Source organism: Balaenoptera ricei, chromosome 1, assembly GCF_028023285.1.
Source record: "Balaenoptera ricei isolate mBalRic1 chromosome 1, mBalRic1.hap2, whole genome shotgun sequence".
In the NCBI taxonomy this organism is placed as follows: Eukaryota; Metazoa; Chordata; class Mammalia; order Artiodactyla; family Balaenopteridae; genus Balaenoptera; species Balaenoptera ricei.
The window spans coordinates 182,693,723-182,982,080 of NC_082639.1; the positions used below are offsets into that span (position 1 = coordinate 182,693,723).

The 288,358-nt window shown below is 34.7% G+C and overlaps 1 long non-coding RNA gene across 1 annotated transcript; it reads right to left on the reverse strand.

The window, feature by feature from the left end:
• Positions 1-26,167: 26,167 nt before the first annotated feature.
• Positions 26,168-234,167, reverse strand: LOC132354148 (uncharacterized). The gene is made up of 4 exons (XR_009499189.1): positions 233,951-234,167; positions 233,662-233,697; positions 153,113-153,211; positions 26,168-26,314 (listed from the first exon to the last, which is right to left on the reverse strand). It is a non-coding gene; the product is annotated as an uncharacterized LOC132354148 (long non-coding RNA).
• Positions 234,168-288,358: the final 54,191 nt, after the last annotated feature.

Here is a 288,358-nt window from a genome sequence, read left to right on the forward strand (position 1 = left end):
CACAACAGAAAAACATATTCTCAAATACTTGGGGATTAAACAACACATAGCTAAATAACAAATGGGTCAGAAAGCAAGTCACAAAAGCAATTAAAATATATTTTGACTTAAATTAAGATAAACATATAACATAAAAATTTGAGGGAAGTAGCAAAAGCAGTACCTAGGGGAAATTTACAGCATTGATTGCATATATTAGGAAAAAAGGATCTAAAATCAACAACAAATCTACTTTAGGAAGCTAAAGAAAAAAAGCAATTTAGGCTTCAATGAAGTGAAAGAACATGAATATAAATAATAAATCTTAGATTAAAAGTCAATGAAATTGAAAACAAAAACAGCAGATAAAATCAACAAAATCAAAAGATTTTTTTTCTTTAAAGATTAATAAAAACAACTCTGAGACGGGTAATCAAGAAAAAAAAAAAGCACACACACATTAACAATATAATAAACGAAAAAGGAGTCGTCACTACTAATTCTGTGGACATTAACACACCATTGTAAAGCAATTATACTCCAATAAAAATGTTTTTTTTTTTTTTTTTTTTTTTTTTTTTTTTTACAATGGTGTGTTAGCTTCTGCTTTATAACAAAGTGAATCAGTTATACATATACAATATGTTCCCATATCTCTTCCCTCTTGCATCTCCCTCCCTCCCACCCTCCCCATCCCACCCCTCTAGGTGGTCACAAAGCACCAAGCTGATCTCCCTGTGCTATGCGGCTGCTTCCCACTAGCTACCTATTTTACATTTGGTAGTGTATATATGTCCATGACACTCTCTCGCCCTGTCACATCTCACCCCACCCCCTCCCCATATCCTCAAGTCCATTCTCTAGTAGGTCTGTGTCTTTATTCCCGTCTTGCCACTAGGTTCTTCATGGCTTTTTTTTCCCTTAGATTCCGTATATATGTGTTAGCATACTGTATTTGTTTTTCTCTTTCTGACTTACTTCACTCTGTATGACAGACTCTAACTCCATCCACCTCATTACAAATACCTCCATTTCATTTCTTTTTATGGCTGAGTAATATTCCATTGTATATATGTGCCACATCTTCTTTATCCATTCATCTGTCGATGGACATTTAGGTTGCTTCCATGTCCTGGCTATTGTAAATAGAGCTGCAATGAACATTTTGGTACAAGACTCTTTTTGACCTATGGTTTTCTCAGGGTATATGCCCAGTAGTGGGATTGCTGGATCGTATGGTAGTTCTATTTGTAGTTTTTTAAGGAACCTCCATACTGTTCTCCATAGTGGCTGTATCAATTTACATTCCCACCAACAGTGCAAGAGAGTTCCCTTTCCTCCACACCCTCTCCAGCATTTATTGTTTCTAGATTTTTTGATGATGGCCATTCTGACCGGTGTGAGATGATATCTCATTGTAGTTTTGATTTGCATTTCTCTAATGATTAATGATGTTGAGCATTCTTTCATGTGTCTGTTGGCCATCTGTATATCTTCTTTGGAGAAATGTCTATTTAGGTCTTCTGCCCATTTTTGGATTGGGTTGTTCGTTTTTTTGTTATTGAGCTGCATGAGCTGCTTGTAAATCTTGGAGATTAATCCTTTGTCAGTTGCTTCATTTGCAAATATTTTCTCCCATTCTGATGGTTGTCTTTTGGTCTTGTTTATGGTTTCCTTTGCTGTGCAAAAGCTTTTAAGTTTCATTAGGTCCCATTTGTTTATTTTTGTTCTTATTTCCATTTCTCTGGGAGCTGGGTCAAAAAGAATCTTGCTGTGATGTATGTCATAGAATGTTCTGCCTATGTTTTCCTCTAAGAGTTTGATAGTGTCTGGTCTTACACTTAGGTCTTTATTCCATTTTGAGTTTATTTTTGTGCATGGTGTCAGGGAGTGTTCTAATTTCATACTTTTACATGTATCTGTCCAATTTTCCCAGCACCACTTATTGAAGACGCTGTCTTTTCTCCACTGTATATGCTTGCCTCCTTTATCAAAGATAAGGTGACCATATGTGCGTGGGTTTATCTCTGGGCTTTCTATCCTGTTCCATTGATCTATATTTCTGTTTTTGTGCCAGTACCAAACTGTCTTGATTACTGTAGCTTTGTAATATAGTCTGAAGTCAGGGAGCCTGATTCCCCCAGCTCCATTTTTCGTTCTCAAGATTGCTTTGGCTATTCGGGGTCTTTTGTGTTTCCATACAAATTGTGAAATTTTTTGTTCTAGTTCTGTGAAAAATGCCAGTGGTAGTTTGATAGGGATTGCATTGAATCTGTAGATTGCTTTGGGTAGTAGAGTCATTTTCACAATGTTGATTCTTCCAATCCAGGAACATGGTATATCTTTCCATCTATTTGTATCATCTTTAATTTCTTTCATCAGTGTCTTATAATTTTCTGCATACAGGTCTTTTGTCTCCTTAGGTAGGTTTATTCCTAGATATCTTATTCTTTTTGTTGCAATGGTAAACGGGAGTGTTTTCTTAATTTCACTTTCAGATTTTTCGTCATTAGTGTATAGAAATGCAAGAGATTTCTGTGCATTAATTTTGTATCCTGCTACTTTACCAAATTCATTGATTAGCTCTAGGAGTTTTCTGGTAGCATCTTTAGGATTCTCTATGTATAGTATCATGTCATCTGCAAACAGTGACAGCTTTACTTCTTCTTTTCCGATTTGGATTCCTTTTATTTCTTTGTCTTCTCTGATTGCTGTGGCTAACACTTCCAAAACTATGTTGAATAATAGTGGTGAGAGTGGGCAACCTTGTCTTGTTCCTGATCTTAGTGGAAATGGTTTCAGTTTTTCACCATTGAGGACAATGTTGGCTGTGGGTTTGTCATATATGGCCTTTATTATGTTGAGGAAAGTTCCCTCTATGCCTACTTTCTGCAGGACTTTTATCATAAATGGGTGTTGAATTTTGTCGAAAGCTTTCTCTGCATCTATTGAGATGATCATATGGTTTTTCTCCTTCAATTTGTTAATATGGTGTATCACATTGATTGATTTACGTATATTGAAGAATCCTTGCATTCCTGGGATAAACCCCACTTGATCATGGTGTATGATCCTTTTAATGTGCTGTTGGATTCTGTTTGCGAGTATTTTGTTGAGGATTTTTGCATCTATGTTCATCAGTGATATTGGCCTGTAGTTTTCTTTCTTTGTGACATCTTTGTCTGGTTTTGGTATCAGGGTGATGGTGGCCTCGTAGAATGAGTTTGGGAGTGTTCCTCCCTCTGCAATATTTTGGAAGAGTTTGAGAAGGATAGGTGTTAGCTCTTCTCTAAATGTTTGATAGAATTCACCTGTGAAGCCATCTGGTCCTGGGCTTTTGTTTGTTGGAAGGTTTTTAATCACAGTTTCAATTTCAGTGCTTGTGATTGGTCTGTTCATATTTTCTATTTCTTCCTGGTTCAGTCTCGGCAGTTTGTGCATTTCTAAGAATCTGTCCATTTCTTCCAGGTTGTCCATTTTATTGGCGTAGAGTTGCTTGTAGTAATCTCTCATGATCTTTTGTATTTCTGCAGTGTCAGTGGTTACTTCTCCTTTTTCATTTCTAATTCTATTGATTTGAGTCTTCTCCCTTTTTCTCTTGATGAGTTTGGCTAATGGTTTATCAATTTTGTTTATCTTCTCAAAGAACCAGCTTTTAGTTTTATTGATTTTTGCTATTGTTTCCTTCATTTCTTTTTCATTTATTTCTGACCTGATCTTTATAATTTCTTTCCTTCTGCTGGCTTTGGGGTTTTTTTGTTCTTCTTTCTCTAATTGCTTTAGGTGCAAGGTTAGGTTGTTTATTCGAGATGTTTCCTGTTTCTTGAGGTAGGCTTGTATTGCTATAAACTTCCCTCTTAGCACTGCTTTTGCTGCGTCCCATAGGTTTTGGGTCGTCGTATCTCCATTGTCATTTGTTTCTAGGTATTTTTTGATTTCCCCTTTGATTTCTTCAGTGATCACTTCATTATTAAGTAGTGTATTGTGTAGCCTCCATGTGTTTGTATTTTTTACAGATCTTTTCCTGTAATTGATATCTAGTCTCATAGCGTTGTGGTCGGAAAAGATACTTGATACGATTTCAATTTTCTTAAATTTACCAAGGCTTGATTTGTGACCCAAGATATGATCTATCCTGGAGAATGTTCCATGCGCACTTGAGAAAAATGTGTATTCTGTTGTTTTTGGGTGGAATGTCCTATAAATATCAATTAAGTCCATCTTGTTTAATGTATCATTTAAAGCTTGTGTTTCCTTATTTATTTTCATTTTGGATGATCTGTCCATTGATGAAAGTGGGGTGTTAAAGTCCCCTACTATGATTGTGTTGCTGTCAATTTCCCCTTTTATGGCTGTTAGTATTTGCCTTATGTATTGAGGTGCTCCTATGTTGGGTGCATAAATATTTACAATTGTTATACCTTCCTCTTGGATCAATCCCTTGATCATTATATAGTGTCCTTCTTTGTCTCTTATAATATTCTTTATTTTAAAGTCTATTTTGTCTGATATGAGAATTGCTACTCCAGCTTTCTTTTGATTTCCATTTGCATGGAATATCTTTTTCCATCCCCTCACTTTCAGTCTGTATGTGTCTCTAGGTCTGAAGTGGGTCTCTTGTAGACAGCATATATATGGGTCTTGTTTTTGTATCCATTCAGCCAGTCTGTGTCTTTTGGTGGGAGCATTTAATCCATTTACATTCAAGGTAATTATCGATATGTATGTTCCCATTCCCATTTTCTTAAATGTTTTGGGTTTGTTATTGTAGGTGTTTTCCTTCTCTTGTGTTTCTTGCCTAGAGAAGTTCCTTTAGCATTTGTTGTAAAGCTGGTTTGGTGGTGCTGAACTCTCTCAGCTTTTGCTTGTCTGTAAAGGTTTTAATTTCTCCATCAAATCTGAATGAGATCCTTGCTGGGTAGAGTAACCTTGGTTGTAGGTTTTTCTCCTTCATCACTTTAAGTATATCCTGCCACTCCCTTCTGGCTTGCAGAGTTTCTGCTGAAAGATCAGATGTTAACCTTATGGGGATTCCCTTGTGTGTTATTTGTTGTTTTTCCCTTGCTGCTTTTAATATGTTTTCTTTATATTTAATTTTTGACAGTTTGATTAATATGTGTCTTGGCGTGTTTCTCCTTGGGTTTATCCTGTATGGGACTCTCTGTGCTTCCTGCACTTGATTAACTATTTCCTTTCCCATATTAGGGAAGTTTTCAACTATAATCTCTTCAAATATTTTCTCAGTCCCTTTCTTTTTCTCTTCTTCTTCTGGGACCCCTATAATTCGAATGTTGGTGCGTTTAATGTTGTCCCAGAGGTCTCTGAGACTGTCCTCAGTTCTTTTCATTCTTTTTTCTTTATCCTGCTCTGCAGTAGTTATTTCCACCATTTTATCTTCCAGGTCACTTATCCTTTCTTCTGCCTCAGTTATTCTGCTATTGATCCCATCTAGAGTATTTTTAATTTCATTTATTGTGTTTTTCATCGTTGCTTGGTTCCTCTTTAGTTCTTCTACGTCCTTGTTAAATGTTTCTTGCATTTTGTCTATTCTATTTCCAAGATTTTGGATCATCCTTACTATCATTATTCTGAATTCTTTTTCAGGTAGACTACCTATTTCCTCTTCATTTGTTAGGTCTGGTGTGTTTTGACCCTGCTCCTTCATCTGCTGTGTGTTTTTCTGTCGTCTCATTTTGCTTATCTTACTGTGTTTGGGGTCTCCTTTTCACAGGCTGCAGGTTCGTAGTTCCCGTTGTTTTTGGTATCTGTCCCCAGTGGCTAAGGTTGGTTCAGTGGGTTGTGTAGGCTTCCTGGTGGAGGGGACTATTGCCTGTGTTCTGGTGGATGAGGTTGGATCTTGTCTTTCTGGTGGGCACGTCCACGTCTGGTGGTGTGTTTTGGGGTGTCTGTGACCTTATGATTTTAGGCAGCCTCCCTGCTAATGGATGGGGCTGTGTTCCTGTCTTGCTAGTTGTTTGGCATAGGGTGTCCAGCCCTGTAGCTTGCTGGTCCTTGAGTGAAGCTGGGTCTTGATGTTGAGATGGAGATCTCTGAGAGATTTTTGCCGTTTGGTGTTATGTGGAGCTGGTAGGTCTCATGTGGACCAGTGTCCTGAGGTTGGCTCTCCCACCTCAGAGGCACAGCCCTGATGCCTGGCTGGAGCACCAAGAGCCTTTCATCCACACAGCTCAGAATATAAGGGAGAAAAAAATAGAAAGATAAAAAGAGGATAAAATAAAATAAAATAAAGCTATTATAATAAAAAATAAGAAAAAAAATTAAGAGTAAATGTATTCAGAAAAAAATTTTTTTTTAATTTTTAAAAATAGATTTATTAATTTTTTTATAGTAAAAAATAAGAAAAAGATTTTTAAGAAAAAAATTTATTAAAAAAAATTTTTAATTTTTTAAAATAAAAAATATGAAAAAACTTATTAAAAATTTTTTTAATTTCTAAAAATAGAAAATACGGAAAAAATTATTAAGAAAGCATATATTAGGAAAAAAAAATTTTTTTTTTTTAAGTAAAAAAAAAAAAAAAAAAAAAAAAAAGGATGGACCTAACCCTAGGACTGATGGTGAAAGCAAAGCTATACAGACAAAATCTCACCCAGAAGCATACACATATACACTCACAAAAAAAGGAAAAGGGGAAATTAATATATCCTGCTCCTAAAGTCCACCTTTTGAATTTGGGATGATTCGTTGTCTATTCAGGTAGTCAACAGATGCAGGCACATCAAGTTGTTTGTGGAGCTTTAATCCGCTGCTTCTGAGGCTGCTGGGGGAGATTTCCCTTTCTCTTCTTTGTTCGTACAGCTCCCAGCGTTCAGCTTTGGATTTGGACCCGCCTCTGCATGTACGTTGCCTGAGGGCGTCCGTTCCCCGCCCAGACAGAATGGGGTTAAAGGAGCAGCTGCTTCGGGGGCTCTGGCTCACTCAGGCCGGGGGAGGGAGCGGTACGGAGGAGGCGGGGCGAGCCCGCGGCGTCAGAGGCGCCGTGACGTTGCAGCAGCCTGAGGCGCGCCGTGTGTTCTCCCGGGGAAGTTGTCCCTGGATCATGGGAGCCTGGCAGTGGCGAGCTGCACTGGCTCCCGGGAGGGGCGGTGTGGAGAGTGACCTGGGCTCGCACACAGGCTTCTTGGTGGCGGCAGCAGCAGCCTTAGCGTTTCCTACCAGTCTCTGGGGTCCGCGCTGATGGCCGCGGCTCGCGCCCGTCTCTGGGGTCCGCGCTGTTAGCCGCGGCTCGCGCCCGCCTCTGGAGTTCGTCTAGGCGGCGCTCTGAATCCCCTCTCCTTGCGCGCCGCGAAACAAAGAGGCAAGAAAAAGTCTCTTGCCTCTTCGGCGGCTGCAGACCTCCTCTCCGGCTCCCTCCCGGCTCGCCGCGGCACGCCAACCCCTTCAGGCTGTGTTCACGCCGCCAACCCCAGTCCTCTCCCTGCGATCCGAGCGAAGCCCGCACCTCAGCTCCCAGCCCCGCCTGCCCCAGCGGGTGAGCAGACAAGCCTCTCGGGCTGGTGAGCGCTGCTCGGTGCTGAGCCTCTGTGCGGGAATCTCTCCGTTTTTCCCTCTGCGCCCCTGTTGCTGTGGGATCCGCGCTGATAGCCGCGCGGCTCGCACCCGTCTCTGGATTTCGTTTAGGCAGCGCTCTGAATCCCCTCTCCTTGCGCGCCGCGAAACAAAGAGGCAAGAAAAAGTCTCTTGCCTCTTCGGCAGCTGCAGACTTTTTCCCGGACTCCCTCCCGGCTAGCACCAAAGCCCGAGCCTCAGCTCCCAGCCCCCGCCCGCCCCGGCGAGTGAGCAGACAAGCCTCTCGGGCTGGTGAGTGCTGGTTGGCGCCGAGCCTCTGTGCGGGAGTCTCTCCACTTTGCGCTCCGCACCCCTGTGGCTGCGCTCTCCTCCGCGGCTCCGAATCTTCCCCCCTCTGCCACCTGCAGTCTCTGCCCGCAAAGGGGCTTCCTAGTGCCTGGAAACCTTTCCTCCTTCACGGCTCCCTCCCACTGGCGCAGGTCCCGTCCCTATTCTTTTGTCTCTGTTATTTCTTTTTTCTTTTACCCTACCCAAGTACGTGGGGATTTTCTTGCCTTTTGGGAGGTCTGACGTCTTCTGCCAGCGTTCAGGGGGGGTTCTGTAGGAGCAGTTCCACGTGTAGATGTATTTCTGCTGTATCTGTGGGAAGGAAGGTGATCTCCGCGTCTTACTCTTCCGCCATCTTGCCCCCTCCCCCCAATAAAAATGTTTAAAAAAAAAAAAGGATAACAGAAGAATACCAGAAGCAACTCTGTGTCCAAAGATTTGATTATTTAGATGTAATGTACACATTCCTAGAAAGACAAAGTTACACAAGGAGAAACAGATAATTCGAATTGATTTGTAACTATTATTTTTTAAAGTTTCAATAATTAATTCCTCCCAAGTAAGAAAGCACCTGACTCAGATGGTTTGACTGGTGAATCCTACCCAATTTTAATAAAGGAGTGATATAAATTCTTCTTTATCTCTTCCAGAAAAGAGACGCACAGGACAAACTCACTAACTACTTCTATAACATCAAAATTACCCTAGTATCAAAACCAGAGACAAATATTATAAGGAAGTAAAACTACTGGCATGTATCTCTCATGAATACTGATGCAAAAGTACCTATCAGCAAATTGGATCCAGCAATGCATAAAAATTATACACACAAACACATGTAATGTATTCCTATTATGCAAGATTAGTTCAAAATCTGAAATTCAGCAAAATCTACCACATCAATGCAAAAGGAGAATAATCATGTAATATCAACTGATAAAAAAAATTCACAAAATCCAACACCCATTTATGAAAAACAAAACAAAAAACGATGAACAAACTAACAACAGATGAACAAAATAGCAATAGAGGGGACATTCCTCAACTTTGTAAAGAATACCTACCAAAAAGGTCATAATTATCAGAAATATGATACTTTCACCCTAAGATTAGGAAGAACTCAAGGACATTCTCTATCACCATTCTTATTCAATAATGTACTGGAAGTTCTGCTAGTACAATATGGTAAGAAAAGAAAAATGAAAGTATACATATTAGGGAGCAAGAAAAAATACTTTGTAGATTACAATATCTATATAGAAAATCCAAAGAACTGACAAAAAAATTCTGGAATTAATAAGTGAATATAGTAAGATCATAGGATACAAGATTTATATACAAAAATCTATTGTTTTCCTATACAACAGAAATGAACAATTGGAGTTTGATATTTTAAAAAATTTACAACAGCATACACAGAAAAGGAAATAGGTAAGGATAAATATAACAATATATGCACAGGATGTATATATATGTAAAAAACTACAAACCTATGATGAAAGAAATCAAAGATCTAAATAAAAGGAGGAATATTTCATTCATGTATCAGGATATTCAATATTGTTATGATGCAATTCTTCTCAACTTTATGTGTAGATTCAACACAATCCCATTCAAAAATCCATCAAGATCTCTCCCTCTCTCTCTATATATATATATGTATAGATGTATAGATACATAGATATCTTATAATTAATCTATAAATCAATAGATACATTGATTCTAAAGCTTATAAGGAAAGTCAAAAAACCTACCATAGTCAACACAATACTGAAAAGACCAAACTGGAAGGTGCATCCTATCTGATTTCAAGACCTAGTACAAAACTGCATTAATCAAGATAGCATGGCTTGGTTGAAAACATAGATATAGAGAACAATGAAACAGAATAGAGTATCAAGATATAGACCCATAAAAATATACTTTGACAAAGAAGCAAAAGCATTTCAATAGAGAAAGGATGTCATTTCAACAAATGATGTTGGAACAACTGGACTTGCATATGAAAAAAAAAAAAAAAACACAGACACAGACATTGCACCTTTCATTAAAATTAAGTAAAAATGGATTGGTGGTCTAAATGCAAACAAAATTTTAAAATCTTAGAAGAAAACATAGAAGAAAATGTAGATGGATTTGGATCTAAAGATGAAATTTAAAATACATCTCTAAGAGCAAGATCCATGAAAAAAGTTGATAAATTATACTTTACTAAGTTAAAAAGCCTGCTCTGCAAAAAAACACTATTAAGAGAATTAAAAAATTACAGAGAAAATTTATTCAAAACATATATCTGATAAAGGTCTTATATCCAAAATACACAAAGGATTCTTAGAACTCAACAATTAGAAAACAAACAAAAAATTCAGTTAAAAAATGGGCCAAAGATCTGAATAGACATCTCACCAGAGATGATAAACAGAAAATAACTATATAAAGTTATACTCAGCATCATTTGTCATTAGGGAATTACAAATGAAAACAATAGTGAGTTTTCAGTACACACCTATTAGAATAGCTAAAATCAAATAAAAAAACACACTAGAGATAGCAATTGTCAGCAAAGATGAAGAGCTACAGAAAGTCTCATTCATCTCTGGTGGGAATGCAAATTGGTGCAGTCATTTTGGACAACAGTTTGACAATTTCTTACAAAGCAAAACATATTCTTGCCATAAGATCCAGTACTCATGTTCCTAGGTATTTACCCAACTGATTTGAAAAATTATGTCCATGCAAAACCTGCATGCACATGTTTATAGCACCTTTAATGAAAATCACCCCCAAATTGGAAGTAACCAAGATAGCTTTTAGTAGGTAAATGGATAAACTATGGTACATCCATAAATTAAGATGTTATTCTGCAGTAAAAAGTAATGAGGGAGGATTAACCAAGATGGCGGAGTAGAAGGACGTGCTCTCACTCCCTCTTGCGAGAGCACCAGAATCACAACTGGTTGCTGGACAATCATCGACAGGAAGACACTGGACTTCACCAAGGAGGATACCCCACGTCCAAGGACAGAGGAGAAGCCACAATGAGACAGTAGGAGGGGCAAAATCAGAGTAAAATCAAATCCCATAACTGCTGGGTGGGTGACTCACAAACTGGCGAACACTTATACCACAGAAGTCCACCCACTGGAGTGAAGGTTCTGAGCCCCACATCAGGCTTCCCAACCTGGGGGTCCGGCAACGGGAGGAGGAATTCATAGAGAATCAGACTTTGAAGCCTAGTGGGAATTGATTACAGGACTTCGACAGGACTGGGGGAAACAGAGACCCCACTCTTGGAGGGCACACACAAAGTAGTGTGCACATTGGGACCCAGGGGAAGGAGCAGTGACCCTGGGGGAGACTGAACCAGACCTAACTGCTAGTGTTGAAGGGTTTCCTGCAGAGGCGGGGGCTGGCTCTGTTTCACCATGGGGACAAGGACACTGGCAGTGGAGGTTCTGGGAAGTACTCCTTGGTGTGAGCCCTCCCAGAGTCTGCCATTAGCCCCATCAAAGAGCCCAGGTAGGCTCCAGTGTTGGGTTGCCTCAGGCAAAACAACCAACAGGGAGGGAACCCAGCTCCATCCATCAACAGTCAAGTGGATTAAAGTTTTACGGAGCTCTGACCACCACAGCAACAGTCAGCTCTACGCACCACCAGAGCCTCCCATCAAGCCTCTTAGATAGCCTCAACCACCAGAGGGCAGATGGCAGAAGCAAGAAAAACTACAATCCTGCAGCCTGTGGAACAAAAACCACATTTACAGAAAGATAGACAAGATGAAAAGGCAGAGGGCTATATACCAGATGAAGGAACAAGAAAAAAACCCAGAAAAACAACTAAATGAAGTGGAGATAGGCAACCTTCCAGAAAAAAAATTCAGAATAATGATACTGAAGATGATCCAGGACCTCGGAATAAGAATGGAGGCAAAGATTGAGAAGATGCAAGAAATCATTAACAAAGACCTAGAAGAATTAAAGAACAAACAAACAGAGATGACCAATACAATAACTGAAATGAAAACTACACTAGAAGGAATCAATAGCAGAATAACTGAGGCAGAAGAACGGATAAGTGACCTGGAAGACAGAATGGTGGCATTCACTGCTGCGGAACAGACTAAAGAAAAAAGAATGAAAAGAAATGAAGACAGCCTAAGAGACCTCTGGGACAACATTAAATGCAACAACATTCACATTATAGGGGTCCCAGAAGGAGAAGAGAGAGAGAAAGGACCCAAGAAAATATTTCAAGAGATTATAGTCAAAAACTTCCCTAACATGGGAAAGGAAATAGCCACCCAAGTCCAGGAAGCGCAGAGAGTCCCATACAGGATAGACCCAAGGAGAAACATGCCGAGACACATAGTAATCAAAGTGGCAAAAATTAAAGACAAAGAAAAATTATTGAAAGCAGCAAGGGAAAAATGACAAATAACATACAAGGGAACTCCCATAAGGTTAACAGCTGATTTCTCAGCAGAAACTCTACAAGCCAGAAGGGAGTGGCATGATATACTTAAAGTGATGAAAGGGAAGAACCTACAACAAAGATTACTCTACCCGGCAAGGATCTCATTTTGATTTGATGGAGAAATCAAAAGCTTTACAGACAAGCAAAAGCTAAGAGAATTCAGCACCACCAAACCAGCTCTACAACAAATGCTAAAGGAACTTCTCTAAGTGGGAAACACAAGAGAAGAAAAGGACCTACAAAAACAAACCCAAAACAATTAAGAAAATGGTCATAGGAACATACATGTCGATAATTACCTTAAACGTGAATGGATTAAATGCTCCATCCAAAAGACATAGACTGGCTGAATGGATACAAAAACAAGACCCATATATATGCTGTCTACAAGAGACCCACTTTAGACCTAGGGACACATACAGACTGAAAGTGAGGGGATGGAAAAAGATATTCCATGCAAATGGAAATCAAAAGAAAGCTGGAGTAGCTATACTCATATCAGATAAAATAGACTTTAAAATAAAGAATGTTACAAGAGACAAGGAAGGACACTACATAATGATCAAGGGATCAATCCAAGAAGAAGATATAACAATTATAAATATATATGCACCCAACATAGGAGCACCTCAATACATAAGGCAACTGCTAACAGCTATAAAAGAGGAAATTGACAGTAACACAATCATAGTGGGGGACTTTAACACCTCACTTACACCAATGGACAGATCATCCAAAATGAAAATATATAAGGAAACAGAAGCTTTAAATGACACTGTAGACCAGATAGATTTAATTGATATTTATAGGACATTCCATCCAAAAACAGCAGATTACACGTTCTTCTCAAGTGCGCACGGAACATTCTCCAGGATAGATCACATCTTGGGTCACAAATCAAGCCTCAGTAAATTTAAGAAAATTGAAATCATATCAAGGATCTTCTCTGACCACAACGCTATGAGATTAGAAATGAAATACAGGGAAAAAAACGTAAAAAACACAAACACATGGAGGCTAAACAATACGTTACTAAATAACCAAGAGATCACTGAAGAAATCAAAGAGGAAATCAAAAAATACCTAGAGACAAATGACAATGAAAACACGATGACCCAAAATCTATGGGACGCAGCAAAAGCAGTTCTAAGAGGGAAGTTTATAGCTATACAAGCCCACCTAAAGAAACAAGAAAAATCTCAAGTAAACAATCTAATCTTACACCTAAAGAAACTAGAGAAAGAAGAACAAACAAAACCCAAAGTTAGCAGAAGGAAAGAAATCATAAAGAGCAGAGCGGAAATAAATGAAATAGAAACAAAGAAAACAATAGCAAAGATCAATAAAACTAAAAGCTGGTTCTTTGATAAGATAAACAAAATTGATAAGCCATTAGCCAGACTCATCAAGAAAAAGAGGGAGAAGACTCAAATCAATAAAATCAGAAATGAAAAAGGAGAAGTTACAACAGACACCACAGAAATACAAAGCATCCTAAGAGACTACTACAAGCAACTTTATGCCAATAAAATGGACAACCTGGAAGAAATGGACAAATTCTTAGAAAGGTATAACCTTCCAAGACTGAACCAGGAAGAAACAGAAAATATGAACAGACCAATCACAAGTAATGAAATTGAAACTGTGGTTAAAAATCTTCCAACAAACAAAAGTCCAGGACCAGATGGCTTCACAGGTGAATTCTACCAAACATTTAGAGAAGAGCTAACACCTATCCTTCTCAAACTCTTCCAAAAAATTGCAGAGGAAGGAACACTACCAAACTCATTCGATGAGGCCACCATCACCCTGATACCAAAACCAGACAAAGACCCTACAAAAAAAGAAAATTACAGACCAGTATCACTGATGAATATAGATGCAAAAATTCTCAACAAAAATACTAGCAAACAGAATCCAACAACACATTAAAAGGATCATACACCACGATCAAGTGGGATTTATCCCAGGGATGCAAGGATTGTTCAATATAAGCAAATCAATCAATGTGATACACCATATTAACAAATTGAAGAATAAAAACCATATGATCATCTCAATAGATTCAGAAAAAGCTTTTGACAAAATTCAACACCCATTTATGATAAAAACTCTCCAGAAAGTGGGCATAGAGGGAACCTACCTCAACATAATAAAGGCCATATATGACAAACCCACAGCAAACATCATTCTCAACAGTGAAAAACTGAAAGCATTTCCTCTAAGATCAGGAACGAGACAAGGATGTCCACTCTCACCACTATTATTCAACATAGTTCTGGAAGTCCTAGCCACGGAAATCAGAGAAGAAAAAGAAATAAAAGGAATACAAATTGGAAAAGAAGAGGTAAAACTGTCACTGTTTGCAGATGACATGATACTATACATAGAGAATCCTAAAACTGCCGCCAGAAAACTGCTAGAGCTAATTAATGAATATGGTAAAGTTGCAGGATACAAAATTAATGCACAGAAATCTCTTGCATTCCTATACACTAATGATGAAAAATCTGAAAGAGAAATTATGGAAACACTCCCATTTACCATTGCAACAAAAAGAATAAAATACCTAGGAATAAACCTACCTAGGGAGACAAAAGACCTGTATGCAGAAAACTATAAGACACTGATGAAAGAAATTAAAGATGATACCAACAGATGGAGAGATACACCATGTTCTTGGATTGGAAGAATCAACATTGTGAAAATGACTATACTACCCAAAGCAATCTACAGATTCAATGCAATCCCTATCAAATTACCAATGGCATTTTTTATGGAGCTAGAACAAATCATCTTAAAATTTGTGTGGAGACACAAAAGACCCTGAATAGCCAAAGCAGTCTTGAGGGAAAAAAACAGAGCTGGAGGAATCAGACTCCCTGACTTCAGACTATACTACAAAGCTACAGTAATCAAGACAATATGGTACTGGAACAAAAACAGAAACATACATCAATGGAACAAGATAGAAAGCCCAGAGATAAACCCACGCACCTATGGTCAACTAATCTATGACAAAGGAGGCAAGGATATACAATGGAGAAAAGACAGTCTCTTCAATAAGTGGTGCTGGGAAAACTGGACAGCTACATGTAAAAGAATGAAATTAGAATACTCCCTAACACCATACACAAAAATAAACTCAAAATAGATTAGAGACCTAAATGTAAGACTGGACACTATAAAACTCTTAGAGGTAAACATAGGCAGAACACTCTATGACATAAATCACAGCAAGATCTTTTTTGATCCATCTCCTAGAGTAATGGAAATAAAAACAAAAATAAACAAATGGGACCTAATGAAACTTCAAAGCTTTTGCACAGCAAAGGAAACCATAAACAAGACAAAAAGACAACCCTCAGAATGGGTGAAAATATTTGCAAACGAAACAACTGACAAAGGATTAATCTCTAAAATATGCAAACAGCTCATGCTGCTCAATATCAAAGAAACAAACAACCCAATCCAAAAATGGGCAGAAGACCTAAATAGACATTTCTCCAAAGAAGACATACAGATGGCCAAGAGGCACATGAAAAGATGTTCAGCATCACTAATTAATTATTAGAGAAATGCAAATCAAAACTACAATGAGGTATCACCTCACATTGGTCAGAATGGCGATCCTCAGAAAATCTACAAACAACAAATGCTGGAGAGGGTTTGGAGAAAAGGGAACACTCTTGCACTGTTGGTGGGAATGTAAATTGATACAGCCACTATGGAGAACAGTATGGAGGTTCCTTAAACAACTAAAAATAGAATTACCATATGACCCAGCAATCCCACTACTGGGCATATACCCAGAGAAAACCGTAATTCAAAAAGACACATGCACCCGAATGTTCATTGCAGCACTATTTACAATAGCCAGGTCATGGAAGCAACCTAAATGCCCATCAACAGACGAATGGATAAAGAAGAAGTGGTACATATATACAATGGAATATTATTCAGCCATAAAAAGGAATGAAATTGAGTCATTTGTTGAGACATGGATGGATCTAGAGACTGTCATACAGAGTGAAGTAAGTCAGAAAGAGAAAAACAAATATCGTGTATTAACGCATGTATGTGGAACCTAGAAAAATGGTACAGATGAGCTGGTTTGCAGGGTAGAAGTTGAGACACAGATGTAGAGAATAGACATATGGACGCCAAGGGGGGAAAACTGCGGTGGGGTGGGGATGCTGGTGTGCTGAATTGGGCGATTGGGATTGACATGTATACACTGATGTGTATAAAATTGATGACTAATAAGAACCTGCAGTATAAAAAAACAAACAAACAAAACAACTAATACTAAACTTTAATTGGGTTATTTGTATGGAAATATGTTAATATAAATGTTTCAGACATTACATGGAAATTTCTAAAAATCTTATATGTTCTGGTATAATGTTATAAGTCATAATCCTAGTTATTACTTTAAAATGTATATCTCAGAAATAACTAATTTTCTTGTCAACTGCATTATTATGAACTTTCATCAAATCTTTAACCGTGGTCATTTTTAAGTCTTTTGTCATTTACAGACAGTTCTGGGTGTACTCTGATGCTTTTGCAAATATGTTCCTATAAAAGGCTTTCATCTTCAAGAAATTCATGGAAAAGACTCTGACAAGTACAGGTTTCTGGTAACTGACTGTACTGCTGAACTGAATGAATAAGCATTTTCAGAACTGTAACGAAAAACTGATGAACTCATAAAAGTGCTAACAAAAGATCAAGATGAAAAAAAATATTAATTACATGGGACTGAGTGAACTGATGAGGAAGAGTATAATTTTTGTGACTTTCTGTTTGAATTAAAAAAAAAAAAATCCCACAAGGACTCAGAGGCAAAGAATATACAAATCAATTTTCACTGCAGAGTAAAGGAGCTGTTACAGTGGAGAATTACTGGACTGAATGTCAATATTATGACATAGTATGAGTGTGTTTCATGTTTGGTAATTGCAATCATTGTTGCTTTTGTTGTGGTCATCCATGTACAATGGTTGGTGTCAGTCTATTTATCTCTTGTAAAAATAAAATACATTGTGTGTGTGCGGAAAAAAAAAAAAAAGTAATGAGCCACAAGCCAAAAAAATACATAGAAGAACCATAAATGCATATTGCTAAGTGAAAGAAATCTGTCTAAAAAGCCTACAGATTGTATAATTTCAATCGTATGACATTTGGGAATAGCAAAACTACAGCAATGGAAAAGATATCAATGGTTGCCTGGAGCTTGTGGGAAAATGGAAGGTTGAATAGGTAAGCAAAGGGAGTTTTTTTTAACATTGTGAAACTATTATTTATGATACATTAAGGTGGATACAAGACAATATGCATTTGTCAGAAACAATAGAACATAACAGCACTAAGACTAAACCTTACTGAATGCAAATTTTAGAGTCATTTAGAAAGTTCAAGATCCCAGGAAGAAATGTAGACTGTGACAAGATAACCTAAGTGTATTCCAAATATGTGAAAGTGCTGACCTAAGTAATTTTGTAAATGAGTATCGTCTGCAGAACTTAAAACAAAAACAACTGCACAGAAGAATTATACTGTAGTAGACAAAGTTGTTTTCCACAAAGGAGTGGGTTAAGAATTCTGATACTCTTAAACATTTACACTGGAATTGAACAGTGAAGTAAATGAATGGCAAATGGTGGAAGCCAGATATCTTACTGTTGAGTGAGAGTTTACACATAAGCCAGGAAAGAAACTAAAATAACTTGTGTCATTAATAATCTATTAATAATAATAGATTAGAGTTGCAGACAACAGAATAAACTCATGTTTAGCTTAATATAGATACAGATGTAGATGTAATATAGATACAGATATAGATACAGAAATATTTATAGAAATGCATATATACATGGGTTATTATACACAAGTATTGTTCCTTCTTTATCAGCTGAGAAGGCTTGAATATAAGGATGCTCCAGTAGCAATAAACACACTAGTGCTTGGTTCTTGATTCTAATGCCATTTTCCAATAAAAGAAACCAGGGTTTCTTAGAGAAATGGCTGATTCTAGGAGTGGGGATAGAAATAAACCAGATGAGACTGGAGCACTGGGTAGTGCTAGAATGTAAGAACATAATTAAAAAAAAATATATTGATGAGAGGTTATCAAGAGAAGACAGGAACCAACTGAAAGAGCATGCAATGGCCAATGCTGGAACAATTTGAGCAACAAGAAAATATTAAAGTATTATTAAATTATAACCCAAAATATAAAATAAAAATCTATGATACATACGGATATAAATGATTTAGTAAATAAATAAGTAGGGAAGAAGACACAAATCCCCTGCACAGAGGAATTCTAAATAATTTATGTAGAAATTCCACCCTTGAGGACCTGGAGTGAAATTTCTCAATCCTTATGTGTGCGTGGTACGCTGCAGTAGAGAAACCTGACAAACTCCATACCTCCTGACAAACTCCGTACCTCCATAAGGTAATCAAAGACAACCTCAATAATAAATCACTGAAATGTCTGCAAAGTAACTGCCCTATGCACCTCAAAACTGTCAAAGTCATCAAAACCAAGGAAAATCTTAGAAAGTGTCACAGCTAGGAGGATCCTAAGGAGACATGATAACTAAATTTAATATGGCATCTTGGCAGGGATCCTGGAGCAGGAAAAGGATATCAGGTTAAAACTAAGAGAAAAAAAAAAAAACTAAAGGAATCTGGACTTTAGTTAAAAATAATGCATCAATAATGTTTCACTAATTGTATTAAATGTACCATACTAAAGTAAAATGTTAACAACAGAGGAGACTGGATGTACAGTATATGACAACTTTCTATATTATCGTCACTATTTTGCTGTAAATCTAAAACTGTTCTAAAATCTTTACTTTTTTTATTTTTAAAAAAGAATTGATTATCCCTCAAGAAGCAAATGGAAAAAAAAATCTGCTGATAGCATATGCCATATTTCATAGTTCTGTTTAAGCAGTATTACACCAAAGCAAGGACATTTTTCCTCATTATCATTTCATTTAATGCTTGCAAGTATATGACTAAGAAAAAGGACTAATGGATAAGTGAACAATGTAGCAATGAAGAATAAATGATAAATGCTTATTTTGCCCTCTTCTAAACTGTACTGTTCCAAATAGGCTAGAGCAAGATAAAAAATACTATTGGAACTCATGATATAATTTATGCACACTTTTTAAAAATAAATACTTATTCTGACAACAGTGAAGTGAAATATCAACACACAGAATCAGGTGAATTAATTAATTTTTTCACTGATAGGTATTATTACTGTGTTGCCCGAACTTTTCTGTAATTTGAGGTTAATTATTAATCTATTTTTGGCTGTGATGAGTTTTCCTTCTAATTCTTTCCCTTTTTCTTACACAAAACACTCAACTATATGGTTTTTATCATTTTCATGATTAAAAATACCATCAAAGCCATGCTTGATATAACAAGTTTTTAAAATCATAGCAAGATAAAACTTATGTCTATCATAACACAACTCATTGTTCTTTACATAAATTAAGCCATTTGCAGCAACATGGATGCAACTAGAGATTATCATACTAAGTGAAGTAAATCAAAAACAGAAAGACAAATACCATATAATATCACTTACATGTGGAATCTAAAATATAACACAAATGAACCTATCTATGAAAAAGAAACAAAATCAGGGACATAGAGAATAGACCGGTGGGTTGCCAAGGGGGAGGGACCTGGGAGAGGATAAGAGTGAGAGTTTGGGATTAGCAGATGCAAACTGGTATACAGAATGGATAATCAACAAGATCCTGCTGTATAACACAGGGAACTATATTCAATATCTTGTGATAAACCATAATGAAAAAGAATATGAAAGAGAATATATATATGTATATAACTGAGTCATTTTGCTGTACAGCAGTAATTAACACATTGTAATTCAACTATACTGCAATAAAAATAAATTTTTTTAAAAAGTGGGTATATTTTATTGCTAGAAGAGTAGATCTTAAAAGTTCTCATTGCAAGAAAAAAATTGTAACTGTGTGGTGATGGATATTAAATAATCTTAGAGTGGTAATTATTTTGCAATATTTACATATATCAAAACACATTGTACACCTAAAACTAACACAATGTTATATGTCAATTATATCTCAATAAAAAAGTCAAAGAACAAAGTGGGAATAAATTATTTGCAGCTCACATTGAAATAAAGGCCTACTCTTTCTAAAATATAAAGAGCTTCTATAAAACAATAGGAAAAGGATTAATAGCTTAATAGAAAAAATGGCAAGAGTCCACATAAAAGGAATTTTATGTTTAATTTTTTTCTTTTAAATAGATTAAAAAAATTTTTAATCGAAGTAGAGTTGATTTATAATATTATATTAATTTCACATGTACAGCATAATGTTTCAATATTTTTACAGATAATACTGCATTATTACAAGATAATGGCAATAATTCTCCATGCTATACAATATAACCTAGTTGCTCTATCTATTTTATACATAGCAGTTTGTGTCTTTTAATCCCATACCCCTAATTTGCCCCTCTCCTTTTTCCCTCTCCCCTTTGGTAACCACTAGTATGTTTTCTATATCTATGAGTCTGTTTCTATTTTGCATATATATTCATTTGTATTAATTTTTAGATTCCACATATAAGTGATATAATACAGTATTTGTCTGACTTATTTTACTAAGCACAATATTCTCTAGGTCCAACCATGTTGCCACAAATAGCAGAATTTCATTCTTTTTATAGCTGAGTAATATTTCATTTTATATATATACCACATCTTTATCCATTTTTCTGTTGATGGGTACTTAGGTTGCTTTCATATCTTGGCTACTGTAAATAGTGCTGCTATAAACTTTGAGGTGTATGTATCTTTTCAAATTAGTGTTTTCATTTTTTTTTTTTTTTTGTATATACACCCAGGAGTGGAATTTCTGGATCATATGGTAGGCTCTATTTTTGTTTTTTTTTTTTGAGAACCTCCATATTGTTTTTCATACTGGCTGCACCAATTTATTTACATTCCCATGAATGGTGTACAGGGTTCCCTTTTCTCCACATTCTCTCCAACATTTGTTATTTGTAGACTTTTTGATGATAGCCATTCTTACAGGTATGAGGTGATATCTCATTGTGGTTTAGATTTGCACTTTGCTAATAATTAGCAACATTGAGCATATTTTAAAATGCCTGTTGGCCATCTGTATGTCTTCTTTGGAAAAAATGTCTATTTAGGTCTTCTGCCCATTTTTTGATTGTTTTTTTTTTTTTTTTTCTTTTTGATACAGAGTAGTATAAGCTGTTTATATACTTTGGATATTAACCCTTTGTCAGTCATATCATTTGCAAATATTTTCTTCCATTCTACTGTTGTCTTTTCATTTTGTTTACAGTTTCCTTTGCTGTGCAAAAGCTTCTATATTTAATTAGGTCCCATTTGTTTATTTTTGCTTTGATTTCTTTTGCTTAGGAGACAGACCCCAAAAAGTATTGCTACAATTTATGTCTAAGATTGTCTGGCAAGAGTTACATTGTCTTTGTTTCTAAATCTAAAAATTATATTTTCATTTTTAATGACTTTCCAACCCCATTTTGATTGTGTGATTGTCAAAAGGGATAATATACATGAAGTTAACCTGTTCACAGGAATTATTCTTCATTGTTTGATTATGTTCATCACTGTATTTCCAGTATCTACCATAATGCCTAAACATGTAAGAATAAGTAAACAATAGTTTAATAAAGGTATAATAAGAATGGCTGTTGTTAAGTAATTTATGTTATTGGAAGAATACTTTGATTTATTTTCTAGATCATCAGTATCTTCATTATAAGGAATAATGGAGAATAATTTCAATGCTAGTTGAAAATTCAGTTTCCATTCAATGTTTTCTGTAGCTTCCCAAGCCTACTTGTATGAGGTTTGGGAAATTCAAATTAGAACTTCAAATATTCATTGAAGACAGTTGTTGCCTCTGAAAGACCTTATAAATAATTATTTCTTCTACACTCGATGGTCCAAAAGCAGAGAATGGTGGTCTTCTAAGAGAAATATAACTCTTTTACTTAGATTTTTGGTTCCTGTTATGTTTGAAATGTTCATAGCAAACGGAATCAGGGTAAGTACAATACTAAAAACTTGGGATTCAAGCAGTTAACAGGCTGTTATATTCCTGGGAACAAAAATGGCTTTATCCAAACCCTAAATTAAAGTGAACTAAACATTAAAGCCATGACTCTCTCCCAATACCAAAAGACTCTTAACATGACCCACCTAAGGCTTCTTTCCTAAGGCACATCAAGTTTTTTCTCTTATGAAAGTCAGAATCTTCCCCCAGTATTATTCTTCTTCCCTAGCACACTATGCTGTCAACTCATTTTTTAGTGAACTTCTGCTTTCACTTCTGGGCTCATTTATCTATTGCTGCAGTACCACCACATTACAAACTACCTAGTGCTTTCAAATCACTTAGTGCTTTACAACAACAAAATCTGTGTTTATGCCTGAGCCTACAGTGCAGCATGAGGTTGCAGTGACGCGGACGGGACTCACTCAAGCATTTGCATGAAGCGAGCCATGGGGCATGGCTTGCTGCTGTAGGATTACCTAGCTGGGATGGCTCCTCATGTTATTCACGTCCCTTCAGCAATCCACCCCCAGCATGTTGTCATGGTGGTGAGAAGAGCAAAAGAGAAAGTGAAAACACAAAAGTGATTTCTCAGTCTTCTGCCTGGTCAAAGAAGTTCACTCATCAAGCCCAGAATCAGTGTACAGGGGAAATATCAAACGGTATGGATACTTGGAGGCACGAAAAGATGGGATTATTCATGCAATGGCTCTACCACAATATTTATATCTCTGTGTGCATCTCTATATGTATCAATATTTATCTGTTTATATATATGTACTATATATGTACTTTAATTTGAAATCAAAGTAATATAATGGCAAAAGCAGGTGTTTTTTTTTGTTTCTATCATGACATTTTTACATTTCATGCATGCATTAATTCTATGACAATAAAATTCTTAATGACTACACAGTATAAAATCCATATTTTTTGTCCACAATTAAAATTTAATACCTTATCGACTTCTCCCTTTCATTTTCTATGCATTTTAAATATCAGACATCTCTTGTCTCATTCCTTGCCAATTTCTTATTACAATCCCTAAAAAATAAGTTTTCCCCTCTTTAATTATTCATATAAATTTATACTAGTATCTACTGTATTACATTTATTTAGAAAATTGATTTCCTCCCTTTTATCCGCTAGACTGTAAGCTTCTTAAATGCAAGGAAATATCTATTTTTTTCTCCAGAATTACTGCTATGTATTATGTGCTTATCAATACTAGATATTTTAATTGATGCTAATATGATATATTGATGTTTATAATCAACCAATTTTGTGAGGTACAAATGAGAATTACCGTAGACATACACATATCTTAATACGGCTTGGAATAAGGATAGGCTTTATGATATCTAGAGCAGTGACTCTCAACCCTAGATGTGTACTGGAATCCACAATGAAGCTTCATTAATGCATATTCTGGTTCTCAATCTGAAAGGCTCTGCCATATGCTTACATTAGTTGATAGTATTCTAATTATGTAGCAGTTGATTTCAGAGTCTAGGCAATTATCTTCAAAATATATAATACATGTATCTTTTTAAGTTCCATAACATAGGACCTATACTTTCAAAAGATGATCTGAATTATTAATCTAAGTTTAAGAGGAAAAATAACAAAGCAAAAAAGTTATATATTTAAAAGCTGCAAACAATTGTAGCTGTTCTTAACAGATTTTTTAAGTTGATAAAGAATATAATACTGGTCTATAGTAGAATAGCTGTGTCTAAGGCTTGTCCTATTAGAATAGCTCAGCTTAGTTTATCCAGAAGGCCACTAGTATACTTCTTAGATGGACTGAAATAAAAGCTAATGGATCTATAATTTTATTCCAATAGAAGCTTTTTTTTTTTCCAAGCAGAAAATATTACCTTCTGAATCCTTTCAGAAGGGCATAAAACAGAAGAATTAAGAAAAAAATAATTGAAAACCATTGATCCTTCTTTATTAGTGTGGCCTTGCAAAGTTCTTGACTTTCCTGAGAAATTTTACTCACTGGTTTTCTTACTTAATTTGGTCCTTTTAATCTAAATAATATATGATTTAATATTATTAGAATCTAGTCAGAATGTTTTGGTCATCTATTCTTTTATAACACAGTAACCAAAAACTTAGTGGATTAATAAAAGAACTGTTTCATTTGTTCCCTGTTCCATGAATCAGGAACTTGGACAGGACATCTCAGGGCAGCTTACCTTTTCTCCATGTGATGTGTGCTGGGGCTAAAATGCCCAAGATTATGTCTTGTCTCATATGGGTATTAAAGTTAGGGTTGAGCAATAGGTAGAAGGTCTCAACTGGGATTGTATGATCCATTTCCAAGATGAATCACTCACATGGCCATCAAGACTCTAAGAAGAGCCTCCCACTTTCTGAGATGCCCATACTATGCCTGTGGAGTGTGTTTCTCCCAGGCTGCTCTCACCTTTTGAGACGGACCACATTCCGTCTATAGAATGTGTACCTCTCTAAATAAATCCACTTCTTACCTGTCACTTTGTCTCTCTGAATTCTTTCTTCTATGAAACATTGAACCTGAGCTTCAGTAAGTCATGACACCAGGAACTAAGGCCCCTACCCAGGTCGAGGATGGAATGAAGATGTGAACCCTCCTGAGTTCAATCAACTAAAGCTTGGACTCTGTTGACTTTTGCCCCAATTCTATGCCAAATTCTCCTCTCCTCAGGCCCCCTTGTGTATATGCATGTACCCTTAGTTTAAAACTTCCCCAACTTTCCTGTTCAGGGAGACACTGCTTTGGGAAAAGATCCCCTGTGTTCTTCCTTGCTACAAGTAATAAATCTTTCCTTCTCCCCTTCCCCCCTGCCCCAAAATCTAAGAATAATAATTTTAAGTGTACTTGAATACCTATTGATTCTCTAGCCCAGGCTTGCCAATAAAAGTTTCCTCAAGATAGAAATGTCTATAAATCTGTGTTCTCCAATATATTAGCTAATAGCCATATTTGACTATTAAGTAATTGAAATAGGGCTACTGTGACTAACTGAAGTTCTAATTTTGTTTAATGTTAATTAATTTATATTTACATTTAACTAACCAAATGTGGCTAGTGGTTACCCAAGTTACCCACTAAGGTCATAGTGTAGTTTCCTTAGATATATTTCATCAATATACTGGGGAAGCAGGACATTAGCCCTGTAGCCTTTCAGGTAGGATCACATATAGAAGCTAGGTGTTCATTATACAAAATATCTAAGGAGGTAAAGAGAGTGAACATCACCTGTATTAGCTTCCTAGGACTACCATAACAAAGTACAACAGATGGGGGATGTAAATAACAGAAATTAATTTTCTCATAGTCTTGGAGGGTAGAAGTTCAAATCAGGGTGTTGGGAGGGTTGGTTTCATTCTGAAGCTCCTCTCTGGCTAGTAGATAGCCATCTTCTTATGTTTGTATGGCCCGCCTTCTGTTTTTGTCTGTGTCCTGATCAATTTTTCGTCTTATAAAGACACCAGTTATATCAGATGAGGGTCCACCTCAGTGATCTCATTTTACATTAATTACCTCTTTAAAGGTCCTACATCCAAATACAGTCAGATTGTGAGGTAAAGTGTATAACTGCAACATATGAATTTTGGGACAATTCAGGCCATAACACAACCTGTATCAGTTAGCTATTGCTGCATAGCAAGCCACCACCAAGCAGCAATCACTTATTGCCTAATATCTAAAGTATCTCACATTTGGTTGATCTGGGATGAGCTTAGCCTGGCAGGTATGCTTCTCACTGCAGGTCTGCAGGCCACTCTGTTTCAGGCTTCAGAAGCTGGGACCAGTTTGACTCCATATTCCTCTCATCCTCCTGGGGCAGTGACTCTAGATGGGAGATGCTCTTCTAGTTATAGAATAGAAAGAGGGAGAAAAAAATAAATGAGGCTTCCTAAAGCCTAGGATCAGAATGGCACATTGTCACTTCTGCACATTTATCACTGGCCAAGGCAAGTCCCGTGGCTTAGCTTAAAGACAAGGGAAAGAGAAGTAGACTCCATCTATGATGGGGACATAGAACGAGTATCAGTTAGAGCACGGCAAATAGTTGTGCCCACTAATGCAATCTACCGCAAAAGCCTTCATTTTTTGAAGGATACATGGTTGAAGTAAAAAAAGCTAAATTCTGTGATCAAATGGAAAGGTAACATGGGATGTGGAAAGAAAAGCAATGCCTCACACTGAAAGTGAGCACGGAGTGAAATTAAGCAGAATCTCGGATAATTGCTGTGAAAATATTCACAGCAGAGATGCAAGTTGTACATTCAGAATGTCACAAAAGGATTAGTATAATTAGAGGCCCTAGATTTGAGAAGGATGGAACGGCACTTGATTTGGAACTAACTGTGGATTCCAGCTCAGTTATCATTAATACAGATAAAGAATAATCTGATGCTATTTTATTCACAGTTTGTTTTAGATCACTTTTGTTTTAGATTGTTTTACAAAATTAAAAATGCAAAGGGCATTTTTATTTTACATTGAGGAAAAGTAACTACAATGGAGGCCTTGTGGAATCATGCATACCCGTAATCTTTACGAACTAAACGGCACAGAATGTTAGCATAAGACTATATTTATGATGCTTCCTTATGCCTGTGTTTGTTTTTCATTAATTATGTAAGATCTCCTAATACTGCAGAGGTCCCAATGTGCTGCAGGCTGCTTTCCAAAATTTTATTTTTATGCATAAGGTACACAGTGGGGAACCCTAATCCCGAGGGAAGTATTTAATTCAGTTTTAAGTGAATTAGAGAACACTATTTCCCCAAGTCTCTTGTGTCTTTTTTACTGCTGAAATCTCATTATCATTGTCTCCAAATTCAGTGTTAATTACACTTTATTAGTATACACAAAGCTATCAGTATTTGTCAGAGTCCAAAACAAATTTAGGAACAATGTGGAGTAAGTGTTCAAAGTCATTTTTTTCCTTTCAAGGCAGTTGTTTTTCCCTTAAGAAAGTTATGAATAGTTTTCTAAATTGCCCTAATATCACTCCCCTTTTTATAAGTTATTCTTTGGGATTACTTCCAACTGTGTAACACATAAAATTATTTTATATTTACTTTAAAACTTGATATGGATTATGTTGTGAGCTGAATTTTGTTCCTCCCAAATTCATATATTGAAGTCTTAACCCCTACTACCTCAGAATGATGAAATTGGAGACAGAACTTTTAAAGAGGTAATTAAGGTTAATGAGGGCCATGACTGGTGTCCTCATAAGAAGAGGAAACATGGACACAGGTACGCATGTGCACAGAGGAATGACCATGTGGGGACACAGAGAGAAGACAGCCATCTACAAGCCAAGGAGACCTCAGAATGAAACTCTGCAGCAGCCTTGATCTTGGACTTCTAGCTTTCTTAACTGTGAGAAAATAAACTTCTGTGGTTTATGCCACCTAGTCTATAGTATTTTGTTATGGCAGCCCTAGCAAACTAACACAGATAGTAATATCAATAATATAACAAAAGGAAAGAGAAAAACTGTCTCTGGCAACCATGCATTCATCCATTCTAGAATAACCCAGAGAAAACCCAGAAGCATAAATCTATAGTATAGATAAATCAAGGTTAATACCACACATATAATCCCTAGTTAAGAGTAACCGTCCTAAATGGCTATGCTCTGCACAAAGGCAACTTAATACCTACTCAGCGTCATGTGAATTAATTAGGCTGGGAGATTTCCAAACAAACAGAAATGGTACTAAATATCTCAGTTCTTCTCTGCATAATTTGAACTTCATAATGAAAGTCATTACCAGTTTATAGGGACATTTTAGACTGAAAAGATGCTCTGAAATATGTCATAAGATGGCAGCAGCAGGAAAGACACAAAAGACAGTTATGAACAATTGAACATTATAAGCTAACTGAATCCGTAAAGCAAAATCCGTAAAGCAAAAAAGACCTCATAAAATTATGGTGCTTAATGATTACAAAAGAAGAAGAAACAGAGAAAGATAAAGGGTGTGGGGAGGTCTAAGACATCGTAATTAAAATTGATCAACAAAATTCTATTGCTAAAGACACAACGACATACTCTATTGATAAGGCTTAGCCTATAGCTGTGGTTTATTTTTACAGTACCTGAACTCTTTCAGTTGTTGCCAGAGGCAACTGAGTGACAATGCCAGGCTATGCATGAAATTTTGGATGTCTTTCTTTTAATAAAAGCATAAGCAACAAAAGTAAAAATAGAGATGTGGGGATACATCAAACTAAAAACTTCTGCAAAGCAAAGGAAACAATAAACACAGTGAAAAGGCAACCTAGGAATGAGAAAAAATATTTGCAAATTATATATATGATAAAGGGGCTAATATCTAAAATATATAAGGAACTACTACAATTCAATAGCAAAAATACAAATAACTCAATTTAAAAATGGGTCAGTGATTTGAATAGATATTTCTCCAAAGAAGACACACAAATTATCAACAGGTATATGAAAAGATACTCAACATCACTAATCATCAAGGAAATGAAAATCAAAACTATAATGACATACGACCTCACAGCAGTTAGAATGGTTATTATCAAAAAGTCAGGAAAAAAAAAAAAGTGTTGGTGAGGATGTGGAGAAACTGGAACTCTTGTACATTATTGGTGAGAATGTAAAATGGTGAAGAAACTACAGAGATTCCTCAAAAAATTAAAAAATAGTATCATATGATCCAGCAATCCTACTTCTGGGTAAATATATCGAAAAGAATTGAAATCAGGATCTTGAATACATATCTGCACATTTACTGCAGCATTATTCACAATTGCCAAGATATGGAAACAACCCAAATGTCCATCAATGAATGAATGGATAAAAAGACAATGTGCCATGTACATACAAGGCAATATTATTCAGCTTTAAAAAAGAAGATTCTGCCATTTGTGACAACATGGATCAAACTGGAGGGCATTATGCTAAGTGATATAATCCAATCACAGAAAGACAGATACAGAGTGATTCCACTTATATGAGGTATCAAAAATGGTCAAACTATTAGAAACGGGTAAAATGGTTGTTGCCAAGCGTGGCGGGAATAAAGAAATGGGGAGTTGCCATTCAACAGGTACAAAAATTCAATTATACAAGGAAAAATAAAAGTGTCTGGAGAAGAATGGCTGTGATAGTTGTTCAACAACCTGAATGTACTTAAATGCCACTGACCTGAACACTTAAAAATGATTAAGATAGTAAATTTTTTGTTATGTGCATTAACCACATTCTTAAAAAGTGAGTTTAGGGACTTCCCTGGTGGCGCAGTGGTTAAGAATCTGCCTGCCAATGAAGGGGACACGGGTTCGAGCCCTGGTCCGGGAAGATCCCACATGCCACGGAGCAACTAAGCCGGTGCGCCACAACTACTGAGCCTGCGCTCTAGAGCCCGCGAGCCACAACTGCTGAGCCCGCGTGCCTAGAGCCTGTGCTCCGCAACAAGAGAAGTCACTGCAGTAAGAAGCCCATGCATCACAATGAGGAGTAGACCCCGCTCGCCACAACTAGAGAAAGCCCGCAGGCAGCAACGAAGACACAACGCAGCCCAAAATAAATAGACTAAATAAAGTTATATATTTAAAAAAGGGAGTTTACAAGTTAAACTTCCCAACTTTCAGAGCTGTAAAATGCTAGAGTGTGAATGTGTATCTAGTTTCTCTGATTCTAATTACTAGGTTCTTATCAAATTTATTTAAGAACTATCTAGGCCTGTGGTAAAGAATAAATATGTCATGAAACTGCAAAAGATGCTTTGTTACTTGGAATAGTACTGTGTTTTCTATAATTATAAGTTAACTTGAAAGAATAAAGTGTAAAATTACTTTAAGGAAATGCCAAGAAAATTCAGATGCAGCAACATTTATCAACAAGCAGAGTCATCTTACCATCTATCTACAAGCATTTTTCAGTGTAAATAATGCATAGATGTTAAGGATCACCACCTACCTATAGTCTGTAAATCCAGTTGAAAGGACATGGTTGTCACTTTGATCTTAACAGAAGGCAGAAATGTCCTGTCACCATCCAATCCCTCACTGGCTAAAATGTCACCTCGTCTATGGAGGCAATCTATTTATTGCCCCTATAATCCACAGATTATATGGAACCCCAAATTGTCCTTGAACCTATATAATTAAATGCATACTTAGAAATATATCATATAAATTTATGATGCTAATAATGATCTTTTTAATATGCATCATGACTACCTGAAGCACTTAAAGGAAGAGTAATTTCTTTAAAAGCATACAACCATTTTCAGGGTTTTCATTAAGTTTAATAAATGTTGGCATTTTGACATGAAACATTTTTTTTCCCCTAGAGGAGGACAGAAAAGTACATGTTTGTGTGTCTTTCAGTTGACAGACAAATCTAATTATCATTGAGTTAAACTGCCATATCAGTATTAGCCATGTATGTGTTTGCAATTTAATTGTACATAACTAAAGGATTCATTGATCAAATTTGCAATGCAATATATACATCATTTGCAAAAGGTGAGAGCTTGAAAATACCTATCCCAGAAATCATGGGTCTATCCTCACAAGTGGAAATTGCCTTGATTCAACAGATTTTCCACTAGCCATAGTTTCCATAACTTAGTATGAGTTATATTTAGCAACATAATACTAACAACATTTTCAACATTATTCAGGTAATATTTAAAACATTTTTATTTTAAATATTACATTGGATGTGATTTGACCATATGATTTACAGAGGAAGGTCGTCAGTTACAACAATAATTTATTCCTAAGTCATTTGCTAGGTGAACAAAGCTTGTACAAATAGATTTGATATTTGGTTATGGGATTTTAAGGAAAATAAGTGTGTATAGGAGATGTTCTTTGCTGTTTCTAAAGTTATTTTTCCTTCCCTCTTTGCTGTCAGAATTCTGACTTTTCTTGGTGCACAGCCTCAGGCATGAATCATGATTTTTTAAGTCAATCATGACACTATCATCCCATTGTCATATTGATAAGTTTCTGAGCCTCTCTTATAACTACAGATATCCAGTTAAGCATGTTCTAGCCAATAGGATATAAGGTCAGGAATGCTGGGCTTCCCTGGTGGCGCAGTGGTTGAGAGTCTGCCTGCCAATGCAGGGGACACGGGTTCGAGCCCTGGTCTGGGAGGATCCCACATGCCGCGGAGCAACTAGGCCCTGTGAGCCACAACTACTGAGCCTGCGCGTCTGGAGCCTGTGCTCCGCAACAAGAGAGGCTGCGATAGTGAGAGGCCCGCGCACCGCGATGAAGAGTGGCCCCCGCTTGCCGCAACTAGAGAAAGCCCTCGCACAGAAACGAAGACCCAACACAGCCATAAATAAATAAATAAAATAAATAAAATAAAATAAAATAAAATAAAGTAAAATAAAAAATAAAAAAATAAAAGGTAAGGTCAGGAATGCTGTGTGCTTCAGGGGGTAATAAATGCTTTTCATTAAAAAAAAAAAAGGAAATAAAAGAGGAGAAAGACTTTTATCCCCATGCCTCTTTTCCTTTTGAGACCTGTGTTTGTGAGGGAGCTACAGTCATCGTACAACTCTCATAGGGTTATATTTCATTGACATTGGAATCCTAAGCAAGGAACTAAGAGTGATTTGACAGAGCATGATTCGGAATAAGTAGGAAACCTGGCATCTGGCACTGGCCAAAATTTGGATTTAGATGAGTCATTTTACATATGGTTTCCCCAGATGTTCCATGAGGAAATTAAACAAAGATACTTTCATAGTAAGGATCCTACTCCTAAATCTATGGTTAAAAGAAACCAAAAAGAGTGACTATTCTGATAACAAAGCAAACAGACCTGCCATTATATGAAAAAAAAAAAAAAAGTAACTGTTTGATAACACTTAATATGAGTCTAAATGCATAGGAAACTTTTAGGAATGTTCTTAACAAAATAAACAAAAAAGCTTATATGAATCAAAACATGCTAGTGACCAGAGTTACAATTTAACTACAAACTATCTTAGCAAGCCACTTAGCTTATTGAAGATACAATATTAAAACACTGTTTTCAGTTTAAATTTACCTAGATGTAACTATTATGAGCATGAAAAAAATCTGCCCTCCCTTTACCTAAAAAAAAAAAAAAAAGTTAAAAAAAAATAGTATCCTAATGCCATGATCAATAGATCTTTTAAGTATGTATAGTCATTTGTTATTTGAGTAATATAATTACTCAAGTACCACCTCTTACTTTTTCCCTAGAATTTCCTAATTATTTCCACAACAAATATACCCTTGTGATGATTAATTTTATCTGTCAACTTGACTGAGCCAAGAAATGCCCAGATAGCTGATAAAACATAATTTCTGGGTGTGTCTATGAGAGTGGTTCTGGAAAAGATTAGCATTTGATTCAGTAGATTGAATAGCAACAATCACTCTCATTAATGTGGGTGGACACCACCCAATCCATCAAGAACAAAAAGGTGAAGAAAGAGCCATTTCTCTCTCTCTCTTTCCACCTCCCTCTCTTTTTGAGCTAGAACATCCATCTTCTGCCATCAGACATCAGAGCTCCTGGTTCTTGGACCTTTGGACTATGGGACCACCTCTCCCCACTTCTCAGGCCTTAGGCCTCAGACTGGGAGCTACACCATCAGTTCCCCTGGTTCTCCAGCCTTCAGACACAGACTGAATTATAAGTAGCTCCCCTGATCTCCAGCTTGCAGACAGCAGGACTTTGTGGTTTCCGTAACTGTGGAGCCTATTCCTATAATAAATCTCTCTCTCTCCCTCCCTCCCTCTCCCTCCCTCTCTCTTATATATATATGAAATATATATATATATATAATCTCCTATTGGTTCTGTTCTGCTGGAGAACCCTGACTAATACAGCCCCTTTACTGAGTTAAGCTTGATACGTTTTGAGGATCAAGTCTCATTTAACCTCTTCCTAGATTTGTATCATATTTCAATAGGATTTTAAAAATTTAATTGCATTTAAAAATAGATAATAATCTTGAGTATCTGATGTGTGCATTGGGTAATATGATTCAGACTAAAAAAAAAGGTTTCTAAAATGTCTTTTTTTATATAAATATGGCATACATGGTATATTCATTTATAATATTAATTATGCAATATTAATTATATTAATATTGTATAATTATATGTTATATATAATTATATACTAACACTTAATTTAGGTTGTTCTGAGAGTATAGTCAGAATTTGAATTTATACTGACAGGCACAGATTCTCCTACTAAATCACAGGAAAAGGTAAATAAGGAGGACATCAATGGAAAAATTTGTATAATTAGAATTGCTGTCAAACCCCTACCTGTCCAGTAAATAAAATTAGGTCACCTAAGAGCCTCAATGGTTTCTTTTGGTCCTCTTATGTTAATGTAAGTTTGAAAGATGATCTCTTTTTCCCTAGCCAAATTTGAAATTTTGCCCCTTTTCCATATGCCAGGAAAAAATGTTGACTACATTAATTTTTTTTCTGTGGTAAGAGCCTTTCCTCCCAGTATTTGGAAAAATCATGACTCTGAGAATTCCTTTATATAATAATTTTCCCCGACAACTAATTTTGGGAACCTTGAGGACAGTAATGGTGTAGATGTCACAGTCTGTGGAATGAGAGCTGGGTCATTTCTTCTGGGCACTAAAGAAAAATAAATTAATTCTTTAGGAATTAAAGATAATCTAGTAGAAGATACTGTGGTAAATGGTTAAAAATACCCTTTTCAAACTACATACAAGACATAAACCATATTTCAATATTATAATGCATAATAAGTAAAAACAAATCCTATACTACAGGAAATTCCATAGATAAAACACATCCAGATCCCTGAGAGTTTTTATAATATCGTTTGTCTCTCTACTCAAAGGCAATTTACCTTCAAAAAGGATTCTGCGGTCACACTATTTTGCCTCAAAACTCAATTCTTTTCTAAATCTTGCCTCGTAAGTTTGGTGTCCAACCTATTTGTTCATTTCAATATTTAGATTGTTTTTTTCTCTCATGTCTATGGTATTACTTCCTGAATGACTGTGAAATGCTTCATTTCACTTTGGATTTAGCAATCTGATCAATAACTATTTAAAACTCTATCCTTCACTGATGATTGTGTATGTTAGAATAAATTATGCCACCTCAATTACAGATTCAATTTATTTTTCATTTAAGGAAGCTCATTACCTTATTTCAATACCTTACATATCATTTAAGGTATATCTCAATACTTTATATTTCATTTAATAAATCTTAAAATAATAATTTTATTTCTATTATATTTTAGACTTAATTTCTATTCAATTTATTCTATTTTTAATTATTAAATATACCATATCTAAATGTTATAACCATTAATTTATGCTATTATATTTTACTGAATGATTGGATTTCTTAAATCTCAGATGTTTACAAGCAGTCTGGAATTTGTGTGCCTTGAATCCCCAGTGTAAGAAATTAAATGTAGATATTTTTCAAATAATTTAAGGATATTAAAATGTCAAATAATGTTTAGTTGCTTGTGTTTTTTAAATTATTTTCTTTCTCCTTAATAAATATTGCCATTGACTAGCCGCCAATCAATTAATTGTTATCTCTTCATGTAGTAACTGTGGCGCTCTCATGCTATGGTGTCATTTTTTATAGTATCAGTTGTGAAATTTAAAGCATACAAGGTTTTTTTTTTTGGTTTTTTTTTGAAGAAATGGCACCAAAATTCTGCTTTAAGTATTACAGGTGGCTTGGATAATTTATTGTTAAATAATGGAATGTGATATTTTTCTAATTCTAAAATATTTATTGTCTGAAGTGAGAAAGAGTTGGAATTTTTTACTACAGTTTTGCTTGAGAGAAAAATAAAATAAGAAATCTTCCAAAAAGGCAAAGTAAACACACAAATCCTGATGTAAGTGCACCAAATCCAAGGCATGTAGCAGTCACAATCATTGATGTATGTTAAGCCTAGGTACTGATTTTGTTCTACAACTTCAGTGTACCTCAGCTAATGACAAAGCTCGGTTTCTGTAAAGCCTTATGAAGAGAATTCTACAGAAATATCCTGCACACCTCCTGGAGAGAAACATACTGGAGAGTGACAACAAGTGCCAATACACCTCGGCCTAAGTAGAGCCCACCTTGACCTTGGCATTTCAGTTTTCAACAGTAAGAGAAGCAGTTAGCCTTTTCAACATCATTTATGTGCATATAGAGTGACTTAACGAAAAGTAACACATGCATCAAAATTTTTGAAAGTTGTTCTAGAAGCTTTTTCTGAAGAAGGTGTGATAAAAGGTTTTTCAACAATAAACTCATAAAGTAAATTGGACATGTGAGAGTGAAGAAAACGTGTCGGGGGATGATTAATGAGGTGGCTCAGAATCTTATCCTTGGGGTAAGTATAGAGTGGACAAGTCACCAGAGCCTGAAGTGTTTCAACTAAAGCAGCTAAACCATCTGCCTTTAGAAACATAAGATTAAATGTGTGACACACTTTATGATGCTGCAAAATCAAAATGTATTGTTATTTTCTTTAGTCAGTTGCAGGGATATTGCACTTACACTTTTTTTGCAATATAAAATAACCAGGCCTTGGAAAAATTGATAGGGAAAATACCAAAATTATTCCCTGAGTTCTGTAATACAATTGCTATATGATATAATCTTCAAATTTTATATTAATGCTTTATTTTATGTTTTTTATTTTAGAAAATGGTCAAATATTATAAAGGATTGAAAAATAAGAGAAAGAATAATGAATTAAGTGTATTACTGTTGCACAGTTAGAATCACAATTTTTCCCCATGCACGTATTTCCTAGAATGGAGAGTTGCAAAAGTTAGTATAGTAGGAAATCAAGAGATAGGTCGCTGAATTTTTCAACAGTTTCATAATACAAAGTATATATATATATGCAGGATGAGAGCAATGAAAAGGTGAGAAGTTACAGTCTGATTACCACACTAAGATTCAGTGACACTGACGTGTGTGTGTATTTGGCTTCCAGGCTCCTACGGCTACTAAGACTGTGTCAGAGTGTTGGTGTCCCCGTGGGGCAAACAATAAACTCAAATTTATCAACAGGTTGTTTGAATGGTGTTTATGAATCAGCAGACAACAGCGGTCTCAATGAGCCATGAAAATGAAGCATTTACTCACTCATATATTCAACAAATTATTCACTGAGGGCTCATGTGTATTCAACTTTCAAAAAAGTTTGCCAATAAATTCAAACATGTTTATATTGAGTAGGAATTTGTAAAGCTTATTTTTAGGCAAATATGCACTATGAATTTCCAAGCAGGACTAAGGATATGCAATACTTTAGCCTTTTCCAAAGGGGATCTCTAGCAACTAATGTTTTTCATAGCAGAGCTCTGGGAAAGATTTTAGATGAATTAATCCTTACAACCAATCTGAGGGGATAGTTAGTATTATCCAATTGTTTTGATGAAGCAACTTAGTTTAGAAGGCTAACTTGCCTGAGTTCACTCATGCATTAGCAAGTGACAGAATTGGCACTTGCACCCTGGTCCTCCAACTCTACATGTGATATACAGCTCATGACACAACAATGATACACAGACCTAAAACTTAGTATCTACTGCAGTAAGACAGCTATGAAAGTGGAAGCTATGTTCAGCTTAAAGTAGCCATAACTGGCATAGCAAGATTGGTATTGCTTCTAAACACCTGAAATTTTACAGGAGAATTTTGGAGCTTTCAACTCTTTCAGTATTCATTAATTTCTCCCCAGCTTTTCAGAATTTATATGCCAAGCATCTGACAGTGGGGCCTTCTGTGATTGGCATCAGACACTCTTTACCTCATTATGTTCTTATTTCCCACTACCCTCTACCTAATTTACTCCACTTTAATTATGTTGATCTTCTTATGATATACTTTAGCCCAAGGTTTAGATATAAATCCTCATGATTCGGTGACCAGTACATTAACAAAGATATTCACCCCTAACCACCACCTTCCTCCCTTCAAGCATAAGGTAACTGCAAAAGAAACTCAAGTGTGAAAAGGGAGGAGGGGGAACATGGTCACTGGTCACTTATAAAGTCTCCTGGGTGGATATTATGAATCCCCCCTTTCTCCATGTTGGAGTAACTTCTTTAAAGGAACCTGGTTCTACTCTGTAATAGATTTGCTCCATCAGTGGAGATTACACGTTCCTTGGTGTGGCAGAATTTTAATAGCCAACCCCCTATTAGTTCAGGTTTTCAGAGTTAGGTTTGCCTGAACAATCACAGGCTTTTTTTTCTTTTGATATGGACCATTTTTAAAATCTTTTATTGAATTTGTTACAATAATGTTTCTGTTTTATGTTTTGGTTTTTTGGCCTTAAGGCATGTGGGATCTTAGCTCCCCAACCAGAGATTGAACCCACACCCCCTGCATTGGAAGGCGAAGGGGACCACCAGGGAAGTCCCAATCACAGGCTTTGAAGCTAAAGTTTTCCTGGGCCAGTTTCCTCAAAAACTCAGGAGGTTTCTGATTTATTTGCTTCCATTCAATTCCTTGTGAAAGAAATTACAGTACAATCAGACATCTACCCAGACTAGTTCTTAAGCCTGGATGACTATTATTTACTGACATCTATACTCATTTTAATGGCAGCTACCTCAAGGCCATGTGAAATAATAGGATGAGTGAACAGACAACGTACATAATCTGATCTTGCAGCTGGGCTGGTTACCACTTTATGTCCAAGCACATTGATGTGTAGCCTCCATAATCTTATCAACAGCTGCTCAGTGGACAGAAGCAGCTGGCTTTTATAACCCTGCAAGACTCCATGTTAGTGGATTCTCAGTTAATTTAGGTTGCAGCTGCCGACAAAGAAAGCCTATTTAGTAGAGTGGTATTCCCTCCTTCTCTGCCCTGGTTTGTTAATCTGGTTTGTACTACCTTGTTAAAGCAGGTAGGAATTGAAAAGAAATATCAATATTGAGACTTTTATTTGCGGGCTTTGTAGGTATCTTGTCTAGCTCCCCTGTTATTTCAGTGAAAGTGATTTCTCCTGACAGCATAAAATGTGCCAAAATCTTTCAGTTCACTTCCGATTCTGATTATTAATTACAGTACAGTGCTATAACAAAAGTATCCAATGGCTCAAACAAGCTAGGCATTAATGCCTTCTGCCAAAACTTGATAGGTGCCTAGCTCATGGAAAGAAGGTTGGTTTGTTTCCTGAGGTCATACATGGGTCCAGGCTCTTTTTACCTTGTGACCTTATCATTTGTTAGGGCTTTCTCTCAGCCTTAGCTGAAGGCTGATCTCCAGCATGCCATCTGAATTCCAGTTTGAGGGAAAGGAATAAAAGTAAAAAAGATAGGGAGCCTCTATTTCAAGGAGTTGACCCATAATTTGAACATGTTACTTCCACACACATCTCTGTCAGGATGCCTCAGTCTCATGACTGTGCATGATACAAGAATGGCTGGGGGGCTTCCCTGGTGGCGCAGTGGTTGAGAATCTGCCTGCCAATGCAGGGGACACGGGTTCGAGCCCTGGTCTGGGAAGATCCCACATGCCACGGAGCAACTAGGCCCGTGAGCCACAACTACTGAGCCTGAGCGTCTGGAGCCTGTGCTCTGCAACAAGAGAGGCCGCGACAGTGAGAGGCCCGCGCACCGCGATGAAGAGTGGCCCCCACTTGCCGCAACCGGAGAGAGCCCTCGCACAGAAACGAAGACCCAACACAGCCAAATAAAAAACAATATAAAAAAATAAATAAAAAAAAAAAAAAAAAAAAAAAGAATGGCTGGGGCTTTCAGATGAATGTTCATGACTCTTCTGAGGCTCTGACCTAGTGTTTGCCATTACAGATAGTACAGAGGGGAGAACTGACATAGGGGAGAAATGGGTCCAAAATCGGCAGTTTCTACCATAGAGGATGAGCACTCTGATCCACTCATGTTTCCTCCTCCATCAATAACTGTCCACAGATTCTATGCATTTTCTGCGAGGTTCATGCTTTTTCCCTTAACACTTTGTAGTTCTTTAGATAGAGATAGATTTAGATAGATAGATAGATTAGATAGATAATCTTAATATCTGTCTGTTATATACGTTCCAAATATTGCTACCCCATTTGAAGGAGATAACAGTCCTTGTATATACAGTCACTTCAAAAATATCTTCATTGAATCTTTCAAAATTATTCTTCATAGTTACATTATTAATGTTTTATTTAAGAAACGATTTCCTGCACTGAGACTTTAATGTATTCTATGCAAACTTTAAAATTAAAAAATTTTGCTTTCCATGGTTGGCTTTAATCCATCTGGACCATATAATTTTAATATACAGAAAACTGTTAGAAGTCCTATTTAATTTTTGTTTCCATATGAATAAACAATTGTCCTGGCAACATTTGTTTCATCTTATATGCAATATATTCTTCCTAAATTAAGGTTCCTAACTTCATAAATTTCTGTTCATTTATTTACAGATTTATCTTAATTTAAAAGGTTTATACTAATTCTTGATATCTGATAGGCCTAATCCTACCACATTAACTTCTATTTCATCTATTGGCTATTCATGACATTGTTCATTCATAGATATTTTGAAATCAGATCACAACTTTCCATGAAACTTGGGGATTTTTAAAGAAATATAATGAAGGTATTGAACGTTTGGAAATAATTTATATATTCATTGAGGCTCACGTTTACTAGCAGTGGTATATCTGTCCATTTATTTCAGAATTTTTGAATAGCTTTCAACAAAATTTTCTTAATTTAGTAAAGTTTTTAACATAATTTGTTAAATTTATCCTTATATGTATTTATTAATTATATTTTAATTTTTATTATTAATAACTTTTACATATATTTAGAAATTTAAATTAATATTAGGATATTTTATCTTTGGAAATTATCTTCCCTCTCTACTTATCCTAGGAATACATTAACATTTCCATTTTTGAAATTAATGAAAAATCAAATATATGTGAATAAGAGGTTCTGTCATCATATTTACTCTCTTATCTTGCTGGAAGTCTCCTGTACTATTTATGAATCTCATTTTAAAGCAAAATGATTCTAAACTCTGAAACACAGATGTTCTCACTTAAAAAAATTCATACTTTGATATTCTTGATGTTTTCACATTTTTAGTTCACTCTTAAATGTGAAAGTGAATAAGATCTATACTATTACTTGCTGTCTCTGAATTATTATAGTCGTTCTACTTTTCCAAATTCTATCTTGGTTTTTCTTATTTATTTACTTTTAATATGGTGATATAAACTGATGGATTTTCAAATGTCAAATCAGTCTTTCTTCCATTAAAAAAAAGGGAGGGGTAAACAAATCAAACATAAGCAGACAAAAATAAAAATGTGAATAATCAGAGTAGAAATAAATGAAATTTGAAAAAACAACCAAACTAAAGACAAAGCTAGGAAATCAAAGCTAGTCCTTTAAAATATAAATAGATTATTAAGCCTTTAGTCAATCTAATGAAGAAAAAAAGAGAGGAGACATAAGTGATCCACATTGGGAATGAAGGAGAGGAATGTAATTGATCCCAAAACATTACAAAGGTAAAAAGGGGATACTACAAGCATGTCGACAACCATAAACTTGATAGCTTAGATTCAAAGGGCAATCTAACACATACTTGTTTTATAGTTTTTATCAAATGTATATTTTTTAGTTAAATAAAAGTTACTAGAGACAAAAAAAGGAGATGCCACTGATGTATCATTTTAGTTACTGGAAAAACTAAAATAAATAAATAAATATTTATATATGTATTTGTTTAAAATAAGAATGTGATATTTTAGAGAGCTTAAAATTTCTTGCTGAAGGAAAATCTTCAGGAGTAGTAGATTCAGTACTACTATATGAAATATGGCACCTTGATATTTTCTTAGATTAACTAATTTCCAGAAAATTCATATAACTAGAAGTCCCTAAGGTTAAAATTAGTAACAAAATGGAAAACTAAAGGGAAAATGTGGTTTACTTTGGATGGAGGGAGGAAAATAGAGTCAGAAATACATAACAAGGGTTTAATAATCAGAAACTAAGTTCATCTTTGTTGACACATATTTCTGCAGTGTAAGAATATTTTGTTGAAAGCTATTCAAAAATTTCCATGGTAAATATTTTTTCAAATAGTCTTAAAAATCACATTATAAAGTGACTAATCAAAGAAAATTGAGTAATAAATTCAAAATATAATTTAATATATCACAACCAAACAATCATTTTATTCACTCAGTAATATATTCATTAATACAATTACTATCTATTAAGTGCTAATACGTACAACTCCTTTTCTACAACCCAATCTGTTTCCATGCAGATGATCATAACTGAAAAATGCAAACACCCTACAGGTATCATTTGAAATTCATACCTACTAATATTATGATAAGATTCTTATCAAATGGGATATAAAAACATCTACTTCCACATAATAAAAGCCATATATGACAGACCCACAGCTAACATCATACTCTATGGTGAAAAGCTGAAAGCTATTCCTCTAAGATCAGGAACAAGACAATGATGCCCACTATTACCACTTGTATTCAACACAGAACTGGAAATCATTACCAGAGTAAGTAGTCAAGAAAAGAAAAAAAGCATCAAAATCACAAAGGAATAATTAAAAATGTCTCTGTTCTCAGATGACATGTTATTATATATAGAAAACTCTAAAGACTCCACCAAAAAACCTGTTAGAACTAATAAAGAAATTTCAGTCCACTGCATAAATAAATTAATGTTTCAGTTTCAGCTCCAACATGTAAAGAGTCTGGAAATCATGACTCTTATCCTTTCAACAAGAAAATACAGAACAAACTAAAAGTTGGTGACTCTTAGTGGACTCATCATAGAAATGAAGTTGCAGGACAAACCACCACCTTAAAATCTCTAGAGAGACAGAGAAACACAGAAAGTCACAGCTGAGATCAGGTTACTTGGAGCTGAAGCCACGGGAGGATTATTGATAAGAACAGTTAAATTTAATTTTGATGAATTGCTAGAGGCTGAATGGGGACTAGTATGATCATCACTATTGATCCCATGAACATTAAAAGACTAATAAATTTTGTAAACATTTCTGTGTTAGTCTGCTAGAGCTATCATAACAAAATACCACAGATTGGGTGGCTTAACAACAGATATATTTTCTCATAGTTCTGGAGGCTAGACGTCTAAGGTTAAGATGTTGGCAGATTTGGGCTCTTCTGAGGCTTCTCTCCCTGGCTTGCACATGGCCACCTTTTCACAGTGTCCTCACATGGTCTTTTCTTAAAATGTATCACTGGTATCTCCTTGTAGGTCCATATTTTCTTTCCTCTAATAAGAACACCAGTCATATAGGATTAGGACCCACCCTAAAGACTTCATTTTAACTTAACCACCTATTTAAAGACCTTATCTCCAGATAAGTTTACATTTTGAGGTACTAGGGATTTGGAGTTCAACATATGAATTTTAAGCAGGACACAATTCAGTCTATAACACTTTCTTTGTCCATAGATTTGATGACTTAGATGAATTGGCCAATTCCTTTAAAAACACAACAACCAAAACTCACACAGGAGAAATAGATAAAATGATTAAGTACAATACTACTATAGATTAATTCAATATTTAGTAACTTGCCAAAAAAAGTAAGTGTCTGATCCAAATACTTTCGCTATTGAATTCTACCAAAAATTTAAGGAAGAAATCAAACTAATACTTTACAATCTCTTCCAGAAAACAAAAGCAGAGGGAACTCTTCCTAACTCATTTTAATGGGCCAGCATTACTCTAATATCAAAACCAGATAAATATATTTTAAAAAGGAAAACTACAGACCAGTATCTCTCGTGAACATAGATTAAAGAATCCTTAGTAGAATATCAGCAAATCAAATCCAACAACATATTAAAAAAATGATATACCATGATGAAGTGGAATTTATTCCATGTACCCAAGACTGCTTTAACCTTTAAAATCAATTGATGTAATCCAGTGTATTGATAGACTAAAGGTAAAAATATCACCTCTAATCTCTCCTATTATATCTCATACTGAAAGTCCTAGTTAGTGCAATAAGACAAAAAGAAAGAAAAAGTATACAGATGGAAAGGGAGAAATAAAACTGTCTTTATTTGCAGATGACATGATTGTCTAGGAAGAAAATCCCAAATAATCAAAAATCAAATAATCAAAAGAAAAAAGCATCCTGGAACTAAAAAACAGCAAGGTCACTGCATACAATACAAGATAATAAACAAAAGTCAATTTCTCTCTTATCCAGCAATGGCAATTGGGATTTGATATTAAAAACAAAACACTGTTTATAATAACACCAAGATGAAATATTTAGGTATAAATTGAATAGAAATGTCCATAGGTGGAAAACTACAAAACTTTGATTAAAGAAATCAAAGAATAAATAAATGAAGAGATGTTTCATGTTCATGGATCGAAGGATTCAATATTAAGATGTCAGTTCCTTCACACTTGGTTGATATATTTAACAGCTTTATTCATAATTGTCAAAAAACTGGAAACTACCAAAATAAGTTTCAATAGATGAATAGATAGACAACAATAAATCCATACAATGGAATTAGTATCCAGCAATAAAAGGAAATGCGTGATCAAGCCACAAATCCATGTTGTTAAGTGAAATGCTAGTCAGAAAAGGCTACATATTATATGATTCCAATTATATGATATTCTAGAAAAGGCAAAACTATAGAGACAGTGATTGCTTGGAATGTGGGGAAAGGAAGACAGGGATAAATAAGGGAAAAACAGGAGATTTTCAGGGGAGTTAAACCATTCTGTAGGATATTGTAATGGTGAAAATATGGGATTGTGTTTGTTAAAATGCATAGAGTTTACTGCATGGAATGAACCTGAAGGTTCACAAATAAAAAAATTATGTAGGAAGTTGAGGGATCCCAGGAAGCAACGTGGACTGTGACAACAGCACGTCACTCTATTTACAAACGTATGAAACGACCTCAGTGAAAGGGTGGGGGGCGGGTGGGGGATGAACTAAGTAACTCTGGAAATAAGGGGCATATGTAAGACTGAAGCAAAATGGGCTTCCCAAAAGCATTGCATTCTAGCTGATAAAGTTCTTCCCACTGGGGTACTGGTTAAAAATTCCAGTATTTCTACTGTACTGGAATTGAAAAACGAGTTAAAACGATAGCAAATAGGGCTTCCCTGGTGGCGCAGTGGTTGAGAATCTGCCTGCCAATGCAGGGGACACGGGTTCGAGCCCTGGTCTGGGAAGATCCCACATGCCGCGGAGCAACTAGGCCCGTGAGCCACAACTACTGAGCCTGCGCGTCTGGAGCCTGTGCTCCGCAACAAGAGAGGCCGCGATAGTGAGAGGCCTGCGCACCGCGATGAAGAGTGGCCCCCACTTGCCACAACTAGAGAAAGCCCTCGCACAGAAACGAAGACCCAACACAGCCATAAATAAATAAATTAATTAAATTAAAAAAAAAAAAAGAGAAGTCAATTAAAAAAAAAAAGGATAGAAAATAAATTAAAAGGATCGCAAATAAAAGGATAGCAAAGAGGAACCCGGTTTATTTGTTGGAGTAGAAATTTACATAAAATCAAGGGTAGGAGGCTAGAATGATTCCTGTGATAGTGGATTGATGTTGGGGACATCAGGAAGACATAAATTAGAGTTGGAAACATCAGACAATTAGCTTAATATAGATACAGGTTATTACAGATATTTTTAATGTAAATATATATGGATTAGTATATACACATATATTTCTTTGATAAGTTTGCTGAGAGGGTATAAAGGAAAAGACACTTCAGTAGGACTTGTATAATTTAGCATCCAGATCTTGTTTTCAAATATTATTTTTGAATAAAATGAACCAGAGCTCCTCAGATAAATGGTTGATTCTAGGACTGTGTCCAGAAATATACAAGATGAAACTGAAGCACATTGCAGTGCCAGAAAATAAGGAAATGCTAAAAAGTACTTCAAAAAAAAAAAATACCAACACTGAGAGAAGCACGTCATAGAGGCACAAGAGCCAAGTCAAAGAGCATCAAATTGTCAATAATGAAACAGAGTAAGAAAATAAATTAATGTAGTACTGGATTGTAATCCAAAGTATAATATACATATCATGAGTCCATACTGATATAAATAAATGATTCTACAAATAAGCAAATAAATGAGAGAGAAGAGACAAATCTTCCATGCAGAAGAATTCCAAATGATTTATGTAGACTCTCCATCATCAAGGAGGGAGAGCAAAAGTTCCTCCCTGTGAGATGCACAGTGATTTCCTTCCTGAGTACAGTATGGAAAGAAAAAGCGGATAAGAGTAACTTTACAGTAGAAAATCCTGACAAGCACTCCCTAGGTCAGGTGATCAAGATCAACAACAACAGGCATTAATCATGTTGATACTATGTTCCCTTTAATGATGCAATGAAAATGGTACTTTACTTCTCCTGCCCCCCTCCCCAAAGCACATAACTACAGTCTAATCATGAGCAAAACATCAGACAAATTTCAATAGAGATTTATGCTACAAAGTTCCTGACCAATAGTCCTCAAAACTCTCAGCATCATCAAAAATGTCTGAGAGATGTCTGAGATGTTGTCAAAGGATACAAACTTCTAGTTATAAGATGAATAAGTTCAGGGGATCTAATGTACAGCATGGCGACCATAGTTAACAATACTCTACTGTATACTTGAAAGTTGCTAAGTGAATTATCTTAAATGTTCTCACCACCGTAACAAAAAAGGTAATTATGTGGGGTGAAGGATGTGTTAATTGGCATTATCGTGGTAATCACTTCATAATGTATACATGTGTCAAATCATCATGTTGTACACCTTAACACAATGTTATATGTCACTTATATCTCAATACAGCTGGAAAAACAAAGAAAATAAGTCTGAGAAACTCACATAGACAACAGAAATCTAAGGAGACAAGACAACTAAATGTAATGTGGTCTCCTGAGTGGAATCCTGAAACAAATAAACAAATAAGGATATTAGGTAAAAACTGAAAAAAAACCTGAATAAACTATAGGCTTTAGTTAAGAATAATGTATGAATATCTGTTCAACAATTGTAATTAATGTACTATACTAACGTAGAGATTAATAAGAATGGAAATTGAGGGATAGTTATATGGGAACTCTATTATCTTCTCAATTGTTCTGTTAATCTGAAACTTTTGTAAAGTATAAATCTGTAAAACAATTAAATGACCTTACAATAGCCCACGAAGTCCTCTGTAATACCGACCCAGTGCTACCTCTCTAAGTGCATCTTTTACTGCCTTCCCTTTACTCAGTTGGCCTCGGCCACACTACCTTCCACACTGGTCCTCAAGGACACGATATATCCGCTCCCACCTCAGGGAGTGCATACCTGCTGTTACTTCTACCTGGAACATTCTTTCTACAGATACCTGCTTAGCTCAAATCCTCAGTTCTTCATGTCTTTGCTCAAAAATGCCATCATAAGAGAGAGCCTCCCAACCTATCACAGGTAAAATAAGAAACTTTCCCCATCCCATTTCCTGAAATCCCTATCATTCTTGCTCAATTTTATTATCCTTCATAGAATTTATCAGTATTTGACATGTTATATATTTACATGTTTATTTATTTAAGGTCTGTCTCCTTCTACTAGCATATAAAGCAGCATGTGGGGAAGAATTTGACTATTTTATTCACTGCTGTATGCCCCAAATTTTAAGAGTATGTAGTCAATGGTTGGTATTTAATATATGAATGAATAAAGCATGCACTAGGCTGACGAATACATATAAAATCTCTCTAAATATATGTTAGTCTATCAGAAATATATATAAATACTACATTATAGTAAAACTTTCTCCTCACTCATCCTTAATTTCTGTGAATTTTTCAGAGCTTAAGTTTACATTTTATATCTGTACAACACTTTATAATACTTCCATTGTGACAGCTGCACTAGGCATAATGCTGTTTGCAGCACAGTGTGAATTGCAATCTGGAATATATAATGTTTAAACCTCTGACTGAACTGGAATATATAATTTAGCAATGTAGTAAAAAATGTGCATGAACTTGGCATTAAAAATGACAATAAAATATTATTACCAAGCAGAACTTTGGAATACTTCTTGTAGACTTCTTGAGTGTGTACTAGAAAGGAAATGCTTTACTAGTACTCAGTTCATGAACTTTACTGCAAAAGAAATGACAATTGAGTTACATAGTGGTGTCACAATTTGGATGTAATATCAAAAACCTGGAGGATGTAAGATATGAGAAATAAAATACTAAATATGCTTCCTATTGAGCATTTAAATCTGTTCTAAACATAAAATGAACCCATAAATTTCCATTTTAATTTTCTTCCAACTGTATAAGCTGGAGAAATGTTGTTCTGTGTATTGAATATGCTGAAATTAGTCACAGCAGAGACAAAAATGTAAAACAAGTGATCTGGAAACACCCATTATTGAGAGCCATCTTTAAACAATAGAAAAGTAAGATATATATGATTTTTCAAGTATTATAACTAACACTGACTCATTGCAGCTAAGATATTAATAATTTATTAAGCCTTGGTTAGAAAATGATAAATTGCTCATTGGATAAATATTACTATTATTCAAGAAATATTAATGGAACATCTACTACATTTGTTTTAAGGAAATATTATTCAACAAGAAAAAGTCATTGAAAATCTACTCTATTAAAGGAAATCTCACAGATCCAAAATTTGGAGAAATAATAGGGAAGATAAGCGTCATAAATATTTATAATACAAAGAATATATTGAGTTGTATCACTATTTTTGTATGTTTACAAGAGAGAAATGAATGCAATTCCACACAAGACAGTTAATAAACATGGATTTCTGGCAACCATTCCTAAACCAAGACTTAGAGATACCACCAAGGAAAGAAGGAACTATATGTATATAAAACTGCAGTAAAAATCATTAAGAACTTCTTTGGATTGAAAAAGCTTAGAGAAGAGACAATAGAATAAAAGATCAAGACGGAGGAGAAACAAAACTGATTGGAATGGGTTGGAAGAGAGCTTCCGGGTTACGTCCTTCTCTTTCTTCTATATTACTCTGGGTATATCAATACCTGTGCTACCAGGACTATGAATCAGTTATCTGGTAGTTTTTTGTTTTTTTTTTTTAAATTAATTAATTTATTTATTTTTGGCTGTGTTTGGTCTTCATTGCCGCGTGCGGGCTTTCTCTAGTTGCGGTGAGAGGGGGCTACTCTTCATTGTGGTGCATGGGCTTCTCATCGCGATGGCTTCTCTTTGTTGTGGAGCACGGGCTCTAGGTGTGCAGGCTTCAGTAGCTGTGGCTCATGGGCTCAGTAGTTGTGGTTCACAGGCTCTAGAACGCAGGTTCAGTAGTTGTGGCACACAGGCTTAGTTGCTCTGTGGCATGTGGGATCTTCCTAGACCAGGGCTCGAACCCGTGTCCCCTGCATTGGCAGGCGGATCCTTAACCACTGCACCACCAGGGAAGTCCCCTGATAGTTTTAAAATATATCCACAGTGTCCTTGATGTTCCTAGCATCAAAAGGCAGAGTCTTAATTCCCCTCTTCTTCAGTATGACTGACTTCAGTGGCTGACTTCAGAAAAATACAGTAATGTGGAAGTGCTGATGTTCTACTTCAGAAACTAGGTCACGAAAAATACTGGGGCTTCCTCTGTCTGGGATTGCTTACTCTGTGGAGGTTAGCTGTCATGTCCTGAAGACAGTCAATTAGCCTATGGATAGGCTCAGTTAGCAAGCAACTGAGGTGCCTGCTAATAACTGGTGCGGATCTGAGGCCTTCTGCCAAAAGCCATTGAGTGCACCATCTTGGAAGCAGACTCTTCAGCTCTTACTAACATTCCACCTGAAACCAAGTGAGAGATTCTCAGCCAGAACTATATTTCTAAGATGCTCCTAAATTTTTGAGCCACTACACCCTGAGAAACTAAATGTTTTGTTAGAACATTAAGTTTTGGGGTAATTTTCTATACAGCAATATATAACTAAACCAATATTTTAACTAAAGGAAAAGGAAAACTTTTCCTTATTGAATTAGGAGTTCTCCTTAAATGATACCCATAGGACCAAACCCTATCTTTTATGATGCACAAATATTTTTCCAATGTATTTTGCTCTTTTGGCTCTGTGTAAGATGTCTGTTGTCAAAAACCCTTTCAGAGTTGAATGTATTTAATATTTATGTCTTATATTTAAGAGCTTCTATGTGTTGCCTTGGGTGAAATGGAGCAGAATTCAGAGGAATAGCATAGGACAGATGATGAGTAACAGGGGGATGAGGCCATTATTTTCAAGTTGTGATTTGGCATAATTTAAAAGAGGGATAGATGTAAAGACTTTACATTTTTATTGCAGTTGGCTAAGGGGTCTTTTAAGGAAGGGACTTCTTTTAGAAGCTTCCTCAGACTAATCAAGAAAATGAACTGCATTAACATCATTGGATGTTTGTGATGTTCTTTTCCTCTTTTCTATTGAAATGAACAATTTTCGTCATATCAAATGTTCCCTAAAGTTACAACTGTAACTTTAAATTATTTTTGGTAAAAGTATGCAGTTTAGACAGATAAACACATAGATTAGAGTTACACTGTAAGTGCATGAAAGAAGCCGGTGTCTGGCCCAAATGACCTAGACTAAGAAGAACTCATAAGCATCTGACGATGTTCAGGAGATATAATGCTTGTATAACTCACATATTCAGTCACAATTTAATGCTTCACTCTCTCCAGTTGAAGACCCAAAACATTTTCAAATCCCAGTGAAAGAAGGGTTAGAGAAAAAAAAATCTCTTTTAGAACTAGATTATCTCAAACAAAACAAATATGACTGAGAAAGGTTCTAATGTGTTACTGTTTTTAATGTTTCTTTAACTTTTATGAGAATGGGATAAATAACTCATTATGTTTTTATTTCAAACTATTACACATTGCCCTATATATTTTACAAACAAATTTGTAAAACATACTTTTTGTTTGTTACAAAAAACTCATATCTGCCTTCCAAAGAATAAAGGGAAATCTAAGTTTGTCTTCTGACACACTGTCAGCCCTGAGCTCTTTTCTCTGTGTGCCTATACAATGCACAGACTCAGTTCAGGAATTCTTACTAGGTCAACTCACATACCTGCAGGCTTCTTGCAATGGAACGCTTCATTTCTACAATGTCAGGTATTTTTCTTCCTTTATTATAGTTAATTTTCCTTGAAGCTTGAATAGGAGTGAAAAAAAATATTTCTGCTATTATTTTCCAGCATACACAGATCCACGCCTTAAAGGTCATCTGAAAATCACTGGGTAAGATATTTAGATCAGGCCAGAGTAGCACATTAATAAGTGCCAGAATGAACAAAACCTAAATGTTAGAGGGTTGAACTTTGGAATGTCAGATTTTGGGAGGGATTTTTATTATTATTATTTTAACCAGGTTCTTTAGGTCTAAGACAAAATAATTAATTCTCCTTGCCACAAGTTTATTGATAGATATAAAGGAAAAGTAACTGAAGTTTGTGCTCCATTTGTCAGCACAGAAGGCTCCCACTTGAGTTACATGCATTCTCCTGAGCCACTTTGTTATCTTTTCTTCATGCTTGAGTGGCAGAATTTGGTTGAGAGCCCTGGAGGACAATTCATGCCCAGGCAAGTCAGAGGGCATAGGTGAACACAGAGGAGTATGATCATTTTAATGTATTGTTGGATTCAGTTTGCTAGTATTTTGTTGAAGATTTTTGCATCTATGTCCATCAGTGATATTTGCCTGTAATTTTCTTTTTTTGTGGTATCTTTGTCTGGTTTTGGTATCAAGGTAATGGTGGCCTCACAGAATGAGTTTCGGAGTGTTCCTTCCTCTGCAACTTTTTGGAAGCGTTTCAGAAGGATAGGTGTTAACTCTTCTCTAAAGGTTTGACAGAATTCTCCTGTGAAACCACCTGGTCCTGGACTTTTGTTTGTTGGGAGTTTTTAAAACACAGTTTCAATTTCAGTACTTGTGATTTGTCAGTTCATATTTTCTATCTCTTCCTGGATCAGTCTTGGGAGATTGTACCTTTCTAAGAATTTGTCCATTTCTTCTAGGTTGTCCATTTTATTGACATACAGTTGTTTGTAGTGATCTCTTATGATCCTTTGTATTTCTGTGGTGTCAGTTGTAACTTTTCCTTTTTCATTTCTAATTTTATTGATTTCAGCCCTCTCCTTTTTTTTCTTCATGAGTCTGGCTAAAGGTTTATCAATTTTGTTTATCTTTTATGTATATGTATAACTGAATCACTTTGCTGTACCCCTAAAACTAACACAACATTGTAAATCAACTATGCTCCAATACAAAACAAAAAATTTTTTAAAAATAATAAAAAAGGGAAAGAAAGACAAACATATAGGAAGGTTTTATGGGTGAAGTAGTTAAGAAAATTTGTGGCTTTTGTCAAATCAAAAGTATCAGAGAAGTTCATAGCAGGCACCAATAACACTTACTGAAATAAAAAGAGTGGATATATGTATAGGTATAACTGATTCATTTTGCTGTACACCTGACACTAACACAACATTGTAAATCAACTATACTCCAATAAAAAAATTTTTAAATATGGAAAAAATAAATAAAAAGCTGGGAAAAAATGGGAAGACTAAAGTGGAAAATTAAGTAAATGTAAATAAACATTATAAAATAGTCATAAATAAACAAGAAAGACAGTGACAAAACATAAAGACATGTGCTATGCTTTTGAAGTTCCATAAAGCTTTAGGTAAGAGCAGAGTAGGGAAAAATGGTTGGGTGATAACACTTTCCCAGTTTCCAAAAGTCAGAGACCCCAGACCAGTACCAGATCATCATGAAATCACATTATTGACAGGGGGATTTTTGCAGAAACTAATGCCTGTGGCCGGCGATTTGTTCTGTGAGTATTGAAACACCCGCATTTGAGTAAATATCAACAACTTTTTCTGCACTTCATGTATTTATTTGAAACTTTGTACACATCTTACTAAAGCATTCTAATATTTCGTTAGAGTGTGATAGGTGGTATAGCAGGCACCTCTGTGCAGGGGAACACAACATCAGAACATCTATTACAAACATACCGTGTTTCACTGCGCTTTCCCCTGGAAGAGCAGACTCTACACTTTCTGGCGGCAATGTTTTTTAGTCCTGTGGGTATTATTTCCTCTAGAATATGTTCTTTTATTTTACCTGATAGTCAACAAGGTGGATCTTTGTGGGGGGCTCTTTTAGAAATGCCACAAGAAAGTCCAGGTGTGGGACTACAACTACATTCACCAGAATGGTCAGTTACCCATTCTCTAGCCACTGCTAGCAAAAATTGCTTGTAAGTCATTTTATTCTGTGCATTAAGGCTACAATAAAATCTCCAAAATATATAAACAGCTCATGCAGCTCAATATTAAAAAAACAACCCAATCCAAAAATGGGCAGAAGACCTAAATAGACATTTCTCCAAAGAAGATATACAGATGGCCAAGAGGCACATGAAAAGCTGCTCAAAATCACTAATTATTAGAGAAATGCAAATCAAAACTACAATGAGATATCACCTCACACCGACTAGAATGGGCATCCTCAGAAAATCTACAAACAACAAATGCTGGAGAGGGTCTGGAGAAAAGGGAACCCACTTGCACTGTTGGTGGGAATGTAAATTGATACAGCCACTATGGAAAACAGTATGGAGGTTCCTTAAAAAACTAAAAATAGAATTACCATATGACCCAGCAATCCCACTACTGGGCATATACCCTGAGAAAACCATAATTCAAAAAGACACAGGCACCCCAATGTTCACTGCAGCACTATTTACAACAGCCAGGTCATGGAAGCAACCTAAATGCCCAACAACAGATGAATGGATAAAGAAGATGTGGTACATATATACAATGGAATATTACTCAGCCATAAAAAGGAACAAAATTGGGTCATTTGTAGAGACGTGGATGGATCTAGAGACTGTCATATAGAGTGAAGTAAGTCAGAAAGAGAAAAACAAATATTGTATATTAATGCATATATGTGGAATCTAGAAAAATGGTACAGATGAACCAGTTTGCAAGGCAGAAATAGAGACACAGATGTAGAGAACGAAAGTATGGATACCAAAGGGGGAAAGTGGCGGGGGCGGTGGTGGTGGTGGCGGGATGAATTGGGAGATTGGGATTGACATATATACACTAATATGTATAAAATAGATAACTAATAAGAACCTGCTGTGTAAAAAATAATTAAATAAATAAAATAAAATTCAAAAATATAAATAAATTTTAAACACATTGAATAAACCACCATTACTCAAATAGAAACCCATTTTCTTATACCATTTTTGAGTTTTCCAGAGGATATTGAAGTTTGCCAGATATTAATCAGATCCATCAACTCCTTTCATATATTTATTATACTCTAATATTCAAATGGGCTTAGTTGTCTGAAGTCCTCCTGTCTTCCTTTCCTGTAGATGCTACGGAGGTGTCATGAATAGTTGTCACCATGTGGACCAGCCTCTTGTCTTTCCATACAAGAAGATCACTTCTCACTTCCCTATGAATGTTATTTCTTCCCTCTGTAGATTTTTAGATTTCTCCTTTAATTGGTTTGGTAGACCACAATTCTCTCTTATAGTCCCACAAACTCTGGTTTTATTTTTCAACAATATTTCAGATGTGGACACACTGTTGTAATAATTGTCTTGATAAATATGGTGCCATGAACCAAGATAAGGTTGTAGGACCAATAATATTGTTTTTTGCAGTTTCTTTCCTTCACCCATGAAAATCTCAAGGTTACATACATATCCAGTTTCACTTTCACTAACCAGCTTGACCAAAATTCCATATTTTGTAAGTTTTCCGGGATTATAGGTTTTGAGTCATCCTCTCCACTTTATCATTGCCTCATCAAGTGATAGCTCTTGTTTGGGTATATAGATCGATTGAAATTTTGGTGGAAAATAATCCAAAAGAGGTTTAACTTTTGAAATTCTGTCTGCAGGAAGTAGAGTTTCTGAGTTATCGTTAAAGTGAAGAAATGTCATTATTTGTTTGAAGCTTCTTCTCATCAGAATCTTTGGAAAGATAGGTGTTTCAAGTCAGGGATCAGTCGACCAATATTCTTTCCAGTGTGACTTTCTTATTTGTCCCATCAAAATTATTAATACAAGAAACTTCTTCCTGTCACTATTGGTTACAACAGTCCATTTTAAAGCCTTATCATACTTTTTATATGATTTTTCATTCTGTTGTTGATAAAAGTTTGTTTGAGAAGTGACCAACTCAAAAAAGTCATTACCCAGAAACTAACACACCATTGTAAAGCAATTATACTCCAGTAAAGATGTTAAAAAAAAATGAAAAAGTCGTTACCAAAAATTAATTCTGTTATTTCACTAACACTTTGCGGGTTATTACATTCAATAGTTACACCTGACACACCTGTGAAGTCTTCTAATTTTAGTGAAATGTTGTCTTCAATCCACTTTTCTGTAGAAGCAAAGGAGCATTCTCCAGCACCCTGAGTTTCGTATGTATCAGAATCAATCACTAAGGTTTTTTGTCCTTTTGTTGGTGTAATATTCACATCGTCTGAATCAGAACTATATTCTGAAGAACTTTCATCTTCTGAGACCAGTATGTATGTCGCTCGGACAATCAGAGAAAGTATCCACATAAAATTCACTGAAAAATTCTTCTTCACTCAAAATTTCACGATGCACCATTTTTGAAAATTTTACAATAATAAGCTTGTGTTTATAGTATACACAAGGTTGGAACAAAAACCTAACGGAGCAAAATGTGAAAAGATAACGACAATCATAAATTGTATAATGAATCCTTGATCAATTTTAGGCTCTAACAACTTCACACAGTGATATTAATTGTATCTCTCCCTAAAAACGTATTGATAATGTCTCCGGTCAATAATGTGATACTGTTTATATATTCTTTACAAAGGCGCTATATTTCTCAATAATATTTTCTCACTTAGTTTTCTCAAAAATCATCATCAGCATATAGCACCAGCGCTGGGAAGTCCAGGTCCTTGAAACGTGGGTTTCTTATAAATAAGAAAGGCTTCATTCTGACCATGAAGTTGATCAATATAAGGTAGTCCAGTGATTTATTCTTCTGCCCTGGCCCTCTGGAATAGATTTTTCAAACAAACCTGGATAGTGGTCTAGAAGTAGGTGAAGCTATGTAATCTAAGTTGGTTACTTGGAGTAGAATAGAAAGCCATTTTATTTAAATTTGGAGTCAGTTGCAAAATAACTTTTTGCAAAGATATGTTTATGTTCCTTGGATGAAGAGTTCTAGGAACTGAGCTCCCCATGGGGGTTCCTGCTGGTGTGTAAGCTCCGTATCATTCTCTGGGCTGTGGAACTGGAAGATTCCCTGACTCCCCTCATAAGGTTTCAATAGGTATCCCAAGGCAAGTTTTGTCCTGTGAAGACACTGGTGCGAGAACGTCTAGCTGGCTCAAGAGATGACTTATCAGACACTATACATGTTCATTTCTTTAGAAACTTCATCTTAGAGTCTTACACTAGAAACTGAAAAGATAGAGGAAAAAAACAGTATTTGTAATAGAGTCTGACTCCAGTTTTTAATGTTCAACTGCTGACAGCTTCTAAGTCTCACTCCTCTCTCTTCTCCTCTCCCTGCATGCTCTCATCTTTGACACCAGTGGGTGATTTAAACCGTGCAAGCCCCTGCCCACAGACAGATCCCATCCCCATCCCCTAATCACAATAAAAAACCTAAGTCAGTCTTCTTTCACTACCTTCTCAAGCTACCTTTGGACCAGCTTGGTAGGCTTGCCTTGTCCTTCTTGGAAAACCTTATCATGTAAGTAGTATACCTTTCATGCCCTGTTGGTGTGTGTGGCATATTTAGTTTCAATATCTGAACCAAATTTTGGATGGGGGTCCATCCTGTCCCTGTGTGATGGTCACAATGATAATGTCAGTAATAAAATAAAATAAATTACATCAAGGATGTAATTTTCAAATTTGATCAGACAATTAAAGAATGTCGAGATGGGATTTATAATTTGTAGGAGACAAAGTAAGCTTAGCATTTGGAAGACTGACGAAAAGAAATCAGAGCTCATATCTATCGTGAAATTTGCCTCAATGCTGCAACACAGGGAGATCCTCATATTTAAGTCAAGGGTCCTTAGGGGATTACACTGTTTCTGAATGGTGGCAAAAGTTTCTCTACTGGATTTTACTGGAAACACCAAGATAGAGATTGCCTACTCTCCCAAATATCCCAAAAGGACAACTTGTTGATGAAGAAAAGATAATTATAAGTCTATTGCCATATGGGAGAACATCATCTTAACAGTCATGTATATAAGAGTATCTGTATAAAGCTCTAAAATATACAGTTATAGGTATGGCTGGATGGGTAGAGATAGAGATAGTGACAGCTATGTACAGAGATGCTTAAAACTAGATGTTGGAAAGAAATTAACAAATAATATTTCTTTTAATTTTTTCTTGGTAGCATGATTTTGGGTGCTGTCTAATGTATTACTTATAATTTTGTATTTTCTAATCAACTACTTTTCCTTTCCTTCTTTTGCACTTTTTTTTTGTGGATCTCAATTAGCAAGAGTTAAGTTACTCATTCCACTCAGTTCAAGGCACATTATTCTTTTTTTTTTTTCCCCAGCTTTAATGAGGGATGATTGACAAATTAAAAACTGAATATATTTAAGGTGTACAATGTGAGGTTTTGATAGAAGTATACCGGTGTACCGATTACCACAGTCAAGCTAATTAACATATTCATTGTTATCTCTAAAAGGTTCCCTCTTACTTGATGTGCATGAACGATCTTACATATCTTATAAGATATGTAAGATCTTATATCCTTAGAAATACTTAGTGCCATTCAGCTTTTGAATATTTGCCAGTCCAACAAGGATAAAATAATATCTCAGTATTGAATTTATTTCCTTTTTTTCTCTGAATACTAATGATTTTCAGTATCTCATTATACAGTGGTTAGTGTTTTGAGTTTTTTTCTAAGTTTTCAGTTATTTTTTTAATCATTTATCTTATATTCAACACGACAATGGACATAGATTAATTATTAGGTTCATGATGAAAAAAAAAAACCCCTCAAATTGTGATACCTTAAATTGAAGGGTTTTATGATTTAACGATATTCTCACGTATTTCGGAAAGTTAGAAAATATCTTGCAAGATGGAAGAGCTTCTCTGTTTTCCTCTCAAAAAAGAGATTGTAACCTTTAAATGGCAAAGTTTCAGCTGTCAAAATATATGGTGAGATGTTGGTGCCATATTAACCTAGAAAGAAAATAATTGCCATTGGTTCAAGAGCAACAGCAGGAAGTGTGGGTCGCCCTTCTAGAAACTTTGACTTTCTACAGAATAGTAAAAAAAAAAAAAGTCTATGTGGACCTTAAATGTGAAAATGACAATGTTGTTGATGTTTCACTTTTAAAAGAAATAGAAAAGAACTTTAAAAGTACACTTATAAGTTTTAAAAGCTTATAAACAATACATTCCTTTATTATTTTTATATCACACTAAACAAGTATTAGCATTTTCACAATCAATTTGTTTAAAATAATAAATTGGTAAGCTAATATTTTAGAAGTGGTATATGCAACATACAGAATGAACTTAACTTTCTCTTTTATAGGTTATGTACATACATTTGAATCTTATCAGCATAGCTCATTAATTGATTGGTATAACAATTTTTATATTCTCTGTGGCTTTATTATCAAATAATATATGAGTAAAAGCCTACAACACTTTAAATAATTTATACCATATTTAAACAATAGTAAATCAGTGAATTAACTGACCTGGATATGTAGAATTAAACATGTCAGTGGTTTTAAAACACTAATGTTCACTCATTTTTTTCCTGCCAGTAATAATATTTTTGTTATCATTAAATGGTATTGCCATTAGAACATAAAGAATGCATAGTTTTCTTTGCAAGAATTCTTACCAATTTCAAATTATGCCTGATTCACAGTATTATTCCTGAATTTTAATGGTTAAAATTTAATTTTAGTAATCTTTTGTTAAAATGGAAGAATCTGGTAAATACAAAAGCACAAAGGCTTGGAGTGTTTTTTTCATACTTATCGTCCACTTGAATACACATTTATTTTCACAAAGGTATTAACTGTCAGAGAGAGCATACATGATTTTATATTTCTGTTACCTAGGATAATTCCTAAGAACAGTAGATGTTCAATAAATAGTTGTTGTAGTAATGGAAAATAATAAAAGCACAAGGGAAAATGTTTAGCTTCATGTATAATGTAATTACATACTAAAATTTAAAAAAATAGAATTGATAGTTCTATTTTTAGTTGTTTAAGGAACCTCCATACTGTTCTCCATAGTGGCTGTATCAATTTACATTCCCACCAACAGTGCAAGAGGGTTCCCTTTTCTCCACACCCTCTCCAGCATTTGTTGTTTGTAGATTTTCTGATGATGCCCATTCTAACCGGTGTGAGGTGATACCTCATTGTAGTCTTGGCTTGCATTTCTCTAATAATTAATTAGTGATGCTGAACATCTTTTCATGTGCCTCTTGGCCATCTGTATGTCTTCTTTGGAGAAATGTCTATTTAGGTCTTCTGCCCATTTTTGGATTGGGTTGTTTGTTTCTTTGATATTGAGCAGCATGAGCTGTTTGCATATTTTAGAGATTAATCCTTTGTCAGTTGTTTCGTTTGCAAATATTTTCACCCATTCTGAGGGTTGTCTTTTCGTCTTTTTTACGGTTGCCTTTGCCGTGCAAAAGCTTTTAAGTTTAATTAGGTTCCATTTGTTTATTTTTGTTTTTATTCTCATTACTCTAGGAGGTGGGTCAAAAAAGATCTTGCTGCAATTTATATCAAAGAGTGTTCTACCATATGACCCAGCAATCCCACTCCTGGGCATATACTCGGAAAAAACCATAATTCAAAAAGATACATGCACCCCAATGTTCACTGCAGCACTATTTACAAAAGCCAAGACAAGGAAGCAACCTAAATGTCTGTCAACAGAGGAGTGGATAAAGAAGGTGTGGTACATATATACAACGGAATATTAATCAGCCATAAAAAGGAACGAAACTGGTTCATTTGTAGAAACGTGTATGGACCTAGAGACTGTCATCCAGAGTGAAGTAAGTCAGAAAGAGATAAACAAATATCGTATATTAATGCATATATGTGGAATCTAGAAAAATGGTATAGATGAACTTATTTACAAAGCAGAAATAAGAGACACAGATGTAGAGAACAAATGTACAGATACCAAGGGGGGAAGGGGTGGTGGGATGGATTGGGAGATTGGGATTGACATACGTACACTACTATATATAAAAGAGATAACTAATGAGAACCCACTGTTAGCACAGGGAACTCTACTGAATGCTCTGTGGGGACCTAAATGGGAAGGAAATCCAAAAAATAGGGGATATATGTATACATATAGTTGATTCAATTTGCTGTACTGTAGAAAGTAACACAATATTGTAAAGCAACTATACGCCAATAAAAATTTAAAAAATAAATAAATAAAAAGAATTGAGTTTTCTCATCTATCGAGTCCCAGTAAAAGTAAAACTGACTCAGAATTAATGATTGCACTATGAATGTATATCATCATTTCAGGAATTGCAGTTAAATTTACTGGTGGGGAATAGTCACCAATTAACTCCAGAGGGAGTGTAAGCCAAATGACAGAGATTCAGTAAAACTCTGGTTAAGAATTTCATTGGGCTGAATTGTAGGGCAGGAAAAATATGCAGTGTTAAAATAAGTGAGAAGATTATTTTCTTTCATCTGTTTTCATTTAAGACTCTTGCATTAAACATGGTAGTCCATGACACTGGAAAGCCCAGTGAGCAATATACATCAAGGAATGCAGGTTTCAAGAATAACGGGAGAGAAAAATGGTCTAACTTCCTTGCATGCTTTTGTTTTTCCTTTGTTTTAATCAAGAGAAGCTGACCTACGAGAATTCTTTAGGCAAATTTAAAGTTCTTAGGCCAATACTAATAAAAGATTAGGGCACAATAGATTCTAATAAGACTCTTTTATGATTGCCAGTTCCTGAAATCTCTGGTTTGCAAAGATTTAAGTGATGGGGTCTGACTAATCTGCATGAAAAGTTCAGAGTATTTTGAGTGGAAAGAAAATTCTTTACAAAATCCTGTGTCCTGGGACTAAATATTGGCTCCACTCAGGCACAGTGTCAAAGGTGGGCAATAAATCTCTTAAAAATAAAATTGCCAAAAGAAAAGTGATAATGTAAACAGACGATTCTAGATTAAGAAAAGGCGTTAAGGATCTGAGAAGAATGACAAATTTGGAGAGAGAAAGTAGTTGTTACAGGAAACTTATTCTAACCTTGTCACATAACAGAATCCTTGTGCTTAGAGGAACAATGGTTGAACAGAGAAGAGTACCAAAGCAGGGAATATTCTGGTCTGAACTTGGTGCTGAGGACTGGGATTATTCTCCCTCAAATAACTAGAGCCACCTGTGCAGGGGACATGCAATTGTGAGGAACAACTGCAGAGCAGCCTAGCAGGTTGTAGATGATGACATCCCAACAGTGACGAGCAGAATTAATAAACTGGAGAATAGAAAACAGTAGAGAAAATCAGTTATACGAAGCACAGATCAAAAATGTTCCAAACCTCTTGCTAGACTGATCAGAAAAAAAAAAAGAGAAAATATTTTTAAAAATTCAGATATGAAAGACAGGCCATCATTACGTTACAAAAGTGAAAGAAAAAAAGATTAAAATGAACAGTATTAACAACGGTATGTCAACAAATTCAATAACCTTGTAAAATGGACCAATTCTATAAAGACAGAAACTTCCAAAATTGACCCCAAAGCAAATAGAGAATCTGAAGGGAACTACAAGAAATTGAATTCAAAGCAAAAAATTTTCTATGACGAATAGCCTAGTTCCTAATGACTTCACTTGTGAATTCTGCCAATCATTTAAAGACAAATTAACTCTTTACAAATTCTACCAAACAAACAGAAGAAGGGGAGACACTTCCCAACACATTAGATCAGGCCAGCATTACCCTAATATCAAACCAGAGGCATCACAAGAAATAAAAGTACAACCTAATATATCTTATGAATACACATGTAAAAATCCTCAAAAAAATTCCAGCAAGCCAAATTCAGGAACATCAAAATAAAAAAGGATTACACACAATAACCAGGTGGGATTTATCCAAGGTATGCATGTTAGATTAATACCTAAAAGTAATTAATGTGATATACCATATCAGTGGTAAAATAAAATGCAAAAACGTGTGATTATCTTAACAAAAACACAGAAAAGGCATCTGACAAACTCTACTGCCCTCTCCTAATAAAATCATTCAACAAAATAGAACTAAGCTTTCTTAACCTGATAAAAAGGTATCTACAAAAACTCAGAGTTAACATCATAGTTAATGGTGAAATACTGAAAGCTTTCTACCTAAAATCAGGAATGAGACATAAAGATATAGCTCTCACCACTTCTATTCAATACGTACTAAATGTCTAGCCAGGGTACACAAGTAAAAGAAAAAAAAATATTTCAGTGTGGTAAAAAGTAAAATTATATTTATTTGCAGATGACACAATATTGTATGTATAAAAGTCTAGGGAATCCCCCCAAATCTATGAGAACTAAAAAATCAAGTGGAGCAAAGTTGCAGGATACAAGTTCAATATTAAACGATATGTATTTCTACATGCTAAGAATGAACAATCTAAAAGGGTGTAAATAAGAAAATAATTTCATGTATAAAAGCATAAAAAATAAGATAATTAGAAATAATTTAAATAATTGCAAGGTGCTTTTGTTTTTGGATGCACCACACGGCATGTGGGATCTTAGTTCCCCGACCAGGGATCAAACCCAGGCTTCCTGCATTGGAAGCGTGGAGTCTCAACCACTGGACCACCAGGGAAGTCCCAAGACTTTTATATTGAACACTACAAACCATTATTCAAAGAAACTTTTATCTTGTTCCTTCATTTGCAACATATTTCTCTGTCTGACAGGCACTATAGAGAACAGTATGGAGGTTCCTTAAAAAACTAAAAATAGAGCTACCATATGATCAAGTAATCCTACTCCTGGGCATATATCAGAGAAAACCATAATTCAAAAAGATACATGTACCCAGTGTTCATTGCAACATTATTTACAATACCCAGGACATGGAAGCAACCTAAATGTCCACTGACGGAGGAATGGATAAGATGTGGTACATATACACAACAGAATGCTACTCAGCCATAAAAAAGAATGAAATACTGCCATTTGCAGCAACATGGGTGGACCTAGAGATTGTCATACTTAGTGAAGTAAGTCAGACAGAGAAAGACAAATATCATATGATATCACTTATATGTGGAATCTAAAAAATTGGTACAAATGAACCTATTTACAAAACAGAAATAGAGTCACAGATGTAGAAAACAAACTTATGGTTACCAAGGGGCAGAGCACAGGAGAGATAAATTGGAAGACTGGGATTGACATATACACACTACTATATATAAAATAGATAACTAATAAGAACCTACTGTATAGCACACGGAACTCCACTCAATACTCTATAATGACCTATATGGGAATAGAATCTAAAAAAGAGTGGATATATGTATATGTATAACTGATTCACTTTGCTGTACAGCAGAAACTAACACAACATTGTAAATCAACTACACTCCAATAAAAATTAATTTAAAATAAAGAAACTTTTAAAGATCTAAAAAATGGAAAGACATCCTGTGTTCATGGATCTTATACCCTTCACGAAAGTTAACTCAAAATCATTCACAGACCTAAATGTAAAATGCAAAACTATAAAATTTATAAAGATAACATAGGAGAAAACCTAAATAATCTTAGTTTTTGATAAGAACGTTTTAGATACAACACCAAAGGCATGATCCATGAAAGAAAGAATTAGTAAGCTGGCTCTCATTAAAATTAAAAACTATTCTGTGAAACACACTGACAAGAAAATGAGATGATAAGCCACAGACTGGGAGAAAGTATTTACAAAAGACATCTAATTAATGACTGTTATCCAATATATACAAAGAACTCTGAAAATTCAACAGTAAGAAAAAGAAAACAAGCCAATTAAAATGTGGACACAAGATCTGAATAGACACCTTACCAAAGAACATACCAATATGGCAAATAAGCATATAGAAAGATGTTCCAATCATATGTCATCAGATAAATTAAAACAACGAGATACTACTACACACCTATTAGAATGGCCCAAATCCAGAACACTGGCAACACCAAATGCTGGCAAGAGTGTGGATCAGCAGAAACTCTTACTCATTGCTGGTGGGAATGTAACATGGTACAGCCACTTTGGAAGACAGTTTGGAGGTTTCTTTGAAAAATGAACATACTCTCACCACACCAGCCAGAGATCACACACCTTGGTATTCACCCACAGGGCTTGAAAAGTTATGTCCATACAAAAACCTTTATGTGGTATTTATAGCAGCTTTATTGGTTACTGACAAAACTTGGAAGAAATAATGTGCCTTCAGTAGGTGAAATCATACATAAAGTGGTACATCCAGACAATAGAATATTATTCAGAGCTAAAAGAGAAATGAGCTCTTGAGCCATGAAAAAATCATGCAGGAAACTTAAATGTATTTTAGTAAGTGAAGGAAGGCAATCTCAAAAGGCTATATCCTATATGATTCCAAATATATGACATTCTGGAAAAGACAAAACTATGGTGACAGTAAAAAAAAATCAGTGGTTGCCAGGGAGTAGGGGGTGGAAAGGATCAATAGGCAGAGAAGAGAGGAAAGTACAGTGAAAGTACTCTGTAGGATACTATAACGATGGATAAACGTCATTACACATTTGTCCAGACCTATAGAATGTACAGCACCTAGAGTGAACTGTGAAGTATGGACTTTCCGTGATGTATGATGTATCAATGATGTATCAGTGTAGGTTCACCAATTGTAGCAGATGTACCACTGTGGCGGGAGATGTTGCTGATGAGGCAGTTTTTACATGAGTAGGGTCAGGAAGTAGATGGGGAATCTCTGTACATTTTGCTCAGTTTTGCTGTGAATCTAAAATTGCTCTAAAAAATAAAATCTATTTTCAAAATTACACTATAAACAGAGTAAAAAAGGTAGCCCATAGAATGAGAGACAATATTTGTAAATCATGTATCTGGTAAAGTGTTAATATCCAAAATATATAGAGAACTCCTAAAACTCAACACCAAGTAAGCAAACAACCCAATTCAAAAATAGGCAAAGGACTTGATAGTTCTCCAAAGACAATATATAAACGGCCAATAAGCACACGAAAAGATGCTCAACGTCAATAATCATTAGGGAAATACAAAGCAAAACTAACATCTCACATCCAATACATTGGCTACTAAAAGAAAAATACAAATAAACACGCAAAAAAACAAAACAGAAAATAATGTGTTATTGAGGATGTGGAGAAATTGGACCTCTCATGCACAGCTGGTAGGAAAGTAAAATAATACAGCCATTGTGGGAAACAGAATGGTGATTTATCAAAATTAAAAATATAATTACCATATGATTCAGTAATTCCACTTCTAGTATATACTCAAAAGAATTGAAAGCAGGTTCTCCAAGAAATATTTGTACACTAATGTCCATAACAGTATTAATGGTGGTTGCCAGGGGCTGGGGGAAACTGGAGAAGGGGGGCTATTTTTTAATGGGTACAGAGTTGCAGTTTTACAAAATGAAAAGAACTATGGCCATGGATGGTGGTGATAATAGAACATTACAAATGTATTTAATACCAGTAAATGGTACACTTAAAAGTGGTTTAGATGGTAAATGTTATGTTGTGCATAGTTTACCACAACAAAAAAATTGGAAAAAAAGTTGATAATATTCCATTAATAAAAACTAGAAAAAATATAAATATTAAAAAATTATGCTTGATAATTTTAAGATAAAATTTTAATAAACTAGAAATAGAAGGGAATATCTTAAACTAAAAGATTTGGTACAAAAAATTTAGAAAAAACATTAAACTTACCAAATATTGAAAGTGCTCCCATTGAGATATGGATGAAAAGACACGAATGTCTTTTACCCCCACTTCTGTTCAAGTCAAAGTATAAGGCAGTGTAAAGCCGAAACATGATAAAAACGCAGACGTTCATTTTCACTGAAATAACTATGTTGTAAGAAATGTCAAAGGACTCTGTGAAAATCTATTAGAATTAATAAATCGAGCAGGATACATAAAGATCAATGTGCAATAAGTGATTGCAGTACTATATTCCAGCAACAATTAGAAAATGAATGACATTATTTCCCTTTTAACTATGAAAAAAGGTAAAACCTAGGAATAAACATTAAAATATGTGCAAGATCCCTACATAGAGTTACAAGATACTATTATGAGAAACTAAAAATAAAGACAAATAAAAAGAGCCATTCCATGTTCAATGTTTGGAAGACTGAACATTTTAAAATTGGCAAATATCCTTAAATTGATATATAGACTCCTATAGATTCAAAGCAATCCCAGTCATATCCCATCAGGTCTTTTGTGGTTGTGTGTGTGTGTGTGTGTTGCAAAGTGGCAAACAAAGAAAACTGAAGATACAACTGAAGATGAGAACAAAGTTAGAGATTTATATTAGCCATTTCCAAGACTTATATTGTTACCGTAGTTAGAATGGTATAATATTGGTAGGATAGCTAAATAGACTTATGGAAAATAATTTAGTATAGAAACAGATCCACCTATATGTATTGTCACCCAGTTTGTGAAAAAAGAACCACTGTAACACAGTGAAAAATAATAATCTTTCCAGTAAAAGTTATTGGACAATATGGTTATTCATGTGCAAAGATTAAAAAATTCATCTCATTATCTAGATTCCTACCTGACACTATACACGAAAATCAACTCCAGAGGAACTGGAGACTAGATGTGAAAGGTAAATTAACAAATCTTCTAGAAGATAATGTAGGAAAGTACCTTCGTGAGCTCTGCACAGGCAAGGATTTCTTAAACAGGACACACCAAATACTAACCCTAAACTATAAACTGATAAATTTCCCTTCATTAAAATCACCAGAAGATTTTATTAAGAGGAGAACAGGAAAAGCCAGAGAACGGGAGATGATAGTTCCACTGCATAAAACGACAAAGGCTTGTATCCAGAATATACAATGAAAGAGTGAAGATCTGTCTGTGACTAAAAGAGTGGAAACTAACTTGGACTGAAAAAGAGAAAAAGCAGCTCTGTCATTAATCACATTGGGAGGACAGATACAGATAAAGCCAGTTGTAAAATTAACTGAAAGTGTTGTTTTTCCCAAGGTCATGCAGCAACTGTGAAATCCTGTAGTAATTTCTTCTTTTAATGACTACTGCTTTTCTATAGAGCCACTTTGCCAGTCCCATCTATTACTGGTGATACCTAATTCCTAAACTGCCCTGGCCCTATGACACGACTCCTGCTTTCCTTAGACTCTCCTAAGACTTATTTGGTGAGAAGCCAAAACTTAGACAAGATGCTTCCCTAATCTCTCTTGTGAAGTGGCATTGTATGGTTCTCTTGGAGTTCTCCCCCTTGCTGTATCAGGTCAGTAAATCTGACTGTGTCAGGCTTCAGGCTTTTTTTTTTCCTGGTGGTATTTGAATTTTCAGGCTTTTGAAAATAATAGTCTCTAAGAATCATAATCATGAGGAGGAGGGCTAGGAGAAAGATGAAGGAAAGAAGAAAGAGAAAGAGAAGTAGTAAGGTGCAGGCAACAAACGAAAATTGTAAATGGCCAGAAAGCAAATGGACATAGGAAAGTATAAATTAATTCCACAATAAGATACTGCTATATGCTCCCCAGAATAGCTGTTTTAAAAGCTGAAAGTAACAAGAGTTAAAGAATATGTGGAACAACTAGATCTTCCACACTCTGTTGACTGGAATGTGAATTGTCACAACTGTTTTGGAAAATTGATTAGCAGTGTCTATCAAAGCGGAACACAGGTCACCCTATGACCAAACAATTCTAGTCCATGGTATACGCCTAAAAGAACTCTATATGTACTTGGAAAACACATACATGTAAAATATTTTTCTGACAACATTATTCATAAAAGCCTCAAACTGGAACAACCAAAATATCCTTCAACAGAATCAATAATTACACTTTAAAATATTCATGTAATGGGAAATGATAGAGCAAAAATTAAATGAACTCCTTCTATTTGCAACACTACTGATGGATCTCCCCAATATTTTACTGGGTAACACAGAACAGAGAAAAGGATATCCAATGTATATTTTCATTTATATAAAGATTGATAACAGATAAAGCATATTTATGGTGATAAGAGTTTGATTCAATGATTGTGAGTGGAAAGCATGACATGTAGGTTTCTGACAACAGTCTATAATTTGATCTAGGGTGTTATAATAGTGATGTGTTTATTTACATAGTGACAACTCTTAAGCTACATATTTAATATTTGTGCATTTTAAAATATTTTTCTTATATTTGTAACTGAATAAAAATAAAACTAGAGAAAGATTTAAAAATTGTTAATGGCAACCATATATTTGGATAAATAAACAAAATGTTTTAAAGTTTCATAAATTTTGGCAATTTTATTGTTTTCTTCTTATCCAAAAGTTTCACTCTAATATTCATTGTATTATGGCAGCTATTTAACATTAGTAATTATAATGCAGAAAAAATAGAGGTCAGCATGAAATTTTCATAACTTTCATCCACAAAGCAAGTGAATAGTCGTTATTTTTTAAAGCTCTTATATTCAACTACCAGATAGTGTAAGAGAAGATTAAATTTATGGTAAATTTTCTATAATCCACTGCATCTGGAAACTACCACCAGAATTTTAAAAACCAAACTCCAATCCTTATCACTATAGCCATTAAATGTTTGTGAATCTGAAATTCAAATTTAAAAATAATAAAATGTGTGTATATATTTAGTTTTACTTAAGTGACAGTAATTAATAGAATGAGAAAAAGTGAGTTCTAGTTTACAAAATAAAGCTATTGAAAATACTGCAATGTTTTACCAAACTTTTTGGTGGTAATTTGAAAAGGAATTTAATTTTATATTTTACAATACTGAAAAATAATCTAGATGTCTTTCTCTGTTTATTATTAAAAAAAAAGCTTTTATTCCAGCCAACATTTTCTGAGGTAACATATTCAATATCAAACTTTTTCTTTAAGGACTTTTATGTTGACCACTTTTTTCAAATAAACCATCAACCATAGAAGTGTATATTCTTATTATTCCAGTTTATTTTTAATTTTTTAATTTAATTTTATTTATTTTTGTATACAGCAGGTTCTTATTAGTTATCTATTTTACACATATTAGTGTATATATGTCAATCCCAATCTCCCAATTCATCCCACCATCCCCCGCCCCGTTGCTTTCCCCCCTTGGTGTCCATACGTTTGTTCTCTACATCTGTGTCTCTTATTATTCCAGTTTTACAGAAGAAAAACAAGCTTGTAAAATAATGACAACATTTTACCAGATCCTACTCTTATAATGTTGGAGCCTGGATTTCTACCTGAGCAGTATAATTTCAGAATCTGTGCATTTAATTTCCATATGTTGCTGCCTTTTTTTCCTGAAATTTGTAATATTCCAAATTTACAGTAATTAAATCAGAGGAAAAGTAAATAACTGCTATTTAAAAAAAATTTCCATCTAAGAAATATCATCTACTACAATATCCGTTCCTACATAATAAGAAGTAATGATTTATTGTTCCCATGACATTTAGCTCATTATCAAATAAAACTAAACAATACTAAGCATTGCTTTAGGCAGGTGATGTTCTTTTTCTCTATGCTGATAATAATATTAAACGTGATATTTTCAGCATCATTGCTCAAGATTCTTTTCGAAGAATCCACTTCTAAATTTCAGTATAATCCAATTGTGAGGAAAACTTTTACATATTGTATAAAATATTTTTATATTATAAAAACACATGTTATGTTGGAGAAAAGTAATAGTTATCAATTAAGTAAAATTTCTATATGTTCGCTTTATATTGAACATTTCTACTTTTCATACATATAGTCCAAACTATATATGCATATAGTTTAAAAGAAAAACTTTTTTAGATTTAGAAAATTAGAGTTAGTGCTCATGTCATCACTAACTTTTGTGTGACCTTGGACAATTCACTTATACTTTTTGAGCCTCAGTTTCTTCATTTGTTTATTTAAGATAATCTTTGTGTATACATTATTTATACATATTCTAATAATCATCATAATATATTTATATATACACTAATAAGTAACATAATTTAGAGCATATAATTAAATTTTTATGTGTATTAATATGTGTGTATTACTATATTTAATCATCATAAGTAGCTGAGAGAATCAGTCTTCCAAGATCATAAATAGCCTTTCTAATGAAAAGTAAATCTTAAATTGCTCAAGATCGAGAAACACTTATCATCCTAGAAAAGGAACTGGCATTCTCTAAAGCTCAATGGAAATCAGCTATAGTTCAATGCTTAAAGTGATTATTTCTGGTCAAAGTGTGAGGATTGGACAGGTTCAAGGCTTAGATCTCGTCATTTCTCTTAACTTTTGTATCTAAGAATTCCAGCGTGGCCAATTCTGCCTAAAAATTTCTGAGTGAATAAAGCTGCATTTGCAAGGCTTGTACCCTGAACCCGCGGTTATGCCTGGGAAGGGCCTGCTTAGTCAGCTACCATTAGCATAAACTGGCACCCAGGGGTAAGAGCTAGTGCTTCCCTAATCATGCAGCTCATGTTCCCATCAATCCAAGAGTTAATGCTCTACCTAGTTCCAGAACAGGAGAACAAAGAATGAGATTTTTGGTTTTTACTAACAATTTGGAAAGAGTAACCGAGAGACATCGTGGAAAGAGGGGAGCTATGAATCAATTTTTTGATATAATTTCGAGCCAAAAGAACAGCAACATGGGGTACCCTCCCTCATCATAACTGAAGGATTTGCCCCATCATTCTGATGTCTTAATTATAAAAAATAGAACGAATAATAGGAGAGGGCACAGATCAACCACAAGAGAAGAATAAGAAGAACCCCAACATTTTACTTCTTGAAGTGGTTAGAATAATGGAAACGTTATCAGTGCAACACTTGGCCTCTGAATACTTCCCTGAAATCACAGAGTAAACTGATGATTCAGATAAGATATTAATAATTCCTGGAATACTCTGGAATACTCTTCACAGTTCAGGAATCAACACCAGGCTGTTCTGCACATGATATGATGGGAATCCAAAGTTTTGTCTATTTCTAGGAACATATTTTCCTAATAACCTCATTTTGTTTACTTACTCCACTGAATATTACAAACTCTTACTAAGTAGTCCCAAAGAAAGCTTGTTTGATATATATAAATCACACAGTTCATATTCATCAGTGTACATAATGTTAGAGTGGGAAGAAAAAATAATTTAGGGTTATATTGCTCTAGCTTTTTGCCTCACTAGAGTCTTTACCCTGACATAAAAATCACCAGTTTCTTAGTTACAAAATGAAAATAAGCTTTACCAAGTAAGGTGAAAAGTAGACACAATATATATAATTTAGCCACCTACATCATTTGGTAAACATTTGGTAAGTGGATTCCATCAGTGATTGTTACTGCACACATGGTAGTATTGGATGAATATATATGAAATGAATGAATGAAATTACAAAAACCTCAAGTAATACTATTTCAAATAAAAATAGCACATGAAAGAGATGAGGATATTTGAAGTTTCTGACTCAATCACACTGTCTTATCATAAAAAAATTCCTTCTCAAATATTTCAGTATATTTCAGTTAACAGATTAAAAGTGATTATAGCATCTAATTATAAATCTAATTTCAAATATGAGTTTTAAAGTACAATTAATGTCATAGAATATATAATGTGATTGATTTGGAGCAATATCTCAACTCAATTAATTTTTATACTACATCAGGGGGTTAAAAGAAACAATCTCACCTTAGATATTTGATTTGTAATTAACAGTAATTATTTGCACACACACACCCCTCCCCACTTCCCATAACATGAAGTTCATACCTGGTAACTACATTTTCTCATTATCATAGTTGTTTACGCACTTATATTAATCCTCAATGGCAGAAAATATTTATTGTTATATTACTGCTGACTAGCAAAATATCTCACACACAGTCAATTTTTAATAAATCTTTCTTTTTTTTTTGCATTTTAGGAAACACTGTAAGGAGTTAATACTCCATCTGGTTAGAGTTTTATAGTTAACAACACTAACTTATGTCCTTCTGTGCTTTTGTTTCCGGGATAGTGAAAAGTTGGCAAATGCTAGCATTGTTATTGGTGAAAAAAATGATTGTAAACATTTTGAAATCATATAATTATTTAATTATTACAGTAATACTTAATGGAATAAGTTGGTTGATATATGGTTTTTATTATTTTATTTTTTGAACTATATAACTGACAGAACAGTTTGTAATCTATATTCTCAATATATTCTAAAAATTAAATAGCATAATATTAAAACAGGTCTTCCTAGTTCATATGCATGTGTGCTTTTGGGTTAAAAGCACATATCACATCCAAATTCTTTGCTATACACTTTAAGGACCACATCACTAGAGAGGAATGGAGGTTTTCCTTAAATTCTTTAATCACCAATAGAATTACCTATTTTAATTTTTAAAAAAAATTTTTGGCCATGCCACATGGCATGCAGCATGTGGGATCTTAGATCCCCAACAAGGGATCAAAGCTGTGTCCCCTACATTGGAAGCACGGAATCTTAACAACTGGACCCCCAGGGAAGTCCAGAATTACCTTTTTGAAATTAAACTTTTTATTCTGTTATAATTATAAATTCACTTGTAAGAAATAATAGTGAGATTCCATGTGCCCTTTAACATCTTGCAGAACTAGAGTACAGTATCAATATCACAACAAGGTTGTTGACATTGAAGATACAGAACATTTCCATCATCACAAGGATCCTTCCCACTGCTCTGTTAGAGCCACAGCCACTTCCTTTCCATCCCATTATCACATTATCCTCTGGCAACCACTAATCTGTTCGCTGCATCTGTAATTCTGTCATTTCGAGGTCATATAAATTGAATTATGCAATATGTAATCTTTTAGAATTGACCTTTTCCACTGAGCATAATTCTCTGGAGATTCATCTAGGTTGCTGTATGTGTCAATAACCTGTTCCTTTTTATTGCTGAGTAGTATTTCATCCTAGCGATGGACTACGGTCTGCTTAATCATTCACCCACTGAAGGGCATCTCAATATTCCCAGGTTTTGGCTTACAAATTAAGTTGCTTTAAACGTCTGTGTGCAGGTTTTTGTGTGAACACAATTCTTAATTTCTCTGGGACAAATGTTCATGAGTGTAATTGCTAATTTTATAAAGAAGAAAATATTTTAAAATTCTACTAGGTAGTCTTTTACATTATTATTCTGAGGAAAAGGAAGCCAACTTCTTTTCTTGTCAGTGGTATTATCCTTTCTTTTACCTATATTTAACATATTTCAAGGATGTGTCACTCATGTTCGAACAGAATAAAACATGTGTTTTGTTATGCAAAAGAGAATGTAATTCGTTATTATATCTGAATGTAAGTGAGAGAATTTTCTTTTTGATTAAATAATACTGTACTTGACACCAGAAACTTGTTTCAATGACATATAATTTCTTAATATAGCTAGCAACTGATAGCTTTTAACTCTAAGGACTATTAGTTAACTGTCATTTTGACACAACTTTAATATTTTATAATCTACTTTTATCCTAGTTAAAAATTTATACCTAATCCACAGTTTCAAGTTAAAATGGTAGCACTTTTTATCTTTAAAGCAGTAAAAGTTTACATATATGGTCTTTGCTTTTATATAGACAATTTATTTGGAAAAGTTGGTACATCTTTCAAAATAAATAAACATATCTCAAGTCAGACATTATGGGTTGAGAAAGACCTAGGGACGTTATGAACATGTTGTGGTAACAATGAAGCGAGGGAATAGGATGAGGAGAAAACAGGAATAAGGTGGAAGTTCCTTTCAACCATGACAACTGACATTGCTTCAGCTGATTCTGTATATATACTACATGGGCATTTCCAAGTGAGCTTGTCATATGACATGGAACAGGCAAAGCAACAGAAAACAGATGTAAATATGCTATATATAATGTAGGAGACATGCCCAGTACAGTGGCATTGTGGAAGAGGCACTTATTACTGGCTGGGAAGTCTAAGATAGGTCAGAGTTGCCAAAGACATCTCATGACAATTGGAAACACCTTAGCTGAGTGTTAAAGAATAAGGATGAGAAAACCTAGTGTTCTGATTAAAAGTTGTCCAGAAAGAGGGAACAAAAAGAACAAATTGAGACAAGGAAATGGATGTGTGCATTGAAAACTTTAGTAGTTTGGTAATATCAAAGCAAAAATGTGACATAGAGGTGAGAGCTAATGGTGGAGAGAGTGGATAGGGCTTGATAAATCCTGCAAATGGGCTCATGCCACGTCCTAAGAGAATTTTTAGAAAAATGATGACAAATGCAGATTTACTTTGTACATAAATCATTGAGTCAAAGTGTGGAAGTCAGATATGAGGTAAATAAAACTAAAGATCAGGAATTCCATTGTGTATTGATCATAATAATCGAATTAGAAACCAACAAAAATAATATAAGACAAGGTATAGGATATGAGAGAGTGACATTTAGGGTTAAAAAGTGGTAGATAGAAGAAATATTTAAAAGATGGAATCAGCCAGACTTGATGCTGAGAGGAAGGAAGAAAAATTTTAGGTCTCTTTTGACTTACATTCATGACTTGAATGACTGGATGATGGTAAAGTTTCAAATTCAGGAGAACAAACGGACTGAAGTAAGGGAGGAACTGGACCTAGTTACTCAAGGTTTGAGTCGTTCTCCTTGTTCTCCTTGTCCATCAGAACCCTGAACAAAATAATGCCTTGGGGGGCATTACTATAATAAAACTATGCAGAAGTTGCCTGCATTTTTAAGTGCCGCTAACTACATTCAAGAGGCTATTTCTAATCAGACATTTAAAATAAAGAATCTAAGCACTCACTATATTTATATTTCTGAATATAAAAATATCTATGACAGACCAGTAGTATATTTTTAAAATTATGCCTTCCAAACTCTTCTAAAAATATTTTTGAAAGACTATCCCTGTTATACTTAATAGCTATTGACCACCTGGACTAACTGAAATATAGTTAATTGAACTATTTTATATATGCAGTACTTATGTCACAGCAGTATGATCTACTAATATCTCGGTTTTTTTTTTTTAGTAACTATCATCTTTGTAGATGTTAACTAGCTTTTATTTTTAACATCTTTATTAGAGTATAATTGCTTTACAGTGGTGTGTCAGTTTCTGCTTTATAACAAAGTGAATCAGTTATACATATACATATGTCCCCATATCTCTTCCCTCTTGCATCTCCCTCCCTCCAATCCTCCCTATCCCACTCCTCTAGGTGGTCACAAAGCACCGAGCTGATCTCCCTGTGCTATGCGGCTGCTTCCCACTAGCTATCTATTTTGGTAGTGCATATATGTCCATGCCACTCTCTCACTTTGTCCCAGCTTACACTTCCCCCTCCCCGTATCCTCAAGTCCATTCTCTAGTAGGTCTGTGTCTTTATTCCCATCTTGCCCCCTAGGTTCTTCTGACCATTCTCTCTCTTTTTTTTTTTTTTTTTAGATTCCATATATATGTGTTAGCATATGGTATTTGTTTTTCTCTTTCTGACTTACTTCACTCTACATGACAGTCTCTAGGTCCATCCACCTCACTACAAATAACTCAATTTCGTTTCTTTTTATGGCTGAGTAACATTCCATTGTATATATGTACCACATCTTCTTTATCCATTCATCTGTTGATGGACACTTAGGTTGCTTCCATGTCCTGGCTATTGTAAATAGAGCTGCAATGAACATTGTGGTACATGACTCTTTTTGAATTATGGTTTTCTCAGGGTATATGCCCAGTAGTGGGACTGCTGGGTTGTATAGTAGTTCTATTTTTAGTTTTTTAAGGAACTTCCATACTGTTCTCCATAGTGGCTGTATCAATTTACATTCCCACCAACAGTGCAAGAGTGTTCCCTTTTCTCCACACCCTCTCCAGCATTTATTGTTTGTAGATTTTTTTGATGATGGCCATTCTGACTGGTGTGAGATGATATCTCATTGTAGTTTTGATTTGCATTTCTCTAATGATTAATGATGTTAAGCACTCTTTCATGTGTTTGTTGGCAATCTGTATATCTTCTTTGGAGAAATGTCTATTTAGGTCTTCTGCCCATTTTTGGATTGGGTTGTTTTTATTTTTACTAATATCTCTTCATAAAAGGTATTGATACACCAGGGATAAAGGTTTATGCTTTACTGTGATAAAGCATGTCTAGCTGAAACCAGGAGGAATGTCCATTAAAATAAAGCACAATACTATAATCACTATAGAAACTAGAAAAGCCAAAAGAACCAGTTAGAAAATTAGAATTGATTCAACATGTAACAGCTGGAGAGATACCTATGAGAATCTTTAAATCTTTAGATGTAACATACTCATGACTACGAAGAAAATATTATAAAAAATATCTATCTTTACAACTGTAATTTTATATTTCTTAGAATTCCTAATAACATAACCAAGGAAAATTCTAAAACATGCACAATGAATTTAAATTTTATTTAGAAGAATATTATGGTAAGATTAAGTTAAATCTGTGAAATATATGTAGATTTTAACACATTCAGGTTGCTTCATCACTGCAAATATCAGTGCAATGGCACCACTTACATGTGGGTTTTTCCACATGTGAGACTGTGTCATTAAAGCACAGAAAATATGAAGCACACATTTTTAAATAAATCAAATAGACCTTTGATGTATTTAGGATACATAAATATATACCTATGTATGTTTATACATATATTTTAAATCTGCTTATATGTGAATGCAAGCATTTCTTTTATATGGATATAAATTATCTTTTATTCATATATAATAGTAGAATAAAAATAAAACATAAAGAGTAAAATGATGACAAAAGAGTGAGTTAAAAAGTTTACCAGATTCAAATTTTACTGACTCCTGAATGCTAGTTATTTGAGAATATAAAATTATTTCATATTGCAGCATGTGTCGACAAGAATTGTAAGTATTTCTATGTGTAAAAATTAAATGTAATTTCTTAGACAAAAGTGCTATGTTTATAAATAAAGGAAACGCTTTAGTTGATTGATAATTTTGTATTATTGCAAATGTAGCAGATTTCTAATATTATATATAGACATTAGGTCATGGCTGAAATTTCTCTCCTTTAGTTGTTTTGATTAGTTGTTTTATTTGGGTTGCATCCTGTTATGAGCAAGCAAACACAGATTATGAGGGGTCACAACACATAATTTTTTAAAAGTTAAATCATTTAAAATGATCATTTAGTAAAAAATGGCAAAGTTCAATAAATAATTGTATCAAATGTAATAAATGTTATTGAAAATAATATCTGCATTTTGTTGCAAGATTTTATCTTGTCAGATGTGTTTCTAATGTATTCATGATTCCAACTCATTTTTCAAAATCCTACCGGACAACATCACTCCCATGACTTTAAATAAAAGGAAATTATGGACTTGCTAAAGGGATTTATTTGTATCTATAAAGCTTTCAATATTATTCTCTTTATTTAAATGTTTTGCTTGACTGCTTCAGCTTTTAGAAGTGTATGCTTTATCTGAAGTCACTTCTGGTCATAGATTCTCTTATCTAAATCTTTATCTCCAGGACTATTCAGAAAGTCCCCTGAACAACAAGAAATAAAGCTACTTTTTAGTCAGATAAATACTTGCTTCAAGAGTGCTTTTCTTGGTAAGATTTTGGACTGTGGCAAAAGTAGATGAGTTGAATAGGTGACTGAATCACTGTTTCCCTTAGGCAATCACTCCCAGAGTGCTTTATTAAGTTGAATTGAGGGGCTAAAAATGCTTCAGCTGCATTTTTTACATCTTTGTAATCCCTAACTTCCTTTCTCCTAGCAAATATTTCTCTAAACACTCGTCCATTATTTTACAGACATCAATTAGGGGATATTAAACAAATATTCCACAGTAAAAAATAATAACACCTACATTTAATGCTAACAAAATTGAGTGAACATATTAGTGACTTTCTAATTGGTCACTAAATGACTTTTAACAAACTTGTAATTTATGTGTGTGTGAAACGACCAATGTTCTTGAGATGAACTATCCCTCTGCTCTTATAACTGATTTGCTCTGTACAACTCTTATTAAATATAACATCTCTTTAAATAAGTGACTTTATATATTATTTCTGTTTTAAAAGTAAAGCTAAAAGGCACAGCATGGCATTTTATGATTTGAAATGAAGGCAGGATGTGAGGTTATGATAGGGAATGTTGGTAAACACGAAGATTTCTTTCTATGTATAGTATACTGCATCATCCATGCTGCAGTAAAGACCATCCAAACAGATGTGGCGCTGCCAGCCTTGTCCTGAGCTCCTGGCAGGACAGCCAACATGGGCAGCGTCTGGCCATAAGCCCTGAGTGTCACACTAATGGCAAGAGTGCTAGTGCTGTGCTGCCCCGAGATACGCTAACGGAGTGCTTTACCGCTGGGAGACCTAACCCAGCATCCATCTGACAGACTTTCTCATTGTGCACCCAGGAGCGACTGGAGCTTAGATGTTCAGTGGTCTGGCCATCGCAGCTTAGGTGATTTTCTGGTGTTTTCCAAGCTAGCCGCACAGCGACTGCGCTAACTACTCATGTATTTTCTGCATATTAATTCTCCAGCATTAGTTTGAAACTTGCTTGGATTCTAAATCTACTTTCATGGTCACAATATGTTAGCATTGAAAAGTTTCAAATAAGAAAGGGTAGAGTGGTAAGATTCTTTAAACATAAGTTCAACCTTTGTGTATGTTTGATTTTTAATTTTTTAATTACCTACTTCTATAAACAAAATTTGTCATTAATGATGAATGCACTAGATCCGGTGGCACTCGGTCCACATCCCTGTCAGCTAAAGGCTTCCAAGAGTGTCTCTCAAAGGGAGTTGCCCTCAGCAATAGCATGTGTACCTTATTCTGACACACAAATATTGTCAATATTTTCTACAGATGCCATCATTAAAAAAAAAGAAGATATAGCACTATAAGAATATAAAATGGGAAAAAGACAGCCTCTTCAGCAAGTGGTGCTGGGAAAGTTGGACAGCAGAATGTAAATCAATGAAGTTAGAACACACCCTTACACCATGCACAAAAATAAACTCAAAATGGTTTAAAGACTTAAACATAAGACATGACACCACAAAACTCCTAGAAGGAGCACAGGCAAAACATTCTGACATTAATCGTACCAATGTTTTCTTAGGTCAGTCTCCAAGACCAATAGAAATAAAAACAAAAATAAATAAATGGGACCTAATCAAACTTACAAGCTTTTGCACAGCAAAGAAAACCATAAAAAAAAAAATAAAAAAGAAAAGACAACACACAGAATGGGAGAAAATATTTGCAAATGATACCACAGACAAGGGCTTAATCTCCAAAATATACAAACAGCTCAAACAGCTCAACAACAAAAAAACAACCCAATCAAAAAATGGGCAGAAAACCTTAACAGACATTTCTCCAAAGAAGACATACAGATGGCCAAAAAGCACATGAGAAGATGCTCAACATCACTAATTATTAGAGAAATGCAAATCAAAACTACAATGAGATAACACCTCACACCAGTCAGAATGGTCATCATTAAAAAGTCTACAAATAGCAAATGCTGGAGAGGGTGTGGAGAAAAGGGAACCCTCCTACACTGTTGGTGGAAATGTAAGTTGGTGCAGCCACTATGGAAAACAGTATGGCGCTTCCTCAGAAAACTAAAAATGGAAACACCGTATGATCCAGCAATCCCACTCCTGGGCATATATCTGGACAAAACTCTAATTCAAAAAGATACATGCAACCCTATGCTCATAGCAGCACTATTCACAATAGCCAAGACATGGAAATAACATAAATGCCCATTGACAGATGAATGAATAAAGAAGATGTGGTATATACAATGGATAGTACTCAGCCATACAAAAGAACCTAATGCCATTTGCAGCATTATTGCAACTAGAGATTATCATACTAAGTGAAGTAAGTCAGAAAGAGAAAGACAAACACCATATGATATCACTTATATGTGGAATCTAGAATATGGCACAAATGAACCTATCTATGAAACAGAAACAGACTTACAGACACAGAGAACAGACTTGTGGCTGCTAAGGGAGAGGGAGTTATGGGAGGCATGCAGTGGGAGGTTGGGGTTAGCAGATGCAAACTATTACATTTAGAATGGATAAACAGCAAGGTCCTACTGTATAGCACAGAGGATTATATCCAATCTCCTGGGATAAACCATAATGGAAAAGAATATGAAAAAAAGAATGTATATATGGTATCACTGAGTCACTTTGCTGTATAGCGGAAATTAGCACTACATTGTAAATCAACTATACTTCAATTTTAAAAAATGATACAGCCCTGGTGGTAGGGTTTTCTACCTTTCCATTACTCTTGCTTTTATTTGTAATAATTTCTACACTATCGGTCCATTCTCTCCGAAACAGAATCCACAAAACATAGTTCCTCAGTCCTTTAGGTGGCCAAGTCACTTGCTGGGGATCTGAATACACTAATTGGATTGACTTCTGCAAGGAGTAAAAGAGAAGGAAGAAACCTTCTTAGGCTTCCTCTGATGACTTTAAATAAAAGAAGAGAAAGAAGGAAGTTTCAATTGGAATCCATTTTATTGACAGAGATGGGATGGAGGGCTCTAGCTTTCAGAGATGGTAGAAGTTAACAGGTAGCATTCCTGGAAGGGCAGCACTGGGGTGGGCGGAAGACTCGTCTCAGCAGCAACAGTGTTTTTCTTATCAGATCAAGTCTATAGCATGATTGTGCCATTGTAATTGAAGCTTAGCCTTAAGACTCCTTCTTTATATCTCAATATACTTTTAATTAATTATTTTCTGTTTGATCAGCACAAGTCACCTTCTGTTCCCTAAAACTAAGAACTGATATCAATCTATCCCTCTCCCTACCCTTTCCCCCTGGTCACCATAAAGATACAAATGAGCTTATTTACAAAACAGGAACAGACTCCCAGACTTGGCAAATGAATAAGTCTTCTTCTGTATATGTAACAGTGAGTGATGCCAATCCCATTTCTACCTTTTGATTCCTGGACTTGTGAATCTTAGCTGTGGAAGAAGCAGCACTGGTTGGACAATGACATATACAGCCTTCTAGAAAAACCAGGCCCCAGCCCTGCAGGTTTTTATCACATATCTGACACTACAGCTAAGTCTTCAAAAGGTCATTCACGATTGTATCAAGTCAGCTACTTCAGGATGATGGGAAACATAGATCAGTGAATACCAAGATCATGGACTCATTGCTACACTTATTTTCCTGTGAAGTGAGCTCTTTCATCAGAAGCAATGTTTCTGATCTGTGGACTACCAGGATAAAGCGTCCTGTAAATTCACAGATGAGAGTTTTAGCAGAAGCACTGCATACAGGGAAGGCAAATCTATATCCAAAGTAAGTGTTATTCCAGTAAGGACAAAATGCTGCCCCTTTCATGATGGCAGCAGCGAACCTGTCACCAGGCAGCTGGCTAATCATGCCGGTGGCGGGTTCTGTATGAGGGCTCAGCACTGGTCTCTGCTGCTGGCGGGCTGGGTACACAGTGATGGCTGCAGCCAGGTCAGCCTTACTGAAGTCCATGCTGTTGAGCTCATGAATAACCTCCCTCCCTGCTACCAGCGCCACCTTGTTCGGGAGCCCTTTGGACAATGACAAGGGAGACTGTGGGAAGTGACTGGTATCACAGAACTGGTCAACCTATATACTTGATCATTAAAATCTTCTGCTGAGGTCACCGTCTGTTGAGCATTCACATTAAACACAAATATCTTCACATTTTTGCCCATTCAGAGTTGCTTATCTATATAACTTTTCCCTAAATTTCTTTGTCACCAAGTTTTCAATCATGTTCCTTTCAAATCCCTGACATGTCAGTCATTCCATTGGCCACAGCCCATGAATCAGTGTCTAATCACATCTCTGGCCATTTCTCCTGCAGAACAAAGTGAACAATCAAGTGCACTGCTTGAAGTTCTGCTCACTGAGATGATTTCCCTTCACCATGTCCTTCAGGGATGTTCCAAAAGGGGTCTGTAGTGTTACAGATGTAACACACCCAAATGAGGACTCTATTGCCTCCATAGGCCTAAGAGGCCCACTAGGCCCTGGGCCTCATTTTCAGTTGTCGGGAGGCCCAGATGTAACAACTTCTAGGAACACCAGAATCAACAAGCCAATGCCACAGATCTGCATGAATGAGATTCATCTGATTGCTGTTTGACAGTTCCATCACTGCAACCACGCCCAGCTGACCTTTGGCAGTTGAGTGCCACCACTTGGCCCCCACCGCCCAGGTACCCAGCTACTCCCACTGCTTTTAAGTTTCCCTATCCAGTGACTGCAGTTCCCATTGCCTGGACTGGCGTACAGAGAAGAACAATCACAGAGCTCTTCAAGGACACCAGGGCTCCCCCAGCAGTACTAGTAAAAGCTATGTCTTCTGGATCATCTCAGTAGGAGTGAGTAGGTCTGAAGTGACAAATACACTCTGAAATTCCAGTCTCCCTAAGCCTCTGGATTCTTCCTCTCCATTCAACCAAGATGGGTTGGGTGTTTCCAACTCACTCACTGTGGGCCACATTTTGGTCCTTGTTTCAGCCAAGCAACCAAACAAACTGTTAGAGCCCTTTCTGACCCCCTGAGCTGCAACACTGAACACAGAATCTTTGTTTAGTGAGACTGTACTATTAATTACTGTCCAACTGTATGTTTCTAACACCATTATCCTATACCCTTATTACCCATTCCCACACATGTTCTCTGCTTTCTGTCTGTATAAATTAGAAAATTCTGGTAGTTCTTTTGAAGAACTACTACCCATGGGTCTCACATTGTACCTCAGATTTAGGGACCTGCAGTGACTTGTGTCTCGCTATAGGTCTAGAAGCAAAACAGGGTGCTGGCCCTGGGTTATGAGAAGAATCAGCAGTGTCTTGCATGGCATCTGCCTCAGGGGAGGCCAATACAGTCTGGCCCCCCAGACACAAGTGGAAAGAAACATGTACTATGGGTAAAAAGGTCAATACCACTGAGGATAGGGAACCCACTTCTGTAGATGGGGATGCAGAGCCCTCTTCCAGCGACAGAGAAGATTCATCAGAATTTAAAGGCTGATTGTTCCCAGTTTCACCAGGATCTTCCCATAGCTTCTATGTCAACATACAGGATCCCATTCTTGGGACTGCTTTTTCATTTCTCTTCAAATTTCTGTGGCTACTGGATATTTCTTTAATTAATTTTTCATATTAATCAGCAGAAGTCACCTTCTATTCCTTTCAAGTAAGAGATATCTATATGTATAGCTATAGATATATCAAATGCCATGCTCGTAATATTCTAAACTGTTCTATAAGTGGAAATGTTACAAATTCCATTGTGTAAATGGAACATAATTTCTTAAGTGTGCATTATTTTTCTTTTTCTAATTAAGAAGTAGTATGTCTCCGGAATACTGGCCTAAATTTAATCAGTAGCCATTTGTTTTTTGACAATTCTGAATATAATTAGATCTCAAATAAAGCTCTAAGAGCTACAACCATGCATGCCCTGTGGTAATCAGCTTCTCCAAATGTTTACTAGTGTATAGGTAGCCATAAAATTCCTAATATGTGATGGAAAAGTGTTTTTGTGTTGAAAACACCTGCTAAGGATAATTAAGGACCTTGGTAAAATATGTGAATATTCATGATTTTTTTAACATCAGTACAAATGGTACAGATGCTATCTCTTAATAATTTACTTTGGCCATATTGTGGATTATGTAGAAAGGCAAATCTTGTATTTAAATCAGAAGTGCAAAATGATTTTAAAAATACAGATATTGATGGTTACAAAGCCTTAACCATATGTTTTAGAAGAACAACTTCCCCAGATGCAAAATTTTAAATTACCATTTATCCCTTTCTTCAAAAATCACTTGATGGGTGATTAATATGTGCCAGGCACCACTCTAGTCATTGGAAATACAGCAGTGAACAAAAGAGTTACAATCTCTCATGCAGCTCATATTCTAGTAAGGTGTGGCAGAAAATATAAAACAAATTATATAATAGATAAGAGTGGTGATTATGTTTATGGAGAATAATTAGCCTATCATATGATAAAGAATGAATGTCAGGAAAGTTGTTTCTGTAAAGGTGAAATTTAAGGAGAGAGATAAATAAAATCAGAAATTAAGCCATAAGGAGATCTGGGAAAAGAGCATTAAATAGAGAATATATTGTAAGATATTTTGAATCAGGGAAAAAAATAATGTGTGTAAGGAAATAATAGAGATCGGTGTGGCTAAAATTAAGGAAAGAATAATAGGAGATGAGGCTAGTCAAATGGGGATTCATCTGCCAAAGACATTATGGGTCATGGTTAGAACTTAGATTTTATTTTGATCACTGAGCAAGTCATTAATTGATTTTATGACACGTTTTGTAGTGCACATCACTAAGAAATAGATTTCTAGTCCTCTAAATTTTTTCCATAATGGCCACTATGATGCCCTTTATCTTAGTGGCCTACTTACTAATTTATTACTTTTCTTTAAGTCCCATCAGGAATATATGAGAATGTCAGTTATCCCTCATCCTCTACAATTGTTAATGTTTCAATCTTTGTAATTTTAGTCATTCTTTGATGAAGGCAATGGTATATCATTATAGTTTTAATTCATATTTCCCTGATGACTGTAAGGGGCTGAGCAAGTTTTCATGTGTTGATTGGCTATCTGTGTATCTTTATTGTGAAGTGTCTGTCCAAGGTTTTTTGCCAACTTTTATATTTATTTATTATTATTATTATTGATTATAAAGGTTAATTATATACTTTGGATACGTATCTCTAATATCTATATCCATCTAATCAATCTGATACACACACTAATATGTGGGAATTCTGTTCAATTTCAATTTATCATATTTAATTATTTACTGAATATGGTTAATACTTTAGTGTATTCTTCATAAAGTCTTTGCCTGCATTCAGGTTGCAAAAATATTCTAGATTTTCTTCTGGAAATCTTATACTTTCAGCTTTATGTTTATGTATATCTTGAATTAATTTTTGTGAATGGTATAATATAGAGATTGCAGTGCATTTTTTTTCTAAATTTATCCAGTTATTTCAGCTTCATTTGTTGCAAAGACTTTTCATTCCCCATTGAATAGGTTTGCTATTTTTGTTAAGTTTAATACTAAGTGTTTTTGGTGCTTTTGTAAATGTAATTGTTGGTAACTTTTTAATTGAAAATCCGTAGCTACTTGAAGCCTCAGAGCTGTGGACGTCCATTTCCACTTACAATTAAGTAAGACTTAGGTAAGAATTAGGTAAGACTAGGTCATGCACAGGCACCCACAGAGACAGGAATACTACAAAGTGTTCTTTTTCTTTTTTTCAGAACATGCTCACTCTGAATCAAATTATGATTCTTATCTTAAAGAATATGAGATTAATGTGTACTAGATAGATGACTTTCAAGATGTGACACACCATCTCTCAATGTCACCTTCAATTCCTATTTTCTTCCCAGGATTACTCCACTGGAATTAATTTTCCACCATCCCCCCACTCCTATGGCACTATTACAACACCAAAATGTCATTTTTGAAGAAATGTTTTGCTAGTTCTCTTAAAGGAAAGGCATCTTATTGTAATAAATATCCTAATTCATACGATATCTACTATGACTTTTATCATTTAAAAATATTTATAAATATAGAATTGAATTAGCTTCTTGTGTCCATGAACATTAGCACCTTTATAATTATTTTGATCATATGGCTTAAATAAATCATTTATTCTTCATTACTTATATCAGAGCTATAGCATCCTGATCATGATCCTATGTTCACGTATTTTATGTCTTATACTTTTAATTTATGAGTGGATTTTAACCAAATTATCATAATTTTATTTATCTATGTGCTTTGGTAATGACTTCACACATTGACTCTGGGCTTGGTCATGTGACTTGCTTTGGCCGGTGGGACAAGACAAATTGAATTCAGGTAGCATCTTTAAAAAAGCATTTGCATACTTTTATTTCTTCTGTCACTCCTCTGCCTTTGCCATGAGAATATTCTCAGGTTAGCCTACTGGTGAAATATGAGAAACACTAGCAGAGCCAAGTTCCCCAGCCAAGTTCCCAGCCAAACTGTAGCCAATATTTCAGCTGATTGCAGATGCATAAGCAAGTCCAGATAAGATTAACCAAACCTGGCTCTGATCAACAGAACTATATAAATGCCTGGTTGTTGTCTTAAGCACAACATCATGCACACAATTTTTGAGGCAGAAAAAAAGGAAAAGCTGATTGACTTTTCTCACAATGCAAATGAAACCATTATTCAAAAACAAAAAAAAAAAAACCCATTAACACTCACTAGTGAATATAGATATAAAAGTCTCAAAAAATCTATGTGAAAGTTGAATTCAGCAGTGTGTGCATATGTTTATACAGAAAGAGTTAAGTAATGCAAGGATGGCTTGATATAACATATTAAGAGAAAATAGAAGAAAATTACATGAGTGAGTCTATAAATGCCAATGAAACCATTTAATTAAACTGAATTTTCAATCATGAAAATAAAAGTCACTTAAAAATATAAGTGAACATGGGACTTCCTGGTGGTCCAGTGGTTAAGACTTCACCTTCCAGTGCAGGGGGTGAGGGTTCGATCCCTGGTTGGGGAGCTAAGATCCCACATGCCTTGTGGCCAAAAAACCAAAACATAAGACAGAAGCAATATATTAACAAATTCAATAAAGACTTTAAAAATGGTCCACATCAAAAAAAAAAAAAAACTTTAAAAAAATTATATAAGTGAACTTATCAAAGCCTACTTAAAATATATCAATTAACAACCCCAAATGAAGTCAGGAAAAAAACAAAAATTCTCCCTAGAATTGTTCTGATTAAATACTATACTAGGAATTGTAGCTAATCCATTCAGATGAAAATAAATGCATAGTTGAATAGCGATATGTGGACCAATAAAGAAAGTTAAACTGTCTTTATTTGAAAATACAAAATTTTGTCATAAAAATCTGTGAATATATATATAGATGGAGTTTAGTAATTAATAAGATAAAATTTCAACTGTTAGTTGCTTAAAGATCAGCATAAAATAATCTATGGTGTTATGATACACCCTTTAACATTCAAAGATTATTCACAATAGCAACAGAAGTAAGACTCAAATCCTTAACATTCTAACTGGGCACTGACTAATCACAATGACACCAGCCTTATCATAGGAGTAGAGCCCTAAGCCACTTTGGTTGTTGCACGTGGAGACATCTTGGAGAAAAATGGGCATTTATAGAGGTTGGAGTGGTGGTGGAATATTTACTAGTTCACCATAGAAGCTCATTTTCAACCAGTCTACAAGTAGTCCAATATATTTTTTTAAGCTAGTATAAATATACCAGTTCCTACCATCTGAATGTCAACATGGACCTATAATAGTTAATAATTGTTGAGTGCCTGCTATGTGGTAAGTGATATTCTAAGCAATTTACAATTATTAACTCAATTAATTATTACAACAAAGTTATGAGTAGATGCACTTATTATTTTGATTTTATAAATGAGTAGTCAATTTTTCAGTGATGTTAATTTTTCCAAGGTTAAACATAAAGTGGTACTGCTAAGATTTGGACACAGATATTTTGGATAAATCCAGTTTCTTTACTTTTGACTTTATCATTTTAGTATAAACCTAAAATTTAAAAGTTGATGAAAAGTCTATGAGGAAAATTATATTACTTTATCAAAATATTTTTAAATACACAAAAGACATACCTTGTTATTATGGAATATAATTCTTAGTATTATAAAGATTTTAGGTAAAAATTTAATATAAATTCAAACTAAATGGACTCTCATAAAACTTTTAAAAGCCACATGAAAGAATAAAGGAAAAAAATAGCCAGGATAATTTTTGAGATGGAGGAGAAGATGGTAGAATTTGATCCATTAAAGAATATTATAAAGTTACAACATTTAAGTCTAGTAATACTAACACAGAGATACAAAATTCAACCATTGGAAAAAATTAATTACCCTGAAACAGATTTACACATATATGGACATTTGATTCATTTCCAAAGCAGCATTACAAATCAGTAGGTCATTTTGGACTATTCCTTAAATCATTAAGTTGTGCTGAGAGAACTAGTTGTCTATATTAAAAAAAGAAAAAAAAAAGTTAGCTTCCTACTTCACACCAAACCTGACTATACATTGCAGTTATATTGAAGAAACTAAGAAGAAAAACTAAAATTAGAAAAAATTATATGAGAATATCTTTTGACTGTGAAATAAGCAAGGATTTCTCAAGCATATCATAAAAAACCCAAGAAAAACCCCCCAAATTTAATATATTTACAGTAACAATTAAATTATCCAGCATAACAAAAGGTACTGTAAACAAAATTAAAACACAAGATGCAATTTCAGAGCAGCAGTTTACAATGTTTATCACCAGCAAAGGATTACCCAGAATATAAAAGATCTCTTAAAAATGACCAAAACAAGCATTCCCTCTAAGATTAGGAACAAGACAAGTATGCCCACTCTAGCCACTTTTATTCAACATGGTTTTGGAAGTCATAGACACAGCAATCAGAGAAGAAAAAGAAATAAAATTAATCCAACTTGGAAGAACTAAAACTGTCCCTGTTTGCAATGACATGATACTATACTTAGAAAATCCTAAAGATGCTACCAGAAAACTACTAGAGTTCATCAATGAATTCGGTAAAGTTTCAGGATACAAAATTAATATACAGAAATCTGTTGCATTTATACACTAACAACAAAATATCAGAAAGAGAAATTAAGAAAACAATCCCATTTACCATTGCATCAAGAAGAATAAAATACCTAGGAATAAGCCTACCTGAGGAGGCAAAAGACAGGTACTATGAAAACTATATGATGCTAATGAAAGAAATTGATGATGACACAAACAGATGGAAAGATATACCATTTTCTTGGATTAGAAGAATGAGTATTGTTAAAATGACCTAATTACCCAAGGCAATCTACAGATTCAATGTAATCCCTATAAAATTACCAATGGCATTTTTCACAGAACTAGAACAAAAAATTTTTAAATGTGTATGGAAACACAAAAGACCCCGAATAGTCAAAACAATCTTGATAAAGAAGAATGGATCTGGAGAAATCAGGCTCCCTGACTTCAGACTGTAATACTAAGCTACAGTAATCAAAACAGTATGGTACTGGCAAAAAAAACCAGACACATAGATCAATGGAACAACATAGAAACCCACTCATTTATGGTTAATTAATCTATGACAAAGGAGGCAAGAATATACAATGGAGAAAAGACAGTCTCTTCAATAAGTGGTGCTGGGAAAACTGGACAGCTATGCATAAAAGAATGAAATTAGAACATTCTCTAACACCATATACAAAAATAAACTCAAAATGGATTAAAGACCTAAATGTAAGTCCTGATACTATAAAACTCCTAGAGGAAAACACAGGCAGAACACTCTTTGACATAAACTGCAGCAATATTTTTTTTGGCTTCATCCCCCGAGTAATGGAAATAAAAGCAAAAATAAACAAATGAGAATGGGAGAAAATATTTGCAAATGATAAGACTGACAGTGGATTAATTTCCAAAATATATAAACAGCTCTTACAGCCTAATATTAAAAAAGCAAACAACCCAAACAAAAATGCGCAGAAGATCTAAATAGACATTTCTCCAACGAAGACATACAGATGGCCAACAGGAACATGAAAACATGCTCAACATTGCTAATTATTAGAGAAATACAAATCAAAAATACAATGAGCTATCACCTTACTCCAGTCAGAGTGGCTATCATCAAAAAGTCTACAAATAATAATATGTAGAAATATGTAGGGTGTGGAGAAATACGTAGGGTGTGGAGAAAAAGGAACCCTCCTACACTGTTGGTGGGAATACAAATTGGTACAGCCACTATGGAGAACAGTATGATGGTTCCTTAAAAAACTAAAAATAGAGCTACTGTGTGATCCTGCAATCCCAGTCCTGGGCATATGTCAGGAGAAAACTCTAATTTGAAAAGATACATGCACCCCAATGTTCACAGCAGTGCTATTTACAATAGCCAAGACATGGAAGGAAATTAAACGTCCATTGAGAGATGAATGGATAAAGAACATGTGATATATATATGTGAGATAGATAGATAGATATAGATATATATATATATATATATATATTTATAAACAAACATACATATACACAGACACAATGGAATATTACTCAGCTATAAAAAAAGAATGAAATAATACCATTTGCAGCAAGATGGATGGACCTAGAGATTATTGTACTAAGTGAAGTAAGTCAGACAGAGAGGAGTATCATATAATATCACTTATATGTGGAATCTAAAAAAAGATACAAATGAACTTATTTACAAAACAGAAATTGATCCACAGACATAGAAGACAAACTTATGATTACCAAAGGGGAAGTGGGAGAGATGGATAAATTAGGAGTTTGGGATAAACAGATATATACCACTATACATAAAATAAACAACAAGGACCTACTGTATAGCACAGGGAACTATATTCAATATCTTGTAATAACCTATAATGGAAAAGAATCTGAAAGGGAACATTATATATATATGTATATATATACACATATGTGTGTATATATATACATATATATATATATATGTATATATATATATATATATAACTGAATCACTTTGCTGTACACCTGAAACTAACACTACATTGTAAATCAACTATACTTCAATTCAAAAAAATAAAAATAAATGATCAATGCATATAGCTGATTTAGAACTATATCTTGGAAGAAAAAATGTAAATAAAACGATAACATAAAGGTTCACCTCACTAGTAATCAGAGAAATGTAAATTTAAAAAGCAAAAATTGCCATTTAATGCTATTATGTAGGCAACATTAAAATTAGATAATAACAAGATGGAAAACAATAGAAACTGATAGCGTTATAAACTAGTACAACCACTTTCAAAAACAATCTGATAAAGTCTAAAAATCTTTAAGGGAAAATGCAAGTAGAGGGAAGAACACAATGACATATGCACCATGATGCTATTTCTATAACACTGAAAAAAATGCAGGAGGGTACTATATATTGTATGGATGCAGAAATATGTATTAAACTCATAAAAACATACATAGAAGGATAAACATAAATTTAAGGTGGGTGCTTTTCACTGAGGAGGATGGAGGTTGAAACTACTGGGCAGGACCTGAGGCCTCCCCAACACCATCTATAATACATGATATGAAAATCTAATAACGTGATGGACATGAGTAAATGTGCTGTCTGGATCTTTACACATATCTTCATGTTAAAATATTTAAATATAAATACATTTTTTAAAGTAGCCGTTATTTAATTGATTGAACAAAAATGATCAAGCCCCCAGTTCGTCCCAGTTATGCTTTAAGTTCTAGGGACACAACAGTATACAAAACAGCTGATTCTTTGCCTGAAGGGCAGCCTGTATGGTTCAGGCGAAGAGGGAAGGATGGGTGGGTGGAGGAGAGAAGCAGATGGGCTGTAGAAACATAACAAATATATAATGTGTTAGGTGGTAAGAGGAAAAAATATATAAAACAGAAATAAGGAGACAGAGTGTAATAAAGAGTATTGTAGGCAGGCTGTTCAGAGAAGGCCTTTGTGGGAAAAATGACATTTTTATAAATGAAGAAGGGAATGAGGGGTAAGCTTGGGGGAGGTGGTTGAGATAAAGAGAACAGCAACTGCAAGTGTTCTGAAGAGGATGTGTTTATTATATTCACGAAACAGGAACCTGAAAGAGGCCAGTGTGGCAGGAATGATTACATGCCACATTTTAGAAATTATTTCCAAAATTTAAAACTGTCATTATTAATGAACAAATACAGCACATTTTAGCTTCTTAAAAAAAAAAATAATAGGAACATAAAATACACCCCTTATTATAACCAGAGGACTTTCATTTTGTGAAACAGTTTGGTATTTTATTTTCCCCCAAACCAAATAAGAAGTGTTTTAACATATTTTCACTGTACTTTTATGTGATATATAAGTTAGAAAAACTTTACCAAAAATTTACTGTTTCAATTCAGTATGTTAGCTGTCCATCCCAATTTTTTATAAAAATATAACTAATAGGTGCTAAAAATGCTAATGAAAATTCATCCAAAATCAGTGTTTGTGCATGTATTTTAATGAAATGAAATGGTGCTGAATTTTGCTCCTCTTTTCCATGTAAATGTATTCGAATTCATATTTGTGCTGCAGAATTTGAAGTATGCTTCAAGCACATTCCGAAGCATCAAGAATGGTGTATGGGAGAGCCAACATTGAGATGTAAACAAACACAGAACTCTTTTGATCTCTTAGAGATTTGGAGAGCTGCAAATTTTGATGCAAGTCAAAACTATAATTTGAACACTGAGAAACAAAGATAAGACGGAATAAAACAGAAGATTTAAATCTTAAAGGGACAATGGCAGGACATCAGAATAGCTTACAGACAAAACTAAATTAGTGTGAGGCCGAGGCAGAAAACTTCTTGCCATTAAATATTTCTTTTGTATTAAAAATCAAACAAAACAAAACAAAAAACTAGATGGAACTCTTTATCAGAAACAAAGAAATTTCTTAAAAATATATATATAAACATTATATTTTACATGTATTATATGTATACAAATGTGTAGATAATGGTAGATAAATAGAGATGATAGATAGGTAGATATAGATAGATAGATAGATAGATAGATAGATAGAAAGAACTATTTTAAACAGTATTTGTCCCTGTTGTCTGTATCCTATATCTTTTGACTGATGAATCGTGGAACTGAGTCCTTGGTATTAGACAGACTGTGTTTGATTCTTGGCTCTATATTAATTAGTAATAATTTACTTGTATTGTATTCTTGTGGCTGCCAAACAAACTAGCACAAATTTTGTAACAAATTATCACAAACAGAAATCTAGTGCCTCAGAGTTCTGGAGGCCAGACATCTGAAATCAGTATCACTGGGCCAAAATCAAGGTGTCTGCAGGGCTACACTCTCTCTGAAGGCTCTAGAGGACAATCCAATCCCTGCCTCTTCCAGGTTCTGTTGGCTGCATGCAATCTTGGCTTCTGGGTGTATCATTTTAATTTCTGTCTCTGTTTTCACATTACTTTCTCTTCTAGCTAATTCCCTCTGCCTGTCATAGGACATTGTGATTGCATTTAGGACCTGCGTGGATAATCTAAAATAATCTTTCCATCTCAAGATCCTTGATTTAATCATATTTTCAAAGCTCTTTTTCCCTTATGATGTATTTATAGGTAACAAAGATTGGAACCTAATGTCTTTATGGGGCCATTATTCTGCCTACCACAGCAAATAAGAAGAAACCTCACTCAAACTGGTAAAACAAGATAAAAACAGGCACAATATATTTCAAATAAAAATTGAGAAAGGAAACTTTGAATCTCCTAAAGAATACAAAGGAAGGCTGGCTCCAGACCAAGTGATTCGGGGGCCAATGTTGTTATTAGAGTGGCAGCTCTGTGTAGAGGTGATTCTTCCACTCTGCTTTGCCATGTGAGAAAACTTTACCCTCAGGTTTCCTTCCTCACTGAAAAAAACCAAAAAAGCATACGCTGCAACAGTAATCTAATCATTAAACCACTAAGCTTTACTTTCCTCTTCCACAGAGTGGTATATTAAGTTATTGACCCATCCTCACCAGTAATTAATCTGTCAGCTAGGGCATTATTACTGTCTTATATGAGGACAACTGTTCCTGGAAATAACTGATGAAAGCTGCTCAATGAACTGATAAGAAACTTCCTTTATGTACAGTTAAGAAAGGCATAATGTATATTAGATGTTACTATTCAATATTAACAAATATTTGAAGTTAAATGCATTTTTTCTGACTAAAAAAGAACTGGAATCTTGCCTAGCTGATCAGTTGACTTGCAATGGCTTGTAGCTACCTCTACAATGAGCTCTTGGAAATGCGTGTTTAATTTAGTAAACTGAGCTTCTAGAGGTATCTTCAGGCTAGAAATAAGAATATAATTATCCTTCTTGATTTTAGAAGCAGTATTTGCAAGCTCTGTGCCTTTCATATCTGTGCTCCAGAATTTGAAGTGTGCTCAAGTCATTTCAAAGGCATAGAGAATGACATACAGATGTAAACAAACACAGCAGATTTTTTTTGTCACTTAAGACAGTGAGTAATGATTATTAAACTTTATCTTCGAACAAGGATTTTTTAATAGTTCCATAATTTTTCTTAAATAGAAAATGGAAATGTTAGTATAAATTAATTATTACAAAGTTTTAAACAAAATAATCTATTAATTTATTCAAAAACATGTTGAATGCCTACTAGAGAAAGAGCAGGTTTTCTGATTTTGGGATAGATAGCTAATTTAGCTCAACTGCTTATCTCTCTCTCCCAAAAGCTAATAAAAATAAATAACTGAATATGAAATTATAGGACACAATATTCATTGGATTTGGAAATGAGGATTTTGACACATTTATATTACACGAACATTAGGCAAATGTCAACAAATTAAATGAAAGCAGCAAGGATGAGTTCATATCTCTCTTTCCTGAAACAATATAGCTTCATGAAAAGTAAATAACAGTAACATTTACTGTATTTAATTGGCATTTTAAGTACTTAAACATATTAACTGATGCAACAGGCCCTATGGCTGTAATGTTTGTCATCCCTCTTTCCCAATGTAAAAATTGAGGCATAGAGAGGCTAAAGAACTATCCCACAGTCAGGACCAGGAAGAGGCTGAGCTTCAAATACGAACTCAAAAAGTTGAATCCTAAAGTCTTCACTCTTAATCACTGTGGTATATGCCCCCCAGTATAAGTTAGATCAAGGAAGCAGAATGATTATGAGTGATAGGGAAGAAGAGACTCAATATAAGTAGTGATTACACTTTAAGTGATTGTGGAAGCTGTTAAATAATTCTATTGAAGACTGTTACATCTGGGTCTGATGCTGGGCCTGATGTCTCTATAGGTCAGGAGAAGTCATGAAATGAAAATTTGGATGTGAAGAAAGTAAGTATGAGGCACCCATGAGAACACAATGGAATCCGTATCATTCTCTCCCTGTCTCTAACCTTGACTATGTGGGCACCAGCAGAAGGAGCTGGCACCCTTTACATGGAGCTCCTCATGCTTCTGACTTAAGGATCAAGGAAGCTGAAGCAGGAGATCTGTGACAGCTGGGAAAGCAGAGGGGCCAGCTGCTGTCCCAAGCCTGCCAGGCAAGCCTGCAGTTCTGTGACAATGTGTGCAAGTTACAGCAGTGCCTGGCATCCAACAGCGACCTTGAAAATGTAATGGTTGCAACTTCACCTTCTTTTAAATTTCATGCAAATATTTCTTGTGGCCCATGCTAACCTAGAACTATGCAAAAAAGGAAACTTCTGAGAAATGTAATTCAATATCTTAGCTAAGTCATAACGGTACAAAATCATCACATCACATATAAGTAAGACAGATTCTGGAGCAAACCCAATGATAGGACTTCATTTGAAGAAATATGCATAAACTTATTGGGATATTTGGAGCATTTCCATTGGAATCCCTTCACCAAAGCAGCACTTTAGAATTTGAAATTCATTACCCTGGGAGGCTGCAGGCAAGAACAACCCACCACCCTCTGGAAGAAAATAATAAACCAGCTGACAGAGTGACAATCCTCCCACCCCAGCTAGAAGGGCTCTTCCATTGCTTGCCAGGGTCTTGGAATAAGACCAGAAATAGTCACGTGGTCATATCTGAATATGCAGCTTAGTCAAAAATAATTTCATTAAGAAAAATGACCCTACATTGAGCAGCTTTACTAAACAAATAGTATTATGAAGAAAAAGTTCCACAGCACTGAGAGCTGAGATCATAGAACTGGTAGTTTAAAAGTTGATTGGCCAGACTTTGATTTTAAATATGAAAGAACTAGTCTAACATAACCAAGAACATTTAGGAAAATAAAAATTACCATCAGTTTTGAAGTAAATTTAAATCTCTTTATTTTAACCAATTTTAAAATAAAACATTCCAGAAATGCAAGAGAAGCAAGGACAGAAGAAGATTTAAAAAGCTAGTTTACGACTAGGAAACATCAAGGAGCATTCAGAAGGGTTTTACTAGTATGGAGTATTATCTAAAAATGGTCACTTTTTCCCGAACCTCCAGAAACATTTACTGCACTGCTTCTCTAGTTTTCTCCAAGTCCACCCACTGTTTTCTAGCCTCTGCTTATTGCCAAGCTGTAAAGCCAAAGTCAATGTTTCAGAATTTTTATGGCAACACTTCAATTCTATGTAGTAATTTATGCATCAGTTACATATTGGTGAATATCGACACTTAGTGGCTTAAAACAATAATGATTTACTATTTTCCATATTTCTTTGGGTTAGCTGGTCTCAACTGGGCAGTTTTTCTGCTGCACATATTGCAGGCTGGGGTCACTCATATGTGTGTATTCATCTGGGAGATCACCTAGAATTGGCTGTTAGCTGAAACACCTGGCTTCTACTCCAAATGGTCTCACAATAGAATAACCAAGAAGTCTTTATGTGTCAGAAATCTAAGACAGTGAAAACAGAAACTGTCAGTCTTTTCTAATGCCCACTGTCAAATTGTCACTTCCACCATATTTTACTAGTTAAGGGAACTCACAGGGAAATTCAAGGAAAGTTGAAACAGATTCATCTTCTTTAAAGGAAAAAGCAGCACAGAGATGGGAAGGGCAGTTGCAAGCATCTTTATACATTAGAGTCAACAATTCTTTTCCTAAAGGACCAGATGGTAAACATTTTAGGTTTGCAGGCATCTGGTTTCTGTCATTCACAACCACTTAATTCTGCTGTTATGACACAAAAGCAGCCACAGATAATACATAGATGAATGGATGTGGGTGTGTCTCAATAAAAGTTTGTTCACAGAAACAGGTGGTATGCCCGTGGCTGTGGGTACCTACACTGCTACTATCCATGAAAGCATGAGTGCTCATATTTAAGCAACTTATCATCAAGAAATAAGGATATATAGAAAGATTTACCTGTTTATAGGAATGAGAAAGCAGAATAATCCTTAATATGCATTAACAAAAACAAGTTGTGTAAAACCATATAATGTTATATATTTTAGATCTTTAAATGAATGTTCTCCCCACCACTACTCTATGGTCAGAATACAGGTCCACACCTGATTGATGTTGGACTTGGACATAACAATCATTTGAATTAAAGGGATGAATTTGGGAGTGACACTGTGTCCATTCTGAGCAGAGATTTAAAAGGCAATTCATGTTTTTCTTCCCCTTCTTGATTAACTTCAAGATACTATGAGAAAAACTTAAAGGGTAGCCACTTCTCCAACTGGGCTCTACAATGAGGAGATATGAGGAACAGATATAACCAGACCTGACCTACAGCCTAGAGCCGAGCCTAGCTCAAGATCAAATGGTCCACAAACCTGGGTGCAAAAAGGAAATATTTATGCCTGTAAGCTACTAAATTTTAGAAGTCTGTTAGGCAATATTATTAGAGAAAAACTCTTATAAATACGCAAGGGATCTATTAAAGTTTACGTTGTAGATATATACTGACTGAAAGCGAAATTTGGGACTTCCCTGATGGCACAGTGGTTAAGAATCTGCCTGCCAAGGCAGGGGACATGGGTTCGAGCCCTGGTCCGGGAAGATCCCACATGCTGCAGAGCAACTAAGCCCGTGCGCCACAACTACTGAGCCTGCACTCTAGAGCCCGTGAGCCACAACTACTGAGCCTGCGTGCCACAACTACTGAAGCCCGCGCTCCTAGAGCCCGTGCTCCGCAACAAGAGAAGCCACCACAATGAGAAGCCCACGAACTGCAACGAAGAGTAGCCCCCGCTCGCCACAACTAGAGAAATCCCGCGCGTGGCAAAGAAAACCCAGTGCAGCCAAAAATAAATAAATAAAATAAATTTATAAAAAAAAAAAAGCAAATTTTGACTGAAAATTAGTTTTGAAAACCTATTTTGTGAGCTCATTTATTAAATAATCTTTTGCATTATTATGGCCATAATGGTTGTCATTGGGTAGGAGGGATAATATGTGCTTCCTATAATTTTTTGAATATTTTCTTTCTATATTATTCTAAAATAAGCACTGCTTCCCTGATTAAAAAAATGACTTCAGTACCTCTATTTTTCCTTTCTAATTCTTGCCTAAAAATTTACCTGTGAAAGGTAAGGAAGATATTGGAAGTATATTAGAAGTATCAATGCATAGCAGAATAAAAACTCGCTATATATATAATTTTGATGATTATGATAATTATATGAATATTGTGTCAGATAAATGTTCAATGGATCGCTTTAAAATAACCAAATAATAATATTCTATTTGGGATCTTCTAATAACCTGAAGGAGTAGTGTCTGAAAATCATATACTTTGTTACTAAAGTCTAATTTGTACTGTTCCTATAGAAAGCATATGTATCTTGGACAAAAATTTCATCAGAACTAAATCAAGTAGATACCAATCAGATTCTTACAAAGTAAAAGGCTGGCAGATATCTATGGCATGATACAGCTTCGGTTTCCTTGCTTTTGTATATATCCACATGTGCTAACAATACCATCCTGCCATAAGGAATTACATGTATAGTAATAAAGCATAACTCCAATCTTCTGAGTACCTAATAAGGGCCAGATACTAATAAACATCATACCTAATACTCATAAAACCTTGGCAAATTTGCATCATTCTCCATAATTTATAAAAAATAAAATGGTCTCAAAGATATGTAACTATGTCCAAGTAAATCCAAGTAGAGATTCAAAATCAGCTATGTCTGATTCTATAGTGCATGCTTCTAGTAATATAATATGCAGCTTCTTATTCCTTAATTGTACAAGGTAAAATACATGATAAGGTTATTTTTTGTCTTGTTTAAAGCAAAAACTAATATGGAGAATTTGACATGCATTACGAATATTCTGTTAGAGTGATTGCATTGAGAGCTCCAATTAATAATCTCTATGTTTCCATATCCCTTGTCTGGTACCTTTATAGTCCCTGCACACTCTGATTCTGGGACAAACTTGGAATTTAGTTTGGCCAATAGAATTCCATGGAAGTGATGCTGTGATTATTTCTGAGTCTAGACCTCAAGATGTTCTGTTTTTCTGCTTGTACTAGTTCTCTCTGTCATGATGGACTTGTCTCTGCCATGAGAACATCCTTGGGATAGCTTGCTGAGGTTGAGTAAACACATGGGGAAGAGGCAAAGCCTCCCCCAAGATAGCCAGCCAATCTTGAATAGCAGATCTGCTTATCCCACCTCCCATAGCTGTCGGAGCAGAGTGTCAAAACCAGATTATCTCTAATTGTGGCATTTCTCTTATAATTAGTGATGTTGAGTATCCTTTCATATGCCTGTTACTCATCTGTATATCTTCATACAAAAAGTTATAGTCTGTAGTTCTTTTTTCTCAAGATTGCTTTGGCAATTCGGGGTCTTTTGTGGTTCCATATGAATTTTAGGATTATTTGTTCTAGTTCTGTGGAAAATGCCATGAGATTTTTTTTTTTTTTTTCAATAGGGATTGCATTAAATCTGTAGATTGCCTTGGGCAGTGTGGCCATTTAACAATATTAATTCTTCTAATCCAAGAACATGGGATATCTTTCCATTTATTTGTATCAAAAATCAAATAGCACCTCATACCTGTCAGAATGGCCATCATCAAAAAGTGGACAAATAACAAATGTTGGAGAGGATGTGAAGAAAAGGAAACCCATGTACACTGTCAGCGGGAATGTAAATTGGTGCAGCCACTATGGAAAACAGTATGGATGTTCCTCAAAAAACTAAAAACATAACTATCATATGATCCAGCAACTCCACTTCTGGGTATATACCCAGAAAAAACGAGAACAGTACTTCGAAAAGATACATGCATAGCGGTACTATTTGCAATAGCCAAGACATAGAAGCAGCTCAAGTGCTCATCAACAGACGATTGTATTAAGATATTACACACACATGCACACACACACAGGAATATTACTCAGCTACCAAAAGAATGAAGTTCTACCATTTGCAGCAATGTGGATGGACCTAAAGAATTTTATGCTTTGTGAAATAAGTCAGATAGAGAAAGACAAAATTGTATGATATCACTTATATGTGGAATCTAAATATATATACACACACACACACATAATGAATGTATATGCAAAACAGAAACAGACTCAGATACAGAAAGCAAACTTGTGGTTACCAAATGGGAGAGGGAAGGAAGGAGGGACAAATTAGGGGTATGGGATTAACAGATACAAACTACAATGTATAAAATAGGTATGTAACAAGGATACACTGTACAGCACAGGAAATTACAGCCATTATCTTTTAATAACCTATAATGAAGTATAACCTGCAAAAATACTGAATCACTATACTCTATACCTGAAACTAATACAATATGGTAAATCAACTTTATTTCAATTAAAACAAAACAAATGAATTGTCCTGCTGAGCCCAGCTTAAATGCTAACCTGCTAACAATGGAGTGACATTATCAAGATGGCAAGGTAGGTCATTCCTGACTTTAGTCTCCCTCACAAAAAGATCAGCTAGCAAATATCCATAGACAAAACACCAGTGTGAAAATCCCAGAACACAGGAGTGAAGCTGAAGCACTCCTTTGATCCAGAGACTGAGACAGGAAAGAGGAATGGCATTAGAAGGGTAAGAAGCTAGCACAGTGTCACAACAAGAGGGTTGCTCCAGTGAGAAAAAGAGAGCCCAAGGGGGACATTCAGCACCCCAGCACTGTGGGAAACTTCCTAGGAGGCCCACTCAGGTCTTGTCTCACAGGAATGGAGAGTGGATCCGAGGGGCTTGACTGCTAGAGATCAGATGGGGGATGGAGAAAGAGGATGGGGTTTGGACCAGCACTTAGACCTTGGCAGGTGCCTTTCTCTGTTCAGCTGCTGCAGAGTAGAGATTCTAGGCAACACTCTGCCTGATGGTAGAGCTGAGCTGGTGACTACATCTGACAAAAAGAAACACAACTCATAAAAAAGGAAACAGATTGGTGATTGCCAGAGGTGGGAGATGGGGGAAACGGATGAAGGTGAACAGATTCCCAGTTATAACATGATGAATTCTGGGGATGTAATGTATAGCATGGTGACTATAGTTAGCTAGTTAGTGACACTGTATTGTGTATTTGAAAGTTGCTAAGAGAATAGACCTTAAAAGTTCTCATCACAAGAAACAATAATTTTAATCATGTGAGGTGATGGATATTAACTAAACTTATTGCAGTAATCATTTTACAATATATACATATATCAAATCATTATGTTATATACATTAAATTAATACAACATTCTATGCCAATTATATCTCAGTAAAACTGGGGAACAAACGCTGTGAATCATGAGCTTAGTAAACAGTTGTTTGCAGTCACTTTGTTTTGGGAAAAATATTAGTAGGAAGGAGGTACTGAAGAGGAACACTCTGAAAATGTACTCTTATACTAAAAAATGATGAAAATTCTTCTTTTAAGAAATGGTCATAAATTCAAAGTATATTTACAAAATTGTTTTTATTCTGATGATATTTTGTACTTTTTTGAAGTCAAATAAGATCTATCAGAGGAAATAAAAATCTTGGGACTGCTTCAGAATGTATGTATATGTGTCTGTGTGTTTTCAGAATGCACAAATTGTTAAAAAAAGAAAGATACAAGATTTTTTAAAATTGAATATGGCCATGAGATAGAATTAAAAATACAACTTAAAATCTTCTCACTCTTCTGGAGATTTCAAATAATGTAATTTTTATTTAATTTATTCTCCAAAAGCTATATTTTAAACAAGGGAGTTACTCTTTTTTTTTTTTAAACATCTTTATTGGAGTATAATTGCTTTACAATGGTGTGCTAGTTTCTGCTTTATAACAAAGTGAATCAGTTATACATATACATATGTCCCCATGTCTCTTCCCTCTTGTGTCTCCCTCCCTCCCACCCTCCCTATCCCACCTCTCTAGGTGGTCACAAAGCCCCGAGCTGATCTCCCTGTGCTATGCGGCTGCTTCTCACTAGCTATCTATTTTACATTTGGTAGTGTATATATGTCCATGCCACTCTCTCACTTTGTCCAAGCTTACCCTTCCCCCTCCCCGTATCCTCAAGTCCATTCTCTAGTAGGTCTGTGGCTTTATTCCCGTCTTGCCCTTAGGTTCTTCATGACCACTGTTTTTTTTTTTTAGATTCCATATATATGTGTTAGAATATGGTATTTGTTTTTCTCTTTCTGACTTACTTCACTCTGTACGACAGACTCTAGGTCCATCCACCTCACTACAAATAACTCAGTTTCATTTCTTTTTAGGGCTGAGTAATATTCCAGTGTATATATGTGCCACATCTTCTTTATCCATTCATCTGTTGATGGACACTAAGGTAGCTTCCATGACCTGGCTATTGTAAATAGAGCTGCAATGAACATTGTGGTACATGACTCTCTTTCAATTACGGTCTTCTCAGGGTATATACCCAGTAATGGAACTGCTGGGTCGTATGGTAGTTCTATTTTTAGTTTTTTAAGGAACCTCCATACTGTTCTCCATAGTGGCTGTATCAAGTTACATTCCCACCAATAGTGCAAGAGGGTTCCCTTTTCTCCACACCCTCTCCAGCATTTACTGTTTGTAGATTTTTTGATGATGGCCATTCTGACCAGTGTGAGATGATATCTCATTGTAGTTTTGATTTGCATTTCTCTAATGATTAATGGCATTGAGCATTCTTTCATGTGTTTGTTGGCAATCTGTATATCTTCTTTGGAGAAATGTCTATTTAGGTCTTCTGCCCATTTTTGGATTGGGTTCTTTGTTTTGTTGATATTGAGCTGCATGAGCTGCTTGTAAATTTTGGAGATTAATCCTTTGTCAGTTGCTTCACTTGCAAATATTTTCTCCCATTCTGAGGGTTGTCTTTTCGTCTTGTTTATGGTTTCCTTTGCTGTGCAAAAGCTTTTAAGTTTCATTAGGTCCCATTTGTTTCTTTGTGTTTTTATTTCCATTTCTCTAGGAGGTGGGTCAAAAAGGATCTTGCTGTGATTTATGTCATAGAGTGTTCTGCCTATGTTTTCCTCTAAGAGTTTGATAGTGTCTGGCCTTACATTTAGGTCTTTAATGCATTTTGAGTTTGTTTTTGTGTATGGTGTTAGGGAGTGTTCTAATTTTATTCTTTTACACGTAGCTGTCCAGTTTTCACAGCACCAATTATTGAAGAGGCTGTCTTTTCTCCACTGTAGATTCTTGCCTCCTTTTTCAAAGATAAGGTGACCATATGTGCATGGGTTTATCTCTGGGCTTTCTATTCTGTTCCATTGATCTATATTTCTGTTTTTGTGCCAGTACCATACTGTCTTGATTACTGTAGTTTTGTAGTATAGTCTGAAGTCAGGGAGCCTGATTCCTCCAGCTCCATTTTTCTTTCTCAAGATTGCTTTGGCTATTCGGGGTCTTTTGAGTTTCCATACAAATTGTGAAATTTTTCGTTCTAGTTCTGTGAAAAATGCCAGTGATAGCTTGATAGGGATTGCATTGAATCTGTAGATTGCTTTGGGTAGTATAGTCATTTTCACAATGTTGATTCTTCCAATCCAAAAACATGGTATATCTCTCCATCTATTTGTATCATCTTTAATTTCTTTCATCATTGTCTTATAATTTTCTGCATACAGGTCTTTTGTCTCCTTAGGTAGGTTTATTCCTAGATATTTTATTCTGTATTTTGCCATGGTAAATGGGAGTGTTTCCTTAATTTCACTTTGAAATGCTTCATCATTAGTGTATAGGAATGCAAGAGATTTCTGTGCATTAATTTTGTATCCTGCTACTTTACCAAATTCATTGATTAGATCTAGTAGTTTTCTGGTAGCCTCTTTAGGATTCTCTATGTATAGTATCACGTCATCTGCAAACAGTGACAGCTTTATTTCTTCTTTTCGGATTCCTTTTATTTGTTTTTCTTCTCTGATTGCTGTGGCTAAAACTTCCAAAACTATGTTGAATAACAGTGGTGAGAGTGGGCAACCTTGTCTTGTTCCTGATCTTAGTGGAAATGGTTTCAGGTTTTCACCATTGAGGACGACGTTGGCTGTGCGTTTGTCATATATGGCCTTTATTATGTGGAGGAAAATTCCCTCTATGCCTACGTTCTGGAGGGTTTTTATCATAAATGGGTTTCGAATTTTGTCGAAAGCTTTCTCTGCATCTATTGAGATGATCATATGGTTTTTCTCCTTCAATTTGTTAATATGGTGTGTCACACTGATTGATTTGCATATATTGAAGAATCCTTGCACTCCTGGGATAAACCCCACTTGATCATGGTATATGATCCTTTTAATGTGCTGTTGGATTCTGTTTGCTAGTATTCTGTTGAGGATATTGCATCTATGTTCATCAGTGATATTGGCCTGCAGTTTTCTTGCTTTGTGACGCCTTTGACTGGTTTTGGTATCACGGTGATGGTGGCCTCGTAGAATGAGTTTGGGAGTGTTCCTCCCTCTGCTATATTTTGGAAGAGTTTGAGAAGGATGGGTGTTAGCTCTTTTCTAAATGTTTGATAGAATTCGCCTGTGAAGCCATCTGGTCCTGGGCTTTTGTTTGTTGGAAGATTTTTAATCACAGTTTCAATTTCAGTGCTTGTGATTGGTCTGTTCATATTTTCTATTTCTTCCTGGTTCAGTCTTGGAAGGTTGTGCATTTCTAAGAATTTGTCCATTTCTTCCAGGTTGTCCATTTTAATGGAATATAGTTGCTTGTAGTAATCTCTCATGATCCTTTGTATTTCTGCAGTGTCAGTTGTTACTTCTCCTTTTTCATTTCTAATTCTACTGATTTGAGTCTTCTCTCTTATTTTCTTGATGAGTTTGGCTAATAGTTTATCAATTTTGTTTATCTTCTCAAAGAACCAGCTTTTAGTTTTATTGATCTTTGCTATCATTTACTTAATTTCTTTTTCATTTATTTCTGATCTGATCTTTATGATTTCTTTCCTTCTGCTAACTTTGGGGTTTTTTTGTTCTTCTTTCTCTAATTGCTTTAGGTGTAAGGTTAGGTTGTTTATTTGAGATGTTTCTTGTTTCTTAAGGTAGGATTGTATTGCTATAAACTTCCCTCTTAGAACTGCTTTTGCTGCATCCCATAGATTTTGGGTCGTCCTGTTTTCATTATCATTTGTTTCGAGGTATTTTTTGATTTCCTCTTTGATTTGTTCAGTGATGTCTTGGTTATTCAGGAGGGTACAGGTTAGCCTCTATGTGTTTGTATTTTTTACAGTTTTTTTCGTGTAATTGATAACTAATCTCATAGCATTGTGGTTGGAAAAGATTCTTGATATGATTTCAATTTTCTTAAATTTACCAAGGCTTGATTTGTGACCCAAGATATTATCTACCCACAGAATGTTCCACGAGTCCTTGAGAAGAATGTGTATTCTGTAGTTTTTGGATGGAATGTCCTATAAATATCAATTAAGTCTATCTTGTTTAATGTGTCATTTAAATCTTGTGTTTCCTTATTTTCATTTTGGTTGATCTGTCCATTGGTAAAAGTGGGGTCTTAAGGTCCCCTACTATTGTGTTATTGTCGATTTCACCTTTTATGGCTGTTAGCATTTGCCTTCTGTATTGAGGTGCTCCTATATTGGGTGCATAAATATTTACAATTGTTATATCTTCCTCTTGGATTGATCCCTTGATCATTATGTAGTGTCCTTCTTTGTCTCCTGTAATAGTCTTTATTTTAAAGTCTATTTGGTCTGATACGAGAATTGCTACTCCAGCTTTCTTTTGATTTCCATTTGCATGGAACATCTTTTTCCATCCCCTCACTTTCAGTCTGTATGTGTCCCTAGGTCTGAAGTGGCTCTCTTGTAGACAGCATATATACAGGTGTTGTTTTTGTACCCATTCAGCCAGTCTATGTCCTTTGGTTGGAGCATTTAATCCATCTACATTTAAGGTAAATATCGATATGTATGTTCCTAGTACCATTTTTAAAATTGTTTTGGGTTTGTTATTAGGTCTTTTCCTTGTTTGTGTTTCCTGCCTGGAGAAGTTCCTTTAGCATTTGTTGTGAAGCTGGTTTGGTGGTGCTGAATTCTCTTAGCTTTGCTTGTCTGTAAAGGTTTTAATTTCTCCGTCGAATTTGAATGAGATCCTTGCTGGGTAGAGTGACCTTGGTTGTAGGTTTTTCCCTTTCATCATTTTAAATATGTCCTGCTACTCCCTTCTGGCTTGCAGAGTTTCTGCTGAAAGATGAGCTGTTAACCTTATGGGGATTTCCTTGTATGTTATTTGTTGCTTTTCCCTTGCTGCTTTTAATATTTTTCCTTGTATTTAATTTTTGATAGTTTGATTAATATGTGTCTTGGTGTGTTTCTCCTTGGATTTATCCTGTATGAGACTCTCTGAGCTTCCTGGACTTGATTGATTATTTCCTTTCCCATAGTATGGAAGTTTTCAACCATAATCTCTTCAAATATTTTCTCAGTCTCTTTCTTTTTCTCTTGTTTTCCTGGGACCCCTATATTTCGAATGTTGGTGCATTCAATGTTGTCCCAGAGGTCTCTGAGACTGTCCTCAATTCTTTTCATTCTTGTTTCTTTATTCTGCTCTGTGGTAGTTATTTCCACTATTTTATCTTCCAGGTCATTTATCCGTTCTTCTACCTCAGTTATTCTGCTACTGATTCCTTCTAGAGATTTTTAATTTCATTTATTTTGTTGTTCATCATTGTTTGTTTGCTCTTTAGTTCTTCTAGGTCTTTGTTAAACATTTGTTGTATTTTCTCCATTCTATTTCCAAGATTTTGCATCATCTTTAATATCATTACTCTGAATTCTTTTTCAGGTAGACTGCCTATTTCCTCTTCATTTTTTTGGTCTGGTGGGTTTTTACCTTGCTCCTTCATCTGCTGTGTATTTCTCTGTCTTCTCATTTTGCTTAACTTACTGTATTTGGGGTCTGTTTTTCGCCGGCTGCAGGTTCGTAGTTCCCTTTTTTTTTGGTATCTGCCCCCAGTGGGTAAGGTTGGTTCAGTGGGTTGTGCAGGCTTCCTGGTGGAGGGGACTGGTGCCTGTGTTCTGGTGGATGAGGCTGGATCTTGTCTGTCTGTTGGGCAGGGCCACATCTGGTGGTGTGTTTTGGGGTGTCTGTGAACTTAATGTGATTTTAGGCAGCCTCTCTGCTAATGGGTGAGGTTGTGTTCCTGTCTTGCTAATTTTTTGGCATGGGACATCCAGCACTGGAATATGCTGTTCATTGAATGAGGCTGGGTCCTAACATTGAGACGGAGGTCTCTTGGAGAGCTCTCACCGACTGATATTACATGGGACTGGGAGGTCTCTGGTGGTTCAATGTCCTGAACTCAGCTCTCCGTCCTCAGGGGCTTAGGCCCGACAGCCAGCTGGAGCACCGAGACCCTGTCAGCCACATGGCTTTTGGGAAGTCTGAGGTGTTTGCCATCATTCAGTAGGTGTTCTGTAGTAGTTGTTCCACATGTAGATGTATTTTTGATGTATTTGTGGGGAGGAAGGTGATCTCCATGTATTACTCCTCCGCCATCTTGAAGGTCCGTCTAGATATTTTAAATTGAAATATTCGTTGGTAAAATCATTTACAAATTAACGTATAGAAGAAAGGAAACAGATGGTTTTCAACGAATAGATGATAAATAGGTTGGTAGACAAAAGAATGGTTATATAAACAGAAGATTAAAATAGTTACAAGGAGTGTGTGTTAATTGTTTTCTCCAATGCCCTGTCTTTTCTCTCCTTCTCTCTGGAGAGAGAGAGGAAAAGACACACACACACACACACACATACACACACACACATAGAGAGGGAGAGAGAGAGAAGGTGATCTAGAGATCAAGAGAAATAAATATGTCCCTTACGGTAGGTTCTGTCTTATCAGTCAGAATAAAATTTGCTGCTTAGAAGCTTAGATAAAACATTTGAATAATACCATCAGATTCAATTTGCCCTGCCAGTTGATGGAGCACCCAGTTAGTGGTCACCTTAGGTTATTATTATTATTTAATTAACTGATATGGTAGTTCTTTTGATCCATTATTTTTGAAACTTTGATGAATGCCTTGAATGTATCATATAGTTTCCTTTAAAGATTTTAACCTCCTTGCATCATATCTTCCCCACAGACAAATATCTTTTGATAATATATTCAATACCAAAATGTCATTTTCCCCATAGAAATCAAAAAGTTCTTGAAATATTTACAGTTTCCAAAGACTACAAAGAACACTCAAGAGCTATAGGATACCATCCACTAATTCAAGTAAGGATATCTGAGAGAATCTGAAGCTGTCTCACTTAGAACTGTAATGGAGACGATGCTCTACCCCCAAATTTGGTGATAATATTGAACCGCCATTTCTCATTTCTAGGCAACAAAATCTACCTTAATGTGAACCCCTTCCTGGAAATGCCTCTCCACTATAACACAGTTTGCACTCCATACTAATCTGTAAAACCATCTGCTTTTAAGATATAATTTTCTTGTTTAGTAGCTTAGTTTTAGGTTTAAAGTATGGATTTAATAATTCTGATCCTCTAATCTAAACAATGCAGAGTACCCTCTCTTAACTATTTTGTTTGAATAAGTAAGGTACTAGGGAAACTATTTCACTCAGGTTGACTTTTTGTCGAAGTAACAGTTTCCATTCTGCTAAAGTTCAACTGACATTGACTTCACTGAATGGCTGTTGGGAAATTGCCCTCGGAGCTTTATTTGGAGCTGCTACCATCTTTGTAAGGAAATGTTGTATTGTGACAGTCACGCTCAGAGTGTTGATTCTGCTCCTAAGTGACACTGCTGGAGCAAAACACACATTTAGTTACCTACCTGACATGTTGTCTATTTAACAGAGAAAAAATGATCTGACTATGATTGATGGCATAGCTGCCCCTTTTCAGTGATGGGGAAAATAAGCTGAGTCAAACCAGATCTGGTTACACTGGGCATGTCTGTCTGCAGTGCTGTTCCCTCATTTTTCTTCATTTAGATAAGAAGGCTTTCCTTTGAGTGCATATTCCCACAGTCTCCAATCTACCAACCACTGTGCTTATTGCTTTATTATTTTAACTTTGAAATTACCTTAGAGGTAGTATTCTGCTCTGGTCCACATTAGAGCAAAGCTTTTCATACATTTTTAGCTACGTGCTCTCTATGTCAAGGACAACGGTGTTGAAAATTAGTGTCCTTGCTCAAAAGTATTTGGTAAATTATTTACTTTTTGGCCATAAGTTTCCTCTGCTCTCTGACACTCTGACTTGGTTTTTTCTGTGTCACTGGAGAAAGTTCGTTTAGATATTGGCTTTATAATTGTCCTGACATACAGTAAAATTGAAATCAAGATCCAAAGACTAATTTGTTCCACCCTGCGGCCCTCTTTTGCCTCCAATTTTTTTTTTTTTTTCCATTTAGGGTTGATAGGTCATTATGTCCTTCAGTGGCAGAGACTAAAATGAAAAAAAATTTTGTAAAAACCAAAGCCAGTCAGTGTAGTTTACACTCATTTCTCACAAGGACAATGTTCAGGGGATAAGTGTCACTATGGCAATGCAGACAACTGATTTGTGGGGATTAGAAAAATATAATCCAAACAGCCATGCTGGGTATAAATACCAGATATTAAAATAGGCACTTATTGGTAAAAGAAGAAAATTTATACTGAAAAGTCATATATATCACAGCTCTGTTTCTTTTTGACATCAGTTCATTGAAATTCAAGTGCAACAATCAGAAGACCTGGGATTTATATCAGACTTCAGGAAAGTGTACACTGTATTCAAGCACACACACATAAAACTAGACTGTGAGAAGTCTGGAAAAGTAAAATGCAAGTTATAACAACATGCACAGAATTTAAAAACAATTTTGGAAATGATATATAGTCATACCAAAGAAAAAAGCAAGAAATAAAGAAAGATAAACTAAGACAGTGTAATACTCTGTTTCTCACATGGAACCCACAGGTTAGCTACACCAAAGTAGCATCCATCAAAGAATATTTGCAAAAACATCCATATTTGCAAAAATCAGAAGCAAAATCAACATGAATGTCTTTTTGTGAATCTTACTAAATTAGAATCTTTAAACATATTTCTAAATTGTGAGTTAAGTAGATTTTTTATTTATAAATGACAGACAACTAGAATAAAATTCCTTATGTTTTCTTGCATAGCTGATGCAGAAAACCTGGCCAGAAGTAGCAGTCTCTGTAAACAAAAAAATAAAGGTTACTAAGTGGAGAAAGTGGAGTATGCTCCTGATTTGTGAAAATGTCCCAAACAATATTGCCAGAGAGGTAAATTTATTTTTTCTTTCCAAATGGAAAATGGAAACTCTTTTTCTTTCTTTGTGTACCCTAGAATAAATAAACATGCAGTTTGTCAGATGATAACAAGCATTATATTGAAAAATATGATAATGGGGAAAGCACTATTATAGTATATTAATGATTTTGTATAAGTATGATACTATTTTACAAAGTGATTGACAATGTCCTTTTTAATAAGTTGGTATTTAAATAGAAAGTGAAGGAGCGAAGAACCATGTTTATATCGAGGGAATGTCATACTAGGTAGAGGAAACAGAAAGTTTAAAGGACTAGACATGGGAGAATTTTTGTCAGGGTTTAAAATCACTGAAGAAGCATGGCAAAAGAATTCCAGAATCAAATTAGGACTCAAGAACAGGTTTGCTTTCTAACTGCATGTGGTGTTGTTCGGAAGACACAGGATATTAGCTGGATACACTAAGTGAAAGTTTTAACTTTTTGCCATATTCTAACACAAAGAAGGAATTTCTCATGTATGGGTCAAGGGTCTAAAGGGAAAACAAAGGACACATAATTAAATAATGGTTCTGGAAGTATGAGTTTCTACATAAATAAAACTCTTCTGTGTGCAGCCTCACTTTTGCATCACTTCTCTTTTCTTCCTTGTAGGTATTTGTTTTAGAGGATGGGCTGCCACACTGTTTGGGAGGACTTGACTCACCTGAGAAATAATAAAAGCCCTGGAATCAACTGGGACAACCATAGCGTGTGCAGCTTAAATAAATTCTGAATTAAGGCTTTTGTTTAAAAAAAGTCTTTAATTTGGCCATTTTTACTATACTTTCTGTTACGAGTTGGATTGGTAAAATGCAATGTACTGAATTCATAATATGGGCTGAGAGATAGAGGCCTTATCTGAGCTTGGACATTGAGCAAGTGACACCCAACACTCCCTAGATTAATATTTTTAAGTCATTCTTTTCTTACTGTAAAATAATTTTTTTTTTCAAATTTGTCACTTAATCATTGTCATTCACTCAATCAAATTTCCAAGCAACATTTTTGCATACTCATCATATGCCAGTTCAGAGTGGGGATGAGAGTGGAGGGGTGAAGACAAAATAATCTCGTAGTTTTAAAAAAAGGGTTAACTCCGAGATGATGGTATTTATCTATTTATTCTACAGAGGTGAAGGATTAAACTTTCAGCTGCAAAATGTAAAAACTTTGAAAGCAATCACTCATACCCTTACAACAAAAAGATGGACAAATTAAAAAATCAGCGACTTTCCTTGGGCCAACTAGAAGACGGAGGCAGCTGGGAAAATTGCCAATCAAATCTGGAGACTTAGGTGCATACGGAAAACCACAACAAAGATATTCTTAACCAGAGCAAGAGCCATAAATTTGTAGGAAGACTAAAACAGTAATGTAGACAAACTTCTAGAGGCTGAGTGTGTACTAGCATGAGAATAAGAAACTCCTAAGTGGCACAATCTTAGGCAAAGGCAACACACTAGACATTATCTCTTGGACCTCCGCCGCGTTCCCATGGTGAAGATCTGAAGACGATCCCCTCATATCTCTGATAGGAGCAGGGGAGTTGTAATCATTTTGAAACATGCTAGGTGACTTCTTCACAGCAAAAGCTTGTTCTCCTAGAAAAGTCTTTGGCGAGCCTTATTCCAGCTGGAGGAAGGACCTCCCTCCCACTAAAACACTTCTAGCCTTCCTGTATCATCTAAGAAGGGGAGAATGATCAACAAGGACTAGGGTTCAAGGAAGTACATCAAAATGTGGCAGCTATGAGCGGGTGAAAGGGTTGGCAATAAAAAAAATCCATACCATGGGAGAAACACTCGAAGATCACAGTACCAAGGCATGGGGCCCCTAAAAGATGGAGTTTTAATCTGAAGATTACAGAATGTTCTTATTCCTCCACCTCTAACCATCACATGAACAGGGCTCCAATATAATAACAGGGGATCAATGCTGAAAGACCTGCCATATACTACCCTCCCTGAGGAGGAGAACTTAGGAAAACTCAAAATCAAGAGGGGAAACAAAAACAATGATAGTAGAAGAATTTGAAGCCTCTGATACATATGGTTGTAAGAAACATGAAACACAGACCAACTCATAAGCGAACAGTATAAATCTTCACACAAAAGGACTATTTATTTCAATTCCTGTTAATAGATATATGTGCAATTTCAATAACAACTTACAAGGCATGCCAAAAGGCAAGAAAAAAGAGTGTATAGACCCATTTTGGAAATATCATATAGGACATTTAAAATAACTATGATTAATATAAGAGCTCTAGTGGAAAAAGTAGACAGCATACAAGAATAGATGGGTAAGCAGAGAGATGGAAACCTTAAGAAGAAATCAAAAGGAAATACTTGAAATTAAAAAACTAAGAGAAATAAAAATACACTTGAAGGCCCACCAGTAGACTCAGCACAAATGTGGAAAGATCAGTGTGCTTGAAGATAGACACTTTTCAAAATAAAATGTGTTTTGCAAACAATAACAAAAACAGAACATCCAAGAATTGTGGGCCAATTCTAAAATGTGTAATTAAGATACATTTAATTGGAATGGCAGAAAGAAAAAAGAGGACAAATCAGAATATTTGAAGTAAAAATAGCTAAAAATTTTCCAAAATAACAACAGACATAGGAAGCTCAGAGAACAAGCATAATAAATAGCAAAAACAAACAAATAAGCAAATTAAACAAGCAAATCCCAAACACTTAAGCTAAGCATATGTATTAGTTTGATAAGGCCACCACAACAAAGTACTAAACCTGTATGGCTTAAATAACAGAGATTTATTTTCTCACAGTTCTGGAGGCTCAAGGTGTCAGCAGGGTTGATTCCTTCTGAGAGGCATGAGGTGAGGAGGTGGTGCAGACAGACCTACAGAAGGCTGTCTTCTCCTTGTGTCTTTACATCGTCTTCCCTTTATGTCTGTGATCAAATCCCCCTTTCTTATTAGGATACCCTTCTTATTGAATTTGGGTCCACCCTAATGACCTCAGTTGAACTCAATTAGCTCTATAAAAATTCTTTCTCCAGATAAGGCCTCCAAATAAGGTCATACCAGGGGTTAGGACTTCAACATGTGAATGGCGGGGGGCGGGGGGGAGATGCAATTTAACCCATTGGAATATACCATATTCAAACTGCAGACAACCAAAGGCAAAGAGAAAATTCTGGAATGAGCCACGTGGGGATGGGGGAATAGTTTACTAAAGGAGAACAAGAATTACAATAGAAGTCTTGTAAGAGACTATGCAGATATGAAAAGAATGGAATAAAGTCTTCAATAGTTTGAAAAAATATAAAACCGACCCAGAATTCTCTCTTCAGCAACACTATTCTTCAAAAGTGAAGTGGGAATAAAGACTTTCTTAGACAAACAAAAAGTGAGTGAAATCACCAGCAGCAGACTTGCCACACAAGAAATGTTTTAAAAGTTCTTTAGCCAAAAGAAAATAAGATGAATCATAAAGTAGAAACTACATACAGAAAGACAGAGTTTAAGAGAAGGAAAAAATGAAGGAACAAGAAATACTTTTCTTGTTCTTAATTCATTTAATGATTACTGTTTGTTAAAACAATAATAGCAACAATATACTGGTGATTCCAGCAAATGGATACATGAAATTAATGACAGCAAGTTTATAAGGGACAGGAAGGAATAATTTGGGAACATTTTGTCATAAGATATTTGCATTACATGTGATATACTATAGTATTATTTAAAGGTGGACTTAAATAACTTAAAACATATTTATTATAAACTCTAGGTCAAACAATAAAATGTTTTTAAAAAGGAGTATGATTTGTAAGCTAAGAGAAGAGAAAAACAAGAATTATATAAAATAATTAAAACCCACAGAAGTAAAAAAAAAAAAATAATAGAAAGAAAATAAGAAACAAAGAAAAAACAACTAAGAGTAAAAAGTTACAAACATTGCAATTATTAATCCAACTATATCAACTATCACTTTAAGTGTGAATGGTCTATCCATTAAAAGATAGGTTGCCATTGTGGATTTTTTTAAAAAGGTTCAATTATATGTTGCCTAAAATAAACCAGCTTTAAATATAAACATTCAGAGAGGTTAAAGTAAAGAGATGGAGAAAGATATACCATGCTAACACTAATGAAAATAATGCTAGAATGGGTATATTAATTTCAAAAATCAAGAGGGATATTCATAATGATAAAAGGTTCAATTATCCAATAAGAGGTAACAATTGTAAAAGTATGTACATATAACAATAGAACATAAAAATACACAAGGCAAAAATACTAGACTTGAAAGAGACATATCCACTATTAACAGTTAAGAGACATCAATGTTTCTTTGTCAGTAATTGATAGATCAAACAGGCAGAAATTTATAAAGATTTCTTTCTACATAAATGCAAGTTTGGAAAACAAAACATCCTTCAAAGAAGTATTATTCAAGCATCCTAAACCCAGATGTTTTTCTCATTAAAATCCAAACAAATATATCATAATTATACAGCAATATTTATTACAGACCTGCACTATGCATCTTCTTTCATCTATTTTAAATCACTCTTATAACACTGACTTATATACTTAGGTACTATAAGTATTAGAAAGAAAGAACAAAATAAGATGCCATTAATCAATATTGTTGGGAAGTTCTAACAAATTAAAAAGTAAATAAAATAAAATAATCTGTATTATATTGGAGGAAAAAAGCATTTTTATGAAATGAATTTATATGTATTAAACCGAGACTTTATTAAGGAAAAAAATTCTAGAAGTTAAAAGGAAATATGATAGTTAGAAAAATAGACAAAAATACTTTTTCTGCATGCTATAACAAGCATCTGAAAATAGAAGTGAAGAAATATAGCACATTGACATTGATAATGGACATACCACCTATACCACCTATCCAAGAATAAATTTAACAAGGAATTTGCAGAGATCATATAATAATGATAAATTTTTTAGACTTAACATATTTACATATAGGAAGATATACTATGCTTTGTTTATTTTTCAAAAGGAAAACTTATTACCATAAAATAACTATTTTTCCAAAATTAATTTTTAAGGTTAATTAATTATAATTAGAAGCTAATTTTCTTGATTTAGAAAAAAGATGACTTTAAACCAAAAATGAGAAGCAATGAGACTAGAAAAAAAGTATTTTCCTTTACATAATAAAATATTCTATGAAATCATTTTATTTATCATTGAAATATGCACATTAACCAGTAAAACAGAATAAAAGAACACAAAAATTAATGATGTTATACATTAAAATTTTGTATATAGTAAAATAGTTACTTAAATTTAGTGCAATCATCTATATAAATGATGCATGCAAAAGCTAATAGCAATCTTCAGGAATAAAAAACTGGATTCCTACTTCATACCATATGCAAATAGTTAAAAATATTTTTAGAATAAAAATAAGAATATACAGGTTTGGAGTTGATTATTTTCATGATGACATTATTCCCAAAAGCTAAAGGGAAAAAAAGCATATATTTAATATGTAAAAATTTAAAACTTTTCAAACAAGTATATGTGTAATGTAAATGAAAAAAGTCTGGGATAGGGAAATACTTGTCTCATTTATGAAAATCATAGGATTAATGAGAAAAGAATCTAAACTTTCTGAAACTTTAATAAAATAGATTATAGGAAAAATGTAGCCAGAGAATATTAGACTGTGTAGAGAAAAAAAAATGTCATGTGGAAACCTGGTTTTAACATGAAAAAGAAATCAACAGTCTCAAAATCCAGAGAAAGGCAAATTAAAGTATCAATGGTAAATTAATGTATAACTAATAAAATTAACAAAAATATAAAAAGAAATAATATGCATTGCTAGAAATACTGTGGAGAAAAGGAGATTCTCATAAACTGTTGATAGACATATGAATTGTCAAGGCCTCTTTAGAAAGCAGTCTGGTAATATTTAACTAAACACACCTACATATTTTATTCTATCTAACAATTTCATTCCTCAAAATCTATTCCACAAAGTCAAAGCAACTACTTAAATGTAACTGTATAAAGATAATCATTGAACCAATACATATAGTGGCAAAACGGTGGATACAAAATGAATGTCCATCCATAGGTGAATGATTGAATAAACTGTGGTTATTGTGTACTATTTTATACAGCCATTGGATGAGTAATGGCTTTGAGATGTATTGTCACTCTGTTTTGAAAAAAATAAGATTCAGGGAAGTATATATTAAAAAATAAGGCAGACTATATATATTAAACTAGAATTTATTTTTAAACATACAAATTTATGAAAATTTAGTATGTCCAGATTTTGCAAACTTATATATCTTAACTGAGTATTATTGATATCAAAGTTTTACTTTCAATTTAATATGTATATTTCAATGATTTTAACTGTGTTTAACTTACAAAATTTGTCTGTTTCATTTGCTAGACCATTTTTGCATCTATGTGTTATTCAACGGCTGAATCAGAAATGGTTTAGTAATTAAAATTATTTTCCCCAAAGTGTTAGTTTAATTAATAAATGGTGGTATATTATGAATGAGCATTGAAAGTGAAAGCTGAGAAAATATTAAATTCAGGTACCTGTACTCTATGTCAAAGAACTTATTTTTCTTTTACGGTTTCAAAAGTCTTTCATCCTCATGCTTCACTGACAGTTAAAATGGTGTCATGGTGGGAGGGGAAATATAAGTGACAGGTCTAATAAATTAGCAATATCCTTCTCACTACACTCTCCATCATTTTTGGCTTGAAATTTCACTTCTTATTAAAATTTGTATTCTTCAAAGTTGAATGGGAATAGCAGATATTCTCTGAGTTTTATCTGCTTTATAGATGAGCTAGGCTCAAAATCCTACAGCTGAAAAATGTCACTGGCCTTTCTCTTGGAGTAAGCATAGAACTTTTCAATATTTCCAGGAGGCTGGGTCAAGTCTCTAATGGTTAAATAAATTGCCTTTCAAATGCCACAGTCACAATTGTCAGGACGATTGTATGAATGACAGCCTTCCCTACAGATAGTAAGCTATTTGTACCTATTCTCTTCTTAAAATATGAACTACACAAATTAGAAGATAAATTTTAAAAATAGTAATAATTGACACTAGAGGCAGTGGTGGCAGTGATGTTTCAATATCTAGGGCTCTAGATCAATGGTTCTATATTAGTGTTTTTCAAACTGGGTCATGTGAATCTATTCAGTGGGCCTCAACCAGCATTAGAAAATGAAAAATAAAAAATGATAGAAAAGAACTGTATGTAATAGAATAAAATTTAAATTACAGTATTCACTGTAGCAGTATCTCTTTAAAAACAGCTTTTTCTCAGTTTATACATGCACACATATCTATACTCTGTGTAAATACTCTGTGTATGCTCTGTATCCTAATGTAAAACTATGTTCCCACCATGAATTGTATGAGCTGTACAAGGCAAAAATATTTAAGTCATTGCTTTATATATTGTGCTATATTTATAGCCTTTGCCCATTAGGCTTAAAATAAATCAGAAAGGGCATTCTGCATCTGACAAGATATATTAAAACAATATACACAGCTTCCAATTTCTTCATCAAGTTTGTATTTTCTGAGAACTACTTTTGTTTAATACAGTAAGTGAAACAGAGAAAATTTTACAAATAATACCCATAGTTAAAAAGCATTTGCCTGAACAACATGAAGTATTACAAATAAAGTTTTTATTTACATAATGTTCCAAGAAAGTAAATTTATCTGTCTGAATTAGAAAATGTAAAACAGCGTAGGGAACTATTTCTCTTCTTGCTTGCTGCATAAGAAACTCTTCAGATATTTAAAATTACAATATTGAATCACACTACATAAAAATTTAATATATACATTTTCTTATGTGTGTATATGTATGTATACACAATTTATTAAGAGTAAGCGTCATTATGGTTGTTGTAAACATCTTGTGATATACATCTTCTTAAGAGTTAATTAAGGCAGCTGATTCCTTCACAAAACTCATACCTCTTTCTTTCAAAATAAGCCAAAGTCCTGGGCTTCCCTGGTGGAGCAGTGGTTGAGAATCCGCCTGCCAATGCAGGGGACATGGGTTCGAGCCCTGGTCTGGGAAGATCCCACATGCCGCGGAGCAACTGGGCCCGTGAGCCACAATTACTGAGCCTGCGCGTCTGGAGCCTGTGCTCCGCAACAACAGAGGCCGCGATAGTGAGAGGCCCGCGCACCGCGATGAAGAGTGGCCCCCGCTTGCCACAACTGGAGAAAGCCCTCGCACAGAAACGAAGACCCAACACAGCCAAAAATAAATAAATAAATTCAAAATAAGCCAAAGTCCAAACTGTCCCTGGGATGAAGTTTGCTAAGGGAAGTGTTAAACCCATGGGAATGAAATTGAGAGAACTGCATGCAATTCTAGAATTGAAAGAAATCATTCAAGTTAGTGTAAATATGATGAAGAGCTGAGTTTGATTCTAAAAGTGGAAAAAAAAAAAAACCTATTTGGAATCGTAACAAAATCAAGGTTAAAGACATATAATTTGCAAACTAGATACCTAATTTAAAATTTTATACTTTTTATTAATATGTAATGCTATGTTTCCAGACTTTCAAAAAAAGAATAATTTTAGGAAGAAGTTTGGCTACTGTTATCAATATTGGATATCAATTTTAATATTATTCAGAAATTTGCAATGTTGCCCATTCATTCTGAATTAAATCAGACTGAGGGAAAAAAATGTCAAACTAAAATCATTAGTCTTCTATTCACAGATCCAATAATAATTTATACTATTGCATGTGGAATTTGAAGTCTGGCCTCTAATCAATTTTACTAGAAATTCTCTATTTTGAGAAAATGCATATTATAATAATTATCACATAAGTATTTTAGAAAACAAGGTTTATCAGAAGTAATTAACTTCAAATATGTATTTGATGAATTTTAATTCCTTCAAGTTTTCATCTCATGAAGCAGATTAGTAGAGATAAGAGCAGGCTATTGGATTTGATACATTACCATTTAAGGTTGTGTGACCTCGGTCAAGTTATTTATCTTAACCAAGCCTGAGAATCTTTCTGTGTAAAACGGTGGTCACAATATTATTACCCTATAAGATTAGAGGATTAGATAAGATAATGCAAGAGAAATATTTCGTACAATGTAAGAGACTAATAAGCATTATACACTATTACTATTCCTGCCATGAGTCTTTTTGTAGTTTTTTATTTATTTTTTTCAGTGTGTGCTTCTGCTTTGATCAAATGTACTTTGGTTATTCATAACTTTGCTTGATTTCAGACTGAGGAAAAGAAAAAGGGCTCAAGGCATCTCAAAATAATTTGATATCTTTATCCCCTCTATTAATTTTACATATATGTTGTTTCACATATTATTTCATTAATATATATATATAAATATACTTACATTAATATATTGGAATGCCCCCTTCTATATGGATAGTGATGTGCCATGGGGGAAAGTTAAGGCCAGCGATGTTTCTACAATATGACTACCTTCCTTAAGCATGGCTTATAGGAAGAAACTTGACTAAATTTGGTCCAATCAGTATTGTTCTCAGGATTTAGAATTGGGACAAAGAATCATTCTACATTTGGGTTGCTTGACCAGTATACACAAGGTTTTAGGAACTTGATATAAGGAGTATAGATATGTGAGGTGTGGAATATGTATAAGTGTCTATACATGTAAGAAACATCTATGTTGACTGAAGAAGCAGAAGAATCTTTTCTAAATAGAGAAAAAGAAATGGAAGAGATGAACAGGGAGTTAGAAAGATAAAGCATTAAGATGGTCATTTAAACTAAGACCCCAGTGCCTTTCTGAACCATTCTTTTACTTTTTACTTTTGCTTTTTATTTTTATTTTTTATTTTATGAACCATTCCTGTAACCTTAAAATAAATTCTCACTTTAGCTTGGTCAAGTTGGATTCTGTTTACCTTATTTTTTTCAAACCAAAGGGAAGGCGCAAGAGGAAACAGTCCTCTTTGTACTCCAAAATATGACTCAACACACTTTTCATATAAATGGAGAAATAAACAATTAGACTTTGCAGGCCATAGATTCTCCATCACAACTACACAGCTTTGCCATTGGGGCTCAAGCATAGCCATAGGTGATACTGAAAGAACTAAGAATGGCTGTGCTCCAATAAAACTTAATTTATGGATATTGACATATAAATTAAAATTTTTACATGCCATAAAATGTTATTCTTTCAATGTGTTCTAATTATTAAAAATGTAAACAAAGAAAGAAACATTGTGATATGTGGACCATACAAAAACAGGTGGCAGGCTGAGTAGCAGATCTAGTAGGCAGGGGAATCACTCTGAAATTTATACCAAACAAAGCTTAAAAGCTTCCCAATCACTTTCTTCTGCAAAGTACTTCCCGAATTCTTTCTTTGTTTTAGATATCACACTAATGGTTACCTTCTCTACTATATTCTTCTCCTCTACATTCCTTCTCTACTATAAATAAATATTCCTGGTTGTGGCAAGATAATTTATGTTTTTTAATTTCTTTGAATAACTCATATTAAAAGAATTTTAGTTTATAAATGAGACCATAAATTTTCTTTCCTTCTAAAATTTAAAATTGTATTAGTTGTATTTTATGAAAGTTATTAGAAATGGTGGGCATAATAAAAACATAAAATCAATAATTGGCCACATTAAAAGTATTTGAAAACAAAAGGTAACTCTTAAAACCAGCAGAGCTGCTCATTGGTAAATAGCAATTAAATGTACAAAGTTGGAAAATAAAAATTTAATGTGGATTTCTTTCATTATCAATCCAATCAAAAAATTATCCTAGAATGAGAATATAAATGCTATTAGAGTACTAATATAAGGGATAAAAATTATAACACACATATCAATATACGTATTATTATTTCTACTTAGAAGGAGATAAACATTTTCAATATAGTTCTGTGGTATCACAGAAAGAAAACTGTTGAATATATTTGATAAAATAGCTTATCAAAAATATTATGGCAGGCACTAATGGTGTCAAGGTAAACTTGTTAGGAAGTACAGCAGCATTTGAAGTCAATGTACTTTAAATTCAGTTTAAATTTAACATCCAGCAGGACATTTAGGAGGTCTAGAAAGAGATTAGGCCAATTATGCATGCCAAGTACATAAATGTCAACAGCAATTTAGAACAAGAGTGGACTGTGAGAATATTTCCAGTTCAATATTTTACTCTGAATGCAAATAATCAGTATGAGATTTTTGCAACAGAGATCTAACAGAAAATACACTGAGGAGAAGAACAAATAAACCTACTTAACAGAGATGTTTTAGAATAATGAGATCCCACTGGTTATTTGATTCACAGACAATACCCCTAGGGCTTTTTATGAATTTTAAGTTTTCCTAGAAGGTCACAAATTTGAGACTTTTTTTCCATGTCCTAGTAATGTAGGTTCCTTTTAGGTGTTCTGTCACTCTCATAACACTTTATGTTTTTTGAAACTTAAGCAGAACCTTTATTGGGTGGTGCCTCTATAATTGACCACTATTTCCTGGGTATGGAATTTCCAATTCAGTTCCACACACACCAGTTAGAAGGTAAGATTTCTGATGGAAGGTGCCATCATTAATGTATTTTCAAAACCTACCAGAAGGCTTCACAAACACATAATTAGTATCCAGCTGAAATCTATTGAATGAATACTGCTGTACCTAACATTATATATTTGTGTTGCAAACATATTTGAAAATCCAGTTCAAAGAGTTATGGTAAATAAAGTCTGAGAATTGCTCCTCTGTGAACCTGTCATTATACCAGAATGTGTAATGTAGGTAGCTAAAAATGTTCTACAAATAAGACTTACTTTCCCACTCACCACTCTATCATAGGCAGGCAGGAAGGCAGGCAGGCAGGCAGGTAGATAGATGGATGTATCTATCATTTATCCTATCTGTCATCTATCAGTCTATCATCATCTATTGTTTAAATCCCATTATGTTATATTAGAATTGAGGGAAATTTAATGTCACCCACCTAGTATCCGGGTAGCCCTGCTGTCCAATTTTACTTCAATGGTGACAGAAGAAGAAAGAGTCACAAGAACTAATTCCACAGGTGATATGATAGAGTTACACTGCAATAGTCATTTTGGGATTCTTAATTATCACAAATTATTTGGTTCCATTCCCTTCAGTGGGTGTTTACAAGTGATAATAAAGTATATTTCAATAACCGAATCTTAGGTTAGTATGCATTTAACTAAAATGATATAGAAATTATGTTTTTCCTAAAAATTATGAATCATTTTATTTATAGTTATTCTTATAACTCTATAAGACTATATTTAGTATATATCAGGCAAATTAAATGTATTTTTGTCTCTTTGCAAGACTGTATATTTAGGCATTTTTTGGAGAAAATTTCAAAACAAATATAGTGGCTATCAACACAAGGAAGTCAGACATTGGGCAATAGGTAGAGTGTTTGTTGTTGCTTAGTGAGGAGCAATGCCCAGACATAGTTTTCTGGTTTTTTTATTTTGTTTTTGACTGAGGATTCTGACGTTTCCCTTGGAAGCCTTAACATATTATTTCATAAACCAAGGAATGCTTGGTTCTGACTGGAACTGTATTAGTTTACTATTACTGCTGTAACAAATGTCTACAAACTTAGCGGTTTAAAACCATTCAAATTTATTATTTTATAGTTATAGTGTTATAGTTAAAGTGTCTCACTGCGCTAAAAACAAGTTGTTAGTGTGGTTATATTTACTCTGGAGGGTTTAAGGGAGAATAGTTTCCCTAGCCTTTTCCAGCTCCCAGAGGCTGCCCACGTTCCTTTGCTCAATCTGATTTCTTCTTCCATCGTCATATCTATTCTTTGATTCTGACCCTATTGCCTCCCCTTTTTGCTTGTAAGTACACTTGTGATTACATGGGGACCACCTGGATAATCCAGTGTATACTCATCCCACATCAAAAATCATTAATTTAATCACATTTTTCAATGTAAGGCTATATACATACAATTTTCAAGAATTTAGAACATGAACATCTTAGAAGAGCCATTATTCTGACTAATACAGGGACCTAATAAGGAAATTCTCAAATTGAATTTAGTCTTATCTCATTGAGGTATAGACTAATTTGCTAAGGTTTACTATTCAGAGGGAACTCAGGAAAATAGTTCTACAATTAGACATATTTTTCAATCTGTCTATTAAGATATAGCTCCATGAAGGTAGGGAGTATATTTTAGTAATGTCTTTTATACTAAAAATAAATAATAAGATTATGCTTGACTCATAGAATGAGTTGGAATGTGTTCCATCTTCTTTTATTTCCTGATAGTGCATGTAAAACCTTGAGAAATGTTTGATAGAATTTGTCAGCGAAACCATATGTTCCTGAAGCCTTTTTAATGGGAAAATTTTTCTTTTTTATTATGAATTGAACTTTGCACTACACATGACTATTTCAGATTTTGCATTTATTTCTTTTTGAGTCAGTTGGTCAGTTGTGGTACAAGAAATATGTCTACTTCGTCTAAGTTGACAAATGCATTTGTATAAAATTGTTCATACTACGTCACTCTATTTATGTATTTAAGTTCTATAATGTTACCCCTCTTTCTTTCCAATATTAATAATTTTTGTTGTCTACATTTTTGTTGAATAATTTACACAGAAGTTGATCGTATTTATTTATCTTTTTGGAAAAATGTGTTTTTTTTGTTTCATGGATTTTTTTCTATTCTTTGTCCAATTTATATTCCATTTATTTCTGATATTTTTATTATGTCTTTCATTCTACTTATTTTGGGTTTGTTTTTCTTTTCTGATTTGTTAAAGAGGAGTCTGTAAACCTTGTTCCTGTAAATGAATCTCATTTATTGGGTGTACCCAAATTTAGGATTGTGAAATCATCTCAGAAAATTCATCACTCTAATATTATAATATGTCTTTCTTTATTCATGGTAATATTTCTTGTTCTGAGTTCTACTTTATATTCATCTAGCTATCCCAGCTTTCTTTTGATGTTTGCATTGTATATTATCTTTCATTTATTAACTTATCACCTATTGGGTCTTTATTTTAAAGTCAGTTTCTTGTAGACAGCATAGAGAATTGGATGTCATTTCTTTCTCTCATACCAATCTTTACTTTTTAATTGGAGGGTTCACATCATTTACATTTAATATAATTACTTATATAATTGAGTTTAAATCTTTTGTTCTGCTATTTGTTTTCTATTTGTCCCATCTGTTCTTTGTTTTCTTTCCTCTTTTTTTTTTTTTTTGATGTTTTTTGAGTAATTTTAAATGATTTAATTTTATCTTCATTATTGACTTATTATCTATTTTTCATATTCTCTTGGAATTGGGTATTTTTAATGATTCTATATTAACTCTATTTTTGGTTTATTATCTTTTTTTAAGTTGCTGCTCTTCAATCTATAATATGTATAAAGATATGTTAAAGAACTTATTACTATCCATCTTGAAATACTATTATTACAAGATCTCATCTGATAGTATTTTCCCCAACTAAAAAAATATATTTTAATATTTCTTACAATGTATGTATTCTGGCAACAAATTTGCTCAGCTTTTGTTTTTCTCAAAATATCTCTGTTTCACTTCATGCAGGTTAGCAGCTTATTTTTCCTTTCAGTGTTTTAAAAATGCCATTCCATTGTATTCTAGCTTGCACAAGTTCTGATGAAAAATCTGGCATCATATTAATATTTAATTTTCTTTACATGGCTTTAAATAACTTTTTATATGGATGCTTTTAAGATTTCTTCTTAAAAGCCGAATTATAAGCGATTTGGGGGAATTTATAATGTCTCTGCTTTTTGTGTGTGTGTTTATTTTGCTTGGGGCACATTTAACTTCTTGGCTCTCTTTATAGTTTTCATTGATGTTGAAAAATTTTTAGTCATCATTTCCTGTTTTTTGCCCCTCCCCTCCTGAGATTACAGGCACATCTGTATTAGGCATTGCTATTGTTCTGTTAATCATTAAAACTCTGCTAACTATTTGTTTTTTCTTAATTATTCTTTTTCTAAAATGTTAGCTTGAATTTAAATTGGAACCACAATTTCAGCTTGGAGTTAGCTCCAAAATGATCATAGCTATGAATTCATGTGGGAGAATTGCTCTTCTTTTTCCTTGTTCTTTTCCTTTTTCTTTTTTCCCCCTTCTCTTTCCCTTCCCTTTCCCTTTTCCTTCTTTCTTTCCTGGCCTCTGCTTCTGCATAGCACCCTATTTCTTCCTTCTTTCCTTCTTTCCTTCCTTCCTTCCCCCCTTCCTCTCTCCCTCTCTCCCTTCCTTCCTTCTTTGTTTCTTGTTATTTTTTCCCATTTATTTTCTAGGCAGGGAAATCAAAGGTTTTTGTGTTCTTTCTTTTTCACTGACTGGAATTATTGTATAGCTATCTTTCTATAGCAGCATATCCCATCAAGGATTATAGATGATTGTGAGAATCTCAGCAACAACTCTGACCTCATGCAGGGCAAATTCTAGATTCTTGTCTCTGTATATGTTAAATCTCAATTTTTTCCACTTCTTCCTTCATCAGTGTATCTGTAAATTTCAATTACTTTATTGTGAGCTCAGCATTTAATGAAAAAGTAATGTTTGCTACTACAGCTGGAGGTTTCCACAAATTAAGGTAAGAGCTCAGTAACACCCTAAATATGTAAAAAAAATTTTATTGTAATGTTAATAACATATATATTTTAATAAAAAAGTTTAAACCTATTAAATATTAATAAACTTTATTTATCTGGTACAATCAGGGACATCAAATATAATTAGAGACGTATTTTATAGAAACACTTTACCTTCTGTTTCTATGAACCTTAGAACTTTTTTATTTCTTCCTTAAGGTTATACCTAAAATGTTTTTTTCCCTGGTTTTGGGGTGAGATTCAAAGTGTATGTTTTAATGTGAGAATGCCTAGATTTGAAACATAATTTTGATATTCCTAATTATCTGTGCTTAGGAAATTTACTTAATTTTTTGAATCTTAGTTTCTCATATATAAAATATAAACTATATCTTCTCTTTTTTGGTGTTGTTATGAAAAAAAATGAGGACATGCATATAAAGTAACTAGTAGAGTATTTAGGGAATGTGTAATTGTTGAATCTACATAACATCCCTCTCTTGGAGGTGAGAGAAGTACTTGAACAATGACAAATGATATGAAGCTAACTCCTTGCACTTCAGAGATGGAACCTGGGGTTCAGTTTATGAGTCTGAGTGAAAATAATTAACTGGAAAGTAGCTATATTTCTCATTGCATAGGCATGATTAAATACCAATTCACTCCATCAATCCTCCTCACTCACATTAATTCTCAATATTTAGTTCAATATTTTAAGTATAGATACTTGGTAAGTACTCAATTTAATTGAGTTTTGTTTCTTTTGTATAATAAAAATAACCTCATAAGTCAGTGTTAGGCTTCTACACAAAAATGACTAGAGGAATCACTCTCCCTGACTTCAGACTATACAACAAAGCTACAGTAATCACAACAGTATTGTACTGGCACAAAAAATGACACATAGGTCAATGGAACAGGATAGAGAGCCCAGAAATAAACCCACATCCTTATTGTCAATTAATCTACAACAAAGGAGGCAAGAATATACAACAGAGAAAAGACAGTCATTTCAATAAATGGTGCTGGAAAAAAATTAGAACATTCTCTAACACCATATACAAAAATAAACTCAAGATGGATTAAAGACCTAAATGTAAGGCTGGATACTATAAAACTCCTAGAGGGAAACATAGGCAGAACACTCTTTGACATAAACTGCAGAAATATCTTTTTGGATCCATCTCCTAAATTAAGGAAATAAAAGCAAAAATAAATAAATGGGACCTAATTAAACTTAAAAGTTTTGGCACTGCAAAGGAAAACATTAACAGAACGAAAAGACAACCTCCTGAGTGGGAGAAAATATTCACAAATGATGTGATCGATAAGAGATTAATATCCAACATATACAAATAGCTCATACAACTAAATATCAGGAAAACAAACAACCTGATTAAAAAATGGGCAGAAGAACTGAATAGACATGTTTCCAAAGAGGAAATGCAGATAGCCAACAGGCACATGAAAAAATGCTCAGTAATAAATACAGTTATTTAAGATCGTTGTGAATATGTACATAATAAATTGGGAACTAGACACTAGTGAGAACAAGTAGGAAGCAAGAACCGTTGTTCCTACACATGAGGTGACAAAGACCGTTCTTTTCAGGAATATTTAGTGTCTGATATCAACTGAAATTATTTACCTTGCTAAACTGTAAATAGCATTATAATTTCTTCATAATATACTTTTAATAACAGAACAATTAATGGCATATTTATATATGTTTTATTCTAGTCTTCTAATTCAACTAGTTCCTGAATTTTTATACTCACTTGGCAAGGACAATCACTTTAATTTTGTAAAATAATGCTCAAAAGAAAAATTTCAAAACCCAGTTACATTTGTCTTTGTAGTTTGTCCATACTGTTCTGTGGTAATTCTGTGGAGGAAGATAAACTCAGCTTATGAAAAAGAAAGAACGGAACTGAGCCATTTAATCTTCTTATATTGTTAACTGCAGGCTATGACAATTATTTACACTGTGTGTACCTCGTATTTTCACAGCGCTAGGCTTAGACATCCTTGAGTATTTCGGTAAAGATGAAGTTTCTACTGTTATGTGTCTGTTTTGTGGCCAAAATTGCACTTCTATTTTACCTTTCAGTGTGTATTACATATCTTCTATATTTAGATTATCAAACGGTTATTTTAGCAAAGTACACACTTGGAATATTCATATATCCATTTTTTCATGTCTCGGGCCTAGATTATGTTCACAGTCCAATGCTTTAATAGTGGAAGCTGGAAAAGATTTTCCATTCATGGATTTTAATGAGTAAGGATGAAAAATCAAAGTTCTTTTAAGGATTAGGCAAAGGATTCAGTATATTTTGTATTAGAAAATCTCCCTGATTTGCATACAAAGTATAGGGCTTAGTTTGGTATTAAAATACACATTTTATAAAGAATAATAGAAAATGTTTTCATACTAATAAATGCAAAAATGGAGAGAGAACATCTGGTAGAGAGAGTAATTATATCTATATTCATTCACATTATAATGTCTATATTAAAGTAAAATGTGTGTTCTAAAATTGTAATTTTTTTCTCAAAAGTAACATTTGTTAGCGACAGGTATAATGAAATGAGCAAATGAGCACATTTTACAAAGTGAATTTTATCTCTGACTTTGAGGACTTGAAGGACACCTTTTGTGATTTACCACAGACCTTTTGGAGGAACAGGGATCAGAAGTTTATGCCTCTCCAAGTCTCCTTTTCATCTCGGATAGGACAGCTGTCTACCTAATATCCCAGCCTCAAATTCAATACCTTTTTCAATGGAAACTTGCATAATTCTTGTACAATTTCTCTTTCATATATGTGGAAACCATGAAAGCAGAGTCAACATCCCTGTCCTTTGTGACAGGATTATGTTGACTTAAAAATACTGTTTTGTTGCTGTCTTTTCTTCAATAAGATGTCAACAACTGAATAAAATGAGTATCCAATGCTCCTTATCAAGACTTCCAATGGCTCAGTGGTAAGTAGACCAGAACACAATTCCACATCTGCCAAGTCCAGGCCCACTTTATTATTAAGATGATTGTCCCTGCCAAGTAGAGTATAAAAATTCAGGAACTAGTTGAATTAGAAGACTAGAATAAAACATATATCAATATACCATTAATTGTTCTGTTATTAAAAGTATATTATGAAGAAATTATAAAGCTATTTATAATTTAGCAAGGTAAATAATTTCAGTTGATATCAGACACTAAATATTCCTGAAAAGAACGGTCTTTGTCACCTCATGTGTAGGATCAACGGTTCTTGCTTCCTACTTGTTCTCACTAGTGTCTAGTTCCCAATTTATTATGTACATATTCACAATGATCTTAAATAACTGTATTTATTATTTCATCTCTCTGGTCAAAATGATTTCCTTAAATAACTGTAGGATGATATTCTTAAATAACTGCATTGATTATGTCATTTTTCTGGTCAAATACTTTTTAGGGGGTTCCCAAGAGCCTATAAGAAAGAGCTTAAATTTACTTGCATGACATTAAATGCTTTCTCTAGTATGGTCTCAACCTTCTAGCCTTAGCACTCACTCTGTGTCTAAATTGGCCCTTTTCTTCAGAGAAGCTGACATATTCATTGTTTCCTAAAATCCCTTCCACACTCCTTCAATACCACCTATTTCCTTGTGCAATTCCATTCACTGGGACTGACATCACTTTTGCCTTGATTTTTAAAATTCTATTAACTTACAAGAGCAATTTATATCCATTCAAACTAGGATAATAATGCAAATATATATTCTATAAAGATTGATAATTTCACTTTCTCTTTCTAAATCAGTTGTAATCCAGTGAAGAGTCTGGTCTGAATCCCTCACTACATTGGTCCTCTAATATTTCTCCAAAGGCAAATGTATTCAAACAAATAATTGCTTCTCCAACTACCACTGATTATTGGTTACCGACTTTTATTTTGCTACACAAAGTAGATCATATTACCCTTGCTGTTTTACAATTTATTTTTCATGTTTTTTAAAAATTAGGAGAATTTTGGGCTTCCCTGGTGGCGCAGTGGTTAAGAATCCGCCTGCCAATACAGGGGACACGGGTTCGAGCCCTGGTCCGGGAAGATCCCACATACCGTGAAGCAACTAAGCCCGTGTACCACAACTACTGAGCCAGCGCTCTAGAGCCCACGAGTCACAACTACTGAGCCCATGTGCCACATCTACTGAAGCCCGTACACTCTAGAGCCCATGCTCCGCAACAAGAGAAACAACTGCAATGAAAAGCCCACACACCACAACAAAGAGGAGCCCCCGCTCGCTGCAACTAGAGAAAGCTCACATGCAGCAATGAAGACCTAACACAGCCAAAAATAATAAATAAATAAATAAATAAATAAGTAAAAATAAATAAATTTTAAAAAAATTAGGAGAATTTCTTAAGATTAATAGTAAAACTAATTAACATTTAATGGCTTCTAAATATTTTATATTCTTGAATTTTCACAGTTAATTCAATTAGTTTCCCAATGACATATATACAGGTCACTTTCAAATTAAGCTATATAAACAATACTTCATATATCATTCCTGTATATATATTCATCTCCACTACTTTTTACCTCAATATTTATTAGTACTTCAAAAGTATTATTGTTGGATCAAATATCTATTCATATCTTTATTTTAAAATCTATTGCCTAATTGCTTTTTAAATAAAGTCATAACACTTTATTTTCCCACTAACCATGTGTGTCCATTTCTTCCTATATTTATCAGCACCAAATATTATCTCCTTCTTTGTTCTTCTAGGTCTGATAGTCAAAAATATCATTTTAGTCCTTTGTATTTCTTAAGAACTAATAGGATTAAGTATTTGTTCATAGATTACTATTTAAATTTTTTCTGTTTCATTTATATATCCTTTACACATTTATTTTTCTAAACCACTGTCTTCTCAATTTCAAGAGACACGAGGGATACTGAATACTAAAATGAACAGCCAGTACACGGCAGTGTGCTCGAGTATATTTCAGAGTTCAATTCTGAGCTCCACCTCTTACTAACTGTGATCTTGGACATGGTTTCTCAATTATACAATTACAGTAAAAATAGTACCTACCCCAGGTGTTTCTCATCAACATTGAATAGAGGATAAATTTTAAAATGCTTAGAACTGTCCTGGACACATAGTATTATTAACAATTGTTACTTGTTATTGTTACTGGATTTTCTGTCATACGTCTTGCAAATATGTTTTCCCAATCTCTCTTATTAAATATGTGTGAGTTTGTGTGTGTGTGCGTCTATAAACATAAAAACAAAAACACGTGCAAACACACATTATTTTTTACAATACTTTTATCACCCAGTTTTCATGTTAATTTTCTTTTTATAGATTTGCATCTCTTTTCTCTTATGAGCTCTTCATTCTCCAAATCTATACATTTATTCTCAGCAATGTACTTATTATTGCATTTTGAATGCAAAGCTTTATTAATCTGGTATGTTTATGAATAAGTGCATAGTCTTGAAAATAAAAAGATTGATGTCTTAGTTAGTTGGCTGTCTGCTACTTCTTGCCAGTGCTCTTATAAAACTTTGGACAGTTTTCTTTCTCTAATCTTCAGAACAATTTTTTCCAAATCATCACTTTTTATGAACTCTCCATAATCTAGCCCCTTGTCTTTCACAGAAAATACTGAGACCATCAATCACTTCTTTGCAATAATCTCTTGGCTTACGACTACCCACCTTTTGTCTGTACTATTGATAGACCTTTTTTTTCATTTTTAAAATTATTTTTATTTATTTATCTTTCTTTTATGAGATAGATACTCTTTTTACTTTATTTTTTATTGAAGCATAATTGATTTAAGATGTTTCAGGTGTACAACAAAGTGATTCAGCTTATATATAAACTTATATATGTATATGAACTTTTCCAGATTATTTTCCATTATAGGTTATTACAAGTTGACAGACCTCTCGTCTCTCTCCAACAGCTCTTTTCCAAAGAAGGCTAATACCTTGTTGCATATACTATCTCACACTCTATCTTAGGACTTTGCTTCATCAATGAACCACATTTCACTTTTATCCTTAACCTCGTTCCCTTCTCTCACTTTATATTTATGTTCAAGTTTTTCCAATATTAAAAGTAATAGAAAGAAAGTTCCAGTTAAAATTTTAATTACCTTCTAATGCTCATTTTATTTTATTAAATCTCCTGATTAAACAAACACCATGAATGAGGAGTCTATATTAACTGTCTTTACGAAGTCATTTTATCTTGCACCTATTTATATGTCACGTTTTCTCCTTCACTCAAGCGACATATTTTTTGTTGAGGTTAAAAATATCCTTTTAAATTAGTTCATAAACCCCTTGAGATCAAGAAGTTTATCTTAGCATCTTCTTACTCCAAACAACTAGAACAGTGATTTCTACAGAGTGGTCAATAAATGTACATTGAATGAATAAATTAACTGCCACATTAAATTGCCACTTTTATAATCCTTATTTTTCCTTTTTAATTTTTCATACCATTGTATATGTGTTTCCTGACAACTTTGCTTTCCTGATCCCTGGTCTTAACTCTTTATTTTCTGGATCTTCTTCTGGCCATTTTTTATTTTGAACAACACAGGTCTGAACTATGCAGGTCCACTTACATGTGGATTTTTTTCACTATATACGTGCTGTAGTACTCCATGATCTGCAGTCGCTTGAATCGGCAGGTGCAGAACCACGGGTACAGAGGGACGACTGTAAAGTTATATGTGTATTTTCAATTGCATGGAGGGTCAGCACCCCTAACCCCTGTGTTGTTCAAGGTTCAACTGTATTTTGCATTTATATAACACTTATGCCACTATAGAGGCTTGTTTTGGGACAAAAATAATCTTATTTTTCTTTTATCGATATATAGATTTTGCTTATTCAAATTAATTCAACTATTTTTACAATTCAACCTATTTCAAAAGACAGTTTTTTCAGGCTGGTTACTAGATTTTTTTTTTTAATTATAGAGGAAATATTAAAACTACTGATATCTTAAGTGATCAAGTTAGTAAAATATGTACAGTATTTTCTCAATGAAACTCCCTCCAACTGCTTCAACAGTGTCTTCTCTATCAGTTCCACATTTGGGTCTGACGTGGGAACGGTCTGAGACGGAAACCTGAAAGCAGGGAATTCAGACAGAAATTCGTGATCTCCATCTATTTTTCTTACTGTGTCTCAGGATTTTTCTCAACTGGATTTTCTAGCCAGCCATAATGGATTGATCAAAAGCTATCTATACAAATTATTTTCAATTCTGATTCTATGTTGATTTTTTAAATGCATAAATGGGGTTAAGCGAGGGGGGGAAAACACTGTGACAAATAAGAGAGCAGATTTCAAGCACAAACTACAGTTGAAATGGTGGATGTGGAGGAAATGTGAGTGATGTCCTGGCAAGAGCCACACAAGACAGTTTTGCTTATTTGGTGAAAAGTAACCCTCTCTGAAAATAATATTTTGTTGTTATTTGTATTTTAATTTTTTTCCTGGATTTCCTACTCTGTTTTCTTTTTAAAAATGATGTCCACATATATACACTACCAAATGTACAACCGATAGCTAGTGGGAAGCAGCCACATAGCACAGGGAGATCAGCTCGGTGCTTTGTGACCACCTAGAGGGGTGGGATAGGGAGTGGGGGAGGGAGACGCAAGAGGGAGGAGATATGGGGATGTATGTATATGTATAAGTGATTCACTTTGTTATACAGCAGAAACTAACACAACATTGTAAAGCAATTATACTCCAATAAAGGTGTTTAAAAAAAAAAAAATGACGTCCAACAGTGCTCTATTCCAAATACTCATAGTACTTAAATGATACCACATAAATTATTGCATTGCTACTATGTAATTTATGCTTACAATTTTTAAAAAATTACTCATTTTGATATAATCATCTGTTGAATAGTATCTATGTACAAGGCCTCAACATTAGACCATTCTCAATTCATATAACTCAGCAGCATTCATTTGACTATTTCTTCTAGATATGGTAACTCACTATTTATAACTTTGCTGATTTTTGAGCTTTGCTTCAACTTCTCATTGAATCTTGTTGTGCCCAGTTTATAAAACTAGTCTACTTTCAAATTCTTTGGTCCTAAATTTCTCCTCTGGTAAAGTGAAGATTGTGCCATATACTGAAAAAGGATATGAACTTGTCATGATCTTGTGTTCTTTTTGGGCACTGAAAAATCTCTCAGAAAGTAGATTCTTCTGTTCATTATTATTATTTTTTCTTATTCCAACTGTTTGATCCAGATATCAAGACAAGTATTTCTGTCTTGTCTCTGCAATCTCCATTTGTTGTGACACCGGGCACATTTTCTAGTAATTTTTCTATTACTGAAATCTCCAAGCGCCCTAACCCCAGAACATATAAGACACATTCAGGTATAGCATAAGAGCATTCACATAACTACATATTTTAATATATCAAAACAGAAAAAGACTGCAAAATCATAACAGTGTATACTGCTTTATCTTTAAAATATATAAGCACAATGGTGGTTGCATTATCTCTATGTATTATTAACAAAAATATAATTTTTCAAAACTTTGAGTATATACATAGAGATAGTCTTAGAGTTATAAATTCTTAATTTTTAAAATTCTGAGGGAATACCTTTGTAGTATAGAAGAGCTAACTGCAAAAATGCTTTATATGTTTAATGTGGTTATTTTTTTCTACATAATCAAGCTATATGTGTGCATATACTTTATCACCATGCCCTATCTCTGCATGTGCAGTTTCTTTTTCATAATACAAATAGAATTTTATAATCATATTAAGGTGTATTTTCCATTACACGCTTTTAATCAAATTGAGACTCTATAGATACAACTTTTGAAGCAAATATAGGTGTATATTCTTAAACTAAGCAATTAAATCATGACATTGATGTCTCTTCTACTCTTCTGTCTTAGAAGTGTACTCTTGTTTCCCTTCCCTTGATCCTTTAACTCACAGATTATAAACACCTTGAGAAGGAGTATCCTTGATCTACTTCAGACTTCTTTTCATTGATTTACATTTCCAAAAGGAATACAGATTTTGCAGTATTTATTAGTCAGTCTTTCTCACATCTGGCTTATTGATCTCTTATCCATGAAATTTATATGCTATTTGACCTTTTTTTCACAATTACTTCTTTCGCTCTCAAAACCCATTTTATTTTTGCTTCTTTTGCCGTGGACAGCAATTCCTTGAAAATAATATATTTTTCAGTACAATAGCCATCTCTCCTCTCTACACAACCTCCACTCTGGGTAATTCTGCATTTGACTAGATAACTAATAAAACCCCTAACAATGCTTTGACTTTTTCAATTTCACTGACCCTTTGGACCATTCCACCTCAAGCACTTATTCTCAAGATCCTACTCTACATCTTTCCAATATAATATACACACTATTTTGACCAGCTATATTTTATGAATCTAGAACTCTGACCACCACCTTCTAATTTTTCAGCTTACTTTCTTTAGAACCCCACACCAATAATGCTTTGTTCATGAAGGAACCTAGCTGTATTTCTCACCATCCCATGTGCCATTCATATTCTCTCTTCCATCTTTATGTAGATCATAGATCATGGTTATACTTATGTTTTGCAAAATAATTTGTCATCTCTTCCTTGTGAAAAACTCATCCTGGTACATTGTCAACAAAATGGAAAAATTTATAATAAATAACTAAACAACCACCATTCAAGAGACAAGTGACAGTTGACACCATTCTAGGTTTAAATATTGTTAACATTTTATAAAGTTTTGTCAAAAATCATACAAGTTTCTTTTTTTTTTACAAAGCCATACAATTTCACTTATCCTATTTAAGATTGTATACATTGTAAAGAATAGGCAGAAGAATTAAACTTGCTAAGATTCACTATGGTGTTTAAATGGAAACAAACAAGATGTTCTTTAGTTATTGTTGTAGTAAATAAGTTTGAGTGCCTTCCAAGTCTCAGAACTCCTTTCTCCAAGTATCAGACCCCACACCCACAGGGTATATACTATATATATATTCATGATTATACTGTTTTATATCCATTCTTCTGTTCTTAATAGTCACTTAGATCAAAGTAAAGTGTATTTTGTATTTTAGTATTCAGTTTTCTATTTTTTGAAGTAAATAAATTCCCAAGATGTTAATGAAGAATTCATGTTAAAAACCTAGCCTTTATTAAAAAATAGGTAATTCTTCATTACTATCAAAACTTCACATTCCTTAGACCAAAATCACTGAGATGAAAACAAGTAAGGGGAGGTCCCCCTGAGAAATTTAGGGATGCACACATTTTTTTTTCCCTGAGGAAGAGGGTCTGTAGTTTTCTTCAAAGTTTGAAATGAGCCTATTTCCAAAAAAAAAAAAAAAAAAAAAAATCCCCCCCCGAGAGAGGCAGTTCAAAATGGCAGCATAGGAAGACCCTGAACTCACCTCTTCCCACAGACACAACCAGCCTAGAGCTATACATGGAATAATTTCCTTTGAAAAAGATTTGAAAAGTACCTGAAAAACACCACAACAACAGAAGATTAAAAGGCCATACCGAGATAGGTAGGAGAGACAGAGATACACAGTCTTACCAAGAAACACACCCCAGGAATGGAAACCCACAACTGAGAGGGATCTCAAAAATATGGAACTTTTCCCTGAGGAGTTGAGGAATTTGTGCCCACATCAAGCAACCCAATCCTTGGGTCCAGCACTGGAGAGACAAGCCCCCAAAATGTCTGGCTTTAAGAACCAATGGAGATTTTGTCCAGGAGACCCACAGAACTATAGGGAATAGAGAACCCACACTTAAAGGGATCACACACACAGACTCACTTGCCCTGGGACCCAGCACAAAGGTAACAGGTTGAAAACTGCCTGGACCATAAGTGAAGGAGACCTACTTACTAATCTTAAATGTCTGCCAGAGAGGCAGGAACCTCCTGGGACTCTCTTCTGGGGACAGAGGCACTGGTGGATGCTATTTTTGCTGTTACACTCTACCTTGTTTGTGCCAGCACTGAACAGGTGCCATTTTGGCTCTCTCCCACACTCTGCCCCCCATGCTACAGCCATGCCACAGTCAGTCACAGTGAGCAACCTGTCCACTCTATGCTGCAACCATGCCACAGTTGGCTGGGTGAGCGCTGCCCACAGAGGGGACACCCCTTCAGTGCCTGGCTCTGGTGCTAGAAAAGATTACACTTCTGGACCCAATGGGCCATCTCCTATACAATGGGCCATCTCCTATACAAGGTGATTCATCCAAGACTGGGAAAGGTAGCTGTTCTGCCTAATACAACTTAAAATAGACTGTTATATACATAGGATATTATATGTGAACCTCACAGTAACCACAAAGCTAAAACTTACAGTAAAAACACACACAAAAATAAGAAAGGAATCTAAACATAACAGTAAAGAAAGTCATCAAATAAAAAGTGAAGAGAGAAATAGAAGAAGAAAGGTATAGTGAGAAACTACAAAAACAGCCAGAAACCAATTAGCAAAATGACAATAAATACATACCTACCAATAATTACTTTAAATGTAAATGGATTAAATTCTCCAATCAAAAGACGTAGAGTGACTCAATGGGGAAAAAAAGAGACTCATTTATACACTGCTTGTAAGAGACTCACTTTAGAAATAAGGGCACACACAGACAGAAAGTGAAGGAATGGAGTAAGATATTCCATGAAAACAGAAACAAAAAGAAAGCAGGCATAGCTATACTCATATCAGACTAAATAGACTTTAAAACAAAGACTGTAGGGGCTTCCCTGGTGGCACAGTGGTTGAGAATCTGCCTGCCAATGCAGGGGACACGGGTTCAAGCCCTGGTCTGGGAAGATCCTACATGCTGCGGAGCAACTAGGCCTGTGAGCCACAACTACTGAGCCTGCGCGTCTGGAACCTGTGCTCCGCAACAAGAGAGGCCACGATAGTGAGAGGCCCGCGCACTGCGATGAAGAGTGGCCCCTCTTGCCGCAACTAGAGAAAGCCCTCGCACAGAAATGAAGACCCAACACAGCCAAAAATAAATAAATAAATAAACTAATAATTTAAAAAATAAAATATATCCAAATTGGAAAGGAAGAAGTAAAATTATCACTATTTGCTGATAACATGATACTATATATAAAAATCCTAAAGAATCCACCAAAAAATCATTAGAACTAATAAATTCAGTGAAGTTACAGGATAAAAAATTAATATACAAAAATCTGTTGAATTTCTATACACTAATAACTATCAGAAAGAGAAATCAGGAAACCAATACCATTTACTATTACATCAAAATGAATAAAATAGCTAGGAATAAATTTAACCAAAGAGGTGAAAACTATAAGACATTGATGAAACAAATTAAAGAAAATTTTAAAAATAGAAGTGGATGGGAGGAATAAATATTGTTAAAGTGTCCATCCTAACCAAAGCAATCTACACATACAATGAAATCCCTATCAAAATTCCAATGGCATTTTTCACAGAATCAGAACAAATAATTGCAAAGTTTGTATGGAGTCACAAAAGACCCTGAATAGCTAAAGCAATCTTGAGAAAGAAGAACAAAGCTAGAGGTCACACTCCCTGGTTTCAAACTATACTACAAAGTTATAGTAATCAAAACAGTATGGTATTGACATAAAAACAGACACATAGATCAATGGAACAGAATAGAGAGCCCAGAAATAAACCCACACACATATGTTCAATAAATCTATGACAAAGGAGGCAAAAATATACAGTGGGGAAAGACAGACTCTTCAATAAATGGTGCTGGAAAAACTGGACAGCTATATGCAAAAGTATAAAACTGGGCCACTACCTTACACCACATACAAAAATTAACTGAAAGTGGATTAAACACTTAAATGTAAGACCTGAAACCATAAAAATCATAGAAGAAAGCACAGGCAGTAAGCTCCTTGACAGTGGTTGTAGTGATGCTTTTTGAATCTGACTCCAAAGACAAGAGCAACAAAAGAAAAATAAACAAATTGGACTATAACAAACTAAAAAGCTTCTGCAGAGCAAAAATTAAAAATAAAATTAAAAGATAAAAATAAAAGGCAACCTACTGAATGGAAGAAGATATTTGCAAAGCATATATCCAATAAAGGGTTAATATCTAAAATATATAAGGAAGGCATACAACTTAATGACAAAAAAAACAAACCAATTAAAAAATGGGCAGAGGATCTGAATAGACATATTTCCAAAGACAATATACATATGACCATCAGACGTATGAAAATATGCTCAACATCACTAATCATCAGGGAAATGCAAACCAAAACCACAATGACATATCATCTCATAACTGTCAGACTGGCTATCATCAAAAAGACATGAACTAGAAAATGTTGTCTGGAATCAGAGAAAAGGGAACACTCATGCTCTGTTGGTGGGAATGTAAATTGGTACAACCACTATGAAGAACAGAATGGAGGTTCATTAAAAAATGAAAAATAGAACTACCATATGATCCAGCAATTCCACCTGTACGTAGCTACGTGAAGAAAACAAAAATACAGACTGAAAAAGATATTATGTACCCCTGTGCTCACTGCAGTATTATTTACAATAGCCAAGATATAGGACAAATCTAAGTGCCTATTGATGGATGAATAGATAAAGAAGATGTGGTGTATTTATATACAATGGAATACTACTCAGCCCATTAAAAAGAAATAAATCTTGCCAGTTGCAGCAACATGGATGGACCTTGAGAGTATTATGCTAAGTGAAATAAGTCAGACAGAGAAAGACAAACACTGCAGGATTTTACTTATATGTAGAATCTAAAAAATAAAACATACAAACAAACAAAACAAAACAAAACCCAGACTCATGGATACAGAGTACAAATTGGTGGTTGGGGCAGGGGGCAAAATGGGTGAATGAGATCAAGAGATACAAAGTTCCAGTTATAAATTAAATAAGCTGTAATGTGCAGCATGGGGAAATAGTCAATAGCATTACATTAACTTTGTATGGTGACAGGCGGTAACTAAACTTATTGTAGTGATCATTTCACAGTGTATACAAATGTTGAATCACTATGTTGTACACATAAAACTAATATAAATTGTATGTTAAATATACTTCAATTTCTCAAAAATGTAGAAAAGGAATCCCCTCTACTATTTTACATATCTTGCCTTATATTGATACTTTATTGACTTAATCTCTAAAACTTTGAAAAAAGAAAAGCTTGCCAACCATGATTAATTTCCACTAAAGATTTACTGAAACTCCCATCCGTGCCCAATTATTCCTTTCTTACAGATTCTTTTTGTGTAATACTCATTTTAAAATACTCTATTTTGTCGCAGGTCATCATTTTTTTTCAAGTTAATCACACTTATGTAGAGCATGTTTCAATAGATCTACTTTTTTTTTTTTCCCAAATAGATTTGAATTGGTGTTTTAGTAAGAAAAATTTTTAAGATTGTTCATTTGGAATGAAATCACATAAAGAACTGAACTCTTCCTGTGTCTGTAATAGTATTCAGGGCTTTAAGGGAGCAAAGGTCAGCTTTTCCTCTCTTGAATGAGACCAACTATACCTATACTTTGAGGTTAATTACTTACTGACAAAAGTATTGTACTCCTTACAAGATAAAAGCCGTAAAATTGAAAAAAAAGTCAGAGAATCTCTCAGTTCATGAGTCTGATAAGGCCAGAGTCTTTCGTATATGTCATCTATTATTGACTTCGTTAATACATTTGATTTAGAGCTTCCAAAAGTAATAATCAAATCATTGAAAGGATTAATCTGTAAGCCTCTTTGCCTTATATGTACTGTGTTAAAACTCACAAATCTCTGACTTTTCTCTCACTTGACCCATTTTTCTAATAGAGTAACACTGTATATTAAACTTCCTATTTAATCAAATACAGTACAAATCTGTGTTAAGGCATTTTGCTGTTAATGGAAAAATAAGAAAATATATCAGCAAAAAGGCATGGTTAATATTTTTGAGTGTGTTTTGTTATTCAGAGTTTAGACGAATATACATAATAATATCTTGCTACGTTTGAAGACTTCATGTTTTCTTATAAAATAAAGGACAAAAAATATTTGATTGTTAATCCTCCAAATAACTAAAATTTCCCCTTAATTCCTTGTGTATATTTAGCTAAGAAACAAAGATTCAAACATGATTTAAATGTGCAAACACAAATTCGATTCACTCAATCTTAAATAATTATTTCAGTAAATAAAACCTTTTAATAATCATGTAAGTTTCTCAGTTCAGTTAAAAAGAAAGCTATAGACCATGTGGGGAAAATATGCATTCAGCATTATTGGAATTTCCTCCTTTAAATAAATAGCAGACTATTAAAACAAATTTGTTACTCTCTGCACGATTATCTATATGACATACAACAAAAGTTTTCTGCACAATTCCCACTACAGAAGAAGGGAGAAAATTTAATATAATGCAACCTAAATATATTTCATGTGAACATTGCCAAATAATAATGTTTTACCATGTAGTAGGTTAATTGGTGACATTTATAAATATACAAATTTGCTTTAAAATGCTCTATTTCTCTAAAATAATTTCTACTGAAATGTAATTGAAATTTAGCACACCACTTTCACTCTGTTTACAGATTCTAAACTATAAATATAGATTTCCACATGTAGATGCTTTCATTTAGATAAATTTTTTAACTATTAAGAACATGAAATCAACTGAGTCTTTTTCTAGCAGTCAATTATAAAATTATTATTTTTTATTTTATTTATTTATTTTTTTATTGAAGTATAATTGTTTTACAATGTTGTGTTAGTTTCTGCTGTACAATGAAGTGAATCAGCTATATGTATACATATATCCCCTCCCTCTTGCACCTCCCTCCCACCCCACCCCCATCCCACCCATCTAGGTCAAAAATTATTCTAATGCACAACCAGGATTTGTCTTACTTTTCAGTAGAAAGTTTCTATCAACATGTTGGAAGAAAGGTAAAGAGTTTTCAAAGGCAATTGTGTTGAGAGAAAACCTGGTGCTGTTTCATTATAAATACTGTCTTTTATACTAAAACATTATAATAGAAAGTGGAAAAAGTATGTTAATTATGATAATGTATAAACTTAGATTAGATAGGGCTCTTATACTCTAAATTGCAGAAAAGCAACTAAAATTAAACAGAAGAAAACAACAAATTGATTGGTTCATAAAACTGTGAAAATCATGGCTGACATTCTTTTCAGAAAAGAGTATATTTGCATAATAAATCTTACTGGTCTGGATTGAATCCGGTAGCCAATACTGAGTCAGTGATTGTGTCTAGGGACATGGAATATTCTGATTGGCCAGAACTAAGTTAGGAACAAGTGACTATGGATAGCAGAGGCTGAGAGACAGGAGTGATTTCCAAAGAAAAAATTGCCAATCATTCTAGAAAAATTGGATGGAAGGAAAAAGAGACCAGATACCCTCTACATCTACTATGATTTAAGGACTCTGGGGGAAAAGAATTAATGAAGTATAATCCTTGTCCTTCATGATTTTCTATTGGAAAGACAGCAGTGTAAATGCACAACTAAAGCTTAATAAGTAATTTTACATCTTGTAAGATATTATCATAGATTCACTTGAAAATAACAGTATCTAGGACTTTGGATGATAGAACATTAAAATACAGCTGAAATAGCATGGCAATATGAAGGAATCTTTTTTAAGGTGATTAATTGATCCTCCAAGAGGGGATTATAATTTGTTTCTATATATACATTAAGCAGTAAACAATGAGCAGGATCTAAAGAACACAAATAGGAAAGAAAGAAAACTATAGCATTAAACATGAAGATGAAAGGTTGTTTTTTTTTTAATTGTTATCATGCTAAATAGTAAAACATTTTACAAAATGTGTAGAACAGGATGACATTTTCCAATAAAGTCACACAAAGTAAAGTTTGAGCAATTTCAAGTATAAAATACAAACTAAAATAAGGTACTTAAACACACATGCCCCAAAATATGGCAAATGGGGGGAAGAACACCAAAGGGCAACGAGAAGGCTCAGCAGAATAAAGAACACAGAAGGAAGGGTGGGGAGTGCCTGAATCAGGTCGGAGCCATGCATTCAGCAACCGAAGCAGAGGGCATTACACCTCTAGTTTAACAGTCATAACACTATGTTTTAATTCCTCTTGTTTAAATATCTTGGAATGGAATTGCCGGTCTAGGTTACTGATTCACTACAAACGACCAAATGATAGATAGTCAAATCAGATTCAAATAAATCAGAATTCATACTTAATATCAAGCATTTCTACTAATTTCAAAGACACAGACAAATCAGTAGGAAGGGGTCTGGAACATCAGTGGCAACTGTCCCAAGCCCTTCCTTTCTGCACAGGCATCTCTCTCGCCCCAAGAAAAATAGATGCAGACTCCAAGTGATTGTTTGCAGGTTTTGGAGGAGAGATTTTAATCCTTGAAACATCTCAATTTTATATTTTAGCTCACATATTTTCAAGGAGCCATGTTTCAAGAATACACAGATTCTGGGTATATTTGTGTAAACCTTCTCTAAACGGGAATATCCTTTTAAAAACGATCCATGGATAAAGACCATCCACCTAGCAAAACTTCACTTCAAGTCCTGTGGGTCAGTTATCATGTTGAAAGGAATTTAGACTGGGTCAATTTCCTTCTCTTCTCCCCTTGCAGTCATCATTCTAACCCCTGTTCCTTTATCTCCTTCCTGCATAGGGAGTTGTATGTTTCAATGTATGAGAAACTGCCAAAATGTTTATCCAAGTGGTTGAATAATTACACTTACCCACCCGCAGTGATGGATGGTTCCAATTGTTTCACAATCTCATAAACATAGTACTGTCAGTCTTAAAATTTCGGCTATTTCAGTGGGTGTCATATATATCTTACTGTGATTCTAATTTGCATTTCCTTGCTGACTAGTGATATTGAGCACCTTTCTACATTATTAGTGACGATTCGTAATTTTATGTTAAGAAATATATATCCATGTCGCTTGCCTATTTTATTATTATTTTTTTATTTTTAACTGATTTCTAGAAGTCTTTTACACACTGGATGCTAGTGTTTTCCTAAATATTTACATACTTACAAATATAAATGAATGTATATAATACTGTATATAATTTTATATAATTATATATATAATTTTGTATATATGCATATAATTTTGATAAAGTCCAATTTAACTATTTGAAATCTTATAATTAGTGCTTTTGTGTCCTAAGAATTTTTTGTCTACCTCAAGTTCACAAAGAATAAATAAAAACAAGACATCAAACCCCCCACCTTGTTACTTTGGAGGACTAAATGTAGATGTCTTCAATATACTTTGTATGTTCTTAATATTTGAAGAGAATTTTTTGAATCCGTGCATTTTATTTTTTCAATCTTATTTTACAAATTCCCATTCTATAAATAACAGGGCATTGTAGATAAAGAAACTTAAGGCACCTTGGCATTTGGTAATGAAGGGCAGAATATTTAGAAAAGTACATGTACCCAAACCCACAACAAACCAAAATTATAATAAACTCATGTCTAATGTGTCCAGTGGTCAAAAACTTTGTCCTGCTGCAAGAATTGCCGAATAATTTTAATAAAACTGGATTTGAACACTAAAAAAAACCTGTCTATTTCTAGTGGCTTGCTTTCTTAGCTTATATATGTATATCCATGTTTCATCTCAAATTCATCTTCATAGGTAGTATGGGGTTAGCATTATGATTAGTGTTTTATTATATATGTATAACCAGTCTGTCCAATATTATTTGTTGAGAATTCCCTCCTTTACTCTTTAAAATGCCTTGGCACCTTTGCCGAATTTATATTGAAAATGTCTGTGGGGTTCTGTTGCTGGACCCCCTAATTTGTTTCACTGATCTGTTTGTCCACTTTTTGTGATAGCTCTGACTTTCGGAAATAGATTAGTGTTGTACATATTTAAAACAATAAAATTAAATCAATAAGGATGGGGAGAAAGCCATAAAGTGAATATAAATAGAAAAGTTAAAATAACTGTATTTCGGATACAATTCAGATTGCATTTCAAATTTGTTAAATAAATTTTCCAAGCTATAATGCAACAGTGTATATTAGATCTTTAGGAAAATAACAAAACCACCCCATTAGCTAAAATAGAATTATGAGAGCCTAACTATTTAACATTTTAAATGTTACAAAGCATTCATTCACTGTTTGCTTTATTATTGCTCTTGGTTTTTCTTTATCTTAAGGGAATATATGTCTCTGTGTCGTGAAGAAAATGTTTGTATACGAGAACAATTATGCATTTTCCTCAGGCGTTTGCGCTGTGGCTTGAGCCACAGTAATTACTTTATGCCTGAGAGGTAACCCAGGGTCCTTAGCTTCATGGCTGACACTGGAATAAGTATTATAAGAGTCTACATTCAGAGTAAACATTTAATTCTTATTTGCTCTAGTATTTCAAATGTACATTTTTAGGATCTTTATTCTTCATGAAGCCTTAGTTCTAATTTTCCTATTTAGAGTATTGTCTTAATGAAGTAAAAAAAAAAAGACTTAGCAGTTACGTTAATGAAACATTTGAATTATATGGCTTTTATTCAGGAAAATACAGGAAAAGTGCAACACCACCAAAAAATGTTTCTAGGAAAAAAAGAAGTGTCAGATATACTGGCCTGACAAGCCATAAATTGAAGTATATGAGAAATACTATTATTCACAACAGTCTCTATAGACAAAGGAGAATAATTGCTACTAGAAATGCACTACAATGAGATGCAGCATGTCCCGTTCATAAAATCAGGCAGACTGTCAATCACCTTGGGTATCTGTACAGTATTATTTCTAAAGCAATAACATTTTGAACAGAAAACAAAGGAAGGAGCTCTCTTTCTCTTAATGAAATTGTAGCTATTCTAAACAACATTTGGTCATTTCCTACCACTTAATATCAAATCATATCTCGCAAAATCATAGTCTGTATGTGCTATGTGTGTGTGAAAGCAGAAAATAAAGTTTTAATAAATTAAAGAAATGATTCTAAAGAGCTATTTTGTAATGAGTTTTAAGGTCTTTAAATGCTAATTTTGTCTCCCCTCCCCCAATGTTTTCCCTCCTTTTCGTCAGTTTGAGGCATCCACAAAGTCTAAATGAGAATTAGATTTGTTAAAATTCAGGCTTTTTGCTTGTTTTCAAATTATGCTGAGAATCAAAACAGCAGGTTTTGAAGAGCAGAATAGCAGTATATGGCTTTAAAAGAAATTGGGAGGATGGTGGGGAGAGAAGAAGACGACCCTCTCCTAAAAAGACTAGATAATATTTACTGGATTAGAAGTAAGGGGGAAAAAAGAGTTTGAGGTTTTGAGTTTGAAGAAGGTCAGAGGCTAGAGAATAAGATTTCTGATTTGGGGAGATCACCGTGAGGGAAAGGAATCAGAGTTTGTATTCATCTGCTAGGGTTGTCACGACAAAGTACCACAGACCAAGTGGCTTAGACAACAGAAATTTATTTTCTCACAATTCTGGAGGCTTGAAGTGTGAGAAGAAGGTGCCAGGAGAGTTGGTTTCTTCTAAGATGTCCCTCCTTGGACTGTAGGTGGCTATCTTCCTCCAGTGTCTTCATGTGGTCTTCCATCTGTGTGTGTCTCTATCCTAATATCTCTTTGTATAAGGTCGCAAATCCTGTTAGATTAAGGTCCATCCATATGACCTCATTTTACCTCAATTAACTCTGATACACTCTATCTTTAACTACAGTCACATGCTGAGGTATTGACTTCCGCATATAAATATTGGGAAAACACAGTGCAGTTCATAACCCAGTTCAAAGAGTACACTGTATTTTCTAGCAATAGAGCCAAGAAACCAAATGGAAGCAGAGACTCCAAGTGAGCAAGCCAAGTCACCTTCCTTCAGCCATGGTTTTCTTGTTATCACCTGTGTGCCAAAGTCCTCTATTCAACTTGTCCTCTCCTTGTTAATAGCCCAAGACTCTAAGAAGCAAACTCTTCCAAACATTGGTATCTCTTTTCCCAAAATGAACAGTGTCATTGTGAAAGGACAAGCCCCAATTCTGGTACTGAGTGTGATCGAACAGTGTAGAAAATGGTCTTTATTAAATTATAAGTAAATAATTTCCACAGTTTGCCTATTGAGGAAATAGAATTTCTGTAAACTTGGTATTTCTGGGTCTTAAACTCTAGCTTAAACGGTGAGGAACCACTGCTTTCAAACAATATGTTTGGATTTAACGAGAGTAATACCATTTGGTGATAAGGGGCATACGCTTTTGACGTCAATTACACTTAACATCACTTTATTGGAGAGCTCTCAGTTTAATGCATTCTTTTAGGATCTAAAACTGATGATACAAGAGATTAAATGTCTCATAGCTTGAGACTGGATGATTGCTATAGTGTCCATCAAAACATTTCTCTCCATAAGACCTAATAAATCAGGTCCTATACCTTAGAACTGTGGCCATTAACCAATTACTGAACCCCAGTCCTCCTCTCTTACCCATTTACTTTAACACCAGTCAGTTTAGTATTATTAATTGTCCACCTTGCAACTAGTGTTTGAGATATGTTCAATTTACAATAAACTGCACTTTATCACTTGTCCTGAGATAGTTAAAGGAGAATTGCTGAATAGCAAAATCCCTTTCTACTTAAATCTGCCAGACACCAAAAAAATTTCTAAAAATCGGCTACTTAAATTCTATTTTTTCACCATATAAAACTACTCCTATTCATTACATTTTCTACTATATTAGAGTTGTGTCCATTCCTGTGACACACAAATGAAGAAGAAGAGAAGAATCTGCTTAACTTCAGTAATACAGAATCACAAACAAGATAGGGATGACGCCTGTCCTAGGGACAGTGCTGACATTGATTTCACCTGACACAGAGGGCGACCACATTAACTTCAAAGATTTTTTTATAATAGAATACTGTATGAAGACAAACCCTGTTTGGCATGTGAGATTTTGAAATATATTAAGGTGGTCATTGCAATCATCACAACTCCTATTTTTGCGTCCTTTCCCCAACCGTAAATATTCTTAATTAAAACCAATCTGAAAAGATAACACACATTTTAAAAGGCTATAAAAATTATACCGTGCCATCAAAAGTATATTTATTTTTTCATGTACATATTCTTTTTAATATGGTCATTTTCAATTTAGGTTACAATTTATCACAGTGTATGTAATAAAACATTAATGGCCCTTAGTATTTCTGAGTATCAATATCAATACTAATTATTTATTTGACCCTTATTATATGAAAGTGTTACTATGCTAAGTGTTTTAGATTCATTATACTAGCTAATCTTAATTCTATGAGATGGCTCTCATTATTATTATCATTTGAGTCATGAGGAAACTGATTCAGGCTTACACAACATGAACATAGTAAAGTTGATGACCATTCCAAATCCTGTCAGACATAAGAGGCCTTTAACCTAATGATGCCTCTTGGTAGCAAATTTCTGTTAACTCTTTCTTCTATTTTTTTTTCTTTTCCAAATCAGGTAATATGGCATATATTATTTAGTTGTATAATTCATTAGCATTTTAAAAATGCTATTTATGTAGAGATACAATTTAATGATTGATAAACTTCAATTTAAACTGATTCTAAGAATTTATTATATCTATTAAATATAAGGTTAATCAAATATTTGGCAATAGGTGTCTATTTACATAATTCATTATTTAAAAACTTTCTGTGAAAAATTTAAACATTATAGATAAAGCGGCATTCCTCCTATATCTTTGCAATTCCAGTCTTCTCATATATAACTACTGTTATGAATTCAATGTAGTTGAGTATATATTTTTGTTCTGTCTGTATTCCTAGGCCACTCGCATTGCAATAAAATAGGTGGGTTTGTAATGATGGAAATAGTCTATATCCACACTGTCCACTATAGAAGCCATTAGCCACATGAGGCTACTGAGTAGTCGAACATAGCTAGTGTAACTGAGAAACTGTAATTTTAATTGCATTTAATGTTAAATAACCTAAATTTAGATTTAAATGGTCACATGTAGCTACTGGCAAATATGTTTGCCAGCAGAGCTCTGGGTCAAAGTACCAATTTACAATTAATACAAATATCAAAGAATGTATCAAAAGAAACTATGGAAATGTAATCTGCAATATCCAGATTATGAGAAATGATATAATACAAGTGATCCAGTTTTTTTCAACAAAACTTGTAAGAAAAAATGAGAGATGGAAGTGAAAAGTGTGTAGTGAAGGGCATCCAAAGAGCAGCAAGTGATGAAATAAGACTTCAAAGTGTATTGAAGTCCATTGGTCCATAGAAAAGCTGTGGTCTGCAGCCCCATCTATGGCAGTACCTCTGGAGACAAGTAATGCCTTAGAGGGAATGGCTGCATTGGATTTCCTAGAGAGACTGAACTTAGGAAGTAGGTTCTCAAATTTTCAAGGATTGTGGATCCATGAAACATGTGATGGAAGCAAAAGAATTACTGGACTTCGAAGGAATATGCAGTCTTAGACAGTGAGCATCTTGGTAGGAACCAGATTGGTTAGATTCCTTTCCACAGTAAAAGAAAACTTGAGTGGCTATTCTATTGTTTGGATAGAATAAAAGGAGGAAGTCCTAAAAATATTAATATTTGAAAGGTCAATAACAGTAACAATGGCAAAAAGAGTATATTTGAACAATTAATATATACTAATAACTTCTTTTGAAACTCATTATGTATACTATTATAGAAACCTCACAACTGTAATTTTATCTAAGTTATAAATGGGAAACTCTAGTACTGAAAGACTAATTAATGTCCACAGATTACATAGTTAAATAGTAGCTGCGTTGTCTCCTGATCCTGTGATCATAATTTAAATGACTGAGTTTGTATCCCATCAAGGTGAAATGTAAGTCATAATCATTTGAAGTGGATAACTTCAAAATAAACATAGAGATAGTCTCAATATTCTTATCAGGTAAGGCAAAATTTATATTAACTGTATATATATATATATATATATATATATATGCACATATATGTAGCTATTTTTGTATCTATTCTTTCATAAAGTATAAGATCCTGTGTCTATTGTCCTTCCATATGCATTTTTCATTTCACAATGTATTTTGGAAACCTAGCCTTGTCAGTTCTCACTTTTTTAATGATTGAATATCACTGTATAATATGAATATGTCATAATTTATTTAAAATTATCTGTATTGATGAACAATTTTATTGTTTCCAACAGTTTTCTTTTACAAGTAGTATTGGAGTGATCAATGAGATTGGCTAGTGGTTATATATAGACATGGGATTGCTGAGTCAGTGAGTACACATATTATTTATTTTAATAGATTTTGAAAACTCTGCTACATTAGTTTATATCCCTAAGAGTTTATATAAAATACCTCTCTCCTTAAAATTTCAGTAAGCTTTGATGTTATTTTTTTTCACATTTTCCAGGCTGATGTGCAAAAACATGTTACTCTGCTGTAACTCCCATTTCCTTGTTACTAGTGGTGGTGTTTTTTTCTATTAGTATAACCCATACACATTTCTTCTTCTGTGAAGAGTCTGTACACATCATTTGTTCTTTGTTATTTAGTGTGATGTATAATTTTCTTACAAATTTGAGTAAGTTATTTTTATATAATGTATATGTCGGGGAAAAAAACTCTCACTAGTGTTTAATGTGTTTATTAACAGTTTCCTGTATGCATTTTGTTTTGATTAAAGCCTTGCCTAATTCATATTTATAAACATATTACTTCGTTTTCTTCTAGATTTTTTTTTAAGTTCAGACGTTTATTTTAACACTGTCTTGACTTTTTGCTTCATTCTAACTACTTTAATTGAGTGAATCTCTTTGAAGCAAAATTGTGAAGTGTACATTTAGCCTTTCATAAATCCAGGTCTAATCTGTACCTGGCAATTTGTGGTGGAACAGAAATTTGTAAGCTTATCTGATTATTACATCATGCTACTATGTGTATTGTAAAACTTCTAATTTTGGCACTTGGGAAACACAAAACTAAGAGAGAAGAAAAGCTAGAGAGCTAACAGGTATGTTTGTATTGAAATGAACTAAGAGCCCCTTTTAAAAATAGTTATATGTTAAACAATTCATAGGAAATCTGTGGATGTTACTTTGTGATCATTGTTATAAGACTATGAGGGAAATGCTTAATACTTAATTGAAATCACAGTTAAAATGTATAGTCTGGCTGGTTGCATGAGCCGTTAGATTACAAACTCTACTGACACAGATACCACGTCTTTCTACATTACTAAGGAGTCCCCATCCTGTGAACATTCTGGAACATTTATTCAATAATTGATTTTGAATGTACTTGTGAATGAGAAGTCTTAAAATATCGAGGTTTCTAATGATCTAAACTTAAAATAACGAAAAAATATGTATATTACATGGAGTACTAACATCTGTCTATTTTGTATCCGAAGAATCTTATTTTCCTATGTCTAAGCCATTCTTCTGATATATTTTCAAAATTAAACTGAGGTCCAAGATTGGTCTTCAGCAGAATGTGCCAACACCTTGAAATCAAATGCTAAATTCTGTAGGTATCATAAAATATGATTTTATTCATTTATTTATGTAATTATTCATTTTGAGGGAGGGGATGTTAAATGGGGTTCACTTTCTAACCTAATTAATTTAACCACTTATTAGATTGTCAAAGAGGTCTTCCTAACACAATTACAAACATTAATAATAATAAATATAACATAAATAAGAATTAATAATAATATAATGGTGGTGCTTAAAAATTATGCTTTACGTTCCTTGGGTTCCCTAAGTAGACTTGACTCAGTAAATGTACTAAATATCTGTCATCTGTTATTAAAATAATAAACATTCTTTTTTATAAATTACAAAATTTTGGATCAATAATACGTAGAGACTCATTCTTAACCTTGTGAGATCTATCATAGTTGCTGATTTCAGTGATTTCTGATTAAAAAATAACTTTAATAAATAAAGTGGTAAAAACAATTATCAAATATAAGATGTTATTTATAGGCTAAATTAAGTACAGAAAAACTAAACTAGATTCCATCATATATAGAAATTTAGAATACAATGGAAAAATTTAAAGCAATTCTCACACTATTTGAAGGTGCTAATATTCATTGAGACCTAATTAAATGAGCATACCTAAAAATAAGCACTAAACCCCAAAATATTTTTTTAATTCAATGATTATAAAAGAATGTGTTTGTGAATTAAAACCAAAGCAAGTATTACTTTCAAGAAATTTTAAAAGATTTTCCCTAACATATGCCCAACTTGGGCACACTTGTATACACACACACACGTGCACACACACACACACACAAACACATATAATTATTATATTACATTCTTATATTAAATATTATGGAATTTTCTGAGGTAAACAAACCACTGTAAGTTGATTTAACTTGTTTTTGCCCAAAATTAGAACCCTGAATATCCTTTTTAAAGAAAACTTTAGTATTATTATTACATGCATTAATAGTTTAAGTGCTGATCTAATCACATTATTTTGTGTGCATAATTAGCTTATTCTTTATGAAAGATTTATGCTTCAGTGTAATCTACTATAGGATAGGAACAAAATATAGGGAACAAGTTGTGAAAAAAAAATAATGTCTTTCTACTTTACAGTATTATTTTCCCTGGTTCAATATGTAACTACAATTTCTATGTTTCCAACAATATTAAAGCACTGACAATTTTCTAATCCATTTCTTAAGTAGGAAAAAATGTGAGAATATATTTGGTTAATGATCAGATAAAGTAAGGGCAGGAACAAATTCTCTAAGGATTTGACTTAAAGCAAGCATGTACCATATGACAGGAAGGCCCAAGTGGAAATCTCTTAAATGTCCCCAAATCCTTGATGAAGATAATAAATCCAAAGCAGCAGCATACCCTGGGAAGATTTGTAGAGTTTAGAGCCACCATCAAAGATTTAAAGGATGCAGACCCAGACTCTCTATCAAATCCCTTTTCAATTTACCTCTATGGCTCCTGCAGAAGTCAGATGGAACTGTCACGGCCAAGAGGAGTCCAGGGAGACACGAAATCTAAATGTAGTTACGGTATCATGGATGACATCCTGGAATAGAAAAAGGACAGTAGGTAAAAGCAATGCTTTGTGAAGCAACCCATTCATTCTTGCAGTTAAGGATAATCTAATAGAGACAATACCAGCCTCTTTCAGGGAAAAATAATTGGAATTTTCTGTGACATTCTGAGGACATGACATAATTCTAAGAAAGTAAGCACCAGCTGTAAAAATCAACTACTGGGCTTTGTTGAGAATCATCTGATATTTCTAATGACAATTAAAAAAACATGAGCAATAAGTTTAGATTCTACATTTTCAAATTCTAAAGTTTCAGAAAGGGATACACATTTTATTTTAGATAATTTAAACAGCCATGTGCAGCTAGTGACTACCATATTGGACAACACAATTAAAAATAGTCAGCCGTAGAAGAGGTACAAGGCATCCCACAAGGCTTGAGATGTATGTAGTCAAGGTCTGAGATGATTAAGGTGTGTCTCTTTGGGATCCCATTCTAAAATCTGCTTTGTTTATCAGAGATGCTTCTCCTTTGCAAGCCCTGAACTCCACCTCTTGTCTCCTACAGCCTTATGAGGCTATCAGAATTCCTCTCATTCCTCAGCTTCCCAGCAGCATCTAAGAGATTCAGAGTAATCCTCAACAGGGGAGAGGAGGACCCAAAAATAACCTACATATTTATGCTTTCTGTCTCTTCTAGATGTTGGTCCTACAATTCCTCATTGTTGTGGTAGATTCTTGTACTTAAATAAATTTAAATAAATTTTATACCAGCTAATATTGTTTTATCTTCAAAATTGTGATGAAAAAACACATACACATAGTATCAAATTTAGATCTTGATGATCTCTTCTATTACCCAGAAATAAATGTCCCCAGATGCTAATAATACAAATAATAGATAATTAAAGCATTTACTTGATATATTTAGGTCTTTTCCTCAGTCCATTAACAAATATAGTCCAGGTAAATGTTAAAAATGGTTCACTGTTTTGCTAACAGTTTTAAGTTCTCTTTTTATCTTTGTCCTATTAAAAAGTTCTTTAGTCATTTATCATCTGGGCTGTGACTATTCAACTCTGACAAATTCTGAGGATTCAATTCATATTGAACATTTACTATATTTAGCTATATTTTAAAACCTTAGCAATAGCAAATTCATTCCTGTTAAGTGGAAATCAGAAAAATCAGAATTTGTATTCCTAGTATACTTGTTTTTGAATAATATATCTTAGCCACTATGCTACAAGCCCCATTACCCCATTATTAAAAAAAAAAAATAGGATTGGAAGAAAAAATGTCTTTTCAAGGAGCTTAAATTTTAAGAAACGTATAAGAAAAAATCTGAAAATCCAACATATATATTGGCATAGGGCATGAATTATCAGTTAGCATAAAGGCAATTACAAATATATTAAATGTTCCATTTTGTTTTTTAACTTATAAATGCATATCAAATTCATAAGATATATTTACATTTGTTCTATCAGGAATGTCTAAGGAAAGTAACAGTAAATGACTCTATTTGACTAAGTAAAACTAACAATTATTAAAATGGTCAAGAGGCAGGAAAAGTAGGCCTGGAAACAGAATGAGAACAATAGCATCTCAGTTGAATAGACAGTAGACATATTTTTTGAAATATCATCACTAGAATGCAAGGTTTTCAACATATTTTGGTTTGAGTTTCCTTTATTCATTCTTATGTAGTTCTATTCATAGAAGAGATATTTAGATATCTTTTCAATCACTCCTCTAACCTCTGACAGTACCACTAAGACTTATAAATGGAGGAATGGTCATTTCTACTCAGGAAAATGTGCTGTTTGAAATAAGAAATGGAAAAAAAATGTAAAAAATTGTAAAAAAAATTACAAATGTTCATTACAGCAATCCGCTGGATAACATTATATATTATAATATTTGAGTGTCTAATTAAGAGGGTAGACTAAAAACAGGTTTTGTTGTCCCATTTTTTTGTTGACTTGCAACCTCCTTACAATGTTAGGAAAAGAATCAACCTATAAATATAAAAACAAGAGGCAACAATATAACAAAGTTGAAAAATTGATATACCTGACTTCAAGACTAAATCTACATTAATCAAGGTAGTGTGGTATTGGTGAAAGAATAGACAAATAGGTCAATGGAACAGAATAGAAAGCCCAGAAATAGATCCACACAAATATAGTAAATTGATTTTGAATCATTCCATGAAAGAGAGCTGAATAAGTTAAATTTCCTTAAAATTAAAAATTTCTGCTCTGCAAAGATATTAACAGGAAAATAAGACAAACCACAGACTAGAAGAAAATATTTGCAAAATACATATAAGAAAAAGGACTCTCAGCTAAAATACATTAAAAAAAAATCTTAAAACTCAACCAGATAAAAACAAATAACCCAATTGGAAAAGCACAAGATCCTAACAGCCATCTCACCAAAGAAGATACACAGTTGTAAAAGAAGCATATAAAAAATGCTGGGCATCATATATCACTGGGAACTTGCAAATTATAACAATGAGATACTATTATACATCTATTGAAATATCTGAAATTTAGAACATTCACAACACCAAATGCTGGTGAGGATGTGGAGCAATTCATTCATTCATTCAGTCATGTTCATTCAATGTTCATTCATTGCTGGTGGGAACGCAAAATGGAACAGCCACTCTGGAAGACAGTTTGGTGGTTTCTTACAGAACGAAGCATATTCTCACCATGTGATCCACTAACTGCAATCTTTGGTATTTACCCAAGTAAGTAAATTGAAAACTTATGTCTACACAAAAACCTGCACACAGATATTTAGAGCAGCCAAAACTTTATTCATAATTGCCAAACTTGGAAGCAACCAAAATGTCCTTCAGTTAGGCGAATGGCTAAATAAACTGCAGTACACCCAGATACACCATTATCCAAATCCAGATAATGGAATATTATTCATTACTAATTAGAGATGGACTATCAAGCCACAAAATACATGAATGAAACTTAACTGTGTATTAGTAACTGAAAGAAGCCAGTCTAAAAGCCTACATACTATATGATTCCAACTGTATGGTATTCTGGGAAATCTGAAACCATAGAGACATTAAAAAAAAAAAAAAAAAAGTCAATGTTTGCCAGGGGTTGGGTGTTGGTGAATAGGTGGAGCACAGAGGACTTTCCAGCAGTGACACTATTCTGCATGATACTATAATAGTGGGTATATGTCATTACACATTTGTCAAAGTGTGACCTATGGACTTTGGGTGATAATAATGTGGCAATGTTTGTTCATTGATATAACATGTTCCACTCTGGTGTGGGATGTGACAGAGAGGTTGTGGGGTGGGGGGAATGAGGGCTGAATAGGGGGCACATGGGAGCCCTTTATACTTTCCACTCAATTTTGCTGTGGACCTGAAACTGCTCTGAAAAATAGTCTATAAAAAATACTTTAAGAACTCAGAAACTGTTTTTTAGTCAGTGCTTTATAATCTATTCTATTCATGATGACCTTCAACCTGTCACACATTTGGCTAGTGAGCACTCCTCCAGCTGTCTCCTTTGTTTCTATATATTTTTAGCACTTTATCATTTTCTGACTCCAAAATTACCTGGAGATTTCTTAGCCCAGTCCAGGAATCATCTATTTTCCAAGGATATATGATTCTTTTTCTGTGGAAAAGGGTACATAGACTAAGTGTCCATATTGCTATTGGAAAAACTGGGGTGTCATTGATACTAGAATTTCTCAGGGGACATATCTCAGAAAATACTTTAAATCATGAGCTTCCAAATCCAATTAAGCATCGCTGGGTTTCTTTCCATTCTGTATTATCATTCATATTAACTCACAGTTAAAAGATTGATTCTCAACAACAATAATATACTGATACTTACTCATATACTGAATCTTACATTGCAGATAAAATGACAACATCACTCCCACAGACAAAACTATTAATAAAACTCAATGCAACTCTTCAGTTATAAGAGTAGTGTGGTCAAAATTTACTTGGAATAATGCTCTTATTATTCATTTGTATGTGGGGTAATGATATCAACAAGATATTAGGTTTCCTAATTTTTATTTCTATTCATTTGTATTATATTTCTTATCTTGGTTATATTAATTGCATTTAAAATCTATGAATATGGTTTACTCAGAGTATTCCCATTTCTTTCCCATTCTTATACCCAATCCCACTCAACTCCTATAGGTATTTGCTTTCCTTAATTTCTGTTATATACTTCTGGGTTTCAAAAAAAATCTATGCATTCTTATTTCCTCTTCTTTCTTAATCAAATATAGCATATTATAATATATACAAAGCAAAAAAAAAAAGGTGTCATTTTTTGTTCTCTTAATGATATAGCATGAAAATGTCTACATAACAGTTCACAGAGTTCTTCATTATTTTTTGTAAGAGCTCTATTGAGTTCACATGCCATATAATTCACCCATTTAAAAATGTACAATGCTTCTATTATATGTGAATTTGAGTCATAGAAATATTTTCCCCAGACCCATTACTGAGAAATTCAACTCTGATTATGGGTTTGTGAAAGGCCATTTAAAAATTTTTACCTCGTAGGAGGTGTCTCATTAAGCTGGCTCTGTACCTTAACACTTCCTCCTGCATTGAACATGTTAATAATATTGGAAATTTAGCAATCATTTGCTATCATAAAGAGAAGGTGAGAGAATCACAGAAAAGTTGGTTCTCATAATTTTAAGCCACTGGCAAGAACACATATCCTCAGCTTTCTATTACTCAAAGATAAACAAACAACACTCCTGTTTATTTCCGTGATGATTAAATGGGCAAGTTAATGACTTTTGCAGATGAAAGAACCTCTAGGTGATACACTAAGTGATATGTGTAAGCTTACATGTGTCCTTTATTCATCTCCTTGTGTGTTAATGACCATTCATCTTTCACTCTCCATACTAGATGGCTTACTGCCTTGAATCATCAGAAACCACTTTTATTCTCTATCTCCTTTAGGTATTTATTTTGAGTCTTAGAATATGCATTTAGTTTTGAGTTCAAATATTAGCATATTTAAAAATTTATGATCTACTTCTATGTAGAATTAACACAGATATATTTGAATTCTAAATCCTAATAATACAGAAGTATGGCTATGATATAGAATATACCTCCTAGACTCATGAAGACTAGAAAATAAAGGTTATTTTTGGAGAAATTTATAAGCCAAGTAGACAATGAATTAATTGTGCATGCTGATTTTCATAGTGCCACACTTAATTTTCCCTTGGATTTATTTAATTTTAATTAGCTAATTAATTAATTAATTAATTTTCAGTAAAAGCCAAACATAAGGTCTGAGATATATGGATAATTTAAACATTTATAAAGCAGAAGTTCTAAATGGTGCAGATTTATGGACATTCAGGTCAAGTCTCAAAAAATAAAGATGAAATAATTTATGTCACGTAAAGAAACAATGGGCCTTGTATAATAAGAATATAAAATAAGGCAGCAAAATTTTGCCATCAAATATCATTTATGGTCCACCTTCATTGGAAATCTCCACACAATTCCCAAAAGAATCTTTAAATCAAAATAAAAATTGCTTAATTTACTATTAGTTCAATAGTTATTACTGATCAATTTTCCTAGCAATCTGTATATGCTATACAATTCCTTCAAATAATAACTAAGTCTTTCTTCAATAAGAATCAGTAAAGCCTCTATCCACATCAAATTAAGAAAAAATGTATTGGTTTTGAAATTGTTTGGGTCCTCTCCCTCTTTCTTCCTGACCCTCTCTCTCTTTCTCTGTCCCCTTCTCTCTCTTTCTCTCTTTTCTTATCCTCATATGGGGATTCTCTTGTGTGTTCTGAACTAATGATTTATCTTACCTCTTAATTTTTATGCTGGATTTGCTGATCCATTGAACATCCCTTTTTTTTTGCCTTCAACCACTCTACTTCTATAAATTCTGGCTACTAGTCAGACCCATGTAGGGTGGCATTTGTGAAGTTGCATTTGTCTTCAATGTCTTCTGCTAGAGTATTCATGTATTCAATTTATATTTTTGAGAACCCACCATGTGCTCAGGATCAATGATACAGATACAAATACACAGACCCTTTTAAGAAGTTTACAATAGAGTGGTAAAGACAGAAAAGTGGTGCTGTCAATTATTATCTGAAATATTAAGCATAGGAAGTAAGTACTAGAAGAAAATGAAAGCTGCATTTGCTTATTCTCCAAGAAAAGCTGCTACACTTCTGCGCTAAAGCATTTTGCTTAGAAAGCTGCCAGTCATTCTGCTCAGAGCTGGATCTTGGCATGACAGCTCTGAGTCTCTCTAAGCAGCCCTGCTGAGTTTTATGGAAGGTTTATTTCTTGATTCTTTCATTTTAAAACCAAAAGAAAAAGTGACTCAGTATTAATGCAACCAGTAAAAAGTTTAATCACTCAGATTCATGAATCTGTAATACCTCATGTTTAATTGTATCAGTTTGATCAGAAAAGTAGAATTACTACATTTGATATGCATTAAGGAATTTGTTGTAGGAATTAAACCTTGCACAACTGTGTGATCTTGTTGCTTCCACATCTAGGATTGTGCATGAAGTCATCAAGGTCTGCACTTGGGAAGGGAAGGTGGGCAAGAAATAAGGGAGAGCAAGCCCAAATTGAAACCCACGAGAATAAAGTGAAACCCACAAAGAAAAGCTGAACATCCAACTCTCACGAACACCTTGATGACAGTAACCTGCTGGATAGAGCCGTTGATAAAGTCCAGAGCTATATTTGCATGCGGTCCCACATTTGGAAAAGGTGGAAGACGAGATCAGATGACAGCAGAAAGAATGAAGGAACTGGTTGCTGATGACACCAGCCACGTGAGCCAGCTGTTCAGTAACAATATACATGAGAGTCAAAGTGTGCATTGTGTACAAACACCTTCACAGTGGGAAAGTGACTGCTAACTCACTTTTTAAAAAAAATTTTTATTGGAGTACAGCTGCTCTACAATGTTGTGTTAGTTTCTACTGTACAGCAAAGTGAATCAGCTATACATATACATATAGCCCCTCTCTTTTGGATTTCCTTCCCATTTAGGTCACCAGAGAGCATTGAGTAGAGTTCCCTGTGCTATACAGTAGGTTCCCTTTAGTTATCTGTTTTATACACAGTATCGGTAGTATATATATGTCAATCCCTCTTCTGTTTAAAAAATGTCATGCAAATTTCTTGTGACCAGTGCTAACTTGGAACCATAAAGGAAATAAAATTCTGGGAAATACAGATCCAGTTCAGCCAAGGTGACGTATTTAAAAAACACCAAAATATTCATTTTTAAACATACAAAGCCATAGCAGTCCAAGGATTTATACTTTACAATCTAAAGCTAATTTTTGAATAGCATAGCTAATCTATTTTATCTCATTCTAAGACTCAAAACCAAGAAATCTCTGTCTAGTGATCCAATTAAAATTGTAAAGAACTCGCAGCCATGAATAGGAAACCAACTGAGCGTGTAGCTACTTAGTGGTTAAGAATAAAATGGAAAGAGTGATACTGAAAGACTTTACTGACAGGAAACAGTGATTAAGCCTCAAAGAATAGAATATGACAAGACCATTTACTCATTCATCCATCCATATTCCTAGACTTCATTATTCCTCAACTCATCTATTCATATGATAAATATTTATTTCCTATAAATTAGGTGTTATCCAAGTCTGCAAGACTACAAAGATACATACAAAGATTTGCCTGCCATTTAAAAACTGATATTTAAGTGAAGAAGCAAGATATTTGAATACATCACAAAGCAATATGAGGAAAACTGTAATAGGAAGTGTACCCTAAGTGTAATATCATTACCTGAGAAGGAACAAATATAATGCACTCAGTACAGATTAAACAACCTCATGCAGTATTGTGTGCATGTTTGTGTATTTCAGCTCTCATGAAAAAGAGGAAGCAAGCATAGAAAAAGGACTCACACAATATTATATTTGTTTGGCTAGTTGGTTGGGTATTATATATGTTTTTTGTTTGTTTGTTTTTCATTTGTTTGTGAGGTTTTTGTTTTTTTTTGTTTTTTTTGTTTTTGGCTAGCTCAAATATGCAAGTAAATGTAAATTTAAACCTGAAGTAATAACATACGAGTTTCCATATTAATCATGGGTCCTACACTGTGGAAGCACAGTTAGTTTTGTATCTACCAGACATTTCTTATTCTTACTTTAGGAAATCCCAACTTTGTTTTGATAGCAATACACACTGGGAGGTGAGAAATGATTGTTTTAAATTAGTTTTATAAGATTCTGTTTTCCTTTGCCAGCGATTATACTAGAGTTGGGCATTTCAACCAGCTCTGGGTAATAATGTGTACGGGAAATTTTGCTAAAGGATTTTAAAGAAAGACTTTACTCTCTTTTTGGAAGAATAAATAGGAATCTCTTTTCTTTCCTTTGCTTTTCTGAACGTTTTTGCTTTAGGCACTTTACTATGAGGATGTGGAGCCTGTTGGCCCTTCACTGGTTCTCCTGTGACTATGCAGAGGGTGAGAATGCTAAGGAGTCGCAGGGCAGCCCAATCAAATCCAGGGTATTGAGAAGCTGTCTCACCCAACCTTAAAATGCCTAACTCTAAGTCTCTTCTTAAGTGGATTGTTTTTTGGCCACGCCCGCGGGGCTTGTGGTATCTTACTTCCCTGACTAGGGATGGAACTCATGCTCCCTGCAGTGGAAGCACAGAGTCTTAACCACTGGACCACCAGGGAAGTCCATTAAGAGGATTTTTAAAAGCAGTTTTAATGTGGTACTGTGTTACTTGAAACTGAAACATCCCTAAGGGGACCTGATGAGCCTTCCATGAGCCTTATAAGAAATATTTGGCTAAATTTAGATATGCTAAAGTTTTTTTTAATTCAACAGGGATACAACCAGTATAATTAAAAGGTAATTGAGAAAAAATTAAGGCTTATATGTCATAACACTTTCTCATTATTTGAATGTGTTTATATTTCTATGCCTTTATTCAACAAACATTTATAAAGAAATTTTATGTACAATGTTCTGGGAACTAGAAAGTACAAAAACATGAAATAAAATGCTCACAATATACATCACATTTGTCTAATGGGAAAGATTATTTGGGGGACAAATTCTGAAAACTGGGTAGAATGTGGCAAGTGTTGTAAGAGAAACACTGAATAAATTTCCGAGGAGTTTTGAGGACAAACAAGCCTTGTTTTCTTATAGAATCAACAAGAACATTATGAAGAGATTGGCGTATTTTTCTCTGAAAGTTGGGTGATATTTGTATATGAAGACATGATGCAGAAAGATAGTCATTTGAAAGGAGAATAATTGACAAAAATATGTTAAGGCAGAAAAAGTTATGTAAAGAGCTGGAACACAGAACAAGTAAAAGTAACAAAGGGATATTAGTCTAATTTTGTGTGGGGATGAGGACTGGCAGAATTCGGAAAGCTTTCTATCTCATGTTACCTTTTTTCCTATAAGGATTTGAAATTCAAAGAAGTGTTTTGTATGATATCATAACTATGACCAAAGCCTGCCTCTATGGAGATAGATCTGGTTCTAATGGGTAGAACTGATGGGAGAGGAGAAAAATTGGACCCATAAAGAATTAATACTACATAACTTTTAGAATAAATACAGTGAATGCTAAATTATAATAGTATCTGTGTACTAGTGTGTTAGTAGCAGTAGTATTGTTAGAAAATTGTAATTTAGTGGGAAACAGATAATATTGTCTTGTCTTTACCCTTATCAGTAGGAAACCCTATTGTTGAGTCTGTCACTTAAACATCACTGCATTTTTGAGACTGGTTCAAGATGGTGGAGTAGAAGGACGTGTGCTCACTCCCTCTTGCAAGAGCATCAGAATCACAACTAACTGCTGAACAATCATCAACAGGAAGACACTGGAACTCACCAAAAATGATAGCCCACATCCAAAGACAAAGGAGAAGCCACAATGAGATGGTAGGAGGGGTGCAACCACAATAAAATCAAATCCCATAACTGCTGGGTGGGTGACTCACAAACTGGAGAACACTTATACCACAGAAGTCCAACCACTGGAGTGAAGGTTCTGAGCTCCATGTCAGGCTTCCTTAACTGGGGATCTGGCAACGGGAGGAGGAATTCCCAGAGAATCAGAATTCAAAGCCTGGCAGGATTTGATTGCAGGATTTGACAGGACTGGGGGAAACAGAGACTCCACTCTTGGAGGGCACACACAAGGTAGGGTGCACATCAGGACCCAGGGGAAGGAGCAGTGACCCCATAGAAGACTGAACCAGACCTACTTGCTAGTGTTGGAGGGTCTCCTGCAGAGGTGGCAGGTGGCTGTGGCTCACCGTGGGGACAAGGACACTGGCAGCAAAAGTTCTGGGAAGTACTCCTTGGTGTGAGCCCTGCCAGAGTCTGCTATTAGCCCCACCAAAGAGCTGGGTAGGCTCCGGTGCTGGGTTGCCTCAGTCCAAACAACCAACAGGGAGGGAACCCAGCTCCACCCATCAGCAGACAAGCTGATTAACGTTTTACTGAGCTTTGCCCATCAGAGCAACTCAAAGCTCTACCCACCACCAGTCCCTCCCATCAGGAAGCTTGCACAAGCTTCTTAGATAACCTCATCCACCAGAGAGCAGACAGCAGAAGAAAGAAGAACTACAATTCTGCAGCCTGTGGAACGAAAACCACATTCACAGAAAGATAGACAAAATGAAAAGGCAGAGGACTATGTACCAGATGACAGAACAAGATAAAACCCCAGAAAAACAACTAAATGAAGTGAAACTGGCCAACCTTCCAGAAAAAAAATTCAGAATAATGATAGGGAAGATAATCCAGGACCTTAGGGAAAGAAAGGAGGCAAAGATCTAGAAGATGCAAGAAATGTTTAACAAAGACCTAGAAGAAATAAAGAACAAACAGAGATGAACAATACAATAACTGAACTGAAAAATACACTAGAAGGAATCAATAGCAGAATAACTGAGGCAGAAGAACAGATAAGTGACCTGGAAGACAGAATGGTGGAATGCACTGCCACGGAAAAGAATAAAGAAAAAAGAATGAAAAGAAATGAAGACAGCCTAAGAGACCTCTGGGACAACATTAAATGCAACAACATACCCATTACAGGGGTCCCAGAAGGAGAAGAGAGAGAGAAAGGACTGGAGAAAATATTTGAAGATATTATTCTCGAAAACTTCCCTCACATGGGAAAGGAAATAGCCACCCAAGTCCAGGAAGTGCAGAGAGTCCCAGGCAGGATAAACCCGGGAAGAAACATGCCGAGACACATAGTAATCAAATTGACAAAAATTAAAGACAAAGAAAAATTATTGAAAGAAACAAGGGAAAAATGACAAATAACATACAGGGGAACTCCCATAAGATTAATAGCTGATTTCTCAGCAGAAACTCTACAAGCCAGAGGGGAGTGGCATGATATATTTAAAGTGATAAATGGGAAGAACCTACAGCTGAGATTACTGTACACAGCAAGGATCTCATTCAGATTCAATGGGGAAACCAAAAGCTTTACAGACAAGCAAAAGTTAAGAGAATTCAGCACCACCAAACCAGCTCTACAACAAATACTAAAGGAACTTCTCTAAGTGGAAAACACAAGAGAAGAAAAGGACCTATAAAAACAAACCCATAAAAATTAAGAACATGGTAAAAGGAACATACATATCGATAATTACCTTAAATGTGAGTGGATTAAATGCTCCAACCAAAAGACACAGGCTCTCTGAATGGATACAAAAACAAATCCCATATATATGCTGTCTACAAGAGATCCACTTCAGACCTAGGGACACATATAGACTGAAAGTGAGGGGATGGAAAAAGATATTCCATGCAAAAGGAAATCAAAAGAAAGCTGGAGTAGCAATACTCATATCAGATAATATAGACTTTAAAATAAAGAATGTTACAAGAGACAAGGAAGGACACTACATAAGATCAAGGGGTCAATCCAAGAAGAAGATATAACAATTATAAATATATATGCACCTAACATAAGAGCACTTCAAAATATAAGGCTGCTTTCCCCCATAAGGCTGCTAACAGCCATAAAAGGTGAAATCGACAGTAACACAATAATAGCAGGGGACTTTAGTACCCCACTTTCACCAATGGACAGATCATCCAAACAGAAAATTAATAAGGAAAAACAAGCTTTAAATGACACAATAGACCAGATAGATTTAATTGATATTTATAGGATATTCCATCCAAAAACAGCAGATTACACTTTCTTCTCAAGTGCACATGGAACATTCTCCAGGACAGATCACATCTTAGGTCACAAATCAAGCCTCAGTAAATTTAAGAAAATTGAAATCATATCAAGCATATTTTCAGACCACAACACTATGAGATTAGAAATCAAGTACAGGGAAAAAAACGTAAAAAACACAAACACATGGAGGCCAAATAATACATTACTAAATAACCAAGAGATCATTGAGGAAATCAAAAAATACCTAGAAACAAATGAAAACGAAAACATGATGATCCAAAACCTATGGGATGCAGCAAAAGCAGTTCTAAGAGGGAAGTTTATAGCAATACAATTCTACCTCCAGAAAAAGGAAAAATGTCAAATAAACAATCTAACTTTACACCTAAAGGAACTAGAGAAAGAAAAACAAACAAAACCCAACGTTAGTAGAAGGAAAGAAATCATAAAGCTCAGAGCAGAATTAAATGAAATAGAAACAAAGAAAACAATAGTAAAGATAAGTAAAACTAAAAATTGCTTCTTTGAGAAGGTAAACAAAATTGATCAACCTTTAGCCAGAGTCATCAAGAAAAAGAGGGAGAGGACTCAAATCAATAAAATTAGAAATGAAAAAGAAGTTACAGCAGACACCGCAAAAATACAAAGCATCATAAGAGACTACTACAAGCAACTCTATGCCAGTAAAATGGACAAATTCTCAGAAAGGTAAAACCTTCCAAGACTGACCCAGGATGAAACAGAAAATATGAGCACGCCAATCACAGGTAACGAAATTTAAACTGTGATTAAAAATCTTCCAACAAATAAAAGTCCAGGACCAGATGGCTTCACAGGTGAATTCTATCAAACGTTTAGAGAAGAGATAAAACCCATCCTTCTCAAACTCTTCCAAAAAATTGCATTGGAAGGGACACACCCAAACTCATTCTATGAGGCCACCATCACCCTGATACCAAAACCAGACAGAGATACTACAGAAAAAAAAAAAAATTACAGACCAATAACACTGATGAATATAGATGAAAAAATCCTCAACAAAATACTAGCAAACAGAATCCAATAACACATTAAAAGGATCATACATCATGATCAAGTGGGATTTATCCCAGGGATGCAAGGATTCTTCAGTATATGCAAATCAATCAATGTGATACATTGTATTAAAAAATTAAGGAATAAAATCCATATGATCATCTCAATAGATGCAGGAAAAGCTTCTGACAAAATTCCACACAATAAAAATTCTCCAGAAAGTGGGCATAGAGGTAACCTACCTCAAAATAATAAAGGCCATATATGACAAACCCACAGCAAACATCATTCTCAATGGTGAAAAACTGAAAGCATTTCCTCTAAGATCAGGAACAAGACAAGGATGTTCACTCTCACCACTATTACTCAACATAGTTTTGGAAGTCCTAGCCACGGCAATCAGAGAAGAAAAAGAAATAAAAGGAATCCAAATTGGAAAAGAAGAAGTAAAACTGTCACTGTTTGCAGATGACATGATACTATACAAAGAGAATCCTAAAGATGCCACCAGAAAACTACTAGAGCTAATCAATGAATTTGGTAAACTTGCAGGATACAAAGTTAATGCACAGAAATCTCTTGAATTCCCATACACTAACAATGAAAGATCAGAAAGAGAAATTAAGGAAAGAATCCCATTCACCATTGCAACAAAAAGAATAAAATACATAGGAATAAACCTACCTAAGGAGGTAAAAGACCTGTATTCAGAAAACTATAAGACACTGATGAAAGAAATCAAAGATGACACAAACAGATGGAGAGATATACCATGTTCTTGGATTGGAAGAATCAATATTGTGAAAATGACTATACTACCCAAAGCAATCTACAGATTCAATGCAATCTCTTTCGTTACCAATGGCATTTTTTTATAGAACTAGAATAAAAAATCTTAAAATTTTTATGGAGACAAAGAAGACCCCGAATAGCCAAAGAGGTCTTGAGGGAAAAAAAAACGGAGCTGGAGGAATCAGACTCCCTGACTTCAGACTATACTACAAAGCTACAGTAATCAAGACAATATGGTACTGGCACAAAAACAGAAATATATATAGATCAATGGAACAGGATAGAAAGCCCAGAGATAAACCCATGCACCTATGGTCAACTCATCTATGACAAAGGAAACAAGAATATAAAATGGAGAAGACAGTCTTTTCAATAAGTGTTGCTGGGAAAACTGGACAGCTACATGTAAAAGAATGAAATTATAACACTCCCTAACACCATAAACAAAAATAAACTCAAAATGGATTAGAGACCTAAATGTAAGACCCGACACTGTAAAACTCTTAGAGGAAAACATAGGCAGAACACTCTTTGACATAAATCACAGCGAGATCTTTTTTGATCACCTCCCAGAATAATGGAAATAAAAACAAAAATAAACAAATGGGACATAATGAAACTTAAAAGCTTTTGCACAGTAAAGGAAACCACAGACAAGATGAAAAGACAACCCTCAAAATGGGAGAAAATATTTGCAAATGAATCAACAGCCAAAGGATTAATCTCCAAAACATGTAAGCAGCTCATGCAGTTCAATATTAAAAAAACAAACTACTCAATAAAAAAATGGGCAGAAGACCTAAATAGACATCTATCCAAAGAAGACATACAGGTGGCCAAGAGGCACATGAAAAGCTGCTCAAAATCACTAATTATTAGAGAAATGCAAATCAAAACTACAATGAGGCATCACCTCACACCGGTTAGAATGGGCATCATCAGAAAATGTACCAACAACAAATGCTGGAGAGGGTGTGGAGAAAAGGGAACCCTCTTGCACTGTTGGTGGGAATGTAAATTGATCCAGCCACTATGGAGAACAGTATGGAGGTTCCTTAAAAAACTAAAAATAGAATTACCATATGACCCAGCAATCCCACTACTGGGCATATACCCAGAGAAAACCATAATTCAAAAAGACACATGCACCCCAATGTTCACTGCAGCACTATTTACAATAGCCAGGACATGGAAGCAACCTAAATGCCCTTCGACAGACGAATGGATAAAGAAGATGTGGTACATATATCCAATGGACTATTATTCAGCCATAAGAAGGAACAAAACTGGGTCATTTGCAGAGATGTGGATGGACTTAGAGACTCTGATACAGAGTGAAGTAAGTCAGAAAGAGAAAAACAATATCATATATCAACGCATATATGTGGAATCTAGAAAAATAATACAGATGAACCGGTTTGCAAGGCAGAAATGGAGACACAGATGTAGAGAACAAACGTATGGACACCAAGGGGGAAAAGTGGGGGGGTGGGTGGGATGTACTGGGACACTGGGACTGACATATATACACTGATAGGTATAAAATAGATAACTAATAAGAACCTGCTGCATAAAAAATAAATAAATAAAATTCAGAAATTCAAAAAAAATAAATATTACTGCATTTTTAAGGTCAGGCTACAAAATTTCATTATTCAATACATGAATAACAAGAAGACCATTAATTTCCAAAACAATTCAAGCAAGAATAACTATATACCATGAGTACTTTCTAATACTGTCAACTTTTTGTGGTGGTTTGAGTGTTATCTATTCTTGTATACACATAGAGTATTGTGTGAAAGGAATTTAATCAGCTTTTTGAATTAAGTACTCCCTTGGGGAAATTTAATTTTTCTAATGTATGGATTCTGAAATCAATACTTTTATATTTTCTTTACAAATTTCATGATATTAGATCAAGATTTCCTCTCTTGCAAAAAAAAAAAATACTTCCTTTCTGGAAGGTCTATAAGTTTTTATCTATGTAAGTTTATAAGCATACACAGTTTGGGAAAACCAAATGTTAACCACTCATTAAAATGTATTGGACTATTTTACTCCTACAGCTTTGGAACTGATATTGAGCAGAGAGCTTGAGAAACAATGATGAGGTCAAATTTTGTTTTGAGTAAGCTAACAGTATAGTAATAGTGATAGGACTTTCATCTACATATCTGTGTAGCAATTACAACTGTCATTAGATGAAGAGACTGCCTATACTCCCCAAGATCTTCAACAGATGACAAAATCACACCGAGACAGTTGGATTTTGAAATAAGGCCCCACGGAAGAAAAGAAATTTAAAAAAAAAGTTCTGGAGATGTACAGCATACTGACTATAGTTAGTAACACTGTATTGTATATTTGAAAGTTGTTAAGAAAGCAGATATTAAAGGTTCTTATCACAAGAAAAAAAAACTGTAACTGTATGTGGTGATGAATCTTATCTGGACATTGTTGTGATCATTTTGCAATCTATACAAATACTGAATCATTATGTCGTACACCTGAAACTAATATAATGCTACATATTAATTATATCTCAATAAAAAAGAAAAGAATAAATAAGCAGATTAACCAAGGGGTGAGAAATAGTTTCATTAAACTCTTTGAATTTTGGATTTTGGGAAGAGATATTTGAAGAAGATAATTAGGTAGTTTTGTTGTGGTTCTGTTGTGTCAAGGCCTTCAATTACTACAAGATTTTCTTTGATTCTGATTTTTTCCCTTTTGTTACAAGAACAAAAAGACATATTTTATTGGGTAATAGAAGATGTAAATATATTTATACAGATAAAATTTTATGGAAAAACAAATGAGAAATAACTTTTATCTGTAATAATGAGAAATAATTTTATAAAGTTGGTTGTATTTGGGATTGGCATGAGACAATAGGTGAGCTGTGTGCAGACAGATGAAAGAAAACAATCTCCAACATTGAAAACACTCAGAGGAAATATATAAAATCTAGAAGCTTAGTTTGGAGAGTAGAACTCAATAAAAGTTTTAGTTGAGCTTGATGTTTTCATAAGTTTAGATATCATAGGAGATATGATATTTGTTCATGGTTTAGTGAAAAGGTGGGTTTTTTTCTTTATTGCTTTTGATTAAAAAGTAGAGTGAAGGTTAAGAAAAATTCATTAGAGAGGGAGATATTGAAACTTCAAAAACAAAATGAAAGAGAGACAATGACAGAGACAGAGAGAAAAAATGATTGATTCACTTAAGAAAAGGAATTGCTAGTCCTAGTGAAAAGATACAACAGAAGAAGGGGTCACAGAAATTGTCATTAATTTCCTTATTCATACTTTCACTCATTTAACAAGCATGTCTGCCAAACCTAGCATTAGTTACTAGGGCACAACAGTGAGCACAATAGACATAAGCTACTTCCATGAAGCATTGGTAGAAAAAGATGTAAAATCATAAAAAAATACCTAGATATATGATTGCATATTTTAATAGGTGCTATAAAGTAGACAGTACTATGAGAGAATAATGGGGTGGGGGAAATTGGAGGGCATTCATCACTGGAGGAGAACAAGGGTTAAAGTGAAGAAATTTCCAGGTGATGAATTCTGTGAGCACAAACTTAGAATTGAGGAGATGTTCAGTCTGAAGGAATTGCAAGAAGGGCAGTGCTGCCGGGAGCATACTGACCCAGGGGAAGCATGGCATGATGAAGTCAGGGAGGAAGTCAGGAGAATGATTCATGACTTCCAGGACTAGAGATGTGATTTTAAGTGCACTCAGAAGGCATTGTAATGCTGAAGTAAGATAATCAATTTAAATATTTTTAAAATGATTCATACATCTGGGTGCAGAATGTATGAGCAGAGAGGAGGAGCGAAATTCTTTCATCTGGGAAGAAATGATAATAGAGACTAACGTAGTGGCAGTGGAATTTTTTAAAAGTTAATAGATTTGAGATATCATTTGGAGTAGAAACAAGAAAACATGTTAGAGCACTGTATAAGTGTATTTGAGTCTGTGTTGCATTAAAAGTTTAAATTTTATTTAAAGTTAATGTGCATTGCCTAATGGTCAAAATAAATTTAGAAGATAATAGAAATTAATAATATTAACATCTATATGACACACATTTTCCCAACTAGATTCTAGAGGTACATATAAAGTAAAAATCATATTTTAGATAAATACAATTCCAAAAACTTTAGCTGATATTGTCATTAAAAAATATATCAACTTCTTTACTATTGTCTCCTTAAAACCAAATAGAAAATATTTCCAAGAAGGTTCTCAATTATATCATTCAAGTAAGAACAATACACTGCAAGCTTTGAAATTCTTAATTTTTAACTTTGAAATAGTATTACAGTCTGAAAATAATGGGCTGGGATACTTTTTTCCCCTTATTTTTTATAGAACAATAAACTTTACTGAGCACAAATTATCTGAAACTGCTGGGAATCCAGTGGGTATAAGTTCTTTGTTGAAAATAATTAAAAAGAAAAGAGAACAAGATAAGGTTGTTATTATAAAAAATGGGAAAGGAGAATTAAGAGTTGTTAAAATGACCTCTAATATTAAGAGTCAAGCACAGCTACATGCAAAGATGATTGTTTCACCTAATCATTTTAGGTTGTTTAACGTAGTAAATCAGAATGCGGATTGTAAGAACTGCCATACTTATTGCATTTTATTTTACTGCATGCTGTTATCTACTGATTTTTGCATATTAGCTGCAGAAAAAGTAATTCTCTAAATAGTGATCTCTCAAAGTAAACAGAATGTCAGAAAAGGCAATTACTGCTTGTCAGTTAAGTGTTATAATAATAAATTGAATATCCTTTTAGTTGAATTTTATAACAGACGTCAGGAGTATTTATTTCTCTTATAGGCAAAAAGCCTAAAATTTAAATAAGTATTGAAGCAACATACTTGTGTTTTGATGAGAGTTTTTAGGAGAAGAATTAAATGTGTAATCTTGCAGAGAATATTCTTAAGAATCACTGGTTATGAAACAATAGAAGACATTTGGACTAGAGATGAAATAGTCAATACAATTTACCTAGCATATGGGCATATCATCAACAATGATGATTAATACTCATGAGAAAAGAAACACTATGTTCATTAGTTTTGTGTTATGAATATATTTAGTAAAATAAATTTTATTACTGATTATTATATTTTCATATGAATACAAACTGCCTTGAAGTTCAATTTCTAACCATAAGTCAGTTAGAAACATAACTGGAAAAATTTCAAAGTTCAATTATACGTTTTTAATCCTAACGTTCCTCTTTATTGGATATTTTTACACTACATTTACATTCCATTTTTTGGTTTATAATACTGCTTAATAACACTATGGAGAATTAAGTAATTCACACATTGTTAAAACAATTTTTTATTATAAACTATGGAAAAATATATTGCACTCAATTCCTATTAACACAAAATTCCTATCAGAATGTACCTTGTAAATTCAAAACATTGTTTGATAAATGTTAAATACTACTAGGCATCAAATATTAAAATATGGTATAATTAAGAGTAATTTATTCACTCATTAATTTATTCACAAAATTTCATAAATCATTATTATGTAACATTTTTCCTGCAATGAGTGTATAGCAGTGGGTAAAAAGCTAACTCTCCTCAAGAACTTAATAATCTAATTTTCTACGTAGCAAGTGCAGAAACATTTTTTATGAAATTAGATTGTGACAATGCTATAAATGAAATAAACAAGGTAGAGTTAGTGGAGATGAGAGACATTTGGAACTATCAAATAATTGTAAAGTTGAAAGACCACAGAAAGACAAAAAGTAAAATTTTTATATATCTGAACTGTTGAGTAAAAATAGATATGTTTCTGCAACTATTTTTTTCTATAAAAAGTAACTCGAAAGCAGAGGATATTAGATACTATTGCCCTATCCCCACCCAATGTATATGTGTGTATATCTATACACACACACACACTCACTATTGCCTTGTATTTTGTTGTATTACCTTGCACATGAATGTATCACTTCCTAAGCCTGAAATATATTTGTCTGGAAATTTATTACTGAAAAAATTATGCCAGTATTTATATATTTATCTCACACAAAGTACGTTTTAAATCATACAGAATTAAATACAGACAATGTCACATTTTTTTCCTTCAGTTTTGTTTATATTCCTAATTTTGCATAGAATAGGGATAGAATATATAGGGAGGGTTTCAGTTAATTATTATTATTTTTTGACAACTACATCATAGAGGACAGAACTTCTGGGATGGTGGAGAGAGTACCTCTGTAAATCTCTTCTTCCATAAAATCAACAAAAATACTGATGAAATTGTCAACTTATTCAGAACTATGGAAATTAACCAGACTTGCAATCTGAGGATTGCTTATTGAAGAGAAACTGCTGAGCTGCTGAACAGTGGAATTTTATGGCATTTTAACACAGCCCACTCCCATTTCCTCTCTCTCCAGATCTATGATATCCTTAAATACCAGTAACTTTGCAACCACAGCAGCTATGAAAACTAGCAGCATTGAAGCCAGGTTTTTACTTCCACCAAAAGGCCTATCCCGAGAATACTGCTACTCTTTGGCTTGACTTGCAGTTCTCTGGAGAAGAAACATTTGCAGGGAGTTTTCATCATTTGACCTTACAGGGAGCTCACTCCATGGGGAATCTTCTTTTCCCAAGAATTAGCTAGAAGAAATATCAGCCACAGTTACTGTGCATCACTGCTGGCTGGAATGACAACTGGGGCATGCAAGAGTCCAGTGAAAAACTGAAAAGGAAGCTCTGAGGAGAAGAATGTCCACAAGGGAATTTGAAAGCTCTGACATATTACTAGGAATCCAGAGGCTAAACACATGTGCAGGGCTGTGCACATGAGGAAAGGCATGGAAGAGTCCAAATATCTCACGTCCGGCTGACCTTAAGGCCCTGTACAAGCAAGAAGAAAATGCTTAGGCAGAGTAGTAAATGGCATGAGCACTGAAACTATGCCTACACAGAGAGAGAGAGTTTCTCAAAAAATGGTGGAAAGCTTATTTTGTCAATTTCTTTTGTGAAATCTTTGGCCAATAATTAGCTAACAACTAAGTCAATAAAGCAGAGATAGCAGTGCAGGGGCTGCACACAACAGGGAATATAGACCTTTCCCTGAAAAAAAATAACAGGAATTTCACTAAAGAAATAAAAGAAAAACAAAATAACCGTACAATCAGCTCAAAAGAAAAAAAGTATCTAAAGAAAGATGAGGGAGCAGCATCTAATTTCTGGAGTTGCCATATTATATTATAAAGTGTCAGGTTTTTAACAACAACAATAAAATCATAAGATAGGCAAAGAAACAGGAACATATGGCCCAAACAGAGAATTAAACAACAAAGCAAAACAAAACTAAACCTGGTCAGTAGAATCTATACCTGATGAGGCCCAATGTTGGACTTACTAGACAAAGACTTTACCCATTATAAGTATATTTAAATGTATTTAAAGAAAACTACATTTAAAGAATTAGAAAAAAAAAGTATGACAATGATATCTCACCAAATATACAATGTAAATAAAGAGGTGGAAATTATATAGTAAAAAAAACAAAATAGAAATTCTAAAGTTCCAAAATATAATATACGAAAAGAAAAATTCACTACAGGGACAAACTGGTAGATTTAATCTGGCAGAAGAAAAAATAGGCCAATTTAAATTTAGTTCAATAGAGATTATTCAGTCTGAGGAACAGGAAAAAAAAGAATGAATAGAGTATCTGAGATCTGTGGGAAATCATCAAGAGTGGCAACATATAAATAGAGGTAAGAAGAAAAAGGAGTAGAATATTTGAAGAAATAATGCCCAAAAACTTTCCAAATTTGATGAGAATGATCATTCTACACATCCAAGAAGCTCGAATGAACTCAAAATAGGAAAACTAACAGACATTCATAAATAGATACATCATAATCAAACTGCTGAAAGATGGAGACAAAGAGAAAATCTTGAAAGTTGCAAGAGAAAATCTATTCATCGCATACAGGTGATCTTCAGATCTAAGATTAACAGTAAGGTTGACATGATTGTTTAGTAGTTGACCTTGATATTATGATTGATATCTTAAATTAATGCTAATAAATTTGCATTAATACATTATTATTATTACTTATTAATAAAGAAAGTAAACTGATGATGTCTTGGAGAATGGCTAAAGCAATGATTTTTAGTAGAAAAGAGGGTCAAGTACACAAGTAGTGGGGTTAATTCTATTGAGGATCACGTGCACCTCATCTATATGAGGAAATAAATTATAGTTCATTAGCAAAGATGTGGATGGATGTATATTTGCAGTGAAAAAAAACTCTAAGAAATAGTCTTCTGATTCAAGTTTGTTTATTTTTTTTGCACTAATAATGTTCACCAGATGAAAGTGATGAAGGTTTGAGAAGAGAAAGGAATTTTTAAAATTAGTGGGGGAGTTAAAGGTTTAAGGAAAATATGATTTCTGTGCAGAATCACAAGCTCACTTCACATTAGTAACAATGAATTTGAAGTGAAACTGTGATTATATGTATTTTTTTTCCCAGCCAAACTCAGCTGCATGAGGCTAAGCATAGAGAAGACAGGTAAACTAGCCAACACTGTGGTTTAAATAAGGGAGTATGAAGAAATGAGAAGGAGAAAGATAGTTGAGAATATTATGCATTGGGATGATGATTAAGACTGACTTTGGAATTTAAGCTTAGTTTTCTACCTTTTTCAGTTGTTATTATACCACTGTGACCTTGCAGTTATATCTTAGAATCAATAGCTCCTTACTTTCTGACAAGTTGTTCTTGAACTATTGTCCAGAAATCTGAGCCCTTGAAACCCCTTTAACTTCTTTGTGGCTCTAAGTCACATTTCTCAAAATGTGAGAAATCATTTATCACATTTTATCACATTTTATCACTCTTTCACTCATTCATTCATTCATTCATTCACTTACTAACGTAACTTTCCTCTTGGATAATTGTTCTTCTCCAATTTGTAAACTTCCTTCTTTGAATGAGACAGTATCCTATATTCTAAGTACTCGAATATAGCAAATAATATAGACTGAATTAAAAGTGTGTATCTTGACTGCAATAAAAGACTCTATCACAGAATGTACATCTCAGAGTGCTGACTGGAAAAAGTTCCATCTGGTAAATTCAAGTAGAGAGGTTCCAAAAGAATCCAAAGGTGTATATGTAGGAGGAAAAGTAAAGTCTTATAAAATGCAAGCAGGGATGGTAGAAGAATACTGTTGATCATAGAAATAAAGCTTGTTCCCTCCTGCTGGGATTTTAGTAACATGTAAGCTTATGAGCCTGAGTAAGGAAATCAGACCCCTGTGCAACCAAAGCTGATAGGTGACAGTGTAAAAGTGAAAGAAACTTGTAAATGTAAGCTGATTATTAGGACCTCTACAATAACTTTTCAAAGAGCCAGTCATTTTAAGACAGGTCAGATTCTACTGATACATTGTGAATTTTATTCCTTTTTTTCTTTCTAGATGCCTGTATGATATGACTTCTTTGTAGTGATTGAATATTATGCCTTCTGATGCTCTGAATGAAAGTTCAGTATGCATAAAAAGCATTGTTAGTTGCCTTAATGTAAAACTGCCCCCAAACACTTAGAATTTAAATATAGCAGCCCAGTCTGCAAGGTAAAGTAAATGAGTAGGGCTAGCTCTGTGTATCCCAATAGGTATCTCCACGTTATATGTGATCCTTAGCTGACCTAAAAATCCGAGTTCCCTGTGAACATACAGAAAAACACAAAACAGATGGGGAGCAGAAAGTACAGTATCAGGTTCAGTTACCTAATGATTCATAGTAAGAATATTTAAACAAGACTATTTCCTGACTTGAATTACTTTCTACCTTTATGATTTTTTGCCAATTTTAATTTTTCTAGTAATTAATTACTTAACACTTTTTCTAAGTAAGCTCACCATTTTAAAAAAAATTTAATATGTTTATTTTTAAAGGAAACTTTAAGAGTTGTCTTAAATTGGAAAACTAATAGCACATGACATAAACAAAGTTGTAAAAATAGATATAAATTAACTAAAAAGTAGTTTTCAAATCTAGGTGGCAAAGCAAAGCTCTCAGCCTGAGGCTCTCTCTCTTCATAAAAAAGTAAAATTAGCAAATATTAAAGAGGCATTATGACATGCTAGCACCAAACTGAGAGCTATATCCTTAAGAGAATAAAAGGATTTTAAAAAATGAAATTAAAAAAAATTGCAAAGTATTTAACACCTCTTAATACATAGCTAATTACCTTGAGAGTGAATTGAAATATGTTATATATTTTTTGAAACACTGGATTTAGGCATGAGTCAGTATATCATATCCCAAAACATGAACTCTTGTGTTTTTGTTTGTTTGTTTGTTTCTTTTGTGGGCTTCTTGTTTTGTTTAGTCTTGTCAAAAATTTTGAAGCATAATCAGCACGGGATTTTACCTAAAACTCCTGCAGCACCAGAATCATATATTCCAAACCCCAATCCCCACACACACCCCCATTCATTCCCGTTTATACATTAGGCAACTGAGGGTAACAGAGATTAAGACACTTGCCCAGGGGCACACAGCTACTGAGTGGTAAAGTGAAGATTTGGCCCCAAGTCTGTCTAATCTCAAAGCCCACGCTAGTACCACCACACCCTGCCATCTTAGGAGCAAGGTGCTGGTTCTATACCATATAGTCTGACTAACTGACCAATCAGAGCTACCTACTTATGATGTGCTGGGGCTTCCAAGACACCCAAGACATACATAGTCTTGTTTTCAGAGACTCAGATTCTGATTGGTTTGGGAAAAGAAAAATAAATCAGTTGTGGCCATGCAGTATGTTAAGTTCTTTGTTAGAGGTAAGTGCATGTGCTCAGGGAGCACGTCAGAACATCATCTACCTCCCACCTTGGGGATCAGAGAAAGAGATACATACAGATGTGGTGTCATCAGCAGGTTCATGACAGTGGAAGTCAAATATGTGGGTGCAGATGACATAGCCTGGAGGGTTGGGTGGAGGGGAGAGAGCAGTGCAGAGAGAGGTGGGAGAGGGTCACAGGCAAATGTCAGCTAAGCAGGGTGGGTGGGAAGAAAGGTCTCTACCTTCATGACTTTGCCAAGCTCCTGTTCTGATGAATCCTAAACCAGTTAAATTCTGCCTACAATCATTAAATTATGTAGGAAAGGTACCTGGAATCTAAAGGAGCTCTCCAATAAATGATTTATTTTATGACTCCAGAAAAATGGGTCGAATTAATCATCTACATGACCCTGGTCCTCTTCCAATGGCCGGCAGATGAGGAAGGTAAATGTGGGCTCTAAGAAGCATGTGGAACCTGCTGTTTAAAAAAATAAATAAAATTAAATTAAAAAAAAAAAGCATGTGGACATTCATAGCAGGAGGAAACCACCAGAAAATGGAGTGCTACACTCTGTAATGGTTATATGGGAAAAGAATCTAAAAATGAGTGGATATATGTCTTTGTATAACAGATTCACTTTGCTGTACACATGAAACCAACACAACATTGTAAATCAAGTATACCCCAATAAAAATTAAAAAAAATTTTTTTCTGCAAAAAATTTAAAAAATAAATAAAAACTAAACTAAAATAAAAGAGGATAAAAGAATAATTAATGACAAAGCACACAAAATCCTTTTTTTTTCAAAACAAGGTGCAGGCAAACTGAATTTTAAAAGTACTCTTGGGTCCCGGAGCAAGATGGCGGAAGAGTAAGACGCGGAGATCACCTTCCTTCCCACAGATACAGTAGAAATACATCTACACGTGGAACTGCTCCTACAGAACACCCACTGAACGCTGGCAGAAGACGTCAGACCTCCCAAAAGCTTTATTTTATTTTATTTTATCCTCTTTCTTTCTTTCTTTCTATTTTTTTCTCCCTTTTATTCTGAGCCATGTGGATGAAAGGCTCTTGGTGCTCCAGCCAGGTATCAGGGCTGTGCCTCTGAGGTGGGAGAGCCAACTTCAGGACACTGGTCCACAAGAGACCTCCCAGCTCCACGTAATACCAAATGGCGAAAATCTCTCAGAGATCTCCATCTCAACATCAAGACCCAGCTTCACTCAACGACCAGCAAGCTACAGTGCTGGACACCCTATGCCAAAAAACTAGCAAAACAGGAACACAGCCCCATCCATTAGCAGAGAGGCTGCCTAAAATCATAATAAGGCCACAGACACCCCAAAACACACCACCAGACGTGGACGTGCCCACCAGAAAGACAAGATCCAACCTCATCCACCAGAACACAGGCAATAGTCCCCTCCACCAGGAAGCCTACACAACCCACTGAACCAACCTTAGCCACTGGGGACAGATACCAAAAACAACGGGAACTACGAACCTGCAGCCTGTGAAAAGGAGACCCCAAACACAGTAAGATAAGCAAAATGAGAAGACAAAAAACCACACAGCAGGTGAAGGAGCAGGGTCAGAACACACCAGACCTAACAAATGAAGAGGAAATAGGCAGTCTACCTGAAAAAGAATTCAGAATAATGATAGTAAAGATGATCCAAAATCTTGGAAATAGAATAGACAAAATGCAAGAAACACTTAACAAGGATGTAGAGTAGAAGAACTAAAGAGGAACCAAGCAACGATGAAAAACACAATAAATGAAATTAAAAATACTCTAGACGGGATCAATAGCAGAATAACTGAGGCAGAAGAACGGATAGGTGACCTGGAAGATAAAATAGTGGAAATAACTACTGCAGAGCAAAATAAAGAAAAAAGAATGAAAAGAACTGAGGACAGTCTCAGAGACCTCTGGGACAACATTAAACGCACAAACATTCGAATTATAGTGGTCCCAGAAGAAGAAGAGAAAAAGAAAGGGACTGAGAAAATATTTGAAGAGATTATAGTTGAAAACTTCCCTAATATGGGAAAGGAAATAGTTAATCAAGTCCTGGAAGCACAGAGAGTCCCATACAGGATAAACCCAAGGAGAAACACGCCAAGACACATATTAATCAAACTGTCAAAAATTAAATATAAAGAAAACATATTAAAAGCAGCAAGGGAAAAACAACAAATAACACACAAGGGAATCCCCATAAGGTTAACAGCTGATCTTTCAGCAGAAACTCTGCAAGTCAGAAGGGAGTGGCAGGATATACTTAAAGTCATGAAGGAGAAAAACCTACAACCAAGGTTACTCTACCCAGCAAGGATCTCATTCAGATTTGATGGAGAAATTAAAACCTTTACAGACAAGCAAAAGCTGAGAGAGTTCAGCACCACAAAACCAGCTTTACAACAAATGCTAAAGGAACTTCTCTAGGCAAGAAACACAACAGAAGGAAAACACCTACAATAACAAACACAAAATATTTAAGAAAATGGGAATAGGAACATGCATATCGATAATTACCTTAAATGTAAATGGATTAAATGCTCCCACCAAAAGACACAGACTGGCTGAATGGATACAAAAGCAAGACCCATATATATGCTGTCTACAAGAGACCCACTTCAGACCTAGAGAAACATACAGACTGAAAGTGAGGGGATGAAAAAAGATATTCCATGCAAATGGAAATCAAAAGAAAGCTGGAGTAGCAATTCTCATATCAGACAAAATAGACTTTAAGATAAAGACTATTACAAGAGACAAAGAAGGACACTATATAATGATCAAGGGATCGATCCAAGAGGAAGGTATAACAATTGTAAATATTTATGCACCCAACATAGGAGCACCTCAATACATGAGGCAAATACTAACAGCCATAAAAGGGGAAATCGACAGTAACACAATCATAGTAGGGGACTTTAACACCCCACTTTCACCAATGGACAGATCATCCAAAATGAAAATAAATAAGGAAACACAAGCTTTAAATGATACATTAAACAGGATGGACTTAATTGATATTTATAGGACATTACATCCAAAAATAACAGAATACACATTTTTCTCAAGTGCTCATGGAACATTCTCCAGGATAGATCATATCTTGGGTCACAAATCAAGCCTTGGTAAAATTAAGAAAATTGAAATTGTATCAAGTATCTTTTCTGACCGCAACGCTATGAGACTAGATATCAATTACAGGAAAAGATCTGTAAAAAATACAAACACATGGAGGCTACACAACACACTACTTAATAACGAAGTGATCACTGAAGAAATCAAAGGGGAAATCAAAAAATACCTAGAAACAAATGACAATGGAGACACGACGACCCAAAACCTATGGGATGCAGCAAAAGCAGTGCTAAGAGGGAAGTTTATAGCAATACAAGCCTACATCAAGAGACAGGAAACATCTCGAATAAACAACCTAACCTTGCACCTAAAGAAATTAGAGAAAGAAGAGCAAAAAAACCCCAAAGATAGCAGAAGGAAAGAAATCATAAAGATCAGATCAGAAATAAATGAAAAAGAAATGAAGGAAACAATAGCAAAAATCAATGAAACTAAAAGCTGGTTCTTCGAGAAGATAAACAAAATTGATAAACCATTAGCCAGACTCATCAAGAGAAAAAGGGAGAAGACTCAAATCAATAGAATTAGAAATGAAAAAGGAGAAGTAACCACTGACACTGCAGAAATACAAAAGATCATGAGAGATTACTACAAGCAACTCTATGCCAATAAAATGGGCAACCTGGAAGAAATGGACAGATTCTTAGAAATGCACAACCTTTAGAGGAAAACATAGGCAGAACACTCTATGACATAAATCACAGCAAGATCCTTTCTGACCCAGCTCCTAGAGAAATGGAAATAAAAACACAAATAAACAAATGGGACCTAATGAAACTTAAAAGCTTTTGCACAGCAAAGGAAACCATAAGCAAGACCAAAAGACAACCCTCAGAATGGGAGAAAATATTTGCAAATGAAGCAACTGACAAAGGATTAATCTCCAAGATTTACAAGCAGCTCATGCAGCTCAATAACATAAAAACAAACAACCCAATCCAAAAATGGGCAGAAGACCCAAATAGACATTTCTCCAAAGAAGATATACAGATGGGCAACAGACACATGAAAGAATGCTCAACATCATTAATCATTAGAGAAATGCAAATCAAAACTACAATGAGGTATCATCTCACACCGGTCAGAATGGCCATCATCAAAAAATCTAGAAACAATAAATGCTGGAGAGGGTGTGGAGAAAAGGGAACACTCTTGCACTGTTGGTGGGAATGTAAATTGATACAGCCACTATGGAGAACAGTATGGAGGTTCCTTAAAAAACTACAAATAGAACTACCATACGACCCAGAAATCCCACTACTGGGCATATACCCTGAGAAAACCATAATTCAAAGAGTCATGTACCAAAATGTTCATTGCAGCTCTATTTACAATAGCCAGGACATGGAAGCAACCAAAGTGTCCATCATCGGATGAATGGATAAAGAAGATGTGGCACATATATACAATGGAATATTACTCAGTCATAAAAAGAAATGAAATGGAGGTATTTGTAATGAGGTGGATGGAGTTAGAGTCTGTCATACAGAGTGAAGTAAGTCAGAAAGAGAAAAACAAATACAGTATGCTAAGACATATATATGGAATCTAAGGGAAAAAAAAAAGGCCATGGAGAACCTAGTGGCAAGACGGGAATGGAGATACAGACCTACTAGAGAATGGACTTGAGGATATGGGGAGGGGGAAAGGTGAGATGTGACAGGGTGAGAGAGTGCCATGGACATATGTACACTACCAAGCGTGGAATGGATAGCTAGTGGGAAGCAGCCGCATAGCACAGGGAGATCAGATCGGTGCTTTGTGACCGCCTGGGGGGGTGGGATGGGGAGGGTGGGAGGGAGGGAGATGCGGGAGGGAGGAGATATGGGAACGTGTGTATATGTGTAGCTGATTCACTTGGTTATAAAGCAGAAACTAACACACCATTGTGAAGCAATTATACTTCAATAAAGATGTTTTAAAAAAAAAAAAAAAAAGAAATGCACAACCTGCCGAGACTGAACCAGGAAGAAATAGAAAATATGAACAGACCAATCACAAGCACTGAAATTGAAACTGTGATTAAAAACCTTCCAACAAACAAAAGCCCAGGACCAGATGGCTTCACAGGTGAATTCTATCAAACATTTAGAGAAGAGCTAACACCTATCCTTCTCAAACTCTTCCAAAATATTGCAGAGGGAGGAACACTCCCCAACTCATTCTATGAGGCCACCATCACCCTGATACCAAAACCAGACAAAGATGTCACAAAGAAAGAAAACTACAGGCCAATATCACTGATGAACATAGATGCAAAAATCCTCAACAAAATACTAGCAAACAGAATCCAACAACACATTAAAAGGATCATACACCATGATCAAGTGGGGTTTATACCAGGAATGCAAGGATTCTTCAATATACGCAAATCAATCAACGTGATACACCATATTAACAAATTGAAGGAGAAAAACCATATGATCATCTCAATAGATGCAGAAAAAGCTTTTGACAAAATTCAACACCCATTTATGATAAAAGCCCTGCAGAAAGTAGGCACAGAGGGAACTTTCCTCAACATAATAAAGGCCATATATGACAAACCCACAGCCAACATTGTCCTCAATGGTGAAAAACTGAAACCATTTCCACTAAGATCAGGAACAAGACAAGGTTGCCCACTCTCACCACTATTATTCAACATAGTTTTGGAAGTGTTAGCCACAGCAATCAGAGAAGACAAAGAAATAAAAGGAATCCAAATCAGAAAAGAAGAAGTAAAGCTGTCACTGTTTGCAGATGACATGATACTATACATAGAGAATCCTAAAGATGCTACCAGAAAACTCCTAGAGCTAATCAATGAATTTGGTAAAGTAGCAGGATACAAAATTAATGCACAGAAATCTCTTGCATTTCTATACACTAATGATGAAAAATCTGAAAGTGAAATTAAGAAAACACTCCCGTTTACCATTGCAACAAAAAGAATAAAATATCTAGGAATAAACCTACCTAAGGGACAAAAGACCTGTATGCAGAAAATTATAAGACACTGATGAAAGAAATTAAAGACGATACAAATAGATGGAGAGATATACCATGTTCCTGGATTGGAAGAATCAACATTGTGAAAATGACTATACTACCCAAAGCAATCTACAGATTCAATGCAATCCCTATCAAACTACCACTGGCATTTTTCACAGAACTAGAACGAAAAATTTCACAATTTGTATGGAAACACAAAAGACCTCGAATAGCCAAAGCAATCTTGAGAACGAAAAATGGAGCTGGGGGAATCAGGCGCCCTGACTTCAGACTATATTACAAAGCTACAGTAATCAAGACAGTTTGGTACTGGCACAAAAACAGAAATATAGATCAATGGAACAGGATAGAAAGCCCAGAGATAAACCCACGCACGTATGGTCACTTTATCTTTGATAAAGGAGGCAAACATATACAGTGGAGAAAAGACAGCCTCTTCAATAAGTGGTGCTGGGAAAATTGGACAGATACATGTAAAAGTATGAAATTAGAACACTCCCTGACACCATGCACAAAAATAAACTCAAAATGGATTAAAGACCTAAGCGTAAGGCCAGACACTATCAAACTCTTAGAGGAAAACATAGGCAGAACACTCTATGACATACATCACGGCAAGATTCTTTTTAACCCAGCTCCTGGAGAAATGGAAATAAGAACACAAATAAACAAATGGGACCTAATGAAACTTAAAAGCTTTTGCACAGCAAAGGAAACCATAAGCAAGACCAAAAGACAACCCTCAGAATGGGAGAAAATATTTGCAAATGAAGCAACTGACAAAGGATTAATCTCCAAGATTTACAAGCAGCTCATGCAGCTCAATAACAAAAAAACAAACAACCCAATCCAAAAATGGGCAGAAGACCTAAATAGACATTTCTCCAAAGAAGATATACAGATGGCCAACAGACACATGAAAGAATGCTCAACATCATTAATCATTAGAGAAATGCAAATCAAAACTACAATGAGGTATCATCTCACACCAGTCAGAATGGCCATCATCAAAAAATCTAGAAACAATAAATGCTGGAGAGGGTGTGGAGAAAAGGGAACACTCTTGCACTGTTGGTGGGAATGTAAATTGATACAGCCACTATGGAGAACAGCATGGAGGTTCCTTAAAAAACTACAAATAGAACTACCATACGACCCAGAAATCCCACTACTGGGCATATACCCTGAGAAAACCATAGTTCAAAAAGAGTCATGTACCAAAATGTTCATTGCAGCTCTATTTACAATAGCCAGGACATGGAAGCAACCAAAGTGTCCATCATCAGATGAATGGATAAAGAAGATGTGGCACATATATACAATGGAATATTACTCAGCCATAAAAAGAAATGAAATGGAGGTATTTGTAATGAGGTGGATGGAGTTAGAGTCTGTCATACAGAGTGAAGTAAGTCAGAAAGAGAAAAACAAATACAGTATGCTAACACATATATATATGGAATCTAAGGGAAAAAAAAAAGGCCATGGAGAACCTAGTGGCAAGACGGGAATGGAGACACAGACCTACTAGAGAATGGACTTGAGGATATGGGGAGGGGGAGAGGTGAGATGTGACAGGGTGAGAGAGTGCCATGGACATATGTACACTACCAAGTGTGGAATGGATAGCTAGTGGGAAGCAGCCGCATAGCACAGGGAGATCAGCTCGGTGCTTTGTGACCGCCTGGGGGGGTGGGATGGGGAGGGTGGGAGGGAGGGAGATGCGGGAGGGAGGAGATATGGGAACGTGTGTATATGTGTAGCTGATTCACTTGGTTATAGAGCAGAAACTAACACACCATTGTGAAGCAATTATACTTCAATAAAGATGTTTAAAAAAATAAAATAAAATGAGAAAAAAATTTTAAAAAATAAAAAAAATAAAAGTACTCTTTGTATATCAACTGTATTTCAAGTTTTTAAAAGTAAATTTTGATCTGAAAAGTCTTTGTGCATTTACTAGTCACATAACTCTAAAAAACAATAAAATAAAGCTGGAAACATATATTAAAAAGAAAAAAAAAAAAGAAATGGAGTGGTGACCACACTGGACAAGTAGATGAATACATATGTCTAGACAAGGATTGCTCTGTGTCCTCAAGAAAGGATGAGGTCTTGCTGGGAATTCCTCCACAGGAATCTGGCACGACTCACATGCGATACTATAAATGCACATGTTTGTCTCATCTTTCTTGTATCATTTATGAAAGTATTAACTATAATTATAACTTAATTAGTTAACTAATTAAGTTATAATTTTAATTTATTATAATTTTAATAAGTACATTTTTCAAGTTACAAAACTGACTCCAATAGATGATTTATGTTGAAAAATAGTTAGAAATACAAAAACATAGAATTGTTACCCTTATGGAGAAATGAGGGAGATGTAAGCCAAAACAATCACAGAATGCACATTATTTTATCCTCTACTATTACTACTACCAAATTAAGCTTAGATGAGCACTTACAAGGAAACAAAAACAATGTTGTTATTTAGTTTTCATAACAACCCCATGAGGTAGTGATATTATTGTCACCACTTTGCCTATCATGAGGAAATGGATGCACATAGAAATTCACTTACTTCTCCAAAGTTTAATGCTAGTAAAGTTGGTGGATCTAAGGCTTGAACCCAGGCAGTTTAAATCCAAGATTCATGCTTAAACTACGTTTCTTTAGCTCTCTAAATAGATTGCCCTTGGAGGAGGGGAGATAAATATTAAACTCTCCACTTCCCTTTGCTTTTGCTTTTTTTATTTTTGTGCTTCATTTGTCATTATTCAGGAAAAGAATCTCCTTATATTTATATGTATCCTTTGCTGAATCATGAATAATTCAGTCATTTGTATTCTGATTTCATAAGATCTTTACACCTTTTGTTACTCTATTTGTTATGAGTGTGGGGAATTCTTAGATCTTCTTTAATCATTTGGATGAAAATTAAGATACTTTCAAAACACTTCTGAAGAAAGTTGTATTCGTGTTATAGTTTTTCTGTGTTCAATAATATACTGACATCAAAACTGGCATAATTTTGTTTCATTTGCTTGATTTACACTTTGAGAACTTTAAAGAATTTCAAGATCAAATACGCTTTCCAACTGTATAAGCATTGATTCATTTAACATCAGTCTTCTTTTTAAGAGTCATTCCTATTGAGTTGGCTGCTATCTGGTTTTGAAGCTTACATGTAAGCTGAATGCCTTGGGGCTGCTTCTGTGTCCAGTGTTGAAAACATTCAGAGGAAAACATGCAATGGAAAGCTTTATATGATTTCCAATTAAGATTTCCTGAGCAAATACAGGCATTATGTTTCATCTCAAGCAATATAATGTGATGTTCACTAACACCTGTACCATGTAATAATCTTGTTAGCATCTTCTGCAGACAATGGATTTGACAAATTGGCTATTCATAGCAAAGACAGAAAACTTGGTAACATCTGATAAAATAAAAAATATAGTAGCTCTAGGGCCCAGTAATCTCTGAAAAAGTCAAAAAAGAACCTAGACTTTGTCATAAAAAGACAAACATTACAAACGTGTAACTTGATCTAAAAAGATCTTGGAATACTATTGACTTCATGTCTGCATTTTTTTTGTGATCAATGGTAGTCAATTAAAGAGTGTAACTTTAGTACAGAAATCACAAAGAACATTACAATATTATTAATTGAATAATACTAATATCAATGACATTTGACAAGGCTACTGGTGTATATTGTTTTTGGTTGTTTGTTTCTCAGGGGCATATAAAATAACTCAATAAATTCAGGACAATATTGAGATTGTCTTTTCACATACCATTCTCCATTGTGACCTTTTCTATCACTCTACTTAAATGAGAATGACTTCATTTATATTCTATAATATTACTCTAAACTTCTCCATAAAACTTTATAGAATATGGTATAATGTTTAAGATTGCTTAAAATAAGTATCTGATTAACCAGATAGCATAAGAAATAATAGGAATATATTTAAGACGCTGTTCCCTAAAGGTCAAGAAATAGGTCCCAGTCAAGCTATCAGACAGTAAGTACCATCTGTTATCATAAAGGAATAGGTGATCTTCTAATTAAACACAGCTATGTGTTATCTATTATCTTGAAAGCTTATTTGATAAAGGTCCCTAAAATAACTTGACATTTTCCATTTAAAAGAGCTTTTATAAACATTGATCCCTTGTGAATGTTGTGAAAATATTTAGTGGCGTATCACACAAAGTACCACACAAACAAGTTAAAGCAGCATTTTTCTCTTTCATATTTTGAAAGAAATGCTTTTTTTCCCCTTTTCTATTTTCCTTGATGTTTATATTTGTTAAGACGTTATAAACTCCAGACAATCAAAGAAATTATTCCTAATTTTCAGTTGTCCATCTGTTACTCCCATTTACCATGCCATATTCATGTATCACCACAAATAATTCCTGGTTTATTAATGAAACTCTTTCATTCTGACAAGTAGCAGGCATCTTACTCCACAATGTAACTAGGTATGCAAATATGTTCTTGAAATAAATAGCAGCATTCTCTTATTTGCTTAGTGGCGGTTGTTGAAAACGTTGAACTGAGTCATATATTTCTCTTCCTTTGACATTCATGACCGATAGCATGCATTAGAAAACAGTGAATTTGTATTGCCATAGCAATATTTGATCATAGGGTGAGTAGACTTAAGATACAGAAATAGGTGGAGGTCTTTAAAGTCTTTTGATTTGTGACATTTGTGTCAGGAGGAAATAATTTCTTCCTTTCAAATGTGATTTCAATATCAAATATTTTAAATAAATATCCCTTCAGGCTATTTGGGTGAGAGTTCATTTTCTATGAACATGTTAGCCCCCGGATTAGACATTTTTAACACAGATTCTCCTGCACCCTCTCTTGTGGCTAAGATTAGATATCTGTGTTCTCTTGACTTTTTATCTTTGATTATTTTGCTAGCTAACATTTGATAAAATGACCATATTATTTCTAAGAAATTTAAAAACAGCTATTTTCATGTCTTGCTTAATTTGATATTTCTGATTATGTTATAAAGATTAACTTCTCCAATAATAAATGTTTATAATTTTAGAAAATTGTTTGGTGCATGAAGTGAAATTAAAGTCTAGACACTTGACTTCAACATTAATATTTAGGGATTGGATCTTCTTAACTATGAAACTGAATATTTTCATTGCTTGTTGTTATCATAACAACCACAAAATGTTCATATATATATGATATTAATATATTAAGACTCTGTTAACTTAGTCTGACATTTGGTAACAAAAACTACAATACTATGCAGTGCTAAAATCATACCCTAGGCATAGTTTTTTCAGTTAAAATGTATGAGGTTCTCTTTTTTTAATCCGGGTAAATAAAAATACATGAAATTCTTTAAACATAGAACTGCATAACACACTTGAATGAATAAATGAATGTGATGCTTTAAGAATGGAATTTTAGGATTAATTAACACATACCATTGAAGAGGAAAAATCAGAAGACTGGGTTTCAGTTATTATTGCCAATTTTAGAGCTTATTATTGTAAATTATATATTATTGCAATTATTATAGTAATGTAAATATAGCATTCTACCTTTTAAAGGAACACTCTAGGACACGAAAATGTAATTAGATTTCTGAAGAGTATCTTGAAGTCATTATATCTAAGGATGTAAACAAAGGTGATAGAATTTATATCTGCTCTGCTATTTTGGACAGTTAGTTTCTATAGGAGATGAGTGGAAGGTCCTTCTAACATGTTAAATAATGCTTTTCACTAAGAGTAAAAGTCAATCAAATGTGTTTATGAGTCTGGAGTCAAATGCCTAATTTCAAATCTTGGCTCTGTCAAGTACCGCTATCACTTTGAGAAATTTATTTAACATCTCTGAAAAAGTTTCCTTAATTGGAAAATGGAGATTAAAAATATTTAACTTACAGGACTGTTATGAGGATTTATGAAATCACACAAAACATCTAGTGTTTAATATATAATATTTTCTCAATAGAGTTATTATTATTACTATAAATATACCACTCTAAGCAATACATGTTTGTGAGGGACTCTGGAAAAAATCTTTGTGTTAGATTCCTATTGCTGCTGTATCAAATTACCACACACAAGGGGTTACAACACATAAATTATCTTAAAGTTTTGTAGGTCAGAAATCTGACATAATTCCACCAGGCTAAAAGCAAGCTGTCATCAGGGCTGAGTTTCTTTGTGGAGGCTCTGCAGTGGAATTTGTTTCCTTGCCTTTTCCAGCTAGTGGCCCCTTTCCATCTTCACAGCCCTCAGTGGCTGGTGGAGTCTTTCTCACCTTGCATCACTCTGGCTTTTACTTGGTTTTGCCTACCACTTATACTTTTAAGAATTCTTGTGATTGCACTGAGTCTAATCCAGAGTAATCTCCTTATTTTAAGGTCAGATAATTAGCAAACTTAATCCTATCTGCAACTTTAATTCCCCCTTGACATGTAATGTAACATTAATAGGTTTTGAGGATTAGAATGTGGAAATTGGGAGGGGGGCATTATTGTACCTACCCCAATCTGTGCAATATATATTTTGTGTAATAAAGAGTAAAGTAAGTTAGAGTTTCACAAACTATTTCAAAAAAAAGTGGTTTTGTGTGTGTGTGTGCAGTTTCTAACAGAGAAAAAAGTTACAAGATATTTGTAGTGATTTCCATTAGGAGAGATTATACTTTGGATATAATCTTCCATAATCCTTTAATGTAGATGCTCAAACTCAGTGAGTTCATATCTTTCATTCATTTTACCAACACAACCTTCTTGCTTTAATTTCATACCTCTTACCATTTTACTATAATGTGCCCACAGCTTCCCCCAGAAAATTTAACATGACAAAATAATAAATTGGACTTCTGCTATGCATCACGGTGTTAAAGGAGACCATAAACAAAATGAAAAGATGACCCACAGAATGGGAGAAAATACTTGCATACGAAGCAACTGACAAGGGATTAATCTCCAAAAAATATACAAACATCTCATGCAGCTCAATATCAAAAAAACAAACAACCTAATCAAAAAATGGGCAGAAGAACATAATAGACATTTCTCCAGAGAAGACATACAGATGGCCAACAAGCACATGGAAAGATGCTCAACATCGCTAATTATTAGAGAAATGCAAGTCAAAACTACAATGAGGTTTCACCTCACACCAGTCAGAATGACCATCATCAAAAAGTCTACAAACGATAAATTCTAGAGAGCGTGTAAAGAAAAGGGAACACTCCTTCACTGTTGGTGGGAATGTAAATTGGTACAACCACTATGGAGAACAGTGTGGAGGTTCCTTAAAAAACTAAAAACAGAGCTACCATATGATCCAGCAATCCCACTCCTGGGCATACATCTGGAGAAAACCATACTTCGAAAAGATACATGCACCCCGGTGTTCATTGCAGCATTATTTACAATAGCCAAGACATGGAAGCAACCTAAATGTCCATCGACAGGAGAATGGATGAAGATGTGGTATGTATACACAATGGCATATTACTTAGCAATGAAAAAGAATGAAACAATGCCACTTGCAGCAACGTGGATGGATCTGGAGATTATCATACTAAGTGAAGTAAGTCAGACAGAGAAAGACAAATATATGATATCACTTATACGAGGAATCTAAAAAAAATGGTACAAATGAACTTATTTACAAACACAAAAATAGACTCACAGACGTAGAAAACAAACTTACGGTTACCAAAGGTGAAAGTTGGAGAAGGGGAGAGATAAATTAGGAGTTTGGGATTAACATATATACACTACTATATATAAAACAGATAATCAACAAGGACGTACTGTATAGCACCTGGAACTCTACTCAATATTATGTAATGTAATAATCTATATGGGAAAGGAATCTGAGAAAGAATCGATATATGTATATGTACAACTGAATCACTTTGCTGTACACAAGAAACTAACACAACATTGTAAATCAACTATAATATAAAATAAAAATTAAATTTAAACAAAAGCACAAAATTACAGAAAGAATTCAAATTCACTATTTTGGCACAAGATTTTTGGTAGAGGGAAACACTTCATTTTGTGAATTAGGGCTCAAATTCAATGCTCTTTCTCTCTATACCTATCGAAATATTACTGAATTACCATGTAGATGAGAAACTTTAAGGTGCACTTATGCCCAACATTTCAACATCTCTGAATCATGATGCATCTTATAATCATTGAAATGACATACTTTAATTGGGAGTTTAAAAACAAAGTCTTAGTGGTACATAAAATAATGTTATATCTTATAATTTGTAGCAATTCTGATTTGATAATATGTGGTACATGACCCTCATAAAAATGTGTCCTTACTAATTTGTTGTTTAAAAGATACTGAGAAAATAGGGAATGTAATTTATACTCTATTATATACCTATTCCATTTGAATGTATGGAATTTTTGCTCTGCTACCTGAATTATTTAACATGGAAAAAATTATGCACTTTACTCAGAAGACTTATAGTCTTATAAGTTTTTATCTTTAGTTTGGTATCAAATAATATAAAAACTTTGAATACATTTATATGAGTTCCACATTTTCTGAATTAATAAAATAATTATGCTTGTACTCAAGATAAATTTAGTGATCTACGAAAAGCTTTCATTTCCAGATGATTTTCCCAGACTGGTTTTCCACCTGCATGAGTCTCAGGTATTTTTTATTCACATGTATGAGTCCTTGCATGGTAAGGAAATTATGAACTTTCATTCACTCTGATGAACTTAGTACATTAGTAAGAGTAATGTAAATTGGTGCGGCCACTACAGAAAACAGTATGGAGGTTCCTCAAGAAATTACAAATAGAACTGCCATAGAGTCCAGCAATTCCACTTCTGGGTATTCATCCAAAGAAAACAAAAACACTAACTTGAAAAGATATCTGCGCCCCCATGTTCACTGCAGCGTTTAGTCAAGATATGGAAAAACCTAAGTGACCACTGATGGATGAATAAATTTTAAAAATCTGACACACACACACACACAACACACACACACACTGAAATATTATTCAGCCGTAAAAAAAGAATGAAATTTTGTCACTTGTGACAACATGGAAGGACTATGATGGCATTATGCAAAGTGAAATAAGTCAGAGAAATACAAATACTATATGATCTCACTGATATGTAGAATCTAAAAGAAAAAAAAAAAAACAATAAAACTGAAAAACACAAGGCCTCAGCTCATAGATACAGAGAACAGATTGGTGATTACCAGGAGGAGGGGATGGGAGCTGAACAAAATGGATGAAGTTAATAGGAGAAGTTAGAGCAACAGAACGAAGGTCACACTGTTAGTAAGTGATAGAGCAGTAATTAACAGGAAATACGATTCTAAACTTTGTGCCTGTTGTAAGAATATTATTCTGCTCTACAGTATGCACGATTCTGTACACATATACTTGGGAGAGGACCGTTATTACTCCAAGTAAAAACACATTTGTAACTGAATTCACATTCATATTTCTACCTTGCTGGAAGTATTCTCTATAAGCAATAAAGCCATAATTAAGGAATATGCATTGGTTTTATGACATAGATGGTACCTCATTTTCTCCTTCTCTGATTTTTATGATCCATTGGTAAGCTGTAATAGCATAACCAATGTAAAAATCAAGACAGTTCTTTTAATGTTTTTCCTATCAATATAATAATTTACTACTTATATCTCTATGCCTTCTAGCACAATAGAAGTGAATTACTACATCTTCTCCAGTGTTTAACATCCAAGCAAAATTGATGTATCCTTGATTATTTTACTTCTTATGTTGTCCCTGGGGTATTTTCTCTTTAGCAAAGTGAATACGAGACAGAATTAAATATGATCAATGTCTCAAGTTTAGAAGTTTCCCCTCTATTTCATATCACTCAATCAAATACTGGTGAATGCACATGTGCTTATGCCCTTGCGTACATATATAGTTACTTGTATCATTTTATTTATTCTGAAGGCTGTTATTAAAATGTCTATTTCATTAACAGTTAGGCTGAAGTATATAAAGGGCTGATGAAATGGTGGACCTAAAGTGTTGATGATTTGTGACCTTCTTGATTCAATCAGCATTTGTCAAGTGTCTAGTACACACCATATAGAGTTATGTGTTGAGCTAAATCACTAGTGCCTTTGTGGAGCATAGAGTAGGGAATAAAAGACAGAAAAATCAAATCATCATTAAAAGTACTGAATTGCAATAGAAACAATTTCTTTCAAGGGCAAGTGCATTATGCTAAGACAGCGTAAATAGGGGTGATATTACCTAAGGAGCTACAGAAGACTTCTCTGAGGAACCAACATTAATCTGAAGGATATATTGCAGTTAGTTAGGTGACAAAATCAGAGGAGAGCATTCTGGTCACCAGGAAAAAGAACTTGTCACATTTCAGGTAGTGAAAGTATCTCTGAAATTAGGAAGGACGGAGAAGAATTTTGACTGGGTCAATCCATGTGGTCATTGTACTTCTTGTTATGTTTTAGAAAGAAATAGGGCATCATTGAAGGATTGTAACCTGGGGAGTGATATGATCAGAATTTTACTCTTAAAAGAGCTGTCTTATTACTATGTGGATAATGATTTGAGGAGCGTTCAGAATGCAAGATCAGTTAGAGAATGTCCTTACCCAGTTAGACCACCTGGAAACAAAAGACAGTCATCATTTACAACTCAAGCCCATAATCAACACCTTTTAAAAACCATTCTTGATCACTCTTCCTCTTGGAAGAATCAAATCTATCTTTGTGCCTTTATTATATATTATATAGATATCTATCATCACAACTGTATTATTTTATATTAAAACATTTCTTTCTATAAACTATAAGCTTACTTACATAGCATGAACTATATCCTAATTCATCTTTCTATGCCCTCTGCCTAACACACTGCTTTATACATAACAGGCATTGAATAGAAAATGTTTGGAAAAGTTAATACACTAAACAAGAAAGCACAACAGATAGGTCTTGAATTAATCTGCACACTATAGCCGATGAAATGATATGAATGCAAGAACAAGATCACATAGGGGTTGGTCTGAGAACAGTAGACAGTTAAGATTTTAACTCCAAGGAAGGACAGTCAGAGGAAAAGAATCCTACGCAAATGAAGGAAAGTGAGTAGTTCATTGGATAGGTAGAAAGCCAAGAAAAAATGTTCTATTAATGAAGTTAAAGGAGTGGACATTTAAAAATAAAATTGTACAAATATTTCCATAAAGCAAAGTGCTACAGAAAGTGTAGGGCATAAAAGCTAAGGACTTTAACAACCAAGAGGTTGCTGCTGCATTTAGGATTGCCATTCCCAGTAGAGTGTTGAGGGAGTGATATCAGATTGCACTGAATCAAGGAGTGGATAGAGAGGAATAAGAAAGTAGAGAGAGAGACAAAAGAGAAAAGGAGCAGTGTTTTGTCTTGTTTTGAAGTATATTTTTGTTTTTATTCAGGTTTTAAGAAGGAACATGCGTACATGTTTTTATTTCCAGGGGAAAACAGAAGAGTGATTGAAGGAAATATTTGTATTTGCTTATTTTTTTGTAGTTGTTACCTTCCTTCAGATCTAATGGGTCTTCACCTACAGTGAAGTGTTTTCTGCCCTTTCTCCAATGGCTGAAGGCTTTTGTTCCACAGGGAAAATGAGAAGAATGATCTAGGTTTGACCCTGTCCTGCTATGTTTTCTGTTTCCCTCCCCCATGCCTGCATGACTGTGGAAGCTTTAGCCTGTCTCTCACCTTTCCCTCTCTAATGGGATCCAGGAAAGTTGTGACTCTTTTAGATTGTCTATTTTTGTTTAAAGGTGGGCAGTGCTCTTTGTAGGTTTGTACAGTTCAAGCTAAAGCTTAAACCTGAGGGCAGTTTCTATGTACAAATAAAAATTTTTTAGAAGTTATTTAGGTCTTATAAATGTACCATCAGTTGACTCAGGGTATATGTCCCAAATACAATTCATCCTAAGTCTTTTAAGCTCAGTTTCCAAATATTATTTTTCTATTTATAAGCGTAGTAAATATTTACAACTTCTTTTAAGAGTTCTTACATTAGTGTTTGGTCTATTTATTGAATTGGTTTATACCATTAATTACTTTTAACTGCACTTAAATTGACTATAGATAATTTTCTTAACAAATATGTTTCTGATTTAATGACAATTATAATATCTTAAAAATACATAAATAATTTATCGATATATAAATTAAAATTTTTAACAAGATGCTTCTTAATTATTATATGTATATATATATGTGTGTAGAAGGGATATATTTGTAGAAATATATATAAAATTATATAATTGTATCAGCAAAATTTCACTTTATATAAATTTCACTTTAAACAAATATAATTCAGTTGCACAATATATCGTAAATAGAATTAAAAGACTGAACTATTATCCCAATAGTTTAAATTCTCTTAAACATAGCAAAAATGACAAATTGAAATTACATATTGATTCTTTAAAAGAAAAAAATAATGAAATTAATTTTAATTTTATTGTCTTAAATATTTATACAAGTAATTCTAATTTTGTCTAGAGTCAGAAGATGCTTATACACTAAGGAAACAATCTGGATTGATTTTATGGGGCCCCTAGTGTACAAACATGCTGGCAAGGAAGCCAGTGTATTTGGAGTAGGTTAAGTAACAGAGAAAGAATAGTAGGCGCTAAATCAGAGTGGTAATATAGTCCACTTCATATAAAGATATTTTTAAATTTGGCTTTTATTTTAAACAAAATGGAGAGCCACTGGAAGGCTTTGAGCAGAGGAGTAATATAATCCAAGATATATATATATATTTTTCACATCTTTATTGGAGTATAAATGCTTTACAATGTTGTATTACTGTATGTTGTTTCTACTGTACAACAAAGTGAATCAGCTATATGTATACATATATCCCCATATCCCCTCCCTCTTGTGTCTCCCTCCTACCCTCCCTATCCCATCCCTCCTAAGTCATCACAAACCACCGAGCTGATCTCCCTGTGCTATGCAGCTGCTTCCCACTAGCCATCCATTTTACATTTGATAGTGTATATATGTCAATGTTACTCTCTCATTTCATCCCAGCTTCCCCTTCCCCCCTGATCAGTATGGCTGCTCTGTTGAGGAGAACTTGTAAAGGACCAATGGCAGAGGCAAGAATGCCCATTGAGAGACTATAATCCAGGCACATATGATGGTGATTCGAGTTTATCTGCCAGTAATAGTATCAGTCAGGGCCTACAGAGGAAAGAAGTAGCACTCTCAAAGTAATAATTAAATATAATGTAGTGAAGAAAACTTTTACAATATTACTTGCTTGTTTAAAGTAAACCAACAAGGTATGATGAACCAAGCAGAAAACACCTACCCCACACCTAAAAGATCAGGGGAATGAGTGGTGAACAGAACTTAGTGAAACTTCCAGTTATAGAAAAAGGCTACTTTACAGGAGCTGTGCCCTTTGGTAGAGAAACATAGCCATTTCTGAACCTCTTCCACCAAGGATGAAACTGGGAAATGAATGCTCCAACCAATTTCTTCTCCCACTATCTGTTCTTCTGTCAGGTTCTCTATTCGGAAGAAAGTAAGAAGAATTCAGAGGGCAAAATGTTTTTTGAGATCTAATGGTTCTTTTGATGGAACTTAAATAGATGTGCTTCACTGGTGGTGCAGTGGTTAGGAATCCGCCTGCCAATGCAGGGCACACAGGTTCGAGCCCTGGTCCGGGAAGATCCCGCATGCCACGGAGCAACTAGGCCTGTGCGCCACAGCTGCTGAGCCTGCGCTCTAGAGCAGGTGAGCCACAGCTACGGAGCCTGCGTGCCACATCTATTGAAGCCCACACGCCGAGAGCCCATGCTCTGCAACAAGAGAAGTAAGAGGCCCACGTGCCGCAACGAAGAGTGGTCCCCACTCACCGCAACTGGAGAAAGCCCACGCACAGCAACGAAGTCCCAAGGCAGCCAAAAATAAATAGATAAATAAATTAATTTAAAAAAAAACAGATGAAAAGCTGAACTATTGGTTACTTACAGTCTGAACAAAAGAAGGATGTCAAGCAGAGCTACATAGATGACTGTACCGGGGAGAGGATAACAACAAGCTGGAGTTATGGAGGGCAGCTTATGTATGGTAAGTGGGGTATGGTTAGCTGTGTTTCCTGGGCTCCCTGTGGATTGACTAATTTGAATAATTTCACTAGCTCCACAACAAAGAGCTGTCCCCAGTTGTCTGGTACCTGCACCCACTGCAATGAGGGTAACTGCATAGTGGCCCAGAGTGTGAGAGCCCAACCAGGGATGTGGTTGGACTATGAACTTCATTAGCTGCTCAAAAGGGGAACTGGCCAGCCCTTAGGGCCTCAAACCTGAGTCAAGACAGCATAAAACACACACACACAACTACATTACACAACTTTCTTTGATATAATCCTTAAAGTTCAGGTCTGCAAGGTAAAGTGGAGAGGAGAACAGAAATTGAGAAGTGGCAAAATTCTAATATATGAAGCTAGAGACAGTAAGATTTTCTGGTACATTAGATATAGAATGTGAAATAAAGCAAGAGGTCAGTGATGAACCCAGTGTTTTTTGCCCCAACAATTAGAACGATAAAACTGCCATCAAAATGAGGGAAGTATGTGTGTGTGTTTGTGGGGGACGGAGGGAAATGTTTTTGAGGGTTCACATCAAAAGTCATCTTTGAAATACAGATTTTGAGATATGTATTAAGCCTAAAATGTCAACTGTCAACTAGATAATTTAACACAAAGGTCTGGAGTTTGGGTCAGATGTCTGTGCTGAAATTGTAAATTATTGGCTTACAGATGATATTTAATCTCATAGACTAGGTGAGAGGTGGGATCAACAAAAGGCAAGAGTATAAAGAGAAAGATAATCAAGGACTGAGCCCTGAGAGTGTCCACTGGGATGGAGGATGGTGGAAGGGTTCATGTTAATGGATCAGGAAGAGGCAAATGAAGTGATGGAGACTGAAAAGCACTGGGAGTAAAAGCACAAAAGTAAGATCTTGGAAGCCAAATGGGAGGAAACATATCAAGAAGGAGGGATTATAAATTAGCTAAAATAAAAACTGATAACTGATCATTGGAATTAGCAAAGTGGAAATCACTGTTAAAGTTTATAAGAACAATTACATTAAATGGTGAAGTGTATGAAATCTTGATTTGGAGAGAGATCAAAAGAGAAGAGAAGAATTAGAGAAAGGCTACAGATAATCCGTTTGTGTTTGTTTGCTTTTGAATAGAAGAACCAGAAAAAATAAAAATGAGGCCCTGGCTAGTTGCTTATTAATTTCTTCATTGGTTTTAAAATGGGAGAAATACCAGCATGAAATTACACTGACGAAAACAATGAATCAAAGAGACAAAAAAAAAAAAAATTGATGCAAGGAAGGGGAAAATCCTCTATATGCATCCACTATATGCATATTGAAATGACAAAAATTTAAGACAGATTAGTATTACAGCAAAAATGAGCCATGAGCCAACATGCTTTAGAAATGAGGAGGAATGACCCAATGTTGTTGGATTACAAAATTAATTAGAAATTGAGGAAATATCAAATCAAGGCAAATGGCAAATCAAGGACAATGTATAGGATGGTTTGTCTGGCATTTTTAATTGACACATCTTTTGTACAAGGAGGTGGAGTAGTTAGTAATGAATTTAACATGCAAAGGATTTAGATAGACATGAAAGAATAAGTTCTCATTTAAGGTTATGACAAGTTGTGACTTAGAGTGTCTAAAATAAAGCAAAAATCTGGGATGTTTTAGGTTTTGTAAAAATTTTACAGTAAAGGAAACTACATTTCAGAAAGTATAATGAGTTAGCTTGAAAATGAGTTTTCAGATGGTTTTGGTGGAGAAGGGCAAAGCAGTCAAGATAGAGGAATATGTTAAAGACATAACAATACAGGCTTGCATTGCATAGAGTCTAGAGTTAAATAAGAATTAAGTTCACAATTTCATGTGTATAATGGGAAAGAATGAAAATACCTCACTCCAATTGTGTTATGTTCAGTGTAATGTTTTCTGAAGTCCAAAAATAACATATCTTCCTTGAAGGTGGAGGTGGTATGAGAGAGACAGAGGGAGAGAGAGAGAGAGAGAGAGAGACAGAGAGAGAGAGAAAGAGAGAGAGAGAGAGGGAGGATATGCTGAGTGCCTACTGTAAGCCATTCAATTATCATGGCAAAGTTGAGAGGTAGATTTTGTTACCTCTTTATAATAAAGAAAAATAGAGACCCACATTATCTAAAAGGAGTAAACTCTAAACAGATTTTTATTTTAGATTATTATTTGTTGTGTGGTTGATGAAAACTGAGTTTTAAAGTATATAGGTGAATGGGATAAAGAAAATAGGCATGAGCTTGAAGAGAGAGTGTGGCTAATGCAATAGAAGTATGAAAAGTAATCTAGTAAGATCATCTTTCATTTTCTTTAGTGGTGAACTTTAATATGTATGGTAAAATTAACTGAAGTGAAAAAGTGGAATGGAATGATATATATATATGTTTTTGGCCTCTATGCTTTAGTTTTATATTAGCTTCATCAATAGGTTTTGGGAACACCTAAAAATCCATGCATATGGATTTTTCCCCTGTATTTCCTTTTTTACAGAAATTTATGCTCTGGCCAAAAGTCCATTTTCACTAATCTTCATTAAATATATGGGCAGAATGAATTAAATAGCTACATACAACAATTAGAGACCCAAGTGAGAAACTCTCAGTCTAAGCAAAACAGCACCTCTAAGCCCTCTGGTATTCACAATGATCCCAACAGGACTACGTTACATAATTTTCATAAATTTCCCTAAATAGGTCAGTTTGGAATAGTTGAAAAGGCATATAAAAGAAGTCAATATTTAGATTTACTCAAAGCAGTCTACAGATTTAAGCAATCCCCATCAAATTACCCATGACATTTTCAACAGAACTAAAACAAATAACCCCAAAATTCATATGGAACCATAAAAGACCCAGAATTGCCAAAGCAATCCTGAGGAAAAAGAACAAAGCAGGAGGTATAACCCTCCCAGACTTCAGACAGTATTACAAAGCTACAGTAATCAAAATGGTGTGGTACTGGCACAAAAACAGACATGGATCCATGGAACAGAACAGAGAGACCAGAAATAAACCCACATACTTATTGTCAATTAATCTTCGACAAAGGAGGCAAGAATACACAATGGAGGAAAAAACAGTCTCTTCAGCAAGTCGTGTTGGGAAAGCTGGGCAGCCACATGCAAATCAATGAAGTTAGAACACACCCTCATACCATCCACAAAAATAAATGCAAAATGGCTTAAAGACTTAAACATAAGACATGACACTGTAAAATCCCTAGAAGACAACGTAGGCAACACATTCTCTAACATAAATCATACCAATGTTTTCTTAGGTTAGTTTCCCAAGGCAACAGAAATAAAAGTAAACATAAACAAATTGGACCTAATCAAACATAAGCTTTTGCATAGCAAAGGAAACAATAAACAAAATGAAAAGGCAACCTACAGAATGGGAGAAAATATTTGCAAATGATGCGACCAACAAGGTCTTAATTTCCGAATTATACAAACAGCTTATACAGCTCAACAACAAAAAAACAAACAACCCAATTGAAAAATGGGCAGAAGAACTAAATAGACAGTTCTCCAAAGAAGACATACATATGGCCAACAGGCACACGAAAAGATGCCCAACACTGTTAATTATTAGAGAAATGCAAATCAAAACTACAATTAGGTACCACCTCACACTGGTCAGAATGGCTATCATTAAAAAGTCTACAAACAACAAATGCTGGAGAGGGTGTGGAGAAAAGGGAACCATCCTACACTGTTGGTGGGAATGTAAGTTGGTGCAGCCACTATGGAGAACAGTATGGAGGTTCCTCAAAAAACTAAAAATAGAGTTGCCATATGATCCAGCAGACCCACTCCTGGGCATATACCTGGACAAAACTATAATTCAAAAAAAATACATGCACCCCTATATTTGTAGCAGCACTATTCACAATAGCCAAGACATGGAAACTATCTAAATGTCCATCAACAGGTGAATGGTTAAAGAAGATGTGATATATATACACACACACAGAAACACAATGGAATACAACTCAGCCATAGAAAGGAATGAAATAATGCCATTTTCAGTTAGATGTATGGACCTAGAGATTATCATACTAAGCGAAATAAGTCAGAATGAGAAAGACAAATACCATATGATACCACTTATATGTGGAATCTAAAATATGACACAAATGAACTTATCTATGAAACAGAAACAGACTCACAGACAGAGAACAGACTTGTGGTTGCCAAGGGGGAGGGGGTGGGAGCAGGATGGAGTGGGAATTTGGGGTTATCAGATGCAAACTATTACATACAGAATGGATAAACAACAAGGTCCTACTGTATAGCACAGGGAATTATATTCAATATCCCTTAATAAACCATAATGAAAAAGAACATTTAAAAAAAGAATGTATATATATGTATAACTGAATCACTTTGTCGTACAGCAAAAACTAACACAACACTGTAAATCAACTATGCTTCAATAAAAAGATAAATAAAAATTAAAAAATGTCTTACTCCATTTCCTGTTAATAATCTGTGCGTTTGAGCAAATGGTTTATTACAGTCCTTCATTTCCTTTCTTATTGAATAAAAAGAATAGGATTATTTTAAGCTTAAGGCTTTTCCCAATGCTGAGATATGGAATATATGGCCTTATTTTAGAGAGAAGTGTAAGAGAAAATTATTTTTTCCTATGTACAGTTACTACTAAATGACATGTCATGAGTGACATGCAATGAATGAATGACATAATGAAACTCAACAGAATGTATCCGTTTCTACAAGAGTTTTTGTAAATATCATTTTATATTTACCAAAACACAGCCTTCCAGACAATTCGAGAATTTCTTCCCCCTCCAAACTTAATAACATGGTGAGTTTTGAAAAGTAATTCATTCATTCATTCAATCAGTAAGAAAATGAAAATTTAAAGAAAAAATTTTTTCATTATTAGGGATAAAAAGAATAGGAGAAAACCCAATCCGTGATGAACCGTTTTATTTGTTTAAGAGGAAAGATACAGAAACCACCGCCACGACAACAATTAAGAGTTCCATAAAGCTGTAAATCACGTGGCACACATGGCTACAAGTTATTTAATAATGCATATTGATTTACAAATGTGCACACACACACACAGAGCTGGCACATTTAAATATATCAAGAAATAAAAACAAAAAATAAATTTGAATCTCCAGATTTTAAACTTGCTTGATGAATGCTCTCCTAAAGGCTTACATAATACCCTTAAATTTTTTACATGTAACACTGTCTTTAGTGTTGCTTGCTTCAAGCTCAAAGAATTTCTGTAAGATTCCTATTATAGAGTGAAGTAGTTGTTCACAATTGAGCATATATTCTTGGTTCACTTTAAATGACTCATATCACCAAGAGATGTGTAATTTATTTAAAGTGGGTTTCAAACTTTCATCTGAAGAGTTGAATCATTACTTTTGCTCCTTTGTGGCAGTCATCTCTAAAATGGAAAATATGTGTATCTGAGGCATCAAGCTGAAAAGCTTGTCAACAGAAACAAGACTTCCAGCTCTTAAACTGTTCCAGTTCACTGACTGAATCCACGGACTAAGAACAATCTGAGCATAGGTCAAGGGTACTGCTGGCATTTTTACGGCACGTTCCACCACTGTGCTTACTCAATAGTAATGTCTAGAAGAGATGGCCAGAGCTCACTTGATACAAAGCTCATGGTGAAGAAAATGAGAGGTTTCATGCAGCTGAGAGTAGATTAGGTATGTGTCAATCTCTCTGCTGGCACAAATAATTTCCATGTAGTGGATAATCTATTAACTACCTCAGAAAATGTGAGTTTTCAGAATAGCAGCAGGGATTTAAGTACAATATGACCATGGGTATCACAAAGAGAAATTGAAAAGCAATCTTTTATAGTACATCCTAATGCTTTTTTGAGTAACTCCATAGGAAAGTGGAAAATCTGAATTCATATGAGTGTACATACCTCCTAACCATTATGATGGGGACCTTTTGCTTTGCTTTATGTTTTGCTTAGACTTATCTGACATAATCATATCTTCTCCAAAGTAATAAATATAAGCACTTTGTACTGCATACATTTCAAAAGGGTTTATTGGCTTAAGAGCTTTTTCCTTCTCTACTATAACTGTCACAGTTTTGAAGGATTAAAATTAGCAGTGATCACATTGGATTTCATATCTTTCAGAGTGACTTAATCCATACAGCCTCAGACCTCAATTCATAAAACTTGGCTTTTTTATTACCTCCTCTATTTGCAAGCACTGTGAACTTGGGCAAGTAAAGGAAATTCTCAGTCTTGCTTTTTTATCTGTAAAATGTGGACACATATATCCATTGTAGTAGCTTTGTTGTTTTCAATGAAAAATCTCAAACGAAGAAAATGTCTTTGTAAATAGTCAAATGCAGGATATAAGAATGTATAGAAATGTAGGATATGAGGCTATAACATCTGTTACCCAATTTATTTCCGGATTGACTGAAGTAATTTAGCTGGCTAGGAGATGTCTTTCACTACTCCATAACCATCCCTCCCAGTTCTGCCCAGTCAAGAAAACCGAATTTAAAGAAAAACTTTTCTTCAGTCAAGAGTAGGTAAATACTCCTTGCCAGAAGCTGTAAATAAACTCCCAAACAAATTATATAGAAGAAATATTTGTATTATCAGCAGCAGTGCCCTCATCATTAACTCCAATAATAAAGAAAGAAGTTTACAATTTTGGATGCCTGTGAAACATAATTTTTAATTTGGTCAATCAAGGTATATATTTTTACAAGATTCTCTTCCTTTCTGACATTTAAAGTTACTGAATGGAAGAAGAAGAACAACAACAACAAATAAAACAGGATACTATGCTCTATTTAAAATAAAACTAATTTATGAGAAAATATAATAGAGATATTTCTGCCCTAAATTATTGCATGGATATTTGTTATTTTTTTCCTTTAAAGGAAAAGAATGAGTAAGATATTAGCATAAAATGAAAATTTCCTTCTTTAAGATAAGCTGATATGTCCTTGTATAGCCCACAAGGTCCCTGAGGACAGAGGCTATAAAGTTTTACTTCTTTATGACATCTTCAGAGATTAAATATTTCCTGTCTTGCAGTAGAATTAATAAATGAAAGAATGCTAAATACAATTAAGCAAACATGAAAAGCAAAGTGAGCCACTTAATGTATTTTGATTTTCTTATGATCTTGCATTATAAGACATACAGTGATGACCTGGCAGGAACCAGGAATTTGTCTTGTTATCATAACTTCTTATCTAGCACAATGCCTGCCTCTTATTGTGTTAAAATATGAGTCTTATTTTGGTGCATTTAAAAAACTGGATATAGCCACAGACCTCAATTCTTCACCCAGATTCCCTACTAGTACATTTTATGGCAGCATAAATTTTTCTATGTCCACCATGATAAAACTGTCTGGGTCAATTACAGCAATTATGTGCTCTTAAACATTTTCTAGCACGTCAATGTCAGTGATGATCTGATCAATACTTGTCTCCACACTAAACTCTATGCTTCATGATGGTAGCACAATTTTTCTCACTATTTTATTCTCAGCATCTCTAGAGAATCTGACAGTATGAGAACATCAGTAAATATTTGATGAGTGACTCAATGACTGACTTAAAAAATGAATGAGTTAACTTATTACAAAGTGCTAAGAGAGTTTTCCAACAAATATCAATAGAAAAAACAAATGCGATCTCCTTTTCAATAGGAATAAAACAGTAGATGCACTTCTTTTGGAACAGACTAAGGAACAAATATTGTCTAGCCCAACATGGTTTGTTGAGGAAAGAGACTAGTTGCAAAATAGCAGCTCAAGGCACTTCTGTGTCACTACATTTGCCCTGACAGAAGGTGTTGAGATATTTACTTCAGTCTCCGCTATTTCAGGCAGTCTGTCCTTGGCCTCCGAAAGAAAGGGTGCTTCCAGAAGAGGAGAGGTGTTAAGTTAAATATCTTTAAATGTTGTCTGCCACTATCATTACCAGTCCTAGGAATAATAATTCTCTTTTTCTTGGCAGGTGAGTTTTTTCTCTTCTTTACATTAAAGGATGATAACATTTATTTGCGATTGTAAATGAATGCTTTAAGTTGACGTCTTTTTTTCTTCATCTGAAAAAAAGTGAACTTTTCTATAGTGCATCAATGTCTACCACTCTGAAACTATCCACGCTGAAGGCACAAGAAAGTCATGGTGAGCTATGAATGATGACCACCTGCAAAGAAATAATGACTGTACCTTTTCTCTCTTTTCTTGGCAGTATCACTTTGCTGTGTTCTGACTTATGCTGAGTAATTGGAGTCAGTCAAATAGACAATCAGCTAATTTACCTTTCCTCTGTCTTCTGAATGTAATACCCTCACATGCTTCACGAGGAAATGTAACAGTGTGTCTGTCATTTAAAATGAATCACCGACTGATGTATAAAAACAGTACAAGAGAAATATGGAATTAATTTCAGAATGATACAGGTTCCTGTATCTATCCAAACTTATACTTTCCTAAGATCATTTTGGATTTAGTTAATTAGTTTTAATGGATAGATGGCAAACAGAAGAGCCAATCTGCTGCCATCATGGAGCTTAATTTGAGTGGGTGGAGATGAACAATAAACTAGTAATCAAAAAGTAAAAAAGATCATTTCCATTTGGGTCACAATCTGTAAAAGAAATAAAAATTGTGATGCAATAATGTTTAACTAAGGAATGGGGAGTTGCTACCTAAAATAAAAGATTAAAGTTAGTGAAAGTTTGGCATGATAGAAGAACAGAAGGGAGGCTAGAATAGCTGATGTAGACTGTGGGGAAGGGAGAATTACAGCACATGGTGATGAACAGGTAGGCAGGAGCTGGACCAAATTGAACTGTACAGTCCAGTGCATGTTAAACTTTAAAAGCCTATAAGCAGGGAAAGGCTATGATCCAAACTATGATTTGTGATTGCTCTGTGGGGAAATAATTTTAGGTGAACAAGACTGAAAGTAGGAGACAAGAGGCCATTGCATTAAAAGAGAGAGTAGAGTTGACAGGGACAAGAGCTAGGGAAACAGTAGTCAAAATGGAGAAAAGTTGAGATGCATGTTCAAGGTGGTACCAATAGGGGAATGAGGTAAGTAGGAACCAAGGTATTGGCTTGAGCTCTGTGGTGTGTAGCATTTCCATTCATTGAGAAGGAGATACTGCAGAAGGAACAGCTTTTGATCAATTTTTAGGGGTTGAAAATTGTGTTTCATTATGACTATTTAGCATGCAAGCAGAGATATTTATTTTGTATTTAAATGCACCAGGCAGGATGAGGGCAGTGTCAAAGATACAAACTTTAAAAAAGTTTAGATATATTTTTTACCATGAGACTGGTTGCGATTACCCTGGGAGAAGGCTTGGGTTGAGAAGAAGAAACAAGGATTAAAAACTTGAGATTTAAAATTTTTCATTTCAAACTTATGAAATGTTGCAAATAAAGTACAATTTATAAGGTATAATTCCTTCTTCCATGTTGTTACTCATTTTATCCCGCCTTCATTATCTTCCTTTTATCTGAAGAACTTACTTTGACATTTTTGCAAAGGCAGGTCTACTGGCAACAAATTCTCTGAATTTTGCTTTCTGAGAAAGTCTTTATTTCTCCTTCACTTTTGAAGGATAATTTCACTGGGTACAGAATTTTCTAGGTTGGTAGTTTTTTTCTCCCAGCACTTTACTTCACTTCACTCTCTTCTTGCTTGCATGGTTTCTGAGAAGCTGGATGTAATTTTATCTTTGTTCCCCTATAAGCAAGGTGCTTTTATCCCCTCTTGCTTCTTTCAGAATATTTTTTTTATCTTTGATTTTTCTGTAGTTTGAAAATTATATACCTAAGTGTGGCTTTTTTTTGGTTCTATCCTGTTTGGTATTTTTTGAGTTCGCTGGATCTGTAGTTTGCTGTTTGACATTAATTTGGGTAAATTCTCAGTCATTATTGTTTCAAGTATTTCTTCTGTTCCTCTCTCTCTCTTCTCCTGCTGCTATTCCTATTACGTGTCTATTATACCTTTTGTAGTTGTCCCACAGTCCCTGTAGAGTGCTCTGCTTTTTTCAGTCTGTGTCTTTACATTTCATTTCTCCAGGTTTCTATTGATTATATTCCCTAGCTCAGAGATCCTTCCCTCAACCATGTCCAGTACACTAATAAGCCCATTAAGGCCATTCTTGATTTCTGTTACAATAGCTTTGAAATCTAGCATTTCTCTTTGGTTCTTAGGATTTCCATCTGTCTGCTTACACTGCCTGTCTGTTCTTGAATGCTGTCTACTTTACCTACTAGAGTCCTTAGTATATTCATCATAAGTATTTTATATTCTTGGTCTGATACTTTCAACAACCCTGGAGTATCTGTTTTTTCTCTTCAAATTGTGTTTTTGCTTTTTGGTATATGTTTTAATTTTTTCTTGATAGGACTACATGATGTACTGGGTAAAGGAACTGCTGTAAATAGGCCTTGATAGTGCGGTGGTGAGGTGTGGGGGGAAAGGGAAGCATTCTATAGTCTTTAATTAGGTCTCACTCTTTTAGTTAGTAAGCTTGTGCCTCTGGACTGAATTTCACAAGAATTTCTCATGTTTTTTTCTCCTTCTTTAGGTGGGACAGAACGGCTAGAGTGGCCCTAGAGCTGGGTATTTTCCTTCCCCTGCTCAGTTAGGTTTGAAAATACCCCATCACTTCAGGCTCTGGTTAACTTTTTACAAGGCAGGTCTTGTTAAGAAGAAAGGGTGCTCTGGTGTATTTCAAAATGCTTGCTTTTCCCCTACCCGTGCCAGAAGCCTGAGGGGATTTTTCTGTGATACTGTGGGAGTGCGGTTAAGGTTCTGGCGGTAAATCTTACACTACTGTGGGGTCCCCTACAACTGGGCCTCCCTGTAGCCTCTGCTCTCCGAGCTGTCCACACCGAACCTCCAGCAATTCTTCAAGCAGAGGTCAGGGTTTGCTCTCCTGGCACAGGGCTTATTCTCCTGGTAGTTTCTGTTCAAGAAAGCTGGGGCTCCCTGTATTCGCCTGTCAGTCTCTCCGAATCGTCAGTCTCTCCAACCTTGGGGGCAGTGGTTTTCCCCATTCTCTCCTGTCTCAAGGATCCAAGAAGAGTTGTTGATTTTCAATCTGCTCAGCTTTTTACTTGTTAGTAGGACAGAGTGGTGACTTCTGGGTTCCTTACATGTGGAACCTGATCGTTATTATTATTTTTTTAAGACAATTTTTTTTTTAACTTGGGGGAATGTACAAATGGCAGAACTTGCTGGTCCAGACTCATTTAAACTATTCCAGAGTGAGGATGCCCATATTTGTACATCTCCTCCAGGTGAAAAGAGATAAATTCATATCGCACTATGAAATGCAGTAATTCAGCTGTTATTAGAGCTGTTAATGGATTATAATAAAACTGTCTGCCCCTTGAATGCAGCACAGGCACTAATACATTATAACAGTTCACTTTCATTAAGAGACAAATTGACATTAACTTGGTAAATTTTGTCAACATTCTATACTTATTTCTAATTTCCAGATATTATTATCTGTATTAAAATGCTCACTCCACTCAAAGGGCAGCAAGTCCTACCTTGAAAGAGTTACTCATGCATTTAAATCTGTTCTGTTGATTGTCTACCCATAATTCTGAGCAATTATCTAACTCTGCTAGCCATAATTATATAACTATGTCAAGTTCACTTTTTTCAACAAGAGAAGTATTGCATATTAGGCTTCTATAGGAAATCAGTCTGTATGTATCTCTATATAGTATCTCTATAGCCATCTTGGTTTGAATACCAGCTTTATTGCTTAAAAGTTATATATCTTTGGGCAATTTGTTTAACTTCTATAAGCTTTAATTCCATCACCTAATGGCAATTGTAATAACAGCATGTACTTCATCGGTTATTATGAAGCTCAATGAGATAATGCAATTAAAATATTAACGTGTTTAGCAATGTTTCTTCATATAGGAAGAACTTGATAAAGTCACTGCTTTTATTAAAAATATATAGAATATAATAAACTGTTATTAATAAATGTATATACATTTATTAACAATATACCACTAAGGAGATTTTACTTCTTACCCAAGAAGTAGGAAATTATTGTAAGCATTTATTCAAGTGGTTGAAATAGTAAACATATTTGCATTTTCAGATCACTTCGAGATATTTGAGAATTGATGATATTGAAAGATTAATGTCAATTAGACAAGTGGGAAACAGAAATACACAAACACAGAAGAGTAATGATTAAAAAAAAAAAAGAAGAAGAACGTAGATGTAACGGGGATAAAGTTGATTGTCTCCAAAAGCAAGGTCTGTGTTTAAAATGAGCCTGCTTGGTTTTCTTTGTGGCACGTATCATGCATCTTTTAGTAAGAAATAACAATTCAGAGAAGTCTATACTATTTTACAGCCTCTGAAGGTAAATCTGTCATTGCCCAACATTATGTTTCTGTGTCCTATCTAACTTCACTGTCATTGATTGAAATTCCTCCCCAAATTCTGCAGACAGTTGTTGCCATCAATAAATTTCCGAAATGCTTACTTTATACTTACTCTTTTCCTTTGACTTAATGATAAACTTAGGAAGAGTCTGTTATGGAATGTTAGGCAAAATCCATTTTATGTCAGATGCCATGAAGAACTTTCCCACCATAAATACTACAAAGGATAGCATGTAAATTCATACACTTGGAGGGGTTGTTCAAACAGAAAATAAAAGATAAGTCGTTAGAGGTATAATTAAAATAATTCATCTTCCATACAATAAAGATGCATTTTAAACTTAGATAAAGAACTAAATACTAATTAACAGGATATTAGTCTGATATTATTTACTGATTCAAATGTACCAACATAATATGATTTTGTCTAAAGATACACGGCCAGAACAATTTTGTATATATTGTTTTTAACCTATCAAAAAAGCTCTGAAATCTAAATAAGTAAATTAAAAACTCTGCAGAGACAATGAAAGAGAAACTTAAAAAGAGAGATAAGAAAGAGAACTAATTATTATTGACCATATGGTTTTGACAGTTGTTATGCCAGGTATTTTATTTATTTTTTCTCAGTCCTCAAAACACGTCTACCAGGTAGGAAACATTATTCAGATTGGTCGCATAACACAATTTGTAAATGGCAGAGACAGCATTTAAACTCAATTATCTCTGACTCTACAACCTATGTGAAAAAAGTAGAAACGATGGGTAGTAGAGGTAGGTACTATTATTATTTTTTTCTGTATGTCACATACTAATAGACATGTAGACACAGTATTAGAATAATAAAAAGAAAAAGTAACTTGTGAGAGACCAAAAATATTTTACAAACACTAAATCCCACTAAGGATGTCATAGGACCATGTGTATATTAGCTTTAAATCATCTTACAGATTTGTTTTGATTGGCAGAGTCTATAGACGTTACTCAGGAGCTACATTAAAAGTACAATTATCTTAATGTGATTTTCTTCAATCTCAATGCGGTTTATGCATGAAAATATCTAACCCTAATAACCTTTTCTTCTCTATATTCATATTTATGTAGATCTTAGAAGAATAATGAAGAGGGTAAAATATTCAGGTCAGGAGAAGGAAGAATAAATTATGTTTAAGATAATAGGTTTTTGAATTAGACATACCTGTCCTTTACTCCTAGCTCTGCTGAGATTAAGTGTGATCCTCTAAAATGATTTTCCTGTCTTGTTTACTCATCTGTGCAATACACTAATATTATTGCCACTTTAAATTTGTTATGAGGATTAAATGAATAAAAAGAATACAACACAGTGACTAATAAATTAGTAAATACACAATACATCGAACCCAGTTTTTGGATATTTGACTGCTGACAGCTTTCATGCTCCATCCCTCCTTCTTCCCCTTCGGCTATTATCTGGGTCGGCTTACGAGATAGTGGGTTGCTCCCCCTTTTGGCTCAAGCATAGGTTCAAAAACACAAGCCCCTGCTCAGACACAAAACCCCTCCCCCCAGGCCCCTAACCACAAGCCAATTTCCTTTCCTTCTCAAGTCATTTTCAGGGCAACTTGGTAAGTCTCCCAGCTAACTTCATTAGGTAACTAATAAATCTTTTCATACGGTATTGTGTGTGTGGCTCCATCAGCCTCAAGCTCCAAATTAAACTTTGGGTGGAGGTCTCTCTCACCTCTGCAGAATGGCAACAACAGAGGTGTAGGTTTATATGTATTTCTATTAAATTTTAGTTATATCTTATCCATTCATTTATTAATTTACACACTCCACCAATCTTGTGGAGAATCTACTCTTTGTAGATACTGACCTAACCCTCCATTTGCCATGGTTAAGAAAAAAAAAGAAGCAGCACATCTTCTGTCCTCATGGAATGCACAGGTTAGTAAGTAGATAATATAAATAACAAAATTACAGAAAAATATTTAATTAGAGACTGTAAGATGGACTAGCAAAAATGTAAGATGTTGGTGGGGGGGAGGGATAAATTAGGAGTATGGGATTAACAGAAACTACTATATATAAAATAGACAAGCAACAAGGATTTACTGTATAACACAGAGAACTATATTCAGTATCTTTTAATAACCTATAATGGAAAACAATCTGAAAAAATATATATGTAACTGAATCACTCTGCTGTACACATGAAACTAACACAATATTGTAAATCAATTATACTTCAATGAAAAATATATATATATAAGATGTTATTAGATTTTATTATTAAAGGAAATTTACTGCTCTAAGGATGCCAGAGAAGGATTTTTCTCAGCAAGTAAACGTTTAATTTAAGACATGAATGATTAGTAGCAGTTAGTTTCACAAGGTCTGTGGATCTATGGTTAGTGACAGGAGGAGGAGGAAAGGCATTTCCAACAGAAAGAGCAGCATAAATAAAGATCCGGATGGGGGTTGTGGTGGGTGAGACGATTATCTTTAAGGTTTCATTAAAAGGTTCCTGAAAGTCTAGTGTGGTTCTGATGTAGTGTGCAAGTGTGCAAGCAGCACATAGAAAACAGGAACAGAAGAATAGATATGTGTCTGATCAGGAGGGTCCTCTCAATAAACATATAACTAGTAACTTATTTTTAAAGTGTGCACATTTAGGAAGATATGTGAAATTGGCAATGAAATGGCGTGTGGGCACACACCACAAAGACATATATAAGGTTAGAGTTCATTTTGATTTGTTAGTTTGTTTTCTTTTCTTTTTTTTAAATTTTCTTTTAAGGCATGCTCGAAAGGAGAAGAAATTTTATTTTAGAAAAGCAGCTCTGATTTCTTTGCATTCCTTACTATGAAAAATTAACATTCTCCAAGAAAAAGAAGATAATTTTTAAACTTCCAATTTAATCTAGGAAGATGTGGAAAATTATTTTTTATGGAAATGACATATTGAGGAAAAAATAATGAATTCCAAATGTAGTGGGAAAAATAAAATAAAATAAATGGAAGCTGATTTGATATAGATGTCTGCTCTGCTTGACAGCGATTCAGGTTCAGATCACAATGAAACTAAGGAGACACAAATAGCTTCATCTAACACCAACTAGAATACAAGACATACAAGACAGTGTGCAGAGCACAAGCGCGGTCAGGTTCTCACGACTCCCAGGAATATCATCCAATATTCCCACTTGATAATTTGGAATTACATGGTCAAATTAGAATAGAAACTGAATGACTTCAGCTATTTTATATTCCCATGACTGAAGATAAAGAGACAACAGATAGGTAAACAGCTAATGATCAGGTGGTCGGCAGCCTCTAAAACGGCTCTCAATAATCACCGACTCCTATTCATGCCCTTGTGTAATCCACCCCCTTGCATGTGAGTACTGATTCACTAGTAAGGAATAAATTATAAGAAAAATGGTAATAAAAAACTAACTTCTTTCATGCTCTCCCTCTTTTGCTCTCACTTGCTCTGACAGAATCCATCTTTCATGTTTAGCTGCTGAAAGAGTGAAGAACTGAATTCTTCCAACAATCATGTTTGATTTTGGAAGAAAATTTTCCCTTAGTTGAATCTTGAAATATGTACATTCACAGTCAACATCTTGATTGCATCCTTGTGGCAGATATTGAGCCTAAAGACTAAGCTAAGCATTACCTAAATTTCTGATCCGCTGAGAAACTGAGAATTTACAAGTGTTTACTGTTTTAAGACATTAATTTATTACTTGGCAACAGAAAAATAATTTACAACATAATTTTGATATGAAAAGCCAGATCATTGTAATAAACGCTGACAGGTGAAGAGATTAGACATAAAAACATCCTGAACTATTATTTTCCATGGAAGGAAGTCCCTAGTAGGTATTTTTTCTTAACATTGATAGAGTTATATTGTTCTATTGTTTCTGGTATATTTAGCAATGAGGGAGAGTGAAAAGTGTTCCAATCACTTGATTATGTTGTTTTATATTTGTCATTTTTATCTGTTATTTTTAAGAATTTACTTTTAATATTACTAGGCTATATATGGATGTGAATTTGATATATATTTTAGGTTGGAACTAAAATCTCATGTCATTCTTCAATTCTGGAAATTTCTCACCACTTAAAATTTCAATTACTTGATCTCAGTTATTTATTATATTCATTGGCTATGACAATACTTGTGTGTATATTTGGTTATTAAAAATTGTGCTTCATATATATTAACTTCTCTTTCATAATTTTATTTTATCTCATTATAGCTAATCCTGATTTCCTCAGACCTAACCTTCCATTCACTAATTCTGTCTCCAACTGTGTATACCATATACCATATTTTTAAGTTTATCTAGTTATAATTTACATATTGTAAATTTAACTTCTTTAAAGCATACAATTCAATGCTTTTTAGTATATGTACAGAGTTCTGTAACCATCACCATGATCTAATGTTAAAACGTTTACATTACCATAAAAAGAAACCTCATGTCCATCAGACTTCACTCTACATCACCACCACTAGCCCAAGGCAACTAAACTATTTACTGTCCCTATAGATTTGCCTAGTGTCTACATTTCATATAAATGATATAATACAATATGTGGTCTTCTTTCTTTTACATAACGTGTTCAAGATTCATCCATGTTGTAGCATGTTTCTGCATTCTTTTTAATCACCAAATAATATTCCACTGTAAAGACACACAATATTTTCCTACACATTCACCAGTTGACAGACAGGTAGGCTACTACAAATAATGCTGCTATAAACATTTATGTTCATGTTTTTGTGTGGACACGCTTTCATTTCTCTTGGGTATCTTCCTAACAATGGAAAGGCTGGGTCGTGTGATTACTCTGTGTTTAACGTTCTGAAGAAGTACTTTCCTAAGTGGCTGTGCCATTTTACATTCCCACCAGCAACGAACTAAGGCTCCAATTTCTCTGCATCCACATCAACACGTTATAGAAAATTATAAAAAAATCAAAAAATTATGTGGGTGTGAAGTGGTATTTCATGTTGGTTTTGCTCTTCATTCCTCTAATGACTAATGATGTTGAGCACCTTTTTAATGTTTTTATTGAACATTTATATATACCCTTTGGATAAATGTCTATTCAAATCATTTGCTCATTTTCAATTGAGTTATTTGCTGTGTTACTATTTATTTGCAAGTGTTCTTTAAATACTATGGATATGCATCTCTTCTTAGATATAGGCTTTCAAATATTTTTTCCCATTCTCTAGGCTGGTACTCTCTGCAGTACGTAAGTTTTAAATTTGATGAAGTCTAATTATCTATTTTGTTATATTTTCACTTGTGCTTTTTGTGTCCTATCTAAGAAACTATTGCCTAACTCCAGTTCACAAAGATTTACTCCTATGTTTTGTCTAAGAGTTTCTTTTTGTTGTTTTGTTTTGTTTTTTTAACATCTTTATTGGAGTATAATTGCTTTACAATGGTGCGTTAGTTTCTGCTGTATAACAAAGTGAATCAGCTATACATATACATATATCCCCATATCTCCTCTCTTTTGCGTCTCCCTCCCACCCTCCCTATCCCACCCCTCTAGGTGGTCACAAAGCACAGAGCTGATCTCCCTGTGCTATGCGGCTGCTTCCCACTAGCTATCTATTTTACATTTGGTAGTGTATATATGTCCATGCCACTCTCTCACTTTGTCCCAGCTTACCTTTCCCCCTCCCAGTGTCCTCAAGTCCATTCTCTACATCTGCATCTTTATTCCTGTCCTGCCACTAGGTTCTTCAGACCCTTTTTTTTTTTTTTTTTTAGATCCCATATATATGTGTTAGCATACAGTATTTGTTTTTCTCTTTCTGACTTACTTCACTCTGCATGACAGTCTCTAGGTCCATCCACCTCACTACAAATAACTCAATTTCGTTTCTTTTTATGGCTGAGTAATATTCCATTGTACATATGTGCCACATCTTCTTTATCCATTCATCCAAGAGTTTTACAGTTTTATATTTTAAATTTGGGCCTATGATCCATTTTGCAAGTTTTGTGTGTATGTGTGTGTATAAAATGCATGTGTGTCTATCTGTCTGTCACAGAACCATTTGTCAAAAAGACTTTTCTCTTCTCACTGAACTGTGTGGTCAACATTGTCAAAAATCAACAACCAAAAATGTGAGTTTATTTCTAAACTCCCAATACGTTGGGCCACACATACTGATGACTATAGCTTTTTAGTAAGATTTGAAATCTCTACCATAATATTTAACCTCCATGCTAAAATTTTCTATTATTATTATTATAAATACTATATATTATTTAAATTAAAATTTTATTTCCAGTATTTTTAAATATACATCTCTTATTATTTTAAAGTCCAAATTTGCTCTATTTTTTCCATATGTCCATTATTGTATTTTCTCTTTCACTGAGTATGTTTCACTTCTTTTCCTGAATTGTACTTCAACAGATGCCTAATTTTTTTTTTCTGTATATACTTATATGTGTAATTTATATTGTATGGATTCCTTAATCATGCTTGGTTTGTGAAATACTTCTTATCTGGCAGTTGGTTCTATTATGATCTTATGGAAATCACTGGTTCTAATCTTTACCTCCTTGGTATTATAAATGTGGGCACTTCATCCAGAATCTGGAATAAAAAGTATTGGTTATAGCAAGGCATGCATGGTTCTCTTTCAGGTTATGATCCGCAGCATTTGAGGAGATATTGTTTAGTATTCCATCATCAACATGTCACAAGTTTGCAGCTTTTATATTCAGTTGCAGAGATGCAGGTACCTGCTTTACATGTTGCCTTGATTCATTAGTTCTGCAGACTATAAAACCCCAAGCCATATATCATGTGTGTTTCCCTGGGGCTCACACTTTTTAACTCATTTTTTTCATTTCTCACATCATAATACTTTCTTGATTTCAATATTAACAATGCATTATTGTGATTTGTGTTTATTAAAATTGTTTATTAAATTTATTACTGTGATTTAAGTTTATTAAAATTAACCAATATTCATATAATTAAAGATGAACTTCAGTAAAAGTTTAAATAAATGGATATTATTTACATGCCATTATTTGTTAAAGACAAAAAATAACTGAATAACTTTTTCTCTTGTTAGATTATTTTAGACGTGAAATAAGCAGTCACTGGCTTTTTTTTCCTTTCTGTTTCTCTTTTGTCTAATTAATGAAATTTGAAAATGGACTTTTTAACTTTCAGGATAACAGTGTGTTTGTGTTTGTGTGTGTGTTTTAAATTGACTTCTAAATATAGTTCTCATTACTGTGGGAGTGCAAGAAAGAATAGGGGGGCTTCCCTGGTGGCGCAGTGGTTGAGAATCCGCCTGCCAATGCAGGGGACACGGGTTCGAGCCCTGGTCTGGGAAGATCCCACATGCCGCGGAACAACTAAGCCCGTGTGCCACAACTACTGAGCCTGCGCGTCTGGAGCCTGTGCTCTGCAACAAGAGAGGCCGCGACAGTGAGAGGCCCACACACCGCGATGAAGAGTGGCCCCCGCTCGCCGCAACTGGAGAAAACCCTCGCACAGAAACGAAGACCCAACACAGCCCAAAATAAATAAATAAATAAATAAATAAATAATAAAAATAAAGGAATTCCTTTAAAAAAAACAAAAAAAGAAAGAAAGAATAGGGATGATTATGGGACACAGTTTCTTTTGTGAGACGCATATGAATCTTGCTCTTTAAGAGGAAAAATCAGATGTAAAGATAGCTGGACAGTATAAGAAACCTGACAAATTATTTTAAAGTTAGTTACAGGTATTGTAGATAAGTTAGAGGGGATGCTTATTTTTGATAGTGTCCTCAATTGGATACATTTTCTGTTATCCAGTTTTCTTTCTCTGTTTACAATATTTTTATTTTATGGAAATTGCAAGATATACATTAAATTTATAGCACAGAAACAGGTGTAGGCCACAAGGATCATCAGTTACTCCAAGCAGCAGGGCTGTCTAGCTCAAAACTCTAAGACTAAGCCAAGGGAGGATAATTTAACTTTACAAAGCAGAACAAAGCCTTGGGGAGAAAGAGTATTTTGCTGAGAAAGCAAAATCATGTAAGACTATAGGTGGCCATTTATTCAGACTTGTTCAGAAAACCAAGTAGTAGCTTTTCCTAGCTTAGTGGACACTAGCTTATCCCTGTTTGACACCATGTATCTCAACTGATGCTCCAGCACATCTCCGTACCCTCCCTACCACCTGCTCTGTTTTTCTGGTCTCACACCATCATGACCCCTAGATTTAGGCTCATTGGCAAGGGCCACCAATAAACTCACATTGAGCTCTACAGCTTCTGCTGCTTCAGGTAATTAATGGCACAATGATGCCATTTCCTACATGTCATAGATCATGTGTCTTGGCTCACCTGATGCAAGTTCCCCAAGGCATGAAATTATGTGCAATTATTTTTTTTATGCCCCTTGAGAACTAATGTGGTAGTCTGCAAATAAGTTATTTCATCAAATAGTTGATAATTGAGTGCATAGGCTTCCTTTTCAGAGAAAATAGTAGAGGTCTTATATTTAGAATCTAAAGAGGAAGTAGCTATTTTTGCCATGTGGATGAAGCCCATTATCATACCTACATTAAATCATTGATTTTTCTTTTTTTTCTGGTGTGTTTAATTTCATTTTCCAATTTTTGATGCTGGAATATAGAAATACAACTAATTTTTTTAAAATAGACCATAAATTAAATAACCTTGCTACAATTGTTAGTTTTAGTAGATGTTTCATAGACCTCAAGATTTCTACAGATGTGCTTGTGTCATCTGTGAATAAAGAAAGTTTTACTTCTTCCTCTCAAACATGTATGCCATTTTTTTTTCCTTTTATTAACTTACTGTATTGTCTGGATCCTCCTGAAAAATGTTGAATAGAAATGGTGAGAGGAGACATTTTTGCCTTTTTCCTGCACGAAGGGAGAACATTTCACTTTTTCATCATTAAAAATGACTTTGGTTGTAGGACTTTCACAGATAAACTTTTTTCAGGTTGAAGAAATTCCATTCTATTCCCTTTTTTTGAAGATAGCTTTTTTTTAATATGAAAACGTGTTGAATTTTTAAATGCCTTTTCTGCGTCTATTAATATGGTCATATGGTTACTTTAGTGTATTACACATTGAATTATTTTGATTGACTTTAAAATGTGAAAACGAGCTTATGTTTTTTGCATAAACTTATTGGTCATGAGGTATTACTAGTTTATTTATTGCTGAAATCAGTATGACAACATTGTATAAATCATTTTTGTGCCTATGTTATTGAGGCATACTGATACAAATTTTACTTGTAATGTCTTTCTTTGGTATTGGAATCTGGAAAATGCTAGCCCCATGAAATGCATATGGAAGTCCTTTCTCCTCCATATTTAAAAGAATTTATGTAGCACTGAAAATATATCTTCTTTAAATACTTGACAGAATTCAACATTGAAGATATCTGCACCTACAGTTTTCTTTGGGTAATGTTTTTATATTTAAAATTCTATCTCTTTAGTATATACAGGACTGTTCAAATTCCCTAACAGCTGTATTCAGCTGGTGGCTTGCTTGGGGTTGATTGATCTATTATATCTCACTCACATGTTTGTGGCCATAGCTGGCATGTTTGAAATGGCTGGGCTCTCTCTTCAAGTGATCTGTTATCTTAGGTTTCTTCATAGCATGATGATCTCAGAATTTCAACAGAATGATAGCAAAAGCTTTAAAGTGTTTTAATATTTAGAATCAAGTCACACAATCCCATATCTGTGCATTCATTTAGGGAAAAGCATGTCATAAGACCTAACCACATTTAAGGAGAGGAAAAATAGACTCTACCCCTTGATGGGGGGGTGAGGGGTGGTCTGCAAAGAATGTGGCTGTGTTTTTTACCACTGCATTCTCTCTGATCACAATTTTTAATTTATATGTAAAATTAATTCAAATCTTACCAAAACTCACAAAAGACTCTAATAATTATGGTATCTGGCTCAAAGCTAGGATCTTGTGGGTTGCATTTGGCCTGAATACCGAGAAGGCCCTCTTAATGGCTCATCTTGACTCCTAGTGTTAAGAAATAGAAAGACAATTTATATTCCCCTTACTTCACCATAGTCATTTCCACTATGAGAAGAAAAGAAAGCGCATAATGTCCACTGATGGTAGCTGCCCTGAAATCCAGTCAGTCACATGCCACCAGTTCTCTGATTCTGGGTGCAGCGACTATCCCTTGATTAGTTATAATTCTGCTGTCTGAGTGTGGTTTCATAACAATCTATTTTCTCTGCTCTCGGTTCTACCCTTGGAAATGTCTTTCCTGTACAATGAAAAATGGCCCATGTTTACATTTGAAAATCTCACTAAGACTGCTTCCTGCCTCTAGAAAATAGAGGCCCTTTTAGTTAAATCTGATTCATTTCTCTTAATAAGTTTGTGTTTTTCTTAGAAATGTGACTGTGGTTTACTGCATGACCCTTAAAGCCACATTCATAATTCTTCTCAGCATAGACCTGTGGCTGCTTTGGGTAGAGTGTCAGATTGCTGTGGGACAACGTCCTTATGAGTCTTAGAACCACTTGTGTCTAGCTGAGAGGGTTCCAAGCATCATCTTAACTTTTTCTGAGATATTTACAAAAGTCTTACAGTCATACCCTTAATTTGATCTTCACCTTAAGGCTGTTTTATACAACACTTGAATCTTTTGCTAGCTGGAGAGCCTGGGCATTAGGATAGTTTGGTTTTACAGCAGATCATGCTCTTGTCTCAACACATTCTCTAAATTCTGCGTGTTAACTAAACAGTTTCTTTCTTTGTGTTCACATCTTTCTTTCCATATTTTACCATATGCAAGTAAAGGAAAAAGCCAGTTGCCATTTTCAGCATTCTACCTGGAAATCATCTTAATCAGATTCACAACTTCATTGGGATGGGCTCTATCTTTCAAGTTATCAGGCAATCTGGTTCTGCCACTGCACAATACTCATTAGCTTTTTCAGCCTCTAATTGCAATTTCTTTTTTCCTTAAGCATCCCCTCACCACCCTTTCAGATTCCTGTGACACCTGATGCCAACACCAGTTGGTTTAATTTTTTTTTTTAATGGCAGCTTCTCGTGTAATAAATCACCCCATACCTGATGGCTCAAAACAACAATATGTTATTATTTATTACAATTTAATGGGTTGGCTAGGCAGTTCTTCCACTGCTTCTTTTTGCTGTACATTGAAGGCATCTATCTCATTTGCTGAGTCTCTTCAATTTGGAAATGCTCAGTCACCATTACTCCAAATATTCCTTCTGAGCACCTCTCTATCCTCTCGTGGGACTAAAATTTCTCACATATTAGACATCCTGACCAGGTACTACGTATCTCCTTCAGTGTTTTCTTTTCCCCCCGATTCTTTTTCTCTTGTACTCTGTCCTCTGTCTTCATTGCCTCAAATTCAGTATTCTGTTGTGTTCTGTCTGTTGTCCATCTAATTAATTGGCAATATTGTCCTTCAGATGTACAGTGCTGCTTTTATATTTTTATAGATTCAAATTGGTGTTAAAATTCTACATTTTTTACCTCTATATTTTCTTTCTCTTTTTTAAACTCTAATCATAAATATATTGTCTGCTTTACTAACCCCAATACTTTGATGATGTCTGGGTATGCTTTTACTGTTAAGTGTTTTTATACTAAGCTCAGATCTACCTTTCTTTTCACGTTATATTGGTTTTTTTGTTTGTTTCTTTGTTTGTTTTTTTAAATCAGTCATCAATTTTATACACATCACTGTACACATGTCAATCCCAATCGCCCGATTCAGCACACCACCATCCCCACCCCACTGCAGTTTTCCCCCCTTGGTGTCCATACGTTTGTTCTCTACATCTGTGTCTCAACTTCTGCCCTGCAACCCAATTCATCTGTACAATTTTTCTAGGTTCCACATACATGCGTTAATATATGATATTTGTTTTTCTCTTTCTGACTTATTTCACTCTGTATGACAGTCTCTAGATCCATCCATGTCTCAACAAATGACTCAATTTCGTTCCTTTTTATGGCTGAGTAATATTCCATTGTATATATGTACCATTACTTCTTTATCCATTCGTCTGTCGATGGGCATTTAGGTTGCTTCCATGACCTGGCTATTGTAAATAGTGCTGCAATGAACATTGGAGTGCATGTGTCTTTTTGAATTATGGTTTTCTCTGGGTATATGCCCAGTAGTGGGATTGCTGGGTCATATAGTAATTCTATTTTTAGTTTTTTAAGGAACCTCCATATTGCCCTCCAAAGCAGCTGTATCAATTTACATTCCCACCAATAGTGCAAGAGGGCTCCCTTTTCGCCACACCCTCTCCAGCATTTGTTGTCTGTAGATTTTCTGATGATGCCCATTCTAACTGGTGTGAGGTGATACCTCATTGTAGTTTTGATTTGCATTTCTCTAATAATTAGTGATGTTGAGCATCTTTTCATGTGCTTCGTGGCCGTCTCTATGTCTTCTTTGGAGAAATGTCTATTTAGGTTTTCTGCCCATTTTTGGATTGGGTTTTTTGTTTCTTTAATATTGAGCTGAATGAGCTGTTTATATATTTTGGAGATTAATCCTTTGTCTGTTGAATCGTTTGCAAATATTTTCTCCCATTCTGAGGGTTGTCTTTTCGTCTTGTTTATGGTTTCCTTTGCTGTGCAAAAGCTTTGAAGTTTCATTAGGTCCCATTTGTTTATTTTTGCTGCATACAGGTCTTTTGTCTCCCTAAGTAGGATTATTCCTAGGTATTTTATTCTTTTTGTTGCAATGGTAAATGGGAGGGTTTCCATAATTTCTCTTTCAGATTTTTCATCATTAGTGTATAGGAATGCAAGAGATTTCTGTGCATTAATTTTGTACCCTGCAACTTTACCAAATTCATTAATTAGCTCTAGTAGTTTTCTGGTGGCATTTTTAGGATTCTCTATGTATAGTATCATGTCATCTGCAAACAGTGACAGTTTTACTTCTTCTTTTCCAATTTGTATTCCTTTTATTTCTTTTTCTTCTCTGATTGCCATGGCTAGGACTTCCAAAACTATGTTGAATAATAGTGGTGAGAGTGGACGTCCTTGTCTCATTCCTGATCTTAAAGGAAATGTTTTCAGTTTTTCACTGTTGAGAATGATGTTTGCTGTGGGTTTGTCGTATATGGCCTTTATTATGTTGAGGTAGGTTCCCTCTATGCCCACTTTCTGGAGAGTTTTTATCATAAATGGGTGTTGAATTTTGTCAAAAGCTTTTTCTGAATCTATTGAGATGATCATATAGTTTTTATTCTTCAATTTGTTAATATGGTGTATCACATTGATTGATTTGCGTATATTGAAGAATCCTTGCATCCCTGGGATAAATCCCACTTGATCGTGGTGTATGATCCTTTTAATGTGTTGTTGGATTCTGTTTGCTAGTATTTTGTTGAGGATTTTTGCATCTATATTCATCAGTGATATTGGTCTGTAATTTTCTTTTTTTGTAGTGTCTTTGTCTGGTTTTGGTATCAGGGTGATGGTGGCCTCATAGAATGAACTTGGGAGTGTTCCTTCCTCTGCAATTTTTTGGAAGAGTTTGAGAAGGATGGGTGTTAGCTCTTCTCTAAATGTTTGATAGAATTCACCTGTGAAGCCATCTGGTCCTGGACTTTTGTTTGTTGGAAGATTTTTAATCACAGTTTCAATTTCATTACTTGTGATTGGTCTGTTCATATTTTCTGTTTCTTCCTGGTTCAGTCTTGGGAGGTTATACCTTTCTAAGAATTTGTCCATTTCTTCCAGGTTGTCCATTTTATTAGCATAGAGTTGCTTGTAGTAGTCTCTTAGGATGCTTTGTATTTCTGCAGTGTCTGTTGTAACTTCTCCTTTTTCATTTCTGATTTTATTGATTTGAGTCCTCTCCCTCTTTTTCTTGATGAGTCTGGCTAATGGCTTATCAATTTTGTTAATCTTCTCAAAGAACCAGATTTTAGTTTTATTGATCTTTGCTACTGTTTTCTTTGTTTCTATTTCATTTATTTCTGCTCTGATCTTGATGATTTCTTTCCTTCTGCTAACTTTGGGTTTTGTTTGTTCTTCTTTCTCTAATTTCTTTAGGTGTAAGGTTAGATTGTTTACTTGAGATTTTTCTTGTTTCTTTAGGTAGGCTTGTATAGCTATAAACTTCCCTCTTAGAATTGCTTTTGCTGCATCTCATAGGTTTTGGGTCGTCGTGTTTTCATTGTCATTTGTCTCTAGGTATTTTTTGATTTCCTCTTTGATTTCTTCAGTGATCTCTTGGTTATTTAGTAACGTATTGTTTAACCTCCATGTGTTTGTGTTTCTTACGTTTTTTTCCCTGTAATTCATTTCTAATCTCATAGTGTTGTGGTCAGAAAAGATGCTTGATATGATTTCAATTTTCGTAAATTTACTGAGGCTTGATTTGTGACCCAAGATGTGATCTATCCTGGAGAATGTTCCGTGCGCACTTGAGAAGAAAGTGTAATCTGCTGTTTTTGGATGGAATGTCCTATAAATATCAATTAAATCTATCTGGTCTATTGTGTCATTAAAAGTTTCTGTTTCCTTATTTATTTTCATTTTGGATGATCTGTCCATTGGTGTAAGTGAGGTGTTAAAGTCCCCCACTATTACTGTGTTACTGTCGATTTCCTCTTTTATAGCTGTTAGCAGTTGCCTTATGTATTGAGGTGCTCCTATGTTGGGTGCATATATATTTATAATTGTTACATCTTCTTCTTGGATTGTTCCCTTGATCATTATGTAGTGTCCTTCCTTGTCTCTTGTAACATTCTTTATTTTAAAGTCTATTTTATCTGATATGAGTATAGCTACTTCAGCTTTCTTTTGATTTCCATTTGCATGGAATATCTTTTTCCATGCCCTCACTTTCAGTCTGTATGTGTCCCTAGGTCTAAAGTGGGTCTCTTGTAGACAGCATATATATGGGTCTTGTTTTTGTATCCATTCAGCAAGCCTGTGTCTTTTGGTTGGAGCATTTAATCCATTCACGTTTAAGGTAATTATCGACATGTATGTTCCTATGACCATTTTCTTAATTGTTTTGGGTTTGTTTTTGTAGGTCCTTTTCTTCTCTTGTGTTTCCCACTTAGAGAAGTTCCTTTAGCATTTGTTGTAGAGCTATCTTGGTGGTGTTGAATTCTCTTAGCTTTTGCTTGTCTGTAAAGCTTTTGATTTCTCCATCAAATCTAAATGAGATCCTTGCCGGGTAGAGTAATTTTGGTTGTAGGTTCTTCCCTTTCATCACTTTAAGTATATCATGCCACTCCTTTCTGGCTTGTAGAGTTTCTGCTGAGAAATCAGCTGTTAACCTTATGGGAGTTCCCTTGTATGTTATTTGTCGTTTTTCCCTTGCTGCTTTCAATAATTTTTCTTTGTCTTTGATTTTTGCCACTTTGATTACTATGTGTCTCGGCGTGTTTCTCCTTGGGTTTATCCTGTATGGGACTCTCTGCGCTTCCTGGACTTGGGTGGCTATTTCCTTTCCCATGTTAGGGAAGTTTTCAACTATAATCTCTTCAAATATTTTCTCTGGTCCTTTCTCTCTCTCTTCTCCTTCTGGGACCCCTATAATGCGAATGTTGTTGCGTTTAATGTTGTCCCAGAGGTCTCTTAGGCTGTCTTCATTTCTTTTCATTCTTTTTTCTTTAGTCTGTTCCACAGCAGTGAATTCCACCATTCTGTCTTCCAGGTCACTTATCCGTTCTTCTGCCTCAGTTATTCTGCTATTGATTCCTTCTAGTGTAGTTTTCATTTCAGTTATTGTATTGGTCATCTCTGTTTGTTTGTTCTTTAATTCTTCTAGGTCTTTGTTAATCATTTCTTGCATCTTCTCAATCTTTGCCTCCATTCTTATTCCGAGGTCCTGGATCATCTTCATTATCATTATTCTGAATTCTTTTTCTGGAAGGTTGCCTATCTCCACTTCATTTAGTTGTTTTTCTGGGGTTTTTTCTTGTTCCTTCATCTGGTATATAGCCCTCTGCCTTTTCATCTTGTCTATCTTTCTGTGAATGTGGTTTTTGTTCCACAGGCTGCAGGATTGTAGTTTTCCTTGCTTCTGCTGTCTGCCCTCTGGTGGTTGAGGCTATCTAAGAGGCTTGATGGGAGGCTCTGGTGGTGGGTGGAGCTGACTGTTGCTGTGGCTGTCACAGCTCAGTAAAACTTTAATCCACTTGACTGTTGATGGGTGGGGCTGGGTTCCCTCTTTGTTGGTTGTTTTGCCTGAGGCAACCCAACACTGGAGCCTACCTGGGCTCTTTGGTGGGACTAATGACAGACTCTGGGAGGGCTCACGCCAAGGAGTACTTCCCAGAACTTCTGCTGCCAGTGTCCTTGTCCCCACGGTGAAACAGAGCCACTCCCCGCCTCTGCAGGAGACCTTCCAACACTAGCAGGTAGGTCTGGTTCAGTTTCCCCCAGGGTCACTGCTCCTTCCCCTGGGTCCCAATGCGCACACTATTTTGTGTGCGCCCTCCACGAGTGGGGTCTCTGTTTCCCCCAGTCCTGTTGAAGTCCTGCAATCAATTCCTACTAGGCTTCAAAGTCTGATTCTCTATGAATTCCTCCTCCCGTTGCCGGACCCCCAGGTTGGGAAGTGTGACATGGTGCTCAGAACCTTCACTCCAGTGGGTGGACTTCTGTGGTATAAGTGTTCGCCAGTCTGTGAGTCACCCACCCACCAGTTATGGGATTTGATTTTACTCCGATTGCACCCCTCCTACCGTCTCATTGTGGCTTCTCCTTTGTCTTTGGATGTGGGGTATCTTTTTTGGTGAGTTCCAGTGTCTTCCTGTCGATGATTGTCCAGCAGCTAGTTGTGATTCTGGTGTTCTTGCAAGAGGGAGCGAGAGCACGTCCTTCTACTCTGCCATCTTCGTTCCTCTCTCTATATTATTATTGTATATTGGCTCTTGTAGATGATCATTGTAGTTTTGTTTTTTTTTAATTATGTCACATTGCTCTAAAACTTACTTTTTTTTTAAAGCAAGTAGGTAAATTACTTGCAGATCACCTTGACACTGTCAAGTCTTGGTGGTGTTTGTTAATCTTTGCTGATGTAGGTCTGTTTTAGTTTTGCCCGTCGTCATGGGATGCAGCCTTTGTTTCTAAGATACGCTTCTTCTGTTGGTTAATTTGTGTGTCGACTTGACTGAGCCACTGCATATCCAAAATTTGGTTAAAAATCATTTCTGGGTGTGTCCTTGAGGGTCTTTCTGGATAAGATTAACATCTGAATCAGTAGATTGAGTAAAGTGGATTGTCCTCCCCTGTGTGAGTGAGCCTCATCCAATCCACTGAAGGCCTGAATATTACAGGCTGAGTAAGTAAGAATTCTTCCTCTCCGTAAGTCTTCAACCTAGGCTATCAGCATCCTCCTGCCTTCTGTCTCAGACTGAAATTTACACCATTTGTTTTCCTGACTCTCAGGCCTTTGATTCAGGCTGGAACTAAACCATCAGCTCTTCTGGGTCTGCAACTTTCTGGCTACAGATGTTGAGACTTCTTACCCTCCATAATCACATAAGCCAATTTCTTATAGTAAATCTCTTTATATTTATTATATATCCTATTGGTTCTGTTTACTTGGAGAACCCAGACTAATAGAGTATTTGTATCCCAGGCATGTCCATTTTAGTGCCTACATTGAAGACACATAGTTCTCATCTTGTACACCTCATGTTGGTTGAGCTCAAAGCCCAATTTTGTCTCTCAATCACCAGGAGGACTCAAATCTCTTACTGGCTCTCTAGCTTCACAAACAAGCATTCTGAAATAAGTCTTTTGGAGCACTGAACATGTATGGAACTGAGAGAAATAATAATGTAGATTTTGAGGGATTTCTTTTTTGCTGCTATATTCGCTCTAGAAACTTGCACTCAGCAATTCAAACCATGATTATATTCTCCACCCAGAGAGAGCTGCCCTCTGCTTTTCCATGATTTCCCTGTGCCACTGTTTGGAAATACGCCTGAAAAACTGGGATTTCCAGATTGAAACTGATTACTATTTAGCTAGATTACTAAACGAATATATGAATCTTTTTTTTTTTTTTTTTATGAATCTTTTTATACTCTACATTTTTGTCAATAATCAAATTAACAAGTCTATGAAGACTTTTTGTTGTAAAGTGAAGAATTTGGTCTCAACCAAAAAGAAAAGGTCTAGGCTTGGTCCCATGTCCTGGGAGGTAACCTCTAAACCCTTGGAATTTCCCCACTGATAGGAGTGTCTATTATTTATGGATCACACCTGATAGTGATAGGAGGTGGCTCATGGTAGGCTCCCCAACTATGTAATGTCATTTCAACCTCTACTAAGTTGGGGAGCTGGAGACTGAGTTCAACCAAATGGCAAATCAACCAATCAACCATGACTATGTAGTGAAAATTCAGTAAAAACTCTGGACCTCAAAGGTTGAATGAGGGACTTCCCTGGTGGTTCAGTAGTTAAGACTCCGTGGTCCCAATGCAGGGGGTCAAGTTCGATCGCTGGTCAGGGAACTAGATCTCACATGCTGCAACTAAGATCCCACATACCGCAACCAAAGGAGCCTGCGTGTCACAGCTAAAGATCCCAAATACTGCAACTAAAGATCTCACATACCGCAATGAAGACCCGGAACAGCCAAATAAATAAATAAATAAATACTTAAAATAAAAAAAAAAAAGATTGAATGAACTTCCCTGGTTGGCAGTACTCTGTGTATGTAGTCACACAGTATGTCTAGTGGTAGATAATGGTGTCCATGACTCCATGGAAGAGGATGACCAGAAGCTCCATGTTTGGTCCTTTCCTAGTCTCTTCCCTTTGCATTTCTTATTTTGGCTGGTTCTAATTTGTGCCTTTTCTCCGTAATGAATGTATCCACAAAAATAAGGTTTCAGTAAGTACTGTGAATCTTTATAGCAAATTATGAAATCTCAGTGTGGTTTTGGGAAACCCCTAAATTTGCTTTTGCTTTGAAAAGTCTTGAACAGACTCAGCAGTTTGGCTAATGCCAGGTAATGAGTCAGAATAATGTGGCAGCAAAATATTACCAATTGCAGATCTTGAATTCTATATGCAGAGAAATTATCCCTCAAAAGTGAAGGAAAAATGAAGACTCTCTAAGACATACAAGAACTGAAAGAAATCACTAACAGACCTGCCCTGTGAGAAATGTTAAAAGAAGTTCCTTAGGGAGAAGAAAAATAATCCAGGTCAGAAACTTGGATCTACATAATGAAAGAAAGAATATTGGAGAAGGAATAAATGAAGGTAAAATATAATATTTTATTTCCCTTATTCTCAATTGATCTAAACTATAACTGTTTAAAGTGACAATAGTAACAAGCTATTGGGTAATTGTAGTTTATAAATAAGTAAAATGAATGACAGCAATGTCACAAAAGACAGGAGGAAGGAGTTAGAAATATTCTGCTACAAAGTATCTGCACTACACATAAAGTGGTATAGTATTACTGGAAGGTAGACTTAGCTTAGTTATAAATGTAGATTTCAAACCACTAAAGATAACCACTAAATTTTTTTTAGTGTATAATTGTTGTCCTAAGAGAGGAGATTAAAAAAAATCAAATAAAGGCTCATTTAAATCCAAAGAAGAGAAGAGAAAAACAAAGAGTAATTGCAATGATTCGAATACTTTTAAAAACATGGTAGATATTAATCCCAATGTATCTGAAGTCTCTTCAAATGTTAATGATCTATATACATCAATTAAAAGACATCAATTTTTAGAAAAGATAAAGACACAACTATATATTTTCTATAATAAAGTCATTTCAAATATAAAAACACAAACAAGTTATAAGTAAAGAGATAGAGGAAGATATGCCATGCTAATGCTTATGAAAAGAGATCTGGAATAGCTATATTCAAATTTTTATGATAAATTGAATCATAAAAAATAATGTTCTGAAAAAAGAAAGAAAGAGGCACAAATGGTTTCACTGATGAATTCTACCAAACACTTATGGAAAAAATGATATCGGTTTCCTACAATCTCTTCCAGGATCTATAGCAGAGGGAAATGTTACAAACTCATTCTTTGAAACCACCATTATCCTAACACTAAAATCAGGTAAAGACATTGCAATAAAGGAAAACTACAGACCAATATATCTCATGAACACAGATGCAAAAATCAATGAAATATTAGCACACAGAATCCAACAATGTATATGAAAAATTATATATGATGACTAAGTGGGATTTATTCTAGGTATGAAAGGCTAGTTGAAAATTTGAAAATCAAATAATGTAATCCACCTTATTGACAAGATAAAGAAAAATCATATAATCATGTCAATTGATACCAAAAAGCATTTGACAAAATCCAATAACTTCATAATAAAAAATAAAAATTCTCAGCCAAGATTAGAGAAATTCCTCAAGTTGATAAAGAGCATATATAATAAAAACTATAGCTAATATCCTAATTAATCTTAGTAACTGGGTGTTTTCAGCCTAATATTGGGAACAAGGCAAGGATGCCCTTTCACCACTTCTAATAAACATCATACTGGAACAAGAAAAGGAAATAAATGATATCATTTGGAAAGGAAGAAATAAAACACTTTTACTCTCAGATGTATAAAAAAGAGACAACAGGCCCAAAACAGAGTCACTTGTGCTAAGCCCTACATCAGCAAACCAAGACTTAATACCTAACCTAACTGCTGTCTCAAACCCCCATCTAACCTTTAAGCAGTCAACCTGGAATTACCTTGTCAGCCCCATGGAGGTAATCTGCCCAATAGGTCTTTCTGTTCCCCTTAGGTGGGCAACCTTGCCTATAACAATGCATTTTTTGCTAATAATTTTCTTTTTTCTGTCCCATTTCTGCCTTTAAAAAACTTTTCTACAGCTCAATGGAGCTCCTTTCTATTCATTTCTAGATAGGATACTGCCTGATTAATGAATTGTTTAATAAAGCCGATTAGATCTGTAAAATTTACTCAGATGAAATTTTGTTATTTAATAGATTTGGTAGCAGTGGTGGGACTGAGGCAGACTTCTGACAGCATTCAGGGTCAACAAGAAAGACAGGCATGGTGACTGTGAACCCTTTGAATGCACTGTCTTTCTCACCCTCTCTGAAGGTCATGGGTAAGTTCTCTCTTGGTTCTGACTTCGCGTTCTTTGGGTCAAGCTCCTGATCTGATTGGCTTTCCAGTTCACAGTTCCCCATTTATGTGGAGCCCCTAGTCTGCAGTCCCCATTTGTCGAGGTCTAATGGTTCAGCCCTTTCCCCCAGTCCCAAGTACCACAGTCATTGCTTCTGATACATTCAGGGCATTCTATTTGTCTGTCTGCAGTAACTTCTAAACCCCAGCTCTTGGTTCTGTCTGCAGATCCCAAACTGGGAACTTTTGACAGTTTTATCTGCAGTTTGCCCTCTGTTTGTAATTCTTCCCCAGATTCCACGTTAGGAATTGCTGGTAGCAGCTGTAGTTCTCTGTTATTTGGAATCAGTCTGAAGTCTCTATTATTTTGTGTCTACTGGCTCAAGTCTTTCCCCAACCTCCAGTTTGCTGGTTATTACTGGTTTGTTAATGTGTACGTTTAAATAAACTATTGATAACAAGGGTCTCAGAAGCCAAAAAGCTGTCAAAAACAAATTGGTGGCCATGGATCAAGCATTTAGGAGCTTTTTTGAGCATTAGGCACCTAACTCAAAGATTCCCTTATCAGGAAAAGTTGGTCACTGAGCAGGTTCCATTGACAGTAAGTCACCCACCAACCTCAAGTGCAATGAGGTACTCTATAAAACATCACACCATTTTCAATCTAGCAGCACATCCCTTTTATGTATTACTTTGGCTTTGAGAGACCCAAAGGCTTAACTAAAATAAATAATAATAAAAGTGGAATCCTTAAAATCCAGCATTAAGTGCCATCTTCTGGCACACCTGCTTATTTTATATCTAAGAACTGCAGCCCCAGAAGCTGTAGACATATACAAAGATGAAAAAATCTTATACAAACAACCTAGAATTACAATGGCCACTATGGGGAGCCTTCCAACTAGACAAGATCATTCATTTCAGAAATGCACTTGAAATAAGGGCTACTATATCAAACAAGCAGAATGGGATACCTATTTTTATTGGTATACAGAAACTTCCAAAAGACTTCAAAATTCCAAAATAGCTTCATTGACAAACTTGTGGCAAAAGGCTAATGACAATTTAAAGACACAAGGCCATAAACAAAGTCTGTCAAACGATTAGCCTTACAGCTACAAAAGCTTCAAGGCCAGAGACCTCAAAACAATACCCAAGTCTCCCCCATTACACCCACCTAACAATCCATCATCAAAATGCTGGCCCAGAAATTGATGTCTCATTTGTAACCAACTGGGACTCTGGAAAAGAGATTGTCTTCAAATGGCCTATGCAAATTTTTCAACATCAACTCCACACGCCCATCTCTACATTCAAAGGAGGGCCCCCAAATAGTCCCCTCCAGAGCTGATTAGTCTCCGAGGGATTTTCTGGTAAATGGCTATATTATTCTGCTCAATAGCCAAGGGGAAACTAAAAATAAAATTAATAAAACCCCTTGTCAAATTCTAGTAAATAGAGCTACCCTCTCCAAATCAGACCCCACTCAGAACCTGCAGGTGGGACCCTGGAAAAACTGGCAGAAGTCAACAAAGTGTAAGAATTCTTACCAGGGTCAGGATTCCCGAAACTCTGTCTGTAGTGTCCTGTTGAGAGAGGAAAATAAAATTTAATAGAGAGACCTTCAAGATGGCGGAAGAGTAAGACGCGGAGATCACCTTCCTCCCCACGAATACATCAGAAATACATCTACACGTGGCACAACTCCTACAGAACACCTACTGAACGCTGGCAGAAGACCTCAGACCTCAGACCTCCCAAAAGGCAAGAAACTCCCCACGTACCTGGGTAGGGCAAAAGAAAAAAGAAAAAACAGAGACAAAAGAATAGGGACGGCACCTGCACCAGTGGGAGGGAGCCGTGAAGGAGGAAAGGTGTCCACACACTAGGAAGCCCCTTCGCGGGCAGAGACTGCGGGTGGCAGAGGCGGGAGCTTCGGAGCCACGGAGGAGAGCGCAGCCACAGAGGTGCGGAGGGCAAAGCGGAGAGATTCCCGCACGGAGGCTCGGCAACGAGCAGCGCTCACCAGCCCGAGAGGCTTGTCTGCTCAGCCGCCAGGGCGGGCGGGGCTGGGAGCTGAGGCTCGGGCTTCGGTTGGATCGCAGGGAGAGGACTGGGGTTGGCGGCGTGAACACAGCCTGAAGGGGGCTAGTGCGCCACAGCTGGCCGGGAGGGAGTCCGGGAAAAAGTCTGCAGCTGCCAAAGAGGCAAGAGACTTTTTCTTCCCTGTTTCCTGGTGCGCGAGGAGAGGGGATTCAGAGCACCGCCTAAACGAACTTCAGAGACAGGCGCGAGCCGCCGCTATCAGCGCGGACCCCAGAGACGGGCAGGAGACGCTAAGGCTGCTGCTGCCGCCACCAAGAAGCCTGTGTGCGAGCACAGGTCACTCTCCACACCTCCCCTCCCGGGAGCCTGTGCAGCCCGCCACTGCCAGGGTCCCGTGATCCAGGGACAATTCCCCGGGAGAACGCACGGCGCGCCTCAGGCTGCTGCAACGTCACGCCGACCTCTGACGCCGCAGGCTCGCCCCGCCTCCTCTGTACCCCTCCCTCCCCGCGGCCTGGGTGAGCCAGAGCCCCCGAAGCAGCTGCTCCTTTAACCCCGTCCTGTCTGAGCGAAGAATGGACGCCCTCAGGCGACCTACATGCAGAGGCGGGTCCAAATCCAAAGCTGAACCCCGGGAGGCCTGCTAACAAAGAAGAGAAAGGGAAATCTCTCCCAGCAGCCTCAGGAGCAGCTGATTAAAGCTCCACAATCAGCTTGATGTAGCCTGCATCTGTGAAATACCTGAATAGACAACGAATCATCCCAAAATTGAGGCGGTGGACTTTGAGAGCAATGATTTTTTTTTTTTTTCCTTTTTCTCTTTTTGTGAGTGTGTATGTGTATGCTTCTTTGTATAGCTTCGCTTTTACCATTTGTCCTAGGGTTCTGTCTGTGCTTTGGTTTTTTTTTTTTTTTTTAGTATAGTTTTTAGCACTTGTTATCATTAGTGGATTTGAAAACTTAAAACTAAAAGCTGCTTCTTTGAGAAGATAAACAAAATTGATAAACCATTAGCCAGACTCATCAAGAAAAAAAGGGAGAAGACTCAAATCAATAGAATTAGAACTGAAAAAGGAGAAGTAACAACTGACACTGCAGAAATACAAAAGATCATGAGAGATTACTACAAGCAACTATCTACCAATAAAATGGACAACCTGGAAGAACTGGACAAATTCTTAGAAAAGCACAACTTTGTGAGACTGAACGAGGAAGAACGAGGAAGAAATAGAAAATACAAACAGACCAATTACAAGCACTGAAATTGAGACTGTGATTAAAAGTCTTCCAACAAACAATAGCCCAGGACCAGATAGCTTCACAGGTGAATTCCATCAAACATTTAGAAAACAGCTAACACCTATCCTTCTCAAACTCTTCCAAAATATAGCAGAGGGAGGAACACTCCCAAACTCCTTCTACAAGACCACCATCACCCTGATACCAAAACCAGACAAAGATGTCACAAAGAAAGAAAACTACAGGCCAATATCGCTGATGAACATAGATGCAAAAGTGAAACTTAAAAGCTTTTGCACAGCAAAGGAAAACATAAACAAGACAAAAAGACAACCCTCAGAATGGGAGAAAACATTTGCAAATGAAGCAACTGACAAAGGATTAATCTCCAAAATTTAAAACCATCTCATGCAGTTCAATATCAAAAAAACAAACAACCCAATCCAAATATGGGCAGAAGACCTAAATAGACATTTCTCCAAAGAAGATATACAGATTGCTAACAAACACATGAAAGAATGCTCAACATCACTAATCATTAGAGAAATGCAAATCAAAACTACAATGAGGTATCACCTCACACCAGTCAGAATGGCCATCAACAAAAAATCTACAAACAATAAATGCTGGAGAGGGTGTGGAGAAAAGGGAACTCTCTTGCACTGTTGGTGGAATGTAACTTGATACAGCCACTATGCAGAACAGTATGGAGGTTCCTTAAAAAACTAAAAATAGAACTACCATACAACCCAGCAATCCCACTACTGGGCATACACCCTGAGAAAACCATAATTCAAAAAGAGTCATGTATCACAATGTTCATTGCAGCACTATTTACAATAGCCAGGACATGGAAGCAACCTAGTGTCCGTCGACAGATGAATGGATAAAGAAGATGTGGCATATATATGCAATGGAATATTACTCAGCCATAAAAAGAAATGAAATTGAGTTATTTGTAGTGAGGTGGATGGACCTAGAGTCTGTCATACAGAGTGGATTAAGTCAGAAAGAGAAAAACAAATACCATATGCTAACATATATATATGGAATGCAAAAAAAAAAAAAAAAGGTTTTGAAGAACTAGGGGCAGGACAGGAATAAAGACGCAGATGTAGAGAGAGAATGGACTTGAGGACATGGGGAGGGGGAAGGGTAAGCTGAGACAAAGTGAGATGGTGGCATGGACTTCTATATACTACCAAATGTAAAATAGATAGCTAGTGGGCAGCAGCCAAATAGCACAGGGAGATCAGCTCAGGGTTTTGTGACCACCTAGAGGGGTGGGATAGGGAAGGTGGGAGGGTGACGCAAGAGGGAGGAGATATGGGGATATATGTATATGTATATGTATAGCTGATTCACTTTGTTATAAAGCAGAAACTAACACACCATTGTAAAGCAATTATACTCCAATAAAGATGTTAAAAAGAAAGTAATATTGCACGTTCCTTTCCAAATCCAGACCCATTTGTTATTAATTAATTCTCTCCCAGAGATAGCTATTGCCTTCTTGCTTGCTTTATTTTGTGTCTTAAGAGCTTGGCTTGGCTTTTGGTTATTTCTTTTGTCTCTCTTTAGGAATCACTCTGGATATTGTGAAGGAAGTAACTTTTGCACCCTCTCTGGGGACATTTGTTAGGTCCATGGAATTGTATAATATTGCCAGAATATTTACAGTTTGTCCTGGCTGAAATCTGATATTTGAAAGGATTTAATAACTTCATCATCAGAAATGTGGCCAAATTGTAAGCTGATATTCAGAGCCTAATTAAAAAAAAAAAAAAGTTTAGGCTTTCTCCTCTATGCTAGATGTACCCAGAGAAAAAGAAATATAATCCAACATAGGTGGATGGGTATGCCAGTCCTTTATCTTCAAGGCTACAACCCAATTTCTTGAGGAATTAAAAACAACTATCGTTATCTAAAAAATCTTTATAAAACTAGAAATGCAGCTCTAGAGGCAGTTCAAAGTATACCTATTCCTTTTACGAATCCCCAAAATTTCCTTACTTATCATAAAAAGCATGTAACTTGCATTCTTTCCCAGTGCCTTTGAGATATGAAAGTTAAAGTACAAACTTTGGGGAGAACTTTCTTATCAGAAGACGAACAAACAGGGATAAAGGGCATTTGAACCTTGGGCAAATGGAAAATCTTTTAAGGGCTTCTCCACAGATATTAGTGAAGGGCTTTAGCCATCTGAGCACGTACCCTTAACTGATTCTATCCCGAGGAAAAAACACTTAGATCAAACTTCTTTTATAACTAGTGAGTTATACATTATTTTACCTGTCTCATGGCTAATATTTTAAAACAAAACTATAAGGTCCCTGGCTTCATCTGTCCATATGTTTATGTGTGTCTATATATGTGTTGTAGGTATGTGGTATGTAGTATTTTTCTACCTCCACATGATATCACCAAAAATAATCTGTGAAAGTGCTCTATTTGTTTTAAAAAGAAATAAGTGCTTATATGAATTGAAGAAATATAACAAAAACTAACCCAAATGCTTTTCAAGGTAGTATAATCTAGGATTAATGTTTGGTAAATTAAAGATTGTTTGTTTGTTTGTTTAGTTAAAACAAGCATATCTTTAGAGTTATCAGCATTAAATATAGTACTTTTATTCTACCTTGGCTTAATAGGTCAAATGGATTAATGTTATACAAAGTTTGATAGTAATAATAATAATGATAATAGCTTGAGATAATGACTAACTTTATCTAATGTTTCACAAAGTTTTTATTGGTTATCGAAATATAGTTGTTAGGAACACGTAAATTAAATAGATGTAAGCAAGATAAAATGTTGTTAGGTGAACTATTAAAGTGGTTCCCCTCAATCTTTTTGGTAACTTAAAATCTTAAAGTTTTGCTAAATTAAATGATGAGTTAAGTTAAATTAATATCCAGATCATTTCCGAATAAGAGAAGATATCAAAACATTATTTACTGAACTTAGTAAAGGTTTATCTACTTTTGACTTTTTAATTGCCAAAAATATTGAGATATTTGTGTCTGTAAATAAACATATTTTATGACATATTGAGAAACTTACTATGAAAAAGTATACAGTTTTAGAAATTATAAAAAGTATTTATAAATTTGTCAAGTCACAGAATACTACTATAAAGAAGAGTTCACAATTGCTTACTTCTTAGCATTCACTGGAAATTAAGGGCTTCTAAGGGTTAAAAAATTCTAATATATGTTATTGAAGCTACTAGAAATAATAAGGGAGACATTTCCATATGCATGCAAAGTAGGATGTATGTTTTTGGTAAAAGAAGGTATGAGAAATAGAGATACACTTTTTTTGTTGAGGGAAAAGAAAGTAATTTTGTCCTAAAGAGAGGCTGGGAAAGAGGGAAAACATAGTACAAAATCTGAATGTAAAAAGGGAAGTTATAGAAGGTTTTATGGAAAAGATATCTTTAAAAAGAAATTTTATACATGGTCAGGGCTGGCTAAACTTGGAATAAATTTCATAAGTAAATTCTAATATCAAAAGTAAGCTACTGCAAAATTAGAATTTGATTTTCTCTCTGGTAATAGGGCAAAGTTTTATTGGACTATTGGTCTGTTCTCGATAAGAGACTATAAAACGCTTTCTTTTACCTTTTAAAATAATCTGCCTAGAAAACAAGAATTATGTTCTTATTAAAATATTTTTCTGTGTTCAGAAAGCTGAATCTTCTCTACTAAAAAGAAAGCTAAGTTTTTAAAACTACTTAACTTTCTTCATTTGCTTTTAACATCTTCTATTGTCACTTTGGTTAAATATATAACTAAAAATGGTTTCACAGTAAGCTATGATCCTATTTGACCAAGTGTTTTAAAACCTTTGACATTTTTTGACAAACTTGTAAAAATCAAATTTCAAATAAAGTCTGACTCTGAACTAATTTTTAAAATTTCCAGAGGGCCCCAGGAACATCTCAAAGAATATATTCTATCTCCTTATGAAAAGGAAGATATTAAACTAATTTGGCTTATTTAATATGTTAAATTACATGGGAAGAATTTTCAAATAAAAAGTAACAAAAAGCCTTCTTTATGTTGTGTTTGTATGGGTATATGTTAAAAGTGTTCCAAGAATTATGTGAAATTCCTAAAGTCTGATATGTCCTGGTATAATGTTATTATAATTCCAGTTATGGTCTTGAAATGTTGTATATTGCAGAAATAACTATTTCTTTATCAAATGAATTCTAACAATGGGCATTTTTAAGTTTTTGTCATTAGCCAACTGTTATCGTTTTACTCTGAGGCTTTGCAAAGGTGTTCCTGTAAAAATACTTCATCTTTAAAGAGATTTATAGACAGAACTCTGATAGGACTCTAGAACACAGATTTCTGATAACTTTAAGATCATAAAACTGAACTGGTTGATAATTTTTAGAACTAATGGAAAAACTGGATTCAAGGAGAACAAGAATTAAAATACATGGGACTAAAATGAACTAAAAAATATGATTATAACTTTTATGACTTTTTGCTGGTTCTTTTATTTTTTGTTTTTCTACATTTAAGAACACTTTTAATCTTTTCTCTTAAAGTTATCAGCAGTTTGGTAAGATATATCTTTGTAAACAAAGATAAAACATTGACTTTTTCCCCCCTACCTGATCCCTCCAGAATTTGGAAACTCTTAAGTATCTTTTTCATAGCATTATAGTTATTTATGTTATTTCAGGAAGAATTTGTTCTTCTTATTACAGGACACAATTGGAAACATTGGTTGTATTACCGATGCTTTGACTAGAATGTCATATTTGAGATATGACCAGATATCACCAGACAGCATTAAGGAACTAAGGTTGATTTTTATGGAGTCAATAAAGTCCTGGCCTCAGAGGCTTTTAAGAGTTCAATCTAAAATTCCTTATGGAAAATTCCAGCAAATCGGTCTTAAAAAGAGCTGCAGTTATGTAATAATCAGGACAAGTTAATGCAAACAAATTAGTTTTACTGTGATTATCCTTGATAAAGAAATGGGAATAATTGTAGAGAGAAAAATTATGTTTGCACTTTTGTCTATACTAGAGTCTAGAACTCTTAACTGTCTTTGAGGTTTTGTTATATATCTATAAATTGGACTAGATCTTGATCTCCTAGTTTCCTCAAATATCTGTGGTTGGAATTTTCCAAGTTAATGTATCCAATTTACTCCCACCCTTCTGGGTTTGGAATCACTAAGAGCCAAGACTGCCCTTAAACTGCCTTGGAAGGGATTATATCAGGTCCTCCTCACTAACCAGATGTCAGATAAGCTTCAGGGACTTGAACTTCGGATATACATCTCATAGCCAAAGAAGGTACCACCTGACATCTGGCCATGCACAAACACCGGAGATCTCCAAATCAAATCAACTAGGAAGAGAAGCAGCTGACATTGAGGTAGACTCCTTCCTTCCAAGACACTAGACCAAGACTTCATACTTTAAACATGAAACCTTTTATTCTTCTCTTTCTTTCCTTTACTCTGGCATTGATCCGGAAAGATAATAGCATCATCTGTACCTCCCAGGCCACTGCTAAGAGGGCAACCTCTAGAATTTAGAACAACTCTTTATTTCACGGGAGGAAGATTTACTTCTCAAATACACTGAAAACCTAACTGACCCGTCTTGAACGGACAAATGTAACAATCCCTCTGAATGAATCCATTAACAGTACCACCTAAGTGGAAATGGTTTGTGCCCTGACAGGATTTATCTTTGTGGTGGCTATCATTCCCTTTGGACCTATGAATACCTAGATACCTGCTGCATAATCGAGCAATGCCTCTTAGGTTATCTAACTTTGCCCCTAACTGCTCACAAACTGAAACCCCTCATTAGTTTACTCTCCTGGATTTACATTCTTGAGTTAGAAAGAAATTACCAGGAGGCAATTATAACTCTGATTCACTTCCTTTTGCAGGGCTATATTTCCCTGGTTAGGAATAAATGTAAATGAGGATATGATCAGAAACCTCTCCTTAATTCTCAAAGATACTGCAGAATCTATTGCTAAAACAATAGCTACAAAACAAAATCCTTAGACTCTCTGGCCAAAGTTTTCTTAATAGTAGGATAGCCTTTGATTATCTTTGAGCTGAGAAAAGAGGTATCTGTGCTGTGGCCAATACCACCTGCTGCCCCTGGATGAACACTCCTGGGGAAATTGAAACTCAATTACATAAGATTACTAAGCAAGCCACTTGCCTTAAGAAAAACGTGGCTCCTTCAAGGGGGTCCTTCTTTGACTTAATTAATTTTAATTGGTTTGGATCTTGAGGACCATGGCTTTGAAGTACATTCCAGACATTGGGAAGCATCCTGCTTACAGTTACCATAATAATCTCCCTGTTACGTTGTATTCTCTCAACAGTTTCAAATTCATGTCCACAGCCCCCACCCACCTAGCAGATGATCTCCCTGAGACTGGAATGTCAGAAAGGAATGAAGAGAATGACAGACTTAAAGATTGTGAACTTGAAGCCAAGCTGAACTTGAATATCACAGGGATTAAGCAAAAACAGCATAAAAGGATCCACAGAATCTGTGAAAACTATAGAGTGGTAGCTGAGAGTGGTGGTAATGCCTTAAATTTTGATCGCATCTCTCATGTTAGACTGACAGCCTGATCAAAAGGGGCAAATAATTTAGAAAGAGACAACAGGCCCCAAATGGAGTTACTTGTACTAAACTCCAGGTCCACAAACCAAGACTTAATACCTAACCTAGTTACAGTCTCAACCCCCCCAACCAGTCAGCCTGGAATTACCTAGTCAGCACTAGAGAGGTAATGCACCTAAGAGGCCCTGTGTTCCCCTTAAGAGGGCAACCTTGCCAGAAAGAATTCATTCTTTGCTAATAACTTCCTTTTTTTCACCCCCTTTCCAACTTTAAAAACGCTTTCTTCTCTACAGCGCAACAGAGCTACTTTCTAGTTGCCAGATGGGATACTGCCGGATTTATGAATTGTTTAATAAAGCCAATTAGATCTTTAAAATTTACTCAGTTGAATTTTTTAACAGATAGCATAATTGTCCATGTAAAAATCCTCCAAGTTAACACACAAACTCCTTGAAATAATGAGAGAATATAGCAAACTCAGAGGAATCAAGATTAATAAGCAAAAGTTCATTGCTTTTCTTTATACCAGTAATGGACAATTTGAAATTTTAAAAATGCCAATTATAATAGCACCAAAAAATGGTACAAGATGGGAGTGGAGCATCTGGTAGTCCCAGAGAATAAGGGAGTGGTAAACAAAAAATAATGGAGGTGTGTCAATAAGACACAATAGCCCACCGAAAGAGCTCCAATACTGATATTTTTTAAATGCTGAATAAATAAATAAGTGTGGGAAATAGACAAATATTCTATGCAGAATAATTTCCAAAAACCATAAGTAGATACTCTGCTCTTAAGGAGGGGGAGCAAAAATCCCTACTCTTTGGTTGTGGGCTGAGCAAAGTGACTTCCTCCCAAAGAGTACCATATGCAAAAGAAGAAAAAATAGAAAAATTTACAACGGAGAAACACAACAAACATTACCGCTGCCAGGGGATCAAGGATAACATCAAGAGTGAGGTCATGTTGATATTAAGTATCTATGGTAAAATGAGAAATATATTTGGTATTTCTCCTGGCTCCTGCCACAGAGCTCCTAAAATACTTAGAATTTTCTAAGTTATAGGAGTATTTTTTGTTATTCACATGGATCCACTTTTAATCACACCTGACTTTATGCTAAGGGTGGGGCCCCTACTTACCCTCAGGATGGGGCTGGTCACCAGAAAGACCAAGTGATTAGGAGGTTGAAACTTTGAGCCCCACCCACTAGACATCTGGGGAGGGAAGGGTTGGGGATTGAGCTCTATAAAATACTCTGGAACAAGGAGATTTGATGATCTGCCAGATGGTAGTAAGTGAACCCTTGTGCCAGGAGGGTAACACACCCCAATTCTAAGGGAATAGAAGCTCCTGTAATAAGGATTCTTCTGGACCTCATGCTATGTACCTCTTCATCTGGCTGTTCATTTGGAACATTTATAATATCCTTTACAATAAACCAGTAAACAGAAAGTGTTTCCCAGGATTCTGTGAGATGTTCTAGCAAACTATCAAACCTGAGGAGGGAGATGTGTAGCCAAGCCAGACACAAGAGTGTATGTAACCTGGGGACGCATGACTTGATATTGATGTCCACAGTTGGGGGTAGTCTTGTGATTGAGCCCTTAACCTGCAGAATCTGAACTAACTCCAAGTAGTTAGTGTCAGATTGAATTGTGGACACCCAGTTGGTGTCCTTAAAGAATCAGTGAATTGTTCACTGTGGAAAACCACCACGCATTTAGTGTCAGAAGTATGGGTGTAAGTAGAAATAGCACTTCATAGTACCCTTGACATAACATAATGAGAATGGAACTTTACCTCTCTGATCTTCCTATAAAAAATTCAAAATCCCATTCTAATTAGAAAAAAATCAGACAAATCCCAATTGAGCAGTATTAAATAAAATATCTGAACAGTAATCCTCAAAACTGTCAAGGTTATAAAAAGAAAAAAATTCTGAAAAGCTGCCATAGCCAAGAAGAGCCTAAAGAGATATGACAACTAAGTGTAATGTGGTATACTAGATAGAATCCTGGAGCAGAAAAAGTCCATTAGGTAGAAACTAAGGAAACATAAGGTATGGATGCTAGTTGATAATAATGTATGGATACTGCTTGATTGTCACAGATGTATTATGCTAAGATAAGAGATTAATAACAGGGAAAACTGAGTACGAGGCATATGGGAACTCTATGTACTATTTCTGAAATTTTTCTATAAATCTGGAACTTCTAAAAAACACTGCAATTTTTCACCTTTACAGGTCAATATCTTTCCCTTCCTCTCTTCAATCATTTTCACCTCCAAATATTTTAGTGTGATTTCTTACATGAAAGGTGGAAAGGGAAGAGAGAGTGATGATCACCAGGCATTTGAGTGTTTTGAGTTACATACAGTGTGATAAAATATATTCATCTAAGAATTACATCAAGTATTTAACTGCTATATCACAAGAGCTACAACTAATCATTTCTATATGATTTCATTCATCTATATCATTTCAATATTCATCTCTAAATCAGTTATGGATAATAATTATATATATATGTAAAGCTAGCTAGCTAGATATAGATAGATACAGATATGGATATATCAATATATTCTTCCAGAACCCAGAACAGTGTCTTCCATATAAATACTTGTGAATGAATAAATACATCCTGTATTTCATAGTAGTTATTATAAGATATTATTATTTTAATTACTTTCAAGTATATATCTATTAACATTTCTAAAGATTCTATTTATAAAGTCTTTTATCATCTAATTTTATTTTCATCATCATCGTCATCAACTCACAATGTTTTATTCCATTACCTTATAATGAAATACCTGAGCTCAAAGAGGAAACAATGTACTGGAAACATTAACTATTCTTGTAGCAACAAACCTGTAAAGGAAATCACCTCTGTGAAAAAATATGCTCTTTAAATTGCTACAAGAATTTCTATGAGGAGTCCAAGGTGATTTTCTCAAGAGGAGCCAAATGCTTTTATTCTTTTAGTGACTACTTGATATTTTCACAGAGAGTTATAATGATCATAGGTAATGCATCACCAGGCTCTTATATACTGTAAAATTTGTGAGAGAGATGTATTTGTCGAACTCTGTGAAGGCACTCTGTGGTTGCTTATGCAGGATTAGTTTTGCTGGAAGTCCAGAAGACAAAGACCATTTAATAAACTCGTTGCTGCTAGTCAAAATGATATCCTACTGACACCATCTGGATGTCTGCTGGAATCAAGTTTACCTCTACTGGTAGGAGCTCAAGTTGAGTCAGTGAATAGCTTCCTGTACAGATATGTTTAAACAAAGGTGTTTAACCAGCATGCTTGTTGACTGATTATATTACAATCTTGTGATTTGATAGGATAAGGACTTCAGTAATATAAACAAAAGATTTTAACTATTTTTTAAGCTATTGAAAAGTAAAATAAGTATTTAAAATTCTTCCATTTTACCTAATAAACAGTCATCCTAACAATTACCTTTCTTGTTCTGCATAGATTACAGTCTTATATAATTTCATCAATTTAAATCCACAGGCATAGGGTCATTTGTGCAATCATTCAGACTTTGTTTCCTAGGAAACAGACCAGTCAAGACCTGAAAGATGACCACCCACTTTCTTTACCACCATTATTCGATCCTGTGCTAATCCATGTAATTCATAAGTTTCTTTTTCATATTGCTCAAATTCTACTGTGGTTTTAAGGCCATTTTAGAACCTCATTTTCATTTAATATTTTATAAAATCCTAAAATAGAGTTGTTAGCAACATTCAAAATGGTAAAATTCTTCACTGGTACAATTCATATTGAATTTCTAAATCCCACGCTAACAGAAATGAACAATGTTATAACATATTTTGTGAAAAATGATCTGTAATAAAAATATTATATCTGGAGAGACAGGTATAGAACATATAGAATAATCCTTGACCTCAATATATTGCTTTTCATATTGTCTAGAATTTAGTCTTTACAGATACTCTTGATTATCTTGAAAAGCCAATTTATATATAAATGAATTGCGTGTTGGTAAATAGTTATGTAATATTAAGTATACTTGGAAAGCTTGTTCCCAAAACTTGTTTATGACTCTTCTATTGTCCTCATGTAACACAGTATAGGTCATACATTTTTTGAGATTGTTCACCAATTTTAAGATATGGTAGAGAAAAATGGTTTCTTGCAGAATAATATCTGATTGGTAATTGGTAATTTGGAAAGTTGTCTTAGTCTCTGGATCTGTGGTAAATGATGTTCTACCCAAGAGAACAAGGTCTGATTTCTAGCTAGACTATAAATAACAGAGTTTGAGGACAAATTGCTTGCTATTCAGATGTTACCTATTTCATTTGCCTCGAAACTGGCAGGCTCTGAATAATTGCTAAAATTTCCTAAAGCCTTTGGTTAAGAAAAGACATTATATCATTTTTAAACTGTGAGTTACCTTATATGGACTTAATACCTTGCATTATCAAGCTTATAAGATAGATAATCCTGCAACTCATCATTTGAAACATGCCAAATATATATGGCATGTTTCTATCCAAGAGCATGCTAAACTATTTATAAAAGAACATTTATTTATATTTGTACTTCTCTGGATTTCCCCTCATTTGCACCCAAACATAAGGGACAACTAATACATACATCAACATGATATTTTGGTGGGATTATCCATGGAGTTACATTGTAAAAATAATTGTACATATCATAATGTCTTTCGTATAGGTAATCACACTCCTTGCTTATGAATATTAACTTATTATAATTTCATTTGGGAAACATAATCTGAAGCATGCTCTTTTAGGAGAAAACTATCACTTTGTACCATGTGAAATTATAGAACTAAATGTCTTTCATTAAAGAAATACTATTAAAGTAGATAGGGAAAAGACACCTTTTCACTCAGCATGTGGTGAGCAGAACACATTAATTTTCAATGTGTGTCTCCATTTTATGAACAGAAGATTCCAAGTACAGGTATCCTCCACTTCTTGAAAGTTTGCTTTGTGCAACTTCGCTTTTATGAAAGGCCTACTACATTTAGTACCTGTTTTTGCTAACAAAAATAAATCCAAAGAGGATTTTTTTTGTTACGAAAAAAGGCAAAAAGTGAAAATAGCTCTCAGCATTTGTTTTGCAGGAGCCCTTATAGAGGCAGCACACCGGTAGCAGTGAGAGCAGCACCCCCAAGCTCCTTCCCTGGGAACCACACTCAGCATCTCAGCGTAGAGCCACCACAGCTCTGAACTGTGTCTGTGAGTGTCTGTGCTTAATCTCCATTTATTTTGTGCATCCATTAGCAAGATGTGTCCTAAGGCAATTGCTTCTTTGCTTTATCCCCTTTCAAATTATGTAAGGTTTCATAGGAACGCTCTACTTTTGGTTAGCGTGGAAACCTATCACATGTAACTGAGCTAAAATTAATACCCATGGAAATAGAATAACGTGTTCCTAAATATTTTATGTACACATTTTTAGAAATAGAAATAATTTCTGAATAGAGTTTTCATCATTAACTGTACAGAATACATACTATAGATTTTTAAGTAAATAAGAAAGAAATATTTACGAATGTGTTTCCCTCTGTTAAACATAATGAAGCTCAGATAGTAACGTATTTTACCTAAAAATTCTTGAAAGTGCCACTTAGTAAAAGTTGTAGGTAATCTGCCACCATGTTTTTCCTGAAGAGTATTTTTTAATTAGCCTTCTTGTCCTTCTTCACTTATTTTTTATTTAAAATTTTACATTTAGAAATAATTTTTGATTTACTGAAGAATTACAGTATAGTACAGAGAGTTCCTGTATGTCTTTTACTCAACTTCCACTAATATTAAGATCTTACAAATTCATGGTACATGTATCAAATTGACATTCATACAATAATTAGTAACTAAACTACAGACTTTACTCCTATTTCATTGGGGTATCCACTAACGTCTTTTTCTTAAAAAGACATTTTAAAAATGTCTTTTAAAAATCTAATCCTGAATATCCCATTGTTATCATGTCTCCTTAGACTCCTCCATTCTGTGACAGTTAATCTGTCTTTCACAACCTTGAAACATTTGAAATTTACTAGTCAGTTATTTTGTAGAATGTCCTCCAGTTTAGGTTTGTCTGATATTTTACAGGAATACAGATTTTGTAGAAGACCACAGAAGTGAAGGGCCTTCTTTCTGCGTCACATTAAGTGATACATAGATCAGTGTGACCTAGTACGGTAGGTGCTAAACTTGCTCACTTGGTTCGGGCAGTATCAGCCAGGTTTCTTTTCTGAAAAATTACTCTTTTCCCTTTGTATATCTTACTTTTTAGGTCTAGACCACATTCAAGGGGAGGTAAATAAATCTTCATCTCCTAGAGGAGAATGTTAAAAATTTCTGGTAATGTGTAAAAACCAAACAGAGATGTTGTTAATAAATAATATGGATTAAATTTTGCTGCTATGCAAATACTCTATTTCTTCTTAAAATTTCACCAGGTTTAGTATCCATCAGTGGATCTTGCTTGCTGCAATTATTACTATGATGTTGTAATGGTGATTTTCTACTTCCCTCATTTCTTCTTCAAGCATAAATTTTTCTCTAAGGAGGGTCTTTTCCTTCTGCCACATGTATTTGTATATTCAATCATTTATTTATCTCTGTTTGGATTCATGACTATTTTTTTAAAGTACTAATGTTAATACTCTAATTTTTCTTCTATCTGAGAATGGTTTTTAGAAACTAAATTCTTAGTGCTAGGTACTCTCAGTGGACCAACTAGGAAATACATGTATGTATACAAATCCATGTATATACATATATCTACATTTATTTCTGTACCTTTATATATATATATATATATATATACACACATATATATGTAGACATATATATGTTGAATTAAATATGTGTCCATACTTAACTCAATTCTAATCCAGAACCACAAGTTTCATTCCAGCAGTCCACTTCTTGCTTATTTGTAATTTCATTCTGACAGTGAGAAACCTATCATTATGATCAATATATTTACTTATCTGTTCAATTGTTATATACATGCAAAGTAGCTTCAGAATTGCAAAAATATAAACCTGTAAGAAGCAAATCTACCAACCAGATTATTGTACTTGTTGAAAGTTATTTTTGCCTTTGACTTAAAATATCCAGTTTTTTAAAAAAATGTTTATAAAAAGTATTTCTTGAAAAAAAAAGTTAAAATCACCTGTCTCTTTCCCATAACTTTCCATAAGGTTGTCAAATACTTGTAATAACATTAGATTAAGGGGATGACCTTCAAGATGGCGGAGGAGTAAGATGCAGAGATCACCTTCCTGCCCACAAATACATCAAAAATACATCTACATGTAGAACAACTCCTACAGAACACCTACTGAACGCTGGCAGAAGACGTCAGACTTCCCAAAAGACAAGAAACCCCCCACGTACCTGGGTAGGGCAAAAGAAAAAAGAAAAAACAGAGACAAAAGAATAGAGACGGGACCTGCTCCTCTGGGAGGGAGCTGTGAAGGAGGAAAAGTTTCTACATACTTAATTAGCCTTATAGAGGCAGAACACCAGGAGCAGTGAGAGCAGCACCACCAAGATAGGAAGCCCCTTCACTGGTGGAAATGGAGGGGGGGTGGGGGGGGAAGCTTCGGCGCTGCGGAGGAGAGCACAGCAACAGGGGTGCAGAGGGCAAAGTGGAGAGATTCCCTCACAGAGGATCAGTGCCGACCAGCACTCACTAGCTTGAGAGGCTTGTCTGCTCACCCACTGGGCTGGGGGTGGGGAGCTGAGGCTCGGGCTTCGGAGGTCAGATCCCAGGGATAGGACTGGGGCTGGCTGTGTGAAAACAGTCTGAAGGGGGCTACTGTGCCACAGCTAGCCAGGAGGGAGTCTGGGGAAAAGTCTGGAACTTCCTAAGAGGCAAGAAACCATTGTTCCAGGGTGCGTGAAAAGAGGAGATTCAGAGCACTGCCTAAACGAGCTCCAGCGATGAAATGGGGGTGAGCCGCGACTATCAGTGCAGACAGCAGAGATGGGCATGAAACGCTAAGGTTGCTACTGCAGCCACCAAGAAGCCTGTGTGGAAGCACAGGTCAGTATCCACAACTCCCCTCCCTGGAACCTGTGCAGCCCGCCACTGCAAGGGTCCCATAATCCAGGGACAACTTACCTGGGAGAACACACAGGGAAGTTGTCCCTGGACCTACAAAATCGAACCCAAAACAATATAAGAAAATGGTAATAGGAACATACATATCTACAATTACCTTAAATGTAAATGGATTAAATGCTCCAACCAAAAGACATAGACTGGCTGAATAGATACAAAAACAAGACCTATATATATGCTGTGTACAAAAGACTCACTTCAGACCTAGGGACACATACAGACTGAAAGTGAGGGGATGGAAAAAGTTATTCCATGTGAATGGAAATCAAAAGAAACCTGGAGTAGCAATTCTCATCTCAGATAAAATAGACTTTAAAATAAAGACTATTACAAGAGACAAAGAAGGACTCTACATAATGATCAAGGGATCAATCCAAGAAGTAGATATAACAATTGTAAATATTTATGCATCCAACATAGGAGCACCTCAATACATAAGGCAAATGCTAACAGCCATAAGAGGGGAAATCTACAGAAACACAATAATAGTAGGGGACCTTAACACCCCACTTTCACCAATGGAGAGATCATCCAAAATGAAAATAAATAAGGAAACACAAGCTGTAAATGACACATTAAACAAGATGGACTTAATTGATATACAGGACATTCCATCCCAAAACAAAAGAATACACTTTCTTCTCAAGTGCTTATGGAATATTCTAGAGTACAGATCATATCTTGGGTCACAAATCAAGCCTTGGTAAATTTAAGAAAATTGAAATCATATCAAGTATCTTTTCCGACCACAACACTATGAGACTGGATATCAATTACAAGAAAAAAACTGTAAAAAAATACAAACACAGGGAGGCTAAACAATACCCTACTAAATAAGCAAGAGATCACTGAAGAAATCAAAGAGGAAATCAAAAAATACCTAGAAACAACTGACAATGAAAACACGACGACCCAAAACCTATGAGAAGCAGCAAAAGCAGTACTAAGAGGGAAGTTTATAACAATACAATCCAACCTCAAAAAAGAAGAAATATCTCAAATAAACAACCTAACCTTACACCTAAAGCAATTAGAGAAAGAAGAACAACAACAAAAAAAAAAACCCCGTAGCTAATAGAAGGAAAGAAATCATAAAAATCAGATCAGAAATAAATGAAAAAGAAATGAAGGAAACAATAGCAAAGATCAATACAACTAAAAGCTGGTTTTTTGAGAAGATAAACAAAATGGATAAACCACTAGCCAGACTCATCAAGAAGAAAAGGGAGAAGACTCAAATAAACAGAATTAGAAATGAAAAACGAGAACTGACACTGCAGAAATACAAAGGATCATGAGAGTTACTACAAGCAACTATATGCCAACAAAATGGACAACCTGGAAGAAATGGACAAATTCTTAGAAAAGGACAACCTTCCGAGACTGAAACAGGAAGAAATAGAAAATATAAACAGACCAATCACAAGTACTAAAATTGAAACTGTGATTAAAAATCTTCCAACAAAAGCCCAGGACCAGATGGCTTCACAGGTGAATTCTATCAAACATTTAGAGAAAAGCTAGCACCTATCCTTCTCAAACTCTTCCAAAATATAGCAGAGGGAGGAGCACTCCCAAATTCATTCTACGAGACCACGATCACCCTGATACCAAAACCAGACAAAGATGTCACAAAAAAAGAAAACTACAGGCCAATATCACTGATGAACATAGATGCAAAAATCCTCAACAAAATACTAGCAAACAGAATCCAACAGCACATTAAAAGGATCATACACCATGATCAAGTGGGGTTTATCCCAGGAATGCAAGGATTCTTCAATATATGAAAATCAATCAATGTGATACACCATATTAACAAACTGAAGGGTAAAAACCATATGATCATCTCAAATGATGCAGAAAAAGCTTTTGACAAAGTTCAACACCCGTTTATGATAAAAACCCTCCAGAAAGTAGGCATAGAGAGAACTTACCTCAACATAATAAGGCCATATATGACAAACCCACAGCCAACATCATTCTCAATGGTGAAAAACAGAAAACATTTCCACTAAGATCAGGAACAAGACAAGGTTGCCCACTCTCACCACTATTATTTAACATAATTTTGGAAGTTTTAACCACAGCCATCAGAGAAGAAAAAGAAATAAAAGGAATCCAAATCAGAAAAGAAGAAGTAAAGCTGTCACTGTTTGCAGATGACATGATAGTATACATAGAGAATCCTAAAGAGGCTACCAGAAAACTACTAGAACTAATCAATGAATTTCATAAGGTTGCAGGACACAAAATTAATGCACAGAAATCTCTTGCATTCCTATAAACTAACGACAAAAAATTTGAAAGAGAAATTAAGGAAACACTGCCATATACTACTGCAACAAGAGGAAAAATATACCTAGGAATAAACCTACCTAAGGAGACAAAAGACCTGCATGCTGAAAACTATAAGACACTGATGAAAGAAATTAAAGATGATACAAACAGATGGAGAGATATACCATGTTCTTGGATTGGAAGAATCAACATTGTGAAAATGACTATAGAACCCAAAGCAATCTACAGATACAATGCAATCCTTATCAAACTGCCAATGGCATTTTTCACAGAACTAGAACAAAAAATTTCACAATTTGTATGGAAACACAAAAGACCCTGAATAACCAAAGCAATCTTGAGAAAGAAAAACGGAGTTGGAGGAATCAGGCTCCGTGACCTCAGACTATACTGCAAAGCTACAGTAATCAAGACAGTATGGTACTAGCACAAAAACAGAAATATAGATCAATGGAACAGGATAGAATACCCAGAGATAAGCCCACACACCTATGGTCACCTTATCTTTGATAAAGGAGGCAAGAATATACAATGGAGAAAAGACAGCCTCTTCAGTAAGTGAGGCTGGGAAAACTGGACAGCTACATGTAAAAGAATGAAATTAGAACACTTCCTAACACCATAGACAAAAATAAACTTAAAATGTATTAAAGACCTAAATGTAAGGCCAGACACTCTAAAACTCTTAGAGGAAAACATAGGCAGAACACTCTATGACATAAATCACAGCAAATTCTTTTTGACCCACCTCCTAGAGAAATGGAAATAAAAACAAAAATAAACAAATGAGACCTAATGAAACTTAAAAGCTTTTGTACAGCCAAGGAAACCATAAACAGGACAAAAAGACAACCCTCAGAATGGGAGAAAATATTTGCAAATGAAGCAACTGACAAAAGATTAATGTCCAAAATTTAAAAGCAGCTCATGTAGCTCAATATCAAAAAAACAAACAACCCAATCCCAAAATGGGCAGAAGACCTAAAAAGACATTTCTCCAAAGAAGATATACAGATCACCAACAAACACATGAAAGAATGCTCAACATCCCTAATCACTAGAGAAATGCAAATCAAAACTACAATGAGGTATCACCTCACACCAGTCAGAATGGCCATCATCAAAAAATCTACAAACAATAAATGCTGGAGAGGGTGTGGAGAAAAGGGAGTCCTCTTGAACTGTTGGTGGGAATGTAAATTGGTACAGCCACTATGGAGAACAGTATGGAGGCTCCTTAAAAAACTAAAAATAGAACTACCATACGACCCAGCAGTCCCACTCCTGGGCATATACCCTGAGAAAACCATAATTCAAAGAGAGTCATGTACCACACTGTTCATTGCAGCATTATTTACAATATCCAGGACATGGAATCAATCTAAGTGTCCATCGACAGATGAATGGATAAAGAAGATGTGGCATATATATGCAATGGAATATTACTCAGCCATAAAAAGAAACGAAATTGAGTTATTTGTAGTGAGGTGGATGGACCTAGAGTCTGTCATACAGAGTGAAGTAAGTCAGAAAGAGAAAAACAAATACCATATGCTAACACATATATATGGAATCCAAAAAAAAAACAAATGGTTTTGAAGAACCAGGGGCAGGACAGGAATAAAGACGCATACATAGAGAATGGACTTGAGGACACAAGGAGGGGGAAGGGTAAGCTGGGACGAAGTGAGAGAGTGGCATTTACATATATACACTACCAAATGTAAAATAGACAGCTAGTGGGAAGCAGCCGCATAGCACAGGGAGATTAGCTCCATGCTTTTTGACCACTTAGAGGGGTGGGATACGGAGGGTGAGAGGAGGCCGTAAGAGGGAGCAGATATGGGGACATATGTATATGTACAGCTGATTCACTTTGTTATACAGCAGAAACTAACAGGACATTGTAAAGCAATTATACTCCAATAAAGGTGTTAAAAAAATAGATTCATTTTTCATAATATGAATTCATTACTGTGTTCCGCCAACATCCTCATTTTAAAGTTATTTTTTATAAAGCAAAGTTTATTCTTTGTAGCACACAGTTCTATGGGTTTGGCAAAAGCATAAAATCATGTTACTGCTGTAACAGTGTGATACAGATGAGTTCCATTAATAATTCCTTATTGTAAAATTCTGCATGATAAAATACCTCTCATTGAATCGCTAAGAATAGAGTATTTTATTTTAGTTATTAGAAATGTATTTTTCACTCATCAATTCTTAAATTAGAGAAAATTTATCTAGGATATAGCCATTTGGAGATAGAAAATCTGAGATTTCAAATACGCTATTTCTCCACCATCATTAGAGTCTAGAAAGCTGTGTTATTTATCTTCTGATTTCTCTAACAATTGTGAAATGTCTTCCTATTTCAATATTTTTATATTGTAAATGATGAAAACTTTTTTTTAACCTTCCTATAATCTTACGTTTGAATAAAAAATAGAAACATAAACATATTCGTTTGTACATATCATGTAATACTGCTTAAAAACACGCAAGTAACAAATAATATTAATTGCCATCAGGGAGGATGGTATGTTTGGATATGGAGGATTCTCTCTTTTGGGCTTGCTTTAACATTGTGGATCTTTATCATAGGAGCAAATTATCTTTTCTAAATGAAAACTTATATGATTTTAACAATTATTTTTCCTTTATACTTAAAGGAAAAAATTTAAGTAAACATTTGGAGAAGCATAACTCTATTGAGTTACACAGTCTTTCTTTGCAATTTTGTAGAACATTGAGCATTGAATATTATAAAGAACACTGACTGTTAGAAAGACATTTGAAACCAGCCTGATTTTTCCTTTACAGGTTTTTAATCCATTAAAAAACAAACAAAATAATAAGGATTCCTTCTTTACCTCTAAGGTTTCCTAACTTTATTATGCCCTGCCCTGATGTTGCTCTTTCTGAGAATTTTCTCCTGGCACACGGTGTGACCTTTCAAATATTACGCGCAAGTTGTTATGATTAGGATTCCGACTGAACAGACTGAACTAAGAGGTCCAAGGCACTGTGACTGAAGGAAGGAAGAGGTTCATTTCTCTTCCAAATATCACTCCATGGTGAATAAGTGGGTTCTGTTTCCAAAGATTATCCAAAAACTAGATTCCTTTAATATTATTGTTTAGGAATCTCTCAGGACATTGAAACTGGCTGACTTATATGCCTGCATCAGGAAGGGAAGGGAAGCAGTTCTCTTTGATGGAAAGTGACACATTTCCATAACAAGGATTTAGTCATTTGGCCACATTAAGTTTTAAGAGAAGGTGGGAAATATACTCTCTGGATGGGTAGCCATGCTCCAAATAAAATGCCCATTTATGTGTATACTGGCTTTCATTTGCTAACCTTCCATTTTTTAACTTTTCCTCTCTTTCAATTTTATTTACCTACTTCTTTTTGTTTGGTTTTCTTAATTCTGCTCTTCATGATGATTACTATATTCTCTCTCTATTCAAAAGTAGAATACATATAAAAAATATTAGTTTAATTTTGCTCTACGTTCTCTGCTTCCTGCCAATAAGTGTCAAAACCTCTTCCTACTATGTCCAATAGAGGACTGTTGGTTCTACTCCTAAGCGTGTGATATTCACATATTTTGGCCATGTGGGCTTCACAGACTTTTTAATCACACCTGGGATTATAGGCATCCTCAGATAGCTCCTTCCCACACATTCTTTTTAGATCACTGCACATGACACTCCTTTCTCTTACAATGTACTTCCGTTTATAAATGTCTCATTTTCTTCAAATGGGATATTCATGACTGTTTTTCATTTTCTTGTTAACATTTCATGCTTTTGGAGTAAAGAGAGTCCAGTGACATTTTTCCTATACCCTTTAAAATATGAATATCCCATATTCTTTATCATTTTGTATACTTCTCTTATGATTTGTAATCTAGTATAGGATTTTATTAGATGTCACAATCAAGCTAAAGTGCCTTTAGTTATTAGAAACATTTACTTTTTTTCAATGAAAGTGGATAAAAGGTTTAAAATATTTTATTGCCTAAAAAATTATTTATTAAGTTTATACCTAAATTTGTCATCAACCTAAACTTGACATGGTATTGAATGGTGTCCTGAAAAATCACTCTAGGTAGTATAAGTGGGGAGGAGTAGCTTTGGGCACTCCCCATGTTAATTCAGAACACTTGTTAATATTAGGCGGTCAAATTTCTTGGATAAAATGGCAATTAGGATCAAAGTAAAATTACTTAGAAAGGGACTTATTTGGGGATTCCTGGGCCTAATTCCAATGTGTGTGGTGTGGGGTTGGGTGGGATTGAGGCTTCCCATACAACACCAAGCAATTCTCAGTCACCAGATGGGTGTCCTACAATTCAACTAAATTCTGATACTATCTACCCAGAGATAGCATCAGATCCCACAGTTTAAGGGTTCAGTCCTATAATACTTTACCTCCACAAACACTTAAGATGTCAGTTACAAGTTTAAGTTGTTACCTGTGCTTCTGACTGGCTATAAATCAGAGGTTCCCATGACTTCCTACTTGGGTTCAATTAATTTGCTAGAAAACATTTTACTTACTAGATTACTGGTAACTCAGAAAAACATTTTACTTGCTAGATTACTGGTTCATTATAAAAAGATATAACTCAGGAATAGCCAGATGGAAGAGATGCTAAGGGCAAGGTATGGAGAAAGGGCTCAGAGCATCCATGTGCTCTCCAACCATGACACTCTCCCCAGATCTCCACCTGTTCACCACCATGAAAGCTCTCCACACCATGTCCTTTTGGGTTTTATAGAGGCTTCATTATGTAGGCATAATTGATTAAATCATTGGCTATTAGCAAGTGATTTAACCTCCTACCTATTTCCCCCCTCTTCTCCCCAGAGGTTTGGGGGTGAGGCTAACGTTCCAACACTCTAATTACTAGTATGGTTCCATTGGCAACCAGAGCCCATCTAAAGTGCTGAAGACTGAATCAGGAAGAAATAGACATTCTGAACAGACTGATCACTAGTAGCAGAATTGAGTTAGTAGTCAAAAAACAAAAGTCCAGAACCAGACAGCTTCATAGGGGAATTCTGCCAAACATATAAAAAAGAGCTAATACCCATACTTCTCAAACTACTCCAAAAAATTGAAGAGGGTGGAACACTCCCAAATTGACTGTACAAAGCCAACATTACCCTGATAGCAAAGCCAGACAAAGATGCTACAATAAAAGAAAACTACAGGTCAATATCTCTGATGAACATAGATGCAATAATCCTCAATAAAATATTAGCAAACCAAATTCAATAACATATAGAAGGATCATACACCATGATCCTGTGGGATTTATTCCAGGGATGCAAGGATGGTTCAATATTCACAAATCAATCAATGTGATATACCTCATTAATAAAAGGATAAGAATCACTTAATCATTTCAAAAGAAAAAGAAAAAGCATTTGACAAAATTCAACATCATTTCAAAATAAAAACACTCATCAAAAGTTAGCATAGAGGGAATATATCTCAACATAATAAAGGTGACTTATAACAAACCCACAGCTAACATCATACTCAACCATGGAAAACTTTTAGCTTTTCTTCTAAAATCAGGAACAAGACGATGATACCCACTCTCACCACTTCTGTTGAACATAGCATTGGAAGTCCTAGTCACATCAATCAGACAAGAAAAAGAAATAAAAGGCATCCAAATCAGAAGTGAAGAAGTAAAACTGTCAGTATCTGTAGGTGTCATGATAATATATATAGATAATCCTAAAGTCTCCACCAAAAAATTGTTAAAACTGATAAATAAATTCAGTCAAATTGCAGGATACAAGATTAATATACAGAAATCTGTTGCTTTTCTATACACTAATAATGAACTATCAGAAAGAGAAAGCAAGAAAACAATCAAGATTAAAATTGCATCAAAAAGAATAAAATACCTAGAAATAAATTTAACCAAGAAGGTAAAGACCTGTACTCTGAAAATTATGAAACATTGATGAAGGAATCTGAAGATGATATAAAGAAATGGAGCAATGTCACACTTATACAACAATAAACTCAAAATGCATTAACGATTTGAATGTAAGATCTGAAATCATAAAAATCCTAGAAAAGAACAGAGACAGAACACTCTTTCATATAAATCCTAGCAATATTATATATTTTACATCACTTCCCTAAGCAAAAGAAACAAGAGCAAACAAACAAATCAAAACAAAAAAATTACAGACACAAAAATAAAAAATAAGAAACAAATGGGACCTAATCAAACTTAAAAGTTTTCACACAGCAAAGGAAACCATTTCCAAAATGAAAAGACAGTTTAGTGAATGGGAGAAAATATTTGCAAATGATACAACCAATAAGGGGGTAATATGCAAAATATATAATCAGCTAATACAACTCAATATCAAAACAAACAAACAACCTGATTAAAAAATGGGCAGAAGACATGAATAGACTTTATTCCAAAGGTATACAGATGACCAACAGGCACATGAAAAGATTCTCAAAATTGCTATTCATCAGAGAAATGCACATCAAACCACAATGAGATATAATCTCACATCTGCCAGAATAGGTATCATGAAAAAGTCTAAAAATACCAAATGTTGGAGAGGATGTGGAGAAAATGGAACCCTAGAACAGTGTTGGTGAAAATGTAAATCAGTGCAGTCACTATGGAAAATAGTACGGAGGTTCCTCAAAAAATTAAAAATAGAACTACCATATGACCTAGAAATTCCACACCTGGGTACATATCTGAAGAAAATTAAAACACTAGTTGGAAAAGACACATGCACCCTATTGCTCATAGCAGCATTACTTACAGTAGCCAAGATAAGGAAGCAAGCTAAGTGTCCACAAATAAATGAATGGGTAAAGAAGATGTGGTATATATATTTACATACACACGTACATACACACAACAGAATGTTACTCAGCCAGAAAATACAATGTGATTCTGCCATTTGCAATGACATGGATGGACTTAAAGGGTATTATGCTTAGTAAAATAAATCAGAAAGAGAAAGGCAAATACTCGATATTATCACTTATATGTAGAATCTAAAACTTAAAACAAACAGATGAATATGACAAAACAGAAACACACTCACAGAGAACAAACTAGTGGTTACCAGTGGGAAGAGGGAAGGTGGGGGGGCAAGATAAAGGTAGGGGATTAAGAGGTACAAACTACTATGTATAAAATAAGCTACAAGGATATGTTGTACAGCACAGGGAATATAGCCATTATTTTGTAATTAATTTAAATGGAATATAATCTACAATAATATTGGAGCACCATGTTGTACACTTGAAACTAACATAATATTTTAAATCAACTATACTTCAATAAAAAAGAATAGCAAAAGAAAAGAAAAAATAGATTTTCTGAACCATCTATATACATATGGCACTAAAAGCCTATAGAATATAATTATAATTAGATTTGATGTGGTGCAGTCTTTTTCGTTGGTCTATAAGTCTTCTATAATACTCTTAATTGTTGCTACTGCCTTTCTAAAGGTAATCTCTTTTACCATTTGATCATTAAAAACCAAACAAAAAATCTAATGAATGAAACTGAAGGAAAAGTAAAACTTTTATTCTACAGTATTAGACAGATTACTGCATACAGTTTCAATCCATTTTTTTTTTAACTTGTGGGAACTTTTTAGTGACAGTCACTTCAATTAACTTGTAAACTGGCCAGTACCTCCTGGATATTATTGAGGAGCTACTCATGTTGTCATGAATTAAAACTGTACTTACTTCTCGAGCTATTCAGCAATGCTTGTATTACCTAAACCATGAGACATGGGTCAGGGGCCTAGCTATGATATAATTTAGGACCCACTGAAGAAGCATCTCTGCAGGGTGAACTAAAAAGGAGAGTGAGGAAAAAAACGTGAAGAGAGCATCGTCCTTAGGAGTATAGACTCTGAGGCCTAAATGCACAAATTCAAATTCTAGTTCTGCTAGCCAGTTGAGCGACCTTGGGCCAGGTACTTAATCTCTGTTCTTCAGTTTACTCACCTCCCTATGGTGGCTGGTGTAACTAGTTTCTACCTTGAAGAAGTATCATTAGAATTACAGGAGTTAATATATGTCAGGTACTTACCACAGTGCTTGGTATATATTATAGTAAATACTTTTGTCTTTATTATATACCTTGTGCCCTATTTTTTCAATATGTGAACATAATCAAACCTGTGATGTTGTTCAATGAAGATAAACTAATATCACCCACTACAAAGTATTAATAAGTAGTGTATACATTTTATAACAATGAGAAAAAATGGATGAAACTCTTAAAAAGAATTTAAAATTTGAATTCAACCATTTATTTTTGCCATAGGAATAAAAACCTAAAACAAGCAAAGGCATTTAAAAAAAAAAAAAAAAAAAACAGAGTAAGCATGTTAAGAAAAGAGGTGGTTTATTTTTCAAAACTAAGTGCATTTTTCTAGATCAGAAAATTGGAGGAAATATTGTCTTAGCAATTCAAACATACATCTTTGCTTTCTGTAGGACTACATACATGTTTAGTCAAAACTCCCAAAGAAAATCTATTTTGAGGCATAGACACTAAAGAAATCAAATATTTCTGAAATAACCACAAGTATTACTTATTTTGATTGCCATTAACAGAAATGAGAAATAATGATGGTTCAAGAGAGGGAAGAGTTTCGAATTGCTACACTTTCTTTCTGCTTCTCCCTATTTAGCAAGTGGCTTCCACCTAAAGACCATTTCTTTCTTTCTTTCTTGGCTGCACCACACAGCTTGTGTGATCTTATTTCCCCAACCAGGGATTGAACCTGCACCATCGGCAGTGAAAGTGCAGAGTCCTAACCACTGGACCGCCAGGGAATTCCCTAAAAACCATTTCTTTATGGTAGAGACCTGCTGGAGTTCTATCTAATGTGTCCATATTACAGACTATGGCTGATGGAAGTGGAGACAGGGCAAAGGGCTCTTACAACGTCTGTCTCCTGATGAGGAGCTTTCCTGTAACTCCTAAACCAAAACTTCACATGCATTTCATTGACCTCATTTAGCTATAAGGAAGGCTGGAAAGGTCGTCATTTAGATTGGCCTACTTCTATGCATAATAAAAATCAGTTATATGTCTTTTTGTCCACATAGTTAACACTGTCTTGAAAGAAATACCTCCCATAGCACTTATTCTCCTGAAACTATGCACCAACCATGGTGAACATGATTTTAATTTCCTCTGAGCAATTGTGACTTATCTCTTTTTGATATCTTCCTTTAATTTTTTAAAGTTATTTAAAGTTAAATAAATCACTCTCACTGACTTCAGACTATACTACAAAGCTACAGTCATCAAAACAATATGGTACTGGCACAAAAACAAAAAAAAAAATATAGATAAATGGAACAGGATAAAAGGCCCAGAGGTAACCCCACACACACATATGGTCACCTAATCTATGACAAAGGAGGCAAGAATATACAATGGAGAAAAGACAGTCTCTTCAATAAGTGGCATTGGGAAAACTGGACAGCTACATATAAAAGAATGAAATTAGAACATTGTCTAACACCATGCACAAAAATGAACTCAAAATGAGTTAAAGACCTAAATGTAAGACTGGATACTATAAAACTCTTAGAGGAAAACATAGTCAGAAAACTCTCTGACATAAGTTGCAGCAAGATCTTTTTTGATCTACCTCCTAGAGTAATGAAAATAAAAACAAAAATAAACAAATCAGACCTAACTTAAACTTAAAAGTTTTTGCACAGCAAAGGAAACCATAAACAAGACAAAAAGACAACCCTCAGAATGGGAGAAAATATTTGCAAACAAAGCAACTGACAAGGGATTAAACTCTAAAATATACAAACAGCTCATGCAGCTCAATATCAAAAAAAACAAAACAAAAACAACCAAAATAGACACTTTTCCAAAGAAGACATACAGATGTCCAAAAAGCACATGAAAAGATGCTCAACATCACTAAGAATTAGAGAAATGCAAATCAAAACTGCAATGAGGTATCACCTCACACAGGTCAGAATGGCCATCATCAAAAAATCTACAAACAATAAATGCTGGGGAGGGTGTGGAGAAAAGGGAACCCTCATACACTGTTGGTGGGAATGTAAATTGGTATGGCCACTATGGAGAACAGTATGGAGGTTCCTTAAAAAATAAAAATAGAGCTACCCTATGTTCCAGCAATCCCACTCCTGGGCATATATCCAGAGAAAACCATAATTCAAAAAGATACATGCACCCCAATGTTCATTGCAGCACTATTTACAATAGCCAGGATATGGAAGCAACTTAAATGGCCATCAACAGGTAAATGGATAAAAATATAAACAGATAAATAAAATGGAATATTACTCAGCCATAAAAAAAACAAAATAATACCATTTGCAGCAACATGGATGGACCTAGAGATTGTCACACTGAGTGAAGTAAGTCAGACAGAGAAAGACAAATATCATATGATATCACTTATGTATGGAATCTAAAAAAAATGGTACAGAAGAACTTATTTACAAAACAGAAATAGAGTCACAGACATAGAAAACAAACTTACGGTTACCAAGGAGGAAAGGGGGACGGATAAATAGGGAGATTGATACTGACATATACACAATACTATGTATAAAATAGATAACTAATAACCTACTGTATAGCACAGGGAACTCTATGCAATACTCTGTAATGACCTATATGGGGAAAGAATCTAAAAAAGAGTGGATACATGTATATGTATATCTGATTCACTTTGCTGTACACTTGAGACTACCACATTGTTAATCAACTATACTCCAATATAAAAGAAAATTTTTTATGAGAATAAAAAAATTAAAATATAAAGTTATTGGTGTGTGTCTTAGTTTACATATTACTGCATACGATTAACAAATGCCTTATATAAGAGTTTAAATATGGTAGTTAAAATAATAAAATTACTTTCCCCACAAAAGAAAAGTAAATATTAAGGCAGTTAGACAGTCAGTACATATTTATTGGAATTAATCAATCGATGTTAAACATTTTGTATTAAAAAACTGAGGTTTTTTTCAAGAAAAAATTCTAAACTCTTACATGTCAGGAATATGCATTTATTTCTAAATCGATACTGAATATGTGGGACGTTGTTCTACCTAAACAAATTTCCAAGCATGCATTAACCAATTAACCAATTCTGTCCAGTTCCCTTTTTTCCATGATTGAATTGTATTTGAGATCATTTTGTGAGCTCCTTTTAAATGTGACTGAGTAGAGTCTAAAGCTAAATATAGAGAATTCTTCAAAACAAGGACCCATACAGAATGTCCTTTATAGTGATGAATATCTTTAAAGAAAATTTGTCATAAGTAGGCTAAATTACTGTATTCCGTCTTAGAGAAATGTCATGCTGAGGTGATGTTTTAAAAAGGAAGTCATTCCTTAGATATCTTTGCTGAACTTATTTTCAATGACTAAAACTTGAAAAGTATTCATTCCAGGAACGAACAAAATTCCTTCAAATAAAATTACTGAACTCTTCCTAGCTGGGAACATGCATTTATTTCAAAATCGATCGTAAACGTGTGAGGCAGTTTTCTACCTGACAGGAAATAAAAAAAGAACAGTGAGCAGAGAAGAAATCATGCAGGGCATTGCAAGCAATATTCAGGACTTTTTGCTTTTAGCCAAAAGAGAATGGGAAGCTTCTGAAGAGCTTGATAAGGAGAAAGGACATAATCATACATTCATTTAAAAAATATAACTCAAGGTACAATTTGAAGACTAGATTAGAAATAAAGTAAAGTGGATTTGGGATTAACCAGGTAGAACCACGTCGCAATAATACAGAAAATAGATGATTGTGTTATGGATCAGGAGAGTGGCAGTGGGGTTAGAAAGGGTTTTACACAAAGAGGTAAAATAAATATGACTTATGATTAATTAGGAGTAGGAGGCAACAAAAGCAACTCTTAGATTTCTCGCTTGAGAAAATGAGTGTTGATTGTTGCTGTTTTATGAAATACACAATACTAAAGAAGTTTGGAAGGTATTATGATGTGTATATTTTAGATATTCTGAATTTGACTTGTTTGCCCATATTCAAGTGGAAATATTCACTACAGTATGGCTAAACATTTCTATAACTCAAGGAAAAAAGACTGGGAAAAGATAGATCAAATGTTGTTTGCATATAGATTAATTAAAACAATTTGAGTGTATGAGATCACTTTGTGTGGACCAAGAAGAGTTCCTTGGATAAAATTCTGAAAATTGCCCACATTCTGGAGAAGAAATCAGCACAGAAGACTGAAAAGGTGCTGCCAGAAATAAAAAAGGCAGACATAGAAAGAGTGTTGTCCTGGAAGACATGAGGAAGAGGTGATCTGAAAGGACAGTCATTTCAAAGATATCTGAGTAGTTATTTGAGACTTAAAAGTGTTCATTAGATTATCCAAGTGTAAATTTGGCATGAATAATTTCAGGAGGGTGCTAGAGGGGATAAACCAGAATGGAAATGTCTGAATAAGGAGTAGGAAGTACAGAATTTGTAGACAACGGTTGTGCACAATATATTTTGGAAATTTGGTTCTGCATGAGAAGAGAAAATGGTGGCAGTGATTAAAAAGTGATGAAAAAAAGGAGAGTATTTTAAAGTGACCAAGACTTGAGCATTTTAAATACTGGTAAGATGGGGTCAATAGAGGGAGAATACTATGAGATGAAGTTGGGAGAAATTATAATTTACAATAAAAATTTCCTTAATTTGTGGATGGGAATAAGATCTAGAATAGACTTAGATTGTAAAGAAAAAAAATTACTTGAAAAACTATATACAGGGAAGATACAGATGAAAATACATTGTTAGACTTGTTATACAAAGATGAAGGAGTAAGCTGACCTTCAAGAAGTTACAAGAGGGAGGGGATATGGGGACATATGTATGCATATGGCTGGTTCACTTTGGTGTACAACAGAAACTAACACAGTATTGTGAAGCAATTATACTCCAGTAAAGATCTATTTAAAAAAAATTAACAGAAGGTAGCATGTAAAATAACTGAAGAGAGAAGGGAAATGTTTAAAATATTTCAAGAAGAGACCAGGAAAAATTTTTGACTACGTTTATGAATTAACAATGATTAAGCAATTTAAGGGGTTCCATTGATTATGCTAACTATTAATTTATAGTCACCCAAATATCCCTAGCTCTGAAATATTCTTTAGATGTTATCATTAGCCAGGCTGAGTGTTTGGAGCAGGCTGATGGGATTTACTCAGATATTGGATAACGGGTAAAACGTGGAATATTGACATCATAGAAGCAGCCATAAAGACAAGTTGATGGCTGATGTATTATGCAAAAATGCAGAGGAACTAGAGGTCTCAGTTATTTCAAAGGACAGTTTGGGGAACAATTAAAGAAGTGTTATGAGAGAAGTAGCTGATTTCGGAAGTAGGAATATTTCTTATCATAATACATTAAAGGTGTGACCATGGGAATGTGTGTCATGAGAGTCATGTGGGAGAAGTTATTGAACAGGTCAGGGAACTGTGAGGATGGCTTCCTGGATGGGTTACTTATCTATTCTTTGAAATCACTAACAAAGAATAAGATTTCCATGATTGTAGAAGGGAAAGCTATATGCCAGTTATCCTGGTTTTTAATTAATTAAGAGGAATGATCAGAAATTTGTTTTAAAAAAAAACGGTAATTTGAGGAGGAGGAAGGGCGTGTTTGAGAAAATTGCATTACTTTATAAGAAGCAACGGTTTACTGATTCATCAGTTTAGTGTAAAATGTCCATGAGGGGGAGAAAGGAAAAGAGTAGGGAAGTAGGGGAAAGAAGGAAATGCACCTAAGCCCTGAATTTGAAGTTAGGAGGATTTGGAAGAATGAGTAACCCAACTTGAGGGCTTCACTGAAAAGAACATTTTATGGAAGAGCCAGACTCCCCTATATAACTTGATGTGGTCAATCCACGGCCTTTCACAAATTATTTGTTCCTCATAACACATCTAACAAGCATGGACCAGTGAATCTTCCTACCTTGCACAGTCCCTTCTGCCTAAATCCTTAATGTAATATGAGTTTAAAACTTTTGATTTAGGAAAGACTTCAGGAAAATGAGAGTGTTTAAATCCCAGAAGAAGGCTTTGCATGGAGAAAAATGGTGAAAAAAAAAAAAAAACACCCCAAAATCTAATAAAAGAACAATCCCTGAATTTTCTTCCCTTTTACAATTTGTTCCACCTGCAATGCTTTCACAAAAACTCCTTTACCATTCTTATGTGGTTCAACTATTATCATACACTTGAAGTTTTTCTAAGCTACTTATTTTTTGGATGAAAAATCACTATATAGATAGATGATAGATAGATAGATACATCAATTTTATACAAATATATATAAAATCGATCTAGGGATCTATCGACCTATCGCTCCATCTATCTGACACTTAGCACACACTACTTAATGCTCTCATTTGTATTTTATCTGTATGTATAGTTATCCCAAAACAGTATTACACTGTGTAAATACAAACATAGAGAATATGTTTCTTTTTTATCTTCCAGCACTGAAAGCATTGAAATTGTTTACTTAGATTAATGTAGGCACTACCTTCATTTTACTCTTAGTGGTTTGGTAACATAGGTGTTGGGCGGCACCCCACAGACCTACAAGGTCTGTACTTGCCCAGCTTCAAGACTGAAGAGCCCGGGGTCAGCAACAGAGACATCAGTGGTCTAAGGGATGGGAGGGCTTACACGTCTGAAGCAAGGTCCTGGAGCGATACCCCACCGTGTGCTGCAGGCTGAATGTCTTTGCTCCCGAGGGGAAGGGGAGATTACCAGTTACAGGGGAATTGATGTCAGGTGGGTTCATTAGTTATCAGGGAAACCAGTAGAGGGACCGCCCACCGCCCCTTTGATGAGAACAATCACCAGCTGGGGGCTGCGGCAAGTAGGTAGGAAGGTCAGTCACGTGCGTAGGGTTTAAGTGAAGCAGGCACTGGTCGGGCAGGGGATGGACAGAGAGCAAGAGAACAGCCATCTTGAGTGGCCTGACCACACATGGTGTCCTATGTGATGACGTGATGTAAATGATTTTGTGAGAACAGCACCTCTGAGAATAGTAGTAATGGACAGATTTTAGTGGTTTCTTTATGCAGATCATCTAATTTCCAAGAGGTGGGTAGAGTACCTAGAGGAAAACGAAATTATTTTTACATTGACACCTTTTGAAAGACACACACTAATCTATCAGCAGATACTGGTAGTCAATGAAATACAGGTTGAAAATGTTGTACCTGAGGAATCTGGAAAAGCAAACTGTAAATAAAAGCCAGAAGGGTTTAAAGGTTATTCACTCCAGTGTTTCCCAACATGTGCCTCTACTGCTGCACTAATGCAACATCTTCCCTTTAGTAATATGTTTCATTACGCACAGGGATTCTCCAGTATTTGTCTGAATGAGAATCACTGATCTTTCTAAACCTCATTTTACAGAGGCTCAAAAGTTAAGTGATTTGTCCAAGGTCACATAATAATTTTGCGACACAGCTTAGAGTGAAACACAGGTATCCTGAATTACAATTCAAAGTTCTTAATATTACACCTGTTTTCTTTCTGTCGCTAATTACAACTACTTTACCATCTGAGTCCCTTAACCTTATTTGATAACTTAATTGTTCCCTACCAGTGTAATGCCTATGACTGCCTCTGATGGGAACTTGAGAGTGGTCTCTTTATAGATAAACAGGGAATATAACAACTTATATGTAGACTAAGATAATTTACAATAGGAAGAAAATAGTCTTACACTCTCTGAGAATATGAAAAATCCATGGATATAGTTTTAAATTCCAGATGCAGCAACTCTGCTTAGAGAAAAACTGAAATCTATTCAGAGTAGTATGTCCAGAAAGGGAAAGAGAGTTTAAAACAGTAGTTGAAGGATTTGAGGATCTTCAACCTGGAGAAGAAATAATTTGGAAGGAATGTAATAAAATGTTTTAAAATTATCAGGACTTTTACAGGATCCTTGGAATTCCCAAATTTTGATGAGTTTTGATAATGTAGATGTGGGTTTGAAATTAGTCTTCATTTACTTAGTGGGTAGAATAAAGATTGGAACATGGAAGCTACAAGGAAAAAAATTTTGACTGATGCCTTTGGATCACATCCTTGTAGAACTGCCTCCAAAATACAATGACTTGACTTTAGAAAGAGATTTCTCTATCACTTAAATATAAAACTAATCCAAAGTAAGAGATGAATTACATTTGTGATCCTGATGATTCATATTATGGCAATAACATCACCTCAGATTTCTGGGAATCTACTATCCCATCCTTAATGAGAGATAATTTGGCATATCAATCTATTTAAGCAAGATCTCTTGAAACTGATTTCTAAGCTGAACAGTGTGATTTCTAAGCAACACACTTTGAAGTCTATCTTTTAATACTTCCACACAATAATTTCCCAGTATGCTTCTTCCAATATCATGAGCTTTCATTTTACTGGGAATTGATCTTTATTTGGAAATCTTCAGCCAAATGAAATTCTTATCCAGCAAAAAACACAAAATATCCTATTTTGTATTATAATTTAACTTTAAACATTTTCTCTGGTAATTTCTGCTCATCAAGTTACCTAATTCTACTCTGAAAATATGTAGTAAAAAATTATTATTCATTTTTGGTTATTTCCTTGTTAAATATTTTCCAACAAGAATGAAATGGGATAGGAAACTCATAACTTACCTAATATAATGTTCCTGTGAGTGAACCATACCTTAAATCAGCATGACTGTAAATCTCCTATATCTTGACTAAAATTAACAGATCTAAACCCACAGAGTGAAATGAAATATATTGGAAAGTTCACTGACTTTAGATTCAGGGAACATTTTTTGATAGTTACTATTTCATGGTGTGCCAGTTGTTCTAACTCTCTAAATTTAGGTTTGATATACACAAAATAAAGGTGGTATGTGTTATTTGAATATTCAAAAAAGTATTTTCTGTAATACCCAATAAATGCTAGTTCCTCTCTAGAGACTTCTGGAAATCAGAAATTGGTAGAAGCAAATGCTAGATTTAAGATCATTTATTTACAGGGTACTTGGATTTTAAATAGTAATTTCTTTTTAATTTCAGAACTTTGAGAACTTTTCTTATGTACTAATAAAGAGGGAAAACAAATTTTGTATAGAAAGTTGGGGTTTTACTACATCAATATCACTTAACAACAAGTATATTTTTTTAGTTATTAACTATAAAGAAAGAATGAGGAATAAAAAAGGAAATGTAGCTCAAAAAAATCAGAAAGATGTTAACTGACAACTTGGTTGAGAAAACCCCTTTTGGTAAAGTGTGGGGATCATAACTCATACAGATATTAAAATAAAATGAGCAAATTACTAGAATGTTCCCCACAATATGAAAAAAAATGTAGGAGAATGTAATTGGCTACCTTTATAATGATATCAGAGGTCATTTTAAAAAGCTGTTAAGATGATACTATATCACCATGATAGAAATAGAGTAGAGCAAACACGTGATTACAAGTCAATTAGAATTCGAGAAGGGAATATGATTGCTGTTGGGATGTTTGTATCTTAACAGAATTGTGTTATAGTGTTATTGTTAATGAACTAAAAAACTAGATTCTTGCAAATCGTGTTTATGTCTAATTTCTTATTGTTCCAGCTATGTAAGAAAGTGGAATGAATGGAGAACAAAATACGGCACTGAAAACAAATATGCCTGGTAGCTTTGGGGGGAACTTTTTGTAGTAGGGAAGAAAAAAGGGAGAGAGAGAGAGAGAGAGAGAGAGAAAAGGGAGGAGAATAGTATAAATTGACGTTTTGGTTATTGTTGATTGCGTCTGTCCACCACATCATTGTTAATACTCCAATTCAAACCTCTTATGTTCTTGTTTCTACTGTAAGCAGTTCTTTGCAGGAAAACACCCTCAGCAGGAAACCCCTTTTCTTGTCAATTTAGCAAAGCAAAATTGTAACTAACTTTTAAATCAGGTGTCCCCATGCTCTACTCATCTCTGGCCCTAGCACACCTTTCAAATCTTTTGATCACACAATACCTTGCTTAACCTGTTGGTTCTTTCCATAGATAAAGAAGTAGAAATGAAGAATAAGTAATTAGCAGGTGACCAGATCTCTTCCCTAGCTTCCCCTTCAGTAATCTCACAAACTGTGTGAACAAGACAGCATCTAAAGCAAGATCACAAGAAGTCGACAAGCCTGATCGCAGGGTAGGATGGTGACGACTCTGACCACCATCTCAATGATTAACTTAGATTACTTCCCCTTTCCCGTTAAAAACTCTCATGGCTGAGCAGAATCTTCAGAGTTGGTTTTTGGGGGACACTGAGTCCACCTTCTCCCTAGATCGCCGGCTTTCTGATTAAAAGCAATGTTTTCCTTTCTACCAGCACTTGCCTCTCAACTATAGATTTCTGAGTGGAGAGCAGCCAGACCTGAGTTCAGTAACACACACAACACAATATTTTATATTACCAACTGCCTTTTCAGTCTTCCAACAGAACCTAACAAAGCCCTTTTCTCATCTTCCATAAAAACATAGGAAAGATATTTCCAGAACCCAAGTTTCATAATATAACAATTTTATTAAAATCACCCAATAGGCATACATACCTGTAGAGAACATTTAAAGAGCTTTAACAAAATATCAAACACTGCTACAACTAGTATCTTCAGAGTGATCATTCTCAAGTCTCATCACCCACCCATTCCTTTCTCCCTACCTACCTCTCATTGTGACCTATTACAGATCATAAATGTTCCATCATACATTCAAGATGCCTGTTATAAAACACAACCCTTTATATTGTCAATATAACTTTTCTACCACCCTCCACTACACACATGGCATATACATGTAACACTCATTTTTATAGCTCTATTCTCTAGTAGACTGAATTGCTTAAGGTGGCGCCATAGCTCAGTTAACTATGTCTGCCTAATACCTGTCACAATATCTCTTACATAGTACTTAATCAGATGTTATTAGACAGATGAAGAAATGATGAATGGATATCTTTGATACTCAAAAAGAGGGAAAAACTTGATATTCTCACTTTAACCAAATAAGCAGAGAGCCATCCCCCTCCTTCCCACAATCACACTCTCAGTGATGAGAACTTCTAGAGGAGATGTGCTTAGAGAAAATGTTTTTAACACCGTTTCAATGATTTGCTCAAATACTTCAAAAAAATGGACGGATTGGTAAATAAAGGGTAGATAGGTAAGATAACTTAATATTTGAGTGGTAAACAATATTTTTATCAGAATTGTTAGAAAATTAGAATTTACATGTCTTTATACTTCACTAATAAGGCATAGAGAGCTATGAGATATTGGAAAGTGATTTGATGGCATTCTTTCAATTTCTGTTAGGTAAAAAAAAATAATTCAGGAAAATTTAGTGCCAGGACTGCCAATGGTTATGCCAAATTTCAACCAGTGAGAATCTAAATTCCAATGATAATTTACCGTTTAACCACTTTTTTTTCATTTGTAGATCCCTGAACAACTTACAAAAATAGTTCTTCAGACAGGTCATAACAAATTTAATAATGCTAATGGTATCCCATAGACTATATATCAAAAGAATTATGCTTAACCCGTCTAACCCAGGGTCAGAAAAATTTACCTTTAAAATTCAGTTTTTAGATGCTTAGCCTGAAACCATGAGAGGAAAATTTTATATACACAAGTAAATCTGATTCTTTTCTTTCCGCTATTTTTCATTTTCAGGTTTTCTATAAAAAGCATCTAAAACTTTGTGTTTATAAAAGAAAAAACACGTTAATAACTAATCCCCAAACACAAAAAGGCCACATCATTTTTCAACTTGTTTGTAACTAATCAGTTGATAGTGTGTTTCTCAAAATCAATCATATTGGTGTTTGTTTAGAAGTCTGCTAATTAGCACTCCTGGCATAAGATTTAGGCTATTCAGAAAAGACTTTTCCAGATTCTTCCAGCCAGTAAAAATATTCTCTTGGATATCATCTCACACCGGTCAGAATGGCCATCATCAAAAAATCTAGAAACAATAAATGCTGGAGATGGTGTGGAGGAAAGGGAACACTCTTGCACTGTTGGTGGGAATGTAAATTGATACAGCCACTATGGAGAACAGTATGGAGGTTCCTTAAAAAACTACAAATCATGCAGGGCATTGCAAGCAATATTCAGGACTTTTTGCTTTTAGCCAAAAGAGAATGGGAAGCTTCTGAAGAGCTTGATAAGGAGAAAGGACATAATCATACATTCATTTAAAAAATATAACTCAAGGTACAATTTGAAGACTAGATTAGAAATAAAGTAAAGTGGATTTGGGATTAACCAGGTAGAACCACGTCGCAATAATACAGAAAATAGATGATTGTGTTATGGATCAGGAGAGTGGCAGTGGGGTTAGAAAGGGTTTTACACAAAGAGGTAAAATAAATATGACTTATGATTAATTAGGAGTAGGAGGCAACAAAAGCAACTCTTAGATTTCTCGCTTGAGAAAATGAGTGTTGATTGTTGCTGTTTTATGAAATACACAATACTAAAGAAGTTTGGAAGGTATTATGATGTGTATATTTTAGATATTCTGAATTTGACTTGTTTGCCCATATTCAAGTGGAAATATTCACTACAGTATGGCTAAACATTTCTATAACTCAAGGAAAAAAGACTGGGAAAAGATAGATCAAATGTTGTTTGCATATAGATTAATTAAAACAATTTGAGTGTATGAGATCACTTTGTGTGGACCAAGAAGAGTTCCTTGGATAAAATTCTGAAAATTGCCCACATTCTGGAGAAGAAATCAGCACAGAAGACTGAAAAGGTGCTGCCAGAAATAAAAAAGGCAGACATAGAAAGAGTGTTGTCCTGGAAGACATGAGGAAGAGGTGATCTGAAAGGACAGTCATTTCAAAGATATCTGAGTAGTTATTTGAGACTTAAAAGTGTTCATTAGATTATCCAAGTGTAAATTTGGCATGAATAATTTCAGGAGGGTGCTAGAGGGGATAAACCAGAATGGAAATGTCTGAATAAGGAGTAGGAAGTACAGAATTTGTAGACAACGGTTGTGCACAATATATTTTGGAAATTTGGTTCTGCATGAGAAGAGAAAATGGTGGCAGTGATTAAAAAGTGATGAAAAAAAGGAGAGTATTTTAAAGTGACCAAGACTTGAGCATTTTAAATACTGGTAAGATGGGGTCAATAGAGGGAGAATACTATGAGATGAAGTTGGGAGAAATTATAATTTACAATAAAAATTTCCTTAATTTGTGGATGGGAATAAGATCTAGAATAGACTTAGATTGTAAAGAAAAAAAATTACTTGAAAAACTATATACAGGGAAGATACAGATGAAAATACATTGTTAGACTTGTTATACAAAGATGAAGGAGTAAGCTGACCTTCAAGAAGTTACAAGAGGGAGGGGATATGGGGACATATGTATGCATATGGCTGGTTCACTTTGGTGTACAACAGAAACTAACACAGTATTGTGAAGCAATTATACTCCAGTAAAGATCTATTTAAAAAAAATTAACAGAAGGTAGCATGTAAAATAACTGAAGAGAGAAGGGAAATGTTTAAAATATTTCAAGAAGAGACCAGGAAAAATTTTTGACTACGTTTATGAATTAACAATGATTAAGCAATTTAAGGGGTTCCATTGATTATGCTAACTATTAATTTATAGTCACCCAAATATCCCTAGCTCTGAAATATTCTTTAGATGTTATCATTAGCCAGGCTGAGTGTTTGGAGCAGGCTGATGGGATTTACTCAGATATTGGATAACGGGTAAAACGTGGAATATTGACATCATAGAAGCAGCCATAAAGACAAGTTGATGGCTGATGTATTATGCAAAAATGCAGAGGAACTAGAGGTCTCAGTTATTTCAAAGGACAGTTTGGGGAACAATTAAAGAAGTGTTATGAGAGAAGTAGCTGATTTCGGAAGTAGGAATATTTCTTATCATAATACATTAAAGGTGTGACCATGGGAATGTGTGTCATGAGAGTCATGTGGGAGAAGTTATTGAACAGGTCAGGGAACTGTGAGGATGGCTTCCTGGATGGGTTACTTATCTATTCTTTGAAATCACTAACAAAGAATAAGATTTCCATGATTGTAGAAGGGAAAGCTATATGCCAGTTATCCTGGTTTTTAATTAATTAAGAGGAATGATCAGAAATTTGTTTTAAAAAAAAACGGTAATTTGAGGAGGAGGAAGGGCGTGTTTGAGAAAATTGCATTACTTTATAAGAAGCAACGGTTTACTGATTCATCAGTTTAGTGTAAAATGTCCATGAGGGGGAGAAAGGAAAAGAGTAGGGAAGTAGGGGAAAGAAGGAAATGCACCTAAGCCCTGAATTTGAAGTTAGGAGGATTTGGAAGAATGAGTAACCCAACTTGAGGGCTTCACTGAAAAGAACATTTTATGGAAGAGCCAGACTCCCCTATATAACTTGATGTGGTCAATCCACGGCCTTTCACAAATTATTTGTTCCTCATAACACATCTAACAAGCATGGACCAGTGAATCTTCCTACCTTGCACAGTCCCTTCTGCCTAAATCCTTAATGTAATATGAGTTTAAAACTTTTGATTTAGGAAAGACTTCAGGAAAATGAGAGTGTTTAAATCCCAGAAGAAGGCTTTGCATGGAGAAAAATGGTGAAAAAAAAAAAAAAACACCCCAAAATCTAATAAAAGAACAATCCCTGAATTTTCTTCCCTTTTACAATTTGTTCCACCTGCAATGCTTTCACAAAAACTCCTTTACCATTCTTATGTGGTTCAACTATTATCATACACTTGAAGTTTTTCTAAGCTACTTATTTTTTGGATGAAAAATCACTATATAGATAGATGATAGATAGATAGATACATCAATTTTATACAAATATATATAAAATCGATCTAGGGATCTATCGACCTATCGCTCCATCTATCTGACACTTAGCACACACTACTTAATGCTCTCATTTGTATTTTATCTGTATGTATAGTTATCCCAAAACAGTATTACACTGTGTAAATACAAACATAGAGAATATGTTTCTTTTTTATCTTCCAGCACTGAAAGCATTGAAATTGTTTACTTAGATTAATGTAGGCACTACCTTCATTTTACTCTTAGTGGTTTGGTAACATAGGTGTTGGGCGGCACCCCACAGACCTACAAGGTCTGTACTTGCCCAGCTTCAAGACTGAAGAGCCCGGGGTCAGCAACAGAGACATCAGTGGTCTAAGGGATGGGAGGGCTTACACGTCTGAAGCAAGGTCCTGGAGCGATACCCCACCGTGTGCTGCAGGCTGAATGTCTTTGCTCCCGAGGGGAAGGGGAGATTACCAGTTACAGGGGAATTGATGTCAGGTGGGTTCATTAGTTATCAGGGAAACCAGTAGAGGGACCGCCCACCGCCCCTTTGATGAGAACAATCACCAGCTGGGGGCTGCGGCAAGTAGGTAGGAAGGTCAGTCACGTGCGTAGGGTTTAAGTGAAGCAGGCACTGGTCGGGCAGGGGATGGACAGAGAGCAAGAGAACAGCCATCTTGAGTGGCCTGACCACACATGGTGTCCTATGTGATGACGTGATGTAAATGATTTTGTGAGAACAGCACCTCTGAGAATAGTAGTAATGGACAGATTTTAGTGGTTTCTTTATGCAGATCATCTAATTTCCAAGAGGTGGGTAGAGTACCTAGAGGAAAACGAAATTATTTTTACATTGACACCTTTTGAAAGACACACACTAATCTATCAGCAGATACTGGTAGTCAATGAAATACAGGTTGAAAATGTTGTACCTGAGGAATCTGGAAAAGCAAACTGTAAATAAAAGCCAGAAGGGTTTAAAGGTTATTCACTCCAGTGTTTCCCAACATGTGCCTCTACTGCTGCACTAATGCAACATCTTCCCTTTAGTAATATGTTTCATTACGCACAGGGATTCTCCAGTATTTGTCTGAATGAGAATCACTGATCTTTCTAAACCTCATTTTACAGAGGCTCAAAAGTTAAGTGATTTGTCCAAGGTCACATAATAATTTTGCGACACAGCTTAGAGTGAAACACAGGTATCCTGAATTACAATTCAAAGTTCTTAATATTACACCTGTTTTCTTTCTGTCGCTAATTACAACTACTTTACCATCTGAGTCCCTTAACCTTATTTGATAACTTAATTGTTCCCTACCAGTGTAATGCCTATGACTGCCTCTGATGGGAACTTGAGAGTGGTCTCTTTATAGATAAACAGGGAATATAACAACTTATATGTAGACTAAGATAATTTACAATAGGAAGAAAATAGTCTTACACTCTCTGAGAATATGAAAAATCCATGGATATAGTTTTAAATTCCAGATGCAGCAACTCTGCTTAGAGAAAAACTGAAATCTATTCAGAGTAGTATGTCCAGAAAGGGAAAGAGAGTTTAAAACAGTAGTTGAAGGATTTGAGGATCTTCAACCTGGAGAAGAAATAATTTGGAAGGAATGTAATAAAATGTTTTAAAATTATCAGGACTTTTACAGGATCCTTGGAATTCCCAAATTTTGATGAGTTTTGATAATGTAGATGTGGGTTTGAAATTAGTCTTCATTTACTTAGTGGGTAGAATAAAGATTGGAACATGGAAGCTACAAGGAAAAAAATTTTGACTGATGCCTTTGGATCACATCCTTGTAGAACTGCCTCCAAAATACAATGACTTGACTTTAGAAAGAGATTTCTCTATCACTTAAATATAAAACTAATCCAAAGTAAGAGATGAATTACATTTGTGATCCTGATGATTCATATTATGGCAATAACATCACCTCAGATTTCTGGGAATCTACTATCCCATCCTTAATGAGAGATAATTTGGCATATCAATCTATTTAAGCAAGATCTCTTGAAACTGATTTCTAAGCTGAACAGTGTGATTTCTAAGCAACACACTTTGAAGTCTATCTTTTAATACTTCCACACAATAATTTCCCAGTATGCTTCTTCCAATATCATGAGCTTTCATTTTACTGGGAATTGATCTTTATTTGGAAATCTTCAGCCAAATGAAATTCTTATCCAGCAAAAAACACAAAATATCCTATTTTGTATTATAATTTAACTTTAAACATTTTCTCTGGTAATTTCTGCTCATCAAGTTACCTAATTCTACTCTGAAAATATGTAGTAAAAAATTATTATTCATTTTTGGTTATTTCCTTGTTAAATATTTTCCAACAAGAATGAAATGGGATAGGAAACTCATAACTTACCTAATATAATGTTCCTGTGAGTGAACCATACCTTAAATCAGCATGACTGTAAATCTCCTATATCTTGACTAAAATTAACAGATCTAAACCCACAGAGTGAAATGAAATATATTGGAAAGTTCACTGACTTTAGATTCAGGGAACATTTTTTGATAGTTACTATTTCATGGTGTGCCAGTTGTTCTAACTCTCTAAATTTAGGTTTGATATACACAAAATAAAGGTGGTATGTGTTATTTGAATATTCAAAAAAGTATTTTCTGTAATACCCAATAAATGCTAGTTCCTCTCTAGAGACTTCTGGAAATCAGAAATTGGTAGAAGCAAATGCTAGATTTAAGATCATTTATTTACAGGGTACTTGGATTTTAAATAGTAATTTCTTTTTAATTTCAGAACTTTGAGAACTTTTCTTATGTACTAATAAAGAGGGAAAACAAATTTTGTATAGAAAGTTGGGGTTTTACTACATCAATATCACTTAACAACAAGTATATTTTTTTAGTTATTAACTATAAAGAAAGAATGAGGAATAAAAAAGGAAATGTAGCTCAAAAAAATCAGAAAGATGTTAACTGACAACTTGGTTGAGAAAACCCCTTTTGGTAAAGTGTGGGGATCATAACTCATACAGATATTAAAATAAAATGAGCAAATTACTAGAATGTTCCCCACAATATGAAAAAAAATGTAGGAGAATGTAATTGGCTACCTTTATAATGATATCAGAGGTCATTTTAAAAAGCTGTTAAGATGATACTATATCACCATGATAGAAATAGAGTAGAGCAAACACGTGATTACAAGTCAATTAGAATTCGAGAAGGGAATATGATTGCTGTTGGGATGTTTGTATCTTAACAGAATTGTGTTATAGTGTTATTGTTAATGAACTAAAAAACTAGATTCTTGCAAATCGTGTTTATGTCTAATTTCTTATTGTTCCAGCTATGTAAGAAAGTGGAATGAATGGAGAACAAAATACGGCACTGAAAACAAATATGCCTGGTAGCTTTGGGGGGAACTTTTTGTAGTAGGGAAGAAAAAAGGGAGAGAGAGAGAGAGAGAGAGAGAGAAAAGGGAGGAGAATAGTATAAATTGACGTTTTGGTTATTGTTGATTGCGTCTGTCCACCACATCATTGTTAATACTCCAATTCAAACCTCTTATGTTCTTGTTTCTACTGTAAGCAGTTCTTTGCAGGAAAACACCCTCAGCAGGAAACCCCTTTTCTTGTCAATTTAGCAAAGCAAAATTGTAACTAACTTTTAAATCAGGTGTCCCCATGCTCTACTCATCTCTGGCCCTAGCACACCTTTCAAATCTTTTGATCACACAATACCTTGCTTAACCTGTTGGTTCTTTCCATAGATAAAGAAGTAGAAATGAAGAATAAGTAATTAGCAGGTGACCAGATCTCTTCCCTAGCTTCCCCTTCAGTAATCTCACAAACTGTGTGAACAAGACAGCATCTAAAGCAAGATCACAAGAAGTCGACAAGCCTGATCGCAGGGTAGGATGGTGACGACTCTGACCACCATCTCAATGATTAACTTAGATTACTTCCCCTTTCCCGTTAAAAACTCTCATGGCTGAGCAGAATCTTCAGAGTTGGTTTTTGGGGGACACTGAGTCCACCTTCTCCCTAGATCGCCGGCTTTCTGATTAAAAGCAATGTTTTCCTTTCTACCAGCACTTGCCTCTCAACTATAGATTTCTGAGTGGAGAGCAGCCAGACCTGAGTTCAGTAACACACACAACACAATATTTTATATTACCAACTGCCTTTTCAGTCTTCCAACAGAACCTAACAAAGCCCTTTTCTCATCTTCCATAAAAACATAGGAAAGATATTTCCAGAACCCAAGTTTCATAATATAACAATTTTATTAAAATCACCCAATAGGCATACATACCTGTAGAGAACATTTAAAGAGCTTTAACAAAATATCAAACACTGCTACAACTAGTATCTTCAGAGTGATCATTCTCAAGTCTCATCACCCACCCATTCCTTTCTCCCTACCTACCTCTCATTGTGACCTATTACAGATCATAAATGTTCCATCATACATTCAAGATGCCTGTTATAAAACACAACCCTTTATATTGTCAATATAACTTTTCTACCACCCTCCACTACACACATGGCATATACATGTAACACTCATTTTTATAGCTCTATTCTCTAGTAGACTGAATTGCTTAAGGTGGCGCCATAGCTCAGTTAACTATGTCTGCCTAATACCTGTCACAATATCTCTTACATAGTACTTAATCAGATGTTATTAGACAGATGAAGAAATGATGAATGGATATCTTTGATACTCAAAAAGAGGGAAAAACTTGATATTCTCACTTTAACCAAATAAGCAGAGAGCCATCCCCCTCCTTCCCACAATCACACTCTCAGTGATGAGAACTTCTAGAGGAGATGTGCTTAGAGAAAATGTTTTTAACACCGTTTCAATGATTTGCTCAAATACTTCAAAAAAATGGACGGATTGGTAAATAAAGGGTAGATAGGTAAGATAACTTAATATTTGAGTGGTAAACAATATTTTTATCAGAATTGTTAGAAAATTAGAATTTACATGTCTTTATACTTCACTAATAAGGCATAGAGAGCTATGAGATATTGGAAAGTGATTTGATGGCATTCTTTCAATTTCTGTTAGGTAAAAAAAAATAATTCAGGAAAATTTAGTGCCAGGACTGCCAATGGTTATGCCAAATTTCAACCAGTGAGAATCTAAATTCCAATGATAATTTACCGTTTAACCACTTTTTTTTCATTTGTAGATCCCTGAACAACTTACAAAAATAGTTCTTCAGACAGGTCATAACAAATTTAATAATGCTAATGGTATCCCATAGACTATATATCAAAAGAATTATGCTTAACCCGTCTAACCCAGGGTCAGAAAAATTTACCTTTAAAATTCAGTTTTTAGATGCTTAGCCTGAAACCATGAGAGGAAAATTTTATATACACAAGTAAATCTGATTCTTTTCTTTCCGCTATTTTTCATTTTCAGGTTTTCTATAAAAAGCATCTAAAACTTTGTGTTTATAAAAGAAAAAACACGTTAATAACTAATCCCCAAACACAAAAAGGCCACATCATTTTTCAACTTGTTTGTAACTAATCAGTTGATAGTGTGTTTCTCAAAATCAATCATATTGGTGTTTGTTTAGAAGTCTGCTAATTAGCACTCCTGGCATAAGATTTAGGCTATTCAGAAAAGACTTTTCCAGATTCTTCCAGCCAGTAAAAATATTCTCTTGGATATCATCTCACACCGGTCAGAATGGCCATCATCAAAAAATCTAGAAACAATAAATGCTGGAGATGGTGTGGAGGAAAGGGAACACTCTTGCACTGTTGGTGGGAATGTAAATTGATACAGCCACTATGGAGAACAGTATGGAGGTTCCTTAAAAAACTACAAATAGAACTACCATACGACCCAGCAATCCCAATACTGGGCATATACCCTGAGAAAACCATAATTCAAAAAGAGTCATGTACCAAAATGTTCATTGCAGCTCTATTTACAATAGCCAGGACATGGAAGCAACCTAAATGTCCATCGACAGATGAATGGATAAAGAAGATGTGGCACATATATACAATGGAATATTACTCAGCCATAAAAAGAAATGAAATGGAGGTATTTGTAATGAGGTGGATGGAGTTAGGGTCTGTCATACAGAGTGAAGTAAGTCAGAAAGAGAAAAACAAATACAGTATGCTAACACATATATATGGAATCTAAGGAAAAAAAAAAAAAAAAAAGGCAATGAAGAACCTAGTGGCAAGACGGGAATAAAGACACAGACCTACCAGAGAATGGACTTGAGGATATGGGGAGGGGGTGGGGTGAGATGTGACAGGGTAAGAGAGTGTCATGGACATATATACACTACCAAATGTAAAATAGATAGCTAGTGGGAAGCAGCCGCATAGCACAGGGAGATCAGCTCGGTGCTTTGTGACCACCTAGAAGGGTGGGATGGGGAGGATGGGAGGGAGGGAGATGCAAGAGGGAAGAGAAATGGGAACATATTGTATATGTATAACTGATTCACTTTGTTATAAAGCAGAAGCTAACACACCATTGTAAGGCAATTATACTTCAATAAAGATGTTTAAAAAAATATATATTCTCTTGAATTAATCCTATCCTTTGCATAGACATTCCTAGTCTTTCCAGTTTGGAAAATAAGGCTGACCTTTCTCTAATTGAGAATTGCCAAAAATTTTCAAGCATATTATAAACACATTTTGTAGTCAATGCATTGTTTGTGTATGTATGTGAATGAGTTTTCTTAGTCAAACATGAAGACTATTGAACAATTCACACATTGACTACGAAGCAGTACATAATAAGTATGATTGAAAATTTATGATTGAATGTAGTCCAAGGAAAAATTAGCCAACTATAAATCTATATCAAACTCTTCCTCTTACTGATTAGTTTATTATCACAATACACAACGTCCTGCTGTACTTATGACATAAAATTAATATTTTACATTATATCCTTCCTTCTTTGTAATGCAACTATCAGAAATTAAATGTGAATAATATATAGGTATATCTTAAGCAACCCATATTTTAAGCCTGTGCTGTTCAGCTATGGCTATGAAAATTAAAATTAAATTAAATTAATTAAAAATTCAGTTCTTCAGTTGCACTAGTAGCATTTCTTATGCTCAACAACTAGCATATTATAAAAACTTCAATCATTAGAGAAAGTTTTCTTAGCACCACTCTAAGACATAATTTTATAAATTGGATTTCACAATTCTTTAGAAAAATGTGTTATCACACACAAAAAAGATTATCCCATTTTCTAACAAGCTTATAAAAAATGGGCTAAATATTTTATATTAAATAAGTTCATTTACTTCACAAATTTGGAGAAATTTTAAAACAGCAGTAAATATTTTCAATTAAAAAAATCTCCCAAACTTTCCTGCTTGAGGAAATATTCCCTTTGTGTTAAAAAATATGCATATTTGCATAGATCTATTACATTAAATTGGCTACTTTTGGAAGAAAAGGAAAGGAAGTTGCTGGAGGAAATGAAGGGGTAGAGCTGAACAAGAGCAAAGACTTAAATGTACCAACAAGAGCAGTGCATCATAAACCTAGAAATTTGATTAATTCAATCTCTATACCAAAAGTTAAAACAAAATATGATATAACAAACAGCATGCTTTCCCAGAAATATAGGGAAATTATGGTCTAAGACAATATTCCTTATGCTACCCAGTATATCAGCATTCTTATATCTTTACTAAAATTACTACCAAAAATTCTTTGCTACCCAGGTAAAGGCACTTGCTTATTTTCTTCAAATAACAAGTTTGCAAATATTGAGTTCTATATAAAGGACAAACACCCAAAGAAAAAACAGAGTAAACAAAATATCTCATCTTAACTTTACGTCTCCAAATTTAATTTATAAAGCATTTATTTTCATCCAAACACCAAATATTTTCAGACTACAAAACATGTCTTAATTCTGTGAGATTATTTGCTCACTAGTTAAACTTAAATATATGCATAAAATATAGACAGTAATATATTTATTGAAATGTTAATAACAGATTAATCTTGTAGATCCTAAAAATATCACAAATTCTACACCAAATTTTCTACTCTCTGTCCATTTTGAGACTCATTGCCATGCAAAACTAAACTATACATTGAGATTGGATTTACAACAATCACACAGGATGCAAATATGTAGCATTAAAAGGTCAAATACCAAATCTGCTGTGAACACATCAGAAGCAACAGGAAGATTAAGACTGAAGATAAAATAGTTTCTACATCAAGTGGTTTTCAGTTTGTATGGATAAAAACATGGTCCTTGGTACTCTTTCTATGACAACTTGCACTGAAATTATTTATTTAATTTTTCTTCTATAGAGTGCTAATTACTTATTCAATACAAAAATCCTTAAAATTAGAAACAGAACATTCACCAGCTGTTTGGCATTGTACAAGACACTTAACCAGTCTGGGCAACATTCTTTGTAAAAAAAAATTTAAGACACTGAGATAAGCATCTATGTTTTATGCTTATCTCAGTGTCTTAAATACAATGGTGCATTGAAAACTCCTTCCTTAAGATAAAGATAATATATCAGCAAAGATTTAATTATACATGGAATTCACTTCGGAGACAATATTTATAGATTAGACAATTATTATGAATAAGATATATGAATTCAAGTTTTAAGATATTATTGGAAGTTATTGTTTTATTTTATGAAATGGGAGATTGTTTCTTCTCATTAAGGATTCCAACCAAAACAGACAGTGTTTTCCTTTGCCCTTTTTATTCTATTAGCCAAATATCTATTCTTATAATTTTGTCCATAAATATTATGAAGTCATTCAAGTGAGAAGTTACCATTATCTCTTATTTGTCTTTTAACATCTCTTTAAACATTAACTGTATGCGTGTAAATCTTTATTTTTTTCATTTCATTACTATATGTTTCAAAATTTGAAACTATGTTATATGACTTCAAAATCCTTTTCTAAATTGAGGCTTAACATTATTGTTCCACTACTGCTTATTTTTATTTTTCCTGATTATTAAAAGATAGATTCAAACAAAGCAATAGCAGTTAAAACACACTTGGTTTCAGAAAACTGTGTATACACCCCCAATGATTTGCCTTTGCTTATTTAATATACGCCAAACCTGGTGTCTCCATTTTATTACTTCCCAATCACTTTTCAATTTATACTGCTTTGACTTCACTCAGGACTCTAATAAAATGACCCCCCCTGAGTTTACTAAGATACCTTAATTTCGCAAAATCTAACAGACATTTTCCAGTTATCATACTTAACATGAGTGACATTCAATATTCTAGTGGACCACTCTTTGTTTCATTCATGTCTGTGATACTGTATATCCCAATTTTGATTTTCCCCTGTTGTCTTTGACTTCTAGTCATACTATTTTGCTTATTCATCATGTCCTGCTTTCTTGCTACATCAGTTATTCCAACAAAAAAAGAGAAACCAACAGTAATTTGAACAAGGAAAGCTTAACATAATCTATATTATGCGATCTCCCTCCTGTTTTGAATTTTACTGGGCCCAAGTAATTATCTCTGCAATGAACATGGATACAGAGAATTACGTCTTCACCAAAAAAAAAAAGCAATGATGCAAGAGTGATGTAAAATGATAATTGGAAATTATCCTTTGGGCTGATGAGAATGTAGGTAAAATGGACATGGTGGCAAACAGAAGAGCATATTTATATCTGAAAGGGCAGATATTCCTTATCTCTGCAGTTCTGTCCTATTTTCACTATGCTGGAATCTGGTTTCAGTGTTGTAAGATCTTTCTTAACTTTTTAAAGAAAATCTAAAAGCCAGATTCTTAAAGCCAAAATTTAAAATGGTCTCTCAAACAAAACACAACAAAACATATTCTTAGCCCAACAAATACATCTATAAGACATACTGAACCAATAGAGGCCATCATGAATGAATATAGATATATATAATGTATATGAAATTGGGCCTTTGGAGACATGGTTTAATCCAGAATAAGAGAAGAGAAGACAATATCAATCTTGTGATTGTCCAATACAGCCCATAAAATGATCAATGGGAGGCTGTTTGTAACCTAAGACTGAGAAAATACAAACCAAGAAAGTGGAGCTCAGCCGTCTGGGTTGCTTTTTTCTGAGAGCATTTGCTTTCCCAACAGAGGCAGCTGAGAATCTTTGTTATAAGTGGCCTGGCAGGATTAGGAAAACAAAATGTAAATTCTAGTTCTATAAAGGGCTGTAGTCTAGGATTGCAGAAATAAAGGTGAACTCCAAGTAAATTGCTCCTCAGCCATGATGGAACCCAACTAGTAGTGCTTCCATGTAAACAACGGTTTTGTAATTTCTAGAGGTTTGAGGCAATGTCAACTGACTACTCTCCATTATTAAACTTCTCATTGTTTTCCAGAATAATAGTTTCAGTACTATCTCTAAAATCTTAGGGAGTTTACTATGGTTGAACTACATAGTCTGGGCTTCCAAATTTCTCAGGTAGGTGATAAATGATAACCAAGAAATCATAGGTCAGAATTCCATCATGTTTTCTATGCTATGGGAATAGAAATACTAATAAAAGCCTCCGATTCTTTCTGTCACTAGGAGTTCTTGGCACTGAGAAGTAACTTCTTGATATTATACTATATTGATGAGTAGAATAGTTATTAAATGAACCACTGGGGAAAGTCCTAGATCACTTTAGTATGATCAGAATAAAAATAGTTACATTATTAAGTGTCTAGTGTGAACAGATACTGTGGTAGACATTTTTTAAGAATCAAAAAGGAAAACCAAAGACAGAAAAATGGTTTGATCAAATTCATGTTTCTATTTTGTTTTGTTGGCTTGTATCACCATGTTAATCACTAAGGGCCGACTCATGCTTCCTACTGTGGTAGACATTTTCTGTATATTCTTTCAACAGACTGTCCCCCCAACCCTTCAAATTAGAATAAAACAAAACAAAAAAGGCTGATGGTCAGAAGGTTTTAAGAACTTGCCAATATCACCCAACTAATAAACGGTAATACTGGAAGTTTAATGAAATATATTTAAACAAAACAATATTAGCTAATTAACCTATTTTTTTCTTAAGTCGTACCAAAGTACACTGTAATAAAGTTAAAACCTCAAACAAAATAATTATTTTTCATCATGTAGCCTTTTAATAAAACTACTTTTTTCTGTCAATAAACATCACCTCACATTATAGCTAGAATATAATGATGTTCATAATTTCCTTGAGGATCTATTATAGGGACCATTACACGAAAGTACATTAAGACTATTTTCTAATGGCTTTGTGAGGTATGCAATGTTTTCGCAAAGCATGGGTTACACCTAAATCTCATACCATCTCTTGAATTTCATAAAGTAGAATTTCTTAGTATTAATAACATTTTATAGGTGACATTTCAAATAACGTGTCATACCAGTAAAATTATTAAACTTTGTAAAAATGTAAAACATTTTTAGATAACTGAAATCCTAATTTTGTTACAATTCACATAATTTTAATATCTGTCAAAATACTCTAACTCTTTGCATAAAAATATTTTTATATGACCCACTTAATTTTTAATCTGCTTAATATAGGGATGAATTTCTGCATGTAAAAGTATTTTATTACTTTTACTTTTACTTATTTCATTAAAAAATAATTATTTCGATGGTAAAATCAATTTAATCTTGAGTTCCTAGGGAATATAAAAACAAATTTTCTTCATGTTAATTAATGTTTAAATAAAAATAGTATAAGAAATCTGGAACTAAATTTTTTTAATTTTGGTTTTTCTAAAGTGTTTTTTTAAGCTGTGATCAACCCATTTTATTTAGACTTTCTGTTTGGTTCCATAAAGTACTATGAGAAAAGTTTTATTTGTATTTTCAACTTTAAACCATTCTGGCTTTTACTTTTATTTGTCTTTAATTTACAAATATTAAAGATTCATATAATTTATGTAGTTCATGTAATTTCTAATTTATACAAATTATATAGTTCTAGTTTTACAAAACTGTCACATATAACACTATATACACACAAACATACACACACTTTTATCTATCTATCTACCTATCTATCTAGATTTAGATCTAGATATAGATATATGATGTTTTTGAGAAAGACAATCATTCTAGATATATCCCATTGACTTGTTTTGGATATCAGTGTATTAAAATATATTTTATCTCAAATAGTATGACAATGTTAAATGTTATAGTACTTTTATCACTACGTTTCAATTAAATAGTGCCATCAATACAGCACATTGGAAAGTAAATGGAAAATTTGGGGCCAATCTATTTAATCTATACATGAGAAAAATGAACAAACATCTTGTTACTACCTCATTTGGGGATTAAATCTTAATTTTCCAGATTACCGTTTTCTTTCCTCTGAGCCAGTCTATTTCCCTTCACTCCTGTGAGCAAGGTATTCGGAATACAACAACAATGGTATACAGAGCTCACATTCTGGTGTCAGAGGCAGCTTCTTAAGCTTTTTTTTTTTTTTTCAATAATAAATACAATGATAAGAGAAATATTAGAGTATATGAGAGTACAAAACGAAGACAGGTAAGCAAATTAAGTGGTAAGGCAATTTGAGACACGGTACAAAAGTTACCAGATGGAAAGGGAAGAGGTGAGGAAGAACAATGATTATCTGCAAATCCCAAAGAAAAGAGAGTGGTGTAGGGTTTATAGAAACAATGGAGAGATATGCAATACTATTTGAAAAGAGCGGGGAGAGAGAGAGAGAGCGTGTGCTATAATATAGAGTTATATTGTTGTGAGTATGTGTCCAAGTTTGTTACTTATTAACTGCATGTCCCTGAGCCAGTTACTAACTACTTTTCAAATATATATTTTCTCATGTGTAAAAGTGAAATAAGGGTAACCCTACTTTCTCTAATTTGTGTGACAGTAGTGTGATATA